This window comes from Microtus oregoni, unplaced genomic scaffold (assembly GCF_018167655.1).
Source record: "Microtus oregoni isolate MIOR12 unplaced genomic scaffold, Mior012 000147F_ref0000457, whole genome shotgun sequence".
In the NCBI taxonomy this organism is placed as follows: Eukaryota; Metazoa; Chordata; class Mammalia; order Rodentia; family Cricetidae; genus Microtus; species Microtus oregoni.
In genome coordinates this window covers 577,528-865,885 of record NW_024544797.1, presented here as the reverse complement: position 1 = coordinate 865,885, position 288,358 = coordinate 577,528, and the positions used below count along the sequence as shown (strand labels likewise).

The 288,358-nt window shown below is 41.5% G+C and overlaps 4 protein-coding genes, 1 long non-coding RNA gene and 2 pseudogenes across 7 annotated transcripts; 3 read left to right on the top strand and 4 right to left on the bottom strand.

Moving 5' to 3' along the window:
- The first annotated feature begins 55,144 nt into the window (after nucleotides 1–55,144).
- Nucleotides 55,145–152,705, top strand: LOC121444908 (mediator of RNA polymerase II transcription subunit 14). Of its 2 annotated transcripts, XM_041646845.1 has the most exons (31): nucleotides 55,145–55,809; nucleotides 61,738–61,764; nucleotides 64,203–64,308; nucleotides 69,357–69,530; nucleotides 70,142–70,271; nucleotides 71,083–71,211; nucleotides 71,557–71,664; nucleotides 72,379–72,511; nucleotides 82,062–82,212; nucleotides 83,161–83,272; nucleotides 95,931–96,056; nucleotides 100,614–100,692; nucleotides 107,646–107,805; nucleotides 110,721–110,915; nucleotides 112,639–112,773; nucleotides 115,786–115,862; nucleotides 122,988–123,148; nucleotides 123,234–123,380; nucleotides 124,724–124,815; nucleotides 126,277–126,429; nucleotides 126,710–126,979; nucleotides 131,763–131,900; nucleotides 135,182–135,293; nucleotides 139,658–139,789; nucleotides 141,585–141,767; nucleotides 142,589–142,824; nucleotides 144,333–144,512; nucleotides 144,961–145,068; nucleotides 147,183–147,308; nucleotides 147,630–147,822; nucleotides 150,345–152,705. In XM_041646845.1, exons 1-31 carry the CDS (start codon nucleotides 55,607–55,609, stop codon nucleotides 150,416–150,418), a joined length of 4,350 nt encoding a protein of 1,449 aa, XP_041502779.1. In that variant the 5' UTR covers nucleotides 55,145–55,606; the 3' UTR covers nucleotides 150,419–152,705. The 2 variants fall into 2 exon arrangements, with proteins under 2 accessions (XP_041502779.1, XP_041502780.1); XM_041646846.1 differs by lacking the exon at nucleotides 139,658–139,789 and having other exon boundaries at nucleotides 55,146–55,809.
- LOC121444916 lies at nucleotides 86,471–86,562 on the bottom strand (annotated as a pseudogene).
- Nucleotides 86,802–87,257, bottom strand: LOC121444909 (40S ribosomal protein S13-like). Its single transcript, XM_041646847.1, has one exon. It carries the CDS (start codon nucleotides 87,255–87,257, stop codon nucleotides 86,802–86,804), a length of 456 nt encoding a protein of 151 aa, XP_041502781.1.
- A 727-nt stretch (nucleotides 152,706–153,432) lies between the features above and the next one.
- CUNHXorf38 (chromosome unknown CXorf38 homolog) lies at nucleotides 153,433–175,160 on the top strand. Of its 2 annotated transcripts, XM_041646834.1 has the most exons (7): nucleotides 153,819–155,051; nucleotides 155,203–155,337; nucleotides 159,279–159,398; nucleotides 164,524–164,673; nucleotides 165,778–165,957; nucleotides 171,958–172,120; nucleotides 173,888–175,158. In XM_041646834.1, exons 1-6 carry the CDS (start codon nucleotides 154,836–154,838, stop codon nucleotides 172,117–172,119), a joined length of 963 nt encoding a protein of 320 aa, XP_041502768.1. In that variant the 5' UTR covers nucleotides 153,819–154,835; the 3' UTR covers nucleotide 172,120; nucleotides 173,888–175,158. The 2 variants fall into 2 exon arrangements, with proteins under 2 accessions (XP_041502769.1, XP_041502768.1); XM_041646835.1 differs by lacking the exon at nucleotides 165,778–165,957 and having other exon boundaries at nucleotides 153,433–155,051; nucleotides 173,888–175,160.
- A 2,902-nt stretch (nucleotides 175,161–178,062) lies between these two features.
- Nucleotides 178,063–178,418, bottom strand: LOC121444913 (annotated as a pseudogene).
- A 30,620-nt stretch (nucleotides 178,419–209,038) lies between these two features.
- LOC121444914 (renin receptor) lies at nucleotides 209,039–235,385 on the bottom strand. Its single transcript, XM_041646855.1, has 9 exons — nucleotides 235,231–235,385; nucleotides 228,162–228,292; nucleotides 226,633–226,764; nucleotides 215,963–216,058; nucleotides 215,297–215,434; nucleotides 213,874–213,927; nucleotides 212,768–212,917; nucleotides 210,916–211,035; nucleotides 209,039–210,303 (listed from the first exon to the last, which is right to left on the bottom strand). The coding sequence occupies exons 1-9, from the start codon at nucleotides 235,271–235,273 to the stop codon at nucleotides 210,112–210,114; spliced, it is 1,056 nt and encodes a 351-aa protein (XP_041502789.1). The 5' UTR covers nucleotides 235,274–235,385; the 3' UTR covers nucleotides 209,039–210,111.
- Nucleotides 235,386–250,895: 15,510 nt separating this feature from the next.
- Nucleotides 250,896–259,630, top strand: LOC121444903. Its single transcript, XR_005973838.1, has 3 exons — nucleotides 250,896–250,952; nucleotides 251,239–251,313; nucleotides 259,459–259,630. It is a non-coding gene; the product is annotated as an uncharacterized LOC121444903 (long non-coding RNA).
- Nucleotides 259,631–288,358: the final 28,728 nt, after the last annotated feature.

The following is a 288,358-nucleotide window of genomic DNA, read 5'->3' as shown; positions in this document are numbered from 1 at the left end:
GTAGAGCTACATGGTCAAACCCTAATGAAAACAGAAAGAAAATAAATAAAAGAAAGATGACACTTCCAAGGTAAAAAGGCAGATTAGAAATTTTCTCTGAGGTCAGCCTGGTCTACAGAGAGTTCCAGGACAGCCCGGGCTACATAGATAAACCCTGTCTCAAAAAAACCAAACAAAAGAATTTTCTCTGAACAGGCTCTGCACATAGCAGGCATCAAGATAACAAAGGTCAGACGATATTCCAAGGTCGAAGGAGAGTATCTGCAAAGAGATAAAAGGAAAGTTTACAAGAACCAGCAATGAGCTGGGGTGGTGGTGGCACACGTCTTTAATCCCAGCACTCAGGAGACAGAGGCAGGAGAATGTCTGTGAATTGGAGTCCAGCCTGGTCTACAGAGCGAGTTCCAGGACAGGCTCCAAAAGCTACACAAAGAAACCCTGTCTTGAAAAATAAAACAAACAAACAAAAAGAATCAGCAAGGAAATATAATTCAAAAAGAAATAGGAAGAGGTCTGCAACTCAAGCCTCACTTCCCTAGGAGCAGTGGAACTCAATGTCACAGCACAGCCTACACCTGGAGAGTGCAGGCAGCCCTAATGACAATAGCTTGGCAGCCCCTCCTAGTTTCAGGAGAAAGACATGGCTCTCAAACTTCAAATCCAAAGCAGGGAGTTGGTGTAATGGTTAGCAACTGAGAATTCCATTGCATAGTTCCTCAGGAGAGCTATACACAGGCAGAGGGCTGCTGATGTTTGAGACTGTAGGGCCCTGAAAACAAAGAACAGTCCCAAGTCAAGGAGCGTGGGGGATACCTTGTGTTGTGATTAACACTGTCAACTGGCAGGAGCTAGAACCACCTGCAGCTCAGGTCCCTGGGCATGCATGTGAGGGATTATCTAGATTAGATTAACTAAGGTAAGAGGAACACTCTAAATGCAGGTGGTGTCATTGCACAGGCTGCAGTCCCGAACTGGATAAAAAGGAGAAAACCAGCTTCTTTCTGTGTCCTGACTGTAGATACAGTGTGACCGACTCCCTCAAGCTCCTGCTGCCATGCTTTCCCCAACAAGAGGGACCGCATCCACATGAGCTGAAATAGAGCCGTCTTCTTTTCAGCTTGTTTCCTGTCATGATATTTTGTAAACTAAATAAAGTACCCTGCCACGGTGTCCAAGAGAGGCCCCGGCAGTCACGGGATGGGGAGGGTGCAGTGGTGAGGAGACCCCACATGTGTGGTGAGGGTAGAGGCTGCACTGCGGATGACTGCAGGAGTGGATGAGTGCAGGCGAAACACCTGGAGCAGGAGGCTGTCTTCCTGTCATGATGTGTGAGGACTGAGCACCGAGGTCAAGACAGGCTGACTTCTTGGTTTCTCCCCTTCAGGTTATAACTCCACACTTTGTTCGCTCTTCAAACCCTACTGTTCTGTTGCTGTCCACACAAGTAGTTTTCTCCTGTAAATGATATGAAGTATTCTCAAAAGAAGGATGCTCACTAAAACCTTTGCATAGAAGGAGAGAGATCTATCCTAACAGTGGCACAAATGTCATCAGAGACAAGAAAAGACAAGGCACTATGACAGTTCCAAAATTTGTAATTCTCTAGTAACTGAATCCAAAGATATCAGAGTGGATGAAATGCTGGAAATAGTTCAGAAGGCTAGAAAAAAATGGCTGTAGTCCTCATCACGTATGTCCGACTAAACCAAAGTGAGAGGCTATAAAAATACCTAGTCAGATCAACAATGAACAAAGATGAGATTGAAGCAGTAATAATAATAATAGCAACCTCCTGTCAAGGAAAAGCAGCAGACCTGATAGATTCACAACTGACTTCTACCAAACGTTAAAGAACTAACCCCAATGTTCCCCAGACTGTTCTATAAGACAGAAAAGTAAACAACGTTTCCAGGGACTCGAGGTGCAGATGTGTTGCCTAGCATGCAGGATACCCTGGGTTTCATCCCCAGTACTAGGAAGGTAAAGGCAGGAGAATCAGAAGTTCCAAGTCATTCTCTACTACAAAAGTAAGTTTGACAGCCTGGGCTACATGAGACCTTGTCTCAAACAAGACAAAACAAAACAAAACAACAGAATGTTTCCCCCAAAAAATAAATAAATAAAGGGGACCTCGGTAGGAATAGAGTCAGTGACACTATTCCCACTTTCAAATGATATGATCCGTTTTTATTATTTTATTTATTTATGTATCTATTTTAAGTGTATAACTTTTTTGTAAATATGTCTGTGTACCATGCACTTGCTTGGTATCAGTAGAAGCCAGGAAAGGCGGAGTTACACGTGGCTGTGAGTCACATGTGGGTGCTATGAAGAAAGTCACCCCTATCTCAGAGCCCTCCTGTCCCACTGCTGTGCTCTTTTTAGCAAGATCCACCCCAAAGTTTGCATCATGATTTCTAGATGGGGCATGGCAACTCCAGGCAGGATGTCTGCATTCTGGGATGCAGAAAAAGGAAGAGAACAGACAAAAATACAATACAAAAGACAGCTCTAGGGACTCCAAGAGAGGTGGCTCAGTTATTAAGAGCATTTCATTCCTTCTTCTGACCTCTGAGGACCGCACACACCAGGTGCACATACATGCAGGCCAAACGTTCACATACACAAAATTAAATACATAAATCTAAAAACTATTTTTAGTTATAAGTGTTTATGTTTGCCTGCTTGCCTGTATGTGTACCATGGACATGCAGGCACCCTCAAAGTCCAGAAGAGGGTGTTGGACCCCCTGGAACTGGAGTTACAGAAAGTTATGAGCTGCTTACTATGGATACCAAACCCAGGTCCCCTAGAAGAGCAGCCAGTGCTCTTAAGCTCTTAGCCATCTCGCTGGGCCCTACATTAACTTTCTGAGACATATAAGGTGACTTTTTGAGACATAAAGGTGAAAGAAATAGAGCCCTGCTGGCCATCTCTGTAAGAAGTATTAGAGGAAGCCTTCAAGCAGGAAGAAAATGGTACCAGGAAGAAATATGAATCTATATAAAGGAAAAACATGGAAATAGCCCATAATTACAGTGACTGGCCCAATACGGATTGTTACATAACAGGCTGGTTATATAACTAGTTGTGACTTAATAGGATATGTGCTCCATGGGCTTATGTTTTGGGGGTTTGTCTGCCAGTGTGTGGACTTTTCAAAACTGGCTCCTGAGAACTCTTGCCAGTTCATGGGACTCATTTCTTCAAGGATTCATACTAAGATGGCACTGTGGAGGTGAGGACTATTTGGAAGGGGGTCATCAGCAATGTGATCCAGAAGGATTGTCTTTCTTTAGTAGCAGGCATGGAACCCAGGGCTTTGCACATGACAGATAAGCACTCTGTCACTGAACTGCAACCCAGTCCCAGAAAGGTGCATCTTGTCTCTCTTGTTCCTGCCTCTTCTCTTTGCTCCCTGACCTGCCATGAGGTGTGGTGGTTTGCCCTTCTGTATACTCTTTGTCATGATGTGCTGCCTAAAATCTTTATTTCCTTCCACATCTCCAATACCATCACATTGGTGGCTAGCACTTCACATTTTAGAGGGAAAAACATTCCAATGATAACAGTAAATATGCAATGTTTTTCTAAAAAAGATGTCTTTAAGCCGATTGGTGGTGGTGCACACCTTTAATCCCAACACTTGGGAGGCAGAGACAGGCGGATCTCTGTGAGTTCGAGGCCAGCCTGGTCTAGAGAGTGAGTTCCAGGACAGCCAAGACTGTTACACAGAGACACTCTGTCTTGAAAAAGAAAAAAAACTGTGATAAGGTAAAGATATAAAGTAGAAATCATTAGAGTAACAAAACAACTATAGTATATATGGAAAGGACAGAGAGAGATCATAGGCTAGGTGTGTTAGTACATGTCTATAATCCCAGGACTTGGGAGACTCAAGTAGAGAATGATAAATTTGAGGCCATCCTGGACTATATAGAAAGCTCAAGGCCAGCTTGAAACAAAACAGAACACAAGGACTGGCAAGATGGCTCAGCAAGTAAGGTCATGAAGTGATAATCTGAGTTCAATTCCTGGAATCCAAATGGTTGAAGGAGAACTTGTTCCCACAAGCTGTCCTCTGACTTACATTTGGTGGCACCTGGGTGTGCACATCCCCCGCCCTGCACACATAAAATAGGTAAACATAATAAACTTATAGAGCAAGGCAAAAACATAACACAAAACAAAAACAATTCAGTTTTGGAAGGTGTCAACTGAGTACTGCTTTCAGGTAGCTGTTTTCTCCCTAGCACTAACTGCATGGGGATTTGTGGTCCAAGCTCAGAATCAAACAACCTGACCAATAGAGTGACTTCTCCCAGAATGAGGGACACAGTCCCAATGGAAATGAGAATGGTCCAGTCAACTGGACCATGGCAGCTCTGGGTACCATCAATCATAATATCATCAAGTATGTCATTGCAGTGTCCAGGAACAAACTACACAAAATAGAATGTCTTTCTTCCTTCCTTCCTTCCTTCCTTCCTTTCTTTCTTTCTTTCTTTCTTTCTTTCTTTCTTTCTTTCTTTCTTTCTTTCTTTCTTTCTTTCTTTCTTTCTTTCTTTCTTTCTTTCTTTCTTTCTTTCTTTCTTTTTTTCTTTCTTTCTTTCTCTCTCTCTCTCTCTCTCTCTCTCTCTCTCTCTCTCTCTCTCTCTCTTTCTTTCTTTCTTTCTTTCTTTCTTTTTTTTTGAGACAAGGTTTCTCTGTAGCTTTGGAACCTGTCCTGGAACTAGCTCTTTTAGACCAGGTCATCCTCGAACTCACAGAGATCTGCCTGCCTCTGCCTCCCGAGTGCTGGAATTAAAGGCGTGTGCTACCACCGCCTGGCATACAGTGACTTTCAATGCAGTTGGTAAGGTCATCTTTGTTGCATGGCATCAGGCCAGGGCCCAGCTGCGCAGGAGTAACCGAAAGGCTTAGCAGGAGGTGGCGATGTGATCTGGCAGCCAGTTCAAGGCCAAGCACTAGGAGGAGGCCCTTTGGGAAGCACTGCCTGGTCCTCAAGGAGCTCCTCTGGGAACTAGCACTGGAGTCAGAGGCAAACTGGACAGAAGGGCTAAAGCATAAAGAAGGGAGGTGTGACAGAAACTACAAGCCACTATATCTTCACACAGTGCCCCATGGAGCTTTCTAGGCCCTCCCCATGGACCATGATTTCACTCTGCTGGCTGGGTAGGACCTGCTCACTATTGCAGAGACTCAGAAATGGAAATCATGGCTTCCACTGCATCTCAAAAGGAAAAATAACCTGCCCCCGCCAAAAGAAAAATTCCAGATGAAAGAAAATTGTTCAATGTAAAACAGCTATTTTTTTTGGTAGTGAATTTGCAAATTTTCAAAGACTATGATTTGAACAGGTATTAGGTGTGGTCAAGGACTGTGTTTTAAGGACAAAAGAGCAAAATTGGAGTGGGGTTTCAAGAAAAGTTTTTACACAAAGTTACAACTCAGACACATTCTATTGTAAAAACTAGTTGTGTGGTGGCATATTTAAAAACAAAACAATTAAAATCTTTACTGATGGTGAATTTATTAATCAAGCGTAGAGTATGGTTGCCATAATACATTCTGAAAAAAGGGGGATAGTTCTCAGATCAGTTTGTCTCACCAAATTGTAGCCAAGAGAATAGAAAGAAACTGCAAAATCTATCAAAAGAAATTTGGAAAATAGTTATCAATTTTAAATCTTATGCTTTACCAATGAATGAAAGTATTGATGCTACAGGTACAGCTTGATTTGCCTTTTTCTTAGTGTTTCTGCTGATAAATATGTCACTGGAAAAGTTACTTCCTTAAGGTTGACATGATGGTTAAGTGGGTAAGGCACTTACTGCCAAGCCTGATGACCTGAGATCCATTCCCGGGATCCCCATGATGCAAGGGGAGAACAGACTTTCACAAGTTAATCCTCTGATTCTACATACACACATGGCTCACCCCACGTGTGTCTGCCATTAATAAATTAGAAACAATTTAAAAATGGCTTCTGGGGGCTATAGAGATGGCTCAGTGGTTAAGAGCACTGGCTGCTCTTCCAGAGGTCCTGAGTTCAATTCCACATGGTGGCTCACAACCATTTATAATGAGATCTGGCGCCATCTTCTGGTATGCGGGCATACATGGAGGCAGAATGTTGTATGCATAATAAATAAATCTTAAAAAAAATAAAAATAAATGGCTTCTGTTGCTGGGCATGGTGATACATCTTTAATCCCAGTACTTGGGTGGCAGAAGCAGGTGGATCTCTGTGAATTTGAGGCCAGCCTGAGCCTGGTATACAAGACATCTAGGGCTATAGAGAGAAACCCTGTCTTGAATAAACAAAACAACAAAAACCAAAAAAAAAAAAAGGCTTCTGTGGTGGTTGAATGAGAATGCCCCCCCATGATCTCACATATTTAAATATTTGGTCCCTAGTTGTTGCTTGTTGTCTGAGGTTTTCTGTCCTGCCTGGTACCCACAATCTTTTAAGTCCCAAAGAAATCACACAGAGGTCTATATTAATAATAAGCTGATTGGCCCATTAGCTTAGGCTTCTTATTGACTCTTACAACTTATATTAACCCATTGTTCTTATCTATGTTAGCCACATGGCTTGGTACCTTTTTCAGCAGGGCAATCACATCTTCCTTCTTCTGTAATTGGGACAGGACTGGGGAGGAATGGGCTTTCCTCTTCCCAGAATTCTCCTGTTCTCATTGCCCCACCTCTACTTCCTGTCTGGTTGTCCCGCTTATACTTCCTGCCTGGCTACTGGCCAATCGTTTACTTAAAACATAATTGAAAGAATACAGAATTGTCCCGCACCACTTCCCCCTCTTTTTTTTTCTCCCAACAATACCTAGTTGTTGGTAGAACTGTTTGAGAGGGAGGTATGACTTTGTTGAATGGGGTGTGTCATTGGGAGTGGGCCTTGAGGCTTTTGAAACCAGTCCAGTCTCTCTCTGTCTCTCTGTCTCTCTGTCTCTTTCTCTCTCGCTCGCTTGTGAATCAAGTTGTAAGCTCTCAGCTACTTCTCCAGTACCATGACACTTCCTGCTGCCATGCTCTCCACCATAATGTTTATGGATTATCCCTGTGAAACTGTAAATAAGCTCTCAGTTAAATGTTTTTTTTTTTTTTTTTATAAATAAGTTGCCCTGGTCATAGTGTCTCTTCACAGCAATAGAAAATTAAGACAGCTTCTTTAAAACAGACATGGTATTGCACACCTTTAATCCCAGCACTTGGGAGGCAGAGTCAGGAGGTCTATGAGTTTCTCGCCAGTTTGGTCTACATAGTAAATTCTAGGATAGGCAGGACAAGATAATGAAAGACCCTGTCTAAGAAACGAACCAAACAACAAACGCTATTTCTTTAGTGCCATTAAAAGACACAACTAGGCTGTGTGGTGGTAGCACACGCCTTTACTCCCAGCACTCAGGAGGCAGAAGCAGGTGGATCACTGTTAGTTCAAGGCCAGCCTGGTCTACAGAGCTAGTTCCAGGATGGTCGGGGCTACATAGTGAAATCCTGTCTTTAAAAACAAAGCAAAACCAAACAAAAGACACAACTAAATCAATAAATTTATATAAAGCTATAAAATTAAAATGATCTTCTGTAGGTAGAATTTTCTGTCCTACCAGCCAGCTCCCAAATAACCACACAGAGACTTATTATTAATTAATTATAAATGCTCGGCCAATAGCTTAGGTTTGTTACTAACTAGCTCTTACAACTTAAATTAACCTATATTTCTGATCTATACTCTACCAAGTGGCTCTGTAGATTTCCTCGGTATGGCAATGTCTCATTACAACTCCACTGTTCTTTATCACTATGCTCTCTCCCTGTCTGCAAGTCCTACCTAACTTCCTCCTCCATAGCTATTGGTCATCTAGCTTGTTATTTTTTTCTTTTTTTATTTTTAATTAAAAATTTCCACTTCCTCTTATTTCCCTTCCTCTCCCCCATCCCCCTCCCCCTCCCTCTCCAGTCCAAAGAGCAGTCAGGGTTCCCTGCCCTGTGGGAAGTCCAAGGTCCTCCCCACCTCCATCCAAGTCTAGGAAGGTGAGCATCCAAACAGGCTAGGTTCCTACAAAGCCAGTACATGCAGTAGGATCAAAACCCAGTGCCATTGTCCTTGGCTTCTCAGTCAGCCCTCCTTGTCCGCCATGTTCAGAGAGTCCGTTTTGATCACATGCTCCATCATTTCCAGTCCAGCTGGCCTTGGTGAGCTCCCATTAGATCAGCCCCACTGTCTCAGTGGGTAGACGCACCCCTTGCAGTCTTGACTTCCTTGCTCATGTTCTCCCTCCTTCTGCTCTTCATTTGGACCTTGGGAGCTCAGTCCAGTGCTCCAATGTGGGTCTCTGTCTCTATCTCCATCCATCGCCAGATGAAGGTTCTATGGTGATATGCAAGATAGTCATCAGTATGGCTATAGGATAGGGCCATTTCAGGCTCCCTCTCCTCAGCTGCCCAAGGATCTAGCTGGGAGCTTGTTATTAAACCAATGAGAGCAACGCATCTTCAGTGTGCAAAAAGATTATTCCACAACATTTTTGTTCACTGTCCACATATCTACTGTATGATGATTGATGGTGCCTCACTGATGAAATGGACTTGTAAAATTAATAGAAGACAATGTAATTGCTACCCAAGTGCACGTGTAATGTAGCATCACTGCCTACTTTATCAAGAAATGTCAAAAGCATTAAAAATAGATAACACCATGCAAATAGATGTCGGGCCTGGATTTCTTAAGGGGCAAGGGACTGAATCAGTGTCAGCTGTAGGGATTCCTGAGAATTTTGATGCTGACTATGGTGATAGCAGTTGCTTTTCAGAAGTAAGCTGGCTGAGTCCAAGCCAAATGCTGAAATGACCTTATGATCTGTGACATGTTACCAAGTTGTGTATGGTAGCGAGGGCAAAAATTGTGCCAGAACCTGATGATGAAAACTGGCTTATAGTTTTAGCATTTCAGTTGATTGAACTGCTCATTTAAATGAGTTCAATGTGTCTTTAAGATGGAAACCAAGCCAAGCAGTTGTGGTGCACACCTTTAATCCCAGCACTTGGGAGGCAGAGGCAGGCACGTCACTGTGAGTTCAAGGCCAGCCTTGCCTACAAGAGATAGTTCCAGGACAGGCTCCTACAGAGAAACCCTGTCTTGAAAAAACAAAACAAAACAAAAAAGATAGAAACCAATTTATCAGTACAATGCTTTACATCATAAAAGCATTCCAAATAAAACTGAAATTATGGCCTGCTCAAGTTAAGACAGTTTTCTATAGTTTAAAATGTTAGCTAAAGCTTTGTCATAGCCAGAACCTGGAAACAACCTAAATGCCCCTTGACTGAAGAATGGATAAGGAAAATGTGGTACATTTACACAATGGAGTACTGCACAGCAGAAAAAAAAATAACGACAGCTTGAATTTTGCAGGAAAATGAATGGAGCTAGAAAACATTATTTTGAGTGAGGTAACCCAGACCCAGAGAGACAATTATCATGTGTACTCACTCATAGGTGTTTTTTTTTTAAATTTATTTATTTATTAAGGATTTCTGCCTCGTCCCCACAACCGCTTCCCATTTCCCTCCCCCTCCCCCGATCAAGTCCCCCCCCCCTCATCTGCTCGAAGAGCAATCAGGGTTCCCTGACCTGTGGGAAGCCCAAGGACTGCCCACCTCTATCCAGGTCTCGTAAGGTGAGCATTCAAACTGCCTAGGCTCCCACAAAGCCAGTACGTGCAGTAGGATCAAAAACCCACTGCAACTGTTCTTGAATTCTCAGTATTCCTCATTGTCCGCTATGTTCAGCTAGTCCGGATTTATCCCATGCTTTTTCAGACCTAGGCCAGCTGGCCTTGGTGAGATCCCAATAGAACATCCCCATTGTCTTAGTGTGTGGGTGCACCCCTCGTGGTCCTGAGTTCCTTGCTCGTGCTCCGTCTCCTTCTGCTCCTGATTTGGACCTTGAGATTTCTGTCCGGTGCTCCCGTGTGGGTCTCTGTCTCTGTCTCCTTTCATCGCCTGATGAAGGTTAATATTCCTGAGGATGCCTATGTGTTTGTCTTTGGATTCACCTTATTTAGCTTCTCTAGGATCACGATTTATAGACTCAATGTCCTTTATTTATGGCTAGAAACCAAATATGAGTGAGTACATCCCATGTTCCTCTTTTTGGGTCTGGCTTACCTCACTCAGGATAGTGTTTTCTATTTCCATCCATTTGTATGCAAAATTCAAGAAGTCCTTGTTTTTTACTGCTGAGTAATACTCTAATATGTATATATTCCATACTTTCTTCATCCATTCTTCCGTTGAAGGGCATCTAGGTTGTTTCCAGGTTCTGGCTATTACAAACAATGCTGCCATGAACATAGTTGAGCATATACTTTTGTTGTATGATAGGGCCTCTCTTGGGTATATTCCCAAGAGTGGTATTGCTGGATCCAGGGGTAGGTTGATCCCGAATTTCCTGAGAAACCGAAACACTGCTTTCCAGAGTGGTTGCACAAGTTTGCATTCCCACCAGCAATGGGTGAGTGTACCCCTTTCTCCACAACCTCTCCAGCAAAGGCTATCATTGGTGTTTTTTATTTTAGCCATTCTGACAGGTGTAAGGTGGTATCTTAAAGTTGTCTTGATTTGCATTTCCCTGATCGCTAAGGAAGTTGAGCATGACCTTAAGTGTCTTTTGGCCATTTGAAGTTCTTCTGTTGAGAATTCTCTGTTCAGATCAGTGCCCCATTTTATAATTGGGTTGATTAGCCTTTTACGGTCTAGTTTCTTGAGTTCTTTATATATTTTGGAGATCAAACCTTTGTCAGTTGCAGGGTTGGTGAAGATCTTCTCCCAGTCAGTGGGTTGTCTTTTTGTCTTAGTGACAGTGTCCTTTGCTTTACAGAAGCTTCTCAGCCTCAGGAAGTCCCATTTATTCAATGATGCCCTTAGTGTCTGTGCTGCTGGGGTTATACATAGGAAGTGGTCTCCTGTGCCCATGTGCTGTAGAGTACTTCCCACTTTCTCTTCTATCAGGTTCAGTGTGTTCGGACTGATATTGAGGTCTTTAATCCATTTGGATTTGAGTTTTGTGCATGGTGATAGATATGGATCAATTTTCATTCTTCTACAGATTGACATCCAGTTTTGCCAGCACCATTTGTTGAAGATGCTCTCTTTTTTCCATTGTATACTTTTAGCTCCTTTATCGAAGATCAGGTGTTCATAGGTTTGTGGGTTAATGTCAGGGTCTTCTATTCGATTCCATTGGTCGACTTCTCTGTTTTTATGCCAATACCAAGCTGTTTTCAATACTGTAGCTCTGTAATAGAGTTTGAAGTCAGGGATGGTAATGCCTCCAGACAAACCTTTATTGTATAAGATTGTTTTGGCTATCCTGGGTTTTTTGTTTTTCCATATAAAGTTGATTATTGTCTTCTCCAGATCTGTGAAGAATTTTGATGGGATTTTGATGGGGATTGCATTGAATCTATAGATTGCTTTTGGTAGAATTGCCATTTTTACTATGTTGGTCCTCCCAATCCAAGAGCAAGGGAGGTCTTTCCATTTTCTGGTGTCTTCTTCAATTTCTTTCTTCAAAGACTTATAGTTCTTGTCAAGTAGATCTTTCACTTCCTTGGTCAGGGTTACCCCAAGGTATTTTATGCTATTTGTGGCTATCGTGAAAGGTGATGCTTCTCTGATTTCCCTCTCTGCTTCCTTATCCTTGGTGTATAGGAAGGCAACTGATTTTTTGGAGTTGATCTTGTATCCTGCCACGTTACTAAAGCTGTTTATCAGCTGTAGGAGTTCTTTGGTAGAATTTTTGGGGTCGCTTATGTACACTATCATATCATCTGCAAATAACGAAAGCTTAACTTCTTCCTTTCCAATACGAATCCCCTTGATCTCCTTATGTTGTCTTATTGCTATTGCTAGAATTTCAAGCACTATATTGAAGAGGTATGGCGAGAGTGGACATCCTTGTCGTGTTCCTGATTTTAGTGGGATGGCTTTGAGTTTTTCTCCATTTAATTTAATGTTAGCTGTTGGCTTGCTGTAAATAGCTTTTATTATATTTAGGTAGGACCCTTGTATCCCGATTCTCTCCAAGACCTTTATCATAAAGGGGTGTTGAATTTTGTCGAATGCTTTTTCCGCATCTAGTGAAATGATCATATGGTTTTTTTCCTTCAGTTTATTTATATGGTGGATTACATTGATAGATTTGCGTATGTTGAACCAGCCCTGGATCTCTGGAATGAAGCCTACTTGATCATAATGGATAATTTTTCTTATGTGTTCTTGGATTCGGTTTGCCAGTATTTTATTGAAGATTTTTGCGTCGATGTTCATGAGTGAGATCGGTCTGTAATTCTCTTTCTTGGTTGGGTCTTTTTGTGGTTTTGGTATCAGGGTAACTGTAGCTTCATAAAAGGAATTTGGCAATGACTCTTCTGATTCTATATTGTGAAATACCTTAGGGAGTATAGGTATTAATTCTTCTTGGAAGTTCTGGTAGAATTCTGCATTGAAACCATCTGGTCCTGGGCTTTTTTTCGAAGGGAGATTTTTGATAACCATTTCTAATTCTTCGCGAGAAACCGGTCTATTTAGATCATTCACCTGGTCTTGGTTTAGCTTTGGTATATGATACTTATTTAAAAAAATGTCCATTTCTTTTGTATTTTCCAGTTTTGTGGCATACAGGCTTTTGTAGTAAGATCTAATGATTCTCTGAATTTCCTCTGTGTCTGTGGTTATGTCCCCCTTTTCATTTCTGATCTTATTTATTTGCGTGTTCTCTCTCTGTCGTTTAATTAGTTTGGATAGGGGTTTGTCGATCTTGTTGATTTTCTCCAAGAACCAGCTTTTTGTTTCATTGATTCTTTGGACTGTTTTCTGTGTTTCTATTTTGTTGATTTCAGCCCTCAGTTTTATTATTTCCAGTCTTCTACTTCTCCTGGGCGCGTCTGCTTCTTTTTTTTCTAGAGCTTTCAGGTGTGTTTTTAAGTCCCCAATGTATGCATTCTCCGTTTTCTTTAAGTGGGCACTTAGTGCTATGAACTTTCCTCTTAGCACTGCTTTCATTGTGTCCCATAGGTTTGAGTATGTTGTCCCTTTATTTTCATTAAATTCAAGGAAGACTTTAATTTCTTTCTTGATTTCTTCCTTGACCCAGGTGTGGTTCAGTAGTTGACTGTTCAGTTTCCATGAGTTTGTCGGTTTTTTGGGGGCAGCGTGGTTGTTGCCTTCTAACTTTAATCCGTGATGATCTGATAAGACACAGGTGGACACTGATATTTTTTTGTATCTGTGGAGGTTTCCTTTGTTTCCGAGTATGTGGTCAATTTTTGAGAAGGTTCCATGAGCTGCAGAGAAGAAGGTATATTCTTTCCTATTTGGGTGGAATGTTCTATAGATGTCTGTTAAGTCCATTTGCTTCATTACCTCCAATAATTCTCTTAATTCTCTATTAGGTTTCTGTCTGATTGACCTGTCCCTTGGAGAGAGAGGTGTGTTGAAGTCTCCTACTACTAGTGTGTGTGGTTTGATGTCTGCCTTGAGTTCTAGTAATATTTCTTTTACATAAGTAGGTGCTTTTATGTTGGGGGCGTATATATTCAGGATTGAGACGTCCTCCTGATGAATTGTTCCTGTTATGAGTATAAAGTGACCGTCTCGGTCTCTTCTGATTGATTTTAGTTTGAAGTCAGTTTTGTTAGAAATTAGTATGGCCACACCTGCTTTTTTCTTAGGACCATTTGCTTGAAACACCTTTTCCCAACCCTTTACTCTGAGTAGGTGCCTGTCTTTGTGGTTGAGATGTGTTTCTTGCAAACAGCAGAATGTTGGATCCTGTTTTCGTATCCAATCTTTTAGCCTGTGCCTTTTTATAGGTGAATTGAGCCCATTAATATTAAGTGATATTAGTGACCAGTGGTTGTTTACTCCGGTTATTTTTATTGCTTTTGGTAGTAGAGATTGTGTGTCTCCTTTCTTTGAGATGTGCTCGTGAAGGGTCATTAGATGCCTGGGTTATTGTAGGCAGTGTTGGCAGTGTTGGATTCCTTGGGTTGCGATTTTCCTTCTATTACTTTCTGTAGGGCTGGATTTGTGGCTACGTATTGTTTAAATTTGTTCTTATCCTGGAATGTCTTGTTTTCTCCGTTGATAGTGAACGATAGCTTGGCTGGGTATAGTAGTTTGGGTTTGCATCCATGGTCTCTTAGCTTCTGCAGAACCTCTATCCAGGACCTTCTGGCTTTCATAGTTTCCATCGAGAAGTCAGGTGTAAGTCTGATCGGTTTACCTTTATAAGTTACTTGCCCTTTTTCTTTTGCAGCTCTTAATATTCTTTCTTTAACCTGTATATTTTGTGTTTTGATTATTATATGGCGAGGAGATGTTTTTCTTTGATCCAGTCTATTTGGTGTTCTGTATGCTTCTTGAATATTTAAATGAATATCTTTCTTTAAGTTGGGAAAGTTTTCTTCCATTATTTTGTTGAAAATATTTTCTGAGCCTTTGAGCTGTGACTCTTCTCCTTCTTCTATTCCTATTATTCTTAGGTTTGGTTTTTTTATTGTGTCCCATAGTTCCTGAATGTTTTGTGTTGAGAATTTGTTGGCTTTGCTGTTTTCTTTGATCTGTTCATTTATTTTCTCTATGGTGTCCTCAGCATCTGAGAGTCTTTCTTCTAGCTCTTGTATTCTATTGGTTATGCTTGTTTCTGTAGACTCTGCTCGTTGGCCTAGATTTTCCATATCCAGCTGGTCCTCAGTTTGTATTTTCTTCTTTGCCTTCATTTCAGTTTTCAATTCTTGAACTGTTTCCATTACCTGTTTGATGGTTTTTTTCTTGGTTTCCCAGGGTATCCTGTACGTATTTACTCATTTCTTCAAACTTTTTGTTATACTTCTCATCCATTTCTATAAGGGCATTTTTTACATGTTGTTTAAGGGACTCTATTATCTTCATAAAGTCGATTTTTTCCACTTCTTCTGTGTTAGGTTGTTCAAATACTTCTGTTGTAAGATCATTGGGTTCTGATGTTTTCATGTTGTTTTTCGGATTATTGGGTGAGTTCTTGCCTTGGCGCCTGCCCATCTCCTCCTATTGATCCTATCCAATGGATCCTTTAGAAACCGGATCAGGTTTCCCTGCTGGCCAAGGGCTCCGCTTACAAAATGCCCTCACTCTCTTTCGTGGTTCCTGCTGCAGGCCAAGAACCCTCTCACCCCTCCGAAGGATCTTCAGGACAGGACCAGGCTCCCCTTGTGCCAGTGACCTGGCCAACCAAAGGCCTACCTCTTTGATTCAATTGTAGTAGGGCGATCTGCTCTCCTTATTGCATGCCTGTCCCAGCCGCTTGGGTCTGGCCGCTGCTCCGCCGCGTCTGGCGCCGCCGCCGCCCCGCCGCTGCGCCTCTGTGCGTCTGGCGCCGCCGCCGCGGCTGCGCCTCTGTGCGTCTGGCGCCGCCGCCGCCCCGCCGCTGCGCCTCTGTGCGTCTGGCGCTGCCGCCGCTGCTGCGCCTCTGTGCGTCTGGCGCCGCCTCATAGGTGTTTTTTAAACATAAAGCAAAGAAAGATAGCCTACAAATCACAACCCCAGAGAACTTAGACAACAATGAGGACCCTAAGAGAGACTTACATAGATCTAATTTACATGGGAAGTAGAAAAAGACAAGATCTCCTGAGTAAATTGGGAGCATCGGGACCTTGGGGGAGAGTTAAAGGGCAGAGGGAAGAGGCAGGGAGGGGAGCAGAGAAAAATGTAGAGCTCAATAAATATCAATAAAAAATGTAAAAACAAACAAACAAACAAACAAATTTTAGCTAAACGCAATTCTGTGAGCAGTGGAAACTACATAGCCTTGCATCTTGATACCAGAATTTGAAATCAGAATCCAAAGATTTCCTGTAAAATAATACTTTGCAACTCCATTTTCAGTTGGTATAAATGTTACCTCCCTTTTTATTTCCTTCCTTCCTTCCTTCCTTCCTTCCTTCCTTTCTTCCTTTTTTGAGACAGGGTCTCACTGTGTAGTCTTGGCTGCTTTGCAACTCACTTTGTGTAGGATTGGATAAAGTTTAGAGTGAATGTGTATTGCTGACATGAGCTTGGCCATGCCAAGGACCCCAATGTCTCAGACCTACAGGAATGCCAAAGCCTTCCACAGGTGAGGTTCAAGAGGGATGGGATGGCAAAGTTCCCCATTTCTCCAGTGGAAATTCAGAGGGATGGCAAAGTCTTCCCAGGTTAAGTTAAGAGGGATGGCAAAGCCTTCCCTAGTGAGATCCAGAGGTACGGCAAAGCCTTCCTTTGGTCAAGCAGGAATGTTGACCTTTAGCTATAATCATTGTATATAGAAACTATTTACTACAGCCTCCTCCTGGATGTTGATAGCCTTAGACTGCTTCCCCAGAGACTAGCTAAGGCCTCCTCCTTGCACTGCACATAGTAAATGCACTGAGATTCTGGGGTACCCTCCATCACAGTGAGCACAGACCACTTGATTCCAGATTTTCTGTATGTGCATCTGTTGTTTCTTTATTGGCTGTCATTTCTTCATTCCCATGTTGCCTCAGTCAGGTTTCTATGACCAAGCTATGCCAGACATGGCAGATATGTCTATCAGGCTGCCCTTGAATTCAGAGATCCATCTGTCTCTGTTTCCCGAGTACTGGGATTATGGCTATGTATAACCATGTCTGTTTTATTACCCTCTTTTCTTTAACAGCACACACATACAACATACTGATGGAGGAAGGTCATTGGCTAATAAAGGAACTGCCTTGGCTCATTTTATTGGTTAGAGGATAGGTGGGAGGAGTAAACAGAACAGAACGCTGGGAGGAAGAGGAAGTGAGCTCAGTCTCGACAGCTCTGCTCTCTGGAGCAGATGCCTGAGAGAGATACCATGCTCCTGGCTCCTGGGCAGACGCACGCTATGAAGCTCCGACCCAGGATGGACATAGGCTAGAATCTTCCCAGTAAGCGCACCTTGGGGTGCTACACACAGATGATTAGAAATGGGCTAAATTAATATGTGAGAATTAGCCTAGAAGAGAATGGGCCAAGCAGTGATTAAAAGAATACAGTGTCCGTGTAATTATTTCGGGGCATAAGCTAGCCGGGCAGGCGGCTGGGGTGTTGGGGACGCAGCCCCGCTGCCGCCCCTATTACTACAACATACACATTCAATCTGGTTTGGCTTTGGCTATTGAGTCACATTAATATAGCATCATCTTTGTCTGTATTATTTAGAACACTTCTTTACTTTCTGATATTACCAGATACTTTGCCCTGGTCCTGAACTCAGTCCATTCTCTAGCCTTAGTTCCTTTTAATGGAGACTAGCATTTAGAAAAGAAGGTCTAGGTTGTAGGTATAGTTGTTGGAATCGCATCACTTCTTCTAGGTCCTTTCAGCAGACAGTGCTAGGAACATCTGTATATATGCTGACCCACATATACACAAACTATCAGCTAGCTTTTTGCCATCATGCCAAGACATCTGAGGGGAAAAGCAGAAGCACTTGCTGAGGCATACGGTTTCAGGATTTCATCCATGACTGGCTGTCTGACTGCTTTAGGCCCATGGCAAGGCAGAAGGGTGTGACAGAGGAAAGTTATTCACTTTATGGTAAACAGGAGGTGAAGAATTCATTAATAGAGCAATCCACTGAAGCACACAGTGTCCTCATAATCCAACCGTTTCTCAATAGCACCACCAGCTGGAGACACATGAACCTTAGGAACATTTTCTATCCAAACCACAATATACACACATCTCTAATTGTTTCTGTTTCTATTCATTTGCATGTATTTCTTAAGATTAGCATGGTTCACTTTGTGATTGCTGATTATAACCCCAATGTCACTGAGTTCAATCTAGCTGTCCTTCCTTGTGTATTTGTAACATTCCTCTGATATAAAAAAAAAAATTGGACACAACAGTCATCATACTGTATATATTTATTTAATTCTGGTATGCACAGAAAGGGATCTGAATGTATATGTATATATATAAGTATATATCTCCCAAAATATATGCAAATGCTTATAGCTAGTAACTGGAAGTGATGAGGATGTTTTTCATGAGCTGAATGGATAAGCAAACAATGGAATTTTGGTTTGTTTGTTTGTTTGCTTTTCAAGACAGGATTTCTCTGTGTAACCCTTGTTGTCCTGGAACTCCCTCTATAGACCAGGCTGGGCTCAAATTCAGATCTGCCTGCCTCTGCCTCCTGAGAGCTAGAATTACAGGTGTGCACCATCACCAGCTGACTGAGTTTTGCTAAATAGATATGATGTGCATGTTGAAGTGGTGTCTAAATATTTGTGTTTATGCTTATACATTAGAGAGTGCTATACTATGTGTTATTAAGAAAGTCATTTATTACTGATAAAGGAATGAATTCATCAGAACATTATCAAAAACACGCATCCACCAAAGAACAGAACTTTTAAATAAACACAGTAGAACTTCAGAGAATAAGCCATATGTGGTAATGCATTAATTTCAGCATTGGGAAGTGGAAATAGGTGGATCTGGAGTTCAAGGTTATCATCCACAGCTGTGTACTGAGTTTGAGGCTGGGCTACATGACATCTTGTCTTTTAAAATGAAATCTGAGAACTGCAAGTAGAAATGAATGATTGCAATAATTTTGTTTTCATTCCTTCGCTTTAATGAATAGAGTAAGTTGGCAGAAAATCAGCAAAGACAAAGAAGACGTCAACAACGTAATCAACATGTCTGAGGCCTTTGATAGTTATAAAACACTCTATCCAACAGTAGTAAAATAGAGAACATTTCTCAAGGTCAACCATTTATGCGTCATAAAATCAGTTTTAATAAGTACGAGCTGGACAGGGTGGTGCTCTCCTATAATCCCAGCACTTGCAAGGCAGAGGCAGAGATGCAGCAAACAAATAAACAAACAAAAACTAAAATAAAAAGATAAAATTAATGCAAAAGGATCTAGGTCATATATATTTTCTAAGTACAATGGAGTTAAATTAAAAACAACAGAAACAGGGCTGGAGGGATAGCTCAATGGTTAAGAGCATTTGTTACTCTTACAGAGGACCTGGGTTTGGTTGCCAGCACTCACATGGTGGCTCACAACCGTCTGTAACTCCAGCTTCCAGGGATCTGATACCATCTTCTGGACTCCCTGGGAACCAGGCATGCATGCATGTGGTGCACATATACACATTAGGGCAAAAATACTTATACACATTAAAAAATAATAATCTTTGAAAAAACACCCCCAAACAGAAACATTTATAAAAATGCCTCAACATTTGAAAACTAATTAATACATATCGAAATAACTCACATGTTAAAAAGAAAACCCAAAGAATGATTAGATGTATTTAAATCAGGGGCTAGGGAGATAGCTCAGTCATGAAATTACTTGCCTAGAAAGTGTCCCCAGAACCTATATAAGAAGCTGGTGGTTGGCACATATTTATGATCCCATTCACGACAAGATAGGAAACAGAGACAGGCAGATCCCTGAAGCTCACTGGCCAACCAGTCTAGCCTACTTGCTCAAGACCTAGGCCAATGAGAAACACTGTCTTGTACAAAAAGGTAGAAGGTGCCCAAGGAATGACACCTGAGGTTGTCCATTGGCCTCCGCACACATCTGCTTGCATTCATCAGTACACACATGTATATGCATCCAAAGAAAGAAAATAATTTAATTTAAATGAAAATGAAAACCTAATATAGAAAAATTATGGATGTTACTAAAGTAGTACTTGGGGGATTTTTTTTCCCCCTGAGATATGGTTTGACTATGTAGCTCAGGATGGCCTTGAACTTGAGATCCTCTTGTCTCATCTTCATGCCTCTCATCGAAATTTTATAACTCTAAACATATATATTGGAAACTCACAAGGTCTAAAAAATGAAGAACAAATTAAATTCAAAAGGAACAGAAGAAAGGAAACACTGAAGACCACAGTAGAAATCAAGGGCATAGACAACAGAAACAAATGAAAGCCACTATCCTGAGGGATAGGTAGTTTGAGAAGTACCTTTTTTTTTTTTTTTTTTGGTTTCTCAAGACAGGGTTTCTCTGTAGCTTTGGAGACTGTCCTAGAACTAGCTCTTGTAGACCAGTCCTTGAAATCACAGAGATCCGCCAGCCTCTGCCTCCCGAGTGCTGGGATTAAAGGCGTGCTCCACCACTGCCCGGCAAGAAGTACCATATTAATGAAAGAGAATTTTCAGTTATAAATCTTCCTAAAAGAAAATGCCAGCTGGGCAGTGGTGGAGCACGCCTTTAATCCCAGCACTCAGGAGGCAGAGGCAGAAGGATCTCTGTGAGTTGGAGGCCAGTCTGCTTTACAGAGCAAGTTTAGAACATATAGAGAAACCCTGTCTTGAAACTAACCCTGCTAAAAAGAAAGAATGGAAGGAAGAAAAGAAAGAAGGAAGGAAAGAAGGAAGGAAGGAAGGAAGGAATGGAAGGAAGGAGGGAAGAAAAATGCTAGGCATAGGTACTGTCACTGGTGAATTTCATGAAATGTTTAAGTTAAAAATCAAAGCAAGTCTTCACAACCTCTCATAAAACTCAAGAGGAAGGAATGAAAAGTTCTGAGGTAGTTTCAATGATGTCCCTCATAGGCTCTGGAATTTCACCATTCAGCTCCCAGTTGGTGGTGTTTTGGGGAGAGGATGAGGAAGTAGGGCCTTGCTAGGGGTGGGCATCTCCCTACTTCTAGTTTCCTTTCTGTTTCCTGATTGAGACTGAAGATGCATATACTCAGCTTCTCTCTTCAGCCCTCTGCTACCATGTCTCCCCATCCTTTCTGGACTCTCCCTCTGGAACCATAAGTCAACATTGCTTCCCTAAGTTGCTTTTGATCATAATGTTTTACCACAGCAACAGGAAATAACTAATACAACCTCCCATCTTAGTCTGCAAGGCTGATGATATCGTCACAGAAAAAAACAGACAAAGATTTTTGTAAGAAAAGATTCATATCTTTCTTCAATATAGATATCAAAATCCTAATAAAAAGTTTAGCAAATTAAATCTGATTATATATACTGGCTAACTCAGCACAGATAAGTGAAGTTTGCCTCAGAAATGAAAGTGTGAGTCAATAGTTTAAAGTCACTTTTTATTGCCAGGCGATGGTGGCACACGCCTTTAATCCCAGCACTCGGGAGGCAGAGGCAGGAGGATCTCTGTGAGTTCGAGACCAGCCTGGTCTACAGAGCTAGTTCCAGGACAGGCTCCAAAGCCACAGAGAAACCCTGTCTTGAAAAACCAAAAAAAAAAAAAAAAAAAGTCACTTTTTATTATAATAGCAAGAATCAGAAATTTCTAAAAATTTCAAATATCATTTAGAATAGCATCAAAAGTATGATAAACTTAGCAATAAATATGACAAAGACATCAAAGATTTGTGCATTAAAACCTGAAGAGATAACTGAGATGAATGAGACCTAAAAGTGGAGAGAGACACTATATCCTTGGGTCAGAAGACTTGTCATAACATACCACTTCTTTTCAAGTTGATCTGTACATTATTTTCTTTTTTAATTATTATTTTATGTATGTGAGTTTTATACATGCACATATGTCTGTGCACCAGATATATGCCTCATATCCACAGAGGCCAGAAGAAAGTATCAGATCCCCTGGAACTGAAGTAACAGAGAGTTATTAGCACCCATGAGCCAATGCTCTTAACTGCTGAGTCATCTCTCCTGGCCCTATATACTATTTAAACATTAAAAATTACGTTTATTCTTACCAAAAGCATCTACAGATTCAACGCGATGCCCATCAAAATCCCAGCAAAATTCTTCAAAGACCTCGAAAGAACGGTACTCAACTTCATATGAAAAAGCAAAAAACCCAGGGTAGCCAAAAAGATCCTGTACAATAAAAGAATTTCTGGAGGCATCAGAATCCCTGACTTCAAACTCTACTACAGAGCCACAGTACAGAAAACAGCCTGGTATTGGCATAAGAACAGACAGGAGGACCAATGGAACCTAATAGAAGACCCAGATATCAATCCACACACCTTCTTCGAACACCTGATCTTTGATAAAGAAACAAAAATTATCAAATGGAAAAAAAGAAAGCATATTGGATCTCTGTGAGTTCGAGACCAGCCTGGTCTACAGAGCTAGTTCCAGGACAGGCTCCAAAGCCACAGAGAAACCCTGTCTCGAAAAACCAAAAAAAAAAAAAAAAGCATATTTAATAAGTGGTGCTGGCATAACTGGATATCAACATGTAAAAAAATGAAAGTAGACCCATACCTATCACCATGCACAAAACTCAAGTCCAAATGGATCAAAGACCTCAACATAAAGCCAGCCACACTGAACCTTATAGAAGAGAAAGTGGGAAGTACACTTGAACGCATTGGCACAGGGAACCACTTCCTAAATAGAACCCCAGCAGCACAGACACTGAGAGAAACAATTAATAAATGGGACTTCCTGAAACTGAAAAGCTTCTGTAAAGCAAACATGGTCAACAAGACAAAACGACAGCCTACGGAATGGGAAAAGATCTTCACTAACCCACATCAGACAGAGGTCTGATCTCCAAAATATACAAAGAACTCAAGAAACTGGACATCAAAAGATCACCTAATCCAATAAAAAAAATGGAGTACAAACTAAACAGAGAACTCTCAACAGAGGAATCTAAAATGGCTGAAAGATACTTAAGGAAATGTTCAACATCCTTAGTCATCAGAGAAATGCAAATCAAAACAACTCTGAGATTCCATCTTACACCTGTAAGAATGGCCAAGATTAAAAACACTGATGACAACTTATGCTGGAGAGGTTGTGGGGAAAAGGGAACACTTCTGCATTGGTGGTGGGAATGCAAGCTGGTACAGCCCCTTTGGATGTCAGTGTGGCGATTTCTCAAAAAATTAGGAAACAACCTTCCTCAAGACCCAGTAATACCACTTTTGGGTATATATCCAAAGGATGCTCAATTGTGCCACAAGGACATGTGCTCAACTATGTTCATAGCAGCTTTGTTTGTCATAGCCAGAACCTGGAAACAACCTAAATGCCCCTTGACTGAAGAATGGATAAGGAAAATGTGATACATTTACACAATGGTGTATTACACAGCAGAAAAAAAATAACAGCTTGAATTTTCCAGGAAAATGGATGGAGCTAGAAAACATCATTTTGATTGAGGTAACCCAGACCCAGAAAGACAATTGTCATGTGTACTCACTCATAGGTGGTTTTTAAACATAAAGCAAAAAAAAAAAAAAGCCAGCCTACAAACCACAATCCCAGAGAACTTAGACAACAATGAGGACACTAAGAGAGCCATACACAGATCTAATCTACATGGGAAGTAGAAAGTAGAAAAAGACAAGATCTCCTGAGTAAACTGGGAGCATGGGGACCTTGGGGGAGGATTGAAGGGGGGAGGGAATTGGCAGGGAGGGGAGCAGAGAAAAATGTAGAGCTCAATACATATCAATTAAAAATGTATAAAAAATTAATTAGCCAGCTGGTGATTCATATGCCTTTAATTTCAACAGCTGGGAAGCCAGCCTGGTCTACAGGACAGCCAAGGCTATACAAAGAAACCCTGCCTTGAAACCCAAATATATATATTTTATGTGCAGTGGTGCTTTGCTTGTATGTATAGGGTGTCCGATTCCCTGGGGCTGGACTTACAGATGGTTGTGAAGTGCCACGTGGTTGCTGGGAATTGAACCCAGCTCTTCTGGAAGAACAGCTAGTGTTCTTACTTGTTGAGCTAGCTAGGAGATCCTGTTTTAGGATTAAAAATCCCTAGTTTAATAGTTCATTATAAAAATAACAATGTGTGTGGTAATCACTATATAAAAGAATCAAATTTATAAAATTTACATTTATTTATTGATTGTGTGTGTGGAAATTGAAAGCCATGGCATATGTGTATGAGACAGAGAACAGAGGACAACTTTCTGGAGTGAGTTTTCTTTTTCTACCATATGGGAGTTCGATGTCATCCTGGTCTAAGAGTGAGCTCCAGGACAGCCAGGGCAACACAGATAACCCTATCTCGACAAACTTAAAAAAAAAATCGAGCCGGGCAGTGGTAGTGTATGCCTTTAATCCCTGTACTCGGGGAGGCAGAGGCAGGTGATCTCAGTGAGTTCGAGGCCAGCCTGGTCTACAAGAGAAAGAGACAAGGTTTCTCTGTGTATCTTTGGCTGCCCTCCTGGAACTTACTCTGTAGACCAGGCTGGCCTCAAACTCACAGAGATCCTGCCTTTCCCTCTGCCTCCCAAGTGCTGGGATTAAAGGTGTGTGCCACCACTGCCCGGCTCAATGGCCTTATTTTTAAGCATGGTATATATACCTTTTGCTGTTGTTGTTGTTTTTCTTTCTTTCTTTTTTTGCTTTTGGCAGACATATATTAAAATTTATTTATTTCTCTGTGTGTATGTAAGAGTGCTCGTTCATGCCATGGTTCATGTGTGGGAGTCAGGATTACTTCTGTGAGTCAATCCTCTCCTTCCATAATGTGGGTGCCAGGGACCAAATTCAAATCATTAGGCTTGGCAGCAAGCACCTTTACCCACAGAGCCATTTCAACAACCCTGATCTCTATATTAAATGCAATCTCTCAATCAAAATTCCAGCAAGCTTTCCAGTAGAAAGTGACAGGTGGTTCTGAACTTCAAACAGAAGTGTGAAGGACCTAGAATAGCCAAAATAGAAGGCTAAAGCTACCTGATTTCAAATACTTACAGTAAAGCTACAGTTGCTAGACAATGTAAGATTGACATCAAAGTACCATTAGATAGGTATAGTAGATTCGAGGCCAGAAATAGATCTATACTTGTGTGAACATATATTTTTTCTTATAAAGATACAAGATAAATGAGTGGATTTAATCGATAATCTTTAAATTGATCTTTATGCTGCCTGTGGTCTAATGTGATGGCTAACATTATGTTTTAAATTACTATGCTTAAGAGACCTATAAAACAAAAACATGCCTCTAACCTGCAAGTCCCACATGCCTAAGGACAGATAACTTCCTGGAATGCTGGGGGTTATTGTTCATATACAAGCTTGGCTGCTCCCACTGCACAGGGTATGTTCTTGATCACATGTAGGCAGGAAGTAAGTCAGGATGTACACTTGACTCTGATTGGACAAATGCTTGAAGTACGTAGTCTTGTTGCCTTTATAAGTCCCTGATTGATGTAATTTGGTGCCATATTTTGAGCATGGGTCTGGGGTATGGACCTGGCTGTAACCATGGCCAGTATTTAATAAAGCCTGTTTCAAATTGGCTTAAGAATTGAGGTAGTGGACTTATTCTTGTCTGTTGGGATTAATACTATCTGTCAGAACACATCAATTTATGCCAATAACAGCTCTAAAACTTATTAGCTTTACAACTTTTCGGCAAAGATTTTAAGTCTCTGTTGTGGGGGGAGGGCTCTCATTCGTTCCCAGCTGCCCAGGCCTGAAATAATTATCACTCAGAAACCATATTATTTGTAATACTATTTGACCAATAGTTTAAGCATATTTTAAGCTAGCTTTTTTTTTTTCGATTTTTTTCGAGACAGGGTTTCTCCGTAGCTTTTGGTTCCTGTCCTGGAACTAGCTCTTGTAGACCAGGCTGGCCTCGAACTCACAGAGATCCGTCTGCCTCTGCCTCCCGAGTGCTGGGATTAAAGGCATGCACCACCACCGCCCGGCTAAGTTAGCTTTTATATCCTAAACTAACCCATCTCCATTAATCTGTGTATGTATCATCATGAGGTCGTGGCCTACCAGCAAAGTTTTGGTGGGCTCTAGCGGAGGCATCTGTCTCTGACAGCGGCTACATGGCTTCTCCCTAACTCTACTTTCTTTCTCCCAGCATTCAGTTTAGTTTTCCCACCTAGCTCTATTCTGCTAAGCCAATGGCCAAATCAGCTTTATTCATTAACCAATAAAAGCAACTCATATACATAAGAACTTCCCACACCAATGCCAGTAACAGCTCTCCAACTTATTAGCTCTACAAATTTCAGCAAAGTTTTAAAGTCTCTGTGACATGTTTCTGTCATCTGTAAAGTAGGGATACCTACTTCCTAAGTGACAGTACAACTTAAATATGCTGGTGTTAGAATACAGTCCAAAAATAGAGTCGTGTGAGAATTCTGAGTGCTTGTGAGAAAACTCCAAGAAAACAAGAGTCTTATGTCCTTGGTTTCTTCAAAAACACAGAAATGTTCTTGGAATGCGCTTTTGTGGCGCTCCCAGGTGCAGCAGATAGGAGTGAGTTTACTTCAGACTATTCATTACAATTGCTATTGCTGTCAGCTTATATGCCTTTATGGAAAAACATGTTTATGCCATGTGTGGGCTTGTCTGATACTTGTGGCTTGTCCTTGTGATTGTATACTTTATTCATGTGTAACATAAGGGCCTGCTTGTTGGGGTTTCTGTCCTGCCTGGTTCCCGCAATCATTAAGTCCCAAAGAAATCACACAGAAAGTCTATATTAGTTATAAACTGATTAGCCCTTTAGCTCAGGCTTCTTATTAACTCTTATAACTTACATTAGCCCATTATTCTTATCTGTGTTAGCTACATGGCTCAGCACCTTTTTTGGCAGGGTAGGTCACACCTTCCTTCTTCAGTGTCTGGACAGGACTGGGGAGGAATGGGCTTCCTTTTTCCCAGAATTCTCCTGTCCTCATTGACCGGCCTCTACTTCCTATCTGGTTGTCCTACCTGGCTACTGGCCAATCAGCATTTATTTAAAACATAATTGACAGAATATAGACCATTGTCCCGCACCACTCATGTGATTCTTCTTAACTGTTAGAGTATAAACTGCCCAATGCTCTGAATAAAGCTGGGTATTACATGAGACTTTAGTTTGCCTCATTTATTAGCTCCATCCTCCCATCACTGCTAGTGTGGTAAAAAATATCTACAATTGTTAAAATTCATAGAAGTGTGTATATTCAAAAGTATCAGTAAGATTGTGTAGTAAGCAGAAGAAAGCTGGGTATGGAGGCACACACCATTAATCCCAGCACCCAGGAGGCAGAGGCAAGTTGATCTCTATCAGTTTGACTCCAGTCTGGTCAACACAGAGAGTTCAAAATGAAACAAGAAGTCAATGACCTATCAGATCAGTTCATCTCTGTCGCAAGTGAGATCAAAGATTACCCTTTCCCTGAGGTACAGAAATCTTGATATCCTTTCAAAAGTATGGCCTCCAGCTATTCTGTTTACAAATTATTTTTTTTTTTTTTTGGTTTTTCGAGACAGGGTTTCTCTGTGGTTTTGGAGCCTGTCCTGGAACTAGCTCTTGTAGACCAGGCTGGTCTCGAACTCACAGAGATCCTCCTGCCTCTGCCTCCCGAGTGCTGGGATTAAAGGCGTGCGCCACCACTGCCCGGCCTACAAATTATTTCTTGTAGTAATTCCCTTAGTTAAAACACTGCAGCTTTGTGTGAACAAAGAATGAATTCATTTGTAACTTTTTGGAAGGTTGTGATGGTAACTGTTTATTTTAGGATGAGAAAACGTGTTAATTTTTCTGTTACAAAAAGAAAAAAACCGTATTTATTTGTTATACTAATGTCCAAGTCATTAGCTGAGCATTGAAGCTTAAAGCAGTATGTGAAGTGTTTTGCCTGCAGCCATGTCTGAGCACTGCCTTTAGGCAGTGTGACTTTAGACGCCAGAAGAGGGCACCAGATCCCCAGAGACTGGAATTACAGAAGATTGTGAGATGCCATGTAGGTGCAGGGGCTCAAACCCAGTCTTCTGAAAGAGCAATCTGTCCTCTTAACCACGGAGCCATCTCTCCAGACTCTGATTTTTTTCATACTTTTTCTTTTTTAAAAATTTTATTCAATTAATATTTTTTCATTTATTTTACATATCAACCGCAGTTGCCCCACCCTCCTCTCCTCTTGTTCCCACCCTGCTCCCATCTACTCCCCTCCACATCCTCTCCTCTTCCATCTCCATTCCAAAAGGGACAGGCTTTCCATGGACTTGGACCAAGCATGGCACATCAAGTTGAGGCAGGACCTCCCACTGCATCTAGGCTGGGCAAGGTAATCCAGCATGGGGAACAGATTCCCAAAGTCCAGCTCAGCTCCCTCCCTCCCTCCCTCTCTCTCTCTGAAACAGGGTTTCTCTGTGTAACCCTGGCTGTCCTGGAACTCCATTTAGACCAGGCTGGCCTCAAACTCAGAGATTCACCTGCCTCTGCCTCCCAAGTGTGGGGATTAAAAGTGTGTACAACCACCACCTGGCTTACTGTATCTGTTTTTAACTGCTTTCATCAGAATACAATCTTCTATAGGTAGGACTTATTGTCTGTTTTGTTTTCTGTTTAGTCTCCAAGATTAGAACTATCCCTGACACACAGTAGGAGCTTAGTAATATATTACCCATATTATTATATTATTAGAAGGGATTTTAGCTGGCCTTGAACATGCTATGTAGTCAAAGCTAATCACTTACTGCAGATCCCCCTGCTTCTATCTCCCAAGTGCTACAGTTATAGGGTATGCACCACCACACTCAGCTCAATAAGTAAGTTACTTATGTATATAAGCACATGTACATGTGAGTGTGTATGTGTGTGTGTGTGTGTTTGTGTGTGCATGGACACAGTGACCATAGGAACACCGTCTATATCCTTTGAGACAGGTTCTCTCATTGACTTGGAGTTCACTAATCAGGCAAGAATGGCTAACATTGTCCTGTCTCCATCTACTCAGAGCTGGGAATATAAGTACACAGCAACATGATGAACATTTTAAAAAATATTTTATTTATTTATTTTTAAAGATTTATTTATTGGGGCTGGAGAGATGGCTCAGCGGTTAAGAGCACTGACTGCTTTTCCAGAGGACCCGGGTTCAATTCCCAGCACCCACATGGCAGCTCACAACTGTCTGAAAATGCAGTTCCACGAGATCTGACACCTTCACACCAATGCACATAAAATAAAGTTAAATAAATCATTAAAAACAAATTAAAAAAAGAACTCAAGCATTCTCTTTTTAAAAAAAGATTTATTTATTATGTTCACAGTTCGCAGAAGAGAGCACCAGATCTCATTACAGATGGTTGTGAGCCATCATGTGGTTCCTGGGAATTGAACTCAGGACCTCTGGAATAACAGTCAGTGCTCTTAACCACTGAGCAATCTTTCCAGCCCCCTAAAAAATATTTTATTTGTCTTTAATGTTCATTGGTGTCTTATCTACATGAGTGGGGGTGTTGGGTCCCCTGGAGCTAGAGTTACAGACAGTTGTAAGCTGCCATGTGGGTGCTGGGAATTGAACCCAGGTCTTCTGGAAGAACAGTCAATGCTCTTAACTGCTGAGCCATCTATCTTTCCAGCCCCAATGATGGACATTTTAGAAGGGTCTGTAGGGATTGAGCTTAGGTCCTCATGCTATCTCCACAAACCTTCAAAATGTATTTTAAATGGATCATGTTGCCTACTCTAATTGTATTTCAACAGGGAACTGTGGTTTGTATATTACGTTAAGGACCCCCAGGCCAGTCTTCTCAACAAAATTTTTCTTCTACATCTTTCAATTGAAGGTTCTCAATACTATCAATAGACATAATATTAAATAGTAAAAGATAATGTCATCCTCTGGGGTAGGAGATTTTGCTCAATGGCAGAATGCTTGCCTAGGAAGTGCAAAACCCTGGTTTGGATCCCCAGCACTACATAAACAGTGTATGGCAGCAACCCCAGCACCCAAAAGATGGAAGTAGAAGGAGGTTCAGAAGTTCCAAGTTATTCTTGGCTACTACACAGTGAGTTTCAGGGCAGCCTAGGCTATATGTATGAGACTATGTCTCAAAAAGGAGGAAACAGAAACAAATTGTGCTGGCAAAACTGGATGTCAATCTGTAGAAGAATGAAAATAGATCCATATCTATCACCATGCACAAAACTCAAGTCCAAATGGATTAAAGACCTCAATATCAGTCCGAACACACTGAACCTGATAGAAGAGAAAGTGGGAAGTACTCTACAGCACATGGGCACAGGAGACCACTTCCTACGTATAACCCCAGCAGCACAGACACTAAGGGCATCCCTGTCCATTCCTAATGGTTTCTGTCACCTGGTGCACATATGCAGTTTAAAAAAAAGGATTCACACACACATGCATGCATACACACATGCATGCACACACATGCATGCACACACACATGCATGCACACACATGCATGCACACACACATATACTCTTGTTATGCTCTCAGAAAAAAGGATTCACACACACATGCATGCATACACACATGCATGCACACACACATGCATGCACACACATATACACTCTTGTTATGCTCTCAGATGTTGAAACATATGACGCTCCTTTTTTGGTTTCCACTTTAACATTCGAGTTATTCATCTGCTAGCTTTCTTGCCTGCCCCATCCTCAGAGGGATTTCCAATTTTTTAGTTTTTATAATTTATTTATTTACCTATCTATTTGTGTATTGTGGGGGCATGTGTGTACCATGGCACATGTGTAGAGGACAGCTTTCAGTAGCTGGTTCTCTCCTTCTACAGCTTCTACCCATGTGGGCCCTGGGGATCCAATTTGGGTCAACAGGCTTGGCAGCAAGCACCTTCAGTCACTGAGGCATCTCTTCAACCCTGCTATCTTTCTTTAATAGTAGGATTTATCTATACCATGAAACTAGATGCAGGGGCTAGAGAGATGGCTCAGCAGTTAAGAGCACTGACTGCTCTTCCAGAAGACCTGGGTTCAATTCCCAGCACCCACATGGCAGCTACAGACATACATGCAGGCAAAACACCAATGTACATAAAATTAGAATAAATAAATTTACAAAAAGAAACTAGATGCTGTTATCCTTCTACAGTACAAAAATAAGAGGCAGGAATAGTAGCACATGCCTTTTAATCTCAGCACTTGGGAAGCAGAGGTAGGTAGATCTCTGTGAGTTCAAGATCAGCCTAGTCCACATAGAGAGTTCCAGGATAGTCAGGATTACACAGTGAGACACCCTGTCTCAAAATAAAAAAGAAAAAAGAAGCTGGGGCGGAGCTCAATGACAGAGTACCTGATTAGCAAGTACAGGCCCTAGAACCCACTTCCAGAAACACACAGTCCAAAAACTAAATAAGAGCAAATAGGTACAAGAATTCAAAACTGTGCTACCTACAGTGCCAGCATCTATTCAGAAAGATACTTAGGGCAGCAATACAGCATTTTGTTAACCCAGGACAGCAGTCAATATATACTGACAGAAAGCCAAATAAGAACAGGAGGCAAGACTGTACGGGGTCCCACACTCCAGTGGTAATGGTCCATGGAATATCATAAGGAGACTATACCAGCCTGGGTCTTAAGAGTCAGTCAGCTGAAACATATTTGGGGATAAAGATCTACACTGAGCTGAACTGTTAACTAGATTGAATAGGACAGTGACAATAGAGGGATAAACAGAGCTAGGATAACCAGGCCATGGGAACAGTCTGGGCCTCTTGGAATAAAGCAGAACCCTTCCTTGGTAGGCCAGCTGCATTAACTAGGCGTTTACTAAAAGGACTCATAATTGAGACATGTACCTTCCATAACTGGGAAACATGTTTCAAGGACATAAGAGTCATAAAAAGAAGACCCATGTCTCTAAGACTGAGTGGGAGAACAGGATCCGGGCTTTGATCTTTGTGAGCCAATAAACACAGCTTGCCTAGTCTCCTTTGTACTCAGCAATCCCTTCTACTTTTTATTTCTGATTTTGAGGCCCTATGTTTCCTTGGCTACTTGCTTTCAGTTGCCTTGGAAAATGTTTGCTGCTCATGCGGCACAGTGTACATTATCATTCTCCAACTAGCATGGCTGTCGATAACACCTCTGACATGTGAATCATGATGATAACGGTTGCCTAGGTTACTCTTCAGAGACTTGAAGGCTGGTTTTATTTTATTTTTTCCCCCGTGAGAACCTATTGACTCTTCTTTTGGGTCTGAACAGGTGTCTGATGAGTGACCTTCTGACATCAGGAGGCTGAAAACCCCATCCTTAGACCATGTTAGCACTTCCATTTTCTGAGCACACATTCCATGATGAGACAGACTGAGGACATGTGCACAGGCCTCTGATTACTGCATCTCTATCACTCTCCTTCTTTACCCTGTAACTATCCCCAAACGGGAGGAAGATTTGAGGTTTGGGTCTCCCATGTCCTACTTGGCAGCCTTGAAAACGTGTTCTTTGTCTTTTGTGAACTCGTTATTCCTGCGACTGGCACAGAACAACAACAAAGCCTGATTTGTTACAAAAAATAAGCCGTCATATATTTGGACATTTCACAACAACAACAGGAGACATATTCTAGCCATGAAGTTTCAAAATTCATTTCTATCTTCTAAAAACTTAGAAATATTAAACTTACTTGACAATGGAAAGCATAATAGAACAAAGGGCGAAGCCACATGGCCATTTCTTCTTTCTTTTTTCCCCTCCTTAAAAAATGGTTAGTTGGCCGGGCGATGGTGGCGCATGCCTTTAATCCCAGCACTCGGGAGGCAGAGGCAGGCGGATCTCTGTGAGTTCGAGACCAGCCTGGTCTACAGAGCGAGTTCCAGGACAGGCTCCAAAGCCACAGAGAAACCCTGTCTCGAAAAACCAAAAAAAAAAAAAAAAAAAAAATGGTTAGTTGGTATTTACTTGTAATGCAAGGTTTTTAAAATATAAAAAGGCTGTTATGGCTTAAAATTTTGTTGTAGATTGTAACAGTGTAAACAAATGCAGACAGATTGTAAAAAAATATATATCTATAGCTTTAATGTAGAAATAGACTTACAGAACTACTGTTCCCGCGGAGACCAGGAAAGCAGAAGCAACAGCTGGGAGCACACTTGCCAAATTTATAGGCAGACATTAGCCCGAGGCGAACACGCCCCCCCAAGGGGCGGGACCTATCCCTACATCTCCCCTTTTTGTCTAAATAAGACAGAACCAAACCAAATACAACTATATACAATAACAACAAATAATAAATATAACAAACAATATTGAGAACAAAATCTTTGCTAAACATTCTATCTCAAGGAGTCCAAATAATGTAGAGAGTAACTACAATAATATAATCTTCAACTCCGTCAAAGATCTGAGAAGGGAATAAACACTACTCAACAAACGAGATATATCCAAAATGTGCAACAATTGACAGAGACAACTGACTACCTGGGCAATCACCCAAAGTCTCGTTTGCAATGTTGAGTCAACCAATTTTGGCTAAGGCCTAACATAACTGACATACCATTATTAAAGGCAAGGAACTTTTCCCAACTATCTTACTCTGTCTTGGCAGGATATGACGGTCCTGTTTTATCCATTGATGCACGCTCTGTATCTGTGTCAGTGGTTGAGGTATGGGCATTTCTTTGCCCAAAGGCCAGTTCTGCCAAATAGAAAGGCTCCAGATGGAGTGTCTTTGGTGCTCAACATTCTCTCAGGAATAGAGCGGTGTTGCCAGGAGCAATTGTGTCTCACTATCACGAAACTCTGAGTTAGATTAAAGGCCATTTTCTACAGCTCTTTGAAGAGGTCGAAAATTATCTATCTATACTGAGTATAATCTCTATATATCTAAAGAACCTGATTAGTCTAATTATAAATGACAAACTTAGATGACTATTTATCTATATAATTCTCAATATCTATCTAACTTAAAGACTAAGACAATAAACAACTGTGTAACAAATGAGGATAATGACCTCCAAATATAAACACTGTACAAATATACATTGCAATATGGTAAATATATATCAATACACAAATATTATATGAGTTTCTTAATCAGAGGTAGAAATGTACACTGCAATATGGTAAATATATACAATATATATTTATCAATACAATATATGTCAATACATAAAAAATGTTTTAAACAGAGATAGAAACATGCATGCATACAATAGTCAATATAATTTAACTTTGTATCAATATACAAGAATCGATACCAATATATTTGTCTAAAAGCAGTAACTCACAATTATAAATCTATTATCCCATCATTCCCTCTTTTTTTTTCAAAATGATCCCTGAGCTTATAAAATTCCTCCCCCAACCTCCCAACCCCTAAATGATGTCCCTAAACCCAGGGGTAAATTTTACTGGGAGAGGGGACGTCGTCCTCTAGAATTACTTCCAGCTGTCATGGGGGCGATGTTCTTTCTGGGGGATCCTGTGAAAGTAAAATGATGGTTAAATTTCAAGATCAATGTCTTTTAAAATTGTAAATAGTCTCTGAGTATTTTGTGGAGGTCTGGCCAGAATGTTGTATAAGATGTGCACCATGTCAGCTAACCAAGTTGGGATCGTCTTGTGCAGCTGGTATCCAAAACAGGTCTTGTAGTAGCGCTATCAGTATCATGACGTCATATCAACCAGGTAGAGTTGTTGTTGTGGGGCCCCATCTTCTTCCTGGAAACATATATTTAAGAACATGCTTGGAGCATGGTGGTTCACACCTTTAATCCTAACACTTGGGAGGCAGAGGCAGGCTCTTGTTGCTTGGGCTGGCCTCAAACTTACAGAGATCTGCCTGCCTCTGACTCTCAAGTGCTGGGATTAAAGGCGTGCGCCTCCACTGCCCAGCAATAGTTACTTTGTTTTTAAGGTTTTCTTTTTGTTGTTTTTAGACAGGATCTTTAATTTTTCAAAGCCTTCCTCGAGTACCATACTTCCTCCAATAAGGACACATCTCCTAAGCCTCCCAAGCAGCACTGTCAATTGGGGATGTTCAAACATCTGAGCTTGTGGGAGATAGTCTCATGTAAACCTCCATCCTGTATGTCTCTGTAAATGTATGCCACAAGTGTGCCAGTACCCAAGGAGGCTAGGAGAGGATGTTGGATCTCCTAGAGCTAGAATTATAGGCAATTATGAGTTGCCCAGTATATGGGTACTATTGTCCTTTGGTAGAGTAGGCAGCACTCAGTAAAGTGCTTACTCTGAAAATTAAGGATTGAGCCGGGCAGTGGTGGCGCACGCCTTTAATCCCAGTACTTGGGAGGCAGAGGCAGGCGGATCTCTGTGAGTTCGAGACCAGCCTGGTCTACAGAGCTAGTTCCAGGACAGGCTCCAAAGCTACAGAGAAACCCTGTCTCGAAAAAAAAAAAAGAAAAAGAAAAAGAAAATTAAGGATTGGAATTTAATCCTCAGAATCCACATATAAAAGCTGGGTATGACAGCCAAACATTAGGAAGAGCTGGGGGAATCATGTGGAAGAGGGGAAGGAAGGACTGTAGGAGCCAGAGGGGGTCAAAGATAGCATAAGAACAGAGCCCTCAGAGTCAAGTAACCTGAGTTCACAGGGGCTCACAGAGACTGAACCAACAACCAGGGAGCTTGCATGAGACTAACCTCCTCATATATGTTACAGCCGTTTAGCTTAGTCGTCTTGTGAGACTCCTAACAGTGGTAGCAGGGGCTGTTTCTGACTCTGTTGCCTCCTTTTGGGACCCTATTTCTCATACTGGGTCACCTTGCCCAGCCTTAATACATGGGGAGATGCCTAGTGTTACTGCAACTTGATATGTTATGTTTGGTTGATAATCATGGGAAACCTGCCCTTTTTGGAAAGAAACAGAGGAGTGGATGAGGGAAGGGCTTGGAGGAGAGGAGGGAGGGGAAACTGGTTAGTATATTAAAAAAATCATAAAAATAGAATAAACAAAACAAAAAAGCTGGGAGTGACCAGACATGATGGTGCATACCTTTAACCTGAGCACTCAGGAGGCGAAGAGTTTAAGCCAAGCTAGGGACCCTACCTTAACAAAACAAAGCACAAAAAAGTTGGGTATGGTGGCTCATGCTTGCCATTCCAATGCTGAGCAGGCAGAGACAGACAGACCCCTGGGCCCACTGGCCAGCTACTCTGTCCCACCTTATTCAACTGTGACCTAATTTTAACTGAACTACATCTATAAAAACCTATTTCTGCCAGGCACTGGTAGTGCACACCTTTAATCCCAGCATTCAGGAGGCAGAGGCAGGATGATCTCTGTGATTTCAAGGCCAGCCTAGTCTACAGAGTGAGTTCTAGGACCAGCTCCAAAGCTACACAGAGAAACCCTGTCTTGAAAAATCCAAAATCCAAAACAAAAACAAACAAACAAACAAACCAAAAAACCAAAACCTATTTTTCAATTGTGGTAGTACTCAGAGGTCCTAGAGATAAAAAATAGACATATTTTGAGGAGATATCATATGATTTTCTACTGCTATACCAAGAATCATCATAAACTTAGCAAGTAAACAGATTACCATGTCACAAGTCCAGACAGGATCAGACAGTTCTTCTGCTTCTGATTTCACAAGGCTGAAATCTGTTTGTTGGCTTTTGTCTAGCCATTTGGTGGTAGCCTTTACTTCCTTGCCCATTTAAGTTCTTGGCAGAATTAAGTTCCATGTAGTTTGGTTCTTAAATCCTGAGTTTCTTGCTGGCTGCCCCCAGAAGTCATGCTTAGCTTCTAGAGGCTACTCTGATTCTTGCACACAGCTCTACAAATAAGCGATAGTATGTTCTTCTGATGTTTCAAACCTGACTTTCCTTTCTGTTCAACCATGAGCATGCATGTGTGCATGTGCATGCACATGCATGCAAATGAAACAAATAAAAACTGGCTCACGGCTGGACATGGTGGCTCACACCAGCAATCTCTGCATTTGGGAAGTTGAGGTAGAAGGATTCCCACAAGTTTGAGGACAGTCTGGACCAAGTGAGAAGGGCTAGAGAGTTGGCTCTTCTAGAAAAGCTGGGTTCAATGCCTAGCACCTATGTGACATCTCACAACTGTCTGTAACTCCACTTATAGGGTATTCAATGCCCTCTTCTTGCCTCTGAGGTACCAAGCATACACACGACGCACAAACATACATATAGGCAAAACATCCATGCACATAGACAACAAAACCAAAGAAGCCTGATATAGCTAGGGTGGGCCCACATGGATAGTCCCCCTATATGAAATTACATTATCACAGGAGAGATTATATCATCATAATCACAGCTTTCATCATATTTCCACATTCTGGAGCTCTAGGTAGAGCCATCTTTGAGGACCACTGAAAATATTCTGTCTGCCACAGTCTCTCCTCTGTTCCCTAGCAGCTCATGCTTCTGACGGGAAACCAAATTCACCCTTTCCCAAATTTCCCAGGGGGCTTGTCCCATTTCTACTTGTCCTCAAAGTTTCAACTCTCATTTAAATCTCATCAGCTCCAAAGTCCAAAATCTTATCAAATCATTTAGATCTGTGTGGCTGAGATTCCTTATACCATTTCTCTCCTTCTGTGGACGTATATAGCTAAAAGTACAGAACATCCATCCGTCTCCAGAACACAGTAATAGCTGAAGCACAGGTTAAGAGTTCTAGATGTCAGGGGCTGGAGAGATGGCTCAGTGGTTAAAGAGCACTGGCTGCTCTTCCAGAGGTCCTGAGTTCAATTCCCAGCAACCACATGGTGGCTCACAACCATCTGTACTGAGATCTGGCGCCCTCCTCTGGCGTGCAGGAATACATGCAGGCAGAATGTTGTATACATAATAAATAAATCGTAAAAAAAAAAGAGTTCTAGACGTCCTAGTTAATAAAGGAGAAAATGAAGGGCAAAAAGAAGTCACCAATGCAGGGTGCGGTGATGTATACTCATAATCTGAGTACTGGGAGGTAGTGGCAGAATGATCCTGAGTTCTAGGACAGCCCCGGGCTACATAATGAGACCCTGTCCTTACACACACACATATTACATACGTAAGAGACACTAGGCTGAAGCAGTTAAAACTCAGCTGAGAAACTCCTTTTACATGAGATGGGAACAATACCTTGTGGCTTCCAGTGTTGGCCTCAGACTTTCCTCCCTTTGAGTCATGCTTTTCCCCTCACCACACAGGGTTTCTCTGTAGCTTTGGAGCCTGTCCTGGAACTCTCTCAAACTGGCCTCAAACTCACAGAGATCCTCCTGCCTCTGCCTCCCCAGTGCTGGGATTAAAGGTGTGCACTACCATCGTCTTGTGAATAATGTTTTTTTCCATGCAAAGTAGGATGTGTTTACAGCCTGAGTAACCGAGTAACTCTTTTTTTTTTTTTGGTTAGAATTTCTTTCCTTCTTTTTTTAAAATTGATTTTATTGAGCTATACATTTTTTCTCTGCCCGAGTAATTCTTTTATGTATATGTGTGTACATGTGTGGGGGGGTGCACATGTGCAGATGCATGTGTTTGGAGGCCTGGCATCAACCTTTGGTATCATCCTTAGCATGGTTACCCATATTGTTTTTTCTGAGAGGATTTCTCACTGGGCAAAGATTTGCCAAAGTTAGGCTACACTGGCTGCCTGGTGAGCCCCAGGATCTTTTGTCTTTACCTCCCCAGCACTGGGATTTCAAGAGTATACCATGTTTGGTATTTTGACATGGGCTCAGGGAATCAAACTCAAGTACTCATATCTGTGAGACAAGCATTTTACTGATAGAGCCATCTCCCCAGCCCTATAGTCATTTCTGTTAAGTAACTTGTTTGAAATCTGAAGTTGTGTTTTCTTCAGTCCTCATGACAAATACACAAACCTTAAAATATCTCCAATTCCCCCTTCCAATTTTACATGTTAGTATTTTATTTTCATTTTTTAAAATATATTGAAATTAATCATTGTTGTATTTGTTTTTGACACAGTTTCTCCCCATGTAGTCCAGGTTAGCCTGAATTTAAAATAACCTGCTTCAGTCACACACACCTTTAATCCCAGCACTCAGGAGACAGAGACAGGTGAATCTCTGTGAGTTCAAGGTCAGCTTGGTATACAAGAGCTAGTTCCAGGACAGGTTCCAAAGCTACAGAAACCCTATCTTGAAAAACCAAAAGAAAAAGATCCCCCTGCCTCAGCTTCCCTAGTCCTGCAATCACAGGCATGTACAATGGGAATTTGGTAATCAAGATCATGTCTAGATTTTTAATGGCTAATATGAATAGATTTGTTTATATTTTATTGATTTTTAAATTGCATTTATTTTGTGTGTGTGTGTGTGCATGCACACATGTGGAAGGAAGTCAGATGCTGCTGTGGTTTGAATTAGAATGGCCCCCATAGGCACATAGATTTGAATGCCTGGTCACTAGGTCACCAGGGAATGGCACTACTTGAGAAGAATTAGGTGTGTCCTTGTTGGAGCGGGTACGGCCTTGTTGGAGGAAGTATGCCACTGGGGGTGGGCTTTGGAGTTTCAAAAATCCAAGCCAGTCCCTGTGGCTCTCTGTTCCTGCTGTCCATGAATCCAGATGTAGAACTCGCAGCTACTATATCTGCCTGTGTGCTGCCAAACTCCTTATCATGGTGACAATGGACTAAAGCTCTGAAACTGTAAGCCAGGCCCAATTAAATAATTAAATACTTTCTTTTATAAGAGGTGCCATTGTTATCTGCCCCCCCTTCTGCCAAGGCAAGCAGATCTCCTGCATCCTCCAGCCTGTTCTCTCTCTCTCTCTCTCTCTCTCTCTCTCTCTCTCTCTCTCTCTCTCTGGCATATCTATGTCTGTCTCTCACCCTCCATGGTCTCCCACCCACCACTGCTCTGCCAAGGCCTGGGGGACCTACCATGGCCCTTCATGGGACCACTGCCCCTTGCAGGACCAGTCCCCACCACCATATATTTAAAAAAGAATAACAGCCATGGTCATGATGTTCCTTTACAGAAATAGAGCACTAAGACAGAGGCCAATTTGCTAGACTAGGTTTTCTCCTTCTACCTGGGGATCAGACTCAGTAAATCAGGCTGCTGAGTCAGCTTGCTGACCTCTACTTTTGTTGATTTCTTTCTACTTGTTTTGTTGATTGCTTCCTACTTGTGCTTCTACCCTATACTGTCCTTCTAGGACTCAAAACTTTTCTTTTTGACACAAATCCCTAAGAGATCCTTAAATGACACAGGAAATGTCATGCCACATTACAAAGTGTCAGTACTAGGCTGGTGATTCAAATCCAAAGTGATGTTTAGTTGTAAAATGAAATTTTAGCTGCTGTAGAAGACATGTGAGCGATAAGCTCATTCAGTCTTTGTCTGTAAATGTCTTCATTCGTCTTTCTTTTCAATACAAAATTTAGCCTCATGATGTGGCAGCTATGAAAATCTTGCTCCAAGGAACATAAACGACAGATGGCCTCAGACTACTGTACTCTGAATCTACCAAGGCAGCAGTGTGGACACAGTCCTTCACAACAGCTGCTGGTAGCAGCCAGTGACTAAGCATAGCATGAACAGCAAGACAAATCCATTTCTGCAGGATGTGTGTCCTCTGATGGGTATTTTGGGCCTGAGGCTGCCTTGTCAGCTTGACAAACCTTTCCCAGTACTGCACTACAGTTTAAGAATCAGTGAAACGCAGAACCTGGAAACAACCTAAATGCCCCTTGACCGAAGCATGGATAAGGAAAATGTGGTACATTTACACAATAGAGTACTACACAGCAGAAAAAAATAACAACAGCTTGAATTTTGCAGGAAAATGGATGGATCTAGAAAACATTATTTTGAATGAGGTAACCCAGACCCAGAAAGACAATTATCACAGGCACTCACTCATAGGTGGTTTTTAAACATAAAGCAAAGAAAACCATCCTACAATCCACAATCCCAGAGAACCTAGACGACAATGAGGACCCTAAGAGAGACTTACATAGATCTAATCTCCTGAGTAAATTGGGAGCATGGGGACCTTGGGGGATGATTGAAAGGGCAAGGGGGAGGCAGGAAAGGGAGCAGAGGAAAATGTAGAGCTCAATAAATATCAATAAAAAAAAAAGACTCAGTGGAACAACCCGCCTTTCCCAGGCATCAGAACTGCAGTGTTTGAAGCCTCCTACCCTTTCCCTCTCACAGACATCTTTCTGATCAGTCCTGAGTGGCCAATTCCATCCTGGCTTCTGCTTCTGAGGGCTCAGACTAATACACTCTTTAATAAGTTTATCCAAGATAAAATGCATACAAGAGAAATCTCAGATCCATCCCTGCCCACATTTACCACTCTCTACACACAAACAAATACGTTGTTTTTTAAATTTTTTTAAATTTATTTATTACGTATACAGTGTTCTGCCTGCAAGTATGCTTGCACACCAGAAGAGGGCACCAGATCTCATTACAGATGGTTGTGAGCCACCATGTGGTTGCTGGGAACTGAACTCAGGACCTCTTAACCTCTGAGCCATCTCTCCAGCCCTTAATCTATTTTTATATATTTTTTATTTCCTAATGAAATATAATAAATATGAGGCACACTGTTTTGTTCTATTTTTATTTGAGATACAACCTTTGCCTCCAATTGCCACTCTTACTGCCTCAGCCTCACAAGTGCTTGGATTTCAGGCACCCACAACCATACCCCACTTTTTTTTCCCTTTCTTATGTAAAGGAAACACGCTACAAATATTTCTCTTAGCATTATTATTATTTATCATTATTATTATTAATTACATGGGTTTGAGAAAGGATCTCTCTGTGTAGCCCTGGCTGTCCTGGAACTTGTTCTATAGACCTGGCTGGCCTTGAACTCATAGATCCATCTGCCTTTGTGTCCCAGTTGCTGCGATTAAAGGCATGCACCACCACATTCGACTTCTCTTAGTTTTATATATTTTATTTTTTAAGTCGCAAACTTGTTTATATGTTTCAATTTTGTATTATTCCATGTCACAGAATTCAGGAAAACTGCCTTAATCTATTTTAGTGTATTTACTTCTTTTTAGTTGTATCTAATCTGCTTTGTAACATATCCACTGAATACTTTTCAGGGCCTGCCTATTAAAACATACTTTTACATGTATTTATTTAACATGTAAGTGTTTTAACTACATGCCTGCAGGGTACCTGCAGAGGTCAGAAGAGGGCATCAGATTTCCTTGGAACTGGACTTTGTTGTAGGATATTATTTTAAAGTGTGTTAGTTTTGTTTATGCTCTGGAACATTTGTTTAATGAAGCAAAGATATGGTTTTTTTTGTTTGTTTGTTTGGGTTTTTTTTTTTTTGGCTTTTAGAAACAGGCTGCTTGCTATTCGGCCTCTCTGAGGAGCAAGATTCTACCTTGACCTTTAAATCTTGAGTTCTTTAGAAGGCCAGAGACTTAGGTAAGTTCATTTGTAGCTTTGAAAGAGTCACTGCTGCTCTTTACCCAGCCACATTTGTGTGTGTGTGTGCTGGGGGGTCAAGAAGCAAGAATGTTCGGCAAGTTCTCTGCCACTAAGTTGCATCTTCAGCCCTGAAGCCACATTTTTCTATCTATCTATTGATAGGCACTTTAAAAAAAATCTGTATCTGCCGGGCGATGGTGGCACACGCCTTTAATCCCAGCACTGGGGAGGCAGAGGCAGGTGGATCTCTGTGAGTTCGAGACCAGCCTGGTCTACAGAGCTAGTTCCAGGACAGGCACCAAAGCTACAGAGAAACCCTGTCTCGAGAAACAAAACAAAACAAAACAAAACAAAACAAAACAAAACAAAACAAAACAAAACAAAAAAACACTGCTGGTAGCAGCGAAGTTGCAGTTGCTGACTAGGCTAGCCTTAGCTTAAAAAGCAGTAACAACTGAAAAAAATGAGGACAACAGGAGTTGCTATTGGTTGAGCCACCGTGTGGGTGTTGAGAAGTGAACCAGGCCCTCTGTAAGAACAACATGTATTCTTTTTTTCCACTTTTTAATTTTTTAAAAAAATTTCCACCTCCTCCCCTCCTCCCATTTCCCTCCCCTTCTCCCCACCCCTCCCTCTCCCTCCAGTCTAGAAGGTGAACCCAAAGAAAAACATATAGTTATCCTCCTGGATATTGGAAGTAGACAAGATTGCCAGGCAAAAATTGGGAACTTGGGGGTGGGATGGGGTGGGGGTAAGGGGAGATGGGGAGAGAAAAGTGAGCAGGGGAGGATGGGGAGAGCTTGGGGGAATGGGAGGGTTGGGATGGAGGAAGGGTGGATATGGGAGCAGGGAAGTATATATCTTAACAACATGTGTTCTTAATGGCTTAGCCATCTTTGAAGCCTCCAAAGTACCTGTATTTTATATTTGTGGTTTTCCCCTGCAATATAGCTTTTATTTTAAAAAATTATTATTGTTTTTTAAAAATATTTATTTATTTATTTATTTATTATGTATACAATATTCTGTCTGTGTGTATGTCTGCAGGCCAGAAGAGGGCACCAGACCTCATTACAGATGGCTGTGAGCCACCATGTGGTTGCCGGGAATTGAACTCAGGACCTTTGGAAGAGCAGGCAATGCTCTTAACCACTGAGCCATCTCTCCAGCCCTTATTGTTTTTTTTTAATTTCATATATGTGTGTGGGTATGTGCATGAGCATGCTGGTAGCCATGGAGGCTGGAGGAGGGTGTCCGGCCTCCTGGAGCCGGAGTTACAGGCAGCTGTAAGCAGCTTGCTGTTGTGGAATAATCTTTTTAAACACTAAAGATTTCTCACTTGGATTGGTTTAATAAAGAGCTGAACGGCCAATAGCTAGGCAGAATTTTCAGGACAGAGAGAATGCTGGGAAGAAGAAGGGTGGAGATAAGAGATGACAGGAGCTACAGAGGAAGAAGCATGGGCAAGACAGAATAAAGTTAACTGAGCCACATAAAAGAACATAGATGAAAAGATATGGGTTAATTTAAGTTAAAAGAACTAGTTAGAAACAAGCCTAAACCAACAGCCGAGCTTTCCTAAGTACTAATGAGCTTCAGTGTGTTTTTTTGGGAACTGGCAGGCAGGACAGAAAAATCTGTCTAAAACCACCCATGGTGTTTAGCTCTCAACACGGGTCCTCTACAAGAGCAGTAAGTACTCTTAACACTGAGCCATCTCTCTAGTCGTAGCTTTTCTTTTTAAAATTCTTTTTATTTTATATGTTTTTTTTGGGAGGGTGTTGAGTTTGGTTTTTCTGTAGCTTTGGAGCCTGTCCTAGAACTAGCTCTGTAGACCAGGCTGGCCTCGAACTCACAGAGATCCGCCTGTCTCTGCCTCCTGAGTGCGGGGATTAAAGAGTGTGCACCACCGCCCGACCAATGGTGCAAGTATGGAAGTAAACAATTTCAGGAGTCAGTTTCATCCTATGTCCTAGGGACAGAACTCAGGCCACTAGCTTTGAAAATACAAATCTTTACTTACTAAACATTTCACCAGCCCATGCTTTTTATGAGGTGCATATGTATCTTATTCTTCTTTCAGGTTTTACAATTACCCAAACTGAAATTATTTCACATTCTTTCGATTCTTAGTCTACTGTCTCTATTTGCGCTGGGTGGTGGATTGGTTTTTCTGTCAGCTTTTGAAATATTTTACTGTAAGTTTGACAGTAGCAGGATCTCATTTTTCAAATGTGAATTTAATGCAACCTGGACTCTTTGCATTTAGTTTTGTCAGGTTAATCAACTAGGGTACAATAAGGAGATAGAATCCATACCAATAATTTGAACACAGTTTATGTAAAGAATTAATAATAAAAGATAATTACTAAAAGGATGGAGGGCTAGAGAGATGGTTCTGTCAGTAAGACATTTGCCTGAAAGTTTAAGAAGCTGAGTTCAGATCCCCAGAGCCCCTCTAAAACGCCAATGATGGTGGTGTCTACTTGTAGTCCCCATGATAGAGAGATGAGAGGCTGAGACAGGCTTACCCTACACATCACTGGCCAGGCAGCCTAGCCCTGCTTTGAAAAGTTCCAACCCCAGGAGAGATGCTATCTCAAAATAAAAAAAAAATGTGGAAGACTTCTGAGAGCTATACTTTTGTCTTAGGGTTTTAGCATACATGAAGCCCTGGGTTCTCTTCCTAGCCCTGCATAAACTGGCATGGTTGTAATCTCAGTCACTTAAGGGGTAGAATCAGGAGGATCAGAAGTTCAAGGTCATCCTTGGCTATACAGAAGCCAGGGGAAAAAAATGGTGAAGAGACACCGTGGCCGCAGCAACTTTTATAAAGAAAACATTTAATTGGGGTGGCTCACTTAACAATTTCAGAGGTTCAGTCTCTTATCATCAGGATGGGGAGCATGGTGCTGTGGAGGTAGACATGGTACTGGAGAGGTAGCTGAGAGTTCTACATTTTGCAGGCAACAGAAAATTGACTGAGATATGGGTGGTATCCTGAGCATAGAAAAATCTCAAAGCCCACCCCACAGTGACACACTTCCTCCAACAAGGCCACACCTACTCCAACAAAGTTACACCTCTTCATAGTGCCATGCCCTATGAAATTATGAGGGCCGATTACATTCAAACTACCACAGCATCCAATTTTTTTTCTGAATTATACACACACATGCGCATACCTGTATGCACCCCACCCCCGCATACCCACCCACAAAGGATGATTGGCAGAACACTGAAAGTGGAAGAAAAGCATTGTAAGAAGCAACTACCTCTAGAGTTGAAGTAGTGGATCCAAGGTAGACCAACACATGTACACTGCCCTGCCCCATCCAGGCAAACACTCACAGTGTTTGGCAGTATAGCTTGTAGCTGCTTGGACAGTGGAAAAGTCCTCCAAGAGGTAGCAGGGTAAAGCTGGATAAGGCTAGAGTGAGGGAGCTGTTTGCCAGGGTACTAGTACTAGTGACCTGCTGGCACTAGGAAGCTAGAGCTGAAGATGATCAGGAACTGCCTGCTTAGGTGCATGCCACCAAGTCTCCTGTGTTGTAATAGGAGCGGCGGGGCTGCATCCCCAGCACCCCGGCCACCTGGCTAGCTTATGCCCCGAAATAACAACACACAAACTGTATTCTTTTAAACACTGCTTGGTCCATTATATCTAGCCTCTTCTCGGCTAACTCTTGCACCTGGACTAGCCCATTTCTAATAATCTGTGTAGCCCAAGAGGTGGCTTACCAGGGAGATTCTAGCCTACATCCATCCTGGGTCGGAGCTTCATCGCGTGTGCCCGGGAGAGGGGAGCATGGAATCTGCTCCAAAGAGCAGAGCTGTCGAGTCTGAGCTCACTTCCTCTTCCTCCCAGCATTTTGTTCTGTTTACTCCATCCACCTATGTTTTAACCTATGAGAGCCAAGCAGTTTCTTTATTATAATTAACCAATGACCTTTCTCATCATTTCCCCTTTTTCTGTTTAAACAAAAAAAGGAAGGCTTTAACTTAACATAGCAAAATTACATATAACAAAACAGTTATCAAGTAAAAATTACAATATTTACATCTATTTTATCATTATCATAACTAAGGAAAACAACTATAACTATCTATCTATTCTTTAACACCATCAGAGACTCCAGAAGAATATAATATTACCTAAGTAAATAAGAAGTAAGCAATTACAAACTCTAGAAATGACAGAGACATCTCGCTGCCTGGACAGTCACCCAAAGTTTCTCTGTACCATTGGGGCATCCATCTTTGGCCTCCAGGCCCATAGTATCCAGAGACATTTCCATGAAGCAGGAAATTTCAAAGTCAGTTCAGTCACTATCTGTTGTGTCCTGCAGAATGTCTCTCAGACTCCTTCATGAATCAGGAACCCTGAAAGATCATCTCACCTTTAGGCAAGTTCAGTAGTCCTCTCTCTGTGGGTTCTCTGTGTCCAGTTTATGCAATAGTCCAGGCAAGAGCAGTTTCTTGCCCAAATGGCTATCAAACTCCATAAGGATCCTCTTCGATGCCCATCTTCTTCTTGAAGTAGATTGGTGCTGCCAGGAGCAGACATGTCTCATTGTCATGAAAAATCCTAAGTTATTAAAACATTTAATAGCATATTCCGTAGTCTTTCAAAGATATGAAGAATGCCGATCTAACTGAAATATATATATCTATATATCTAGAAAATCTAACTAACATGACTACAAACTTGACTATTATTAATGATTATCCAATAACAACCTATATACATTATATTTTTAAATGAACTACACAATCACAATACCTTAATAAAGATCAGAAATACATATACATATAACAAAATTGACCTTAAATCTCTATCAATAAAGCAAAATCTATACTAATGTAAATTATTCATATCTATATCATATCCCCCTTTAAATGTAAAAGAACGTTTATAAACCATATTTGGGAACATGGGCACAGTTTTTTCTTTCCAAACTGTTTTCTGCTGAATGGGGGCGTCGTTAATTAGGTCTTTCATGGTATAACCTGTGTGCTAGTTTCATCTCAGTTGGCAGTTGAGTGAAGCAATTTTCTGAAGGTATTCACAGCAAACCTTCAGGAGGGCGTGGTCCATCATACCATATTGGAATAGAAGAAATCCACAGACTCTCTCCTTTCCAAAGCATCATGTCCTTAGATCCAAATTTCAAAGTCAAGGCATTTTTAAAATATCTATGTTGGATTAGTTCAGCAACATTTATAAACAAATATCTTTTAGCACCTGTTGCTCCTTCCTCAGCATTTAAACAATTCAAACAGAGCATAATAGCATACAGTATCAAGATTCTCTGTGTATTTTCCATCTTCGTGCAGCTTTGTTTTAACCTCTATTTTGTTTATTTTTACTTTTAACTTTTTGCTTTTTGAGACAGGTTCTCTATGTAGAATACCCTGGAAAACTACCCACCCCTGTTCTAGGAACCTAAGGTCAAAATGCCCCAGCTAACTTAGCATGTGTTAAATCACCTGCTGTGGAAACCTTCCCTCCAGTTAACAGCTTCTTTTAGCTTTTGTTAAACTACCTGCTTGTGCAAACTTCTCCCTCCAGTGAACAGCTTATCTTAGTTTCTATTAAACTGTCTGCTTGTGCAAACTTCCCCCTCTAGCCAATAGCTTATCTTAGCTTCAGTAAAACTGCTTACTTGTGCAAACTTCCCCTGCAGCTGAATGAGATAACAATATGTGGTTTTTGCCTTTAAAAGCCCTCGGTCTAAATGCTCAGGGCTACCCCTGAGTGTAGTCCTAGTAGGCTGGAATAAGGATTTTCAATGAGCTATATACTGTGTCTGAGTGGTCATCTCAGGTAGAATCCTTGCAAAAATTTCCTTCATTCTGCTGTCCCATGTTCTACTGAATAGACTTGATTAAGAAAACAGTTAACACATATGCTCATGTTCTTGCAGGCTACCCCACAGCAGTTCATGTTCTCACTGTCACTCGGCCTTCATTTCCTAGCTTCCCTTGAGTGCCTTTTGCTAACTGGAAACTACTGGTAGAAACCTGTTGGGAGGGCTTCTGGGAAAGTTTTGTTTTATAATGAAAGGACGAATCTCCTGAACCCATTTCTTTCCCTCTACTTCATGCGAAGTGTAGGGTTGCAACCATCGTGTGATCATTAGGTTATGAAGCAGAGGACTCTGGTACAGCTAAGATACTCAACCCAATCCCTAACAGCCAAGAGCTTCAGACACCTTGTTATCTGAGAGAAGCAAAGCCTGTACCCTAGCAGCCAGGTTTTCTAGAGTTGGAAGCCAAATCACTTCTAACGAATACAACGGGGGATATTTTGGCTTTTTAGAATTAAAAAAAAAGAAAAAGCTGGTCATGGTCACATATGCCTGTAATCTCAGCACTTCAGAGGTGACAGCAGGAGGACCAGAAGTTCAAGATCATTATCAGCTACACGGCAAATTCAAGGCCAGCTTGAGTTACAAGTCTACAGCTCAAAAAATTAATTAAAAAATAAAGCAGTGGGGAGAGGGGAGAGGCAGGGAAGGGAGCAGAGAAAAATGTAGAGCTCAATAAATATTAATAAAAAACAAAAAAAGAAACGTAACATTGATCCCCCGCCCCTTTTAAATCAGCATTTGGCGCATAGTTGACCATGGTGATGGAGTAGCATGTACTCTTGGTGTTCTTTTCCAAAGATGACCGACCTGTGGGGAACTATAGACGGGGGAGGGTATAGCTGCTGTCACTCAGACAGTCAGTTTGGCCACACCACTTGGAATGACTGAGAATGTCATGTGCCATCCCCCCCAATATGTAAACAAAATCCAGGTCACGTGATTTTGCCCTGAGCGCTCATGTGTTGATAAGTGGAATCTGATCCCCTGTGACATCTCTCAGGGAGGACAGACTTCTGTCTCCATTAGTCTTTATTCTTCACAAATATGAAAGGGATTTATGTACTGACCACAAAAAATGATAAAAGTCACTGTACAAAAAAATAAATAAAGCAGTGTTTCACTCAGACTGGGCTTCATTTAATTTTGATTTTCTGAATTCAGAGCCCACAATGTTAATGGCTGAGACACAATCTAATATTTGCCTGAGGTCAGCCTAGGACTAGGCATGTCTATAAATGAGCTGTTACAAGTACATACCAGAGACAGATGGACTAAGGGTCAGTGCCATGACTCATCACAACAGGACAGTGCATGGTCTCTTCAATCCATTTATTTGTTCTATCTGTAAACATACTGTGCCGTCAAGATTTAATGCTGCAAAACTATGTTCATAGCAGCATTATTTATAATAGCCAGAACCTGCAAACAACCTAGATGCCCTTCAATGGAAGAATGGATAAAGAAAGTGTGGAATATATACATATTAGAGTACTACTCAGCGGTGAAAAACAATGACATCTTGAATTTTGCATGCAAATGGATGGAAATAGAAAACACTATCCTGAGTGAGATAACCCAGACCCAAAAAGATGAACATGGGATGTACTCACTCATAATTGGTTTCTAGCCATAAATAAAGGACATTGAGTCTATAAATCGTGATCCTAGAGAAGCTAAATAAGAAGGTGAACCCAAAGAAAAACGTATAGTTATCTTCCTGGATACTGGAAGTAGACAATATTGCCAGGCAAAAATTGGGAACTTGGGGTGGGGTGGGATGGGGGTAAGGGGAGATGGGGAGAGAAAAGTGAGAAGGGGATGATGGGGAGAGCTTGGGGGAATGGGATGGTTGGGAAGGAGGAAGGGTGGATATGGGAGCAGGGAAGTATATATCTTAATTAAGGGAGCCATCTTAGGGTTGGCAAGAGACTTGACTCTAGAGGGTTCCCAGGTGTCCAGGGGAGATGTCCCCAGCTAGTTCCTTGGGCAGCTGAGGAGAGGGAGCCTGAAATGGCCCGATTCTATAGCCATACTGATGAATATCTTGCATATCACCATAGAACCTTCATCTGGCGATGGATGGAGATAGAGACAGAGACCCACATTGGAGCACCGGACTGAGCTCCCAAGGTCCGAATGAAAAGCAGAAGGAGGGAGAACATGAGCATGGAAGTCAGGACCACGAGGGGTGCGTCTACCCACTGAGACAGTGGGGCTGATTTAATGGGAGCTCACCAAGGCCAGCTGGACTGGGACTGAAAAAGCATGGGATAAAACTGGACTCTCTGAACGTGTTGGACAAGAAGGGCTGACTGAGAAGCCAAGGACAATGGCACTGGGTTTTGATCCTACTGCATGTACTGGCTTTGTGGGAGCCTAGTGTGTTTGGATGCTCACCTTCCTAGACCTGGATGGAGTGGGGAGGACCTTGGACTTCCCATAGGGCAGGGAACCCTGACTGCTCTTTGGACTGGAGAGGGAGGGAGAGGGAATTGGGAGGCGGGGAGGAGGCAGATATTTTTAATAAAAAAATAAAAAAGAATGATCAGATGTTCAAAGTCATTGATTCTAGGCCTCATATGGAGTCTAAGGCCAGCCTGAGCTATATGAAAGCCTATCTCAGAACCAGAACAAAAAGCAAACAAAAAGGGAAACTAACCCTAAAAGCACAACAACAAACACAACAACAAAATAAGCAGTGGTGGAACCCCTGGGTCTTTAGCTGTGGCTATTCGTTGTGCACAGAAGCTCCTGCAACTTGAGGTCACTGGAACTTGGGTATTAGCTATTATGCTGTTGATGTTCCTGGCGTTTTATTATGCTGAGATTTGTTTGGCCCTTTCCTGGGGAGAGGACCTGCGAATTTCCCAGCTTCCCAAGGAGTTTGCTGTATATCCTCAACTTTCTGAGTCTTCTGAACCTCTCAAATCCTTCCAGACCTGAACATTTTAATTCAGAGGAAATAAGATAAAACAGAACCACAGCAGGGGAAAAATCATCTCTTAAGGAAGAATATAATAAATAGGATTTTTTTCTCAAGACAGGGTTTCTCGGTAGTTTTGGAGCCTGTCCTTGAACATGCTCTATAGACCAGACTGGCCTTGAACTCACAAGACCCACCTGGCTCTCTACCTTCTGAGTGCTGGGACTAAAGGTGTGCGCCACCACTGTCTGGCAGATTATTTCTTTTTTTTTTAAGTTTCTTTCTTTCTTTCTTTCTTTCTTTCTTTCTTTCTTTCTTTCTTTCTTTCTTTCTTTCTTTCTTTCTTTCTTTCTTTCTTTCTTTCTTTCTTTCTTTCTTTTTTTTTTGGTTTGAGACAGGGTTTCTTTGTGTAGACCAGGATGGTCTCTAACTCAGAGGTCTGCCTGCCTCTGCCTCCTGAGTACTAGGATTAAAGGCGTGTATCACCACACCTGGCTAATAATTAGATTCTCCATTCACAGCTCCCTTTCCTTTAAAAAGTTTCTCTTTTTCTTCTTCCTTTGTTCACCCACTGAAAATGAAATGTCTGCCCTGGCAATGGTGAAGCAGGCACGGGCAGCCCGTATATGGGGTTCTGTTGAACTTGTCCATATTGGCTTTCATGGTCTAAGTTGATGAGGACGATTGACCAGGTCTCTTCCTCTTGTTCACTCATTAGCAACCATTTATTTATTGGATATTGAATTTTAGCATAGCTAGAAAAAAATTATGATTTTCCTTCTTTCCTCCCTCCATCCCTTCCTTTTTCTTCTTCCTCTTCCCCCCTTCTTTCTTTTTTTGGTTTTTCAATACAGGGTTTCTCTGTAGTTTTTTGGAGTCTGTTCTCTTGTAGATCATGTTGACCTTGAACTTACAGAGATCTATGTGCCTCTGCCTCCCAAGTGCTAGGTGCTAGGATTAAAGGTCTTTCTTTCTTTCTTTCTTTCTTTCTTTCTTTCTTTCTTTCTTTCTTTCTTTCTTTCTTTCTTTCTTTCTTTCTTTCTTTCGTCTTTCTTTTTCCTTCCTTCCTTTTTTCTTATTTCTTTTTTGAGATTAAGACCTCATTGTGTATCCCTAACTAACTTAGAAATTCCTATGTAGGCCAGCTAGTCCTGCACAGGGATCTGCCTGCCTCCATATTCCACCCTGATAGTTTCCTCTTATTGACAAATTGTCGAGACTCTGTCTAGGTAGAACCTTACTGCCTAATAGAAGAAATACCAAAAGGCAAGATTTGTTACTGTGTTTATACAAGAAAACACAACTGAAATCTTCTCAACATCATACAGAAATAGAAAGTGTTAGAGAAGACTTGATGGACCATCTTATACAATCATCTTTTGTTTGTGACAACAAGAATGTCTTAATTGAAGTCAATATTATTTTTAAAAGAGAGAAAAACTTGAATAAGACAAGTCAGAACTGGAAAAGAAATACTCTGTGCATGTGCCATGGCTTTGTTGTTGTTGTTGAAAAAATTTCTGCCTCCTCCCCGCCTCCCACTTCCCTGCCCCTCCTCCCAATCCTCTCCCCCTCCCCCCACTCCATTTCACACTCTTTCGAGTATGAAGAAATGCCTGATTTTTACCTGACACAAATATGTTATCTGTCCCACCATGGATATTAAAAAAAAGATAAGACCTTACATCTGCTAGAATGGCTATAAAGAAAAGGAAAAAATAGGGAAGATGGGGAGAAAAAAGAAACCTTGTATAGTGTTGGTGAGAATTCAAAATTACTATAGCCATTTTGGAAAACAGTATGGAGAGACTTGCAGCTACTAAAGAGATTACCAAGTGATCCAGTAATCCAATTTTCTGGGTATATATTAAAACCAAGTGAAATTATTATGTCAAAAAGATATTTGCATTACTATCTTATTTCAGATCCAGGGTTTCATATAGTCCAGACTAGCCTGGAACTCGTTATGTAGTTGAGAACGATTCAACTCCTGGTCTTCCTGACTCTACTTCCAAAGTTTTGTGATCACAGGAGTACACCACCACACCTGAAAAATATACCAGCATTCATAATAACCAAGATACAGATTTGTTTTTTTGAGACAGGGTTTCTCTGTAGCTTTGAGGCCTGTTCTGGAACTAGCTCTTGTAGACCAGGCTGGTCTCGAAATCACAGAGATCCGCCTGCCTCTGCCTCCCAATGGCTGGGATTAAAGGTGTATGCCACCACTGCCCGGCAGATACAGATTTTTTTTAAAGTGCCTATCAACAGATAGATAGAAAAATGTGGCTTCAGGGCTGAAGATGCAACTTAGTGGCAGAGAACTTGCCGAACATTCTTGCTTCTTGACCCCCCAGCACACACACACAAATGTGGCTGGGTAAATTGATGCATTCACAGTAGCCTAGCATTCAGGAGTGAGGCAGGAGGAACTTAGCCTAAGGTAGGTCTGGGTTATACTATGACCTTAGGCATATTAGAAAACTTCTGTGCTGTTTATAATACACAATGGACTATTACTTCAAGCAAAGACTATGAAGTGTCATCTAAAACAGCATAGGTGGCTTGAGAGGGCATTAATTATACCCAGTCAAAAAAGGAGGCACACAAAGCAAGTATCGCATCTCACCTTAAGTGGAATCTTAAAATGTCCAATTCATTGAAGCAACAGTAAATAGTAAATAATGTTTAGTAGAGGCTGAGGGCAGGGAAAAGGGAAATGTTACTGAAAAAATACCTTTCAGGCAGCAATGTGCAATGCAGCAATTTTAGTTACTAACTCCTGTTAATAGCATCTCCTATAGTTAAGAGTGGATTTAAATAGAACACAGAGATGCACACCTATAAGCCCAGTTACATGGGAGGCTAAGGCAGGGGATCACAAGTTGAATATCAGTCTAAATCACGTAGCAAGTTCCAGGTAACCCTACGTCATTTAAGAACCCAACGCAACACAAAATGGCTAGGGATATATGGCAGAATGTTTGCCTACTAGAGATAGGCAAGGATGCAGCAGGAGGTGGTGTGTTAGCTGTTCTCACCCCCAAAGACGAAAGTATCAGAGGCACATTTATGAATCTGACTTGTTCATTTGGGAGTGTATCCATGTATTGCAATTTAACATTGTACCCCATAAAAAGACGATTTCTCAATCTGAAAAGTGGGCGAGGAATGCAGGAGCTTGTGGTCCTAAGTACTTTGAGCTCAAGAGCCTCAAGACCAGCCCTGACAACACAGTGAAACCAAGAGTCAGAAAGAGTACTGCAATTGCACAAGTGGAGAACAAAGAGAATTGTCTAACCTTCGGATCAGCATGAGCATCTGTTACACCTGCGGGAGATGAAGCTGCAAAACGATTAGGTAGGGTCACAGAAACAGACGCTTTTAACAGTGAATTTCTCCGTGAGTTGTTAGAATCACTAGGTGACTATTAAAAACAAAAACAAACACTCGAAGCCCAGACATCACGTAAGAACAATTGCATCTGAATCTATGGCTACGGAACCCATAGACTCTTTTTTTCTTTCTTTCTTAAAAGTCTTGTACGTGATTCCAAACAGGAGCCAAGATTTGAAAACACATACAAAATATGTGGATTTTTGGAGGAAAAGAGGCAATAGGGAACGATGAAGTAAAAACCCATGCAAGACAGGGCGGCTACTGCAAGGGCAGGGACAAAAGCCAAGAATGCCAACGAAGGATTTAAGGACTGCACGTGTTTCACTGTCAGGCTCGGAGCACCCGAGACTGCTTTCAATTGATGTTATTGTGCCCTTGGGCCTGTCGTGTTCCATTTTCTCGCCCATTTTCCCACAGTTGACAAAAAAAAAAAAAAGAGAGAGAGAAATAATGACTGCAACGTTGTCTCCCACGCGTCGCGCCAGAGATGCCTATGGGCGGAGCGCGCGTGGGAGAGTCACGGCGCGCGGTAACCGGCGACCCCTCGTCAGAGCGCGGGGGGCCACGAGAATAGATGGGTGACCGGCGACTTCTCCACCGACCCTCCTCCGCCCATCGCCCCCTGTGGCCGCCTAGGCAGGGGCAAAAAGAACACTCGGGACTGCTGACGTTTCTGTGACGCGACCCTCTCGGCTGGCGGCGCGGCTTCCAGCAGTGCGCGTTCACCCACCCCCCTTTTCCGCTTTCCCGCCCACGCGCCGCCTCGCCCCGCCCCGCCCCACTCCCACACACCCCCTCCCGAGTGGCGCCCCCCTTAGCCCGGCACAGCGCGGGGAACCGTCACAGGTAGCCTGTGGGAAAAGCCTCCCGCGGGTTCCCCTTCTGTTCTGCCAGGCGACTTCCGCCCCAGGCCCCGCTACGTGGTTGCTGTCGGCCACCCGCCGGGCGGCCGCCGAACAGTCTCTGAAGCTCGCTCCCTCGAGCGGCGGCCGACCCGCCTCTCCATCCTCCTGTCCCGCCCGCGCTCGCCTCCTCGCGGCCGGCCGGCCTGGCCCTACATGGGGGCGGGCCTCCGCAGTCCGGACTCGGCTTCCTGTTCAACAGAGGCGGCCTGGCGCTAGGCGGCGGCTACTTAGCCCGCGCCCGCCTCGGTGCGGTCACCGAGCCCGGGAGGAGGCTCCAGGGCCGCTTCTCGGGCGGTTGCGCCAAGCCGGGCTCTGCGTCGCCATGGCCCCAGTGCAGCTGGACAACCACCAGCTGATCCCTCCGGGCGGCAGCGGCAGCGGCTCAGCGGCAGCCCCGGCTCCTCCGCCGCCAGGATCCGCGGTGGCGGCAGCTGCGGCCGCGGCTAGCCCTGGGTACCGGCTTAGCACGCTCATCGAATTTCTTCTGCACCGGGCCTACTCGGAGCTCTTGGTGTTGACGGACTTGTAAGTGCTGCGAACCCGTACCTGCTTCCCGGCTCCCCACTTGCCCTTCCCGCCCTGTGGGCCGATAGAAGCTTGCGACCGCCGTTTAGTGAGCGCGGCTGTTGAGTGTAGAATTTTGGAATTCTTGGGGTTCAGGTTGCGGGGACGTGGATGAGGTTAGTTAGTATTGGGGATCTGGTTGGCGGTGAAAGCACTGAGACTGGTTAGTTTCGCGTGTTACACTTGCGCTGAAGATTGTCGTTAGGATTTTTGTCTTGCGATCCCAATAGAACTCGATTGATTTCTTGGTGGAAATCAATTTCTTAGGTTTTTAGAACCCTAAGATTGAGAGTAAGCATTTAGGACTATGTAAAATTCTAACTGAACGCGGTTTTCAAAGAAGGGAAATGTTTCACAGCCTTTTGGCAATGTTTTAAAAGTAGATTGCAGTTGCTTCTCTTTGGGCTCTGGAGATAGAGATTCTGTTTAAAACATTACATTTTGAATCCCGAGTCTTTCTGAAACATTTGAAAGCGTTCGAAGTCTCTGAATGTAGTGAAAGTAAAATACGTTTTGTTAATGAGCCTGCTGGTTTCAGTCACCTAGTTACCTATGAAATGCCTGTCTTGGGACGTGATTAGGGTGTTAATCCCTTCAGAATACAAACCGAATACACTGGTGGTTCAGTGTGCGAAGAAAAGGTATTACGAAATTTTGAAACTCTGTTTTACATCTTCTAGCTGAGGTTCATGGAAGTTTTCACCTTTTATCTACCTATTGTTAGGCTCCGTCGGGTTTCTAGGAAAATACATTAATATGCAGACATTAGGAAGTATCTTGTGATAACTTTGTTACTGGAAAATTAAATATTTCATTGTACACGGCTAAAAGAATTAGAGACGGCTTCTCATACTTTTGTAAAACATTCCTTTTAGTTTTGAACGAGACAAAGCTTAACCTTGCCTAAAGAGGTGTCTTTTTTTTTTTTTTTTTTTGAGACAGGGTCTTGTATAGTGAGACTGGCCTCTAACTTTCAGATATGGTTCAGCCTCTTTCGGGCTGGGATTACTAAATTTGGGCCAGCACACCTGCTGAGAATTGTTTTTGAACGCAAGATCTTCCATTTCTAAATGTTAGGATTAAAGGTGTTTGGCTCCTCCCCTCCCCATGACTTCTGACTGAGAGAGAAATAGCTGTCCTGTTTAGGAATTCTTGTGATGATAGGTGGTGGTGGCTGGCTGGTTGTGCATGCCTTTAATTCCAGCACCCGGGAGGCAGAGGCAGATGCTGGCGGATCCCTGCTTGGTCTACAGAGTGCCAGGACATCCAGGGCTACAGGGTGTCTTGAAAAAAACAAAACAAAACAAAAAAATCCAGGAGAAAATTTCATATGTCCTGTGCATAGCCTTGGGAAAAAGACTGTGGTCATGGATCATGTGATTTGATTTTCTGTAGAGGAGTTGTATAAATTTATTGAGTTGTGTTCTATTTTTAAGTTTTTGGACTTGGCTTATGGAGAGGCATCTGTCTTATTGCTGTAGAATAATATAGTTTTAGTTCTACACCATTTGTGTGATGATTCCTAAACATATTTCTAGCACAGACCTCAGCTGAATTCCACATTCTGTGTCCAGATCCATACATTTCAATATCTAATGCAGGGGCTGGGTTTGGTGCTGGATATGTGCCTGGGATATCAGCATTTGGGAAGCTACAGCAAGAGGATCATAAGCTTAGGTCAGCCACAGGCTACATAGTGAGACCCTATTTCAAAAAAATACCCCAGAGCCAGACTTGGTGGTGCATGGCTTTAATTCCAGCAGAGGCGCGTGGGTCTACATAGTCAGTTCTAAGACAGCGGGAGCTATATAGTAAAACCCTGTTTTCAAAGCCGCAAATTCCCGGCCACCCCCCCCCCCCACACACACACACAAAGAAACCACAAACTCACAAACAAAAACAAAAAAAAACACAGAAAAAAAAAGTTCTTAGAATTACTTTTCTATTAGAGCGACCATAAGATTTGTGGTCTAAACCAGAATACCTTTGGACATGAAAAAATTGCTGTAAATATAGTAGTGCACACCTGTAGCACCAGTACTTTGGAGGTCAAGGCAGGAGGATCAGAAATTAACAGCCTGTAGGCAACTTGCAGCGCACAGGGGGGAGGGTTGCTGTCAATTTGGGCTGCCTGGTATTATGTTTCAACAATAATAATGCCCAGTGGACTGGGAATGTAGCCCAGAGGTAGAGCATTTGCCAGGTCCTGGCTCCAGCTTTCCTGCACCACACATTAAAAAAAAAGACAGAAAAAGCAAGTGTACACTGGGATTATGTTGTGTGTAGGCCCTGAGAGAACTGTGTCTTATCTACTTTACCTTTTTTAGTTAATGTGCTAAGTCTTATTCTGTTCCATCTACCTACCCTAACCTTGATGTTTTTTGATTGTTCTTGGCACAATGCTCTTTTTCCAAAAATACATGTCGTTTTCTTTCTCATTTCCTTTCAGTCTTGGCTCATGTATAACGTAGATCAAAGACTTTATCCAAGCACTCATATAATAGTACTTTGCACATTTTTTAGTGTTTCCCCCCCTACAGCGCTTACTGCTTGAGACATCATTAGTTTACTGTGCTTCCCCCATGGAATAGAAAATCCAGGAAAACAAGGATTTTGATTTGTTTTGGTTTCCCAGTGACAAGAACAATGTCTGGCATGGACTTGGGACTTAACTAAATTTAGTACATGAATGAATGAATTCTCAGAAATGTCTCTTTAAACCATGGGTAATTAAGGGAAAAGCAACTGTCTTTTTGTTGTTTATTTTTTGAGACAGGGTTTGTCTGTAATAGCCCTAGCTTGTCTCTACCTTTCAAGTTCTGGTGCACACTGCTGCAACAGTAATAATAGTAATAACAATAATAATAATAATAATGTTTTTCAAGACAGCGTTCTCTATGTAACCCTGACTGCCCTAGAACTAGCTCTGTAAACCAGGCTGGCCTCGAACTCACAGGGATCCACCTCTCTGCTGGCCCAAGTGCTGGGATTTAAGGCGTGTGCCACCCCCACCCAGCACCACTTTTATTTTTGATACTTAAGAAAACAAACAAGAAACCCTTATATGGCAACTAAAATTTCTTGGTTTTGTTTTGAGACAGTCTTGCTCTTTTGTAGCCCAGATTGACATGGAACTTAGCATTCTCCTGTCAGAATTAATGTATTAATGCACATTAATGTATAAGTCTTGAGGGACATGGTATTTAGTTTCTCAACATCTGGTTCTGTCTGAAACATGAAAGATAAAAAGATAGCTTTGACAGTTTTAATTCCAGCATTTAGGCAGAGGTAGGCAGATCTCTGATTTTGAGACCAGCCTAATCCACAGAGTGAGTTCCAGGACAGCCAGGGCTACACAGAGAAACCCTATCTCAAAAAAAAAAAAAAAAAAAAAAAAAAAAAAAAAAAACCCAAAAAACCAAAAAACAACAACAACAAAAAAAAAAAAACTGGAGAAAAAGTGATTATATCTTTGATATACTACCTGTGTTCCTTGGTTTGGGTTTTTGAGATCAAATCACTAGGGAGACTTAAGAGTATTTATTAGTGGCTTTCTCTCAATTACCAACATCAAATGCCCTATTTGTAGACTTACACACACACACACACACACACACACACACACACACAAGGTTTCAATAATTTAGATGATTTGGTTTGAGCCCCCAGTTTCTAGATTTTTTTTTCTTCTGCTTGTTCACCCCCAACACATATTCATACTTTTTAGGGGCATATATTCTATTCTTTGCTTTTTTTCCCCCTCCAAGACAGGGTTTCTCTGTGTAGCTTTGGAGCCTGTCCTGGAACTTGCTTTGTAGCCCAGACTGTCCTGGAACTCACAGAGAGATCCACTTACCTCTGCCTCCCGAGTGCTGGGATTAAAAGCGTGCGCCACCACTGCCCAGCTATTCTTTGCTTTTTAACATCTTTGCTAGGGTTATAGCCATATAAACTTTTACTGGTGTGGAATAAATGTGCTCTGTGCTTTCTTTCAATATTTGCATCTTAGGGTTTCCCCCCATGTGGTGAGTTTCATAAAGGAATTTAAAATAGAAGTGGAAGCATTGGGAGAAAAGGAGACAGTCAGCAAATCCTGTCCTTTACCCTGGAAATGGTAGAATTTCTGGTGGGAGCTGATCCTTTAGAGTCTCTGGGGGCAGGTAGGAGCTGGAACAATGGTTCCTGCCTTCCTATTCTACCTCTAAGTGCTTCTGTCTCCCCATCCCCCAATCCTCATTTTTCTCTCTTTTGAGAACAAGGCTTTTCAGGGAGTACTCTGAGGAGCTTTTTTTTTATGTAGAGGAACTTACCAGGGGCTGCTTTTATTTGCAGTCTTTGAGACAGGGTCTGACTCTATCTATCCTAGGCTGGTCTTGTGGCAATCCTCCTTCTCAGCCTCCCAAGTGCTGTGATTACAGGTGTGTGCTACTATACCTCGTTCTTATTTGCAGGCTTCTAATAGGCCTTTAGCTTCTACTTGGCTTTTCGGTAAATAGGCCTTTTCAGCACCTACTTAGTTTAAACTCCCATGCATATCCTGACCTCTGCCTTGGTGTCCATCATTGTCCTGAACCCCACCTTTCTACTAGGAATTGAGCCCAGGCATGTGCTGTGTAGGTGCTCTACCACTGAACTGTATACCCCAGCTCACTATCTAGTTCCTCTGTCACTCTGATTATACCTGTAGCTTCCATCCATCCCAATGTCTTTCCTGAGAATAAGACAGTGCTTTCCCCTACTTGTGCCTTTCTCTGTTTATGAGGCACATGGGGTGGATGTGTGTGCATGCAGGAAGACCATTAAGCAGCTTGGGTGCATTCTTCAGGATCCGATATTTGCTGGGCAGCCTTGAGAGGTATTCAGGCCATCATGCTTAGACTGTGAGCTAGAGGTTACTGGAATGTGGAGGTTAAGAGCTTTCCAAGCATCACTAGAGTAGTAGTATAATTTATCAATGAGAAATGATAGAAATGATAGAAATTTATCAATGAGAAAGTTGACATAGGTTGCTGGCAGTCAGTACTGGAGAACTAGCAAAAAGAAATCAAGAACACTGATGGTTCTATTAAAAAGTAATATAAAACACGTAGGAGAGATGGCTCAGTTGTTAAGAACATTGACCGCTCTTCCAGGGGACCCAGGCAGCTCACAATTGTCTGTAATTCTAAGATTCAACACCCTCACACAGACATATGTACAGGCAAAACACAAAAAAATTTAAAAAATAAAAAAATATATAAATCCTTCATCTAACCATTATGCAATGTCATAATTGCCATAAAGCCTTGATTGCACCCTTAGCTTCCAGAGTCACCTATTGTAATACAACATTTCTGCTAAGAATCAAAGTGCTCACAGAGGTTTGGGTTCAGAGAGGCTGATAACTAACCCCTATTCCTACACCTGTAGTCATTTTGGTATTAAAAGATACCTTTTCTGACTCTGATATTGTGTGCTGATATGAGACTTGCAGTATTTACTTATTTATTTTTTAAGAGTGTTTCTATGTAGTTCTGGTTGTCCTGGAATTCACTGTGTAGACCAAGCTGGTCTCATACTGAAATAGATTCTCCTGCTTCTGCCTCCTGAGTATTGGGAACAAAAGGTGTGCACCACCACACTCCAAGCTTGCACTTTTTAAGTGTTTAAAGTTTACATAGTATCTTCTGAATCATTTTGAGTGGAAAGAAATGTTGGTTTCTCAGCTTGTACTTTACAGCCATATTGTTGCTAATTGATAGTGTAGGGAGTTAGCAGCCACTTGAGCCTGTAGTTACTGTTTGCTCAGTTTTTCTGAAAGCATGAAGATAAGAAATAGTGTCACAGTAAAGGCCATTATCACATTTTCACCAGGCATGCATATATTTAATCAACTTTTTCTTTTTTTAGATTACCAAGGAAATCTGATGTGGAAAGGTGAGTATGAAGAAAATTCTTAAATCTTTCTCCTTATTGGCTTTTTTTCTTCTAGTCTAGAGTATGGGTATGGGGCTGTTGATGGTGTAGGGGTGTGGATTAGGAACCTAGCCCCAAAGAGACGTGGAACTGTGTATTTAGTCAGAAGCACCAGGGAATGCGGTTTTCTTATTCTTGGTACTTGAATGTGTAGAACCTTTGTTCTTTAAACTTTTGTTGGTGACCGACCAAGGCAAATCCTTGGGAGGAATAGGAAAATGTAATTGTCTATTTGTAATGGAAGTTGAGGAGTAGACTGGCTTTAGACTGTTATATCTTTTAGCACATTGTGTTTCGTCTCTAGCTATTGCTATTTTATAGTTGAAAACTTTTTGAGTCAATTTTAAATTTGGTGCTTAAGACAACACTGTTTCTATAGGCCAAAGGAACAAGATAAATTAAGATTTAAGGAGATTATGTTATTGGGGTTTAAATTGGGACTATAATACAAAGCTAACTTCATTATATCTTTCATACTACCAATGCGCCTTGGTATTGGTTTTAAAGGCCAAGTCACTAGGGCAGTTTATAATATTCGTTAGTGACTACCTCTTCATTACTAACACCACATGCTCTGTTTGTAGACTTAGACACAAATCAAAAAGATAGAGCTGGAAGACACTACTGAAACTTAACCTATATAATAACTTGGCTGGTCAGTTTTTTTTTTTTTAAATTGTTGTTGTTGTTTCGAGGCAGGATTTCTCTGTGCATCTTTTGGAGCCTGTCTTAGAACTCGCTGTTGTAGACCAGGCTGGCCTTGAACTCACAGAGATCTACCTGTAGTGTGGCTTTGTTTTTTGTTTCTCAGGACAGGGGTTCTCTGTGTAGTCCTGGCTCACAGAAATCTGCCTGCCTCTGCCTCCTGAGTGCTGGGATTAAAATCGTGGGCTACTACAACCAACAGACCGGCTGGCTGGTCAGTTTTCAAAGAAGGAAATAAGCTAGGTTTGTTCTAGCTGCTGTGGGGTAGGAAAGACCACTGGGCTTTTAGAGAACTAACTCATGTGCCCTATCATTTGAGACAGTGCGGTGTCAGAAATCCACATTACAGTAGCTTCTAGAGAAGGACATCTTTTTGATAGAGGAGCATATTTAGGCAAAAATATACTAGACAAACCTAGAGAGGAGCAGCACTGATGTTCTGAGTCCTGTTGTAGGCAGTGTCCAGGTGGTTGTGTGGTGTTGGGGGTTGAACAGAGCCTTATATTCTGAGCTCCAACCCCAGCCCTGTCAGAAGTCAATGTAATTTTAGCACTTGTGTTGTGTCACAGTCTTGCTTGTTTTTCTTCTATAATCCTTGACAGACACTGACAAAGAGCCTTAAGTGTGCCCTTGGCTTTTCTTTTTCTGTTTCCAGTAATCATGGTATTGACTGTTCTTAAAGAAGCTTTTCAGGTTGTGTGTGGTCCTTCTACACTCTCAGTAGCAGCTTGACTTTGACGTATTCAGTCAGCATTAGACTTCAGCAAAAACTTACTTGCATGCATTGCGTCATGGTGATGTTATTGGCAAGATGCAGAGACTTGTAGTTCATTGCAAAGTCACATTAAAATTAATAAATTCATCTCACTTGGAGGTAGGTTGGTATTCTTCTGGGTTTTGCCATTAGTCTTGGCATGTTGAAGTTTTCTTTTTTTCCAGTGTCTTAGACAATAAAAGGTATGATTATCAGTTGTGTAGTGGTCCTGAAGTAAAGAGCTCTAGCTAACATAGGCAGAGAGTTTTTAATGAAGCTCTTAAAGCTTCATGAGATGATAAAAATATGGATGATTGCTGGGTGAAAAAGCATAGACGTGAGTACAGTATTAAAATAGATATGGAAAGACCTACTTTCCTTTTACTTTCAGCTTGTCTTTAATTTGGCTAAGGTAGTGAACTTTGCCATTGAAATTGGTGTGAAGAGTTCATACTGAAGTTCTTTGTTAAGTTTTTTTTCAGTTATGCCATTGCAACTTGGGAAATAACCCTTGATTTTGTAGAAAGAACACACTTCCAAGTTTTGGTAAAGAATATATTTCAACTCCTCTAACCAAAGTGGTAACTAATTAACAGGAGTTTCAGTTAAGAAATTTATACTTCATAGCTCCTAAATTAGTCTCTTCTGACTCATTTAACGTCCACTACCTCATATCCATGAATTTAATATATAAGAATCATTTATTATAATAAAAATTAGTTTAAAAATGTAGTTTATTGTGGAAAAACTCCTATTGGATCTATTGCGCTGTGGTCAAAGTTTCAGACAGGAAGGACCCAAAGAAGAGATGAAAATATTTATATAAATATTTTAGGTTAAGTTTGTTGTGTTTGTAAACAAATACTTTAAAAATTTAGATTTGAAACAGATTGTGAGATATAATGTGCTGGTTTCAGATGAGAATTATTTTATCTTACAGGAAAATAGAAATTGTACAGTTTGCTAGCAGGACACGTCAACTCTTCGTTCGATTATTAGCTTTAGTAAAATGGGCTAATGATGCTGGCAAAGTAGAAAAGTGTGCGGTGAGTTAAACTTGATTTTACTTTATAAAATAACTTTTGAAAGCTGGACATGGTAACACATGTCTGTGATCTTAGCATCCAGGAAACTGTGTAAAAGACAGTTGTAAATTCCAGGTTAGTGCCGGGCGATGGTGGTGCACGCCTTTAATCCCAGCACTCGGGAGGCAGAGGCAGGCGGATCTCTGTGAGTTCGAGACCAGCCTGGTCTACAGAGCTAGTTCCAGGACAGGCTCCAAAGCCACAAAGAAACACTGTCTCGAAAAAAAAAAAAATTCCAGGTTAGTGAGACTACATGGCATGATGCTGTCTTGAAAGAAGCAAAATAACTTGAAATGTTTTGCATAATTTACAATTTTAGCTTTAACATCTCTTGATTAAATGTTATTACTGATGTCAATAATCATGTTCCTTTATGAAATTCCAAAATGAATTTCTGCGGAAGCATAGTATTTATTTTTGGACACTTGATCAAAAGGAAGATGAGGAGATACCTAGAAGACATTACTTGAGGAACTAAAAGGGAGAAATGGTTACCAGGCTCCAGAAACCACAGAGAAACCCTGTCTCAAAAAACCAAACCAAAAACAAAACAAAACAAAACAAAACAAAAAAAAACAAAATTGTATGAGTCTTTAGAGCTGCGATTCTCAACCTGTGGGTTGCAAACCCTTTGACAACCCTCTATCTCCAATAATATTTACATTATGATTCATAGCAGTAACACAATTACAGTTATAAAGTAGCAACAAAAATAATTTTATGCTTAGAGGACACCACAACATGAGGAACTGTATTAAAGGGTTGCAGCCTTAGGTAGGTTGAGAACCACTGAGCTAGAGTTTGTAAGGTTCTCTCAAAGTTTGCTTATTGATTCTGATGTCCTGATGAGAATGGCAGAATCTGTATTTTCTATTTTCACAGAAGAGATTGATATGATTTCTAGAAAATACATGGCTTCTTCAAAGTCACAGAACTGATGATGACGTGTATCTGTTCAGTTGTTAGTTCATTTACTCACGCTCCGAAACTACTGAACTCGTGTTATAAGAGATAGCAGGGAATGACTTGAATAAAGCATAGTCCCTGTCTTCAGGAAGCTCATAGTCTTTTGACTGTTGAATTACTCTTAATTCAAGGAAATGACTTCTTAGAGTGAAGTGTAACAAACACTAAATCTAGCCCTTAAAACTGTTTTAAGGGGCTGGAAATGTAGTTCAATTGGTAGTACTTTTAGAGCATGTACTTGTCTCTAGTGCTGCATGAACCAGTCATGGTGATGTTTGCCTGTAATCCCAGCACTTGGGAGATGAAGGCAGAAAGATCAAAAGTTTAAGATCATCCTTAGCTACATAGTCAGTTGACTTTAGCAACAGATCCTGTTTCCACACAACAATGACAACAACAACCAATCAAGTTTTAAGCTAAGAATGTGAAGAGGACAAGCTAGGGTCCTTGAATGAGCTTACTGAGCAAACTTGGGAGGATGATTCAGTGTTCACAGATGAGGAACACTGCCTCTTGTTTTACTTCAATCACTCCTAATGAGTTCATACTGGGAAGGGTAGTTAGATAGTGAATAAAGTACTGAAATGCAGACAGCATTTTCCTACTTTAATTAAGGTTCCCTTTTTAAGTTCAGCTCTACAAGACCAAATGTATGTCTAGATGCTGTCATTTAAATTTGTGAATGGAAAGGAAGTGCAGAGCTATACTAAGCTTCACAATGATGTTAGAATTCCATTTTTTGTTTTCTTTCTTTTATTTAATGACATTTAAAAAAGGGTTATTAGTTTTCAGGCCAGTTAAGAGCACTGGGTCCCAGGTTCCACTCTCAGGACCCACATGGCAGCTCACAACTGCCTGTAATTCCAGTTCCAGAAGATCTGACATACTCACATACATAAAGTCAAAACACCAATACACCTAAAATAAAATCAATTATTTTTTAAAAAAAAGGTTATTAGCTTTCATAGGTTAAAGCAGATTAACAAATTGGTACTAGCTAAATTATGTATGAGAACTTCAAAAATTCTCTGAGATTTATTAAGCTTCTTAAATAAAAATGAACAGCTACCTGGCTTGGTCCCATAGTATATTTATTTTCTTAGCATTCTTGTAAATTGAAAATATATTAATGGAGAATTTTTCTTTGTAAGTTGATGAAGGTGCTTATTTCCCAAAAATCCCACTCTACAAAGAATCTACAGCACAGTTGTGTTTCTTACATTTCACCTCAGTTTTTAGCCTGTTGTCTTTGCTTAGCCTCTTTCACTTGATTGCCTAATTATAACCAAAACTTATGCAAAAGTCGCCAAATTAAAAGGAGGATAAAGATCAAAGATTGATATGTCCATCACCATGAACAATTTTAGAATTTTTATCACCACAGAAAGAAAGCTTGTGCCATTTACCTATTGCTCCTAGCCCTTACCTATAGGCAACCATTAACCTACTTACTTATCTGTTTGAATTTGCCTACTCTAAACATTTCTTATAAATGGATTCATGTGTTTTCTCAAAGGCTTCTTTATAATGTTTTTAGTATGTGTCAGTACTTCATTTATATTGAATTGCACAGAAACCCTCATTTTGTTTTATCTCTTCTCTAGTTGGAATCGATAATGTTACAAAGTTTTTTTGTGTATGCCTTTCTTTCTTTTGAATACATACTAAGGTAAAGTGATTGTATCATAGATAATTGTTTCATCAGCTAGACTGTTCTTTAAAATGGCTGTACCATTTTACAATCCCACCAGCAATATATGAAGGATCTAATTTTTCCATATCTATAATATTAAACTGCTTTGAATTTAGCCAAGCTAGTCATATCTCACTAGGGTTTTCACTGTCTATTCATACATCCTGACTGATTTCCCTGTGTCTCTTTTTTGAGGTAGTATTTTACTGTGTTGTCTAGACTGGCCTTGTATTTGCTGTGTTATCTATGCTGAAGTCAAGCTTGTGATCTTCCTGCATCAGTGTACTGAGTGCTGGATTACAGGCATGTACCACCATGCCTGCCTTCCACTAAAGTTTCAGCATCTATTTCCCTGTTGACTGATGATGAGCATATTTTCATTGGCCATTTGTATTTCTTCCTTAGAGAAATGTCCATTCACTGCTCAAAGTCTAACAATTTTTAACCAAATTGATAGTTGGTGTGCAAATATGTTTAAAAACCATGATGATTACTAGGTTTACTAATAAGTTGCTCAAAACTAAAGCATTAGCATTAATTTGATTTCTTCCTTCCTTTTTGGTTTTTTGAGACAGAGTTTCTCTGTGTAACAGCCCTGGCTGTCCTGGAACTAGCTCTGTAGACCAGGCTGGTCTCTGCTTGCTTCTGCCTCCCAAGTGCTAGGATCAAAGGCAAAAGCCACCACCATCTGACTAATTTGCTTTCTAAGTTTAGAGTATCTGGACCTGATTACTCAGATCTACAGGCTAGATAAACTGTTATCTCAGTTTATCTCCCATCTTCCCAGAGGGAAGTTCTCTGGTTTTCTTTTCTCTTAACCGGCCTTACAAACCTTTTCTCCTGAGTGATAAGGAACCTTTTCTCCTGAGTGATAAGGAACCTTTTCTCCTGAGTGATAAGATTTTTTTTTTTCCTAGACAGCGTTTCTGTGTTGTCACTCTGGCTATCTGGTCTAGAATTTGCTCTGTAGACCTGGCTTGGCCTCAAACTCACAGAGATCCAACTGCCTCTGTCTTACAAGTGCTGGGATTAAAGGTGTGCACCATCACCACCCAGCAAAGTGACAAGATTCTTTTTTTTTTCCGGGACAGGCTTTCTCTGTGTAACAGTCCTGGCTGTCCTGGAAGTCTCTTTGTAGTCCAGTCTGGCCTCAAACTCACAGATCTGCCTACCTCTTCCTGAGTACTGATATTAGAAGTGAGCACCACCACCAAAAAAATTTCTTTTTAAATTTTTTTAAAATGTGGATTGGTGTTTTGCCATGATTGTCAGGTCCCCTGGAACTGGAGTTACAGATAGTTGTGAGCTGCCATGTGGGTACAGGGAATTGAACCTGGGTTCTCTGGAAGAGCAGCCTGTGCTCTTAACCACCTACCCATCTCTCCAGTCCTGAAAAATTTTAAAATGGCCTAAATCCAAGATAAAATGAATTCAGCAGTTGAGACTGTTTATTAGTTTCATGGCTATGAATATGAATTTAGCGTTGGTGGTGTTGATAGACTATTGCACTAGTTACAAAAGGTAGCATTTCTTCTGGCTCTAACTAAGAAATAAAAGGTCTTTACCTGTGAATCTATTTTTCTTATCTCTAAGGTGATAGTAATTATAGGGTTGTAGAAATTAGATAATAAAATAACTAGAAATGAAAAGAAGATACAGATCACTGTCAGGGTATGATGCTCTATTGCATTAATTCTGGGTTACAGTGTTTTAAGTTGTCTACCAGAAGCTTGTTTGAAGGACATGAGCGAAAGGAATGCTAGGTATTGATGTAAAACAGAACTAAAGGTTTGAAAGAGAAAGTATTTCAGTCTTGTGATGACTCTACTAGTGTATTGAATAGAGAACTGATAGAATTTCTGTATTGGGTAGAAAGTTGCCCGGATCTCATAGCGGCAGTATGTACTTAGTGTTTTCTATGTTCTGAAGATTAAGTATGTGGTACTTAATTCTCAGAACAACTTCATGAGGTTGGGAATCTTACCTCCATTTTACTGCTGAAAACCTTAGGCATAGAAAGGTTGACCTATTTGTCAAAGTGGACAGGACTAGTAAGTTAGAGTTAAAATTTTGATCAAGGCAGTCTTGGAGTCCATGATTTTAACTACTTTATTGCTGCCCAACACTAGAAATCTATCACGTTAAAACCATTTTATTTTTCTCTTTTCTTAATATTTGGTATTATGTATGAGTGGTGTCAAAAGTGGAAAAATGAAAGAAAAGTACTGTTTTAGTGTCATACAAATAAACACTTATTTTAATATCTTTTGAAACTTGCTTAGGAGTGAGTTAATGGTATTTAATGAAGAAAGCAATTTTCAAGGCAGCTTATTTACCCTTTGCTTTAAAGATGATCTCAAGCTTTTTAGATCAGCAAGCTATCTTGTTTGTGGACACCGCTGATCGCTTGGCCTCCTTAGCTAGAGATGCACTGGTCCATGCACGCCTGCCTAGTTTTGCTATCCCATATGCCATTGATGTGCTGACTACTGGCTCTTATCCACGACTTCCAACCTGCATCAGGGTAAGTGCTTTGCTCCTGTACTCGTACAAGTTCAAGACTTTGGGTTTAGATTATGCAGCATAGGAAAAACAATATTTTAAAAACTAGTTTATATAGTTGTTTTTTTCTCTACAAGTAAACGTGTGGTAGTTTGAAATAAATTGGGGCTACGATGTGAGTAGATATTGAACTGGGGAATCTTTTCTTTCCTCCTTTCTTTTTCCTTTTTTTCCTCCATTTCCTCCCCTTTCCCTGTCCTTGTTGGGAGTGAGCAGATATGCAAATATTATTTGGTGTCTGTTTCAGGTGTGAAAATAATTGGCACAGCCGTAGCATTTTGGAAGTGCATTCAAAATGTATTATGGTAGTTGAATGAATTGGTGCTATTGTTTTCTATACATTTAGGAACTAGAGGAAGTCATGTGATATTAATTTGGTGTCATAAATGGAGCACGAGGAAGAACATGGTTTTGGCAAGGTGACAGAATTATTTGCATTCAAATGCATAGTCACTATTATTAGATGTAGATAACAGAAATGAGTGTTGTGGTTGTCTTGAGTAAAGTAAGAAAATGTATCAAGACAAGTGCAGATAAACAATTTCATCTTTCTGTATATTATTTTTTTCGTAGGATAAAATTATTCCTCCAGACCCAATTACCAAAATTGAGAAACAAGCCACACTTCATCAACTTAATCAGATTCTTAGACATAGGCTTGTAACAACAGATCTTCCTCCACAGCTAGCAAATCTTACAGTGGGTATGTACCTGAAATTTTTTTTTGTAAGAATATGTTTTTGAGCTCACTGGGCAGTGGTGATGCAAACCTTTAATTCCAGCACTTGGGAGGCAGAGGTAGGTGAATCTCTGTGAGTCTGAGTCCAAGCTTGTCTACAGAGCTAGTTCCAGGACAACCAAGCCTACACAAAGAAATCCTGTCTTCAAACAAACAAACAAACAAAATATTTTCTCACACTGGAAAGATGGCTCAGAGATTAAGAGCACTGGCTGTCCTTCTAGAAGTCTTGAGTTTAATTCCCAGAAACCACTTGGGGGCTCACAACTATCTATAATGAGATGTGGTACCCTCTGCAGGCATATATGCAGGCAGAACACTGTATACATAATAAATAAATAAAATTTTTTAAAAGAATATTTTCTTAAATGTCCTTTTGGGTTTTGTTCATAGAACAAGTAGATAAAGTTTTAATTTTTGTGGTATTTGAACCTATGATTTGCCATCCATTTTTTTTCTTTTTAGTATCTAAACATACAGTGCTGGTATTTGTTTCTGGGGGGAGTTAGTGGTATTATTCGAGGCTGAAAGAGAAAAGAGGCCCCAAAGTTGACCCTGGAGAACATGCTGTGCTATTTATTTATATGTAGTTGCCTTTAGTTTCTCAATGACCTAGACATTGCTTACTGTCTATGTCTGAACCATTGGGCTTGTTTCAACACTTAGGACAAAGCTTACAGTCCATTTAAAATGTTTCATAAATGAGATTGAAACTTGGAGATTAGCCAGAAGCTTATTGTTTTAAAGCAATGTCCACTTCTTCCTCTTCTAAAAGCAAATGGCCGTGTGAAGTTTCGAGTTGAAGGAGAATTTGAAGCAACCTTGACAGTAATGGGTGATGATCCAGAAGTTCCATGGCGCCTTCTCAAGCTAGAAATTCTAGTTGAGGATAAGGAAACGGGAGGTAAATCGTCTTAGTCTTGTCATTCTTCTTTCTTTAACTTTTATTTACTTATTTGTTTATTTATGGTTTGGCATTTTTATATTGAAGTATTCCTGCAGAAAAATGTGTAGCAATGTATTTTGTAATTTGAAGCAAAATTTTGATGATCATAATTACCTACTGACTGGAGAAATTTCAGTGTTTCCCAATGTATAATGTTCTGTAGTTTTCTCAAGATAATCTTGGTTCCTCTTTTTTTTTAATTTTAAATTTATTTTTAAATTTTAGTGTACACTTCCTCGGTTAATGTTATAATACTGACCTCTCTTTCCAATTAACTGCCTTCTTTTCTTCTACCAATGGAAGATGGCCGAGCTTTGGTTCATAGCATGCAAATCGACTTTATCCATCAGTTGGTGCAGTCTAGGCTCTTTGCTGATGAGAAACCTCTTCAGGACATGTACAACTGCCTACGTATCCTTCTGAAATTTGAGACATGTACTGTAAGGATTTTGTCTTCCTCTTTCCTCTACATTTTCTGTTTATCCTTTGTCCTGAGTGTAGTAATCTGGTCTCTCCTTCCCGTACCTCATCTCTTTTGAATAGAAATAGGCATGGAGAACCAGCCAGTATGAACATTAATGATATATCTATAATAAGACTGATAGCAAATTTTACCGACGACTTTGCAGGCAACTCCTAAAAGTGATTACTTAGAAGTAGTATTGTTTGCTGGGCAAGGTGGTACATGCCTATAGTCTCAGCACCTGAGAGGCAAGGCTCTGTAGCTAGTTCAAAGCCAGCCTGCATTACATAATGAGAACCTGTCTCAAAAAGAGGTACCATTTTGGTGAAAATGTGTTATTTGATCAATTTGTATTTTCTAAACGATGAATTAAGGGATAAACCTGGACCTAGTTTTGTTTATTTAGGCCAAAATTGTCAACCTTTTTTCTAAAATTATGCCACATATTTTACTACTTCTTATGATTTGTCATTTGAGAATATAATTTCAGGCAACCACAGGTTTTGTCTTATTTAGGATGAGTCATTAGACCAAGATGATTCCAAAAACTTCCTTCATTTCTAGCTCTTTGGGCATAGATTCCTTGTTAGATGACATTTGCCTGTGATTATTGCCTGCTTGAATAGCATATTATATTTGATTTTCTTAACATGATAAATCAGATTGTTTCTGCTTATCTCTTCAATTAGAAGTGTTACATTCCCAGACTCTGATGTTAATCCGAGAGAGGTGGGGTGACCTTGTACAAGTGGAAAGGTATCACGCTGGAAAGTGCCTCTCTCTCTCAGTTTGGAAGTAAGTAAAATTGGTTCTGGTGGTTTGTGTGATTTGTTAAAGCTGTTTTCGTTGTTGTTGTTTTTTGGTTTTTATGGTTTCTTTCCCACATAGAACTGATTTATTATATATGAATAGCTATGTGCCCAGAATTATGTGATTTAATTTAGTAAGGTTCCAGTATCATGTAGACCACGTGTAACATCTGCAGTGTCAATCCATGACAGTTTGAGAGAGGTTCAAAAGAATTTGTTTAGGTGTAAAATGGGAGTAAACACTGATACAGGACAGGTTAGATACCACTGCAGTTCTACTTAAGGGGAAGGGGAACCAACAGCAAGCTGCCTGCTCCACTCGTACCATCCAAGTGAGCACGAGCAAAGGCAAGAGACCCTTCACCCTCAGCTTATCAGTTGTCATTCGCAGACAACGCCACGCCCTAGAGCTTGTTGCCCCAAGTCATTGACTAAATGGATTGAAATCATACAATACTTCCTTTTTTGTATAAATAAGAAGGTTCTAGCCTAATATTAAACTATATACAATAAGAGCAATTATTAAGTATTGTCCAGAAAAAAAGGGTAATAACATACACAAAATAAAACTACAAACAATAAGGACAATATCAAACAAGAAACACATACTAAATGCCCAGGCTATAGGTAATGGCAAATAACAGAGATTATTCCAATAGCTGTCCTGTCTTGAGGAGGAGCCTATGTCTTGTACCTAAAATGTCTTAGCTAAGATAAAAGAGGATAGTAACTGTGACTATCTAGTCTTCAACCCCCCAAGACCTGAGAAGGAAAATAATATTACCTGATTAAGCAGGAAGTGCAAGCAAGCGACTTCCAAAATATGTAAGAAATGACAGAAACAGCTGGCTACCTGGACAGTCACCCAAAATTTCTCTGTAACACTAGGGCAACCAACTTTGGCTATAGACCTAGAGGATCTGACAGATCATTTTTAGATTCAGTAGTCACTTTTCCTTGTATCCTACTTGTTCAGATTGGACAGTGTGCTTATTGTAAGTCAGCAGTTGAGGCAAGGGCAGTTCTTTGCCCAATAAGCCAGATTTGCCCAGAAGAAAACAAGCTCCATATGGAGTGTCTTCACTGCCCATCATTCTCTCTGGAGTAAATTGATGTTGCCAGGAGCAGTTATGTCTCATGTCAACAGAATTCTAAATTATTAAAACATTTAAATGCCATATTCTGTAGGTAGGTCTTTGAAGTGCTTGAAGATTACCTATCTATGGAGAGTACATCTCTGTATCTAGAGAACTAACAAGTATGGCAAACATGGGTGGCTATTAACCTGTAATTCTTAATAACCTATATAACTTGAGGACTAAAGCTTCACATGATAAAAATAAAATAAACCATCTTCAAACATGTACAGCATGAGGACAATGATCTCAAAATTGTAACAACATATAATCAGAGGTGAAAAATGTAATATGACTAAAATATCTCTAATTTGTATCAATATATAAAATATCTTAAGCAGAAGTAAAAACATACATTCATTATGACAAAAATAACTTTATATTTGTGTGTAAAACATTGCAAACAGAAATAGCAACATATACAACATGACAAATATAATTTTGAATTTGTATCAATATATAAATTATCTTAGGAATACAAAAATTATTTTACATTTGTATCTATGCAAGAATCTATACCAATATAAATTCTCTAAAACTAATAGTTGCTAAAATAGTTTACAAATAGTTATACTAATCTACCTTATTATCCTATTCTACCTTTCTTAAGAGTATTTTGCTTTAGATTTGTAGACATATATCTTTACTAAGGCTTATTATATATTTATTTTTAAGTTAGATTAGCTTATTGTGGGCTCATGTCAGATTGTTTCAGAGACTATTAGGTTAGATTGGGTTTTGGGTGGCATTGGTGATCAAATCCAGGGCTTTAAGTGTGCAAACTGAGCATTCCACCACTAGAGCTATGCTCTAGTCCCCAAAGCTTAGAATGTTATCACTTTTTTTACTCTTAATTACACCAACAATTTATTCATACACGCCCAGGAACCCATCCAGAAGCCACGGGAGCTAGGCTGGTCTGGCCAATCTTTCATTAGTCTATGTGTAATAATGTTATTCCTTTCTAAGTGAACTTGTAGGGAGAATCTGCTATTTGCCATCTTATGTTTATGCATAACATATGTACTATAACTGCAGTTCACAAGTCATGAAAGAGGCCAGAGAGACCTCATTCAACATGTAATAAAGCAGGCGTAGAGTCCCAAATACAAACTTTAGACTACTCTGGTAGTCCTGTAGAGGAGGGAGAAGAAAAATCAGAGGAACCAGAGGGTTCAGAGACATTATGAGAACATGACCACAGAACCAACTGATTAGGACTCATGGGGGCTCTGAGAGTTTAGAGCTTGTATGGGTCTGACATAGATTTTCCACCCCCTCTATCTATATGGATAAATATCTTGGTATTCTTGTGGGATTCCTAACAGTAGCATCAGGGGCTATCTCTGACTTTTTTGGCTTCTGGTGGAATATGTTCTTACTGGATTGCATCATAAAGTCTGTCTGTCTGTATTTATTTATTTATTTAAAATTTCCACCTTCTCCCATTTCCTTCCCACTACCCCCTCTCACTCCCCCTCCCTCTCCAGTCCTAAGAGAAGTCAGGGTGCCCTGCCCTGTGGAAAGTCCAAGGCCCCTCTCTGCTCCATCCAGGTCTAGGAAGGTGTGCATCCAAACAGATTAGGCTCCCAAAAAGCCAGTACATGCAGTAGAACCAAATCCCAGTGCCATCATCATTGGTTTCTCATTCAGTCCCCATTGTCAGCCACATTCAGAGTGTCCGATTTGATCACAAGCTCGTTCAGTCCCAGTCCAGCTGGCCTTGGTGAGCTCCCATTAGATCAGTCACATCGTCTCAGTGGGTGGATGCACCCCTAGCGGTCCTGACTTCCTAGCTCATGTTCTCCTTCCTTCTGCTTTTCATCTGAACCTTGGGAACTCAATCCAGTGCTCCAATGTGGGTCTCTGTCTCTATCTCCATCATTTTTTTTTTTTTTTTTACCAGATATAGGTTCTATGGTGATATGCAAGATACTCATCACTGTGGCTATGGGACAAGGCCAGTTTAGGCACCCTCTCTTCTGCTGCCAAAGGACCTAGCTTGGGAAATCCCCTTGGAAACCTGAGAACCCCTCTAGAGCCAAGTCTCTTGCTAACCTAAAATGGCTCCATTAATTAAGATATCTTCTTCCCTGCTCCCATATCCACCCTTCCTCCATCTCAACCATCCCACTCCCAAGCTCTTTCCAATCCTCTCCTTCTCCCTTCTCTCTCCCCTTCCCCCACCCCACCTCCACCCCTGTGCTCCCAACTTTTGGCTGGCGAGCTTGTCTACTTCCAATTTACAGGAGGATAAATATATGTTTTTTTTGGGGGGGGGTTCACCTTATTATTTAGCTTCTCTAGAATCACGAACTATAGGCTCAATGTCGTTTGTTTATGGCTAGAATTCACTAATGAGTGAGTACATCCCATATTCATATTTTTGGATCTGGGTTATCTCACTCAGGATAGTGTTTTCTATTTCTGTCCATTTGCATGCAAAATTCAAGATGTCATAGTTTTTTACCACAGAGTAGTACTCTACTGCGTAGATGTGCCACACTTTCTTTATCCATTCTTCCATTGAGGGGCATCTAGGTTGTTTCCAGGTTCTGGCTATTACAAATAATGCTGCTATGAACATAGTTGAGGGCTGGAGAGATGGCTCAGTGGTTAAGAGCATTGCCTGCTCTTCCAGAGGTCCTGAGTTCAATTCCCGGCAACCACATGGTGGCTCACAACCATCTGTAATGAGATCTAGTGACCTCTTCTGGCCTGCAGACGTACACTGTATGCATAATACTGTATGCATAATAAATAAATAAATAAATAAATAAACAAACAAACAAACAAACAAACAAATAAATAAATAAATAAATAAATAAATAAATAAAAGAACATAGTTGAACAAATGCTTTTGTAGTATGACTGGGCATCTTTTGGGTATATTCCCAAGAGTGGAATTGCTGGATCCTGAGGTAGGTTGATAGGTTGACTCCCAGTTTCCTGAGAAACTGCCACATTGATTTCCAAAGTGGTTGCACAAGTTTGCATTTCCACCAGCAATGGATGAGTGTACCCCTTACTCCACATGCTCTCCAGCGTAGGTTATCATTGGTGTTTTTGATTTTAACCATTCTGACAGGTGTAAGATGGTATCACAAAGTTGTTTTGATTTGCATTTCCCTGATTGCTAAGGAGGTTGAGCATGACTTTAAGTGTCTTTTGGCCATTTGAACTTCTTCTGTTGAGAATTCTCTGTTCAGTTCAGTGCCCCATTTTCTAATTAGGTTAATTAGCATTTTAAAGTCTAGTTTCTTGAGTTCTTTATATATTTTGGAGATCAGGCCTTTGTCTGTTGTGGGGTTGGTGAAGATCTTATCCCAGTCAGTAGGTTGCCTTTTGTCTTAATGACAATGTCCTTTGCTTTACAGAAGCTTCTCAGTTTCAGGAGGTCCCATCTATTCAATGTTGTTCTCATTGTCCGTGCTACTGGGGTTATATGTAGGAAGTAGTCTCCTGTGCCCATGTGTTGCAGTCTACTTTCCACTTTCTCTTCGATCAGGTTCAGTGTGTTCGGACTGATATTGAGGTCTTTAATCCATTTGGATTTGACTTTTGTGCATGATGATAGATAAGGATCTATTTTCATTCTTCTATAGGCTGACATCCAGTTATGCCAGCACCATTTGTTGAGGATGCTTTCTTTCTTCCATTGTATACTTATAGCTCCTTTGTCAAAAATCAGGTGTTCATAGGTTTGTGGATTAATATCTGGGTCTTCAATTCGATTCCATTGGTCGACTTCTTTGTTTTTATGCCAATACCAAGCTGTTTTCATTACTGTAGCTCTGTAATAGAGTTTGAAGTCAGGGATGGTAATGCCTCCGGAAGTTCCTTTATTGTATAGGATTGTTTTGGCTATCCTGGGTTTTTTGTTTTTCCATATAAAGTTGGTTATTATTCTCTCAATTCTTCAAGGTCTGTGAAGAATTTTGTTGGGACTTTGATAGGGATTGCATTGAATCTATAGATTGCTTTTGGTAGAATTGCCATTTTTACTATGTTGATCCTACTAATCCAAGAGCATGGGAGATCCTTCTATTTTCTGATATCCTCTTCAATTTCTTTCTTCAAAGACTTAAAGTTCTTGTCAAGTAGATCTTTCACTTCCTTGGTAAGAGTTACCCCAAGATACTTTATGCTATTGTGGCTATCGTGAAAGGTGATGCTTCTCTTATTTCTGCTCTGCTTCTCTATCCTTTGTGTATAAAGGACTACTGATTTTTTGAAGTTGATCTTGTATCCTGCCACATTACTAAAGGTGTTTATCAGCTGTAGGAGTTCTTTGGTAGAGTTTTAGGTCACTTATATGTATATTATCATATCATCTGCAATGAAAGTTTGACTTCTTCCTTTCCGATTTGAATCCCCTTGGTCCCCATATGTTGTCTTATTGCTATTGCTGGAACTTCAAGCACTATATTGAAGAGGTATGGAGAGAGTGGACAGCCTTGTCTTGTTTCTGATTTTAGTGGAATGGCTTTAAGTTTCTCTCCATTTAATTTGATGTTAGCTGTCAGCTTGCTGTATATTGCTTTTATTATATTTAGGTATGAACCTTGTATCCCAAATCTCTCCATATCCTTTATCATAAAGGGGTGTTGAATTTTATCAAATGCTTTTTCAGCATCTAATGAAATGATCATATGGTTTTTTTTCTTTCAGTTTATTTATATGATGGATTACATTGATAGATTTTTGTATGTTGAACCAGCCCTGCATCTCTGGGATGAAGCCTACTTGATCATAATGGATAATTTTTTTGATGTGTTCTTAGATTCGGTTTGCCAGTATTGTATTGAATTTTTGTGTCGATGTTCATGAGTGAGATTGGTTTGTAATTCTTTTTCTTGGTTGAGTCTTTGGTTTTGGTATCAGGGTAACTGTAGCTTCATAAAAGGAGTTTGGCAATGACTCTTCTGTTTCTATTTTGTGAAACACATTAAAGAGTATAGGTATTAGGTCTTCTTGGAAGTTCTGCTAGAATTCTGCATTAAAACCATCTGTTCCTGGACTTTTTTTGGTAGGGAGGTTTTTGATGACAGTTTCTAATTCCTTGCGACTTATAGGTCTATTTAGATTGTTCACCTGGTCTTGATTTAATTTTGGTATATGGTACTTATCTAAAAAAATGTCCATTTCTTTTACATTTTCCTATTTTGTGGCATACAGGTTTTTGTAGTAAGATCTAAAGATTCTCTGAATTTCCTCTGTGTCTGTGGTTATGTCCCCCTTTTCATTTCTGATCTTGTGAATTTGTGTGTTCTCTCTCTGCCGTTTGATTAGTTTGGATAGGGGTTTGTTAATCTTGTTGATTTTCTCCAAGAACCAGCTTTTTGTTTCATTGATTCTTTGGATTATTTTCTGTTTCTATTTTGTTGATTTCAGCCCTCAGTTTGATTATTTCCAGTCTTCTACTCCTCCTGGGTGAGTCTGCTTCTTTTTTTTGGAGAGCTTTCAGGTGTGCTGTTAAGTGTCTAATGTGTGCTTTCTCCGTTTTCTTTAAGTGAACACTTAGTGCTATGAAGTTTCCTCTTAGCACTGCTTTCATAGTGTCCCATAGGTTTGGGTATGTTGTGTCTTTATTTTCATTGAATTCAAGGAAGACTTTAATTTCTTTCTTGATTTCTTCCTTGACCCAGGGGTGGTTCAGTAGTTGTCTGTTCAGTTTCCATGAGTTTGTAGGCTTTCTGGGGGTAGCATTGTTGTTGAATTTTAACTTTATTCCATGGTGATCTGATAGTACACAGGAGGTTACTACAATTTCTTTTGTATCTGTGGATATTTGCTTTGCTACCGATTATGTGATCAATTTTCGAGAAGGTTCCATGAGTTGCTGAGAAGAAGGTATATTCTTTTCTGTTTGGGTGGAATGTTCTATAGATGTCTGTTAAATCTATTCGGTTCATTACATCTGTTAGTTCTCTTATTTCTCTGTTAAGTTTCTGTCTGGTTGACCTGTACATTGGTGAGAGAGGAGTGTTGAAATCACCCACTCTTAGAGTGTGGGGTTTGATGTATGCTTTGAGTTCTAGTAATGTTTCTTTTACATATGTGGGTGCTTTTATATTAGGGGTGTAGATATTCAGGATTGAGACTTCCTCCTGATGAATTGTTCCTGTTATGAGTATAAAGTGTCCTTCTCCCTCTCTTCTGATTGATTTTAGTTTGAAATCAATTTTGTTAGATATTAGTATAGCCACACCCACTTATTCCTTAGATCCATTTGATTGGAAAACCTTTTCCCAACTTTTTACTCTGAGGTAGTGTCTGTCTTTGAGGTTGAGGTGTGTTTCTTATAAACAGCAGAATGTTGGATCCTGTTTTCGTATCCATTCTCTTAACCTATTCTTTTTAATAGGTGAATTGAGTCCATTGATATTAAGTGATATTAATGACCAGTGGTTGTTAACTCCAGTTAGTTTTTTTTTTTGGTGATAGTGTTTGTGTGTTTCCCTTCTTTGAGTTGTGCAGGTGGAGGGTTGTCAGGTATTTGTGTTATTATGGGTGTTGTTGGTTTCCTTGGTTTGTGGTTTTCCTTCTAGTATGATCTGTAAGGCTGAGTTTGTGGCTATGTATTGTTTAAATCTGTTTTTGTCTTGGAATATTTTGTTTTCTCCATTGATGGTGAATGCAAGCTTTGCTGGGTATAGTAGTCTGGGCTTGCGTTCATGGTCTCTTTGTGTCTGCAGCACATCTATCCAAGACCTTCTGGCTTTCATGATTTCCATTTAGAAGTCAGGTGTAATTCTGATAGGTTTCCCTTTATATGTTACTTGATCTTTTTCCTTTGCAGCTCTTAATATTCTTTCTTTATTCTGTATGTTTTGTGTTTTGATTATTATATAGTGAGGGGATTTTTTTTTTGATCCAGTCTATTTGGTGTTGTGTATGCTCTTGTACCTTCATAGGAATGTTTTTTAGGTTGGGAAAGTTTTCTTCTATAATTTTGTTGAATATATTTTCTGGGCCTTTGAGCTGTAATTCTTCTCCTTCTTCTACTCTTATTATTCTTAGGTTTGGTCTTTTCATGGTGTCCCAGATTTCCTGGATGTTTGTGTTAAGAATTTGTTGGATTTGCTATTCTTTAATCAATGAGTTTATTTTCTCTATAGTATCTTCCTGCGTCTGAGATTCTTTCTTCTTTCTCTTTTATTCTGTTGGTTTTACTTGTCTCTGTAGTTCCTGTTTGTTTACCCAGATTTTCCATATCCATCCATCCCTCGGTTTGTGTTTTCTTCATTACCTCTATTTTATTTTTCAAGTCTTGAACTGTTTCCATTACCTGTTTATTGTTTTTTCTTGGTTTTCTTGGGTATCTTTGAGAGATTTATTTATTTTTTCTACCTTTTTGTTTGTCTTCTCCATTTCTTTAAAGCAGTTTTTCACATCCTGTTTAAGGTCCTCTATTATTTTCATAATGTTACGTTTAAAGTCTATTTCTTCTACTTCTTCTGGAATAGGGTGTTCAAGTCTTCTTGTTGCGTGATCACTGGATTCTGGTGTTGTCAAGTTGCTTTTCAGGTTGTTGGGAATTCTTGCATTGGCGCTTGCCCATCTTTTCGTTCAGATGCAGCCAGGAGAGTCTTGGCGTCTTGGTCCAATCTTTGCTGTGACTGACTGTGTACTTGGGGAATTTTCTTGGTCTGGCCTTTCTTAGGGCCCCTTAGCACTGGAGCCAGTCTTGCTGGTGGATCTAAGGACTCTGCAGATGGAAAGGAGTGCCCTCTGGCTGGATCTCCTCAGTTCAGGAGCAGGATATGTTCGTGGGCCAAGGACCTTGCAGACAATAAGGCAGGCCTGGGGGAGGCAGGGTTATGTGGAACAAAGAAGCCCCTGCAGCAGGAGTTGGAGGGGCCCTGTACTCCCTTCTGGACCTTCCTGCTGGGTGAGCATACACTTACCTCTCTGGATGGATCTCCTCAGTGCAGGAGCAGGAACTGTTCCTGGGCCAAGAACCTCACAGACAATAGCAGTTATCACTTTTTAAAACATACTTGTTTTTCACAGTTTCCCATTTTAAATTGTAACTTTTAAAACCTGATTTGGAAAAAATTGCCTTGATCCTATTTACCTTTAATTCTTGTTTGAACTTGAGTTCTGATTTCTCTAGATAAATCAGAGGCAGATACTACCTATAAGATGGTTTCTGTTTTTAAGTTTTGGGTTTGTTTTTGTGAGTGCAAGTATTTTATTTTTAAAATGTAATAGAGCAAATGTTGAATTGGTTTATAGAATAACTATCTTCTTCATATTAATGTATCCCTGCACAAACACACACTGAGGGCCTGCTATGTTTAAGGTTCTGACTCAGTAGCATAATGCATGTATCTGTTTGACTATAAAAGTTAAAAAAATTGTGTTGATATGTCATTCTCCCCTGCCCTCTTTCAGTCAACAGGTTCTAGGGAGAAAAACAGGCACAGCATCTGTTCACAAAGTTACAATTAAAATTGATGAAAATGATGTCTCCAAGCCTTTACAGATTTTTCATGATCCTCCTTTGCCATCTTCTGATTCTAAATTAGTAGAAAGAGCTATGAAGGTAAACGGTTCTCAGTGTATTTTAATTGATTAAATAAATAAATATAATTTAGCACATAGAAAACTTTTAGCACAAATTCTTTGAAATATGTAATCATTTCTAAACCCCTGTATAAAACTTGTTTTAGGTCAGTTTTATACTTCCGTATTTGTTTTTTGTCTTTTTAACATCTGATACTATATAAAATAATTTTCAATATCTTCTTTTAGTTTAGTATGTAGAGCAATGCTATTGCATCTAAGAATACACTCTTATGCTGAATTATGCCTTCAGCCTAGTTTAAGTTTTGTAGTTTAAATCAGACCTTTTTATTTTTTAAGGTCTGGCATCTGAGAACTGTGGCTATTATGTGTGTTTGTGTGTTTGTGTGTGTGTGTGTGTGTGTGTGTGTGTGTGTATCCATGTTGTTGCTTTGAGGTGGAATCTCACTATGAAGCCATGGCAAGCCTGGAACTTAATATTTAGACTAGGATGGCCTTAATTCCCATAGATCGAGTTGCCTGCATCTTCCTCCTAAGTGCAAGGAAGGGTCTCATGTCACTTAGGCTGATCTCAATCTTGTTATGTATCTGAAGATGACCTTTGAATTTCTGATCTTCCTGCCTTTACCTCCTGAGTGCTGAGATTGCACACAATTTATGAAATGCTTGGGAATCAAATCCAGAACTTTCTGTATTCTGAACACTTGGCCGACTGGAACTATACATACCCTAGCCTATTGTATTTAGGAAAATAGCAGTTTTAGTTTTGAAGTTTCTAAAGTCATACAAAATAATTAAAAGCTCACTCTCATTTACATTATATTTTTACTTTATCTAAGTTTGCTTATACTAGTTAATCTCCAGTATGGAAAAGAAGTATCTTAAGGCACAGTTGTGTGCACACTCACACTTTTATAATCAAAATGTTTTAATTGTACATTTGACTTTATTGTTGATATTTATGCAGATTGACCACTTATCAATAGAAAAGCTCCTGATTGATAGTGTACATGCAAGAGCCCATCAGAAGCTGCAGGAACTGAAGGCCATTCTTAGAAGCTTCAATGCTAATGAAAATTGTAAGTGTTTTCAATTTTCTTTTATTTAAGGGCTTTTCTTATATGCCTTTTCCTGATGTATGGTTTTGTTGAGGATGCTGGGTCTTTGTTGCCTTTATCGCTAAATCTACCATACCTGTTTGAATTTTTACCTTATTTATTTATTTATTTATTTATTTATTAATTATACTTAACTTGTCTTTATTTTTGAATTGTTTGCACAGTTTCTCCTCAAAAATATATACTTAGTAAAATAGAAACATTTTAACATGACTCGTAATTTAGTGTTTCTTCTGACAAAGCAGCACTGCAAATACTTTTATAATGTACTTATAAAATATGGCTGAACAAAGCAGAATTCAGCTCTTGTTTTCAGTTTTATTACAACTCTAAATCCATTAACAGTGTTAAGAATAAGAAATTCAGGGGGCTGGAAAAATGTTGCAGTCGTTAAGAGCACTGGCTGCTTTTCCCGAGGTCCTGAGTTCAATTCCCAGCAACCATGGTGTTTCACAACCATCTGTAATGAAATTTGATTTCCAGAAAGGCAGAACACCCATATACATAAAATCAATAAATAGTTAAAAACAAAATAAGAAATTCAGATGTAAAAGAGTGGAAAATCTTCTAAATTTAATTACCTACCTAATATGTTAAAGAACTTTAGATGTAGCAAATTCTTCATTCCATGGAGTTTCCATTTACTGTCCTTAGGTCCAGACCAACTGTTTTTTTTTTTTTTTTTGGTATATAGGGTCTTGTTATATAACCCAAGCTGCCTTTCAATTTGTGGGCTTGCTACTTCAGCTCCTCATTGGTTGGGATAACAGGCATTGGCCAACATATACAGCTCCTCCAGTTGTTTTTGATTATAATTCTCTTGTGCTCCGAGTGCAGAGTATAATTAAGATGTTGTAGGTGAAGTGCCTTTAAAGTAGAAGCTAGTAGTAGTGGATTACAGACCTCAGATTACTCCATTATACTTACAGAAAAGCGACTTCCTAGGTACATAATAGTAACAGTGCATTAAAGTCATTTTGATAAAAGGAGATAAAACACTGCCCGAAGCAAAGACAACCTTTGAAAAATGGATAGTACATGTTCATTCAAGAATGTTCTGGTGTTCTGTTCAATAGTAGACTAGTTAGTTAATAATAGTATACTGTGTAATAGCTACAAAAGAAAGTTTTTGTTGTTCTTATCACAAATGCTTAATGTTATTGCTATAGTAGTTACTGACTTGATCATTGCATAATTTATAAATGTATTACAATATCACATGATCTATAATTATATAAATATATAATTATTTTACTTTATGTTAATAAAAATATAGTCATTCAGCCGGAAGGTGGTGGTTCACGCCTTTAATCCCAGGTGGATCTCTGAGTTCAAGGCCAACCTGGTCTACAAGAGCTAGTTCCAGGACAGCTCCAAGCCACAGAGAAACCCTGTCTCAAAAACATATATATATAGTCATCAACACAAACTAATGAATAGAAGTGAAAAATAGGATTGACAGCAAATCATAGTATTAAAATATGACTATAATATAAAGTTTTTCTTTCTCTTAGCATACAGAACAATTGGTCTCCTTTTCTTTGCATCATTTTTAAAGATTGATTTATTTTTATTTTATGTGTATGCGTGTTCTCCCTGCACATATGTCTGGTTCCTGCAGAGGCCAGAGGAGAGTGTTGAATTCCCTAGAACTGTTATAGAGTTATATACTGTTAGCTGCCATGTAGGTGCTGGGAATTGAGCAAGGGTCTTCTGAAGGAACAGTCATTTCTTTTAACTGAGCCATCTGTCCAGCTCCCTCCCTCTCCCCCTCCTTCTCTCCCTCCCTCCTTCCATCCCTTCTTTCCTCTCTCTCTTCCTTCATTGGCTTTATAGACAACACTGGGCTTTGAACTTTCAGCAATGTTCCTTGGTCAGTGCTTCCTCTCCTCAAGTTCTGGAACAACTTGTATGCACTATGAGTTTCAGCATGATTTCACCGTGACATTTTCATATGTGTATATTGGACTTTGCTCATATTCACTCCTACTGTTGCTATCTCTTGTTCTCGCCTTCCTTCTCTGATTTCTTTCTTCCCTTAAGTTTTCATGTCTTGTGTATTTTGTTAAACATCTCTTTTCATACCATCTATATATTGAATTTGGGGTCTTTTGTTTGTTTGCTTGTTTTGTTTTTTGAAACAGGATTTCTCTGTAGCTTTGTCCTGGAACTAGCTCTTGTAGACCATGCTGGCCTCAAACTCACAGAGATCCACCTGCCTCTGCCTCCCGAGTGCTGGGATTAAAGGCATGCACCACCACCGCCAGGTTTAATTTGGGTTCTTTTTTTTTAAATATTTATTTATTTATTTTGTATGCAATATTCTGTCTCTGTGTGTTTGTAGGCCAGAAGAGGGCAGCAGAGCAGACCTCATTACAGATGGTTGTGAGCCACCATGTGGTTGCTGGGAATTGAACTCATGACCTTTGGAAGAGCAGGCAATGCTCTTAACCACTGAGCCATCTCTCCAGCCCCCTTAATTTGGGTTCTTTAAATCAAAGAAAACATATTTTTCTTTCTTCGTCTGGTTTATTTTGGTTAACTTGTTCTCCAGTTGCATCTGTTTTCCTGAAAATGCCATAGTTTTGTTGTTCTTTATAGCCAAATGAAATTCCATTGCATATATATTCCACATTTTAAATATCCGTTCACCTGATGATAGGCATTTAGATTGATTTTCAGTCTTGAATGTGGTGATTAGTGCTGCAGTAACACACATGTGTTTATATCTTTGTGGCAAGCCAACTTAGATTCCCACCTAGGACTGATGAAATTGGGGAATACAATAGTTTGTTTTTTGAGGAAATTAAATTCTGCATACTGATTTCTCTAGTGGTTGTACTAATTTACTGTTCCACCATTGCTAGCATTTTTTAAATTTAATTTATTTCCTTCCTTCCTTCCTTCCTTCCTTCCTTCCTTCCTTCCTTCCTTCCTTCCTTCCTCTCCCCTCCCCTCCCCTCCCCTCCCCTCCCTTTCCCTCCCCTCCCCTCCCTCTCTTGCTCTCTCTTTCTTTCTTCTTTCTTTTTCCAAGACAGGGTTTCTCTGTGTACCCCTGACTGTCTTGGAACTTACTCTGTCGACCAGACTGGCCTCATACTCAGAGATCTGCCTTTGCCTCCAAATGCTGGGAATAAAGATGTGTACCACCACCATTGGGGAAATAAGGAATGCTTCACAAATTTGCTTGTCATCTTTTCACAGAGGCCATGCCAATCTTCCCTATATGGCTTTAATTTTAGTATATGTATGTTTTGTTGTTGTTGTTGTTGTTGTTGTCGTTTTTTTTTTTTTGAGACAGTTTTTTTTTGTGCAGCCCTGGCTGTCCTGAACATGCTCTATAGACCAGACTGGCCTCTGTTACTCTCCCTGCCACCAGTGCTGGAATTGAAGGCGTGGACCACCATGCCTGGCTGATTTCTTTTTTATATTTTTTTATTTATTATTTTTTTATTCAAAATGATTTTATTGTTATTGTACACAAGGGAATTTATGCCACTAAAGCAGAGGCTGTGGATGACTCATATTTCCAGTTGGGTGGGAGGACCCGCCTAGTCTTATAGTAATGAGCCAGTTGGTGAATTCTGTTGTCTATCAGAATCAGGCGGAATTTAGCATCCTTATCCTCTCTGTTCCTCTCAAGATGCTTTCTGACAGCGACTGCCTTCTTAATCAACTTGTAGAGATCCTCAGGGAGATCAGGGGCAAGGCCTTTGGACTTAAGGATTCTCAAGATTTTATTACCAGTCACAAAACGGACCTGGGCCACACTGTGCGAGTCCCTTAGGATCACACCTATCTGGGAACGAGTAAGGCCTTTCTTGGCCAGTTTGTAAATCTGTTTCTTCACATCATCAGACATCAGCTTCAGCCACATGGGGACGCTACAGCAGTAGGGCAGTGTCGACTGGGACAGGCCCTTCCCGGGAGCGTGCATGCGGCCCATGATGGTGGGGGTCTGGCAGCAAAGAGAGATCGAGGGAGGAAACTCCGCAGGAAGCCTTGGCTGATTTCTTGATAGTAGACATTCTCATTGTAGTGCAATGAAATCTCAGTGTAGTTTTGATAGGCATTTTATTAAGAGCCAAGAATGTTGAAGATTTCATGTATTCATTGGCCCTTTATTTTGTGAAAACTGTTCATTTGTAATTTGGATGATTTTTCTCTATTTTTTTAAGTTCTTTATAGATACTAATTTCCTTTCCAGATTATGTAGCTGTCAAAGATTTTTTAATTAATTTATTTTTTTAAACAATCCTTTCTCATTTTACATATCTATCTCAGTTCTGACTCCATCCCCTCTTCCTGCTGCCCCCACCTTCCCCCCACTCCAGCTTCCATCCACTACTCAGAGAGAGTAAGGCTTCCTAAGGGGCGTCAACAAAGTCTGACACATCACTTTGAGGCAGGACCCCGCTCTATCTAGGCTGAGCAAGGGATCCCTCCAAAAAGAATGGACTCTAAAAAGCCACTTAAGCACTAGGAATAAATGTTGGACCCACTGCCAGTGGCCATACAACTGTCTCCCACATTCAGAGGGCCTAGTTTGGTGCTGTGCAGGTTCCCCCACTATCAGTCCAGAGTCAGTGAGCTCTCTCTAACTCAAGTCAGCTGTTTCTGTCGCTATCCCCATTATGGTCATGACCCCTTTGCTCATATTATTCCCTCTCCCTCTCCGGAAGCTCGGCCCAGTATTTAGTTGTGGATCTCTGCACCTGTTTCCATCAGTTGCTGGATGAAATTTCTATGGTGACAATTACGGTAGTCATCAATCAGATTACAGGGGAAGGCCATTCAGGAATCTTCTCCACTATTTCTTAGGGTAAGACCTTGTGGATTCCTGGGAATTTCTCCAATGCCAGGTTTCTTGCTAGCCCCGTAATGGCTCTCTCAATCAAGATACCTCTTTCCTTGCTCTCCCTGTCTGTCCTTCACCATCTCAGCCATCCTATTCCCTCATGTTCTCCTCCTCTCTCTTCTTTTCCCTTCCCCTTCCACCCTCCCTCTGCACCCTCACTCCCAAATTTCTCAGTAGATCTTGTTTAATTCCCCTTACCTGGGGGATCCATATATGTCTCTCTTAAGGTTCTCCTTGTTACCTAGCTTCTCTGGGGCCATGGACCCCAGGCTGGTTATCTTTTGTTTTACTTCTACTATCCACTTTTAAGTAAGTACATACCATGTTTGTCTATCTGGGTCTGGGTTAACTCACTCAGTTCCAGTTCCATCCATTTTCTAGTTCCATCCATTTGCATTCAAGTTTCAAGATGTCATTGTTTTTACCGCTTAGTAGTACTTCATTGTGTAATGTACTACACTTTATCCATTCTTTGGTTGATGGGTATGTAGGTCGTTTCCAGGTTCTGGCTATTATGAACAATGCTTCTGTGAATATAGTTGAGCAAATGTCCTTGTGATATGAGTGTTTATCCTTTGAGTATATGCCCAAGAGTGTGGTGTTGCTGGGTCTTATGGTAGATTGATTCCCAATTTTCTGAGAAACCACCATACTGATTTCCAGAGTGACTGTACAAGTTTGCACTCCCACCAGCAATGCAGGAGTGTTCCCTTTATTCCTCATTCTCTCCAGCATAAACTATCATCAGTGTTTTTGATCTTAGCCATTCTTACTGTAAGATGGTATCTCAGAGTCATTTTGATTTGCATTTCTCTGATGACTAAGGATCTTGAGGAATTCTTTAAGTGTCTTTCAGCCATTTGCAATTCTTCTGTTGAGAATTCTCTGAGTAGATCTGTACCCAGTTTTTTAATTGGATTATTTGTTGTTTTGATGTCTAGTTTCTTGAGTTCTTTTTATATTTTGGAGATCAGTCCTCTGTCTGATGTGCAGTTGGTGAAGATCTTTTCCCATTGTGTAGGCTGCCGTTTTGTCTTATTGACTGTTTCCTTTGCCTTACATAACTTTCTCAGTTTCAGGAGGTCCCATTTATTAATTGTTACTGTTATTGTCTATGCTACTGGGGTTATATTTAGGAAGTAGTGTCCTATGTCCATGCACCAAGGCTACTTCCTACTTTCTCTTCATTGAGGTTCAGAGTAGCTGAATTTATTGGACTTGATTTTTGTGCATGGTGATAGGTAGAAATCTATTTGCATTCTTCTACATGTTGACATCCAGTTATTCCAGCACCATTTGTTGAAGATGCTTTCCTTTTTTCATTGTATAATTTTAGCTTCTTTGTCAAAAACAGGTGTTCATAGGTTTGTGGATTCATATCAGGGTCTTCAGTTTGATTCCATTGGTCCACCTGTCTATTTTTATGTCAATACCAAACTGTTTTCATTGCCAGAGCTTGAACTCAGGGATGGTGATGTCTCCGGAGGTTCCTTTCTTGTATAGGATTGTTTTGGCTATCCTGGGTTTTTTGTTTCTTCATATGAAGTTGAGTATTGTTTTTTCAAGATCTGTGAAGAATTGTATTGGGATTTGATGGGGATTACATTGAATCTGTAGATTGCTTTTGGTAAGATTGCCATTTTTATTATGTTGATCCTACATATCTGAAGCATGATTAATAAATCTCAGAGAGAGAAATTGGGGTTCAACCTGAAGACCTGAAAAGCAAAACAGCCAGCCACTGGATCTTACCTCTACCTCAGCCTGAAATGGCTAAATTGACTCCAGGAATGTCAGAAGGAGACTGTGTCTGAGAGCTTCTCCTCCTGCTTTATAATCCTCTCTAGGTCTGGGATAAAGGATGTGCACTACTGGGATTAAAGGCATGCACCACCCAGTCTCTATGGCAACTAGTGTGGCTACTTGGATTAAAGGTGTGTGTTACTAGTGCCTGGTCTGAAAGGCTGACCATTTGGACTGTTTCATTCTCTGATCTTCAGGCATGCTTTATTTATTAAAACACAAATGAAATGCCACTATGCTTATCAAAGAGCGTGGGAGATTTTCTTTTATTCTAAATTGATCTATTTAGGCAATTGTTTACTGTGCAGAAGATTTTTAATTCCACATCATCCCATTTATTGATTCTTGCTAGTGTTTCCTAATCTACTCGAGTCCTTTGCCTATATGCACATATTAAAATGTCTTCCCTGTATATTATTTTCTCAGTTTTTAAGTTTCAGGTTTTGAAGTGTTTGGAATTGAAGTTTGAGAGACTTGATAACAGGGCTTTAGTTTCATTCTTCTGTACATGGATGTTAAATTTTTTCCAGTATTACTTTGTTTTGGCATTTTTACTAAAAACCTGGTGTGCATAGCTTTCTGGGATTGTTTCAGGAGGTCTGTGTTCTGTTCTATTGGTACATCTCTGTTTTGTGGCAATATCATGTTGTTTTGTTACTATAGTTCAGTCATATAATTTGAAGTGGGCATTTTGATGCCTCCAATATCATGTTTGTATGGGTGCAGGCCACAGGACAGTTTGGGCCTTGTTCTTTTGGTATGCTGTTTTACCTTAGTGTTTGAGTCAAGGTCACTCACTTCACCATTTGCCACATAGACTAAAGTGAACACCATGAATCTGCCTGTCCCCATCTTCTTAGCACTTCTTACACTATACTCAGCTTCTTACTTGGATTTTGGAAAGCAGGCTCTGGTCTTTGTATTTTTATGACAACTGAGCCATCGCTCCCTACTCTCCACTGATTGCTGTGTGTTGCTTTTAGACAGGACCTCTCTATAATCCCAGTTCGTCTTGTATTTGCTATGTTGTTTAGGCTGGCTTGTCCCAGCCTTCTGATGCTGGGATCACAGGCATGTGTTGTGTCTGCTTCAACATTATTTTTCTGCTCAGGATTGCTTTGGCTGTTTGTGCCTTTTGTGCTTCTGTATAGATTTTAGGATTATTTATTATAATTCTTATATTTTTGGTTGTGAGCCTAAACTTTAACAACTGAACCATAAATCCCTCCAGCATTATTTCTTGTAATTCTGTGAAGAATGTCTTTGGTATTTTTAGGGAGCTAACACTGAAACTAGATCATTTTCAGTAATACAACCCTTTTGTAGAATTCTGCTTAGGTATGTGCATGTTATTCCATCTTTTAGTGTGTTTGTTGATTGATTGGTAGATATTATATATTATAGGCGTCTGTTATGTCTATTTGATCTATGGTATACTTTTAACTTTGAGGTTTCTTTGACTCATTTTGTTGTGGATAGTTTTTCTATTGATGAAAATTGGGTATTAAAGTCACTCATTGTTGTATATAGATTTATTGCTTTATGTTTACTAGTTTTGTTGAAATTAGATATACCATATAGCAGTGGTGGCATTTGTCTTTAATCTCAGCACAGGTAGGAGGATCTCTGAGTTATGAGGCTAGCCTGGTCTTTATAGTGAGTTTCAGGGCTATACAGAGAAGCTCCATTGAGAAAAAAACAAAAAAGAGAGAAAAAAAAAAAAGAAAGAGATTGGCTATACCAATGCTTAGTTTAGAGATCATTATAAAATCATTGTATTTTTATTTTTCCAAGACAGGGTTTCTTTGTGTAACAGTTCTAGCTGTCCTGGAACCGGCCTTGAACTCATAGACATCCATCTGCCTCTGCCTCTAGTGTACTAGGATTAAAGGTGTGCTCCAACTCGCCCAGCTTAAAATCATCTTATCTTGATGCATTATTTCCTTTACTTTTCTGAGTAATTTTGTCTTAGTATATCTGATTTTGTATTATAGGACATAGGCTACTCACCAGTGGCTATGTGAAAATGTCTCTGCCTATAGAACCCCTTGAAATTTTTAATAGTTTCTATTTTCAGAACTGGGCATTTTACTATTAGATGTGTCACGTATGTTTAGTCTTGAAATGCCTTTTGTGTTTTGGTATTCTTTTCTTTCCAGAAGAACAAGATTCCTCATAGAATTGTGTTGAACAGGCTTTTTATGTCTTCAGTGTTTGATTTCAGCTGCTTTTATGCAGTGGACTTTTTTATTTTAATTAATATTTTAGATAAGTACTAACATAGCCCTTGAACTCCTAATCCTCCTAAGTTCACTTTTCAAAATCTAGAATCAAAGTGTTTACTATTATGCCTTACACTATCCTGTGGATTCATTATTTTCATTTTGTTTTGTTTCCTTTATTCCTTTGTCTTTTCTTTTTTTCCTGCCTTCCTTTTTTGACTTGCTACCAGGGATTGACCCTAGAACCTCAGATATGCTTGGCAAGTGCTCTACCACAAAGCCCTATCCCCGACTCATACCATGGATTTTTTTTAAAGTTTTTAAGTTAAATTTGTTTATTAGCAGTGAATGTTTTGTCTCCATGTATGTATATGTGTGCCTAGTGCCTAGAGAGGTCAGAAGAAGGTGTCTGATAACCCTGGAACTGGTTGTTATAATCTACGATGTGGGTGTGGGGAATTGAAGCTGCATCCATCCTCTGAAATAGCAGCAAGTGCTTTTGACCACTTAGTGATCTCTCTGTTCCATTCTATGGATTCCTTTTGTATTTTTTAATCCATGGATTCTTTTTTTTATTTTTTTTAAAAATATTTATTTTATTTATTATGTGTACAATATTCTGTCTTGTGTATATGGCTGAAGGCCAGAAGAGGGCACCAGACCTCTTTACAGATGGTTGTGAGCCACCATGTGGTTGCCTGGAATTGAACTCAGGACCTTTGGAAGAGCAGGCAATGCTCTTAACCTCTGAGCCATCTCCCCAGCCCCAATCCATGGATTCTTAATTTAGCTTTTTAGTCATACTGTTCTATTTATTTAATTCTTTGATGTCTGATAGAATTTCTTCATTCTTGTATTGTGATTTCTGTCTGATTTTTTTTCTAATTTTTATTTAATTTTTTCAAATTTATGTGTATGAATATTTTGCTTTCATGTTTATTGTGAGTGCCTCCTGGTGCTTGCAGAGGTCAGATGAAGGCCTCGGATCCCTTAGAACTGGGGATAAGGAATAGTTGTGAGCCATCATGTGGGTGTTAGGAATGGGATCTGGTTCCTCTGCAAGAGGAACAAGTGCTTTTAACTACTGAGTCATAGCCAGCTCCTTGATTTTAGTGTACTGATGAAACTTTCCACTGTGGTTTTCATTTGATTTATTTAGTTTTTTATTTCTACTAAACTATCACCTTAAATTTTATTTAAGATAAAAGTAAAAATAGTAAATGAATAAAATAAAGGTCAAAAGAAAATCAAACCAAAATTAAAAAGAAGAAAGGTAAATGTTAGGAAGACAAAAAAGAAAAAGAAGGGAAAATATTGCACATTTAAAGAAAAATGCATAAACAAAATTACATAAATGTAAGAAGAATAAAAAAGAAACAAGACTTTTAATGGGAGGGAACTTTTCACTATTATATAGCTTTTGAAATCTGTAGTGTATATATATTTTGTGCTTATTTTTCTTTAATAATAAGAGCAATAAAAATTCAACAAATATTTACCTATTCTTTGTTTTGTTTTGTTTTAAAAGACTCAGTATGGCAGTTCACACTTAAAATGCTAGCACTCATAAAGCTGAGGCTGGAGGATCTGAAGTTCAAGACCAGCCAGACTACATAATGAACTCAAGGTCATTTGGGTTACATAGCGAGAGCCTGTCTCAAGCCCCTCCCTTACATAAAATAAAAATAATACTGAAATTATAATAAAAGGAAACAGCTTGAGAAAAGGAGGGGGAACTAAATGACAAAGTAGTAGCACCTTTTTTTCTGGCTACTCTAATATTGGATTCTTCCAGGTGGAAGGGGTGGTCAATTGAGTTGGAGTCTCTTCTTTCCCTATCGTTTAGGAGGGCTGCTGAGCCTGGATGAGTCAGATGTGTGAACAGAACTGTCTTCATTTTAGGAGCCCCCTTCTTTGTATACAAGAAACCTCTGTTGGCAAGTCTTAGATTTTCAGTCTGTGGGCCGTGCAGCTTGTCCCACACTCCAGAGAATCCCCAGTTTGTACACCCTGGATTGACCATGTTCAAGTCAAGGGGTGTCTCTTGAATGCAGAGCAGTGACATCTATGCTGCAAGACTATGGTGTTGCAGTGCTTTGAATACTGCATTGAACACCCTTGGGAGGGAGGAGGCTGCACAAGTTGAGAGACCTCTGCTCTGGATCTGAGCTTCAGAGTTCTCAGTCCCACCAGCAGAGAACCTTGCAGCAGACAGGTGACTACAGAGGTTAGGCTGCCTGCTGACCTTGGGCTCAGGGCCTGTGAGACTCTATCCTCAGATGATTGGGGTCTGTTATTACCATCGACCACCAGACCTTTCAACACTCAAGCCTCCTGGTGCATGAACTTTGGCTCTCCTGATATCACAACTGCCCTACACTGCAGTCTCCTACCCAGAGGCTGAGGCATATTGTCCCCCAGGCCCTTTGACTTGTGATTGTTCCATGCAGAAGAGTGCATGCCTCATCTCAAAATGGCAGCCAATCACAGTCCTTCAAGACATGAGTGAGAAAATGGACCTCATGTCTACTGCAGACTCATCACATAGGTGGAATCATTCTCTAAGCAAATGCCCAGCTGAGAATGCAGTCCTCTGCTGGCTGAGTGGGTAGAACTGCCAATTACTTTATCAGGGCTTCCTGGCCTAACCTGATGAGGCTTCTGTGTTGGGTCTTGTCCACACCCTCTTTCTTCCCACCAGGGAGTCCTAACATTAAGTATAGGGGTAGGGAAACTAAGCAAAAATGGAATTGTGGGCCTTAGGAAGTAAAGGCCGATGGTCCAGAACCTTGAATGTATTGGTTAAATGTTTTTTCTGGGTGTATGTGTCTGTTAATTGTCAGTGTTCAGTAATCTTAATTACAAGATCATAAGAAGCTACCCCCTTTTTTTCTTTCTCTTTTTAAAAATTACTTATCTTTATTTTATGTGCATTTGTGTTTGGCTCCCAATGACTGGTGGTGTGGAGAAGCTAATGTCCTTATTTGACAAAATAACACAGAGGAGTGATGCTTCCTGAAAGGCTGCCCTTTTGGGGTGTGCCATTACGACAGGACTTCTGCGATCCCCAGTCTGAGTGGTGCTTACTGTGCTTTGAGTTACTGGGTTTCATTATCCTTGATTGAGGGAATAAAGAACAAGTTAATAGGAAATACCATGAAACTCGTAGACTAAGTGTATTGTCAGCTTTAGAAGTTTGGCTGTCTACATTCTCATCTCATCTTGGATTTGAAAAGTAGGTATACAAATGAGAACAAGAATTCCATGTAATGCTGAATACCTGTTAAGTGTTTCTTAAAAAACACGAGTTCTTTGCTATCAGAACAATAACAAAAATCCCCAATTTTTAACAAAAAAATTACATTGGCAATCTTATTGAGCTATAGATAAAATTTATATATTAAACTTTTTCTTGACACTTTTTAATTAGTTAAAATCTCTAAAAGCAAATATATTGAATGGAAGTAAATCAGTCAACTGATGGGATTGGTCTTTTATTGGAGTAATTTGTTTTTATGGTATTTTGAGTTAATTTTTCTGTCTTTTTCTGTTTTTTTAAATATGTCTTCCACAAATCAACTAGAAAATGACTTTCTTTTCAGTGACTACTAATTGATACTGTGATTCAGTTTCACTTCTTAGATTTAGGTATTTTCTTCTATATTCAAACTCATTGCAAAATAATTTTATGACAATATTCAGATTGAAAAATAATTTTTAATTCTCAACTGTTCAGCCTCCATAGAGACTGCGCTTCCAGCTCTTATTGTTCCCATATTGGAGCCCTGTGGTACTTCGGAGTGCCTACACATTTTTGTAGATTTGCATTCTGGAATGTTCCAATTGATGCTTTATGGACTTGGTAAGTTACTAAATGTAGTCACTCAATGTAAGAATTTGTGTGTGTGTGTGTGTTTTGCCTGCATATATGTATGTGTACCACATGCGTGCCTGGTACTCACAGAGGTCAGAGAGGGCATCAGATCCCCTGGAACTTGTTGTTACCGATAACTTTGAACCACCATGTGGGTCTTGGGAATTGAACCCCTGAGTCTTATGCAAAAGCAACAATTGCTCTTAACTCCGAGTCATCTCTCACCCAAGGAAAAATGTGTTTTTTTTAAATGCAAAATAAAAATGAACTGCTATAGCCGGGCGGTGGTGGCGCACGCCTTTAATCCCAGCACTTGGGAGGCAGAGGCAGGCGGATCTCTGTGAGTTCGAGGCCAGCCTGGTCTACAAGAGCTAGTTCCAGGACAGGAACCAAAAACTATGGAGAAACCCTGTCTCGAAAAATTAAAAAAAAAAATGAACTGCTATAATGTGTAGGAAGGCGTAGTGTGTGCAGTGTTGAAAGTAAGTGTGGAAGGAATAATGAACTGCCTTACATCTTGTGCTTGGAATTCTTAAGTCTGATTTGAATTTTTATTTGTATCAGAAGTTAAATTTGTTTATTATATAAAAAATAACTTTGAGGAGCTGGAGAGATGGCTCAGAGGTTAAGAGCATTGCCTGCTCTTCCAAAGGTCCTGAGTTCAATTCCCAGCAACCACATGGTGGCTCACGACCATCTGTAATGAGGTCTGGTGCCCTCTTCTGGCCTTCAGCCACACACACAAGACAGAATATTGTACACATAATAAATAAGTAAATATTTTTTTTTTAAAAAGTAACTTTGATGGTTGATGGTTTTTGCATTATTTATCCAGGAATTCAATTTACATTTCACTACTAATATTTGACATAGAAATGACTACTAGGAATTGCTAATCTAATTTGTGATTAGAGAATATGCTCATGACAGTATAACTGTATATGACTTGGTATGGTATATGGAGCCCTGGAAGAATTTTTGTCTCTGGCCTTAACTTAGAAATGAAAGTTTAACTTCTAGGCAAGTGTTTGAACTTAACTATATTCCCAGCCCTAAAGTTTGTTTTCTACTTGTTCTGTTGCTGAGTGGGTATTCTCAAATGATATATTTACTAGGAACTACTAGGAACAAAAGCATTTTTCTGTGACTTTTAAAACAATGTTCCTGAATGTGAAATCATGTTTTCCATTTGCAAGTAATACTAAACAAAAGAAATTGATTAAGGATTTTCTGATTCTGTCATGTATCTATAAAGGTAAACAACTTTGTTATTTATTCGTTTGAGATGGTATGTAGCTCTGGCCTGGAACTTGCTATGTAGACCAGGCATGCTTTGAATTTTTAGAGATCTCTGCTTTCCAAGTTGGGGTTAAAGAATTGTATCCAAACCTGGCTAAATAGGTATAATTTTTTTTTCTTTTTTCTAGTTTACAATTGGGCAGTTCTGAAACTGTTTCTTTTTTAATTTTATTTATTTATTATGTATACAATGTTCTGCCTGCGTGTGTCCCTGCAGACAGAAGTTGGCACCAGATCTTATTACAGGTGGTTTTGAGCCACCATATGGTTGCTGGGAATTGAACTCAGGACCTCTGGAAGAGCAGTCAATGCTCTTAACCACTGAGCCATCTCTCCAACCCCCAAATAGGTATAGTTTTAAAAAATATTTTATCAGCTCATGGAAAAGAAGACTTTGAATCGCATATTAGTGAGAGTTAATGGCATATGGCAGTAGTTTATTTAAAGATCTCCCCCCCCCCAACAATACACATTTAAATAAAAACATCACTTTTGTTTCTCCGGATACCACAGATAGTTCCACATAACAGCCGGTGATTCCAGAAAAGCACTGCAATTAATCATCTAGTTAATATTCTTCATCCTTTCCCTCATCATTATTTGCTCCAAAATAATCTTCTCTAGGGTAGCCATTTTCTCATTGACTTTCCTTTCTCCATCTCTTCCCTCATACATCAGTGAACAAGGGCACATTTGGCATACATCAGATGATTCAAGTAAGCCCAGGCCTCAGCAATGGCTGTGTCAGGTAGCTTACCCACAGCTCACAACATTTTGGCTAGGTCCACCAACTACCTCAGTAGGAAGCTGCTGACCTTGAAGCTGGTGAGTCACTGCAGCAAACTGGATAGTACACTTGGCTTTGAGGCAACAACAACAGTGCTGACGTCTTTGGGAACCATGTCACTGATCTAAGAAGCAGTAAGCTATGTATTTATCATTCTATGGCTGACCATCTAGTTGTCTGGATTAGAACGATGATAGGGATTTAGGTACAGAAATACCAATGGCAAGAAAGTCAATGTGGGATAGATAGGGTACCATGAAATGCCTCCTAAGGGAGGCAGTGATCCAAGGCATAACTGGTCAGTAAGGCAGTTAAGGTTAATTAGTTGAGCACCCAATATTAAAGTTTTTATGACTGTTGATGAGGAGGAGGCTGTGACGAGAGCAGGGAGGGGAAACTATAAAATAAATTAATTCATTAAAAAATTATAACTAATGTCATTGAGGTCTTTATTTTTATTATGAAGGCACAAGGTGCTCCACGTTGATACAGGTAGGAACTAGAGACCTAGGTAAATAGAGACCTCTTGCTTAGTTTTTCTTCCATCAGGAAGGAGACAAGCACACAGCCAATTCATCAAAGCCATGGAAAATCCTGTGTATTAGTTAACATTTGGTTGTAAATTCCTTGCCATTGATGGGCTGCTAGAGTGGAAGAACCAGTAGTAGGTGCCATCACAAAGTTTTTTTTTAAATATTTATTTATTATATATATAATATTCTGTCTGTGTGTATGTCTGCAGGCCAGAAGAGGGCACCAGATCTCATTACAGATGGTTGTGAGCCACCATGTGGTTGCTGGGAATTGAACTCAGGACCTTTGGAAGAGCAGGCAATGCTCTTAACCGCTGAGCCATCTCTCCAGCCCCCCACAAAGTTTATAAATAACTCTGTGTTCCAGATCTTTTGAGCACAGCTTTGAGTTCATGCTTGCCACTCCCTATCCTGTATCCACTGAAAAGGAAAACCACAATGATCTTACTTCTTGTGCTTGACCAATTACTTGATACCATCATGCAGCCCTAACCATTCTGGCAATTAGCTTGGTCAGTGTGGATGGAGATGCATGCATGTGTATGACTTAGCTTCCTATTCCTCAAGAAGTGTACTATAAGGAGTCTCCACTGAGATATTACCAATAAGTCAGAGGGAGTGCAGTGAAAGATCAGCTGGCTCCCAGGGTGCAATATACTGCACAGCACCTCTAGCTGGGAGGGTGGTCTTGTGGCCCACTACTGACTTGTACCAGCTGGCTGCAGCCATGCCTCAGCCACTGTTGCACCAGCTCACATACCTCTGTGTGCCTTTTGCTTCTCGAAACCTTTTCTTTAGCTATTTTCTCAATCATTAATAGTACATATTTAGAAAAAGCACATACAATTGAAAAGAGGCAGAAAATTTTTTTGTATGCAAGCAAAGATGCTATAACAAGATAGAGTAGAAAGTATTTTCACACAGTTGTGGGGACTGTACAATATTAATGTAGGTGTTAGTGGTGTTAGTTTTAGTGTGGACTTCATTCCTGACTCCTAGGCTCTTCTCTTCATGTCCTTCCCAGGGGGTGCGCACTCTCCTTTCCATTATTCCATTAGAGCAATAGTTCTCTATTTTCCTAATGCTGCGACCCTTGAATACACTTCCTCATGTTGTGTTGACCCCCAACTATAAAATTATTTTTATTACTACTTCATTACTGTCATTTTGCTACTGTTATGAATTGTAACATAAATTTCTGATATGATATTTCTGATATGACCCCATCTGAAAGAGGGTGTGACCCACAGGTTGAAAACTGCTCTATAGAGATACTAATTGTCCTCGCTTCATGACCCCTTATGAAAAACCTAGCTACTTCACAAAGGCTGCCTTTGAACAGCACAGCATTTGAAGATAAGGACTTCAGTATAAGAATTGAGAGGCGAGGCTGTGGCAAAGTATACCACAATAGTTTTTTATTTGTCATTTTTTTATATATATTTTTATCTAGTTAGTTGAAATCATTTTGTGCCTTATTAATATTTCTACTGTCATTAAAAATTTGGATTGGTCTTTAGAAAGCCAGTTTGGGCAAGAGGTTTTCCTTATGTATGCTTGATCATTTGTATGGTGTTAAAAGCAGTATTTCAGTAGGCTGCACTTTTTTAAAATTAAGATTCTAAGTCTAGTAATTTTATGAGTTTTAAGTAGATATAAGGTGCAAATGCTATTTAACTCATAAAATAGTTAAAACTCTCAAAGTTCCAAGCACTATTCATGTGTTTGCTACCTACTCTTGCCAGTGAAATGTGAAGGAGAAAAAGCAAGTTGATTGACAGCTCCTGATGGATTTAATTTGTTTTCTCACTCAACTACAACATGGGTTTCTGCCTAAAAAAATAATTTTCATTTAAACTCTGGCTATACAGATAAGGATTTTGTTTGTCTTATAAACAGTTAATTAATGAATTCTTTATTCTGTAGACCAGGCCACTCTGGAGGACATGGAAAAATCTGTGAATGACGATATGAAGCGGATCATCCCTTGGATTCAGCAACTTAAGTAAGCTTATTTAATGTAGCTCAAGACTGAAAGGGAAACCTATCTTAACAGGATTTATTTTCATCTCCATCATTAATCTTAATCTGTCACTGTCCTTAAAGTTTATGACATGAAACTTGAACATCTTTTGGTTCCTTGGAATGCATCCAGGATGGTAGTGTTCATATGAGATCCTCTAGATCCAATGTTAGTCAGAGGGCTATGGCACTGAACTGTCATTCATCTCCATATTTTCTCTGAACAAGCACTTCAAACATCACTTAATTAATATTTGTACCACGTCCTCTAATTGAATGCCATTTGTTCTTAGCCAGAATTATTTTGTTTCTTGAGACAGGGTTTCTCTGTGTAGCTTTGGAGCCTGTCCGGGAACTAGCTTTGTAGACCAGGCTGGTCTCGAACTCACAGAGATTCACCTACCTCTGCCTCTGAGTGCTGGGATTAAAGATGTGCGCCACCACTGCTTAGCGCTTATCCAGAATCTTTGTGGTATTAATCTCTTAGCAAACCCAGCATCAGAACAGTTGTTCCTTTTTTCTCTAACGTTGTCATTTAGTTTCAAAATCATTACCCTGTTAGCAAAACCAGAGATGATTGCACTCTGGTTACACTAAGGTTCCATTATGACAGCTCTGTCAAACTTTTTTTTCTCTCCTTGAGACAGGGTTTCTTGTCTTTTCTTTTTTCTCTTTCCTTCTTTCTTTCTTTCTTTCTTTCTTTCTTTCTTTCTTTCTTTCTTTCTTTCTTTCTTTCTTTCTTTCTTTCTTATCTTTCTTATCTTTCTATCTTTCTATCTTTCTCTCTTTCTTTTCCGAGACAGGGTTTCTCTGTAGTTTTGGAGTCTGTCCTGGAACTCTCTTTGTAGACCAGGTTGGCCTCCAACTCACAGAAATCTGCCTGCCTCTGCCTTCCAAGTGCTGGAATTAAAGGCGTTTAAAAGTGTGCGCCACCATTGTCTGGCCTGGGTGTAGTAAACTGAGTTGTTACCACTTCTTGGCTGATTTGAATAACATTTTGTTGTAGTAATACGGGCGGCGGGGCTGCATCCCCAGCACCCCAGCCGCCCGCACGGCTAGCTTTACACGAAATAACAACACACAAACTGTATTCATTTAAACACTGCTTGGCCCATTTCTATCTAGCCTCTTCTAGGCTAATTCTCGCACCTGGACTAGCCCATGTCTAATATTCTATGTAGCACAGCTAGGTGCGCTTACCGGGAAGATTCTAGCCTATGTCCATCCTGGGTCGGAGCTTCCTCGAGTGCGTCTGCCCAGGAGCCAGGAGCATGGCGTCTCTCTCTCTGAGGCATCTGCTCCCGAGAGAAGAGCTGTGGAGTCTGAGCTCACTTCCTCTTCCTCCCAGCGTTCTGTTCTGTTTACTCCTCCCACCTATCTCTAACCAATGAGAGCCAAGCAGTTTCTTTTTATTTAACCAATGACTTTCCTCCATCATTTCCCCTTTTTCGGTTTAAACAAAAAAAAAGCCTTTAATTTTAACATAGCAAAATTACATATAACAAAACAGTTATCAAGTAAAAGTTACAATAATCTTTATCATAACTAAGGAAAACTATAACTATAACTAACTATTCTTAACTCCATCAAAGACTCCAGAAAGATACAATACTACCTAAGCAAACAAGTAAAAAGCAACTTTTAAAACTCTAGAAATGACAGAGACATCTCGCTGCCTGGACAGTCACCCAAAGTTCCTCTGTACCGTTGGGGCATCCATCTTCAGCCTTCAGGCGCATGGTATCCAGCAGATATTTCCATAAAGCAAGAAAATTCAAAGTCAGTTCAGTCACTATCTGTTGTGTCCTGCAGAATGTCTCGCAGACTCTTTCATGAATCAGGAACCCCGAAAGATCATCTCACCTTAGGCAAGTTCAGTAGTCCTCTCTCTGCGGATTCTCTGTGTCCAGTTTATGCAATAGTCCAGGCAAGAGCAGTTTCTTGCCCAAATGGCTATCAAACTCCATAAAGATCCTCTTCGATGCCCATCTTCTTCCTGAAGTAGATTGGTGCTGCCAGGAGCAGAGTGTCTCATTGTCATGAAAAACCCTAAGTTATTAAAACATTAAATGTCCTATTCTGTAATCTTTGAAAGACATGAAGAATATCTATCTAAAATATATCTCTATATATCTAGAAAATCTAACTAACATGACTACAAGCTTTACTATTATCGATGGTTATCCATTAACAACCTATATTTCTTAATTATACAGTACATATTTAAATAAACTACACAATCACAATACCTTAATCAAAATCAGAAACACTTATACATATAACAAAATTGACCTTAAATCTCTATCAATAAAGCAAAATCTATACTAATGCAAATTATTCATATCTATATCATATCCCCCTTTAAATGTAAAAGAACATTTATAAACATTTTTTGGGAATATGGGCGCAGTTATTTCTCTCCAAACTGCTTCCTGCTGAATGGGGGCGTCGTTAATTAGGTCTTTCATGGTATAACCTGTGTGCTAGTTTCATCTCAGTTGGCAGTTGAGCGAAGCAATTTTCTGAGGGTGTTCACGCAACCTTTCAGGAGGTCGTGGTCTATCATACCAAATTGGAATAGAAGAAATCCACAGGGTCTGGTCCTCTGTGAAAACAAAATAAGAAACCCCTTTCCAAAGCATCATGTCCTTAGATCCAAATTTCAATGTCAAGGCATCAAAATATCTATGTTGGATTAGTTCATCAGCATTTATAAACAAATATCTTTTAGCAGCTGTTGCTCCTTCCTCAGCATTCAAACAATTCAAAGAGAGCATAATAGCATACAGTATCAAGATTCTCTGTGTATTTTCCATCTTTGTTCGTTTTATTTTAACCTCTATTTTGTTTATTTTTACTTTTAACTTTTTGCTTTTTGAGATAGGTTCTCTGTATCTTTGACCTGAAGTAACTCTGTAGACCAGGCTGTCCTTGAACTCTCAGAGATCTGCCTGTCTCTGCCTCCCAGGCATTGGGATTAAAGGCGTGAGCTACCATACCTTGAAGTCACAGAGGTCAATCTCCCTCTGCCTACCAAGTGTTGGGATTAAAGGTGTGTACCACACACAACAACTCTCTTCCTTTTTTTTGTTTGTTACTTTAAGAACTTCAACTTTTAGTCTGAATATATTTTTAACTCACTGTAAACCATTTAAAAATTTTCTTTGTCTTTGAATCTCTCTTTACTGTATCTCTCTCTGTTTTTCTGACCACACGAGTCTTTAATTTACCAAGCAATATCAGTAGTATTAAAGGCGTGGCTTTGCTGGCTAGATGTCGCCCATTCCTTAGCTTTCCAGCCTCATGGCTGAGGTACTGGCTGTAGCCATGTTTACTGCCACAACTCTATGGCATTTCAAGGTCCCTGCCATCAAGCGAGCTTCAGCAGCCTGTGCTTGCAAACCGCACGAACCGCCTGCGTAAAAGAGTCAGAGTTTGCCCTGGCAGGACAGCCCAGAAAGCTGGCATTTTTAAACGACGCTGCTTTTTTCCTGCTACGGCTGAAAACCGAAAAGCATGCGTTCAGCTTTTCGTCAACACCATTTAAGTGTTTCATGGCAGGACCTCTTAATGAGCTGCAGGGTTTTGCAGCTAAAGCTGAGTCAGGAAGCCTCTATTAAATTGCAGCTACCAAGAAAACATGCTCTTCTCTTTCCCAAGCTTTCTAAGGCTTTCAGTGGATTCAGTTGTCCACACGTCTGGGCGCCAATCTGTAGTAATACGGGCGGCGGGGCTGCGTCCCCAGCACCCCAGCCACCCGCACGGCTAGCTTTACCCAAAATAACAACACACAAACTGTATTCATTTAAACACTGCTTGGCCCATTTCTATCTAGCCTCTTCTAGGCTAATTCTCGCACCTGGACTAGCCCATGTCTAATATTCTATGTAGCACAGCTAGGTGCGCTTACCGGGAAGATTCTAGCCTATGTCCATCCTGGGTTGGAGCTTCCTCGAGTGCGTCTGCCCAGGAGCCAGGAGCATGGCGTCTCTCTCTCTGAGGCGTCTGCTCCCGAGAGAAGAGCTGTGGAGTCTGAGCTCACTTCCTCTTCCTCCCAGCGTTCTGTTCTGTTTACTCCTCCCACCTATCTCTAACCAATGAGAGCCAAGCAGTTTCTTTTTATTTAACCAATGACCTTCCTTTATCATTTTGTTCAACTACAGTCCTGTGTGATCTTACATTTTCATTCCTCTTTGATCAAAACTTAACAGTGGAATTGCTGATATAGAGAATAAAAATTATGTTTGACTTTTGAAAGAAATTCCCAAACTGCTCTCCAAATTAGCTGTGCCACTTTGCCAGTCAGCATCTGAGGGTTTCTGTTTTTGGTTTTTTTTTTTTTAACACTTGTTATTGTCTTTGGTGCAAGGAGGTACCTTGTGACAATATATCATACTTTGCTTTAATTATTAATAATATTGAACATCTAGTTCACAGGATTTTTTTTGTATTATACAACAAAACCAGATTCTAATAGAAGAAACGGCTGAGCATCATGGTACATGCCTCTGATTCTAGTATTTGGCAGAGGCAGGAATATACTGAATTCGAATTCAACCTGGTCTCCATATTGAGTTCCAGGCCAGCCATATAGAGGGGGCTCTAATCCACAAAAGACCAAACCAAATCAAAAATCCCCAACAACTCACATACAAAATATAAACCACTTTTTAAAGTATTGAATTGAGAGACAAAGTTACATATACTCCAATAATATCAAACATATATATCCTAGGAAAATAATTATAGAAGCTGCACATTTTCCATCCAAAATATTTATAGAAAATTAGTATAAAGCTCACATAGAAATTTTTTGGTCCTCAGAATCATAACAAAAAGTCAAGGATGAAATAATAAGTTTAGGAATGTAAGTAAAAACCTCCTGTCCCAACCGTCAAGATATTGAGATAGGGGAATTATGAATTGGATGCTTAGTAAAACTTTGTTCCAGGGAAAAAAGGAAAAAGAAAAAGAAATAGTAATTCCACATGTATACGTTGTATAATAATATTAATTTTGTATGTTTTGTTTTTCAAGACAGGGTTTCTCTGTGTATCTCTGACTGTCCTTGAATTCTCTGTCGCTCAGGCTGGCCTTGAACTCAAGGAGATTTACTTGCTTCTGCCCCCCAAGCGCTGGGATTAAAAGTGTGTGCCACCACCACTTGGCTATTTAGGATTTTTAATGTAGCAGTGAGCTTGTTTTTCGCTTGTACCATATGTAGATGAGCAGATATAACTAATCAGAGAGAGTGAGTTAATTTGTACCGAGTATGTGTGCCTTTTATACTTATTTGTTTTTCTTTTAATAGCATTAGTAGATATAACAGTCTCAAAGAATTTTGAATGGCATGGATATCCATTTGCAACTCTTGCCCAAAGTGAGGCAAATGATGATACATTTTTAATGTTTATCTTAATTCCTTCGATTGATCCTTTAAAAGTTATGATTAAATGTCAGATGGGTTTTAATGATGAAAAATCATTTTTCAGACTCTGGAATAGCGACATTCTGATCTGTGAATTTGAGACCAGTTTAATCTACATAGTGAGTTATAGGTTCACTGGGCTACATGGTCAGAACATGTCTCCAAAACAAACAAAAGAAACCGAAGGAAACCCTCCCTGACCATTTCACTTTTGTGTGAATTGGCAAACTACCCTTAAGATGTAATATAATCTTCACTTATCTCAGACTCCCCACCCATAAGGTGTAATATATTCTGACACAGTTCCAATGCACATGGTTAGCACACCATTTGTACCACATGTAGTTCTTTCCGAGAGCACTTTTTCCTAAATTGACCTCTACCTTATTCAGTAAATGGAGCGAGTTTGTTCTCAATAGTTTGGTCTCTTTGGCATTGCTGTACTGCTATGAAAGTCATTCTTTTGTGTTACTTAGCTCATTGTGGACCAGTAAGGGTCTGAACGAGACCTTTATAATTTTTTTTACATATTTGATTATTTGTTATCGAAGCCACAAGGATGGTCACATAAGTATCCATAGTAGTACTATAGTAAACTCATCAAAGTTAAACCCAGTGTCTGACTTGAAAAGGAGGGAGGAAAGAGGGGAGTTAATGCCAAGCACTTCACACATAATTTTTATAAAATATGGGGCTAACATCTACAGTGATGAGAGAAAAAATAGTTTTTATTCTTGTTTCTTGTTTTGTTTTATGAACACTTTAGATTAATTTTTATTTAATTTTTGATATTATAATATAACTCCCTCCAAACCTTCCCATTTATCCCCCCCAATCCCCTTCAAATTCCTGGTTCCCTTTTCCCACTAATTGTTGTATGCATTTATGTATATACATCTGTATTCCTGAATCTAACCAGTTAAGTCCATATACTTTTACATGTATGTACATTTTCAGGGCTGTTAGACACTAAACAGCTGGTGTGTTCTACCCACTTTGTAGTATTTTTGTGTGTGGAATTCCTGAGACAGGTTTTCTCTGTGTATTCATGGCTGCCGTGGAACTCACTCTGTTGACCAGGCTGGCCTCAAACTCACAGAGATCTTCCTGTTTATGCCTCCTGAGTGCTGGGATTAAAGGTGTGTGCCACCACCTCCCAGCTCTCCTCAAGTTTCTTTGGAAAGATACTGATTTTAGTTTGAGTTATCTTTAAGCATTGGGAATCTGCCATTCTGTAGCTTTTATCTTAGGCTTATACTTCACCCCCCCCCATCAAATTATTCACAGTGCAATTTACATTTCTTACTCTATAAGTAGAATTAGAAGCCAAATACAAAACTGTAGAAATGAATTACTGATTTGATCGTGTGTCCGAAATGAATTACTGATTTCATCGTGTGTCCATTGACTAAATGTCTTTTCTTTGTTTTATTTGATTTGGAAATTAGTGGCATACAGTTAACCCAAAAAGTTATGGTTTTATGATGTGAATTATCTTTTAAATTAAGGTTTTGGCTTGGACAACAGCGTTGCAAGCAATCTATAAAACATCTGCCTACAATAACCACTGAAACGTTGTATCTTTCCAACTATTCAACGCATCCCATTGGAAACCTTTCTAAGAATAAGCTGTTTATTAAACTTACCCGCCTTCCACAGTACTACATTGTAAGTATGTCAAGCGTGTTTGGTAGTGAACAAGTTTAATATGTATGGATGTATTCAGAAAACTGTCTTGTTTAATTTCATTTATAAATGAATTTTACTTAGTGTCTGATGTTCATATTGGGATTTTCAACCCAGGGGATACGAATGAAGGCAGAAAAGTAGTTAAGACTCTTCTGGGAAATGTAGGATAGCCTCTGTCTCTCCCTATTGCCTCTGCCATTATAAGGCCTGAGTTGTTGGGGAGGCTTTGTTCATGATAGACAAGGAAGTCTTAGTTTCTGATTGGAACTAAGCATCTCTTTGGTTAAATGCAAGCATTTGAGTGCAATTAACTGTAACTATTATGAAGATTTGGAGGAGTTTGTTATCAGACATACTAGCTTGGTTTTAGTTAAATGAGTTTGTGTAAATATAGACTGGCTAAAAGTAGCTTTATTTTCTCCTTTATTGATGGCATACTGTATTTTGTTGATGGCATATTCCTTCTTTTTCATATTTTCATTCTTCCTAGATTTTTTTGAGAACTTTTTCATATCATTTTCTAATTTTTTGACTTTTTTGAATTTGTTAAGAATTATTTTTTAAGAACTTACCATAAGTACATTTTCACACTTAAGTTTCTGTGTACAACAAGTAAGTATTTGTGATAAAACTAAGGTGTTTGAAAATATTAATCTAAGATTTCTTAAAGAATAGGAATGAATTTTTAAAGTTTTCCATTGTACCTTTTCAATCTACCGTCTTAAATTGATACCAGGTACTGGCTGAGCTGTTGATGTAGTAGGTTAATGAGTTTACTGTTGACATGAATTTTATCATTTTATGAATTTTAAAATCCCATGTATGGAAGTAGATTTGACATGTACTGAAGGGCTATCTGTGGTTTTAGTTTTTGTTGAGTTGTTTGTGTTACATGTCTTCTTAGTGATGATGAATAACCAAACTGTAAATATTCATAGAGCTTTGGGCTCAGCCACACCCATAATAAAATTGAAGTAGGTACATATTGTTAAGTTTCTGGCCTTATTTTGTAAGCATCGATGAATAGCTAGCTTTTAGTGTCAGTGTCCCAGTAGCAAAACAAAAAATTGGTTTAGATCAAACCCGATTGCAGGTTACTCTACTTCCTTTAGATTTGTCACTTAAGTAGAAAAAAATTAACTGCTACTGTGACCATTAAAAATAGGAAAGGACTGGTAGTGGTGGTGGCACACGCCTCTAATCCCAGCACTCGGGAGGACGAGGCAGGCGGATCTCTGTGAGTTCAAGGCCAGTCTGGTCTACAGAGTGAGTGCCAGGGCAGCCAGGGATACACAGAGAAACCCTATCTTGAAAAAAATAAAAAAACAAAACAAAAAAAAATTTCTTTTTTTTCTCCCTTTCTATTTGTTGGTCACCTCTGTTGTGATCTAATTATATACTATGAAAATCTGTGCTTTTTAGTATATGAGGTTTATTATTAAGTGGGTGCTGCTGGGATTAACTCCATGGTTCACACATGCTAGTCAAGTGATTTACCACGGAACCCCTCTTTTTTTTTTGTGACAAGGCTTCACTAACTTGTACAAGTTAGCCTTAAACACAACCTTTATATGTTTGTATGTTTGTGTACTATATGTGTATAGAAAACTGAAGAAGAGGTATGATAGCTGGGTCTGGAGTTATAGACAGTTGTGAGCTGCCATATAGGTGCTGTGAACTGGAACCAGTGCTCTTAACCTTGAGTTTTCTCTGGATCCTCATTTGTAATCTTCCTGCCCTAACTTCCCAACTACTTTGGATTAAAGGCCTGACCCACCAAGGCTGTCTCAGACTTGAGATTTGTAAAGTACTGGTTTTGGTTAAGTGTATAGTTGTACCCTCTATCTCAGTAAGGGTATATAGATTTATCATGCCACTTAATGTCCTCATACTCTGTCTTTTTTTTAGATAGATACTGACATTTCTAAGCTGCCATAGTGGCTAAGAGGAAGGCTTAAACAAACAGTTTAACCTCTAGGAAAAAATACCAAAGTGTGTGACCTTGGACAGGAAACTTCATTTTTCAGTGTCCTTATTCTTCATAAAAATAAAGACAACCCATGACTCCTCACTGGTACTCTGAAGAGGCATTTAGGATAGCACTGGCATGGTTAATTCCATTTTGGCACTGCTTCTTTTTTATGTTGTCCCCAGAGCAAACAACATTTTTTAGTTCAAAACTTGGGGTTTAGCTGGGTGTGGTGGCAACACATCTTTATTTCTAGCACTTGGGAATTGGAGGCAGTTCAAGGCCAGCATGGGCTACACTGAGACCCTGCCTCACATACAAAAGTGAAAATTTATTTTTGCATGTTTCCCAGTGAGGTGTAGTTGTTGTTTTTTTCTCTGATTTGTCTTGGCCACAGTAATTGAATTTTTAGGGTCTTTTTACAGATAAGAAAGGTAAAAGGGATATTGAAAATAGATACCATTCTAGAAGACCTACTTGGTTTAGGTATATTTTTATTTCAGCTTATAATAAGAAGTATGAATGCCATCTGGGTGGTGGTTGCGCATGCCTTTAATTCCAGCAATCGGGAGGCAGAAACAGGTAGATCTCTGTGAGTTCGAGGCCAACCTGGTCTACAGAGTGAGTTCCAGGACAGCTCCAAAGCTACAGCAAAATCCTTTCTCTAAAAACAAAATAAAACAAAACTAGCATCAATAATTTATCTCATTTCTTGTGTTTATTGTTACTTTTACTCTTTACATTCTTTTTTCCCACTGCTAATATTTAGAAGACACATCGTATACTTACGAAGAATGTTTTTAAAAATATTTTTTTTCTTAATTTTTTAAAAAATAATTCCAAACTCCACTTGATATAAGATGGAGAATGTACTCTGGTTCTTATTCTACTAGGGCTTACTTCCTTCTGATTTGGATCATTTTAGGTTGTGGAAATGCTTGAGGTTCCCAATAAACCCACTCAACTATCGTACAAGTACTACTTCATGTCTGTGAGTACTCCAGATCGTGAAGACAGCCCTGTCATGGCACTGCTGCTGCAGCAATTCAAGGACAACATCCAGGACTTGATTTCCTATACAAAGACTGGGAAACAGACCGGAACGGGTACCAAGCACAAGGTATGGTCACATAGAAGTTAGAAGTTATTTATATTAATGTTTTTGCAATCCTCATCCCATTTCATCCATCCATCTATTTATTTACTTATTTTTGTTGTTTTGGGGACAGGGATTTTTCTGTAGCTTTTGAGCCTGTCCTGGAACTAGCTCTTGTAGACTAGGCTGGCCTTGAACTCACAGAGATCTGCCTGCCTTTGCCTCCTGAGTGCTGGAATTAAAGACGTGTGCCACCACTGCCCGGCTTCATTTTATTTTATTTTTAAAAATTTTTTATATTACTGCTTTATTTATTTATTTATATTTTCCTTATTATTATTATTATTATTATTATTATTATTATTATTAAAAATTTCCACCTCCTCCCACTTCCCTCCCCCTCCCGCACTCCCCCTCTCCCTCCCCCTCCCCCCACTCCCCTCTCCTTCCCCCTCCAATCCAAAGAGCAGTCAGGGTTTCCTGCCCTGTGGGAAGTCCAAGGTCCTCCCCTCTCCATCCAGGTCTAGGAAGGTGAGCATCCAAACAGGCTAGGCTCTCACAACACCAGTACATGCAGTAGGATCAAAACCCAGTGCCATTGTCCTTGGCTTCTCAGTCATCCCTCCTTGTCCAACATGTTCAGAGAGTCCGGTTTGATCACATGCTCCATCAGTCCCAGTTCAGCTGGTCTTGGTGAGCTCCTATTAGATCAACCCCACGGCATCAGTGGGTGGGCACACCCCTCGCAGTCCTGACTTCCTTGCTCATGTTCTCCCTCCTTCAGCTCCTCATTTGGACCTTGGGAGCTCAGTCCAGTGCTCTAATGTGGGTCTCTGTCTCTATCTCCATCCATTGCCAAATGAAGGTTCGATCTGTCCTCAGCACAGGGACAGGACTCTTGGAGGTTGAAGGACCCTGCAGACAAAAGGGCGAACTTCCTGTTTTGTTTTTTGAGACAGTTTCTCTGTATAGCACCGGCTATCTGGGAGAGCTGGCTCTGTAGACTAGGCTAGGCTCCAATTTCAAAGATATGCATGTCTCTGTCTTCCTGAGTGCTGAAATTAAAGGAATACACCATCACGCCCGGTTGCCTTTTTTATTTTTGAGATATGATCTTCCTGTGTAGATTTGGCTGGTCTGTGATGTCTTATGTTACTAATTTTTGCTTCTAAATTGACACCCTCCAGCGCCTGCCTCACAATTACCAAGTGTACTACACTTAGTTTCATTATTCTTAAACAGAGGTATAGGGCAGCAGTGAAACAGTTACCCACATTTTCTTAAAAATATTTCTTCTTTTTTGAGGGTAGGGTGGTGGTGTTAGAAATGGGGGGCTTTGTGTACTCTAGGTAAGCACTCTGAGCTACATTTCCACCACCCCCCTTTTTTCAGATAGGTTTCTTTCATTTTATTTTCCTTTTGTTTTTCATTTTACTTTTCTTTTTAACCCTGGACTGGCCTCAAATTTAAAATCCTTCTGTTTCCTGAGTACTAGAATTACAGGTGCATACTACTAAATTTGACCAAATGCTTTTCTTTTAATTCTTAATTGATAATTTCATAAAAACCAACTTGCTAAACATAAGATAAGTATCTACTATGTTACTTGTGTCTGGGTTATGATTTGCTCAATGTGCCTGTGTTGACAGGTCTTATTTTTTGTGTTAACCCTGAGCTTTGTTGTAGAGCTTTATTTGCCTTGGTGAATTGTAATTTTGTACACAGTTAAAAAATTTTTAATTTCTAGTTGTCTGATGACCCATGTCCAGTAGAATGCAAGAAAGCCAAACGAACAGGAGAAATGTGTGCCTTCAATAAAGTTCTAGCTCATTTTGTCGCTATGTGTGACACCAACATGCCATTTGTAGGACTTCGATTGGAGGTAAGTTCAGAATTTTCCAGTTGTGTTTCCAGCTGGAGAATTGGTCTCGGGTACACACAAGCTCTTTTGTCTCCCAATCCATCAGCTCATATTCTTCTCCTTAGATAATGGAGATTAAATTCTTCCCAATTAAAGAAAATAGATAACTTTACTTGGTTTTTTTTGTTTGTTTTTTGTTTTTTTTTTATTTTGGTTATTTTTCGAGACAGGGTTTCTTTGTGTAACAGCCATAACTGTCCTAGAACTAGTTCTTATAGATCAGGCTGGCCTTGAACTCACAGAGATCCGCCTGCCTCTGCCTCCCGAGTGCTAGGAGTAAAAGTGTGTGCCACCACTGCCCAGCTGAAAGTAGACAACTTGTAAGAATTGATGTCTTCTACTTCATAGTAGGAACATTGTTTAAGTCTACTAGAAATGACTATTTAATAAAGCATATCTCTTTGTTGAATTTATAAAGTAATACGTGCTGTTTGAATACTAATATTACTAGACTTATTTTTGAGAAGTAAGTCATAAAAATATTAAGTTAAATGTTTACTTTGGTATTATGGAAGAAGCAGTTGGCTGATGCAGAGTCAATTTCCTTTACTAATATTGTAGGGATTGAAGAGATGGCTCAGCTGCTAATTGCACTGGCTACTCTTCTAGAGGACCTGGGTTTGGTTCCCAGCACCCACATGGCAGCTTACCACTGTTTGTGACTTCAGCTCCTGGGTACCTGGCACCTTCACATAGACATGCCTGCAGGCAAAATACCAGTAAAAAAAAATGGTTTTGTGATACCTACCATGATCCCCACATATGAATGTAAAGGGAGGTAACCAGTCTGTTTGTTTTCTCTTGTTTTTTGAAGGGTCTCATGTTCTCTAGGCTGTCCTTGAACTTGCTATGTAGCTAAGGATGAACTCATAATTTTTTGTGTTTGTGCTTCTACTTTCCTGTACTAGGATTACAGTCATATACCATTATGCCTGCTGCAACCTCTATTTTTTATTATTGCTTCTATGTGTATGTTTGTACATTGGTGTTTTGCCTGCATGTATGTTTGTGTGAGGGTCCTTTATCCCCTAGCTGCCATGTGGTGCTGGGAATTGAGCTTGTATCACTTGGAAAAGCAACCAGTGCTCTTTTTTTAATTTCTTTTTTATTGTTTTTATTGCGCTATATATTTTTCCTTGCTTCCCTCCTTTCTTCTCCTCTCCCTGTCTACCCTCTCCCATGGTCCCCATGCTTCCAATTTACTCAGGAGATCTTATCTTTTTCTACTTACCATGTAGATTAATGTATGTCTCTCTTTAGGGTCCTCTTTGTTGTCTAGGTTCTCTGGAATTGTGAATTGTAGTCTGGTTTTTCTTTGCTTTCTTCTAAAAGCCACTTATGAGTGAGTATATATGATATTTGTCTTTCTGGTGTTTGGGTTACCTCACTCAACATGATGCTTTCTAGATCCATCCATTTGTCTGCAAATTTCAAGATGCCATTATTTTTTTCTGCTGTGTAGTACTCTATTGTGTAAATGTACCACATTTTCCTTATCCATTCTTCGGTCAAGAGGCATTTAGGTTGTTTCCAGATTCTGGCTATGACAAACAATGATGCTATAAACATAGTTGAGCACATGTCCTTGTGGTACAATTGAGCATCCTTTGGATATATACCCAAAAGTGGTATTGCTAGTTCTTTTTTTTTTTTTTTGCTAGTTCTTGAAGTAGGTTGTTTCCTAATTTTTTTAGAAATTGCCGTACTGAAATCTAAAGCGGAAGTACTAGTTTGCACTCCCACCAGTGATGGAAGTGTGTTCCTTTTACTCCACATCCTTTCCAGCATAAGTTGTCATCAGTGTTTTTGATCTTGGCCATTCTTACAGGTGTAATATAGAATCTCAGAGTTGTTTTGATTTGTATTACTCTGATGGCTAAGGATGTTGAACATTTCCTTAAGTGTCTTTCAGCCATTTTAGATTCCTCTGTTGAGAGTTCTCTGTTTAGGTCTATACCCCATTTTTTTTATTGGATTATTTGTTCTTTTGATGACCAATTTCTTGAGTTCTTTGTATATTTGGAGATCAGCCCTCTGTCCAAATTGGGGTTGGTGAAGATCTTTCCCCATTCTGTCGTCTGCTGTTTTGTCTTGTTGACTGTGTCCTTTGCTTTATGGAAGCTTCTCAGTTTCAGGAGGTTCCATTTGTTAATTGTTGCTCTTAAGTGTCAGTGCTACTGGGGTTATATTTAGGAAGTGATCTCCTGTACCAATGAGTTCCAAGTGTGCTTCCTACTTTCTCTTCTATGAGAAGGGTATTATAATATGTACCGTGTGCTTTGAATAGCTATGGGTAATCTTACTTGCAGTTTTTCTCTCTTTATTGATGGAAAGCCATTTTTTGAGCTTTTATTTTTTAGTCTGAACTTCTCTTATTTATTTGGTCATTAGCTAGTTTCTATACTTACGTTCTTCCTGGACCTCAAAGTAGGGCTAGACAAACATTTAAATCATTGTTGAAATAGGGTATGTAAAACTTCCATTATAGAAGACTTACCTTTATTTGCTGAGGTCAAGCATTTCTTTGCTCAATCAGAGGACCTTCTGACATGCCTTCCTATCTTCCACTGAATGAGTTTCAGTCTACATTTGCCTGACTTAAGTTTCTTTTTGATCAAACAGTAGAATCACAAATAATACCAGTCTTAGTTCTTAGTTGCTTTGTTTGGAACCACTATAACTGATTCTGGATTACTTTTAGCTTGTAGCAAAAATGGGTTTATCTCCTGAATTTTGAAGATTTGTCTACTGTGCAGATTTAAGCTAGAGAATCTCAAGCTCCTTTGACTTGCAGTTGCCTTGCTATAAGTTCCACGGAAGTCTAATGATAACAGTGCTCATTCCTTATAACTTGTCAATTTGAGAAAGGCTGCCTTAGAACAGATGGGATGAAAATAGATTAAGGTGTAGAGAAAAGCTACTTTCTTTTGTAAAATGAACAGTTTAATAATACTGTCCTTTTTCTCTTTCCAGTTGTCCAACCTGGAGATACCACATCAAGGAGTGCAAGTGGAAGGTGATGGCTTCAGCCATGCAATTCGCTTACTAAAGTAAGCCCCTGTTCTGTATCTAACATGGTGCCACACACTGCAGCCATGCTGAAGGACAGTTTGTCTCCTTTGGAAGCATGTAGAACAGACCTCACACCTGTGTGTGTATGATAGCTTTCTGTGTAGAATTGCTGAGGTCCAGGGGAGGTTCTCTTCTACCCGTTGAGTGGCAATTCAGCCCCATTTGCATTTTAGGGCATCATTTCTCTGCATGCATCTCTTTCATTTGTTATCCACAATTTTTTGAATATTATTGTGCTTCAGGCTTGATTTTTGTAAGGCCCTGCAGGATGCTTTGGATTCACATAGCAGGGAGATATAACCTAGTTCACAAGTCAAGATGGAAATTCCCAAGAAAGTGCCAGTTGTACTTAGACTGAGAACGGTGAGAATTAGCCAGAGCACAGGGACATGTAATTAGAGTAGAAGGTTCTAACCAGAGGAGATAACTGCTAATGTGTGAATGGTTGTAAGTAAGAGAAAGCTCAGCATGCCAGACCTGAATGTTCAGCAAGGCAGGAGAAAAGGAGAGTTAAACATGGAGGTGTAAGCTGAAAGGGTTAGCGCCCATAGAGTTTTATGTCTTTCATTAATATAGAACTTATTTCAATGGCACTAAGAAACTATCTGAAACTGGAAGATGGACCACATTCCTCTACCCCAATTAGTTAAGAAGTTGAGCTCAGAGGATCCAGACTAGTGTGGACCTCATAGTGAGATGATCGTCTCAAGAAACAAAAACGTGCCATACGTAACTCTAGCCTAATTTCTCGAGTTGTTGAATACTAGAGAAACATCAGCTAGGGAATAACTGTTTAAATTACACTTTTTGAAATTTTTAGATGTGGTTCACCCTCTTTGTCCATGAAATGTTTTCCTCACTTTTTATATTATTTAAGAAATTTTATGTATATGGCTACTTCATCTGCATGAATGTCTATGCACTGTGTGTGAAGGACAGAAGAAAACATTAAGTTCTTCTGGAATTGGAGTTACAGGCAGTCGTGAATTGCTATTTGGGTCCTGGGGATCGACTTTGGCTTTCTGGAAGAGTAAACAGTGCTGTTAACTACTGAGCCATCTCTCTTTGTCCCCTGCTTCTTTAATCTTGTATATTTTATAGTAGTAGTTTTATCAGATTCCCTTTGGAGGGATCTGATTTTATTTTCTCTACTCATGTAATCATGCTGGCATGATCAAAGTTGATCCTGTCTCAGAAATCTTAACACTAGCAGCAAAAACTAAAAATGACATGAGATGTACTTTCAAACGTCTACTGTAGTTGAGAACTAAAATTTGAAGGAGTCTCCTTAGTTCTTATTTTGAAATATGCAGGCATGTTCTGTGCTTTCATTTTCCAACCAGATGGATCTGATGAAAGGATTAATCTACCTAATATAAAAAGAAGATATGTCTGCATTTATATTCTCAAACTCAAGGTGAAATGTCCATGTGAATTGGCTGCTTTAGAACTTCCCCAAGAATGGCTGTGTTATGATGAGAAAGGTTGGGCGAGTCCTCAGTACTCAAGTTGAAGATCATTTATCCAACATTGGCAATTTCTTCTTTCTTACATTTTAGGGCAATAGTATGAGACAGATTGTCACTCTATAGTCCAGGGTAGTTTTGAACATGGTAATCCTCCTCACTAAACTTCCCAAGCTCCATTATGCCCAGGTAGCATATGCCCTTTCTATAATTATCTAAAAAAATATATAATTATAAAAGTCATTATGGTAGTAATAAAAGATACATAGTAATAGAAAAGTAATTCATGTGTGATACTAGGGATTGAACCTAAGGCCTCCTGCATGCTATACAAGATTTCTGCCATCCAAGTTACATCTTTAGTTCCAACTAAAAATTCTTATTGTGTTGCTGAACCTCATTCTTCTGGGAAACTTGAACCATTTTATTGTTAAATAGCATTGCTAACATTTTATTGTTATTTAAAATGGAAAATTCCTTTGCTTGGTACACCAAATAGGGTAAAGCAGCATCATGACAAATACACTTTGAATGTGGGTGGTGCATGCTTAGAATCCCTGCATTTACTAGGCTGAGACAAACAGAAAGGAGTTTGGTGTCTTTTTTATTTTCTTATCTCTTTTAAGACAGAGACTTGCTTTGTAGCTGAGGATGGCCTTGAATTGATCCTCCTGCTCCCACTTTGCCATTTTGGGGATTGCAGATTTGTACGTATGCTGAGCTGAGAGTAAAGATTCAAGTTATCTTTGCCTCCACCGTGAGCATAAACTCAGTCTGGACTGCATCAGACCCTGTCTTCAAAAAGAAACAAATATAAATGTACAGAAATATGTAGATAACGTTAAAATGTAGTTTAGCTTATTTGAAGAGAAATTGATTTGTTATGACAACACCCAAGATGAATGACAGTTACTTACACATTTCAATAAGATAAAGTTGAATGGATTAAGTGGAAGTCAGCTTGTGGAATTTTCTTTTAACATAAAGTTCTAGTTGTAGTAATCCATGCCAGGTAAACACTATACCTAAAATTTCCAAATAAACAAAAACAGGGAATGAAGCAGTTAGTTACTCTTGTTGTTGTTTTTAATTTGGATAGTTCAAAAGAAACTGGTTACTACAAATAAAGAATGATCATTGACATGATGCACCCCGTTTCAATCTCAACTTGTGTACTAAGCACTCATCATTAGTATTAATGACATCATAACTTAATAGAGAATCATACAGCCGTGTTGTGTCGCCCCCCCTTCCCCCATTTGTCTCCCTACATTCATCCTTACATATTAAATACTAAGTATATATTTACATACAAAAGTTTTTCTGGGAGGAATTTACAGGAAGTAGTTTGGGATCTGCCAGATGACATAAGGCTCTCCACAGCAAACTCAAGAGATGTCTCGGTGAGGGGGAGGGGAGTAAAAGTTATCTGCTGCCAAGCTTGTCTGCCTTAATTTAATCTCCATAATCAACTTGGTGGAAGGAGAGAACTGACTTGTGACCTTGACACATGTGGCATGGCTATGGGTGCATACACTTATAAAATAAATAATTGTTTTTTTTTTTTTTAGACAGGCTTTATCTGTAGCGTTGGAGCCTGTCCTGGAACTCACTCTAGACCAGGCTGGCATTGTACCCACAGAGAGGCAGAGGCTGCTTCTGCCTCCAGAGTGCTGGAATTAAAGGTGTTTGCTACCATGCCCACTCAAATAAATTAAAAAAAATATTTTAAAGTGTCATCTAATTCTATGGTAGCAATCTGTTCCCACACCAATATCAGTAACTGGGTGAAAGCAATAACTACATTCTGATTGATTTGGCACCAACAGTATCCCTCCATTATAAACAATTGAGCATAGGAAACTAATATGAAACGATTGGTATGGTTAAGTATTTTGTAACATGAGGGGCTGTTTGTTGCTGGGGTTTTTGTCCCACCTGGTATCCCACAACTGTTTAGCCCCAAAGAAAATCACACATAGGTCTCCATAATTTATAAGCTGATTGGCCCATTAGCTGTAGCCTCTCACTGGCTAACTCTCACATCTTGATTAATACATTTTTCTGATCTATGTTAGCCATGTGGCTCAGTACCTTTTTTCAGTGGGGACAGATCACATCCTGCTGCTTTGGAGGTCTGGGCAGGAGTGGGAGGATTCAACTTCCTCCTTCCCAGAATTCTCCTGTTCTCATTACATCATTTCTACTTCCTGTCTGGTTTCCCCACCTATATTTCCTGCCTGGCCAATCAGCATTTATTTATAACATGATTGATAGAATACAGACAATTCTCCCACACCAGTATTTCAATAATAGCTTGTCCAAATACCAGATGATGAAATACCCCATTCACTGTGATTGTCTGGGTCTGATTGTAACAGATTATACATTGGGTCTTTGTGTGGCTTCTCCCTGACTTAATGTGGAGAGAGGCTACTGTATAGCAGAATATCTGTCTATCTACCAAATATGTGGAAGGTAAATCTTCAAAAATATTTCCAAACATTGATATTTCAATGTTTATATAGACTGATCATGAAAGCCACACATACCTGGATAATTTGTCTGTGTCAAAATTATCTTTCAACATTGCTATGCATTCTGCACCCACCCTGCTTTTAACAGTGTTTTCTGTAGCATAGCCTTGTCTTGAAATTAAGTATCAAGTTCAACTCCTGATTCTCTTGCCTCTACCTCCTTCATCAGGGATTGTCTCCCTTGTGCTACCATTATAAACATGTTACCAAGGCCAACTTTTGTAATGCATTTTGGATGGAAAAACTTTTTCAATGCATTTTCTCTACCACTATGCTACATCCACTGTTAACTTTCTAGATTTTGCTTTCTGATGGATTTGGGGACTATGTAAATTATAGTTGCTTAGGCTGGCCTTGAATTTGAGATTTCCCTCAGACTTGAATAGCTGTGATTACAGACATGGGTTAGCTGCTCTCTAGGGAATAATAGGCTACCCTACACTGTTGCCTATCAATAGCTAGATAGCTTGTATCTTGATTTTTCCCACCAAATTCTAGAGTTTCATAAAGATGTGGATTTGCTCATTGCATCTCCACTAATGCTAGAAAGATAATGCGTATTTGATTGTTTTGTTCCAATTTTCTACCCTTTTCAGAGTTTTAGTACTAGATGATGCTTCAGCTGTTTACTATCTTTTAGCTGTATGGCCCGTAGATTTTCCTCTGTGCTGAAGCGGCTTTTCATGGCAGTGTTTATTAATAGGTTTATGGTTCCCACTCCTTTCACCTAATTCCTCACCTGCCCTCCTCTCCTGGGGTTACTTGCAGTGCATCTGCCTCAGCGGAGAGCTCCAAGCAGAGGGAGCTCAGGGAGCCTTGTGCCTGGTCCCAAGCCTTTTCACTGCTGGCAGTCCATTTCTGAGGCTGCCATGCAGGCCCACTAGGGTGTTGCCCAAGCTATGCCTCTGGGAAGTCAGCAAAGATGACCACTAAGGGCCAATTTTGCACAAAGTACAGCCACAGAGTCTGGCACACTCTGCCTCACCCCTGCCCTCATCTTTCTGATCCTTTTCTTTTTGGCTAGCTTTTTATACAAAATGAAAAGCCCTTTTCTAGGTACTCTGAATAAGAGAACTGAAACAGATTTCTGTATTTCTTGTTACGTACATTTTAGTGTTTTTGCCTTGATATGAATGATTATGAAATCTGAGAGATACTCAAATTGAGATACTATGTAATTAATATACCTTATTTTTCATCTAATACTGAAATGACAGCTAAAATATATTGCTTCATAATTTATGATAAATAGTCTATAAAGCTGTAGAAGAAAAATGCATAGGTAGGTGTTTTTAAGATGCCAAACTACTACATTCCTTTTATGTATCTTACAGTATGTATGTTAAGTGGGTTAATACAAATCAAACTTTATCACAAAGGTCAATTCTGCAAAGGAGGAAGATGCAAAGAACAAATAACCATTTTTTTTTTTTGATTTTTCGAGACAGGGTTTCTCCGTAGCTTTTGGTTCCTGTCCTGGAACTAGCTCTTGTAGACCAGGCTGGCCTTGAACTCACAGAGATCCGCTTGCCTCTGCCTCCCGAGTGCTGGGATTAAAGGCATGCACCACCACCGCCCGGCAATATTTTTTATTTTATTAATTTTGTAATTGTTTTTATTGAGCTATATATTTTCTCCCCTCCCCTTCTACCCTCTCCCAAGGTCCCGATGCTCCCTATGTACTCAGGAGATTTTTGTCTTTTTCTACTTCCCATGTAGATTAGATCCATGTATGTCTCTTTTAGGATCCTCTTTGTTGTCTAGGTTCTCTGGGATTGTGAAACCCATATTTTTAAAAAAGATTTATTTATTTATTATGTATACAGTATTTTGCCTACATGTGTTCCTGCAGGCCAGTAGAGACACCAGATCTCATTATTGATTGTTTTGAACTACCACATGGTTGTTGGGAATTGAACTCAGGACCTCTGGAAGAACAGCCAATGCTACAGCTCAAATAACCCATAATTTTGTTAGGACATTAAAGGCTATGGTTAAAATTTGCTTTTGCAGTGTTAGGGGTTTATCTCAAAAGGCCCTGGGTTCAGTTTTGAGTTCAGTTCCCAGCAACCATATGATGGCTCACAACCGTCCATAATGAGATCTGGTGCCCTTTTCTGGCCTACAGGCAGACATGCAGGCAAAATATTGTATATATAATTTGAAGTAAATAAATAAAATCTGAAAAAAAATATTTTGCTCCAAGTGTGAATTAACATTCGCATGTTTTAGTCACATATGTATTTATTTTTTTTAATGAGTGATCCATAAGAGAAACTCTTCTATTGATTTTATAGTTGGGTAATTGAGATTCAATTAAATATGACTATTAAAATTAGATCATATCCCTCACTCTAGAGTCCTTATTATTTGTACTATGTCATCCTGTTTTCAAAAATGAATTTACGCCGGGTGGTGGTGGCGCACGCCTTTAATCCCAGCACTCGGGAGGCAGAGGCAGGCGGATCTTTGTGAGTTCAAGACCAGCCTGGTCTACAAGAGCTAGTTCCAGGACAGGCTCCAAAACCACAGAGAAACCCTGTCTCGAAAAACAAAACAAAACAAAAAAACACAAAAAGAAAACAAAAAACAAAATCAAAAATGAATTTACAAGTGTTTTTGTCCCCTTAGCTTTTCTTGAGGATGTTCTAGATAGATATTCATTCTCTAGAATTAGAACCCCTTGTAAGCAACAAGATTGTGAACAAAGACAAACCTCATTTAAAATTTAAAAGGAGCCATACAGTGATGTTGCACACCTTTAATTCTAGTACTTGGGTGTCAGAAACAGGCGGATCTGAGTTTAAGGCCAGCTCGATCTACAGAGTGAATTCCAAGATATTCAGGGCTACACAGGAAAATCCTGTCATGTAGAAGGGGAGAAAAAAACTTAAAATGAGAGTTCTCATATCGGTTGATGTAAAGTGATACAGCTTAAATATTATCAATTACTAGGAATTACTTCCTTTCTTTGTAGAAGGAAGGGATCTAGAAGCATGGTTGAACCTGAAGCTATGATGTCATATCTTATCTGTCATTCATACATTGTTCTTTGTCTTTGTGTGTAACGTACATTTCATGTGCTGTCTTTCATCACTAGAATTCCTCCCTGTAAGGGAGTAAATGAGGAAACCCAAAAGGCCCTGGACCGCTCTCTTCTTGATTGCACTTTCCGATTACAAGGTAGAAATAACCGCACATGGGTGGCAGAATTAGTGTTTGCAAACTGTCCGCTTAATGGCACTTCTACCAGGGAGCAAGGTAAGATTTTTCATATACTGTTTATGCATATTTCTAGATTTTTAAGGTGTTGATTACTATTAATCTTCTCTTTTGAATCCTATAGGACCATCCCGGCATGTTTACCTAACGTATGAAAATCTGTTGTCCGAACCTGTTGGTGGTAGAAAAGTAGTTGAAATGTTTCTTAATGACTGGAGTAGCATTGCCCGATTATATGAGTGTGTGTTGGAGTTTGCACGTTCTCTACCAGGTATGTGTAATCTTCCTTTTAAATTAAAAGTACCTTTTTCTGTAACAGAAATAAAACCTGTACATTGCTTTAAAAAGTGAATAGTCAAAAAGTATATCTAAGCAGAGGCAGGCGGATCTCAGTGAGTTTTAGGCCAGCCTGGTCTACAAGAGCTAGTTTCCAGGACAGGCTCCAAAGCTTCAGAGAAACCCTTTCTTGAAAAAAACAAACAAACAAAATATATCTAAGAAAAATTGTCTCCTTTACCTCAGCCTATAATTTATTTTCTCCAGAGAATATAACTGTTAAGTTTCTACTATTTCTAGAAATTTGGGCACATAAACAGACTTGTGAGTTACCACAATATTCTACTCATTTACTCTGTACACGCTATCTAATAAACACACTAGAGATGGTGGGACCCAGGAGGATGGAGCCAATAAATGAGGCAGACTAAAGTCTCATGTAATAGCCAACTTTATTCAGAGTACCAGGCAATTTATACTTTGAGTGTTAAGAATGGTCAGCCTGTTCTACATAGTGAATTCCTGGACAGGCAGGGCTATGTAGAGAAATACTATCTCAGCAAAAAGTAAATATACAATAATAAAGACACATAGTAGACAAGCTACACATGGCAAAACATGTTTTTCCATAAAGGCATATAAGCTGACAGCAATAGCAATTGTAATGAATAGTCTGAAGTAAACTCACTCCTATCTGCTACACCTGGGAGGGCCACAAAAGCACATCCCAAGAACATTTCTGTGTTTTTGAAGAAACCGAGGACATAGACTCTTGTTTTCTTGGAGTTTTCTCACAAGCACTCAGAATTCTCACACGACTCTGTTTTTGGACTGTGTTCTAACACCAGCATATTTAAGTTGTACCGTCACTTAGGACGTAGGTATCCCTACTTTACAGATGACAGAAACATGTCACAGAGACTTAAAGACTTTGCTGAAAGGCATACAGCTAATAAGTGACAGAGCTGTTATTGGCATAAATTGATTACATAGGAGGCCAGGACAGAGAAGGTGATTTGCTATACTGGCCACTATACTAGACTTTTTCAGTGTCTTTCTTCACTTCTCTGTTCTGGCCTCCATTCCTTTTGATTTATGCTTTTTACAAAAGAATTAAACCAGGCGTGGTGATGTTTGCCTGTGATCACAACACTTAACAGGATCAGGAGCACATTGTCACCCTCAGCTAAATAGGGAAGTTGAGACAAAGTATGGGCTTAAAGGAGATCTTATCATAAGAAAACTAGGCATATATAATATGCCAAATGCCCTCTTTTTCCAATCTACTTTTTAAAACTTTATGTGTACTAATAACTTTTTTGGTTTGTTTCTGCATAGACATACCTGCTCATCTGAATATTTTCTCCGAAGTTCGTGTTTATAATTATCGAAAACTTATCTTGTGTTATGGAACCACCAAAGGAAGCTCAGTAAGTCAATGGATTAAAACATCTTTATGTATCTTTAAAAAATTAAGAACCGAAGACAACTCGGGAGGCAGAGGCAGATGGATCTCTGTGAGTTGGAGCCCAGCCTGGTCTACAAGAGCTAGTTCTGGGACTGGCTCAGAAAACTACAGAGAAACCCTGTCTTGAAAACAAACAAACAAACAACAACAAAAAAAAAAGAATCTAAAACAAATGAAAGCTTCCAGGCATGGTGGTATATGGTATATACCTTTACGCTGGCACTCTGGAGGTTGGGTCAGGATCTTGGTTTCAAAACTTTCCTAGGTTACTTATTGACACTGTCTCAAGAAGGAAGAAAAGGAAAGGAAATTGCCTTAAATAGGGCTCAAGTCAAACCATAGATAAAATGGTAAATTTTAAATGCTTTGCTGAAATAAAAGTGTGATATGCTTAATCCTTTGAAATTGAGAAAAAAATTATATCTTTAGTGTATATATGTTCTTGATTTTAAAACAAGCACTTTTGGTGATATTTTTTTCCTTCACTGATTTCAAATTGTTAGGAAGAGTATTTATTGGTGACTGTGTGTGTGTGTGTGTGTGTGTGTGTGTGTGTGTGTGTGTGTGTGTGTGTGGTGTGTATAGCTTTGGTTTGACTTCTGAATATAGTCATTGTTTGCTTCTATCCTCTTTTTAAAAAAAAAGATTTATGTATTTAATGTGCTTTGGAGTTTTGCCTGCATGTATGTCTCTATGAAGGTGTCATATCTTCTGGAACTGGAATTACAATTGTGAACAGCCATGTGGGTTCTGGGCATTGAACCTGGGTCCTCTGAGCCATCTTTCCAGCCCCTCTTAACCCTAAATGTACTCCCTGTAATCTCTACTTTCTTCTTTTCCTTAAAAATGAAATCAACTGGGGGCTAAAGAGAGGACTCAGTAATTGAAAACCTATACTGTTCTCAGAGCGGATCTGCTTGGTTCCCAACACCCACATGGCAGCTCACAACCATCTGTAAATCCAAGTTCAGGGAACCCTGTCCCCTCTTCTGGTCTCCTTGGACACCAGGCACACATGGGGTACATGTAGAGACTTGTAGGAGAACACTCAATACACACTAAATAAACAAATAGATAAACACTTCTTTTTCTAATAATATCAGAAATTACTTGTGTTTTCAAACGTAGTAATTGAATGAAACTCTGTTTGAGGTAGCTTTCTTCTCTTTTATGACAGTGCTCCTTTGGTAGCACTGAGAATAGGATTCGGCAGTTGAAGAGAAAAAGAAACACCTGAGGAATGTGTGTGAAAATTACTAAAGTTTAATGATTTTTTTCCTGGAATTTGGGTCTAAATTTTACCATGTTACTCATTTTCAGAAAAGATCTCATTTAGATATTTGGCAACTTTTAACATTTTATTCTTCATCTCAAATCTCAAATCAACTTTTCAGTTTTCTTAAATGTGCTCTCTCTGATTTAGATTAGTATCCAGTGGAATTCTATTCATCAGAAATTTCACATTTCTTTGGGAACAGTTGGCCCAAACTCAGGTTGCAGTAACTGTCACAATACCATTCTCCATCAACTTCAAGAAATGTTCAACAAAACACCAAATGTGGTTCAGTTGTTACAGGTAATTATGTTCCCTATTCTGTCTAAAAATAAGACTTAGGAATGATAGTGCTTCATGCAAAATGTCTCAAAAGATCATCTGCATTTGTCTTTAATAACTAACATGGATGCTTTTGTCTTTATATGATTTTTTAATATCGCCTTGAGAATTTGATTAAACTTCAAGTGAAAACTTTAGGATGTTTCTAGAATGCTTATTTGTGACAGTGATACGTAGAATATTCTAAGTTTTTCGTAGTTGCATGGCAACTGGATGACTTCTTTGTGTTTGTTTCTTCTAGGTGTTGTTTGATACTCAGGCACCATTAAATGCCATCAACAAACTCCCTACTGTGCCAATGTTGGGCTTGACTCAGAGAACTAACACTGCCTACCAGTGTTTCTCCATTCTACCGCAGTCATCCACCCACATCAGACTGGCCTTCAGGAACATGTACTGCATTGATATATACTGCCGTAGTCGTGGTGTTGTGGCAATACGGGATGGTGCTTATAGTCTTTTTGATAACAGCAAGTTAGTTGAAGGTTTCTATCCTGCACCAGGATTGAAGGTAATAAACTTCAGTGTTACAGAATGATAGACTAAATAAACATAATCTTGAAAACAGTTGCTCTGAGAGAGAAATGCTATCCCATTAGAATTTAATGAGTAGTAAAGTGTATCTTCTCTGACTTCCTTCTGGATCTAGAATTTGTATCAAGTACTGTTCTATGTACATGAACTGTTAGGAGGCCTCTTGTTTCCTCACTCTCTTATGAATAAGCATTTGCTCTTTGGGACTATCTATCTATCTATCTATCTATCTATCTATCTATCTATCTATCTATCTTTACATGCCAATCCCAGTCCCCCCCCCTTCCTCTTGTTCCTTTACTTTTCCTCCACCCCCATCCTCTCCTCAGAAGTTAAAGCCTCCCCTGGGAAGTCAGCTAAATCTGCTCCATTGCCTCATTAAAGCAGGACCCAAACCCATGCTCCCCCAACCCTAGGTTGAGCTAGGTATCTCTTCATAGAGAATGGACTCCACAATGTCAGTTCATCCATTAGAGTTAGATCTAATGGATCTATTGGCCCCATATTTTTGGGACTTTAATGGAACACTTTATTGCTGGAGAGCCTTACAAGAGTCAGATGCCTGTGTTCATATATAGGATTCTAATAGTTCCAAATGCTGGTCTTGAAAACTTCTATTCCTTGTGTGTTCCCACTCTCATATAATCTGTTATCTAGCAGTGCTTCTCTTGGTATTTATAGAACCAAATATCTAAGTAACAAGAAGCACTATCACTTGTTGAATTTTTGCTTAATGGCATTATATGATTCTCACCTGAAAGTGGAGGATTTACTTACTACTTTGGAAATTTAGTTTTATGTCCTCTTTCCTCCTTCAGGCTGCTCCTAGTGTATAAATAAATACATTTGCTTTTCTCCAGTTTTGCAATATGGTTAGGTAGAAGTTGTGATTGGATAGGGTTTTTTTTAGTATTTTTGTTACTATAAAGATACTTGGTATCCCCTTTGGGCCTACACATGCATGCACACATATGTACCTATACACATTACACATATACATGCAAGCAAACAAAAAAAAAGGAGTCAAAGCAAAAGCATGGCAGGGAATGCATGGCAGCAGAAGTCTGAGTTGCACTGTTATAGTATGCTCATAGTCAGGAAGCAGAACAAATTGAATGCAGGTGTTACACTTGCCGTCTGTCTCCTTTATTCAGTTCAGTACTTTAGACATCAAGCCCATGGAAGGATGCAGCCCACATTCAGAATTCAACTCAGTTAAACCTCTCTGGAACCAGCCACATAGGCACACCTAGAACTTTGTCCTCTGTGCAACTCTAGATTTTTCCAGCTAACATTCCAGACTAGCCCTTACAGACCCCATGTATTTTTCTTACTTTACTATTTTGGTAGTAGTATGGTACTACTATGTACTGCAGTAGCTGCTTGGGAGAAGTTACACAGGAGATTGAGTGCAGACCATGGAGGGTGTCTGAGACCTTCTTGTGTGTTTGACAATGTTTTTTGTTTACTAATCTGAGAGTGCCTAAGTATAGAATTCTAGGCTATGATCATATTTTTGTTGTTGTTTGTTTTGTTTTGTTTTGTTTTTTTTTTTGATGCGATTTCTCTGCATAACAGTTCTAGCTGTCCTGGAACTCACTCTGTAAACCAGGCTGGCCTTGAACTAACAGAGATCTGCCTGCCCCTGCCTCCTGAGTGCTGGGATTAAAGGCGTATGCTACCACCCTGCTGCTATGATCATCTTTATAAAATGTTTGAAGACTTGTTTCCTTATTTGCTACACTGGATTGTGACTAACTTGAACCTTGTATTACTAAGTTGACTCTTCACATCTGAAAGCTCTGGGAAAGTTCTTTGTAAGATGCTTTAATTCTACCTTGTTTTTTTGTTAGATGTTACCGCCTGGCCGGTAAAGGTTTATATATAGTGTTCTGCCTGAAGGCCAAAAGAGGGCACCAGATCTCATTACAGATGGTTGTGAGCCACGATATGGTTACTGGGAATTGAACTCAGGACCACTGGAAGAGCAGGTTTGAAGACTCTGGTGTTCATTGCAGGACAATCTTCTTGGCCATACTCCCAAAGTCAATAGTTTTAGGGTTTTTTTTTTGTTGTTGTTGTTGTTAGGCCTCTTGTGAATTTGCAGAGATTCTCTACATCTGATTCCCCAATTACAGGAGGTCAAAAGAGAAGAGAAAGAAAAACCTTCTCTACTTTAAATATATGGTTTTTAATGCCCGGGTTAAGTATGGTACCCTTTTAATTTTTATTTTGTTTAAAATGGATGGATGTTTGGTTTGTACGTATGTCTGTGCACCACTTGTGTGCCTGCATGCCCTGAAACTAGAGTTACAGACGGCTGTGAGCTACCATGTGAAAGAGGTATCTGGCACTGCTACTTCCAATGTGTCTTGAGAATCTGGATGGAAATAGCTTTGCCTCTTGGCTTTCCCCATGGCTTGCTTAGGATATGACTCTTCTTATCAGGTGGTTCAGCCATCTGCTTTATTATCTTCCAGAGAGCATCACTACTTTTTTTCTTTTTGTCTCTGACTTACTATTTTAAAATTCTTTTCAGTAATTTTAGTGTATCTTGCATATCTCTTTGAAAGACTTTGTCCTGACATGCTTATTTGAAGACCGGGAAAGGGGTATTAAAAGAAGATTCAGGAATTGGGGGTTTATCTCAGTGGATAAGAACACTTGCTATGATAAAAAGAAAGTTTGAGTTTAAATTCCTAGTACCTGTATGAATAAAGAACAAGCCAGGCATGGCTGAATATAATTGTAACCCCATTGTTGAGTGGAAACATGCAGATCACTGGAATGTACTGGCCAGCCTGGATAGCTTTAGATTCAGTGAGACACTATCTAAGAGGAAGACACCCAGTGCCCCTCCTGACCTCTTACTGTGCATACATACATACATATATACATACACTGAGAGGCATTTGTGTGTTTGCTTGAGACAAACTCTATTATCCTTGCTTAAGTTTTTGATTACATCATCTTATTTAGAAAGACTGTCTCACTTAGGATGGTTCAAGATTAAAATTATGCAATTTAAAGTGCCAACATTAACTGGCTGGAGGGAATGTACATGTTTGTTTTTTAGAAATGCATGTATATACATAGGTCATAGGTTGATGTCAGCTATTTTAATTCTTTATCTTCCTTTTTGTTGTTGTTTGTTTTCTTATTTTGTTTATTCGATACAGGGTTTCTCTGTGCATACAGCACCACTCCCTGCTGCTTGTTTGTGAGATGGAGCCTTTCACTGATTTTGGAGCTCACTTGATTCACCAAGACTAGTTAGTCAGCAGGCTTCAGGGAGCCTCTTGTCTGTATCTACCCAACGCTGAGATTAAACTTGCTCAGTGCCATATCTGGCTTTTTAACATGGGTTCTGGGTATCAAAACTGAATTCTTTGCCAGGCAGTGGTGTTGCACCCTTTAATCCCAGCACTCAGGAGGCAGAGGCAGGCGGATCTCTGTGAGTTTGAGGTCAACCTGATCTACAGAGCGAATTCCAGGACAACCAACGCTACACAGAGAAACCCTGTCTCGAAAAATACAAAGAAATTAACAAAAAAACAAAAACCAAAAAACTGAAATCCTCATGTTTCTGTAGCAATCGCTTTATCAAGTACACCATCTCCCTGGCCTACTTCTTTCACTTAGTTTTTTTTAAATCTTGTCGTATGTTCCTGGCTAGGCTCTAACCCAGCACTCCTTCTATTCCTGACTGTTATGTGCTGTGATTTCAGGCATGTGACACCATGTGACGGTAATACACTTAACTCTTACCCAGTTTTTCAGTCACATTTTCTAGATTAAGAAACTGTTAACAACAAAAACTGCTAAGTAATAACCAGGTGTAGGTGGTGGTGCACACCTTTAATCCCAGCACTCTTTAATCCCAGGTGAATGTCTGTGAGTTGGAGCCCAGCCTGGTCTACAAAACGAGTTCCAGGACTGCCAGGGCTGTTACTCAGAAGCCCTATCTCAAAACCAAAACAAACAAAAAAGGTGATACCCTGTGCCAGGCATGGTTGCCACATGCTTTTAGTTCCAAGACATTAAGGTAGATCTCTGTGTTCAATTACCAGTCTGGGCTTACATACATAATGAGTTCTGTGTTAGCCAGGACTACATAGTGAGATCCTGTCTCACGTCACAACCACCAGCAAAAAAGAAGAAGAAAAAGAAACCTTTTAGTAATAGGAAATTTTATGGTTACTTATATGGTTGTATTTCTGGGTCTTAGTATGCCAGATGTCACAATATACTTATTTTTCTTAGGTTTTGTTTGTTTGTTTTGAGACAGGATTTCTGTGTTTCGCCCTGGCTGTCCTGGTACTCACTCTGTAGACCAAGCTAACCTCAAACATCTTCCTGCCTCTGCCTCTGTACTGGAATTAAAGGCATACTCCTGACTATTACTTAGGTGTTTTTATTGTTAGCAGTTTTCCTTAATCTTTGTCCAAAATTTGTCATAAATCTTTTAGCTCGTCCTTATATTGTTTTCAGGGATATACTTAATATGTTACTGTTATAATATTCTCCATGATCAAACATGCTTTACTTAAGTTGGCAAGATAGCTCAACATGTAAGGCATTTGCCATAAAGGCGGACAACCTGAGTCCTATCTGTGAAACCCCCATAGTAGAAGGAAAGAATTGACTCTGGCAAGGTGTTTTTTACCCACCACCCAAATGCTATGGCACACACATGTACATATGCACACACACACATGTAAGAAAATACTTTACTAATTTTTGCTCATTTATATCCTTAGACATTCCTGAACATGTTTGTTGACAGCAATCAGGATGCTCGGAGAAGATCTGTAAACGAGGATGATAACCCCCCTTCTCCTATAGGAGGTGATATGATGGACTCTTTAATATCACAGCTCCAGCCACCTCAGCAACAGGTAACGTCTCCCTGAAATTCCACTGGTCCCATTTGTGGAACTCCGCAGCTTCTTTAGCATTTCTTTGTTGAGAAGCAAGATGTCTTTGGAAGGCCCAAGTAAGCCCAGTAAATCCTTAGGGAAAACAAAAGTAGTGACGGAGACATTAAGACCTGCAAGGATAGGAAATGAGCAGTAAGTAATGGAAAAGACATTGGCCTCAGGTCCTCGGATCACACATGGACTTAAAGCAAAGGAGTCTAAATGAAAAAAATAGTTATTTGCTCGATATGAAGTAGCCTGCTGTGGAGCAACCTCACTGTGTCCTGAAAGACAGCTGTTTTAAGTCTGCTGATGTTCACTAAGGGCTCTGCAGAGCCAGAGTATCATTTCAAGGGTTCTTCCACAGACAGCTACACCAGGCCATACGATCACATCTCCAAAACTTTCAGCTCTTTTCTGACTCCTGTGTCTGCGAGTTGAGCAGCCCTCAAGCCAGCCTTTGTTTTCACTCTGACTCTCTTGAAATGGAAGGTAGTCAGTGATCTTGTACCCCTAAACCAGTCTTGTATGATTCACTAGCCTGGAAGAGGCTACTGCCCATGCGTCAGAGCACAGTGTGGCTGGAGGCCCTTTAGCAACTCTGATTTTAGTTGTATGTGAACACATGAGCTGTTGACTGTGTTCTGAGACACATCTTTGAGCCATAATTTTTATACAGTACCTCATGGCTTCTCACCCAGATCTTTTCAGAACATCAATGAATGCCCTTAGGTTCCTTGCTTCTGGCCTGGCTACTTATGCTTAGTAAGTGCAACTTGCTGGTGCTTGAGTCTTTCAAAGAGTACAAGACTTCTACAGCGGGAGAGTTTGTGTATTATTCTGGGCAGCTTTTTAGGTTCTTTCCTTCTCTGTTTTTTTCTCTTCCTGTTCTTTTTGAACATACAGGGCAGCCCAGTAAAACCACATATGAATAATTCTATAGCCAGAGTGGGGCTGTGCCAGATGTTGACTCAGATGAAGTTGTTGTGCCACCATTGCAGAGGAGGACCTTGTACTGCAGATGCCATAGGAGTGCTTAGTGGTTGTAGTAGTAGTAGTAACGTTTATTGTGGGGCCTTTTTTGTTACATTGTAGATCTTTTTTTTGGACTTGACATTGGGTAAAGAGTGAACCACATATTCTTGGAAACAAATGACTGAGTTGGGCTGGATGGCCACAGAGATAGCAGGGATTAATGTCATACTGACAGTTGCTGGAGATGTGATCCATTGTTAGTTATTACGTTCATCCTAAATAAATCATTCATTGGCTGATTCTCCAAGGATTGTTTTGGTCACTGAAAAAATCATGTGACACAGTAGTTTCTTAAACCCTCTGATTTTGCTGAGAGTTCTATCTGCCTGTAACATTTCACACTGGATATGAGATTTCCATCTGGGAGAGTAGTCAGAGGCTAGGGCAAAATGATTAGATGTGGGTAGATTAAGGGAAAGTTAGCGTGTTCTAGGAACATTAGAGCAGTTTATCACTTTGTAAAAACTCTAGGAATTCTTTGCTTTTTATTGTTGGTGTTATTTATTTCTAAATCAGATGTCTGACAATGCCACTCAGAATTCTTGGGGAGTCAAAAAAGTTTTGAGACTAATTGGCCTTGACTGTCCTCTTCCCTATATAGAACAGGCTGGCCTCAAACTCATGCCTGCTTGTATCTTCCACGTCCTGGGATTAAAGGTGTGCACCACCCCGCCTTAAAATTTTTTTCACCGCTTATTTATTTTGTGTGCTTCTAAGTGTCATAGCACATGTGAAGGGCAGAGGACAACTTGCTGGAGTCAGTTTTTCTTTTACCACATGGGTCCTGGAAATTGAACTCAGGCTATCATTCTTGGTATCTTTAAGAAGACTGGTTTGGAATGATGGAAATCAGAACAGTTGCAGATCTATGAGGAGGCACTAAAGACTTGGAAAGACTGATATGCTGGTAGTTACTCTGCAATTTATTTATTTACTTTATTTTTTTGAGAAAAGGTTTTTCTAACTAGCTCTGTCTGGCCTGGAGTTCATATGTAAACCAGTTTGTCTTTAAACTTATAGAAAGCCACCTGCCTTTCCCTCCTCAGTGCTGGCATTAAAGGTATGTACCACCATATCTAGCTAGTTAAACTTTTAAACATTCATCAAATTGTGCATTTAGATTTTTTTATTTTTTTTTCTGGGGATGGTGCTTAGATGCGCTCACTCATAATGGTCCAACATTTGACAAACTGTTGTGAGCTTCTCTCCAATAGTCTTTAACAAAACTAGGCTGTCTTGATCCTCTGGCAATAGAATGTATTACCTTTATATACCAAGAATGCTTTGAAAGTACCAAATTCTGCATGTGGTTCTCTGCAAGAGGTTCATTGGTGCTGTAAGATTAAAATTCTTATGAGGGATATTATCTAAATCAAAGCTGGGCCTGTGGCAATTCCATGTGTGCAGTGAACGTGACAGGATAGTGCATGCTTTCTTTATTGAGGAGTGATACATTGTTGTGGAATTGTACAAGAAGAGTCAGAAAGTGAATCAATATGAAGCTTTTTATTTAAGTAATTAATTTTTTTATATTTTACTATATGAGCTGAACACCTCAATTAATTTGTTAGTTCATTTTTTTTTTTTTTTTGAGACATGGTTTTCCAGTAGCTATGAAGTCAGTCCTGGGAACTTTCTCTATATACCAGGCTGACCTCAAACCCTGCCTTTGCCTCCTGAAAGCTGGGATTAAAGGTGTTCACCACCACTGCCCGGCCAATAACTAGGAAACGTTTTCACTCTTGTGTGTATTCTGCACACTTGCGTGGGTGTCTGTATGTTGCTGAAGATTGGACCAGGAAGAGGTGTGCTGCCATAGAAGCTATCTCACCAACTACATGCACCACTTTTTATCTGCTGCTAAAGAAGGTAGAGGTTAAAAATTAAAAGATTCACTGTGATTTCACAGATGTTAACGTAAAAGGATTCAAATAACGCTGTGCCATATAAAATGAGCACAGTATACGGTGAAAGATAGAAGCAGTGATGTTGAAGCAGGTGAAAAAATGAGGGTTGTATTGTTTTTCAAACCTTTGCAAGTCAGCATTCTTCCTGACCTTGTATTTTGCATGATTGATGTGGAATTTGAACAGTTGCATATGTAAATGGTTTCTATTTGCCAATTAAAGTAGCAGACCCTAATGTCTGTTTACTGACAGACAGCCACACTTACACTCTCTGTGCTTGACCACTATGCCAACATTAACTTTTCTTTTTTTTCCCAGCCATTTCCAAAGCAGCCAGGAACTTCAGGTGCTTACCCTCTTACTTCACCTCCTGCGTCCTATCACAACACAGTTAATCAGTCCCCCTCTATGATTCACACACAGTCTCCAGGTAAGATATAACTTATTCTCTTGTCCTGTTCATCTTGTGAATCCAAAACACACATACCCAAGAGGAAGCACTATACAGGTGGCCTCAGGCTTCCAACAGATTCTTTTTCTGTTCTCTGACTAGATAATTGCCTGCTTTCATTGAAGTAGTGTTGGGAAATTCACATTTATGGTATTTTAGGAGCACTTTATAACACGTATTTCAAGCGTCCAGAGTGAGACTCATGGTACCGTAACTCCCAGGGTTGCTACTAATCTCATGGTCTGCTTTAGAGGTTGACAGTTGTAGGCTTGGGGCCAAATCTTACCCACTGGCTATCTGCTTCAGTAAATTAACAAATTGGAGCCCCTTTTCACTTTTTTTGTTTTGTTTTGTTTTTTGAAATGGGCTAATGTTGCCCAGGTTGGTTTTAAACTCAATTTGTAGCCCAAGATAGTCTTGAGGCCATGATCCTTCTGCCTTCTCCTCCCTAGTGCTGGGGTTACAGGGGTAACCACCATGTCTGACTGCTATGTGATTTCTATCCCTCTGCTCTTGCTTAAGCTTTGCTGGATGTGATCTGTTCTCCAGTTCCCGGAGTCAAGCCCTTCATTCCTTATTTGTCCTGACAAAATGGCTTTGCTGGGCCATCCTATGCACCGTAAAATGTGGGCAGCATGCCAAATTTTTACTTTTGACTGAATGATTCTCTGAATTTTTTTTTAATACAGTGTTTCCCTATAGCTTTGGAGCCTGTCCTGGAACTTACTCTGTGGACTACGCTGGCCTCGAACTCACAGAGATCCACCTGCCTCTGCCTTCTGAGTGCTGGGATTAAAGGTGTACACCACCACTGCTCAGTGGTAACAGATTTCTTAAGGGGTAAAAAACCTCTTACCTTCCAGCTCACATAGTTAAATTAATGTAATGAAAAATTAAAGCAAAAACTGTTTTATCAAAAGATTTATTGTGTGATATTGCATGTAACATATAAGAAAATAAATAATTTGCCAGGCCTGGTGGTGTAAACTTGTAATCTTAGCTACTTGGCAGGCTGGAACAACAGGATCACAAAGTTCAGGACCTCATAAGCAGAAAAATACAGAATGGGATGGGGCATAGTTTAGTGTTTGAGTGCTTGTATAGCATACATGAGGCCCTAGGTTCAGTTCTTAGTAGTATAAGAAGAAGAAAAAGAAATAAATTTAAAAATGGTAAAAGCCTTTGATTTAATAAATTAGTCAACTAAAGGATGTTTTTATCATTTGAGGATGCTCAACATACTAGATTTTGTGTGTTTGTGTCTATGATATAAGAATGAAACCCAAGGCCTCATACATGCTAGACAAATGCTTTACTAAGCAAGATCCCTAAGCACTGAGTTTTAGTAATAAATTCAACAAACACATTTACAATTTTCACATTGTAAAGCAGAATTGCTAGCATGTGGGTTTTTTCCTTTATAAATTGCTCTTCCAAAATCCCTTAATACAGATACGTATGTATAAGTGTGCATACATATAAGAAATGCACATGATCCTGCAGAACCTGTTAATCTAATGAGAGATGAACTGGTCTGACTTGTTTAATTTGCTCATTTCTATTTGTATCTGAGAATATCATAAAATACTTTCATCAGAGATATAGTAAGAATTTAGTGAAATAAATCCCATGAAGTATTTAGTCGGTAACCTGGCTGCACATGTACTTCTCTGATCAACCCGTTGTAATTTGCCTTGGTCCCAGATTAGACTACTTGATACTCCAAATGCCCTTGCTCAGCCAGTCTCATCTTGGCAGCTTCTTCCTCTGCTGCATACCTCTCACAGCCACTCAGATTATTCTTCAATTTATTACAATAACACGTGTTTTTTTTTAAAGGGGGGGGGTCCTAAGGGAAGCCAGGCAACCAAATCTTTGAGTTTTTTTTTTTTTTGGTTTTGTTTTGTATTGTTTAGGAAATTCAATTTCCTGGTTTTTGGAGGCTGTGTGTATGGTTCCTGTTTAGACTCCCTAACAGTCGCCACCTGTAATGCCTCAGGTTTTGAGCCTTATAAAGGGGCCATCCAGGCTTTTGAAAGACTGTTAGAGGACCAGCCATTTCTGCTCTGGAGATCCTTCTTTGCCTGCCTTCTTCACTTTGATATGGGTCAAGATGAGACCTGAAGGGTGGGTTAGAGCAGGCCAGATGCAAGGACATAGACAATGTGGGTATTCTAGGAAGACCACACCATGTGTGTGGGAACCTGAGGTCCCAGAGGACATTGTCCTGAATGGCCAGAAAATGAAGAAGCAGGGCCTTTTCTAAAAGCTTCGTCTTTATTGTATCAGCCATCCATATTTGGACTATACTAGGGCCACAAAAGGGCTCGGTTTTCTTAACAGAGAAGAACTAGTTTCAGTGCTACAGAGGGAAGTTTTCTTAACTTTATGATTGTGAAAGTCCTGAAGATTTCCAAATCTAAGTGTGTGGTAGCCAGTTGGCTCTATGGAGGCCTGAAGCTTACCAAAGTTTCTTGGACCATAGCTTGAAGATTTGCCCAGGGCCATTAGAACCTTAGTGGGTGGGAGAGCTTAGGTCCTATGAATACCAGAGAGGCACAGCTGGGGAGGAGGTAGGCAATTAGAGACCCAGAACCCTAGGGGAGTGTGTCTCTAGGAAGGGGGAGGTTGTTGCATAGGAGGAAGGGGAAATTTTTTGATTGATTATAGTAGTAGACAGGTATACAGTGCTTGCTGTGAATATGCCAAGCCCTATTCTAAGCACTTTATTCATTTAATCCTCACAGCAAATTTATGGCATAGGTTCCATTAACCAAGGCATGGAGAAGTTAAGTCACTTGTCAGATCATACAGCTAAATAGGTAAATATACAGGTTAATCAAGTTGACTGACATATTTATTGAGTATGAGATAGTATTATACAACATAAAATGAAATCATCTTATATTATCATAAAGAGTTTGAAATCTGCTAATATTGAGTAATAATATAGCAAGTATTTATATGTTGAGTTTTTCATAGTTTTAATAGTTATAGTTCTCCCTTTCAGAACCCTCAAAGTTAATATCAGTCCCATGGCTTTAAGTGCCTGTCTCCCAGCTTTTGTATATGTTTTAGACCTCATCCTGGTACTATTCACTTGCACCTAATATTTAGTGGATTGCCACAACACTTTATGGCTGAAACCAAGTTCGTGGTTTCCTAGACCTGAGTCATGATCCTTGCATAGGCACCCTAGTTCAGGAAGGGGCAACCCCTTCTGTCATCATGTTAGCCAGGCTGTAGCTATCAGAGACATGTAGAACACTTTTTGCTTTTATACCCACATTGAGTTATTTACCAAATACTGTTGACTACCCTTTGTGTTCAACCCCAAATTCAAGCACCTTGCAGCACCTCAGCCATCCTTCAGTCACCTTTGCAGCTAGTTGCAGTCAGAGTGAACCTCCTGGAACAGAAGTTAGTTAATGGCTTCTACTCCAGATGCTATTGGTTACCCAACATCTGAGGCAAACCAAATATCTTTAGAGTGGCCTACAAGTCCATATGTGATCTGGAACAGAACTTACCTCTAAACTGCTCGCTCTGTCTGTCTGTCTTTACCCCAGACAGGGTTTCTCTGTGTAACAGCTCTGACTGTTTGGAATCTGTCCTCTTGTAGACCAGGCTGGCCTTGAACTCACAAAGATCCATCTGCCTCTGCCTCCCAAATACTGGGATTACAGGCGTATCCCACCACTGTCTGGCCTGTCATCTCCTCTTATGCCACCCTTCTTTACTCTTTCCTAGCACCCTGGTCCCTGCCCTACTACACAAACTATCCTTTCTTTGGGGCCTTTAGAGTGGCTCATCTGTTTTGCCTGGGTTATCTTATTCCCTGTGCTATGTCTTGCATTTTCTTTTTGTCTGGTTCTCGTGCCCCTTTAGAGTCTTGACCTCTGCCACAACAAAGAATTGTTCCTTTCCTTTGCACTGGTTTTCTCCACAGCACTTGCTGTTACCTTATAGATTTTTCATGCTAATTTTACTAGAATACATACTCCATGAGGGCAGAATTGCTTCTTACGTTAACTATGTCTTCCATGCCTAGAATAGTGCCTGGCAAAAAGCTGATAAACTCACCTACTTGTTGACTAAGTACATGACTAAAAAGTGTTTTGACACAATTTCTTTTCAGTTGGTGAGTATGAGAGTTATAACATGGACCCGTGGACTTGAACTTTCTTGCAATAGTGAAGTCTTTCCAATTTTCCTTCATGTTATTTATGGGACCTTTTCTGCTTGTCTCTATAGTCTCTAGGGAGATTTTTTTAACCTGTGGTCCTTGGACAGGACATAATATGTGTCCTGTGAGATCATCTGTAATTATTTTCCTTTATTAGGAAATCTGCATGCTGCCAGCTCCCCCAGTGGGGCCTTGCGAGCCCCATCACCAGCGTCATTTGTTCCAACTCCTCCCCCATCCTCGCATGGAATCTCAATAGGACCAGGGGCCAGTTTTGCTAGTCCACATGGTGAGTCCATACACAGAAATCGCTGTAGCATTTAGAGCTTGATATAAAAGTAATTTTTGTTAAATCAAATTTCTTATTGAAAAATTAGTATTTATTTATTGAGAAATAGCAAAAATGACATGGACAAAAATAGACATTTTTCTTAGTTTTTCCACACAGAGGCACTGACTGGTTGGTCTGTGACTGTCTTCTCTCTTTCCTTGCTCTATCCTTCCTGTCACCTGCTGTCTGCTGATTGGACTTTCTATATCTTTCTGTCCTTGCTCTCGAGCTATTTTGGCTTGTCCTCCTCTCAGATAGTTCCCCCTATCTGGTTACCTTACCATATGAATTGTTTTGAAACTTAAATTTTCAACTTGAAATAAATTTATTTTGAATGGATGCAAATAAAGATCAGGTGGAGATAGTCAGTGAAATGTCCCCTTTCTGTTTGTTGTCATTTTGTTTGTTATACAAGATCTCACTGTATAGCTCGGGCTGACCTTTAAATCACAGCAACACCCACATCCCACTGCTAGCCCCAACCCCATCTGTCTCCCAAGTGCTATGAGTAAAAGCATAGGACAGGACACCTGACTCAAATGTTTTCATTTCGCCAGCCATCTTATCTCTTTTCTCAGAGGCATATATACTATAGCTAACTATTGTCCTATATTATATCTATTTTGAATGTTTCTATTTTTTTCCCATAATTTAAAATGGTACCATATATACTCACATCCATGATGATTGCCTTAGGTAAGTTCCTAAACATGTCATTCAGATTGTAACACATTTGAGAAATTCTAAAGCTTTTGCAACATAGGGCTAATTGCTCACCTGAAAGGCTATACCAATTTCCTGTAGTATTGTTGGGGCAATGTCTATTGTCCTGCGACATTACCAACATGGTATATTAAGATTTTCTAAAAATTTTGCCATATGCCAGGTGAAAAATGGTGTTTTATTATTGGATATACATTTCTTGACTGTTATTTAAATTTCACTTACTTAACTCAAGCTTACTTTTCGAATACCCATTTGTCTGTAGTGTCTCTTATTTTATTCCCACCAATTTATATACACCTTGTCTACTTTCTTGTGTTGTTTTACTTATTTGTAAGACTTCCTTTTTTATAAGTCAAGATTATTTATTTTATCAGTGTATCATTTGGTGACAAAAGAATATAAACAGTATGTTAAAGGTGTTTTTGGTATAGTTTAAAATATCAAATTGCTAAGGAATCCACTGCTTTCAAAGCTTGATTCTCAGTTCTATTTCTTCATCAGTGTGGCCTTCACTGAATAAAGAAATTGTGTAGTTTCCCTCTCTCATCCTTTTCTCAGTAGAATGGAAACATAATTTGCCAGGGCTGGTCTTCCTTTCAGTGGAACTTGATATTTCTTTATGTTTTCGGAAGCTTGTTTGAAACTAATTTATCCTTTTCATTTTTCCAAGTCTTTAATCCAGTTTGAAAGTACATAAACTCTAGCTGGTATAGTGCTGCATGCTTTAATTTTGGCACTTGGGAGGCAGGGGCAGGTGGATTTCTGTGAATTCAAGACCATCCTGGTCTATATAGTGAATTCCAGTCTAGCCAGGGCTATTCAAAGATAACTGTGTCTTAAAAAACAAACACACAGAAAGTACACAAGCACCACAAAATTGAGACTTAGGTGTAATGTGTTTAGAGACATCAAGCTTTAGTGAAAGATAGATATAATGGCTCACTATTTGAGACTATGACTGTTGTCACATACTTTGAGGACATTAAAATACATATTTTGAGAATCATCTGTTTGCTTTTTTCTCTAGGAACCCTTGACCCTAGTTCTCCATACACTATGGTGTCACCAAGTGGACGAGCAGGAACCTGGCCTGGGTCTCCTCAAGTGTCTGGACCCTCACCAGCAACCCGTTTGCCTGGAATGTCACCAGCCAACCCCTCTCTACATTCTCCTGTTCCAGATGCTTCTCATTCCCCCCGAGCTGGCACAAGTAAGTGTTGCCAGCATTATGTTCTTCTAAAGCATTACCAATAGATGATTTCTGTCATTTTGTCCTGGCATAAAGTCACAGTGTATTTCTCAAATGAGGATTTCCAAACCTTAAACTGTAAATCAGTTCACAGTATTAATTAGCAAAGTGAGGGAAAATGTAGTAAGAAAAAGGGTTGTCTCCAGAAGTCTTAGGAGGTGAGTCCCAGCAACTCTGTCATGACTGTTAATTTTTGTCTACACTGTTGAACCATAAAAAGATACCTTGTTAACCAACAAAACTATAGAAATTAAGAGAATTTTACAAATATATATTCTTACTTTTGTTACATAATTTTAGTGTTTAAAAAAACAATGCTTTGTTGGCTTATGATTCTGTACTTTGAGACTCTACTCAGCTTACTTGTGTGTCTGCAGTAGGAGACCTAACATAGCTTCAGTTGACATGACTTCTCTGTGCTCTTTGTGGTCTCACACTTGATCATGGCTGTTTTACACAGTGGGTAGAAGTTAGAGGAAAGCACACGAGGTCCTGTACCTAGTTGAGCATCCCTTCCATGGTGATATGTTTGGCCAAATGCAGGCAGATTCCAGGTTGAGCAGATCCCACTTCCTTGAAAGAGTTCCTGCAGGGTCATGTTGTAAGGAGCTTGGAAACAATCAGGAGAATCATGGCAGCTGATTGTTATCTGATGACTGACATAAGATTCCTTGGTGACCAGAAGTAGAGTCCTGAATTCATCATCTGTGATGAAGACAAAACAGACAATAATGGGATAGTGTGCATTTGCAAATGAAATTATTTGTTTTCCTTTCCAAAAGGTTCCCAGACAATGCCAACCAACATGCCTCCACCTCGCAAACTACCTCAGCGCTCCTGGGCAGCATCCATACCCACCATCCTCACTCATAGTGCCTTGAACATCTTACTATTACCCTCTCCAACTCCGGGCCTTGTGCCTGGCCTGGCAGGCAGTTATCTTTGTTCCCCACTTGAGAGATTCCTTGGATCTGTCATCATGAGACGACACCTTCAAAGAATTATTCAACAGGAAACGGTACGAGTGCTATGTGACTTTCTAAATGGTCCTTTTCAAAGGGACAATAAAGTCTTTGTGAGAGACACTCAGTCACTTTCTTAACCATTTTGTTAGTATTATATATACTTCACTTCGTTGCCTAGCATTAAAGATGAACCTCATCATTTTCTATTCTTAGGTTGGAGAGTTTTCCAGTTTTACTGTTCTGTGTTTTCTAGATAATGTGGCTAACCCTGACCTGGGAATAGGTTATAATATTGCAAGGAACCAACGCACACCGGGTCTGACCTTGCACATACAAATGACTATTTGATCTCTGGAGTACCTTTGTAGGCAGACTAACTTTGAAGCTGAGTCTTCATCAAAATCAACATGTTGGTCATAGATGTTAGGGTTCAGTTTTAAAAAGTACATGAGCAATTAGATTTGTTTAAAAGCCTTGTAGAGACATGGTGATAACCTTATGGTTACCCTATGGTGATAACCTTAAGAGATAGGTCGATACTGAGAGCAGTAATTCTATAGTCTGGCTGCTAGGTTTCCTGGGTTGTGCTCTGATGTAGATAGTATGTACCTGACTGGTAACACTTGTGGGCATTCATAGTGCTCCAAGTAAAGCCTTAGGATATTACTTTGGTATTCGGTGTGTTCTTAATTTATAGTTACCATTATTGCCAGAATCTATGTGCATTAATGAAGTATCCAAGCTGATCACTATTTATAATATCTACTATACGGTTGCTTGAAAGCCATTTCACAATCTTATAGTCATTTCATTTATTTATTTATTTATTTATTTATTTATTTATTTATTTTCTCATGACAGGGTTCTCTGTAGCTTTGGAGCCTGTTCTGGAACTAGCTCTTGTAGATCAGGCTCTCCTCGAACCCACAGAGATCTGCCTGCCTCTACCTCCTGAGTGCTGGGATTAAAGGCGTGCGCCACCATCACCCAGGTTTATAATCAGATCTTGAAAAAAAATCTAAAAAAATATTTTAAGAAATTGTTGCCTTGTTTGGATTATATAAAATAGTGTGTTTCATTTGATTTTTTATTTTTAATTGTATTTTATGAGTGTTTTTAACCTTCATGTTTGTGTACTAGATGTACACAGTGCACATGGAGGCCCAAAGAAGGCATCAGATATCCCTAGAACTATACTTAGAGTTGTGAGGCACCATGTGGGTGCTGGGAAGTGAATCTACATCCTCAAGAAAAGTAGTTTCTGCTTTGATATTTTTCATATGTGGCCATGATCTACTTTGATTAAACTCTCTCTCTTTGCCTTCTCTTGTCACTGTATCCCTTCCCAATATTAACATACATTGAATAAATTAACATTCAGCTTAGCAATAATACGAGCTGTGGTGCAGCCTGAGTTCTGCTACTTATGGTCCCTCTAATGTTGGACTCTGTGACTCTCATCTGGCTAGCCTGGACCAACTTAGTTGGTTTTCTGTTGTGACAGTTCTGTCAACAATATGCTTGTCTTTCCCTGTTGATTTGCTTCATCCTTGTTTTGCAGTTGCAACTGATCAATTCCAATGAACCTGGTGTAATCATGTTCAAGACAGATGCCCTGAAATGCAGAGTAGCTCTTAGTCCCAAAACCAACCAGACCCTTCAGCTAAAAGTAACACCTGAAAATGCAGGACAGTGGAAACCTGATGAGCTTCAAGTTTTGGAGAAATTCTTCGAAACAAGAGTATGTGTTTTCTTTTTTTTTTAAATTTATTTGTTTTATGTATATGAGTGCTCTATCAGTATGTATGTCTTTATGCCAGAAGAGGGCATCAGATCCCATTATAGATGGTTGTAAGCCACGGTGTGGTTGCTAAGAATTGAACTCTTAACCACTGATTCATCTGTCCATCCCTGAGTATGTTTTGGTGTTTTTGTTTTGTTTTGTTTCAAGACAGGGTTTCTCTGTAGTTTTGGGAGCCTGTCCTGGAAATAGCTCTTGTAGACCAGGCTGGCCTTGAACTCACATAGATATGCTTGGCTCTGCCTCCCGAGTGTTGGCATTAAAGGTGTGTGCCACCATCCCCCAGCCTGAGTATGTGTTTTTTAATGCATGCTTGTAATTTAAGTCAGTGAACCAGAAAAGTCAAAGTAGAATGAAGAGTAAGGTGATTTCTTTTTCCCCCTCATAGGTTGCAGGACCACCATTTAAAGCCAACACACTTATAGCCTTCACCAAGCTGTTGGGAGCACCAACACACATCCTCCGCGACTGTGTGCATATTATGAAGTTGGAGCTGGTGAGTTACTGAGAAACAAAAGCTTTTCTGATGCAGAGAAGTGTTTATTCTTGCTCACTTATTTTGTTTATTTTTGATTTTTTTCTCTTAAAATTTGTTTTTTTTTAATAGACTGGCCTCAAATTCATAGTTACTCACCAGCCGCTAAAAAGGTTTTTAAAGGCTTAAATTGAATTAAATTCTTAATTTTGACTTAAAATTTGATGTGACAAGATGACACAATTCTGCTGTGTCATTTGAATTCAGGACAAGGTGATAGATTGAGGAATTACCCAATAACCACTCTCCATCCATTCTCTGTTCAAGCAGAGTTCCCAGTAACTAACTCTTCTTGCAGAGATGGTCTTATGAGAAGTGGAAATGTCTTGCTCCTATACTATTATGTACTTGTATCTATTTTTATTATAAAATATTTTATATTTATTTAATAGCTGTGAAATATAGATATATAGATGTCACTTTGATAGATCCTAGTAAATTTTCCTCTGTAGAGGTTCACCAGTTTCTAGTCCCACAAGCACACCAAGCTCAGTTATCAATTTTTTTCTTCTCTTTTTATATTTCTACCTTTGGTAGTCTCAGCTATTTTTTCTATTATTTTTTTATTTTGAAAATTTACTTATTTTTATGGGATGTTTGCTTGCATGTGTGTCTGTGTGCCATATAAGTGCCCTAGGATACCTGAAAGGAATGTCAGATTCTCTGGGACTAGAGTTATAGGTGATTATGAGCCAAAGCCAGGTCCTCTGAAGTGGAGCCAATTCTCTTAATCACTGACCCTAGCACCATTATTTATTTTTTTAATTTATTTATTTTTTGAAATCTCAATTGTGTCTGTGTTGGTCTGCGTCTGGGTTTGTGCATGTTAGAGTAGTGCCCATTGAAGCCAAAAGAGGTCATTCAATTTCCTGGATTTGGTTGTGAGTTGTGACATGGGTGCTGGGCACTAAACTTGGGTCCTCTGCAAGAACAAAAAGCTCTCTTAACCTCTGAGCCATCTCTCTACCCCAAGATTTATTTTCATTTGATTTTGTATGGGTATATATGTATATCTATATATATGCCATATGTGTGTGGGTGTAGGCATGGGCAGAGGCCAAAAGAGAGGGCATTGGATCCCTTTAAGCTGAGTGGAAAGTTAGTTTGATCCACCCCACATAAGTGCTAGGAACTGAACTTGCTTCCTCTGGAAGACCAGTATGCACTCTTACCTGCTGAGCCATCTTCTAGCCCCATACTGTGGGTATTACTTAAAATTATTTAGTTTGAACCCCGGTGATAGTTGATTAATTATTCTCTCAATCTCCCAGTCTTTGATCTTGATATTTATTTCTGGTGGTGATTTGATTAGCCTAATACCTCCCTCATTTCTGTTCACATTTTACTATCAGGATTGGGCAGGAAGTTTTTTGGTTTTGTTTTTTTTAATTTTTGTATTAACATTTGCCTTTTGATGTGGTAGTCTGTAACAGACCTTGTATGGGATGTCAGAAAGATGTCTGAGATTTTGAAGGAGTAATATCTGTCTGCAAAAGCACCAGTGAATTATCCTTCTAAACCATTGACACTATTTGCCTAGTTTGTCTAAGGAAGCAGTTAGAAACAGGATTTGGAAATCTAATGGACCCCAGTCAATGAGAGCCTTAAGTGTCATGTGTTAGACTTAATTGTGGGAGGGAGCAGCATAAGTCATAGCGTCACTCAGCATTTGTGAGCATGATTAGAGCCTCACTCAAGATGTGGAACTGATAGTAGCTGTAAGCATGCACCCAAAGAGTAAGCCACTGGGATTGCTAGGGGTTCAAGGAAGAAGCAGTGAAGCCCTGAGCTTTGTTGGCTTCTTTGAAAACAGTGAAACAAAAGGAGCTAGATGTTTAGAAGCTGAAGTATTAGCCTTGGGAATAGTAATAAAGCGTTCAGGAATGAATGAGAACAGAGCACACAAATTTACCCCCAAGTTTTCGTTAGTGACTTTATATGTATTCTTTTAAGAAAGTGCATGCTGTCTGAATGATTGAATAGAATGTGGAAGTCCTACCTCCTCAGACTCCAGACCAGATGTGATTTTAAATGTTAACAGGAGTTTTGTCATAATCTCTCCCCTCTCACAACAGTTCCCAGACCAAGCAACCCAGCTAAAATGGAATGTTCAGTTTTGCCTCACCATCCCTCCCAGCGCACCACCAATTGCACCTCCTGGGACACCAGCTGTGGTGTTGAAATCCAAAATGCTGTTTTTTGTAAGTAACACCTGACATCATCTGTGCATGTGCAGAGTTTCTGAGGAAACAGCCATGTGAAAGTAATAAAACAATTTGCTGTGTTAGCGGTTATTGCCCGCTGTAAGACTATATTTCTTCACTGTTCCCTTAGTAACAACAGAAATGTATTCAAGTTAGTAATTGTGAGACAATCGTAATACTCAGTTGTTTGTCACTTTTTTATCTTATTTAATTTTTTTGTATTTGCTGTATCTTAATCTGAAAGTAAATGATAGTACCTCACACCAATTAAGACAAATATTTGATTTTCTGTTTTTTATTTTCTTTGTGTGTCTACAGCTTCAGCTAACTCAGAAAACATCAGTCCCTCCCCAAGAACCTGTTAGTATAATAGTTCCAATAATTTATGACATGGCTTCAGGTACCACCCAGCAGGCAGACATTCCCAGACAGCAGAACTCTTCTGTTGCTGCGCCCATGATGGTCAGCAACATTCTGAAGAGGTTTGCAGAGATGAACCCACCACGACAAGGTACATGAGCAGTAGATAGTATTTTATTGCGTATATGTTATAAGGATTCCTTTGAGAGAGACCTGCCTCTGCTTTCCTCCTCTTTTCCCTCCTTCCCTCCTCTGCACCCCAATCCTAGTACTAGCGCTCTGTTGCCATGGCCTTCTTAGTGTCTGCTTGTCGCTTTCTTTCTTTCTCACTGGTTCTTCATTTTTGTCCATTTCTTTGCTGCCTGAACTTCATTTTTGTTAGCAATTTACTATTGGGACTGAGCCGATTGCTAATGCCAGAAGCTTGTATTTATAGCACACATTGCCACAAAGCCCTAGGTTAGGATGATAGATTTTCTGTGGCTGTGAATTCCTGCCTTGCCGTTAATACCTGCCACTCTGTACATCACAAAGTTGAAATGCATGTTGGTTTCTCATACTTAATGGTTCGATCATGAACAAAATACTATTATTAAAAGTTGTGTATCTTCTAAATGTTTTGTGAAGAATAAAAGCTGATACAAATGGCATCACTGCTTTTTGGGCTTCTTATGTAAGTGTCAGGTGGGTGCAAGTGAGCCTTTTCCCTGAGTGCACAATGAAGCTCTGAGACTGGACATTTCCGGGAAAAAAAAAAAAACAGAGTGTTTCTTGAAAGATAAATAAGGTTGCTTCGATGCTGGAGTAGCCCACACTTAACATGTGACTCCTGGCAATACCTAATTTGGGGTTCTAAAATATGAAGCTCAGCAAAGAGAACTTTTATTTTTTTTCATTTCTAATACTTAGAAAATTTAAATGGATGTTCACTCATGTCTAATGCTAAGGAAGTCCTCTTTATCCCTTGCTAACACGATTATGGTAAACAAGGAAAAAGCTGTTCTCTGAAACATTTTTATGTATCACAGTATGAAAAGTTTTAGGGATCCTGAGGAAAATGAGGTTTTTTTTTTTTAACTGTTTGTTCCCCACACATACCTGGGTAAGTTCTTGCTTCAGTTTCTAAGGAATACACTGGGCAATAGAGAGCGGTATGCTTCATTCGTTATAGTACTTTTACTTCTGACACTTCTCTGCTTTCATTCTTTGACCTATCTCTTCAGCTGAAAATAAGTCCTCTAGTAGAACTCTGATAAGCACAATTCCTTCATATAGACATGACTATTATCATTTTTATGTATTATATCTTCTGGAATTTAAAAATTATAAGGGAAATGTTTTGATCCTACTATGATCAAGCAGATTTTTTTGGCCTATCAATGGAAGTGTGCATGCATATGCCTGTGCACACGCGCCCGCATTCATGCACACACATGCCCGCACACACGCACCTACCTCAGTTCTTTAAGAAGTTGGTAAGGTATTGTGGGAGTGCTTTCTTTTTTTCTTTTGTTCCTTTTTTGGCTGGACAAACCTTTGGATTTCTTTTATCCTTTTGTTCTGTACCTTCATCTTCCAATGTTTGGAGCAAAGGCTCTCAGTGACTTGCATAGAGTCAGTGTGTCCTGCCCCTTGACAGAAGGCCATCATTCATACAAGGGCTTCTTCAGTTTTCCCCTTTTCAGCTGTGGTAGTGTAAAAAACATGTTCTAGTGGGAAAGATCCGGTTTGTTTTATAATATTTAAGTATTTGCAATATTTCATAAGAACTAAGCAGCAGAGAGGAAGTTGAGAGGATGAGGTATCAGTGGTGACTCTACAAATCGAATATTTAGATTTTTGGTATGTAATACTTAGGCTTCCTTGCCCATCTCACATTGAAGAGCTTTGAAGAAAGATCCCAGCTTAGTCCAGTGCTTTACACCTATAATCTCAGCACTTGGAGGCTGAAGCAGGAGGATTTTGAGTTCCAAGTCGGTCTGGGTTACATAGTGAGATTATTGTCTCATAGCAACCAAAAAGGAAAGAAAAGGGGAAAAAAATAACTTTTAAGTATAAATAGACCTTTTCTTCCTTAAAAAAAAAAACAAAACAAAACAACCCACTTTATTTCTGTATTTAATTGACTTCAGTCTTAATCTATAACTTTAGAAAATGAAAGTGTTCAGTTTCGTAGCTAGAGTAGTGCTTGGTAACCACAAAATACACGTTCCCATTGTCACAGAATGTTCTATTGGACACTATTCCTATGACCTATTGGAGGCATTCTCATCTGGCCTTTCAATGCAGTATTAGGAGGACATCACCGATGTTATAAGCAATGCATAAATATAATTTAGAACTTGTCATTAAATCCAAAACACATAAGCATTCTACAGTGTTCAATTTTAAAGTCTTATCCACTGTGACACTTTCTATGCACTGACGGCATCTCTTTCTCTCTGTTTAAACTTGACACTTGCCCCAGATTTCTTCCTGAGCAAAAAGCAAAACCCCACTCAAATATAATACGCTAGTCCACACCAGATCTCATCGCCTAAAAATCTGAGTAGTTTGAAATACATAGTCCTTTATTTCAAATTCCTAACTGATTTTAATCAACCCTCCCCTCACCGGTGTGTTAACGTCTCTCCTGTACTGCGAATAGCTAATGACCATTTTTCTCTGTTGCAGGTGAATGCACAATATTTGCAGCTGTTCGTGATTTAATGGCTAATCTTACACTGCCCCCTGGTGGGCGTCCATAGACACTATTTTTAAACCAGGAAGGCTGACAAATGAAAAACAACACACACAAAAAAAAGGCTGAATTCAGCCTTCAATTTTTAAAAGGAAAAGGACTTTTAAAAAAAAATAAATAAATAAAAACCTTAAGAGCTAAATATTCTAAACTGGCAAAACTTTTCAGGGTGCACTTCTTTCATCAAAAAGACCATCAATCTTTTGTATAGTGAACTTGTATAGTCTGTTTAAATGCGACACATTTCAAACTAGGTAACAAATCAGTGTCCGCTTGCCAGTAATAGATTTAATATTCTGTTTTATACTATAAAGTAATGAAAATGCCAAACTTGTTTATTTAATTGTTTTCTTATGTTTTGGGTATAATGGTCTTTTTTGATTTTTGAGGTTTTTTTTGTTTTTTTAAGGCAGGTCTGTCATTTTTGAATACTGTAAAACTGTGACAAGCTTTCTATTGAAGTTGTATTTTAATATGACTGCTTTGAATCCTTACACAGAAATGTTTTGGGAGCTGTTAAACATATCCCAAAGAAGCAATATTGAATAAAACTAGGATGTAAAAGAGACACTCACTGGTGTGTGTAAGCTCTCTAGAGTTCTTAGGGCCTCCCTTCATCTTTAACCTGGTGGGGCCAGTCACTTTTTTAAATTACGTATGTCTGAAATTTGACCAAAAACATTTTTTGTTTTAAGGTTAATGTAGTTTCTTCAGACATTCCTAACTGGTGATAACATTTAGCACCTTGGTTGTTTTTCAGTATAGGATTTGGGTAAAATGAAAGAACTTTGTCTTTGAAAAGAGACAGTAAGTGATTTATAATGATCAAGGATCTCAAATAATACAGTTATTCTCATGTGTGAAGAAATGGGAACCTTTTTGTTAGGAAAATGTCATGTAAAGGATACTTCTGCATACAGCATTAACTAGGAAGCAAAGAACTTGAATGCTCTAGTTTGCATGAAGTTTCAGTGACATTTCTTTATCTTCTTACCTTCCCCAACACAATTGGGATTGTTCTGAGCAATCTCAATTTAATCAATTGTCAGCAAAGCAATAGGATATTTTGCTGGACACAACCTGGTCCAGTCCACAGTGCAGGGCCTGTCTAGGGTCCAGTGGAGTTTCTGGCACTGGTACCTCTCAATAGGATTTCTTTCTAGAGTACTATACTGTCTCTTACAGCCAGTCAGGACTTTTTAAGCTTTGATGAATATTATCTGATTCAAATGTCTTCTGATAACTTGATGTGTTATTTGGAGCAGTTTTTTTTGTTTTTGTTTTATGTGTTTTAATGATAATCATGCTGAGTTATATCTAGCCAATATAATTAGTCCTAGATGAAATTTTAGATGTTTGTCTGATTCCATTTGAAGATAATTAATTGAGATTCTAGAACTATAACCATCAGATTCTGGTTTTAAGCATCTCACTGCAACTGTATCATATATGCTCAACTTTGCTTGAATCTTCGTTTCCAGTCAGAGTTGAGGCCTTCTTTGTCTTCTGTGTTTCATTTTTGCCTTCATCTCCTGCTTTTCACCCAACTCTGACACTTTTCCAGAGTAGGTGACTAAACTTTTATTCTTCCTTTAACCTACTAACCCTTTTCTCCTTCTGTTTTCAGTTCTCTTCACAGTGGTAATCACATGGGTTTGGCAATCTAAGATGGCTTGATCAGGAGTCAGCCCTTTTCTATTGGGAGCTGAATCCTATCTTTCATGTAGAAATCTACATGTATATACAAGAAATGTATTTTTTTCTGCAGGATATTGTTTCGAATAATTTTATTAATAGAATTCACTTTTCAGGTATTTTCTCTTTTAAGTGGTTTTGAAATGTTAATTGCATTTTTATACATGATGCATTCAATGGCTACTTTTTCTTAATTATAACACCTTTGAATGCATTGTGTAAATCAAGTAAGATAGGATTCAATGAACAGAATTTGATTTTTTTAATTTTTTTTTATTGCGAAAAGAAGAAAAAAAAACATAAACAAAAAACAAGCAGAATTTGATTTTGATTTAAGAGTAAACCAGTGAATTTGAATTTTGGTATCATGCTTGGTACTTGGAATCGGTATATACTTTATTAAAGCTTGGAAATACTTAGCATTTGAATCGTAACTTTCATCACAAACCATGTCTTTTGCCTCTTTTGTTAACCAGGTTCAATCAAAGAAACTAGATTCCATAATGGTTTTTCTCTAGTAGGTGGTTTGACTTTAAGGTGTTTTCAATGTGATTTTAGTATTTACAGTAATAAATAAAATTTATACAAGTTTCAGAGAACTAGCACCTCTCTAGTTAATTTTGGTGAAGATATTTTGGGTTGTAGTTTTGGTTTAGTATTAGTTTAACCCTGAAAGAAGACATTGGCCCTGATCTGCCCTTTTCAAAATGTCATTTTAAAATGTATAGAAGGCCTTTTAGAGTTAGGAAGAAGGCGATAACTTGGTCAGAGTATGGCCAGTTATTAACTGCAGGAGTTGAACCTTGTTTAAAGATTAGCTGGGTTAAAGGTAGGCATAAAGTTTTGTCTGCCATGTTTTGTTTTTTCTCCAAAAGAAATACCAATTACATTATTTTCTTTTTCTTCTTTGTTTTCCATTAAAAACTTCCATGTCTTGTTTTTTTCTCCAAAAGAAATACCAATTGCATTCTTTTCTTTTTCTTCTTTTTTTTCCATTAAAAAAAAAAAAAGACAGAGTTGTTTCCATGTTGCTCAGGCTCACCTTGAACCTTCTAGGTTCAAGTGATTCACCTGAGTACTGGGAAGACAGGCGTTCTTCTTCTTCTTCTTCTTTTTTTTTTTTTTTTTGGTTTTTTTGAGACAGGGTTTATCTGTGGTTTTAGAGCCTGTCCTGGAACTAGCTCTTGTAGACCAGGCTGGTCTCGAACTCACAGAGATCCGCCTGCCTCTGCCTCCCAAGTGCTGGGATTAAAGGCGTGCGCCACCACCGCCCGGCCTTTCAAATGTTCTTAATACAAAATTTATACTTTTAAAATTTTTAAGAAAACTTATGAAAAATGAGAGAAGGATAAATGTTAATGTAGGGTTTTGTTGAAGTTTTCATTTGCTTTGATGGGATGGCGTATTTGGATTTGCTTTGGATGGGTTTAATACTGAGGTTAGTAAGACCAAATTAAGAGATACCTGCCTGCACTGTATTTTGAGTCTTCAGATCACCACATCTGGTCTCTTTTTTATAAATTGTCCCCACTTTCAACTAGCCAGTGATTTGATAAAATTCTTTGTCCAGTAATGTAAACTGATGGATAAAAGGGCATATTTACGTCACTATATCGTGAGAACTAGCACTTACCAAGAGCTTACTGTATGCCAGGCATCATACTAAGTGTTTCCATGTGTATAAATGTCTCTCGTCACACTGTGAGGTAAGTATTAATAACCTTACAGATGATAAACAGAGGCACAAAGAAGTAAAGTAATTTATTCGGATTAAAACTAGAATTAGCTAAGATCAAACTACAAAAACTTGGTAGTTTGAACCCAGAACTAGTGCACCTTAACACTACCTATGTTGTGAGTCTTAGAAAGCCTTCTCTGTTTACAGCCTTCATTCAAGGTCTTTTGATTACACACAATTTCAACACGTTTTCCAAGCTAAAGAACTTCACTAAAAGCATCTAAAACAGTGACTTTTTCTCACATTATATTGATAATCTAATGTATTCTGACAGCTGAAATAACCGTGGTGTACATTTTCTGAAGGCTTCAGCTTGTGACTGTGCAGCCCTCCTTCCAAATCCAGGAAACACGTTATCTACATTTGTCTCGCCAGGTGCTCCAATTATGGAGATTCTGGCCCTAGTGTCACTTTAGCACGTGCCGGGGAGCACACAATAGAATAGACCTGCACATCAGTCAGATGGCAGGCATGGTCTATTGATGTCCAGGATTTTCTGCAGTTGTTCTATGGCGTTAGGAACTAGTTAATTTTCTAGAATTGCATAATGCAAGGAAATATGTCATTCAAGAAATGTGCCTTGAGTACTCCATCTTTACAATTTAAGGAGTCAAAGCAGGAATCTGCACATCATGAGTGGTTAGAGGGCTAGCAGGATTTTTGGGGAAATGAGAAAGTCTAAGGGCTTTAATCACAGAGGTTGCATCTGAATGTTTCAAGTCCACAAACTTTAGGTGGTTCCTTTAAGAAGTGGAGGAGCTGCAGCTTCCCGGATGTGGAAGAATGGCCCGCCTCTACCATCTGTCACAAATTGTATTGTGGTACTCAGTGACGCTAAGCAACACCAATGGTGGGGAATAGTTTCTGGGTGGGGCTGCGCCTGCGCCGCCTGGAAGCTCCTCCAACGCTTGCGCTGTAGGAACTTCCCAGGGTTCCCTGCGCATGCGTACCGCTGCCAGGCCCGCCACCTTTCTCAGGTCGGGGCTGAGACATGGTGCTGTCAGAACTAGCGGTGCGCCTTAATTGCGCTGAGTACAAAAACTGGGTGAAGGCTGGACACTGCCTGCTGCTGCTGCGCAGCTGTCTGCAGGGCTTCATCCGCCGCGAGGTCCTCTCATTCCATCGCGGACTGCTCGCTGCAGTCCCTGGCCTTGGTCCCCACGCCATCTGTCGCGGTGGTTCCCGGTGCAGCCCGCGCGCCCGCCAGGTAAGCTGCTGGCCCCGGGGCTGGGACAATTCCCAGTCTTTCCCCAGTTCCTTGAACTTGTCTTTTTTTTCGAGGGGCGGGGCTGCTCCTGGGTGTTCCTATTTCCTCTGCCCAGCACGCCTGGGTCTTGTCTCATGTCTGCCCCCTGTAGTTTCAGCCTCAGTGTGTGGTGTGCACAGAGTGGAAACGTGAGATCTTGAGGCATCATGTCAACAGAAATGGAGATGTGCACTGGGGAAACTGCCGGCCTGGCCTCTGGCCTGTGGACGCTTGGGAGGTAGCCAAGGTAAGCACTTGCAGCCTGGAGGAAAGCCGAAGGCAGGTCACCTGTTTCCCCAGGGCAGAGGATGGTTTATGGGTGAAAGCTGAGACTTTAGAAACTACAGGTACAAAGAGATTAGTTGGCCTAGTGTTCTAGTGGTTAAAGGCTGTTAGAGTGGACCCATCCCAGTGCACTAAAATAGAATCTTTTAGCTCTTCCTTCAGGCCTTTGAGCTTTGCTTCTTGAAAGCTATAGTAAAGATTTCAATAAGAGATGCTGATGCAAGACGTGTAGTGAAGCCAAATGCTGTGGCTCATGGCTGTAATTCCACCACTACAGAGGCCCAGGCAGGGTTGCTCAAGTTTGGGGATATCCTAGGCTATGTTGTTTAAGACCTTGTCTCAAAAGAAGGGGAAAGAAGGTACAGACCAGTGGACGTGGAAGAAGAGATAAGGTGTGCCTTACAGCAAGATCATTAAAAGGCTCATTTTGGCCATGGAGTGCCTAGCTAAGGTATAAAATTTTAGAAGGTAGAACTGTGGTAAGTTAGGAGGTAGATGATGTTAGGCCTGTCTTTAGATTTTGGCGCTGTGACTTACTGCCTGGGCTGATTGGGAATTTGTTTTGATTTCTTGATGTTTCCTGGAAGCTCAGTAGTGAGTGGAGGGATGAGTCAGAAGTAGTAGCTTCCTAACACAAGTTGACTTTAGGAGTTAGTATATGGACAAGTACACAATTGCCAGGTGGAAGGGGGGGGCATTGCTGGGACTGCAGTTAACATGTTGAGTCCACCTCTGTTCTCTCCCTCCCTGTCTTTTCCAGTTTATTAAGACAAGATCTCATGTAACCCAGGCTGGCCTTGAACTCCTAACCATCCTGCTTCCATCTCCCAAGTGTTTTGGACTACATATATGTACTACTATACCCAATAGTCCTTTAAAAAAATAAGATTAGAAAGTTTCTATTGGGGGCTAGAGAGATGGATCAGCGATTAAGAGCAGTGGCTGTCCTTCCAGAGGACCTGGATTCAGTTCGCAGCATTCAAATAGCAGCTCACAAATGTTCATAACTCCAGTTCCAGGATACACAACACTCTCATACAGTTATGCATGTAGGCAAAACACCAGTGCACATAAGTAAAACTTTAAAAGAAAATTTTCTATTGGGCTGGACTCGGTGGTGCCTGCCTGAAATCCCAGCACTGGGGAAGTAGAGGCAGACAGATCTATTGAGTTTAAGGCCAGCCTGGTCTACATGGCTAGACTACATAGGGAGACCCTGTTTCAAAAAACAAAAAACAAGAAAAGTTTTATATGTCAGTGTGTGAGTGTATGCCATCTGTATTCTGGTGCTTACTAGAGCCAGACGAAGGAATTGAATCCACTGGAGCTGGTGTAAGAGGTGGTTGTGAGTCTCCCAAGTTATGAGCATAGTCAGTACATGGCAGATGTCCTCGAATATGAACCCATGGGATCAGCGACTTGGAGACCCATTCAGGCTGGTGGGTACCAAGTGGTCATGGAGCTGTTTGATTCCATTAAGGATGAGGAACGGTTGGGTCATGAGGATGGGTAACTTCTTCCTCTGGCCTTCTGTTCCTGGAGCTCTGTATTCCTGCACTTCTTCTGGAAGAACAGTAAATCCACTTAATCACTGAGCCATCTCTCCAGCCCCATCCACCACCATGACTTTTTATTGCTGCAATAGTCTTTCCAATTTTTGCCTTTCCCTCGAGCATATGGGGAAAAACACCTTTGCCTAGAGAAATAAAACCCTTCCCTTTATTGTGACTGGCTTGGACCCATTTGGACTCTATTATGGCTTTCATAGCTTTGGAGCCCTTCTGAAACCTGTGCCACCTCTCTTGCCAGCCTTTCCTCCCCTTGGTTGCTGGCCACTTGCAAACCACTTAGTTCAACCTTGTGTAACTCCATCGTCTCAGTTCCTGGGTTCCCTGACTTAGCATCCTTCATCTACTCTACCTTAACACCCCATTTTCTACCCTCACACAATCCCTGTCCACACAGAAAGGCTAAGAATCTAACTTGGGCTTGCTTTTGCCATTCTTCCTCAAACACTTGACCTTGCTCTTTTGTCTTCCACTGCTTCTAGGTACTGGGCAGTCTCTCTTCTGCTTGACTTTATCACGGTTGCCTAGTTCTCACTGCCCATTGTTATGATAACTCCTTTGCAGTTATTTTCATTGTTTTCTTTCTCTGAATCTGCCTGGTCTAATTCAGTCCCAAATGACTCTGGCGCTCCCTGTACTTACTGCCAGCCTTTGGAATAGCAGTATGCACATCCTGCAGGAAGCTTTGTGACTGCTTCCTGACTGGAGTGTTTTCTTGCAGTGGAACATATCTTTTATTTAGAGCTCTGATTTAGAAGAACTTTTTTCTTTTGAGACAGGGTCCTCTGTGTATCCTTAGTTGGCCTAGAAGTCTATGTATATCAGCTGGCCTCAAACTCACAGACCTGCCTGCCTCTGCTTCTTGGGTGCTGGAATTAAAGGCGCATGCCACTACTCCCAAATGAGAGTAATTTTTCATGTGTCTTCTACTCTAGCAGATGCTCTAGGCCTGTAGCAGGAATGTGCCTTGAGACTCATAGTCTGGTAAAGTTGCTACATCCAGGTGTTAAGTTTGCAGATAGTTCAGGAAAAAAAAGTATATTCAGCATTTGTGCGACTTATTTTAGAAGATTCAGCTAAAGACAGGATGGTGCTACAGTGAAGCCTTCCAGTGTGTCTAATGTCTCAATCCTAAGCTTTCTGTCTACCCCCTGTATGGGACCTACTCACCTCACACCATTGACGTCATAATTGCTGACGCTCAGATTTCTTTATACCATATGCTCAGCACAGTGCTTTTTCTATGCCCACTTAACTTCTCACACCATCCTTTGATGTGTATGACGATACTTAACCCCTAATGACCAACAGAGACGGAGGATTAGGTAGGTAACTGCCTAAGGCCATAAGGTGGTGTTTGAACCTGGCTCTGTTATACTCCAGGTTATGGTGATGGATAGAAGTTTCTCATGTTACTAAGGAACTGTCTACTCTTTAATGACAGGCACTGCAGTTTTACCAAGGAAAAGAGGGGAAAGCATTTATCTTTTTAATATATACCTCTAAGACAGGACAGAAGCTGATGGTACATAGCTTAAATTTCAGCACTCAGGAGACAGAGAAAGTGGATCTCTTTGAGTTCAAGGCTAGCCTGGTCTACATAGCAAGTTCCAGGACAGTCAGGGATACATAGTGAGACTTGTCTCAAAATAACAAAAAAGACAAGAGGCTGGGCATGTTGGCATCCACCTTTATTACCAGCACTCAGTAGGCAGAGTAGGCAGAGGCAGGAAAATCTCAAGAGTTTGAGGCCTCTGTCACGGCTTATCCTCGTCCCGCAAGGAAGACGCGACCACTGGAGCTCTTCTCACTGCAGTTTATTCCAGGACTTTATTCACTTTCTCTCTCTCTTCCCCTCTCTCTCTCTCTCCTTCTCTCTCTCTCTCTGGGCAAACCTCTCCCAGCCCTTAAGTAGGCATGGGCTGCCAATCCCGAACTGCCAAGTGGGCACTGCCCATAGGTTCACGCATATGCAGGCAGTTGATAATCATTGCATGATCATAGCATAGGTCAGGCCTTAGCCATCTCAGGAGTTGATTATACATCTCCATCAGGTGTGATTCCACGCAGCTCGCTAAAGGCCTCCCTGGTTTACATAGTGAGGTTCAAGAAAACCAGTTACATCAGTTATATGTAATATTGCAGAGGGATAGTGCAACCCTTCAATTAGTCCCCTTGCCAAGGCTTAGTATGATATGACCTTTCCAACTTGCATTTTGAACTCATTGCATTCTAGCTTGAAACTTCAGGGAATAAGAGAACATTAGTCATCAGTTGGTAAATGGAGAAAGAATTGGAGGACACTCAAGTGACCTGGTACATCCTCTTACTCTAGGCCTTCATGCCTCGAGGACTGGCAGACAAACGAGGACCTGAAGAATGTGATGCAGTTGCTCTTTTAAGTCTCATCAATTGCTGTGACCACTTCGTGGTTGATCGGAAGAAAGTCACAGAGGTAAGAGCTGTCGGATTCAGAACTGTCCACTCCATAGTGGTCAATACTAGGAAGGTTGAAATGAAACTCTGATGATAAGCCAGCCATGTAGGCATAGCATAGCAGCACTCAGAATGGCAATAGCAAAGAAAGACTTCAGTCCAAAATTGGCATCCCTGAACAGCTCTTGGGTCTCATGTCATATGTACCTGCTGTGATGTCCAAGAACCTGAATATGAATGTGGTCAAGCACTAACCCTACAGCTCTCTAAAATTAAAGTTTCCTGACAATTTGTTACTGTGCTTGTATAAAGAAAAACATTTAATTGGGGCTGGTTTAATTCATTGTTGTCATGGTGGGAGGCATGGTGGCATGTAGGCACACGTGATGCTGGAGAAGGAGCTGAGAGTTCTACATCTGGATCTGCAGGCAGCAGGAAGTAAGAGTGATACTGCGACTAGCTTGAGCTTCTGAAACCTCAAAGCGAAGTAGTGACACACTTCCTCCTATAAGATCACACCTACTCCAACAAGGCCACACCTCCTAATAGTGCCACACCAAATGAGCCTATGGGGGCTGTTTTCATTCAGGCCACCACAGTGCTGTACATGGAACTGAGATTTATCTTCTCTGTTCTGCCATAAACAAGAGCAAAGTTGTTTTATATATAAAAAATGGGTCTGATATTGAGGAAATGGATCAGTCAGTAGGCAGGCATGAGGACCTCAGTTCAGATTCCAAGCTCCTACGTAGCTGGGTGTGACAGTGTACATCTCTCACCCCGGTACTGGGGAGAAGGACAGAGACAGGGCTTTCTGGGCAGCTTGTCTAGCATAACCAGTATGCTCCAAGTACATTGAGAGACCCTATCTCAAAAAATAAGGTGAAGGGTTATGGAGGAAGATACCCTATGTTGGCATCTGAATTCTACACAGACACAGGATCATACATGCATAGAACACACATATGCAAGACAGAAAAACACAGGGCACTGGGCAGTGGTGACATGTGCCTTCAATCCTAGTGCTCAGGAAGTAGAGACAGGCAGATCTCTGTAAGTATGAGGCCAGCCTGGCCTACAGAGTGAGTTCCAGGACTAAAACTTCAAATAAAAATACAGAGTTAGGTGTGAAACTCAATGATAAAGTGCTTGTAAGGCATGCACAAGGCTCTAAATTCCATCCTCGTTCCCACAATTACAAGCCAAAATAAAACAAACAACGGAAACAACACTGGCCTTCTACAAAATAGCCCTGAGATCAAGTTAGGTAGAAGAAAATATAAGCACTAATGCGCAATGCATGTCAGGGGAGATTGCTCTCCCTGTCGCAGAATTCCAGAAGGTTTTGATTTTCCACTTTATCACCAAACAATAACCCTCACTCATCTTTAATTTTGAGGCCCTTGAAAAGAATGTGTAGAAGTCTTGGGTTATTTATAATATTGGTCAAAAATGATACTATTTCAGCAGCATAGCAGCAAGTGAAGATAAATTGATGATATTAAATCTCCCCCTCCCCGAGATGAACATTTAACATAGTGGTTAATCTCATCTTCTAGCCAAAAACACAGACCATTTGAATTGTCTTTAAATATGTAGTAGCATCGTTTTTCTCATAAACAAAAGTTTATTTTGTTTTCATTATGGTTTCCACATCAGAAATCCCCCTTTACTCAACTTCCTAGCACTGGATGGGATTTGAAAGATTTTGTGCATTTGTGAGTTGTCTGCTGCAGCCTCAGGTTATATCTGGAGCCAGTATACTTGCTCTGTAGCAGGTTGTTTTAAGTCATTTGGGAGAAAAAATATGCAAAAAATTTTTTTAAAGGAAATAAAAACTTTATCTTAGTTAGGGTTTCTATTGCTGTGCTAGTTGCCGTGACTAAAACCAACCTGCTTACACTTCCACAGCACAGTCTATCATTGAAGGAGGTCAGAACAAGAACTCAGACAAGGCAGAAACTCGGGGGGGGGGGGGGGGGCAGAAGCTCATGCAGAGGCCATGGAGGAATGCTGCTTATATAACAGGTGGCACCACCCACAGTGAGGTAGGACATCAGTCAAGAAAATGTACCACAGGCCAATCGATTGGAGGCATTTTTTAGCTGAGGTTACCTTTCCCAAAATGACTCCAGCTTATGTCACAGATATGTGCAAAGACATCTGGGAAAAATGATTTTCAGGGCAAAGGATGGAGATTTCTTTGTATTTCTTGTTTCTTCTTGAGACAAGGTGTCACTGTGTGTGCCTTGAACTCATGATTCTCTTGCCTCCCAAGTGCTGTTATTTCAACTGCATGCCACCATGACTGTCAACCTTTTTGTTTAAAGAGCGATTATTTTTATTTTATGTGTGGGGGTATTGTGTCTGCATGCATATCTGTGTACCATGTGCATGTAGTGCCAGTGGAGGCCAGCAGAGGATGTCAGACTCCATGGACTGAAGGTATAGTCTTTCTTACCTGCCATGGAAGTGTTGGGAGTCAGGTGCTCTTAACCACTCAGCCACGTCTCCAGCTCCTTCTTTGTATTTCTCTACCTTGATTGTTAATTTTGTGTCACTTGGTTGAATAATTCTTTAACCCTTGACAGTCTTCTATACCCAAAATCTGGCTTGCAGACCTACTTTATTAATCCTATCTGAGTTTACAAAATTATAAGTTTATTTTTTTAATTTTTTGTCATTTACTATATGTATATGAGTATTTTGCATACATGTATGTATGTGCACCATGTGTCTACCTGGTGCCTGTGGAGGTCAAAAGAGGGTGTTGTAATTTAAAAAGCAGCACAAGAGAGAAAAGACCACATGGCAGCTGGAGGGGGAGGGTTTGTTAGGGGAAGTGAATGGGAAAATGGGGGAGGGGAGAGACCAGCCTCTGGGAACAAGAATGGCAGAGGAGAAGAGAGAGGCAGAAGAAGAAAGAGGGAGAAACACACACACACACAGAGAGAGAGAGAGAGAGGGGGGGGGTGGGAGGTGGATAGGGCCCATCTTTTAAAAGGGAACATAGCCAATGTGAACAGAAGGTGCTCTTAGTGGCTGCAGCTGAAGATGGATCCATCCTGTCAGGACCTCAAGGGCAGCTAGTACAGATGCCTGAATACTAACAGGGCATCAGATCTCTTGGAGCTAGAGTTACAGAGGTTGTGAGGCTCTGTGTGAGTCCTGGGAACTAAACCTAGGCTCCTTGAAAGAGCAACAAGTGCCTTTTTTGAGGGAAGGGGTTTTAAAACAGGGTTTCTCTGTAGCCCTGCCTGTCCTGGAACTGAGCAAGTAGATTAGGCTGGCCTCAAACTCAGATCCAGCCGCCTCTGCCTTCGAGTGTCGGTATTAAAGGTGTACACCAGCACCGCCTGGCCAAAAAGTACTCTTAACCACCAAGTGCCGTACATTTATTTGGTGTGTGTGTGTGTGTGTGTGTGTGTGTGTGTGTGTGTGTGTGTATGCGTGTGTAGATGTGGTCATGTAACTGTAAGAGGATAACTTTTTTATTTTCGAGACAGAGTTTCTCTGTGGCTTTGGAACCTGTCCTAGAAGTAGCTCTTGTAGACCAGGCTGGCCTCGAACACATGGAGATCCGCCTGCCTCTGCCTCCCGAGTGCTGGGATTAAAGGCCGCCTGGCGAGGATAAATTTCAAAAGTCAGTTCTTTCCTCCCACCTTGTGGGTCCCAGGGCTTGAAGGTTTTCAGGCTTGGCAGTTCCTGCCAAGTTCTAGCCAGTCCCTGTCTAGTTATTTTTAAAACAACTTTTGAATTAGTTGTCATATCAGAATTTCTATCTTTGAAATAAAAAATAAGATCTGGTGACAGTGAGTTCACCCCTCCCATAGCAACAAATCACAAGGTTAGTAAGCTGCTGCTTAAATGGGACATCCATTCTCTACTTCATGCCTATCCCTCTGCCTTCATTTTCCTAGCTGTTTGAACCAGCTTCACTAAGGTGTCACCTGTCCCTTGAGAACATTTCAGTATGTGACTCAACAGAGATTTCACTGCTTGAAAGATGCCCTCGGGGCAGGCACAAATTAAAGGGGCTAAAGGCTTTATTGTATTGTATGTTATTTTAAATACTTGCTAGAGTAAAAGCATGGCAACAGGAAGAGCTGAGCATGCACATGAACTATAAGTAGAGAACATGCTGGGAATGTCTTGAGTCTTTTGAAACAACAAAGCCTGACCCTGGCAAGTCTTGTCCTCCAACAATGTCACACAGCTCCTAATTATTCCCAAACAATTCCCTGTTGGTGGAGGCTGCTCATTTGTTTCCAGCTACTCAGACCTGAAATTTCACTGAGAAATCATATTATTTGCAATACTGTTTGGCCAATAGCTTAAGCGTATTTTTGGCTAATTCTGGTTGGTGTACAATTTTATTATTTATTTATTTTGGTTTTTCACGACAGGGTTTCTGTAGCTTTGGAGTCTGTCCTGGAACTAGCTCTTGTAGACCAGGCTGGCCTCGAACTCACAGAGATCCGCCTGCCTCTGCCTCCCGAGTGTTGGGATTAAAGGCATGTGCCACCACGGCCCTGCAAATTTTTATTTATGACTTTTTATTTGTTTTTGGTATGAGTGCTCCATCTGCATGTACCCCTGCACACAAGAAGAGGGCATCGGATGCCATTATAGATGGTTGTGAGCCACCATGTAGTTGCTCAAAATTGAACTCAGGACTTCCAGAAGAGCAGTCAGTGCTCTTAACCTCTGAGCCATCTCTCCAGCACCCCCTCCCTCCCCCCGGCTAATTTTTTATTTCTTAAATTAACCCATTTCTATTATTTTGTATTTTACCACAAGGTTCATGGCCTACCAGCAAGGTTCCAGCTGGCAGCTTGCATCTTTTTCCTCTGGCAGCTCACTGACTCCACCTACTCTCTATCTCTTTCAACTGGGCTATGTTCTGTTGAGCCATTGGCAGAAAGCAGCTTCTTTATTAACCAATAAAAGTAACACATATACAGAAAGACTTCCCATACCAGTTCCCTAATTGGGGATCAGCTATTCAAACACATGAGCCTGTTTGCGGCATTCTCATTCAATTCATCATACGTTCTACTGTGTGGGTTCCAGGGATTGAATTCAGGCTCTTGGGCTTGGCAACAAACACCTTTACCAGCCCAACTCCGTTTTTTTTTCTGTAGGTAATTAAGTGTCGGAATGAGATAATGCACTCTTCAGAGATGAAAGTATCGTCTACATGGCTTCAAGATTTTCAGATAAAGATCCAACATTTTCTGAATGAATTCAAGAATATTCCAGAGATTGAAGCAGTACATTCCAGAATAGAACAGGTAAAGATGCCTCTACTTAAATGAGTGCTGGGATTATGGGCATGCACCACTATGCCCATCTGAAACTTCATTTAACAGTTCTGGTATACAAACCTAAGGGGTTTAAAACATCCATAGTCTTTTTTGATGTTAAGTCAGGTGTGGTGGTATAAGTAAGTCCCAGCACTTGGTACACTGAGGCAGAAGTATGGCTATTTCAAAGGTAGTCTTTATTACATAGTAAGCTCCTGGGAAGCCTGGGCTACTTAAGAAATAAGGTGAATTTGATGTTTATTTAAACTAAAATATATTTATTATTGTTGCAATACTGATGATAATGCACACACAGATCCTCATTCCCAACAAGCACTCTATACTCCTAGTCTTTATTTTATTCTGTTATTATTTAGAGAGCCTACTTGGGGTAGAACCTAGGGCTGGGCCTTTCACATGGCAAGCACTTTCTCACTGAACTACAATCTCAACCCCAAGCTAAATTTTATAATGTGAACAGAGGAAAAACTGCTGGTATAAAATGTGGAATTAGCAGAGTTTTTTTTTTCTTTAATAACTGTGTGGTTAAAATAGGTCTATCTAGATAATGGTATTTTATTATAAATCCTTCAAGTTACCCAGTAGAATTTCTTTTCCATTAATATTGTTCATTTATTTTGTGTGTATATGTGTGTGCCTGTGTGTCCACGTTGATGTGCACACGTGCATGTGAAGATCAGAGGACAACTCTTGGGAGTCTGTTCTCTCCTTTGACCTTAAGAAATCCAAGAAATCTAAGGTTGTTAGGCCTGCACTCAATTACAGGCTCTCTCTTATTGCAGTACAAGTGGCTGAGGGTGTGGCTTGCTGGTAGGATTGTTATCTACCAGCAGGCAACATCCTCAATTAGTCCCTGAGTTCCATCCCCAAAACTGCAAACAGTGATACATCTCAAGAATGAACTTTTAATGTGAGGATGAATCTTAGAGAAGTTAGAAGAGGAGTTAGATGTGAATATGATCAAAATACATTTTGTACATTTATGAAATTCCAAAAGAATTCATAAAAAATATTTTAAAACCTGAAATTTAAAAAATAATTTGTTCATGTATTTGTGTGGTCACCCCATAGCTGTTGACATCTGACTGGGCTGTTCACATTCCTGAGGAAGATGAACGAGATGGGTGTAAATTTGAAATAGGAAGTTACTTGAGTGTGAGCCAAATCCATGAAATTGAAATGGAATTGCTGAAGGAAAAACTGCAAGATATGTATCTTCAAGCAGCAGAAGAAGAGGTGTTGCCCGAAGAGGTAAAGGAAAGAATGAAGTGTGAGGAGAAAGAAAGATGACAGCCAGAGCAGCAATAGTAGCTCGTTTTGACACTGTTTCTATTGCTGTGATAAACATGATGACCAAAAGCAGCTGGGGGAAGAAAGGGTTAATTTCAGCTTACACTTCATCACTTAGGGAAGTCAGTGCAGGAACCTGGAAGCAGGGACTGAAGCAGAAGCCATGGAGGAGCACTGCTTACTGGCTTCTCTTTGCTTGTTCAGCCTGCTTTCTTATACAACTCAGGCCCACCTGCCCAAGGGTGCTATTACCCACATTGAGTTAAGCCTGGCCTTCCCACATCAATCCTTAATCAAGAAAATGCCCCACAGGCTTGCCAATGGACCAATTTGGTGGGAACATTTTCTCAGTTGTGGTTCCATCTTTCAAATATCTCTAACTTATGTCAAGTTGACATAAAATTCCAGCCAGATCAGACACAGAGAGCCAGGTTTTTTATTTTTAAGTCAAGTGATTTCTTTCTTTCTTTCTTTCTTCTTTTTTTTGTAAAGTTTATTTATTTTTATTTTTTTCCCATGATATTTATTGAGCTCTACATTTTTCTCTGCTCTCCTCCCTGCCTCTCCCCTCCCCACTTCTACCCTTCCCCAAGGTCCCAATGCTCCCAATTTACTCAGGAGATCTTGTCTTTTTCTACTTTCTACTTCCATGTAGATTAGATCTATGTAAGTTTCTCTTAGTGTCCTCATTGTTGTCTACGTTCTCTTAGATTGTGGTTTGTAGGCTGGCTTTCTTTGCTTTATGTTTAAAAAAAGCACCTATGAGTGAGTACATGTGATAATTGTCTTTCTGTGTCTGGGTTACCTCACTCAAAATAATATTTTCTAATTCCATCCATTTTCCTGCAAAATTCAAGATGTCATTATTTTCTGCTGTATAGTACTCCATTGTGTAAATGTACCACATTTTCCTTATCCATTCTTCAGTCAAAGGGTATTTAGGTTGTTTCCAGGTTCTGGCTATGACAAACAAAGCTGCTATGAACATAGTTGAGCACATGTCCTTGTGGCACCATTGATCATCCTTTGGATATATACCCAAAAGTAGTATTATTGGGTCTTGAGGAAGTTTGTTTCCTAATTTTCTGAGAAATCGCCACACTGACATCCAAAGGGGTTGTACCAGCTTGCATTCCCACCACCAATGCAGAAGTGTTCCCTTTTCCCCACAACCTCTCCAGCATAAGTTGTCATCAGTGTTTTTAATCTTGGCCATTCTTACAGGTGTAAGATGGAATCTCAGAGTTGTTTTGATTTGCATTTCTCTGATGACTAAGGATGTTGAACATTTCCTTAAGTGTCTTTCAGCCATTTTAGATTCCTCTGTTGAGAATTCTCTGTTTCGGTATGTACTCCATTTTTTATTGGATTATGTGATCTTTTGATGTCCAATTTCTTGAGTTCTTTGTATATTTTGGAGATCAGCCCTCTGTCTGATGTGGGGTTAGTGAAGATCTTTTCCCATTCTGTAGGCTGTCGTTTTGTCTTGTTGACCGTGTCCTTTGCTTTACAAAAGCTTTTCAGTTTCAGGAGGTCCCATTTATTAACTTTTTCTCTCAGTGTCTGTGCTGCTGGGGTTCTATTTAGGAAGTGGTTCCCTGTGCCAATGTGTTCAAGTATACTTCCACTTTCTCTTCTATGAGGTTCATTGTGGCTGGCTTTATGTTGAGGTCTTTGATCCATTTGTACTTGAGTTTTATGCATGGTGATAGATATGGGTCTATTTTCATTCTTCTACATGTTGATATCCAGTTATGCCAGCAGCACTTATTAAATATGCTTTCATTTTTCCATTTGATAATTTTTGTTTCTTTATCAAAGATCAGGTGTTTGAAGAAGGTGTGTGGATCCGTGTCTTCTATTTGGTTCCATTGGTCCTCCTGTCTGTTCTTATGCCAGTACCAGGCTGTTTTCAGTACTGTGGCTCTGTAGTAGAGTTTGAAGTCAGGAATTGTGATGCCTCCAGAAGTTCTTTTATTGCCCAGAATTGTTTTGACTATCCTGGGTTTTCTTTGCTTTTCCAAATGAAGTTGAGTACCCGTTCTTTCAAGGTCATTGAAGAATTTTGCTGGGATTTTGATGGGCAAGTCAAGTGATTTCTAGAAGTATATATTCTCCCAATGTTTACTGACCATATTTTTGTTTTATTGTTTTATTTGGTTTGATTTGGTTTGGTTTTCAAAACAGGGTTTCTTTGTGTAACAGCCCTGGGTGTCTTGGAACTCACTCTGTAGACCAGGCTGTCCTTGAATTAGATATCCACTTTCTTCCTCCTCCAGAGTACTGGGATTAAACATGTGCATTACCACTACTTGTTCTCTGATCATATTTTTTATTTTTACTTTTTTAACATTTGTTTTGGTTTCTTGTTTTTCGAGACAGGGTTTCTCTGTATAACAGCCCTGACTGTCCTAAAACTAGCTCTGTAGACCAGGCTGGCCTCAAACTCACTGAGATCTGCCTTCCTCTGCCTCCTGACTGCTGGGATTAAAGGCATGCCACAACCTGGCAGCCTGATCATATATTTTAACGGGTATTTTCATTTAGCACAAATTTGATAACTTAGTAAGTGCCCCAAAGTGGAATTGTGGCATAAGGGTTAAAACAGAACTCAGGTCAGGATGCTTGATGGGTTATCAGTTCTCAGGGGATACACCCCCCCCCCAAAAAAAGGGGGGGGAAAGTTACTATTGAGCTACAACTCAAGGATTTAGTAAGAGGTCAGTAGTTGGCCTGGGAAGAAGGATGTTCTTAGCAGAAGTATGAAAGGATAATTTGGGCTGGGCAGTAGTATGGTTATGGAGGAGTGTGGCAAGGTAGGGTGGGACTCTCTTGAAAGATTTTCTGTGCCACACCAAGCTGTTTGGACTTTAGTCCCTGAAATCAGTAGGGTAACACTACTGATTTTTATAAGGTAAAGAGATTTTTAGATTAGCGGATAGTAAGTGTTGGAAATGTGTAGCCCTTCATGTGCAGCTGGTCTGCTGCTTCAGAGGCATTGGTCACTGTACATTTCTAGTTCTCCTTACCCATTTGAGTTGGGAAAGGGGCACCAGGTCTCTCTGTAGAAAAGATAAATATGAATTTTTATGCCTTTTTGTTCAATGGTATAGACAGAAGTTTCTGTACTGCCCAAGTTCTGTAGCCATTCAGTCCCAAAAAAACACAGAGAGGCTTTTATTAATTATAAATTGTTTGGCCTATTAGCTCAGGCTTATTATTAACTAGCTCTTACATCTTAAATTAACCCATTATTCATATCTCTGTTTAGTCATGTGACTTGGTACCTTTTCTCAAGTAAGGCATCTTCTTTCTCTCCGCCTGACTGGTGACTGACTTTGCCTTTCCTCTTCACAGAATTCTTTTAGTCTGTTTGTTCCACCTATGCTTTTTGCCTGGCTACTGGCCAATCACCATTGCATTAAACTAATATGAGTGACAAATCTTTACAGTGAACAAGAACATTATCTCACAGCATTTCCACTTTTTTTCCTTTCAAAACAAGACCCTGAATCTAATCTCCTTTCTTCAGCTTTTTTTCTGACCATTATCCACAACAATTTGTGACTAACATACTAAACAAAGACACACATCCATAATCCATTTTTTGGGAATGTGGGCATAGATTTCTAGTCTGCTTCTTCCTGCTGATTGGGGGGTGCTGATAATCTTATGAGAACCTAAAAAAAAATGTAGGGTTTTGGTCAAGTCCTGACTGTAGTATTCTGTGAGGCTGGATCATCTCAGCCAGCAGTCTTGAAACTGTTCTGGATGTAGAACTGGGCTATCTGTTCCCATTGGAGATTTTTCAGGTAATCTTCCTCAATCAAACCTTATTTTTCTTTTTTTTTAAAGATTTATTTATTTATTTATTATGTGTACAGCATTCCTTCCATGTGTGCCTGCAGGTCAGGAGGGGGCGCCGGGTCTCATCATAGATGGTTGTGAGCCACCATGTGGTTGCTGGGAATTGAACTCAGGACCTCTGGAAGAGCAGTCAGTGCTCTTAACAACTGAGCCCTCTCTCCAGCCCGAACCTTATTTTTCTTAACCCAGAATAAATGCACAGTCTTTCATTACCAGTGGAATCAAAAGCAATACTTCTTCTCCAAAGTAAAATAAATTTTGAAGTCAATGCATTTTTCAAAATATATATTTTGGATTAATCCAACAGCATTTATAATCAAATGTCTTTTAGCAGCTGTTGCTTCTTCCTCCGCAGTCAAACAATTTAAAGACAACACAATAACATACAGTATCCAGATTATCTGTGTATTTTCTTTTTGTTGCATTTTTAAAAAACTGTTTCTTTTTTTAAATTTTTGTTTTTTATGACACGAGGTTTTTTGCGTATCTTTGGGTGTCCTGGATCTCACTCTGTAGCCCAGGTTGGCCTCAAACTAACAGATTTGCCTGCCTCTGCCTATCAAGTGCTGGGATTAAAGGCGTGCACCATTACACCCTGCAACTCTATTTCTTTTTTTAAGGACTTTTCTCTTCCAAGCTTATGTATATTTTTTAAACACACTGTAAACTGTTACAGTACTGAGGATGGAGCCCAGACTTTCTTGTTTGTTTTGAGACGAGGTTTCACTACTAGCACACATACTAAAATTGGGGTGATACAGATGCGAAGATTTTATGCAGATTTGTGAAGCATTCCATATTTAAAAAAATACATACACACGAGCACATGACATGTCTCCAGAAGAAATAAAATGGCACCAGCAGAGGTGGCACACTTCTGTAATCCCAGCACTCAGGAGACAGAGGCAGGGGTATGTCTGTGAGTTTGAGGCCAGCCTGGTCTACAAAACAAGTTCCAGTACAGTCAGGGCTGTTGCACAGAGAAACCTTGTCTCAAAAAAAAGAAAAAGAAATGAGATGACTATAATGTTACCTGTAAAGGAGAGACTGGGATAACTAAGGAAAGATTTAATTAAGAGTATTCACTTTTTAACCTTATATACCCTATTGACTTAGAATTTTGTGTCTGTACATTTAATACTGTTTTATAGATGTATCTTCTACTAGAAATACTTGTATAGGCAAAAAAATCTCAAAAATGTAAGATAAACACTTTAAACTTGAGTTTTGAAGCAAAAAAAATTGAGGTAATAAGCAAACACCCCCTATGTAGTCTTAGAATTAGCTATACTGGAATATGTTTAGTTTGAGTGAAAGGTACTTGTTTTGTTTGTCTTTATTTACATATCGATACAGGCCTGAAACTTGTAGTGATCTTCCTGCCTCAGCCCTCCACATGCTGACTTCAAACAGGTATACCACGCCTGTCTGAGTGTAGTTTTGTTTCTATTTTTTGTCTTGTCTTGTCTTTTGAGGCATGCATCTCTGGCTAGCGTGCAACTCACTATGTAGAGCATCTGGACTTAAATTCACAGAAATTGACCTGCTTCTCCCTTCCCTGTGCTGGGACAAAAGTTTGAGCTACCACACATGACATGAGTTTGCCTTGTTTTAAAGAATTTGTTTTTGATGGGCTGGAGAGATGGCTCAGAGGTTAAGAGCACTGGCTGCTCTTCCAGAGGTCCTGAGTTCAATTCCCAGCAACAACATGATGGCTCACAACCATCTGTAATGAGATCTGGTGCCCTGCTCTGGCGTGTGGGCATACATCGAGGCAGAATGTTGTATACATAATAAATAAATAAATTTAAAAAAAAAGAACTTGTTTTTGGGAAATTTTGAATGGTCTTATTTATAAAGCAATAAAAAAGAATTTGTTTTTGATTTGAAGACTTAACCTATGTATGGATGGGTGCCAGTAGCTGGTGTTTCTGTCTTCTGGTAAACATATAGACAGGAACAGGTTGCTTGTTCAGGGGCATGCTCCTGATGCTGAGCTCCAGCTCCAGCCTTGTGAGGCAACCTCCACGTTCATCTGAATTGAATTCTGTTGTGAATAGCACAGAATGGCACTTGTACACTTTCCTCTTGCAGGTCTCAAATCGACTGGATGCGGTGAAAGAGTTTTTGAAAAACAACACAGACCTCAGAAATGGCCTTACAGAAGACATGCAGAAGCTAGACAGTTTCCATCTACAGCATCAAAAACAAATTTCAAAGGACACTGAGAGTCAGACACCTGAAAGGAAGGCTTGAGGTAAGTTTAGGTTCAGGACATTAAAGAGGGACACAATAGCCTTATCCCTTTGTGTGTTTTTGTATGTGAAGCCATATTGAATCAACAGTCTCATTTGCTTTCCTTGTGCCCTTACTCTTCCAAATGAAGGTTAGGTATGGTGGTTCACACCATTAATCTCAGCATCCGGGAGGCAGAGACAGGTGGATTTCTGTGAGTTCAAGGCCATTCTTTTCTACATTATCCAGGCCAGCCAAGACTACATAGTGAGACCCCCTTCTTGAAACGGACAAACGTAGAAACTTTACCAAGGAAAGGACAGTGGACCAAGAGTTTATTCTCTTATTAACGATTCACATATGCCTGTGAAGCCTCAACTCTGTAGACCTGAAGTCAAGGTCTGCTCTTATGTGACATGGTCAAAAACTACTCTGCCTTCAAATGATACCAGGGTGCCCAGCTTTTACTGTGGCATTAATTGTGCTTGGCTAGTTTCCATAAAAAAGCTGGTAACATAACCAGCTTGTTATTGTTTTTCTGCCAAATAATAAAAATGGAAATAATTCTCTTTTATTTTGTATTGTCCTTTGACAAAATGCAGGCATAATGTGAAAGCCAGTCTGACTTCCAGGTCAGGCATCCTCCTCTGCGCAAAAGAGAAACATTCCCAAAGCACAGGGTTTTTTTGTTTTTTGTTTTTTTTTGTCTTGACCTTTCCCATGATGCTTCAGATATTTTTCCCCCATATTCATCACCTTGGAGTTGTGTGTTGTATGCAGTCAAAAATACTAGTGTTGTGTTGTTTTTTGCTTTCCCCCAGGAACTTTGTGCTGTTGGTTTTTCTGGCTCTGAACCTTTTTACATGGTAATAACTAGGTCTCTGTGAGGGGGTGTTCTGCGTCCTAGCCAAAGTGTACTGTACTCTTCTTGCCTTTGTCGGGAAGTTTTCCTCTGTCAGTGCCAAAATGTGAGCTGGAATGTAGTGTCCAAACAGAAAAATTTTAGTTTATTTTTGCTTCTGATAAAAGGCAAGAGGAAAGTAGCCATTTTCTACCATTTCCCCTAAGTATAGAACTGTTGCTTCTGGACTTGAGTAGCCAGAGGGTTGCCAGGCTGCTCAGTGGCAGGCTAGAAAATAGCTTGACTGAGCCTACAGCAGTGGGACTAGGCTACTGTCCCAGAAAGGATATCTGGAAAAGATTAGTAGGTGTCAGTTTGCTATGGAGTGGGCATAGATGAGAAGTAAACTCCAGTGACACAAGATGGTGCCTATGATCTCAGCTAATTGGAAGGCTGCAGTGGGGGGATCCAAAGTCCTAGGCCAGCTAGGGCAGCTTACTGAGACCCTATCTCAAAATAAAACAAATCATAAAGAAATGGAGGTGTAGTATGATTGTGGGACATGTATTTACCATGTCAGGCCCTTGAGTCAGTCCTCAGCTTCCTTTCCCCAAAAGACAAAGCAAACTTCCCAAACTACTCTTAAGTACTTTTGTCCCCTGTGCCAAGTGCAGGGCCTAGACCTCGTGTGCTGTGACTATTGGTGGAAACGCTACTTATATTCTTAGCTAAGCTGGCTCTTATTCTGTAAAATTAGAAATTTCATCATTCTTTCAGATACTCAAACAAGTCAGTCTCTTTTAATCCATTCATAAATTCACAGCTCTATTCCTTTTTTCCCTCTTTGTCCTATTCTCGAACTGTGCAGAACCCTTGTACCATTGTATGCAGTATTCTGTGGGAGTCAGATTAACTTCCCACTTTTCCTTCTGTCTGCTCATTTCCAAGGTCAATGGCATTAGACTGCTTCGGTCACCTTTGGACTTTACTGTATTCCCAAAACTGCCTACAAGAAATGCTCCATGCCAAGGCTCAGCAAAGATGATTTCGCGCCTTTACCTGATCAGCTGCCTCCCAAGATTGATTCTGCAGAGAGTGGGTGGAGAGAGAGACTGTATTCGGCATGTATTTTGACTGTAGAACCCAAATGAACGTAAATGTGCCTGCAGCGTGGTTATTTCATTTCCTGGTCGCTGTTTGATTTTCAGTCTTATGTTTTCTTTCTTCCTTCATTTGTTCTCCCTTCTCAAGTTACTTGGGAAGACTTCAAGAGTAAAACAAGATTTTGTACTTATTTTGCAACTTTGCCAAAGCAAAAAACCAAACAAACTAATGAAATATCTCCTCCCTTCTAGTCTGGGGTACAAAACATGAAATCTTGATTCACTAACCCATGAAGACCTGGTTTCTAAATGTAGAAAGTTTAGGAGCTGAACTTTTCATTCTACACCCGTGTCTAGTCAGTTTGTCCTTATCAATCCAACACACAGTTATCAAGAGTCAACCCTGTGCCAGACATTGAAGTAGATAAAAATATAAAAAGTGGTGAAGTCATATCTTACTGCTTTTATCTTCCACTCTGACAAACCAAAGGTATTGTTCAGAAAACAATTGATGTTCACCACAGCATTGATACCCAACCACTAGTAGAGAGGACCTACCAAATAAGGCATAGAACATCTGTACTGTGTACTATGCCACATAACAGGTAGAAAGAATAATCCCATGCTACCTTACAATAATGTGAATTGCCTATAAAACATCTTAAGTCAAAAAAACAACTGAGAGGGTGGGATGGAACTCAGTGGTAGGGCACTTTCTTGCCCAGCATACATGTTGCCTTGAATTAGATCCCCGCTCCACTGCCAAAAGCAAATAAATAGAAAAGCAAAGTTTTTAATAGCACCTAGCATGCTACAGTGCTGTTTGTATAATAACTGAGGTCTGGAAAGTCTGTCTGCTGTGTTATGTCAATGAGAGGATTTGGGGCTGCGGAGTAGTCAGAAGAAATTTAGCTTTTGTATTTTGTATATTCTTTTTATAATAAATATGTATTATGTATTTTGAAACTTCTTACTACAGTTGTTAATTTTGAAACAAGACACATGAGTAACATATCTTATTGCAAGCCTTCGGTGTCAGATTCCATGTAATTTGTTGTAGCCTCCTTTTTATGTCTCCACCTCCAGGGGTGCTTCCAAATCCTAGCACCAGGGCAAGAAGCCCAGGAAAGGCATTGCCTTCTGTCTTGGCTGCCTTCATCTCCCTGTGAAATACCTGTCTCCATCCAAAAGTACGCTTTGCCCTCAGCCTCTCCCAGGGACACGGGTGGTCAATAGTTTTGAAAGAACTTGTAGAGAAAAATGACTGAGTCATTATAGTTGCACAGATAAGGTGGGTCCTTAGTTTAAACCTTTTTCTTTAGCAGGAAGTTCATAGAACCGAAGAAAATGTGACATATTAAACTCTGTAAAAACACCTGAATTCTAGGAAATGACTTAAGGGGTGGGCCACCCGTACTAATGGAAAACTAGCTCTGCTAAATCAGAGAGGGTTGCTGGCTTCTGAGAGCAGTGGGAGAGCGCTGAGGATGGTTTTATATTCCTAAGGGTGGGAGGATTATGCCTGAGAGGATTGTGAAATGACTGTTACTCTAATAATGTGAAGAGTTTGTTTTTATTGACATACTGGTTACTTAACATGACTTTAAACACTAGTATCCTAGGTGCTAAAGGGCCAGCTGTCCTAGGTGGGCATGTTAGAAATTAGGTAAATGAGCTGAGTGCCGCATCAAATTAGAGAGGAGAGTTACAGTCTTTTCGATCACTTCTCTAGGCATTTGGCCTCTGACTTTAGAAAATGATCAGCAGAGATTACCTCCTTTCCTTTGCCAGGGTAATTAGAAATTTACCTACTCGGAAAAGCCTTCACTTGACAGCGTCTTTTATTAAAATATATCCAAATTACAAAATATACTTTGTGAGATATGTCTAAAATATTAATTTCTACTCAGGTGAAGTAAAAAACATCCTTTAATGTCTTAATAAAAATCTTAATATAGCCGGGCGGTGGTGGCGCACGCCTTTAATCCCAGCACTCGGGAGGCCGAGGCAGGCGGATCTCTGTGAGTTCGAGGCCAGCCTGGTCTACAAGAGCTAGTTCCAGGACAGGAACCAAAAGCTACGGAGAAACCCTGTCTCGAAAAATCAAAAAAAAAAAAATCTTAATATAGTTTACTTTGTAACTTTAAGGACTTGGCTTGTATTATTGCAACATAGTCTGAGTTATCTACACTATTAAGAGCTGTTTTTAATTTCCAGAAACTTCTCAACCCCATGTTCTGTTATATGCACATTAGTGGTGACCTTAGAACTCTATAAACTGAGCCCTTTGTGACAGGTCTTTCCAAGGTAGGTCTCTATTACTTTATACTGACTTTCAGAAAAGCAGGGTCGTTTTTATTTCAGAACCGGTGTGGCAGGCCAGCCTCCAAAGGTGACCCCTCACTATCCTTACCTTCTGTATTCTACAGTTAACCAGGGTCGGTTTGTGAACATAGCAGAAGTGATGATGCATCACTGCATGTGTAAGCTATAACAGTAAGACTCCATCATCCGTCCTTTGCAAGCACCACTGTGGGGGAAGCCATGCTGTGTCTTTTGGAGATGTCTACAGGAGGACAAGGAACGAAAGACGGCAAACAGTCATGAACCTGGAAATAGATATTCCAGCCGCAGGCTATGCTTCAGAGACCACAAAAACTGTGAGACAGTCTTATTTTAAACTGTTAAATTATGGGGCAGTCGGTTGAACAGCGACAGATAATTGTCGGCTGTCCTGTAATTTATTCCCTACCCTTCACCCTCATATTTAGAATGTGAAAGGGACTTCCTACAAACAAGACTAATGCTTGGATGCTGCATGAGATGAACTTTTCCTGTCTTAGCCAAGAGCTGATGGCGTCAGAACCTGGCAGAAGTGTTTCTAATTCCTTTGCATTTGCAGACTTTGTCAGAAGCAGGTTCAGCACTTCTGAACATGTGTATTGGGTCCCCCAGAAACCACCTAGGCCTCCTATATTCAGCAGAATCCTGAGCAGGGCAAGTTGTGGATCGAACAAGCCTGCCTCTGTGGTGAAATCTCACCCCCAACCTCATCTTCCATCTTTCCAAGCTCTCTGGTTTAAGAAATCGTTGGCACCCGGTGAATTCTAGAGGGTACTCTGAGCACACTGTAGCTGACCAGTGACACTCGCCCCCCATCCCTAGCTAGTTTCCAATTCCCAGGTTAGGCCTAATCAATTTGTAAACTGCTGTGATTTTCTATTTCAAAGGATAAATGGAAAGTATTTCTGAGTGCTTACCTAAAACTCTAGACTGATAGCCACCATTCTGACAATCATCTTCATAGCAGCTCATATAATTGTTCTAGGCCACCAAGAGACACTAGACTAAAATCTAAGCTGGAATTTCACTATATTTATTTAAACCTACTTCTGAATGGTTTCCTCTACAAAAATAGTGTCCTCTCTTTGGCGTTAGGGATTTGCCACTACCAAATTTTAATAAGTCATCTGTGACACCATCACCCTTGTTTGCCCAGGGCACCCAAAAGCCTGCTAACCTAGAGAGGTTTGGTTTGGTTTGGTTTGGTTTTAGCAAAGCTATGAGTAGATGATTTTGTTTTCCTCCTGTCTTCCTCCCTTGTCTAACCCTGACTACCTGGGAAACTTTTTCCCTTCCATTTCACAAAACAGGCAACAATCAAGATCAATTTGATGCTTTTTTTTTTAAATTAACAAAACTGCAGGTTTAAATCAGGTTTACACTGTTTTAGAGTCCAAACGAAAGCTTTCCTTTTTCTTTTTTCTTTTCTTTTTCTTTTTTCTTTTTTTGTTTTTCGAGACAGGGTTTCTCTGTAGCTTTGGAGCCTGTCCTGGAACTAGCTCTTGTAGGCCAGGCTGGTCTCGAACTCACAGAGATCTGCCTGCCTCTGCCTCCCGGGTGCTGAGATGAAAGGCGTGCGCCACCACTACTCTCCTTGGCCTTTCTTTTGGAGGAATAGAATCTAGTGCTTGCAAACAGCAAACTCTGGGTCAGGCTACCCCCCACCCCCAGTCATCAAGCTTTGGCTGGGGGGTTGCTGGCCTTGACCCCCCCAGGTCAAGGTACCATCAGGTACCAGCTGGCCTGCATGCTCTGCACCACCACGTTGGTGAAATGGCGGGCCATCAGCAGATAATTTCGAGGCTGGACCCAGTAGGCAAAGCGCATGAAAGCCATGGAGTAGAAGCCATGAGGGCTGTTGTCATGCGGCCACCGACAATAGCGGGTGGCACCTTCATATCCCTGAAGGCAACCATTGGAAGGCCCCAGTTGGCCACAGGACCCCAGAAGTGGGTGCTAGTTATGTAATCCTGGAACTCCTTGGTCTTCACATATTCTCGAGTTTTCTGCACTAGTGCTGCCACACCTGCCATGGACGCTTCAGACGGAGGAATGCCAATGACGGTCAAGCTGCCAGCCAACAATGGAGCACCAAATGCCGACCTCGTTGCTGACCCTGATGAAGCAACAGCCAGCAGCAGCTTTTGTGCCTCTGCCATAAAGTACGCAGGGTCCCACAGGGTCCACGTGCTGCTCACACACTGCTGCCATGCTCAGCTGATGCGGGTCTATTGGCCTGGAAGGACCTGGCTGCCTGTAGCCCGTCCATCTTCCCATACCTGAACCCACACAGACAGGGCACTGAGGTCTCTACGAGCTACCTAGCCCACTCTCCCCAACTTGTTTCCTCTGGCCTATAACTCCATGGCAATTCAGTTTCTCAACCAGGTACAGAAATTCAGTCTTCAGTAATTTGAAGACATAGTATCATTTTACCCCTAAATATTTTAGCATCTGTCTTTTAGGAACAAAGGTATTTGTCTGCCTAGCTACAATGCCATTATCCACTGATAAATATGCAGGTCTGTATACAGCACTGTTAGCTGGTAGTCAGTACATAGTTACTGTTAGAGCTTGATGGCTGCCTTTGTTTCTGTTTCTCTCATTCTTGTTAGAAAGAACAAATTCAAAAGCCAGTCAGAGTTCACATTTGATTTATACCTGGGCTTAATCTCCTTTAATCTAGGACAGTTTCCCACCCACTCCTTTTTGTCTTGTGTAGAAACATTGATATTATTAAAGAGTCTAAACTACTGACTTCTCAGAATGTCCTTAATTTGAATTTGAATTTGTGGGCTTTTTCATAACTCATTATTCTTGTTTTTATAAAACAAGAGCACCAATTATATTGTCTTTAGTACATTATTAGGAAGGCACTTGGTGTCACTGTGCTCCATCATTGTGGAACCTGGGTACTTGATTACAGAGTTGTCTAACAATTTCTCCATTATAAAGGTTTTTCCCCCTTCATTAATCAACAGATAATCTTAGGATGCACTTTGATAGTATATGGGCACCCTATTCTCCAACAACTTTCCGTAATAAATTTTTGTCTGTTAATGAAAAATCTTTAAAAGACTTACTTTATTTTATGCACATGTGTATATGTATATTTATGTGCCTATTGTGTGATGGGCCTGTGGAGACCAGAAGAGGGTTTCTGATCCCCTGGAGCTGGAGTTATGGGTATTTGGGAACTAAATTGAGGTCCTCTGGAAGAGTGGCAGGCACTCTTAACCACTGAACCACCTCTCCAGTCCCACTGAAAATGACAAACTTTGTGGCTATTTTCCCAATGATTTTACTTTGTATAGTTAAAAAAAGGGCAATTGTTGGGCTAGAGAGATGGCTCAGTGGTTAAGAACACTTGTTACTCTTGCAGAGGACTTAGGTCCAATTCCCAGCACCCACATGGCTTTTTGTAACCTTCTGTAATTCCTGTTCCAGGGGATCTGAAACCCTCTGGCCTTCAAGGACATAAGGCACACACATGTTGCACATATATGCATGTAGGTAAGATACTCATACATATAAACATAAAATACATCCTAATTTTTATAAATAGCAATTGTTGAAAAGTAATTGCATATGCATTAAAATACTAATACCTTCTGTGGTGATTTACAAACAAGGAACCTTTAAAATGAATGTTATTTGTGTAAGCACCCAGCATTGTTCTTTAAAAGGGAAGGACATATAACCTGTTTTTCCAGAAGGCTGGGAATTATAGGTGATCAATAGCCTGGTGATCTGCATTATTTGTTGGGCCAGGCCTCTCTCACAACTAGGACCAGAGATGGCTAATACCCAGGTGACCTCTATGCTATCTGTATGACCGAGACCAGGCCAGATCCTTTCCCTAGTCCCTTAAGCTAGTATAGGTAGCCTGCCTATCTCTAGAACCCATTTTCTTGGAAGAAATGACATGTACATTGAGCTGAGTTTTGGTTATGCCTTCTTGTGCAATGGGGATTGTCTTATCCCAGGATATTTTTTCCAAATTATAATATGTTTAAATATGCTGGCAATAAACCTGGCCTCTGTTTATCTAGGTTGACAAGTCAGCCTAAACCTAGTTTTCATTCTCACCTCTTCACAGTTCATCTTCCTATGTTCTGTGATACCTGCAAGAACCCTTCCAGTGTATATTTACATCTCCACTACTATAGTGATAAGAGCAGCAGCGGGGCTGCATCCCCAGCACCCCAGCTGCCTGCTAGCTTATGCCCGAAATAACAACACACAAACTGTATTCATTTAAACACTGCTTGGCCCATTTCTATCTAGCCTCTTCTAGGCTAATTCTCACCTATTAATTTAGCCCATCTCTAATCATCTGTGTTGCACCCCAAGGTGCACTCACCGGGAAGATTCTAGCCTACGTCCATCCTGGGTTGGAGCTGAATCGCCTCTGCCCAGGAGAGCGGAGCATGGCGTCTCTATCTGAGGCGTCTTACCTCACTTCCTCTTCCTCCCAGCATTCTGTTCTGTTTACTCCACCCACCTATGTTCTAAGCTATGAGCCCAAGCAGTTTGTTTATTATTTAACCAATGAAATCGACAGAATGATATATGACACTCCCACATCACACTACTTTATAAATATAGTTCAAACAGATAGTATAGCCAGACAGAGTGATAGACACCTGCACTTGAAAGGCTAAGTATATTAGGGTTCGCTAAGGGAAAAGAAATGATAGAATGAATATATATTAAAAGGGGATTTATTAGACTGGCTTACAGAACGTGACAGCATTGGTTGTCTCATGACTCAGCAGTCTCAGTTTGGTGCTGCAGGCCTGGAGGATTCCTGGAGAGCTGCTGGTTCTTAGTCTATACTGGAACCCTCAAGAAATTGGATTTAATCCAGCAGCAACAGGATAGTCAAACTTGCCAGCAAGAGTAAGGGCAAACAAGCAAAAGTTTCCTTTTTTCATGGCCTTTTATGTGGGCTCCCACTGGAAGGTGGCCTGTCATGGGACTCAACCAAGCAACATCAACATGAATACCCTTCAAAGAAAAATGATGGGAGGAACAACACAAAGAGTCATAGCTTATCCTAGTCTTGCGACTTCTTCTGAAGTTCTTGGTCACAGGGCCTTTGGAATCCTGCTTGACATGAGTGACCACAAGCCAACCCACTTGCAAATGAGTGCTTTCAGTTCTTTTTAAGTTTTTATTTTGAAATAATTTCAAATTCATAGGAAAGTTGGAATACTCTTTACAGTCCCAAGAAAGAAAAAAAGAAAGAAAGCCCCTTATATATCCTTTATCTAGATTCACAGTGAGAGTCAATCTTTCCTTTCTGCCCCTAGAACACTATGTAACTGAGGATGGCCTTAAACTGCTGATCCTCTGCTTTCACCTTTGGAGAGGTAGAGTTATAGGCATGTGTTACCATACCTGGATCTAAGAGTCTTTCGTTCTGTTTGTTGTTTCTTTCTCTTTCTTCGTTTCTTCCTTTCTCCGAGAGTATTTAACTCTGGTGTATATTTCCTGGCATGTAGGCATCCACATACTTTCTTTTACAACAGCCTTAAAATCAAGACATGTACCATCAAAACTAGTATACAATCCATAATCAAATTTTGCCAATTGTCATTGTAATATCCCATAGGACAATATTTGTTTATTTATTATTTTTGGCTTTTCAGAACAGGGTTTCTCTGTAGCTTTGGAGCCTGTCCTGGAACTCATTTGTGTAGACCAGGCTGCCCTCAAACTCCCACTGCTGGGATTAAAGGCATGCACTACCACCCGACAAGGACTTATTTTTATTGACTGTGTCCTTGAAGATTCAGTTCGAGCCTAAAGTTTAGTGGAATGTCCCTCAGTTTGTTTCCTTATGCCCATCTCTATGGTCTGAATATGGATGTATTCTTGGAAAAATTTCATAGCTTGGGGTGGACACGGTGTTGCACACCTTTAATCCCAGCACCTGTGAGACAAAGGCAGATGGATCTTTATGAGTTTGAGGTCATCCAGCAATATACAATGAGACCCTGTCTCAAAAATATTCATACTGGAACCTAACTCCCAAGATGTCAGTTCCAAGTGGGGCCTACCAGGCCTCGTAGTGTGCCCTTTAATCTAGCATTTGGGAAGTAGAGGCAGGAGGACCAAGATTTTAAAGTCATTCTTAGCTATATATTAAACAAGATTCTCTAGTAGAATAGAACCGAGAGATTGGGGAGGATTATAAAGGGAATTTATTAAATTGGCTTACATGATATGTGTTTGGGTGGAAGCTTCACCTTAGCCCCTGGCATCCATTTATCCAAAGAGTCTGGATGTTTAGTTGAAAGCACCACCTCAGCCCTTGGCGCCCATATATCCATATGTTTGGGTGGAAGTTCCATCCCAACACTCTTCCCCTGGGAGTTGCTTCAGTCCAGACTCCATGTCTGAGAAGGCCTGCCAAATAGTAACCCCTCCCCAGAGATGCTCAAGACTGCTGCCACAGAGTATTTAAACTGCCCCCCAGAGAACAAACACGTGGTTTTCTGGTCTTCCTTTCCCATCTCTTTGTGGGGCAGGAAGGCCACCCAGGAGCAATGGTATTCATTAAACCTGGACTTTTTCTAATTCAGTTTGATTTGGTCTGATTCAGATTATTGAATCAGCAGAGAGGTTTATTGGGGCACAAAAACCTTTCATCTGGAGGTCCCACCGAGAAGGCTGTTTTTCCCATCGACACGGGGCCACAGGTTGGGAAAACACCCTCCCTCGTACCTGCTCTCTGTCAGGCTAAAATCGGCTTCCTCTGGGTAAGTTCCAATTTCCAAGTCATTGCCTTTAGAGGCCCAGGGCAGCATACGATTTCCAGGCTGTCCTGTGGAAGACATGGTCATACAGGTGCCCAACCTGACTGGGACAAGGGCCTGCCTTGTCCCTATGGGATTCCTTTATTAGATGTCCTGTTAAGGGTATTTCTCATACCCCTCTGATTTTGACCCAAAATCTACCACAGTGAATGCATTGCGTTAGGCATTGGGTTTGGCATAGACTTGCAAAATGGGTACCTAGAATTCGAGGCCTAATTCTCAAACGCCCTTGGGCTGCCTTTTACAAAATCTTTTTAAATTGGCGCTATCTGACACCATATGTCCTTAATGCCTCAAATTTTTACCAGCATGTAAACAAGTAAATAAGCCCCCATATGCCCATGGTTTCTGGATGCTGTGCTCCCCCTCCCCAAACCCCTTCCCTGCTTCTCACTGCTTGCTGTTTGTCTGCATTCCTGGCATGTGACCTGGTCATCCTGGGATCCTCCTGTTCCCCCTGCCCTCCCACTCAGAGCTGCATAGGTGTTCCATTCTTAGTTTCTGTTCCCCCTTACAGCATCTGTTGATCTGGCCCTCAGTGGGACCACCTGTGTGCTTTCTGGCTTCTGCAGCCTACACCAGGATTTTAAGTTGGTCAGCTGACAGTTTCCTGGAAAAAGTTATGTCTGTCTGTTAATATATATATATGTATAAATAATGTGGCCACAGTATTCTTGTTTTATGTCTGTGTGTGTATGTTTGTTTTAAAATCTGTAAAACTTATAACTCCAGATTACAACAGCTCTGGAAAAAATACAAATGTGGATAGCTGCCCTTTTGGTTGAGGTCAAAGTAAAAACCTCAGCGCCATCTTTGGTAAGAGTACCCACGGGTGCTGGCTCTACCAAGGAGATAATCTGCCGCCAATATGTTTTGACTTAATAAAATATTCCTTCTAATCTTCTTGCCTTCACTGGCACTGATAAGCTATAACTGATTGGGTAAGCTATATGTCTAAATTTAACTTACATGTCTAATTTATATATACCTAGCAGGTAATGGTACCCTGATGCTCAAGTGCCTATACAGATCTGAGAGTATGGGATTTAACAAAAGATCTTATGACAGAGAGACATGCTAGCTCCTGTAGATGCATGGTTGCAGAAGACCTTCTGCTTAGAGGCTTGCCTTTGAATATGGCAAAGCCATCCACACAGCAGAAAGCTGCTTTTACCTCTTCAGCTTCCTGGACACTACACCAAGGGATCAATCGTCTCACCCTGCCAAGACAGGTAGACTGAACCCCCGCACAGGAAAATCTTCAGGCCTCCTGGGATCAGCAGTTAAAGGCAATTACTGGTGTTCGCCAAAAACTATGGAGAGACTTGGGATTGTCTGGGTAGCTAAAAAAGCTGTCTCACTTCTGCTCCTTTATTTATCCCTCCCAAATCTGTCTGAGGGTGTTTGATGACTTAGGGTACTGGTAGTTCATCACTTTATTTGCTAAGTTTCCTGTAAGACAATACAGGCTTCATAGTCCAGGATTAACAGGTTTTAGGTGTATCTTCAGAGTTTCCAATTTCCTTTAATTGTCTTCTAAAATGTTCATGCCTTTTAACCTAAAGCCATAGCCTTTTGCTATGACACCAAGGCGTAAATCTGTTCCGGTTGTCTTACAGATACCTGCAGGTTCCTTAAAAAAAAAAAAAAAAAGTCCCGCCGGGCGGTGGTGGCGCACGCCTGTAATCCCAGCACTCGGGAGGCAGAGGCAGGCGGATCTCTGTGAGTTCGAGACCAGCCTGGTCTACAGAGCTAGTTCCAGGACAGGCTCCAAAACCACAGAGAAACCTTGTCTCGAAAAAACCAAAAAAAAAAAAAAAAAGTCCTGCTGTATCAAGAAATCTGGTCTGATAAAAACAATCTCCAGATTCTATTTTAACTCCGCCCATTTTCAAGCATATTTTGCAGGCCACTCCTGCTGTCTGGGTCAAGACCAGCTTACAGAGGGCCTTCTAGGTAATGCCAGAACCTGCACTAGCTCCTGGAACTTCAGCATTAGTACCACCTCTCCTGGCTCAAATGGACACCTACCCAACAACTAAAATCTGGTTTTAAAGGGCATATCTGCTCTCGTCTCACTCATTCACCCAAGCCTCCCCTGTACAACCAGGGCACTTCTCTGAACTCTTCCCATGGCTAGCCCCATTCATAGGGCACTTCTCTGAACTCTTCCCATGGCTAGCCCCATTCATAGGGCCGATAATAACAATATATCTTTTCTCCTAGCCACCTGCCTTCTCATCTCCCTCAAGGAACAGATGCCTGAGGTCTCCAGGATGGCAGTTAACCAGATGTTTCTGTAGTCACACCTCCTGCTGAGTGTGAACCCACCAACTCCCAACTCTCCCCACTCCCACGTCGTCCCATGCCTGCAGGAAGTAGCCAGACTTGGGCCGGCACCCCTATACCCAAAGAGTCTGGGATGTTTGGGTGGAAGCTTCACCTCAGCCCCTGGTATCCATATATCCAAAGAGTCTGGGAGTTGTCTCAGTCCAGAGTCCACCTCCAAGAAAGCCTGCCAAACATTGACCCCTCCCCAGAGATGCTCCAGACTACTCCCACAGTGTATTTAAACTGCCTCCCCAGAGAACAAACTCATGATTTTCCAGTCTTTCTTCCCCTGCTCCTCTCTGGGAGACTGGAAGGCCACACAGGAGAAATGGTATCCATTAAACCTGGACTTTCTCTAATTCAGTTTGATTTGGTCTGTTTTTGATTATTGCATTGGCGGTGAGATTTATTGGGACACAGAAACTTTTCAGTATAGTCTGGGTAGTCCAGCAGTGGCTGTGTTCACACAGGAGAGAGTCTAGGAACCCGGTAGCTGCTCCATGCAGGAAGCTAGACGACTAAACAGCTCCAGTCTGGCCTGGAGCATACCCTGAGTTTCCGGTCTTCAGTTCACGTCAGAAGGCTGAAGAAACTAGGCTCTGCTATCACTGGCGGGTGGAGGCAGGGTGGCGGTTCTGTCGGCAGCAGCACTCAGCAGCAAAGGTGAGCAGGCAAAACGCCAAAGATTTTTTTCCTCCGACCTCTTTCTGTCTGGGCCACTGGAAAGTGCTGCCCGTGTTGAGGGTGGGTCCTTCCACTTCCGCTAACCTAATCAAAATTGCTCACAGGCCTGCCAGAGGCTTGGCTCATGGGGAATTCTTAGAAGGAGAGAAACCTCGCCAAATGCTGAATTTCCCAAATGCTTAAATTTTAGACCTCCTGGCTTCCAGAACTGCGAGGAATATATTTCTGTTATTTAAAAATTACCCAGGCTAAGGAATTTCATTAGAGCATCTCAAACTGACTGTGACAGCTATCTTGAGGGTGTTCATTTTTGGCAGGCACACAATAGAAGAGATGTTGTACCTCCAGGGCATTGTATTAGGAAGCACGCCGTCTCTGGCTCTTTATGATGTTAAGGTTGTGGTTGCCAGCTTTCTCCCCTGGAAAGTCAGGGGTTCCCCCTTTGCAATTAATAAGTAATTTGTGGGAAGATACTTTGAGACATTGTAAATGTCTCCTCATTAAATATTTAACCCTTGAGTGCTACCATCTCTTGATGAGTCTTCCTAGAATCAAGCATTATAATGACATTTCACTTTCTAAGAGTTTTCCTCTCCTAATTTTAGACATTAAACATCAGAAATGTATTTCACTAAATTTGCCCTGGAATGCTGGTCAAGAGTTTTGCTTTGTTTTGTTTTGTTTTTTTTTGGGGGGGGGTTGTTATTTTTAAAACATGGAACTGTTTCTGAATTTGTGTCTTTATAAAAATGGGACATTCAAGATTTTTTTTTGCCATCTTCCATGCTGAGTTCCTTGGAATATTCGCTCATCATTTCTACCAAAGGGAATAAATAGCATTGTGCCTCATGAGGCTGGATGAATAAAACAATAGGCCATTATATCGGCTCTGCTATTTTCAGTCAGTGCTAAAAGCAATTTTCCAGGCATCTGTGGCCCTTATTCGAATCTTTCATTCTTTACTGTTTCTCTCAGGTGTGTACAGCGGCCAAAGGTGGGATGCCCCTCTCACCCCCGCCAGGAGCTATATAGGATGACGATGGTTGTTTGGTGTGTTGTGTCTCAGTTTGCCCCAGCTGTCCAGTGCCCCCTTGTATGGTCTCCTAGCCGGGGTCCCTCAGTATAAATGGCAAAAGATCAGTTGTGCTCCGCCTCTGTGGAACCACTGCCTCCTCTCAATATCTTGCATATATTGCCTTTGCCTTTTGCACAGGCCCACAGCCCCCTGGCCGTCAGGTCAACTGTGAGCCCAGCAGATGCTGCACTTTTCCTTCACTTCCTTTCTGCTCAGGGCCCACTTTGGAGGGTCCTATTGCAGGGGAGGGGCATGTTTATTGCTCACCAAATAGGCTCCCAGCTGGACCTAAGACTTAAGTTGACACAAGAGAGTAACAGGAGAAAAGCATACGAACTTGTAAGAGATTTACATAACCGGGGAGGTGGCAGGACTGATGGTCTTTTGTATTAGGTTGGACAAAGAGAGGCAATTGTAGAAAGTCAGTCAGTGGGAGATCTGTGTGCGCAGAATTCTCTCCACTGAAAATTGTTTCTCTTGCTATGCAAAGGGTATGTTTCTATGAGGAAGTTCGTCTGTTTTTCTGAAGAAATGAATCTGCTGGGTGCCTTTAGAAAGGAATCCCTATGGCTGAGTGGCACATTTTGGGGTGCCATATTCACTGTTGTAGAGGTAGTAGTGCTCACTCCTAACAACTACTCTTTGCATCAGAAATAAAAGCTTAACTTTCCCCCGTGAGATGACCAACTATTTTACATCTCAGGAAGATACATACGAACAGAATTTTGACTTTAAAAAAGTTTTCATGGGTACTGGGGATGGAACCAAAGGCTTGCACTTGCTAGGCAAATGCTCAGCCCTAAAACTCTTTATTTAAAAAATACACTATGTAATGGGAACAGGAGGGATCAGCTGGGGAAAGATGGAGGGAGAGAGTAGGAGAGACAGCTGGTACCTGGAGGGCATCTTGGGGAGTGGCTAGACACCTAGGGCAGTGGAAACTCCCAGGAATCTATGAGGGTGACCCTAGCTAAGACCTCTAGCAAAGCGGGATATGGAGCCTGAACTGGCCAGCTCCTGTAACCAGGCAAGGCTTCCAGTGGAGGGAACCTTTGACCTACAGTTTGTCCTGCCTACAGAATGTACTAGGATAAAGTTGGCACAGAAATTGTGGGTGACAACCAATGACTGGCCCAGCTTGAGACCCACAGCATGAGAGGGAGTCACCCCTGAGAGCCAGGACCGAGAAGTGGGAGACCTAGGAAAGAACCAAACACAACTGGCAAATTAAAAAAAAAATCAACGAATGACACCTAATGATATTCTTCTATACTACAGATTGGTGCCCAACTGTCATCAGAGAGGCTTCATCCGGGAACTGATGCAGAGACCCACAGCCAAACATTAGGTGGAACTCGGGGAATCCTGTGGAAGAGGCGGGAGGAAGAATTGTAGCAGCCATGGGGGTCAAGGGCACCACAAGAAAATCCATAGAACCAACTATCCAGGGCTCATAGGAGCTTACAGAACCTGAATGGACGAACAATCAGGGAGCCTGCATGGGACTGACCTAGGCCCTCTGCACATATGTTACAGTGATGGAACTTGATCTTCTTGTGGGACTCCTAACAGTGGAAGCAGGGGCTGTCTCTGACTCTGTCACCTGCTTTTGGGACCCTTCTACCAGATTGCCTTGTCCAGCCATAATAGAAGAGGAGGTGCCTAGTCCTACTGCAACTTGATATACCATGGCTGGCTGATATCCATAGGAGGCCTGCCTGTATCTGAAGAGAAACAGGAGGAGTAGTGGATGGGGGGAGGGACGGAGAGGAGAGGAGAGGAGAGGAACATTGATTGGGATATAAAAACAAACAAATATTCTATGAGTTCATAGAATATTTAATTAACTGGGCTGGGAAAATAGCCCAGTTAATAAAGTACTTGCCTTGGAAGCATAGGGACCTGAGCAAGAGCTCCAGAACCCACATCAAAAGCCAAGTGTGCACTGCCAAGTACACACTCAGCGTTTAAGAACATGTTCTCCAGCTGGTGTGGTGGTACACACCCCTAATCCCAGTACTGAGGAGCCAGAGGCAGGAGGAACTCTATGAGTTTAAGACCAGCCTGTTTAACAGAGTGAGTCCCAGGACAGCCAGGGCTATGTAGAGAATCATTGTCTCAAAAGGGAAGGAAGGGAGGGAGGGAGGGAAGAAGGAAGGAGAGGGAGAAAGAAAGGAAGGGAGGGAGGGAGGGAGGGAGGGAAGAAGGAAGGAAGGAAGGAAGGAAGGAAGGAAGGAAGGAAGGAAGGAAGGAAGGAAGGAAGGAAGGAAGGAAGGAAGGAAGGAAGGAAGGAAGGAAGGAAAAAGTCCTCTTGAAGAGGACTGGTATTCAACTCCTGGCACCCACATCAGACAGCTCACAATTGCCTTATAACTCCAGCTCCAGGGTAGCCTCTATGGGAATCTGCACTCAGGTGCACACGGACATGTATGCATATAGCATATACATCATTAAAAATGAAGTATTTTTTAAAAACCAAGCATGGTGTCACATATTTGTAATTCCATTGCTGGGTGGGGGGAGATGGGCAGATCCCTAGGTTTTGTCTACTTGAAGACCTCCAGGCCAGTGAGAGACCCCATCTCAATAAAATAGGTAGATGGCCCTTCAAGAATAACACCCAAAGTTGTCCTCTGCCCTCCACATGCATACATGTATGTGTGTCCCTACCTACACAAATACACACACACACACACACACACACACACACACACACACACACACACACACCAGGTGCGGGGAGACAAAGGGAAAGGAAGTCTAAAACCTATAATCCCAACACTGTTGTGGGGCAAAAGCCAAAGGACCACTCAGCAAGATCAGCATCCAGATCTGAAAGTCTTTATTAAACTAGCCAGTGAGAAGCAGTTCTCCCAGAGCAGCCCCAACTGCTTTCTGCAGGTAGCTTTAAAGGCAAAAACCACATCCTGGTTTGATGGAGGAGGGTCATTGGCTAATAAAGGAACTGCCTTGGCCCATTTTATTGGTTAGAGGATAGGTGAGAGGAGTAAACAGAACAGAACGCTGGGAGGAAGAGGAAGTGAGGTCAGACTCGACAGCTCTCCTGTCGGGAGCAGACGCCTGAGAGAGACGCCATGCTCCTGGCTCCTGGGCAGACGCACGCTATGAAGCTCCGACCCAGGATGGACATAGGCTAGAATCTTCCCGGTAAGCACACCTAGGGGCGCAACACAGATGATTAGAAATGGGCTAAATTAATATGTGAGAATTAGCCTAGAAGAGGCTAGATAGAAATGGGCCAAGCAGTGATTAAATGAATACAGTTTGTGTGTTGTTATTTCGGAGCATAAGCTAGCCAGGCGGCTGGGGTGCCAGGGATGCAGCCCTGCCACTCCTATTACTACACTGGTTGGCGGCTGCCAGGGAAAGTAGGGCAAGCAAGCAGTTTAACAGACGCAAAAAGCAGCAGTTAGCTGGAACATCTTGACCTTAAGTTTCTGGAACAGAGTTGGGCGATTTTTGAGGGACTTTTCATAGGGTAGTCTAAGTGAGGGGGGTCAACTCTGGGTCAGACCTAAGATGGCTGCAGCAGAGACAAGATGGAGGAAGCTTTTTCTTAGTTCTGGTTTGCCTTTCTTAACTATGGCCATCACTGTGTTGCCCACACCAGCAGCAGGAAGTCTGTTCAGTCGTCCATTGATTCCCTTCACTGAGACAATATACAAATTTTTGCCTCTTGTATTTTCAGCACAGTTGATCACAGCTCCTACCGGAAGACCCAGGGAAATCTGGACTTTTGCTTCAGAGGACCCACTGATATACTCAGGAGTCTAAGACAGGAGGATTGTACGTTTGAAGCCAGCTATATAGTTATACCTTATCTCAAAAGGAAATAAAAAAGCACAGAGCTTTCTGACTCTTTCTGAGCATTCAAAATGTCGAAGCTAGGACTTGGTGGTCCTCCAGAGCAAAATTCCTTAGGAGCTGTCTTGAAAAACCAAAGGAAAAAAATCCTGGCTCTCTGGTGTGTGTGTGTGTGTGTGTGTGTGTGTGTGTGTGTGTGTGTGTGTGTGTGTGTGTTTGTGTGTGTTTATTGTGTAGCTTTGGAACCTGTCCTGGATCTTGCTCTGTAGACCAGACCAGGGTTGCCTCAAACTCACAGAGATCTGCCTGTTTTTGCCTCCTGAGTGCTGGGATTAAAAGCGTGTGCTACCACCTCCCAGTTAACTTTTTTTTTTTTTTGGTTTTTCTTTTTTTTTTAAGTTTTAAATTTTTTTATTGAGAAAAGGAAAAAAAAAAGTATCCGCCTCCTCCCAACCTCCCATTTCCCTCCCCCTCCTCCCACCCTTCTCCCCCTCCCCCCAAACTCCTCTCCCCCTCCCTCTCCAGTCCAAAGAGCAGTCAGGGTTCCCTGCCTGTGGACAGTCCTAGGTCCGCCCCCCTCCGTCCATGTCTAGGAAGGCGAACATCCAAACTGGCTAGGCTCCCACAAAGCCAGTACATGAAGAAGGATCAAAACCCCGTGCCATTGTCCCTGGCTTCTCATCAGTCCTCATCTACAACATATGGGCACAGGCGATCGCTTCCTAGGTATAACCCCAGCAGCACAGATATTAAGGGCAACATTGAATAAATGGGACCTACTAAAACTGAGAAGCTTCTGTAAAGCAAAGGACACTGTCACTAAGACAAAAAGGCAACCTAATGACTGGGAGAAGATCTTCACCAACCCCACAACAGACAAAGGTCTGATCTCCAAAATATATAGAGAACTCAAGAAACTAGACTTTAAAATGCTAATTAACCCAATTATAAAATGGGGCACTGAACTGAACAGAGAATTCTCAGCAGAAGAAGTTCAAATGGCCAAAAGACACTTAAGGTCATGCTCAACCTCCTTAGCAATCAGGGAAATGCAAATCAAAACAACTTTGAGATATCATCTTACACCTGTCAGAATGGCTAAAGTCAAAAACACCAATGATAGCCTTTGCTGGAGAGGCTGTGGAGGAAGGGGTACCCTCATCCATTGCTGGTGGGAATGCAATCTTGTGCAACCACTGTGGAAATCAGTGTTTCGGTTTCTCAGGAAATTCGGGATCAACCTACCCCTGGACCCAGCAATACCACTCTTGGGAATATACCCAAGAGATGCCCAATCATATAACAAAAGCATTTGTTCATCTATGTTCATAGCAGTATTATTTTTTTTTTTGGTTTTTCAAGATAGGATTTGTCGTAGCTATGGAGCCAGTCCTGGAACTCACTCTGTAGACCAGGCTGGCCTTGAACTCATAGAGATCCACCTGCCTCTGCCTCTGCCTTCCGAGTGCTGGGATTAAAGATGAGCACCACTACTGCCTGGCTCTATTTAATTTTTATTCTCACTTTGAGACCCCCAAACTGGACTTGAGCAGGCCAGCAGATCTCTTGGTTCTCTTCACAACATAGCCACATTGAATAAATTTCCCTTTTGTGTTTTTTTTTTTCTGTTAGTTTACTGTTTTGACTGGCCTTTCAAGGATAGGTGGCTAGACCTGGCTTCTTAGGGTACAGACTGTAACCGTAATTGGCTTATTAAATATGGTTGGTCAAACTTGGCTTCCTGGGGCACAGCATGTGCTCCCAAGTTTGTTAGCACTACTTTTTCCTAGTATTACAGATCTTTCACGGTAATCTCTGTATAGGATGAAGACTCTGAGAAATATCATTTCTAGCTTACCCAAGTCAGTCTAGAACAAACCATGACAACTCATTTAAGCAATTTGTTTCATTCTTTTCATGATGTATGTATGTGTACACATGTAACTATAGATGAGTTTATCAATGTGTGCATATACACACACATATGTGTATGTATTTCACATCTATTTTATTCTCTCTGAGCCTTCGAGTAGAAGTAGCAAACATGTTTCTGCTTTACTTCTTAATACTTCAGTGCCTGTTTTCTTAGACAAAGATCATGTCTGCTATGATCATCATCTGGTTTTGGAAGCTTAATATGGATGCAGTCTTTAGAATTGTGAGTCCCAGCAATAACCTTTATGGCATGTTTTTCTTTAGTATACAATCTGGTCATGTGGCAGGCAGAGTGTTTAATAGCCCCCTGAATCTAGAAGAGTTACTGGGCCTTGCTTTGTTTTTCAAGAACACAGTCGCTTCACAGAGTGTTCTTTGGTTGGGTTTTGTCTGATGTTTCCTCAACATTACATTCATGTTGTGTGGTCTCATCCAAACTATTGTGCAAATATCCTGTTAGGCAGGATCTTGTCCTGAAAGCATCAGTTCCTTTATTCCTGTTAGAATCAGGCTTTTTTTTTTTTCAAAATCCTTGAGCACAAACTTGACTCCAACATTACATTTCCTGGTGTTCTTTTTCTGTATGTATATATACATTTTGTATTTCTTTTTGCCCCAACTTCTCCTTTTCATTAAAGATCTGCATAAAAGTTATTATTACTAACAATGTGCCAGAGTCAATACTAGGCTGTCTTAAAATCTCCTCTGCCAATGCCATTAGTCCAAAACTCTTCCATTTAGCCTCTGGCAGACTTTGCATGATCTCTAGACGACTCAATATTTTTCTTCTCTGAAACTTCTTGAGCTGAGCTCCCATATTCCACATCACCCTCACGGGCTTCCTACTCTATCTTCCTTGATCCTACTAGGATGGCCCATTAAGCCCCACTTAAAATGTTCAACTGCTTTTCTTGTCCTTAGTCCCAAAGTCTACCATATTCCTCCAACAAACAGCATGATCAGGCCTGTCACAGCAATACCCTGGTCCCTGGTGTCAACTTCTGTCTCAGTTACTGTTCTATTTCTATGAAGAGACATCATAACCAAGGCAACTCTTTTTTTTTAAAAAAGATTTATTTATTTATTATGTATACAGTATTGTCAGTATTCTGTTTGCATGTGTGCCTGCAGGCCAGAACTCCTTACGGATGGTTGTGAGCCACCATGTGGTTGCTGGGAATTGAACTCAGGACCTTTGAAAGAGCAGGCAGTGCTCTTAACCACTGAGCCATTTCTCCAGCCCCCCCCTCCAAGGCAACTCTTATGAAAGGAAGTGTTTAATTGGGAGTCTTGCTTATAGTTTCAGAGGTTTAGTCCATTATCCACATGGTGGGGAGTAGATGGGCATAGTGCTGGAGCAGTAGCCAAGAGCATTAAGCCCCAACCCAGAGGCAGCAGGCAGAGAGAGAAAGAGAGAGAGAGAGAGAGAGAGAGAGAGAGAGAGAGAGAGAGAGAGAGAGAAAGAGAGAGAGAGAGAGAGCATTGTCTGAGGTTTCTGTCCTGCTCGGTTCCCACACTCATTAAGTCCCAAAGAAATTACACAGAGGTATACATTAATCATAAACTGATTGGCCCATTAGCTCAGGCTTCTTATTAACTCTTATAACTTACATTAGCCCATTATTCTTATCTGTGTTAGTCACATGGCTCAGTACCTTTTTCAGTGGCGTAGTCACATCCTGCTTCATCTGTGTCTAGACAGGACTTCAGAGGGAGCTTCCCTCTTCCCAGAATTCTCCTGTTCTCATTGACCTGCCTATACTTCCTGTCTGGTTGTCCTGCCTATACTTCCTGCCTGGCTACTGGCCAATCAGCGTTTATTTAAAACATGATTGACAGAATATAGGCAACTGTCCCACACAGAGAGAGAGAGGATCTGCCATGACTTTTGAAGCCTCAGAACCCACTCCTAGTGACACACTGCCTCCAAAATGGATACACCTACCTCATACTTCCTAACCCTGTCAAACAGTTTATCAACTAGAAATTAAACCTCTGGGGCCATTGTCATTTAACCATCACAGAGACAGAGTCATATGTAGGTCAAACTGGCCTCAAACTCTGTATTAGTTTCTTTTCCGATGTTATGATAAAACATAGTGACCAAAAGTGACTTATAGAAGGAAAAGTTTGCCGGGTGGTAGTGGCACACGCCTTTAATCCCAACACTCGGGAGGCAGAGGCAGGCGGATCTCTGTGAGTTCAAGGCCAGCCTGGTCTACAGAGTGAGTTCTAGGACAGCTAGGACTGTTACACAGAGAAACTCTGTCTTAAAAAACCAAAACCAAAAATAAATAAATAAATAAATAAAGCAAGCTTATTTTGGCTTGCAGTTCCAAATGGATAAGAGTCCATCATGGGGGAGGCATAATAGCAGTCAGACTTGGCAGCCAGAGAAAGAAACCAAGAAATCACATCCTCAACTGAAAGCATGAAGCACAGAGAGTGTGAACCAGGAGTGGGTCAAGGCCATGTGATCTTAAAGTCCACCCAAAGCATTGAAAATTCCTTAAACAGTGCCACCATCTAAGGACCAAGTATTCAAATACCTGAGCCTATGAAGTATCTTTCTTATGCAAACCACAACAGTCCACTCCTTGGCCTACATAGGCTTGCTACACAATGATGCAAAATGCAACTTCCAAAGTCCCCATCCTCTTTCACAGTCTCAATACTTTTTGAAGGTCCAAAGTCTCTTCTGGATCTCAAGGCAATCTCTTAACTGTAGCAAATTACATAATTCCAACATAAATGGTGGAGAATATACATTACCATTCCAAAAGAGAGGAATGGGAGGGAGGGCATCATGAGGAAGTATTGGACCAAAGTAAGATTGGAACCCTGCAGGGAAAACACCAAATCCTGTAAACAGCAAATGCTGTAGCCCCATGTCAAGTAGCAAAGGGCTTAGATGGCTTCATCCCTCCAGCTTTGCTGCCTACAGCATCTAGCTCTCTTTTGGACTGGTTCCATTTCTGATGTGGGAAGTCCTGTATATATGTGTTGCTTTTATTGGTTAATGAATAAAGAAGCTGCTTTTAGCCAGTGGCTTAAGAGAATATAGCCAGGCTGGAAAGGATATATAGAGAGAGTAGGTGGAGTCAGGAGAAGCCATGGAGCCACCACCGCAGACAGACATGCTGGAAACTTGCTGGTAAGCCACGGCCACATGGCAATACACAGATTAATAGAAATGGGTTAACCAAAGATATAAGAGCTAGCTAGCAATACACTTAGGTGATTGGCCAAGCAGTGATTTAGATAATAAAGTTTCTGTGTGGTTATTTTGCGTCAGGGAGGCTGGGAACAAATAAGCAGACCTCCCCCAACACATTTCCTCTCTGCAGCTCTCATTGGCAGCTGTCTCTCAGCTCCAGCATCGCTAGCATCTTGGGGTCTCCACTACAGCCCAGATTTCACTTTCACAGCTTCATGCAATGGTCTCTCAGAGCCTGCCCTACCCATGGCCTCAGTGACCCTCTGAAACCAGGGAGGGAGAATACATGGCCCCTTCACCCTTGCATTCTTCGTGACTCTGAAGTCAGCACCAAGTTTGACTGCCAGCTTAGGATGGACACCGACCTCCTTGAATCACATTAGCATCACCCTTTTTTATTCTGTTGCTTTTCACAAGTTGGAAGCTTGGCTGGATGGGGCACCTTACCCCTCTTTCCAGTGCAGAGCTGAAGGCCTTCCTTTAACTGTGCTCATCTCCTTGCTATTTAGAGCTTCTCTTCCAGCACTTGCTCTGGTTCTAACATGAAGCTTCCTAGTGTTCTTTTTCTCACCAAGTTACACATTTCTGTTCTGGTGGAAGCTCCACCCCAGCCCCTGGCATCCATAATACCCAAAGAGTCTGGGATATTCTGGCGAAAGTACCACCTCAATTCCCTTCCCCCCTTTCTGCCCCCCAAACCCTGCCTCATCTCAGAAAGCCCACCAAATATGGTTTCTCCCCCAGAGATGCTCAAGACCACTCCCACAGGGTATTTAAACTGCCCCCCAGAAAACAGACACATGGTTTTTCAGTCTCTCTTCCCTATCTCCTCTCTGGACTTTTTCTAATTCGGTTTGATTTGGTCTGATTTGGATTGCTGTGTCGGTGAAGAGGCTTCTCGGGGTGCAGAAAAATTTTCAATTTTGTATTTCTTTCTGCCTCATTTGTTCTTTTTCCTTGTATACCAACATAAGTGCTATCAATAACAACCACACCACAGGTTCAATGTTATGGTGTCTTGAAATTTCCTCCACCAAAGAAATTAGTCCATTAGCTTCAGGCAAGTTCTTAATTTAAGGGCAGAAGGCAGCCAGGTTATTTGCCAAAATATCACAGGAACGGCCTCTTACCCAGTTGCTGTTAAAGTATTCATACTGCCTTCCAGCCTCTCACTAGAATGTGTGGTGATGTATTTTCTGGATAAACCTCTTGCCTTCAGACACTGAACTTTTTCCAGACCTGGCAGCTAAGTTAATAATATGCCTCAAGGGGCTGGAGAGATGGCTCAGCGGTTAAGAGCATAGCCTGCTCTTCCAAAGGTCCTGAGTTCAATTCCCAGCAACCACATGGTGGCTCACAACCATCTGTAATGAGGTCTGGTGCCCTCTTCTGGCCTGCAGGCATACATGTAGACAGAATATTGTATACATAATAAATAAATAAATAAATAAATATTTTTTAAAAAATAATATGCCTCAAGATCTTTTAGGACTGTGCCCTTAACCTGCTGCCCTGCTCTGTTTTCAGTCTGTTTACGTGTAACCTAAGAACAATGTGACCGAGCAACCTGACTATGTCTTGGACTTCCCATGCGATCAGCTTTGATAGCTTAAGCTGAGCACATAGCTTTCATCTTATGTTATGTATTCTTCCATGCCCCTGACCCAGAATACTAGCTCTGCATGTGCTTGTATGTTGTACTCGTCTGCTGAAAGCAACCTTCAACAAAACAAATACCCACAGTAAATTTTGGGAGCAACATATGGATATACGTTGTTACATCTATGTGGTTTTGCCTGTTATTCTGGGTTGGGTGGGGTCAGTAAAGTGATGCCTTCCATTGTGAAACTGTTAAAGATTTCTGTACAGAAGCTCTCATTCCTTTCCCAGAGCATAGATTCTGTGTTCTTCATTAAATACAGAGGAAAACCCTTTGTTAAAGATACACACAAGCTCAACAACACAAAGGCACAACACACAGACAAATCAGACAGGCAACTGGGCCACACAGAGCAGACATACAGAACAGACAGACTATAGACAGGCCAGTAACCACCAACTACAGACAAATGACACAGGGAGAGGTAGAAAATCCAAAACTGGGCTCACTCTTGGTTTAAGCCCATCAAGGGGAAGTTGCTTTTAAAAATTCCTTAATGTGATATTTTGGTGCCCCCTCTGGGGTTTCCTTAACACATTAACTAATGCAAGAATGGCCCTTTAACTTCTGTTTACAGCATTCAACTGTTTTTATAGTCCAAAGTTTTAGAGTCTTCCACATAAAAACATCCTGGAGAAAATGGACATATATTCATGCATTTGTGGGTCTCATGTACCTCAAAAAGGTATGTTGAGGTTACTCTAGTGTAGCCTTTATTTGGGCATAGGGTCACTGTGATTGAATTCACCAAGATAAAGTCATTCTGAAGAAGAATAAAAACTTAATTCAAAGGCAGCTGTTCTGTTCAAGAATTCTTCTTTAAAGCTGTGATACAGAAATGCTGCTTGAGTTTCTAGCATGCTTCTTTGTCTTAATAATGCATGCAAGCAATTCTTCAAAGAAATGGTGTGGGGATGTAGAATCCTGATTTTTAGAGTTTTTTTTTCCCATGCAGAAGGATTACAATTTATTTATTTATTTGCAGTCTTGTGGCCCAAACCTGGGGTCTTGAATATACTGAGGAAGTACTCTGAGCCCTATTCCCAGTCCCTTCTGGTGCCTTTTCATTTTAAGACTGTTTTGGATGGAGCTGGAGAGGTGGCTCAGTGATTTAGATCACTTGCTGCTCCTGCAGAGGACCCATTTAATTCCTAGCATCCACATGGCTGCTCCCAATTACCTGTAACTTCAGTTTCAAGGGGGAAATCCCACGCCCTCTTCTGGCCTCTGTGGGCACTGCATATGGTACATAGACATACATTTAGGCAAAACACTCATATATAGAAAATAAAAATAAATACATCTCAAAAAGAAATTTCAGTTGGAATTGTTTTATTATGCACAAGACAGCCAGGCTAGTTCGAGAATTCTTGACTTGCCTTTTTCTTTTTTTTTTTTTTTTTTTTTTTTTTTTTTTTTTTTTGGTTTTTCGAGACAGGGTTTCTCTGTGGTTTTGGAGCCTGTCCTGGAACTAGCTGTGTAGACCAGGCTGGTCTCGAACTCACAGAGATCCGCCTGCCTCTGCCTCCCGAGTGCTGGGATTAAAGGCGTGCGCCACCACCGCCCGGCCTTGACTTGCCTTTTTCTATTCTTCCAATCTATAACGTGACCTTTTGTCTGGATTTGTGTGTATGTGCTAGGGATGAAACTGGCCTCCCCCATGCTAAAAGAGATAATCTGCCACCAAGCCACACCCTCTTGCCCCTTGCCAGAAGTTTGTCCTTAAAGGCTAAATTTGGGGACGTAAATGAACTTGCCATGCAAGCCTGACAACTTGAGTTAGATCCCAGGACCTCATGGGGTGAAAGCAGAGAAGCTACTCCCTAAAGTTGCCCCCCTCATAATAATAAATAAAGCGAAGAAGCATAATAAAATGAAGAAGTGTAAATTTTTATCAAAATATGTCTTGCAGTTAATTGATATAGGTCAGTTCGCCAAGTCCCTGAAAGGTCCATTTAAGTTGTAATTCTCTTATTTCTAGAAAGTTTTCTTGAATTAGTCTTTGGAAATGAGCTCTCCCCTACTATTTCTCCTCAGGGACTTCAACTATACACAGGTTGGTGATTTTGCGCAGTTCCCGCTTCCACCGCATTTTCCTCTTACCCTTTTTACTTTTCTGCTTCTAGTTTCTTGTCTATTTCCCACTCTATTCAACATTCTTTCTTCAATTTTATTAGACTCTCTTCTGTGAATGGCTGGTAATTTACTTATTTCTGAGGTGGCCGTTTGCTAGGTTCTTTCCTGAGTTCAAATCTCATGCATTTCTTCCCATCTGACCCTTCCTTTTTTTGTTGTTGTTCATTTCTATTCTTAGCTTGGTAATTTCGATTTTTTTAAAAAAAAAAAATAAAGGGCAGAGCAGGCCAGCAGAGGTACTGGGACTGGTTTTATAGAGCATTCTGAGCCGCTATGGATGTGTCCAGAGTTGAACCTGAGTCGTCTGGAAGAGCAGCCAGAACCACCCAATATGAGTGCAAGAACTGAATTCAGGTCTTTTCGAAGGGCAACAAACATTTTAACTGCTGGGCCATCTCTAGACCCACAATTTATTTTTATGTGCATGTATGGTTCATGATGTATGTGTGTGTGCACACGTGTGTCCTTTAGAGACCTGAGATGAAGTTGCAACTGTAAGCTACATGATGTGGGTGCTGAGAACCAAACCCTCTGAAAGAACAGCGAGTAGCAAGCAACACTAGCTGCTGAGCCAGCTCTCTAGCCTTTTGGATTTTTTTAATATCAAAAATTTAAGAGTATTTAATTTAGATTGGATTTTTGTTAGTTTTCTGCTTGATGGTTGACTTTTATGAAGACAATTCTCAGCTAATTCTTCGTTGCTTTTGTTTGTTTGGGGTTTGTCTGCTTTGTGGCAGGATCACTGTGTAGCTCCGGCTAGCCTAGAACACACTATGTAGACAAGCCTGGCTTTGAACTTGCAGTCATCATTCTGCTTTTGCCTCCCAAGAGCTGGGAATAAAGTCATGCACCACCAGCGCCTAGCCCAATTATTTACTCCTACTTAAAGAGATAGCATTGCATTTTAAATAAATGTAATGAAAAGAAACATAAAAACTTGTAGTTTTGAAAGGGAATAAAAGTTATCAAAAGTTAATTGGGGTGGCTAGGGAGATAGCATGAAGGCCTGAGTTTGAACCTCAGAATTCACATGAAGTCAGATGTGGGAAGAGAGACAGGCAGATCTCTGGGGCTTGCTGATCAGATAGTCTAGCTTCTCACAAGCTCTTTGCCAACGAGAAACCCTATTTCAGAAAACCAAGATGGATGATACCAGAGGAAAGACACCTAGGGTTGACCTCTGGACCTCACACACACGTACACACACACACTCACACTTATACATGCACACACACACATTATTCATAACTTTTCCATCCCAGACATACAACTATATGCTCATTTTGAACAAAACTAGTGTACACCAATCAACTTTCTACAGGGCCAATGGAGGTTGTTGATTCTCAACCTAAAGGGTTGGATTTGTTAACAATTTTACATGCAGGGGGTGATATGTAGCCTAAATATTCTGTGTTTTGTCTTAATGACTTATTTACTTTCAGTCAGTTTTGCTATGTATCCCTGGTTGACCTAGTATCCACACTACATCCCAGGCTGACCTCAAACTCACAGCAATCCTCCTGCCTCACTCTCCTAAATGCTGGGATTACAGGTATGCACCACCATGCTTGGCTGTAACTAATCTTAAGAGATATGCTAATAGCAATGAAAAATGGATATTTTAATGTAGTTCATTATGATCAATATATTCATTTGAAACACTCATCAAAGGTACAATTTCTTCCCCATGTCTTTTTTTTTTAATTTTCAACATTTTGGGTTTTTTTTTAAATTATTAATTTATTATGTATACAATGTTCTGTCTGCATGTATGCCTGCCCACCAGAAGAGGGCATCAGGTCTCATAGATGGTTGTGAGCCACCATGTGGTTGCTGGGAATTGAACTCAGGTCCTCTGGAAGAGGTTAAGAGCCAGTGTTCTTAACCTCTGAGCTATCTCGCCAGCCCTTCCCCATGTCTTCAAATATATAATTTATAATGTTGAAGTCGGAGTTAAAAAACAAATTGGAATGTAGCTCTTCCCCAGTAAAACACATGTTCCTAAGTGCATATGCACACGTGCACGCATGTTCTCTCTCTTTCTCTTACACACACACACACACACACACACACACACACACACACACACACGATGTAGGAGTTAAGCATGGTGTGGTAACACCCACCTGTAATCCTAGCATTTAGGAGGTGATAGCAGAAAGGTATGATACTAGCTGGGCATATAAGGTGAGTTTCAGTACAGCCTGGACTATATCCAGAGACCCTGTCTCAAAGGGCATGGTGGTATATGCCTTTAATCCCAGAGGCAGAGGCAGAAAGAAGGATCTCTGTTGAGTTCTAGGCCAGCCTGATCTACAAAGTGAGCTTCATGACAGCCAGGGCTATATACAGAGACCCTGTCTCAAAACAAAACAAAAGTAAGAGTTAAATATAAATTCTGGATTTTACTTAATTGTAGTAATAGTTGACCAACTGCCTTTAACACATTTGTCTTTATGAGATTGCTTCACTGGGCATGAACTAGTTATAGATCATTCTATGTGTGACTCACTATGCAAGCTTTACAACCAAACTTGTTCAACAAGCCTGTTGTTGTACTTGGCAATCATAGAATATCACATTGTTGTAAAACTTTCTTACCACAAGTGGTGTGGCACATACCTGCAATCCTGGCAGTTAGGAGGTTGACACAGGAGACCAAACAGTTTGAAGACAGCCTGAGCTATATAGCAAGTTCCAGACCAGCATGGGCTACATTATGAGACCCTGTCTCAAACAAACTTCTCTCATCTGAGTACTACCTGGACCTAAGCCTGCTTAGCTTCCCAGGTCAGAGAAGATCGGGGGGTGTTTGGGGAAGTATGTCTACAGACAACTTCAGCAGGAACTCCATTTGTTGGTACTTATCTGGCTGTGCCGGTCCATTCTGAGAAGGTCCCTAGTCTAGAAGACACCTTCTCTCCTCAGGAGTAGAGGTGTGCCGGTGCCTTCCTACTTCCTCATTTTGTCAGGTAAGTGTAGTAATAAGAGCAGCGGGGCTGCATCCCCAGCACCCCAACCGCCCACATGGCTAGCTTATGCCCTGAAATAATTACGCGGACACTGTATTCATTTAAAGCACCGCTAGGTGTGCTTACCAGGAAGATTCTAGCCTACGTCTATCCTGGGTCGGAGCTTCATCGCGTGTGTCTGGCCGGGTGAGAGGAGCATTGCGTCTCTGCTCCAGAGAGCAGAGCTGTCAAGTCTGAGCCCACTTCCTCTTCCTCCCAGCATTCTGTTCTGTTTACTCCTCCCACCTATGTTTTAACCTATGAGGGCCAGCCAAGCAGTTTCTTTATTTTTTTAACCAATGACCTTCCTCCATCAGGTAAGGTTCATTCCCAACTGATAGCACGTTTGCTTGCTTAAAATCCCAGACTTTCTCCCCAAGATGTGCCTGTGGCTAACTTGAAAATTCAGTTTATTCAGAGAAGTCAAAAATGCAAACTGGGAAAAAGGATCTTCGACAATTGGTGCTGGTCAAACTGGATGCCAGCAAGTGGAAGAATCCAAATTGATCCATATCTATTCCTTGCACAAAACTCAAGTCCAAGTGTGTTGGAGAAAGGAGACGCTTGTTTGTCCTGGCTGCCTAGAACTGAAATAATCACACAGAAACTGTAATTAAAACACTGCTTGACCCATTAGCTCTAACTTCTTATTGGCTAATTCTTACAACTTAATTTAACCCATTTCTATTAATCTGTGTATCGCCACGTGGCAATGGTTTATCAGGTAAAATTCCAGTGTCTGTCTCTGGCAGCTCCATGGCATCTCTCCTAACTCTGCCTCCTTTCTCCCAGCATGCCATTTAGTTTTCCCTGCCTACCTAAGTTCTGCCCTATCAGCAAGCCAAGGCAGTTTCTTTATTCATTAACCAATGAAAGCAACACATAGACAGAAGGACCTCCCATACCACAAGTGGATAAATAACATAAAACCAGATACATGGAACCTGATAAAAGTCAAAATGGGGAATAGCCTTGAACTCATTGGCACAAGAGATAACTTCCTGACTAGAATACCAATAACACAGGCACTAAGACCAACAATCAATAGATGGGACGTTGTGAAACTGAAAAGCATCTGTATGGCAAAGGTCACCATCATTCAAACAAAGTGACAGGCAGCCTACAGAATGGGAAAAGATCTTTACTAATTATACATTCCATAGAGGGTTAGTATCTAAAGCATATAAAGAACAAAACAAACCCTTGACATTAAAAAAGAATAACCTAATTAAAAAATGGGGTACAGACTTAAGCAGAGTTTTCTAAAGGAATTCAAATGTCTGAGAAACACTTAAAGAAATATTCAGCACCCTTAGTCATCAGGGAAATGCAAATCAAAACTACTTTGAGATTTCATCTTACACTTATCAAAATGCTAAGATCAATTAAAACAAATGACCGCTCATGCTGGTGAGAATGTGGAGCAAGGGGAACACTCCTCCACTGCTGGTGGGGGCAGTGCAAACTATTCCACTATGGAAATCAAGGTGGTTCCTCTAGAAGCTGTGAATCAGTGTCCCTCAAGATCCAGCTATACCACTCTCCAGCATATGCCAAGAGTTTATATCCTGCTACACAGATACTTGTTCATCCATGTTCATTGCTGCTCTATTCATAATAGCCTAGATGTCCATCAAAAGATGAATCATGAAACTGTGGTACATTTACATAATGGAATACTACTCAGCTGTTAAAAATTTATAAAATTTGCAGGTAAATGAATAGAACTAGAAAAACCCATCCTGAGTAAGGTAACTCGGACTCCAAAAAGACAAATACTGTATGTTTTCATTTTATATGTGGATATTAGCTTTTATGCCTTCAAAAGGCATGCTATAATCCTTATAACCACAGAGGTTAGGCATAGAGTAAGGGACTGGGGGTAGGCAGGATATCCCAAGGAATGGGAAATAGAATACATAGCTATAGAGCAATGTGGGGAGACAAAAGTGGGAGGATTAAATGGGGAGGAGGCTAGAAGAGAGGGGTAAGAGAGGGAATAACGAGGAAGAACAACTAACATTAAGTGCCATTTGAGGTGTCTATTTTACTGGAGAAAGCTTTCTTTCTTTCTTTCTTTCTTTCTTTCTTTCTTTTGTTTTTTGTTTTTTTTTTGTTTGTTTGTTTTTCAAGACAGGGTTTCACTGTAGTTTTGGATCCTGTCCTGGAACTAGCTCTTGTAGACCAGACCAGGCTGGCCTCGAACTCACAGAGATCCGCTTGCCTCTGCCTCCTGAGTGCTGGGATTAAAGGTGTGCACCACCACCACCTGGCTTATAGAAGCTTTCTAAAATATATTGGAGTCACCAAATAAAAGGGCGTCTTAGCTAGGGTTTCTATTGCTGTGAAAACACGCCATGCGCACAGCAACTCTTATAAAGAAAACATTTAACTGTGGTGGCTCACTTACAGTTCAGAGGTTCCATCCCTCATGGCAGGGAGCATGGCAGCATGCAGGCAGGCATGGTGCTGGAGAAACAGCAGAGTGTCCTACATCTTGCAGGCAACAGGAAGTCGACAGGTTCACTGGGTGGTATCCTGAGTATATGAAATGTCAAAGCCCACCCCTACAGTGACACACTTCCTCCAACAAGGCCATCCTCACTCCAACAAAGCCACACCTCCTAACAGTGCCACTCCCTAGGAGAATATGGGATTATGGGGGCCAATTCCATTCAAACTACCACACAGGGGAAACAATGCCCCAACTAGACACCTTTTGCCAAGTGAAACCTCAAGTACCAGGAATAGGGTCCATCTAGTGTAGTTCACACAGTGGCATGCACTCAGGTGGTCAGGCTTGGCAGCAATGCCTTTACCATTTCTCTCGCCCCGTAGCTTCAATTTAATCACGAGCAAACATCAAACCCAAATTGGAAGGCATTCTATGGAATAACTGTGTCCCAGATTAAAGATGACCAAGTAGACATGACAACTGAATAGGACGTGTGCTCCTGGACTGGACTCCAACCTAGGAGGAGGACCTTAGGACAACCGACAAAGCTGAAGTGGAAGTCTGTGCCTTTGCTCACAAGTGAGACACCATCAATGGGCACAGTGGGAAGTCAGAGTTCCTGGAAGGCAGCGCTGCTGGGATTTGTATTTATGAAGCACCCATATACTTACAATGTGCCTCCCACCTATTGCCAGTTCCCACAAAGTTGGGGTCTAGCCACCTGCATTACATAGATTAAAAACAGATTCTAAGACTCAGGGATTTGCCCCAAATTGGCCAGCTAGTAAGTGAAGCCACAAATTCCATCTACCTGGGTGACTGCACTGCATTTCATCATGGTATTGCTCTAACAGCCTTCGTTCACTATGGTTTTCAAAAGAAACTGTCATGTGTTTAAGCATTCTGTCATGGAAAGGCTCGGGGGGTGGGGGTTTAAACCCCAAACAAAACAAAAGAACAAAAAAACTTGCCAAAATCTAAGGTTAGAAGGCCTGCTGCCAGGGCATAGCCATTTGACAGTGGAAAGAAATTGCTAGGGTTTTGTTTTGTTTTGTGTCTCGGTTTTTGACAGACACCTGCTTTGTAACCCTGCTGGATTCAAACTTGGGTGATCTTCCTGCCATAGCTTCCTGAGCATTGGGATAACAGGTGTGGGCAAGAGGGGAAACCAGAAACCAGCTGCACAGGCTACTCAGTGTCTTGAGGCCACGCCAACCTTACCACATCTCTCCTGGAACTCCCTTCCTCCCACTTCCTCACTATGCCGGCCCCTTTGAGCCTCACTGCCCAGTATGTACACTCAGAATGTAAGTTACCCTACACACGGGAGACAAAGAAGCCAAAATTAAAAAAACAAAAAATCTACTATATCGGGGCTCTGTCTTTGAGGGTGGAAAACCCAGAGACTGTGCTAATACATGATAAACTGTTTCCTACTAGAGCCCTGGCCTCTGATAACAAAGCCTCTACCGCCATCAATACGTGTAGCCCATGAAATTGTTAGAAAGTTATAGACTGTGGATAAAAGCTCAATTGCTAAAGTACTTGCCTAGCATGTGTGGGGCCCTGGGTTCAACCCCCAGAACTGCAAGAAAACAAAGAACAAAGAATTGTTGGGCAAAAAGTCAGTTTGTGCAGCTGGGTATGAGTGCATTCCCGTAAAATCCCAGCACTCAGGAGGAGCAGGAGGATCAGGAGGGTCAAGGTCAGCCTCTATATGTGTGTACACACACACCCGTAAAATCCCAGCACTCAGGAGGGGCGGGAGGATCAGGAGGGTCAAGGTCAGCCTCTATATATGTGTGTACACACACACCCCGTTTGAAGCCAACCTGAACTACTTGAGACCCTGTCTCAAAGTAAAAAGGCTCCTGAGCTGGTCATGGTGGTGCCACTCGCCTGTAATCCCAGCATTCAGGAGGCTAAGGTAGGAGGGTGGCCTGGTTTGCACAATCCAGCATAAATTACATAATGAGACCATGTCTCAGAAAAACAGTTTCTGGCTCCCAACGAATCGGGGTCTGGGTGTGAGAGGAAAAGATAGAACTGCAGAAAATAAAAACGGCTTCTGTGTTATTCCTTGGGGTTAGGTCAATGATATTTACCACGTGTAGAACCTCAAATATTTTCTAAAGCTGGGCTCAGTGAGACTTGAGCCAGTAGTCCACCATGAGTCTGCCTGCCCTGTCTCTCAGTCTCCACTGTGATTTATGTTCCCGAACAAATTAGACTTAATTTCAGAGCAAATCATCAGCAACAGGTATAATAATCTTGGCAGAACATTTATTTTAATTAATTGCTTTCTGCTTAATGTAGATAGGAGGATACTGGTGCCATTTACCCTATAAGGATTAGTGCTGTCATGTAGCTCATTTTTCTTCCCCTGGAACTCAGTCTCATCGGTTTTAAATTCCAAAGACATTGGTTTACTTCGTATTTAATCATAACAGTCTAACTTCTGTGGCAAAGTTTATGACAGACACTTGTGAAAGAAAAATGGATCCTGAGAGCCTTGCTGTATGAGAGATTCCTGCTTCTCTCCACAGGTCCTGTCAGGTAACCTGAGAGTCAGATGGGAACTGAATGACTCTCACCCCCACAGACCTGGCGAGGGGTAAGTGTGTAGACACATGTGCGCTTCCACAGACCTGGCGAGGGGTAAGCGTGCAGAACACGTGTGTGCTTCCACAGACCTGGCGAGGGGTAAGCATGCAGAACACGTGTGTGCTTCCACAGACCTGGCGAGGGGTAAGCGTGCAGAACACGTGTGTGCTTCCACAGACCTGGCGAGGGGTAAGTGTGTAGACACATGTGCGCTTCCACAGACCTGGCGAGGGGTAAGTGTGTAGACACACGTGCACTTCCACAGACCTGGCGAGGGGTAAGCGTGCAGAACACGTGTGTGCTTCCACAGACCTGGCGAGGGGTAAGTGTGTAGACACATGTGCACTTTTAGAACAGTGTTGACTTTTTCTCCATGAAGCTATCAACTTCACTCTCACTTAACTTCAATGAAAGGCAAAAAGAAACTCCACTGAATGGAAGTTTAACATATAACTGTCAAAAGCACCCGGCAGTAAGTGATAGAAAACTGTAAATCCTGTCCCTTTTCAGAGCTGCCATGCTCAGTGTTGTCTGGAAATGAGCTTCAGAATCGGCTTCTGGGAGGGGGTGTTACACAATACAAACATGAAATTAAATGTTCAAATACATGTGTTTTAGGAAACAAAATTGTAACCATAATTCCTCACCTTAGAAAGCACTTTCTTTTCTAATCAATTGCTTGTTCATCTTTTAAAATGCTACAGGAAAATTTAATCCTTTCCAACATAGTCAAGTATGAATTTATCATGTATGCTACACAAATTCAATAATAAGAATGGAATTAAAATACCTTCCTTATATATATGAACCCTTCGTATAATAAACAGCCAGTTCTGGTGAAATAATAGCCTGTTTAGTTAGGTTTTTACAATATAAATTTAGACTTGCGAATACACAGATTTTGAATCATTAAGTTTATTTGTCACTCTATATAGATATTGGTCCATTTCCACATGAACAGTAGCAACCATCCACTTCACCTAATATTCTACACAACAAAGCTGCACCACACACAAATCAGAGGAACTTCACAGGGGGAAAAGTTACGGAAATAAAAGTATTTTATATTCATGCTTCAAGATATCCCCCACAGATGTTTTGTCTATCTAATTACAAGCATCTACACTCCATAAAGCCATTCTCTTCTGAAATCAATCAACACAGTATTTTTAATATTTTTTTTATTTTTTTATTTTTTGGTTTTTCGAGACAGGGTTTTTCTGTGGCTTTGGAGCCTGTCCTGGAACTAGCTCTGTAGACCAGGCTGGTCTCGAACTCACAGAGATCCGCCTGCCTCTGCCTCCCGAGTGCTGGGATTAAAGGCGTGTGCCACCACTGCCCGGCTATTTTTAATATTTTTAATATCTCTATTAAACCACACAGATCACCAAACTTGCAGAAGAGATTAAAAACAGCTAGCCTGCCAATCACACACACACTTCCAAAACTAAGCGATTGTATAAGCATATCCAGTATTTTTGGGCTACTCTTAGTTAAAACCTTCCCTCCTGTCTCGGAGATATTTACATCAGATTAAGACATTTACAAATAGTTCATAGTGAATAACAGCTGAACTAGGATTTATCTGTCCTGTGCAAGGAACTCAAGCATTTGAAAGCTTCTAAGAAACCCAGTGCATTCTCCAACATGAATAACACAACTACTCTAAGTGGTTTACATTTCCTTCAGTGCACATTTCCAAATGTATTAAATGGAATGAAATTACATTATTATATGGCTATATCAACAATATTTGAACATCTATGGAATCTACATCACAATTCATTTGTGTTAACACTATAAACCTTTCTAAGGAAACAACAGGCACACACAAAATAGAGAACAAAATCTATGTTTTCTTTAAAATAAATTTAAGGTATACCATCTACTTTAAACCATACTAAAAGATATCCTTTAACAGAACAGCCAATTCCCAAAACCTGTTGTCTAAGTGTAGCATAAGGAAAACTCAATCCATCCGAATCTTCTGGTTTGTCATCCTGTAAATGATGCTATCATATCCAGGATCCATATTCCAAATGTTGTAAGAGGTGATGATCACAGCCAAGGCCAAGCCGATCATAATCCACAGTACCAAGTTGAAAACCACTGAATACTCCAAATTATACTTATATGCAAGGTTATAGGGAGTTGGGGCGGTCTAAAATGAAGAAAGGAAAAAATAAAGAAGAAAGAACTTTAGGATTATAAAAATTACTCTGATTTAATGTCTACGATTTACTCCACTTAGGGATTCCTAAGTGGAGTAAAAGCTACCTATCTACCCTTGGAGGAGGCAGGAATGGGTCGCTTCCTAGAAGACACTGGTGCTGCTGCTAAAAGAAGGAAAGTCCAACCTCAGGAGAAGATTCAGCGGTAGCCAAGGCAACTGAAGGTATGCAGATCCTGTGATCCAGGAAGCCTAGCCCCTGACAAAAACGTCTCTGTTTGTACCAAGAGACGTGTACAAGAATATCCTCAGCAGAACAGACAACTGTGGCATGTTTAGACAGTAGGGCACAGAGCAGGAAAATGACTCAGCTCCAGTGATCCCTTAAAATGACACTGAGCAAAGAACATCAAAACATGCACGCAGTATGGTTCCACTTGTACAAATTCAAACCTGTGTACAATACTGAAGCCTATTTAAGACTAAATAGGCTGGGCATGGGAGACTGTGACTCCAATCCCAGTACTTAGGAGATAGAAGCAGGAGGATCTCTATGAGTTCAAGGCCAGCCTGGTCTATAATAGTCAGTTCCAGGATACTTACCTCTTGTTTTGCCTCAAGGATGGTCCTTGACTTCCTCACAAGGGAAGTGTCAAAAGATTTGACAGTCACTAACTCTACCACTGCGTTCCCACCATAGAGACTGTACATGTCATCTGCAAACTGAAAGTCAGTGATTAACATTATGATCAATGGCAAAATACATATTTTGTTTACATTTGTATTTTTGGTTAAGAAAAATTTCATAAAACTGTTCCTTGGTATCCACAGGTTCTAGAACTTCTACAGATTATAAACTGTATACTCTTATATGAAAGTGCATAGTAGTTGCATAGAACCTCTGTGCAGCATCCTGTATACCCTAAATCATCTCTAGAAGACATATACCACTTAACATTATCGAAATGCTACGTGCATAGTTGTTATACTATATTGATTAGGGACTGATGACAAGAGTTATGGATATAAATCTCAAAATATATAGACACTGTGGAATGGATAGACTAGTTAGGTAACATTTAGAGTACCTCACATACTGATCATTTTTGTGGCTGGTCAAATATGTATTTGTTAAAATTATTTGTATCTTTATAAGTAATTATATAGCATATATACATTAATACATATCAATACAAATATGTATAAGTTTTAATGCACAGTATCTAAAATAGTAAACCCTTACTGGTTTGCTTATGTTAAAATATTCAGTAAAGAGTTAAGCCTTAAGATTCATTCAAATAGCCGGGCAGTGGTGGCGCACGCCTTTACTCCCAGCACTTGGGAGGCAGAGGCAGGTGGATCTCTGTGAGTTCGAGGCCAGCCTGGTCTACGCAGTGAGTTCCAGGGCAGGCTCTAAAGCTACATGAGAAACCTTGTCTCAAAAAAACCAATAAATAAATAAATAAAATTGGAGATTGAACTTGATGGCATATAAATTTGGGAATGAAATCAGAAAGGGAAAGTCAAGAAATCTGTCCAAGTGGTCTTTTGTTAATCATGGACCTTACAGAAATTTATGGATGAGGCCTCAATAAAGAGATATAATTTCCATTTATAAATAAACTCCCATTTATTACAGATGAACGGTGTGAAGGCGATTGTGCTAGTATGCAACTTCATTAGCTCACAGTGCTGAGTGAGGATTTTGTGTGGGTGGTGATGAAACCGTTCCAGAGATGGACAATGGGGATGGATATGCACAGCACCACTGAGGAAGAGTTAAGAGTGCTTAAAATGGTATGCCTTAATTATAGATATTGTCAGGATCCACAAACTCACAATGCTGCCATTGCTAGCATTGGGAAGAGATTCCCATAGGAAAGACACATGCTTTTGTTTTTTATTTTGTTTTGTTTTTACTGAAGATGGTTTGATTTTGATCTTTTGAGACAGGGCCTTAAACATGTAGCCCAGGGAGGGTTCCAACTTGTGATTCCCCTGCCTTCACCTCCAAGTGCTGGGATTTTGGCCATGTACCATCTTCTCCCGATATACACCTCTGACCTACACTCTTCTTTTGTTAGGAAGGTGGTTGGGAATTGAACTCTAACCCTGACCTATGTTCCCAATCCTACTCCTACACTATTTTAGACATAATAGAGAACCTCTAAAGCAAGCCAAGAAAAACTTCAACTGGACTGGGGGTGTGGCTCAGTGCTAGACCGCTTGCTTGATTAGCATGTGTGAGACCCAGAGCTCCACCCCTGCACGGAGGAAAAAGACAAGACTTCAATCCACAGCATTCCACAGAAGATTCTTCCATAAAGAGTCTAACCTCTCTTCTATTGTTTTTCTGTAGAAAACCAGTCTATGGGCTGAGAGAAGCACATTATTCTCTTGCATTAGCTTCTGATGGCTTCTTAACATTAATAATCTTACCAGCATTGGTATTTACCTTTTGGAGAGCATCCACAAGAATTCTAGAAGCATCCCTGAATTGATCAGAGTCTTCCCCATAGCGCTTCCCAAGTTCATCCAATCCTGCCAGCTCCAATGAATACAAGTCGGGGGAATGGTCCTTGGCTAGATGCTTATGACGAGACAACTTAGAGCAGATAACACAAGTCAGATGCGAAATAAAGCAAATGAAGTTTTGCATGAGAATTAAATGTGATCGCCCTAGAACCACACCAGTGCACTGCAGCACAAAAACAGTTTAAAATGGCAGCAAAGGGAACTTCCTTAAATGGGTTTCTGATAAATCCGATACAAATCTCATTGCTTAATTTTTAAAGCTTAGATATGATCCCAGCGCTCGGGAGGTAGAGGCAGGAAGATCTCTGAGTTAAGGCCACCCTGGTCTACAGAGTGAGTTCCAGGACAGAAAAACCAAAAACCAAAACCAAACAAATAAACAAACGAAGCTTGGATATCAGACAAGGGATGAAACAATAACTGCTTGGGCTGATATAATGCTAGGAATTCATGAAGCAAGTCTTCCTCCTGCATATTCTCCCAGATCTCACCCGTCTCCAGCACTAAGCTTTCAAACTTCTTGAACCAAGCCCTGATAAAAAAAGGTTTGGGAAACAACTTCAGAAGCTAGCAGATAGCTAAGAAGATCTATTTCAGTCTTGAAGATGATTTTAAAAATCATTCACCAAAAGATAACTTGCAGATCAATTGTTTTCCTTTTGACTCAGTTAACGCTATTAATTATCCAAACTGTTGTTCTTATTTTTGATCCACAACTATAGATACAGGAATTAAGTCTCAGTGTCTGACAAGAAATAGATGGCCAAGCTGCAACAACAGTGGGATAGTTCTATCCCCAGGACTATGTTCTTTGAGGAGTTATGGCCTCTCCAGAAGGCAGACATGGAACAGAAATAGCCACTAACATGAGACGGCATTCAGCATTCCCACCGCCACCATTTTCTCAGTTTTCATGGAATCATAAACCTGGGGCATGCTTAAAGTTTTCAACTGGCCTCATTTTTATCTCAGAATTTTCTAGGAACCAAAACAGACAGAACTTGAAAGCTCGAGCAGCCTACTTACCAAGCTCGAAATATCATGTAGCACTTGCAGTTCAGAAAGGAAGAGCAGGTCAGCCTTCAGAGACCAAAAAGTGGGCGTTACTTGAAATGCACATTAGAGAGCTATACTGCCATTTAGCAAGTACAGTTACAACATACTAGGAATACTCATCAAGTAAACTTATATTTACTATATTTATATTTTCCTCCCCTTGGTAGATTTACCGTAACTGAAACTTGAGGCAGCTTAATGGTAGAGAATTGCCCAGCACCAGGAAAAAATGCATATAAACATTTCCTAACAAACAGGTGATGGCCAACCCCTAGTACAGTGACCACCACTAACCAGATGTAAGTTTTACTTCTGATAGAACCACATCCGAGCATCCACACTACTGTGGTTTGCCCTCAGGGGACGCGGGATCCTATACTACCTTAAGATCCTATAAACTAGCTGGGCGGTGGTGGCGCATGCCTTTAATCCCAGCACTCAGGGGGCAGAGGCAGGCGGATCTCTGGGAGTTCGAGGCCAGCCTGGTCTACAAGAGCTAGTTCCGGGACAGGCACCAAAGCTACAGAGAAACCCTGTCTTGAAAAACAAACAAAACGAAACAAAACAAAAAATCCTATAAGCTTACTTAATTGCCTTGAACAAGTTCCAAAGCAAAGAATTAAGAAGGGTGGTTCCCAGCTCCCTACAATAGCTATAAAGGACAAGAGCCAAAAGTAGGGAAGGCTGTCAGGTGTGGTGGAACATGCCCTTTAAACCTCACGACCCACGAAAGAGAGGCAGCCAGATCTTTATGAGTTTAAGGTGAGCCTCATTTACATTAGTAAGTTCCAGTCCAGCCAGGCCTACATAGTAACTATATCTCAAAAGAAAAAAAATACAAAAACAAAATGAACAGAAAAACAACATAGGAATATCTCTCTCTACTGCAACATCCTGAAAAATGTGATTACATATTAGCAATGGCTATGAATAATGGCATTAGGTCACCAGTTCTGCACAGCTCAACCAGATACCAAGAAGACTGGTTTGTGGCTTGTCTGGATCAACTGGCAACACTGGTGTAAGAATGTAAAAGCATTTACTAAAGTGAAACTCAGGCCAGCACTGGTGGCGCACACCTTTAATCCCAGCACTCGGGAAGCAGAGGTAGGTGGGTCTCTGTGAGTTCGAGACCAGCCTGGTCTACAAGAGCTAGTTCCAGGACAGCCTCCAAAGCCACAGAGAAACCCTGTCTCAAAAAAATCAAAAAAAAAAAGAAAGAAAAAAAGAAAAGAAAGGAAAAAAAAATGAAACTCAGAAAAGCCAAAAGAAGGAAAGTAGGAAATGTGCCCAGTTTTCTACCACTTTCAATCTTGCTAAAGTTTCAAGTAGCATATGGAATGGGAATTTAATAATGCCATTCATTTGTTCACTCAACAACTGAACCACTTACTTCATTATTCCTACTCAGAGAATTGAGGGGAAGAGAGTTGAGAACGGAGTTTTCTTGAAACAGACGATTACGTAGTTGCCGTAATGTGACTGAAAGATCTTCAAAGACGGAGTTTGCTTTCCCCACCATATATACTCTCTACAAGAAGAATCCAGAACTCTGGGTTAACCACCTGGTGTAGGAGGTCCTTCTGTCTTTGTGTTGCTTTCATTGGTTAATAAAGAAACTGCTTTGGGCCTGGTGATAGGACAGAACTTAGGTAGGTGGAGAAGACAGAACTGAATTCTGGGAGGAAGAAAACAGAGTCAGAGAGACACCATGGATCCCCCAGCAACAGACACAGGGAATTTTACCCAGTAAGCCACTGCCACATGGTGATACACAGATTAATAGAAATGGTTTGAATTAAGATGTAAGAATTAGCCAATAAGAAACTAGAGCTAATAGGTTAAGCAGTGATTTAGTTAATACAGTTTCTGTGTGGTTATTTTGGGGCTAAGCTAGCTGGCCAGCCATTACGAACAAGCAGCTCCTTCCCCTGCAACAACCACCTGCTATGGATTCATTCCAGCATACAGATTTTGTATAGACTTTTTCATATAGTTACTTTAAAATTATCATTAAATAACATTTATAAGGATCTTAAATAAAAACTTTGTTACTTACTTCCTCACTGGGCGCCAACTGCAAAACTACAGGAGTTTCTTCAGAAAATAAGGAGTGAATGGAATTCGCAACACTGTCAAGACTGAAAGGAACTGCCTGAAATGCAAGAGGACAACTGCAATTATTTTCTGAAACAAAGTAGAAAGATCATCAGGATAGTATAAGCAAGGGGCCCCTGGAGCAGTTCCAGGGCAACAAGCATTTTCTATTACTACTGGTGCATATTAACTGTGTATTAATGGTTTCACCATGATGGCCATGCTTCCATATATGCTTTGAACATAAGACCATCTTCTACCATTCTACCACTGTTCACTCTCCCCTCTCCTTCTTCCCCAGAGTCTTCCCTAGTCATTCTACTAGATTTTGGTTCTCTTTTCTTTTTGAATTCTGCTTGCTACATGAGAGAAAACATAATATTTCACTTTTGGAGTCTGGCTCATTTTGTTTAATGTAATCACTTCCTGTTCTACTCATTTTTCCCTGCAACTGACATACATGATTTTTCATTCTTCTTCATGGCTCCACTGGATCACCACAATTTTTTTGTGATTTTTTTTCACATAATATGTTTTGATCATACTTTTTAAACCCTCCCCAGATCGTATCCACCTTGCTACCCACCCAACTTTATGATCTATCTTTCTCTTTCACCTTTATCTATTAAGCCACCTCTCCAGTCCTATAAAAAGACTTTACAAATTATTACTTGTGTGTGTGCTTACATGTGTACACATGCCATGACATATATGTAGATCCCAGAGAATTTTGTGGAGTCAGTTCTATCTGCTTTTACATAGGTTCTAAGGATTGAATTAAGGTTGCCAGGCTTACAAGGCAAAGTGCCTTTGTTCACTGAACCTTCTTGCTGGCCCTAAGAGCTGCTTTTTAACTTGAATTTAATTTTTTATTTTATTTTATTATTGAATGTGTATGAGTATTTTGCCTGTGTGTATGTCTGTGTACTATTTGTGTGCCTGACATTGGAGGAGGCCAAAAGAGACCACTGAATCTGGACTTACAGATGATTGTGAGCTGGCTGCCATGTGGGTGCTGGGAATTGAACCCAGGTCCTTTGCAAAAGCAGCCAGTGTTCTTAATTGCTGTGACATTTCTCTAAGTACATATTAAAGTGCAACATACATATATATGTTTTATATATATACTATATATATTTATATACTATATATAAATAGTATGTAAAACCTGGGGTAAGGAGATTAACATTTAAAAATGAGTGCACTCTCCTAACTCAACTAGATTAAGACACAGAACACCAGTAGTGCCCCCAAAGCACCCACCTCTACCCTTAGGGGCAACCAAAATGGGGACATCTATGCTATGCTGCATTTGTTTTGTTTTACACTATTTTTAAAAAACACATTCAAAGATCTTTCTCTCGCTGGGCGGTGGTGGCGCACGCCTTTAATCCCAGGACTGGGAAGGCAGAGGCAGGCGGATCTCTGTGAGTTCGAGGCCAGCCTGGTCTACAAGAACTAGGACAGGATCCAAAGCTACAGAGAAACCCTGTCTTGAAAACCCAAAATAAAAACTATTTTTCTTTTAAAAATTATTTTACTCCTGATATTACAGTATTAAAATAACAAGAGGTTAAAAAGAAAGCACTGGCTCTTCCAGAGGACTCAGGTTTGATTCCCAGGACCCACACAGTGGCTAATGGGCTAATGCTCCCCTTCAGCCTCCACAGGCACCAGGCATGCACACGATGCACAGACATACATGCAGACAATACACTCAAACACACAAAGAGTAGTATTTTTTTTAATAAGCAGTAGCTCAAACTGGCATCAAACTTATTATGTAGTTCATTATATGGCCTCAAAATTGTGAACCTCCTGCCTCCACTTTCCAAGTGTCTGAATTACACTGTAGTCAGTGTGTTTTTGTTTTAATGGAGATATCTTGGTGACTTTTCCTCCAGCAGTTTTGTTTACTACTTAAAGGTTACTCTCTGTAAGCAGCAAATGAATGTCAATGCAGTACAGGCAGAAATGAAGGTAAGTAGGAAACCTTGCGGATAAATACCAGTATTCAAACGAAGCATCAATTTCAGGATTCTATGACATGAACAGACACGTTGCTTTTATCTTACTCAAGATGCATATTAACTCTTCACAAATGTCTAGAATGAGGTCATAAGAAACTGGAGAGGAGGAAGAGCAATTGAGCTTGCAAAAGCAAGTTGCCACCAGCCTCTGCAAGCACCTGCCTTTTGTTGAACACACTCATCACCTCCTCAGGCTTGGGTGGGAACATGTATGGCACAAGCCTGCCTACCTCATTCCACCTAGTGCAGTGCTTCTCAACCTTCCTCATGCTGTGGCCCTTTAGTACAGTTCCTCACGCTGTGGGGACCCCACCCATAACATTATTTTGTTGCTACTTCATAACTATAATTTTGCTACTGTTATATATCATTATGTAAACATCTGTGTTTTCCAGTGGTCTTAGGTGATCGATCCACAGGTTGAGAACCACTGACAATAGCACTTGGGTATGGAAAGTAGAAGACTGAAGAATACATTCCTAGCAATCAATCAATTTGACAAGGAAAACTGATTATATAGACTGCTAAGCCCAAGAGTAGAAAGCCTGGGTGATTGGAATTGGCGACTGCTTTCCCACACTGTTTTAGACAGCTATGCATGTTTGTCCGCGACTTTCTCCATCAGTATCACTTGAAACTACAACAGCTGGCTGGCGAAATTTGAAAGCAGTTCTGCCTTTAGATTGTGTGGCCTTGGATCTCTGAGCCTCCTATCTCTTTCCCCATTTTCTTCCAAGAAACTTACAAGTAGCCGATCAAGTTCAGTCAATAAAGTGAGCTTGTCATACATAGCTCCTTCTCATGTAAAGTGAGGCTAGTCTGCTTCAAAATGTTTAGTGTGCGTGGATGGGGATCAGTTGATAGAGTGCTCATACACAATTATACACAAAGCCCTGGGTTCAATTCCTATCTCCACATACACTGGTGGTGTCTTGGAAACAGAGTTCAAGGCCAACCTGGGCTACATGAGACCTTGTCTCAAAAAACAAATTTGGGGTTCTATCTATACTATTAAACTTTAAATGGTGTTCTGGATTTTATACATTTATGCATAAATGAAATACATGGTGATCTTCACAGAAATCACATAATGAATTACAGAAATAGTCCTGGAAAAAAGAATCTTCCATTTGATCTTTATTGTTCTCCCTTTCCACTTTACTGCATTTACTCTGAAAACTCTTCTGTTTCCTTTAACTCACTGCTGTCCAATCTTAGACATCTAAATGCAGTACATGCACTTCAGAGCTGTGCGCGCCCCTTTGGACCACTTCAACTGTATCCTGCAGTTTTTAAATATACTGTAACATTTACCAACATTCAGTTGTAAATAATTTGGAAATTCCTGGTGATTTCCTTCCTCTTCAACTCATGAAGTATTTAGGAGTGTACCACAACTATGTCTTCCTTGTTTAAAAGCAGCTGCTCGAGAGCTGTATAGTGTGGTTTAAAGAGATATAGTTCTTTGGGACTTTTCATGGAAAAACTGTTTGCCTCGCCCCTCATGTCCCCTCTTCTGAGGCATTCACTTCCACGCCCCTTTAATGGTCTCCTTTTATTTTTGCCACTATTTCTCTAATAAAACATTTTCATTACTTCATCTTGATTTTTCCAGTTTAGGCATCATCCATTTACCATCCACTACCAAAAACGAAGTCAGCTTTTCTGTATCACCAACCACAGCCCACTCCCTGCCTCATCCATGCTGCTTCAGTCACTCCACCCAACTCCAACAATTACGTCAGAATCTGTGGAATTTGCATTAAACCAGTGACCATGCATTCTTAGGACTACATGAATCTTTTCTGTAGCCTCGCTTTATACTATACAATCACTGCTTTTCTGTTCTTGCTCTTCTGGTTCACAACAGAAATGATGAGATTTCTGTATTGTGCAGTAAAAACATTTAAAATCTAATATACAATTTCAAATGTACTCTATATTTATGCTGGTTAGTATTCTGACAATTTAATACAAGCTAGTATCATCTGGGAAGAGGGAATCTCAATTGAAAACAATGATGCCATCATATTGGCCTACAGGCAAGACTGTAGGACATTTGCTTGATTAATGATTCATGTGAGAGGGCCCAGCATACTATGGGTAGTACCACCCTGCTATAGAAATTTGCATTGGGGGCTGGAGAGATGGCTCAGTGGTTAAGAGCATTGCCTGTTCTTCCAAAGGTCCTGAGTTCAATTCCCAGCAACCACATGGTGGCTTATAACCATCTGTAATGAGGTCTAGTGCTCTCTTCTGGCCTGTAGGCATACACACAGACAGAATATTGTATATATAATAAATAAATAAATATTTTAAAAAATGAAATTTACATTGGTATAGATCTTGGCCTATTGATACAAACTTAGGTCAGTTTTGTTATGTGTATATTTCTGCTCTTGATTAAGGTATTGTGTTTATGCAGCTCATTTAAAAATGTAATGTATAATTAAGAAATATAGGTTAATAGTCATCCATGATAGTCAAGCTTATAGTCACGTTAGTTAGGTTTTCTAGATATACAGAGATATATTTCAGTTAGATAGTTCTTCAAATCTTTCAGAGACCTTCAGGATATGGCATTTAAAATGTTTTAAGAATTTAGGACTTTTCATGACAAGGAAACTCATTTGCTTCTGGCAGCACCAATCTACTTCAAGAGGAAGATGGGCACCAAAGAGGCTTCTTACAGCGTTGGTTAGCCATTTGGGCAAGAAACTGCTCTTGCTTGGACTGCTTGATGGTATGCTGTATGAACTGGACATGCAGCACCCACAGAGAAATGACTGCTGAACTTGTGTAAAGGTGAGATAATCCTTGTAGGTTCCTGCTTCATGAAAGTGTCTGCCAAACATTCTGCCAGGACACAGAGGAAAGTGACTGACAAACTGCTAATATAGGTGGAACTGTCTTTGGAATTTCCTGCTTCATGGAAAAGTCTGCTGGATACTATCAGCCTATAGGCTGAAGATGGATGCCCCAATGTTACAGAGGAACTTTGGGTGACTGTCCAGGTAGTGAGATGTCTCTGTCAATTCTAGAGTTTTAGAAGTTGCTTACAAGGCACTTCCTGTTTATTTAGGTAATATATCCTTCTGGAGTCTTTGATGAAGTTGAAGAATAGATATAGTTATATTTTTTCTTAGTTATGATAAAAGATAAAGTAGATATAAATATTGTAACTGTAATTCTTGCTTGATAACTGTTTTGTTACATGTAATTTTTCTGTGTTAAAGTAAAAGCCTTCCTTTTTGTTTAAACAGGAAAGGGGAAATTATGTGGGAGGTTCTTCTGTCTATGGCCAAACAGTATTGCAAATAATATGGTTTCTGTGTGATTATTTTGGGGCTGAGCAGCCAGGAACAAACTAGTGGCCTCTTACAACACCACCCCTGGATGGGCGAGCTTGGGTTGTATAAAAAGAACAAGCTGAGCAAGCCATTGAAGCAGGCCAGTAGGCAGTGTTGTCCGTGCTCTCTGCTTCAGCTCTTGCCCTGAGTTCTTGGCCTGGCTCATGATGAATTATAAACTATAAACTGAAATAAACCCTTTCCTCCCCAAGTTGCTTTTTGGTCATGGTGTTTATAACATCAACAGAAAGCAAAGCAAACAATATTTTTGTTTATTATAATCACCAATATTCTGTGCATTATATTACTAAAGAATGCTCCAATAATGCTATTTCTAGGGATATATCTAAAGGTTTATTATTATGTTTTTAAATTTACGTGTGTATATGTGTGGGCCTGAATGTATATACATGTAACTAACATTTGTGTACAGGTGACTGACAAAGCCAGAAGAGGGTATAGAATCATCTGGAACTGGAGTTCTAAGCTGTTGTGAGTGGCCTGATAAGAGTGGTGGGAGAACTGAAGCCAGTCCTCTGCAGGAGCAGCAAATGCTCTTAAGCCCTGAGCCATTTCTCTAGCCCATTGGGTCCACGTCTAAAGAAAGCAGAAATCAGTGTGCTAAAATCTACTATACTCCCATGTTCATTGCAGCACTAGTCACAATAGTGAAGATATGAAAGCAAACACAGTGTCTTTTAAAAAGTGGATGAAGACAGTGTCCTAGGGCTGGGGGGTATAAGGTCAGTGGTAGAGTATTTGCCTAGTATACAAGCCATCCTGGGTTCTTTCCCAGTACCAAAACAGAAAGAGGAGGGGAAATGTTGCATATATACACAATAGAAATACCATTTAGCCCTCAAAGGGCCATGGGGGTAGGGTGACACACAGTAAGACTTGTCCTTTGTGACAACATGGGTAAGTCAAAACATTATGCTAATTGAACTAACCTTGGTGCTAAACAAATAATGTGACCTCATTGATGTGTGCAGTCTAAGGAAGATGATTTCACAGAGCAGGATGATACGTTATCAGGACCGATGGGGAAGTGGACAGGGAAAGGGGATGCTGACCCAAATACATGGAGTTTTTGGTGTCTTTGAGACAGGGTTTCATTATGCCACCCACACTTGCCTCAAACTCACTATGTAGCCTAGGTTGGCCTTAAATTTGCAGCACTCCTCCTGCTTCAACTTCCCAATGTCTGTAATTATACAGACACTAGTTCTTTACTGTGTGTTCAGGTTTGCCTTGTGATCTAGTTCATGGCCATATGCTGTGGGACAGTGGTCTGTACATTTGTATTTTTAAATAAACGCTGATTGGCCAGTAGCCAGGCAGGAAATATAGGTGGAGTGACCAGGCAGGAAGTAGAGGCAGGGCAAGGAGAACAAAAAAATTCTGGGAAGAGGAAAAGTCAGTCTGTAGTTGTCACCCAGACACAGAGGAAGCCAGACACAGAGCAAGCAAGATGTGACAACCTTGCTGAAAAAGGTACCAAGCCACATGGCTAACACAGAAAAGAATTATGGGTTAAGATGTAAGAATTAATTAATAAGAAGCCTGAGCTACTAGGCCAATCAGTTTATGATTAATGTAGACCTCTGTGTGTTTATTTGGGACTGAATGACTGGTAGGACCTGGTGGGACAGAAACCCCCAGTCAACAAATGGTGTCCAACGTGTGGACAACTGCATCCACAGAAAGCCTGCTAGAGCTTGGGAAGTAATTCTAGACAGAAAGGAATACAGTTAAGCACGGCTTATTGATAGGAGCATTTTCTCAGATGGGCTGTTTGCTAAAAGCAAACATGTCTCATTTAAGAGAGGCTTCCTGACTCAGCTTTAGCTGCAAAAACTTTGCAGCCCTTTTAAGAGGCTCTGCCACAAAACATTTAAATGGTTTTTATGAATAGCTAACTGCATACTTTTTGGTGGTGACAGGGACCTTGAAGCACCATACAATTGTGGCAATAAACATGGCTCTGGCCAGTACCTCTGCCATGAGGCTAAACTCTCAGAAAAAAGCTAAGGAATGGGTTGAATCTAGCCATCAAAGTTACGGCTTTAATCCTAGCCATATCGCTTAGCAAATTGAAGACTAATGTGATCAGAAAAACAGAGATATACAAGTAAATATAGATTCAAAGACAGAGAAGAAACCTCTAAACAGTTTACTGTGTGTTTAAAAATACGCGTAGGCTTGGAAGAAAAAAAGAATAGTCCTTAAAATAAAAAAGGAAAAAAAAGAGAGTAGTTGGGTGTGATGACACACACCTTTAATCACAACACTTGGGAGGCAGAGGCAAGAGGATCTCTGTGCGTTCAAGGACAACCTGGCCTACAGAGTAAATTCCAGGACAGCCAAAGATACACAGAAAAACCCTGTCTCAAAAATCCAAAAACTAAAACTAAAAAATAAAAGAAATAGAGGTTCAAATAAAGGGACGTAAAGATGAAAAATATACAGAGAGTCTGGATACTGTATGTTATTGTGCTGTTATAAAATTGTTTGATGGCTGAGGAAAGAGCAACAGCTGCTAAAAGACATTTGATTATAAATGCTGCTGGATTAATCCAATATATATATTGAAAATGCTTTGACTTTAAAATTTAAGTCAAAAGATATCTTACTTTGGAGAAAGGGTTTTGTTTTTGTTCCCACAGGAAATGAGGGACTGTGGATTCATTCTGTGTTAAGAAAAATCAGGTTTGACCAAGGAAGACCCCCCCTGAGAAATCTCTGATAGGAGCAGATGGCCCAGATGTCTGAGTTCTACATCCAGAACAGTTCAAAGACTGCTGACTGAGATGATCAAGCCTCACTCACAGGATACTCCAGTCAGGACTTGATCATAATTCTAAATTTTCTTTAGGTGCTCAAGATTATCAGTGCCTCCAATCAACAGGAAGTATCCTGGAAAACTATGCCCACATTCCCAAAAAATGGACTATGGATGTTTGCCTTTGTTTAGAATGTTGGCTACAAGTTGTTATGGATAATGATCAGTAGAAAAGCTAAACAACGGAGATCTGATTCAGAGTTCTTATTTTAAAAAGGGTGGGGGGGGGGAAGTGCTGTGGGGCAACAGTCTGTACCCTGTCAACTATGTTATAATAAAATGCTGATTGTCCAGAAGCCAGGCAGGAAGTATAGGTGGAATGACCAGGCAGGAAGTAGAGGCAGGGCAAGGAGAACAAGAGAATTCTGGAAAGAGGAAAAGTCAGTCTGTAGTTGTCACCCAGACAGAGAGGAAGCCAGACACAGAGCAAGCAAGATGTGACTGCCTTGCTGAAAAAGGTACCAAGCCACGTGACTAAAACAGACAAGAATTATGGATTAAGATGTAAGAATTAATAAGAAGCCTGAGCTACTAGGCCAATCAGTTTATGATTAATATAGACCTCTGTGTATTTATTTAGGACTGAACAACTGGTGCAACCTGGTGGGACAGAAACATCAGTCAACAGCCGTGTGTGTGAGCGCGCGCGTGCACAGCTGGGAATTGGACCTAGGCTTCAAGCACACTAGGTAAACACTCCACAACTGAGCTATGAATACATTTCCAGCATGGTTTTGTTTCTGTAAGTATGCCACATGTACTTGGAAATAGGATCACAGTAAAGTCTGAAAAAATTTTCTCAAAGTGACCATCACACACAGATCAGCTATATAATGAAATTAGAAATTAAAACAGTAATTATTGAATAAGAATCCACACATCTGGCAGTGAACTATATTTATAACAAATGAGTGAAAGAGTCACAATCTACATTATAAATTAAATTACAAATTAATTTAAATATAAATTAAATTAAAATATAAACACAATACCATCCAACAAAAATGTCCTATAATAGCTTCATTGTAAACATTCTTTTCCTTCAAGTGTCACAGTTTTTCTGTACATGTTTGTTGTCATTTTTGCAGTGCTGGGGATGGGACCTGGGCTACACCACTCCTCTATATCTTCAACTTTAACACATTTGCAAATTTCTTTGTGACTGACCTGTTAACCTTAGGTCCAGGGGAGTGACCTGTTTACTTCACCTATTTTATTGTGTCACTTTTTCCCTTCAAGTTGCAAATTCAACTCACCTTCAACTCCTCTCTCTCTCTCTCTCTCTCTCTCTCTCTCTCTCTCTCTCTCTCTCTCTCTCTCCTTCTTTTTTTGAGACAGGGTTTCTCTGTGTAGTCTTGGTTATACTGGAACTCTCTCTTTAGTCCAAGCTGGCCTCAACTCAGGGATCTGCTTGTCTCTGCCTTCTGAGTGCTGGGATTAAAGGCGTGTATCACCATGCCCAGCTCATCTTTAATTTCCAATCAAAGGAGGCCTTGTTGCAGAGGTGCCCCCCCCACCCCAGGGGAAGATTATCTGAATGTGGAAGGGACCTCTCTATACCCATAATTCTGACTCTTTTCAGGTAACTCTTGGGGCCTCGTGATCAAGAATGGCAAGCCAGCCCTTCTGAAGCAGCTAGAGTTTTACTAGTCTTCCCAAGCACAAATGAAAGCATTTTATGGCCCCTAGCCTTCTATAGAGAATAAAACTTCAGGGTCAGCTCCTGTTCATGGCACTGCCTCTTTGGCACTCTGTTGGAAGCAGTATATCACTGGGGGTGGCCTTGGACGGCTTAGACTTGTGCCCTCTGAACTTCCTTGCTCTGCTTTTGCTCTTGGCTTGAAAATAGAAGCCCTTAGCTTCTTGCTCCAGTCATCATGCCTCTACCCTGCCATCTCGGACTCATCCCTCTGGAACATAAGCCTCCCAAAGCTTCCCTTCCGTAAGTGGACTTGGTTGTGGTAGTCCATCATAGCAATGGACAAGTAGCAGGTGGCATACCTCTTAACTTAGAACTCTCCCTCACAGATCATCACCAACTTGCAGAAAACATACAACCACCATGGAATTGTTTTTTGTAAGAAGAACTACTTTCATAGAATTTAAAAGGAAATTGTAGAGAAGTTGCATTCAGAAAAGATGTGTTTAGAATACAATTCATTTTTTTAAAATGACAAAACAAGCAAGATAGTAGAGCCAGTTCAAAGGATACAGAGACTGAAATTACATGCACACTCATGTATTCAATGGAGATACTAGGATAAGGCTACATAGGTAATATTGAGGTATTAGTTAAGAGAATAAGACAAATTTTGGGAGCTGTCTACACCAGTAGATGGAAATCATTTGCACTCATGTCAATTGACAGAGAAAGTTTCCAGTGCACCTGGTTTATATAAAAAATACTCACATTCTCCAAAGGATAGGAGATGACACTGCCCGCAGGGAGAGCCAGTTTGTCCACTCCCTTCACCATCACCATAATGGTAGCCCGTGGCCGGTGGAATAGGTTACCCACTGCAAGCCCTGGCCAAGACAGGTCCTAAGTGTTGAAAAGCACAAAATTTTGCTTAATTCTCAAGTATGGAAACTGTCTCCGCAGTATCATCTAAAACTAGACAAGGGGTTCTGGGACGACACTGGCTGGAACATCCAAACAACAGCTACCATCTCCTAAGGGCAGCATGGATGCCTGTCTTCTTCACTTTCTTAAAATTACACTTATCAGAACGCTCGCTCCCAACTTTTATGTAAAAACAAAAGCAAGCGAATAGAGAAAACCCATGTGTTCTGCATTTTCCAGACTCTGAACTGTTGTTCTCTTCCTGCATCATGTTTTCCGTTATGCACAGCATCACTCTTACCTTCTGCAGTGACAGCAAGAACTGTCGAAATGCTCTCTACTAAGCACTTTATATATAAAATCCCTCTTACCAATAACTATTTATAAAGCTTATTTTAACAGCCATTTGTGGTGAAATTTAAGCTTGTGGAGTACTAGGTACAAATTTCACCCCTCAGTGTAAAGGACCAATCCTGCTCACTTTGGTTGTCCAAATGAACTGGAGTGCATGGGCTATACCCTTAGCCCAACTGCCAAGCAGAGCTGCTGGTTTTGAGAGTGCTTGGAGTCTAGAAGTGACTGATGATATCAGCAGCCAATTTAAAGTGGCAAGAGAGAGTATAATGACAAGACAGAGCAAGTGGCATCTCCTCCTCCTAAGCTCTGAGCTTTAGGCCTCTTGGAGTGAATGGATCTAGGCCCCTCTACTACAGTTCTATCGCTAGCCAGGGACTACCACAGGTCAGTGACATTCTAGGAAAACACAGCTACCAGCTGCATCATTCTATTCTCGGATAAGAAATGTAGACAGGTTAGCATTTGTAGCAAATCTATTTCCTACACTAAAAAAAATGACACAGCCTATTAATAACAGCACACCTGTAATATGTAAACTACTACATGTCAGCTAGAAATAAAAATATACTTAACAGGAAATAGAAAAAGACAATATCTCCTGAGTAAATTGGGAGCATGGGGACCTTGGGAGAGGGTTGAAGGGGAAGGGAGAGGCAGGGAGGGGAGCAGAGAAAAATGTAGAGCTCAATAAAAATTAATAAAAAAGATTTGAAGAATACCTACTAATGGAAATAAATCTCTATATATCTAGAAAACCAAAGAAAATATATATGCTTAACATACTGGAGAGATACATCCATACACACAAAAGTTCTCACAATGATGAATACATGTTCTCATAATGATGAATGAAGACTTGGTTTTAGAAGCACTTACCTAAGATTACCCCAAATACTAATGAGCCTTTAAAATTTTGTAATCTCTGGCAAATGTACCTATGTGTTTGTTGCTATGACAATCGGAATAAATCAATAAAAAGGTTTTAGAAGCAATTACAACCATTTTTTTAGTACACATACTTCTTTCACAGAGAAGCCCATGGACAATGCAGCCACATCTGGGATTCGATCTCCTGGTATGGGCCAATTTCCATTTCGAAAAACAACAGACCCTGGCGATCTTAATATGCTAAATTCATTCCCTAAAGCACCTGAGGAGAGAACAGATTGGTAAATGAATTATCATCGTTTATATATATATATATATATATATATATATATATATATATATATATATATATACATCATTGTATCCATCTTGAAGTTTATTAAACAATACATTTACTAAACAATACATTTTCCCATTCCTCACTGGCTGAACATGCTAAATTATGTTTGGACAAAGTACTGAATTTTAAACATGGAAAAATGTGGGGCGGAATGCTAGGGATGGAATGCCAAGTCTTTATGGCACAGGTACACATGCCATGGCAATTGTGAAACCATTAGTCCCAGATGGAGCTATACTCTGAGTACCATCAACAATTTCCCCCCCAAAGTATCACTCTAAGAATTTAAGTATTAAATATTCTGTTGGAAGAGGGTACATGTGCAAGAGGAATTCCTTTTTAAAATTTGTTGTTGTTGTTGTTTTTTCGAGACAGGGTTTCATTGTAGCTTTGGTGCCTGTCCTGGAACTCGCTCAGGTTGGCCTTGAACTCACAGAGATCCACCCTCCTCTGCCTTCCAAGTGCTGGGATTAAAGGTGTGTGCCACCATTGCCTGGCTCCTTTTTAAAATTTTAAATTAGCAAATATTAACTCTGGATAAGGGCTTTCATTATGGTATTTTTATAGATAAATAATGAATTTTGATCCTATTTACCCATTATCCTCTCATCTCCCCCATTCCCACTGACCCCCCCTTCCTTCTTCGTAACTAGTCTCCTTTCTATTTTCACGTCTTTTGGGGGAAGTGGCCCGTCAATGAATTTAATAAGGTCTGCAGACAGGAACCAGAGTGAAGGATCCTTTACAGGTGTATGAGCACCTTACCAATGACTACATCAAGAAAATCCCCCGCCCCTGCAACCATGAACTGCTTATAGCTCCTCAGGGATGGGTGGGGCCTCATGAGACTCCTTCCTCCAGCTACTGCTAACTGCCTATAAATCCTCAGGGAACAGTGAGGCTTATGAGCCCTCCACAGTAATGGCGCGAAGTTGATGGGCCCAATCTTGTGCAACTAATTACAGTTACTGTGGGTTCAAGACTGCCATGATCATGTCATGCCTGTAGACAGTGTTCTACAACAGCCTTCTGCTGGCTCTTACATTATTTTTATGTATTTGTTTATTACACATGTATGAGTATTTGCCTGAATGCATGTTTGTATTTGGTGCCCTCAGACCAATAAAGGGCATCAGATTCCCTAGAACTGGAGTTTCAGGTGATTGTGAGGCACCATGTAGGTACTGGCAACTGAACCCAGGTCTTCTGCAAGAATAGTAAGTGCTCTTAACCGCTGAGCTTCTCTCTAGCCTCGGGCACTTACCTGCTTTCTGCCCTCTCTTTCAAAATATTAATGAGCCTTGAAGAAGTGAGAGAAGGTTCTACTAATGATGTTGATAGCCTCCTACAGATGGCCCTTAAGAAGGGAACGTGGCAGTTTAGCAAGAACAGAAATCAGCGGCAGTTCTCTGGTATTGAAAAAGCAAAAATGCCAAAGCCCTGGCACTAAAAGGGAAGGGAAGCTGGAATCTTTTAATTATTCTGCCATCAGACTTCTCTATAATATGCAAATGTATGACATTCCTGTTTCACTATAATACTCTGGCAGGCTAACACATCCTTATAGGTTAGTATATCTTAAGATATCACAGGCATAAGGATGTCAATGAAGATTGTCAAGGATGGGGGGTGGTGCACGTGTTACCAGCTGGGACATAAAACACCTCAGTCATCAGAAAACTAAGTCCAGGAATAGTGCTTTCAGTTGCCACATCAGGAAGAGAGCAAAGGTACCCTGTAGTCACTAATGACTGAGAGTGTTTGGCACCAACAGCTAAGTCAAGGAGGAGAAGAAAGGAGCTGCCTTAAAGGCCTCCCCTAAGGATGGACTATTTGCTTCTTCACCAGTGTTTGAGTGATCTGTTTTGACTTCCTGGTGCTGGGGATGGACTCCAAGGCTTGAAGCACCCCTCGGCTGAGCCACACCCCCAGAACGACAAGTCGTCAATGGAAACTTCTGGGTTCCTGGGAAAACATTAGTTCCAAATCCAAAAGCAACCTTGGCGAGGCCTACAGGGAAGAGAGGCTTTGCAAAGGCCTGGGGGTTACTCCCTGACCTCAAGAGCCACCTTCAGAAGTGGGAGTGGGGCGAGAGCAGCCAGTGTTTTGGCTTTGCAGTGCTGACAGTAAATAAAAGGCCTCAGGAGGGTGCGGGTGCACTAGGACAAGTAGGAGTTTCAATTCAGCCCAGGGCCAGAGCAGAAAGCAAATGAAAGAACTTATCAGAATGCAAAGGTGTCTGGAACCAACAGACGTCCAGGTCTGTTACCTTCAGGGCAAATTCAAAACAGAACACCTCAGGCACCTTGACAGTCAGCCTTTCTCTGGAAAGGCTGGGAAACAGGTAAGAAGCCCAGACTTTCTAAGCTTGCACACTTTCCAGGAATCAAGCCTTGCAGATAGCTTTGTTCTGAGACGTGGTCCCACGCCTTCCACTCCCACGAGCTGGCGTGAAGTAACTGCCTCACCTTTGAAGTGAGATTCAACCGGAGCAGCACAGCACTCTACTGGCCCACTGCTCAGAAAGGTGATCTTGTCTAAACTTGCACAAGCTGCAGGTACCACACCTCAAGGATGCCGGGCAGAAGCTGTCCTTCTCAATGCTACTAGTGATGGGGGCATGCCCATCAGTTAGGCCAGCTCCATTGTCCTAGTGTTCTAGCTCTTTGGAAAACGTTCCCTTGTGCTGAACTGAAATAGGCTGCCTAACCTCCAACTTCCTAGGCTTCCATGCCGCTGGTCAATCTCCAGATAACCTGTCCCCAGGGAAAGTCTAGAGTCCAGGTCACCTGCTTCTTCTCACATCTCTTCACCTCTAGTCATGAGAGATAAAAGGACACTAAGCCTAACACAATCTTCTGTCCCGCTTTCTTCCAGACTTTCATTCATCCACTAAGAAGTTATTCCCTCACCGTCTATTAACCTAGCTTTTTGGTCAAGACACATCAACAGCTAAGTGACGACATGGAGAGGCATAACCAGAAGACCCTGCATTACCTAAGCTAACGGAAGGCAGGGATTTCAGTGCGTCTACGTTTCTAGGGCTGAGAAAAGCACCTGAAAGCCATTGCTCAGTAAATGCGCTGAGTTGATGAGCGAATGAAGTCACACCTGAAACTACCCATGCTCCCCCTCTCCTGAGCAGAAAGCAAGTCCTGGGTGCTGCCACTCTCAACTTAGAACCACCAAACCCTACTGGTGGCTTGCCCAAACCAAAGCATCTCGAAATCAAACATGCTTCCCTTCAGGGGGAGAACCTAGGGACCACACAGTCCACTCCTCTGCTTTTCTACTTTGTCTCACGCTGCCTGCTTTGGCCCCCAGTCTCTGGCCGCTCCACTGAAACACAATTCTCAGCCCTTAATTCCCTAACTTCCCCATGCATCTGACACTGGCAAGTCCCTCTTTGAAATCCCATCCTGAGATTGATAAAGACAAGGCCTCTGCCCTTCAAATTCCTTGACTGCTGCTGGGCTAGCTCTCCTACTCGTCCTTTACAGCTGCTGTGGCAGGCTTTGAGGATCCACTCTTTCAACAGAAGAATGGGAAGTGAAAATAGCCCATGCATCTACCTGTCTTTATGATACATATGCTACACATGTGTACAATAATTGGTTACAAAACACACATAAAGGGAATTTATAATGTTCTTCCCAATGTAATCAGGATAAAAACCCAAGTTTAAAACATAACCATTCCTAGTTTTTAAAAAAAGGACTTAACATGGCCATTCCTACTTAAAATAAAAGGATTTTTTAAAAAAGCATACATGGAAATTCTAGTACATCCCCCAGTATTCAACTGAATCATGCTTCACACTCCATTTGAAAGATCAGAGGACTCAATTCTGTGTCATGCTCCCTGACTTGAGCCCATATACCCTAAGGCTGCAAACACCCAAAACACTGCCAGCTCCCAGATTTTTATTCCCAGTCTAGATCTCCCCCAGTCTTAGGCCGAGGCACTCAGCATTCTATTGACATTTTCTTCCAGGTCTCACCGCAGGCGCGCTTAAATGCTACCATTGCTTTGAACCTAACTCACTAGCTCTCGCAGACTTCTGCAGTCTCTCCGAGCCAGCTGCTTAAACACTTCCTCCTTAAACCCTTCCACAGCGCCACAGCAATCAGCCACTGCTTTCAGCTGCTCTTCTTCAGAATTATTTCCTGAATCCCACCACCACCACCACGTCCGTTCCTCACCAGGTTTGCTCCAGCTGGCTGCCTAGTACCCTGTCAATCCACCCTAGGATCCAGCTTTCTCTTCATATTTTCAAAATACAGATCTGTTTATTCATCCTCTGCTTAAATGCCAGTGCTCACTGCCTAGGGCCTTGCAGGGAAATCCAAAATGTCCCCTGGACACCTCACTAGCCTGATTTCTGAGCTCTCACCAAAAGCTCTGCTCTTCAGTCTCCAGCGCTCATGCACACGCTGTTCCACCTAAATTATTTTCCCCACCTCAACCTTTCACACAGTTTTCTCAGGAGGTACCTCCCCTGGGAAAGTTCCTTAAGCCTCTCCACTTTGGGGTTGAGAGGTAGTGCCCCTTCCCTGGAGAACTCCACTGTCTTGTGCACTGAGCTTCTTTAAATGGTGACTGGAATCAGTCAATTTTAAAAAGGGGGGAGGTTGCTTCTATCCTCGAGGACATCAGTTACCAAAATCAACTCCCTCCTTTACATTTCTACAAATTCCATGTGTTAGCTCTTGGTCCTTCTTCTCCTGAACTTTCCAAATATGCCTCAGAACATGCTATTCAGAGCCCAAGTTCTCTAGTTCTCTCTAGTTCCCTAACACTGTTTTGAAGTAAACAGTGAAATCAGAGCTCTTAAAGATGTTTTCCACCAAATCACACTTAGTCATTGTGGAAAATAATACTGTGTACTCACCTGACAAGACCCAGCAATGCAGAAGCTCAGATTGTTATGTGAACTAGACCATTTTAGCAAGGACAGCATTCCCAAACCACGCGGAGAAACAATTATTTTATCTTAGACAAAAACCAAACCAAAACCCTAAACCTCACTGACTCAGAATGTCATGGAGCTGAACACAGTGGCACCCAGAAGACAGAGACAGGCAGCTCTTTGAATTTCAGGCCAGCCAGGACCTCAAAAGATACCAGGCATGAAATTAAAACATGGAATTTCAACAGATGCCTAGTTAAACCAGGGTGCGAATGGGAAAATTTTGTTTTTAACTTTGAAAACTCAATTAAAACAAAAGAATTTTCCTAAAGTATATATATTTGTGTGCATGTGTGCACTTGTAGAATCCAAGGTCAACCTCCACCATCTTGTCTCAGGAACTGTCCACCTTGTTTTTCAGATAGGGTCTCTCATTGGGACGTGAAGCTCATCCATTAGGCTCCAGTAGCCAGCAAGGAACTTCTAGTGATCTACCCGGTCTACCTCCCCAGCCCTGAGATTATAAGCATGCACCATGCTGGGGTTCACACTCATCCTGCATGCTTTTGTGACAAGCACTTACCAAGTACTTCAAAAAGCCCCAAAGTATCTTGATAAATAAATCAGAAAGGCCGTTCCAGAGCTAACAACAGAAATGAAAAAGACCCAAACACTTGGAGACCTGGAAATAATTGTAACTATTAAGACAGAACACTGGGCACCCCCAAGGGGGCGGGGGGTAAAGCTTTGGTTTTCAAACTCATCACTAGTCTTTTTCACTTCAACTGCCATTCCAGAAGCAGGACCTCTCAGCATCTCACACAGCATAGGCATAAGATATTCTTGCCACAAAACACCCATTCCTCCAAGATGTTCTTCGCTGGTTGTTTTCCAAGAAAGGGTTTCTCTGTGTGGTTGTCCTGGAACTCACTCTGTAGACCAGGCTGGCCTACCTCTGCCTCCAGACTTCTGGGATTAAAGGTGTGAGTCACCACGCCTGGCCTGCCTCCACTTGACTTCTTGTTCCCTACTGTCTGCAAGCCCAGTCTCTGCCCCACTACTCCCCATTTGTCACACAGCATTCCCTGTGCCATACAATAGAGAGTGGAGATATAGACACTACTTGGAACTCAACTGATCTGCCTTTGGATCCAGTTCTGTTACACACTACCTGTGTCATGGCGGCTTGATTTAAAACTGCCAAAAGAGGAAACGCTCTTCTAAAGATTACTGTAAAAAGAAACGCCATTACCACATGATTCGCAAGCCACAGGCCAAATGTTAGCTCATTTCCACGCTTCTTGTTCTATGTTAGAGAACCTAGGCTCCACTAAGAAAGCTACCATTTATTTGACATGTGACCCTAAAAGCATGACTCACAACCCAGTCTCTACATCCTTCAAATTGGGAACTGAAATCAATAGTGAGAGAGTGTCTGCATTCGCCTGAAGAAATAATCACATAAAACAAACCCTGAAGACTCAATTTTGCATCCTGATGGAGGCAAATATGAGGGAGGCAAGGTTTCATCCATTGTTAATAACACCATTAGAAACGAAGTAGGGGGAAAATGACAGCAGCCTCAGCCGCTAAGCCGTTGGCTGGCTTTCCCTTCTTGGTAGTGGGCTGTGGTTCAACGGTGTATTGAGAAAGGCAACCGGTCCTCGGAAGGGCCTTGAACGGGGAAGGATCGATCCCGCAGATGGGAGGACAGGGTCCCATCCGGCGACGCGCCTTCCCCCAAAAGGCTGATGCTGGTTCCGGAGCCCCCCGGGTGGCCTTGCCCGGCACCGGAGACCACCAGGCCGCGTCTCCCAGGCTAGATCACAGATAGGAGCCCCGAGGAGGGCCGCCTAGCCCAGGCCGCCCCCACTGCGGCCCCCGCCCGCAGCCGCGCCCGCCCAGGGTCCCCGCGCTCCGCGGCCTCCCGCAGTGCACCCCGGCTGCTCACCCGTCACCAGCAAGGACAGGAGAGCGACGATGAGCACAGCCATGATGCCACCGCGGCTGCAGCGGAGATGGGCTACACGAAAAGGGACGTTAGGACTCCAGGGAGCACCGCAGCCCCACCGGGTGACGCGCTCCCGAAGGTTGCGAGTCCTACGCCCCACCCCTTTAGCCGCCCCAAGACTAGGTCTCGGCCAATCGCCAACTACGCAGCTATACGGGAGAGACGTAGCTGGGGAAACGTCAGCGATTGGGGCAGGACCGAATGTGATGGATGGAATTCTCTGCCAATAGGAGTCAAGAATTTTAATAGCAGGGTGGTCCTGCCCGCCGGCACACAATGACCGGTCACGAGATGAAGGGTAGGGCCGGCGGTGAGAGCAGGTGGCCCCGCGAGTTGCAGGGTCTCAAGAAGCCACTGTGAAGCTACCCCCCAGGTGCAGACCCTTTGCCCAGCCTCGGGTGACAATCTTCAACCCAGGTGTCTGTCTTTCCCGGTCTTGTGCCTCCTCCCGCTGCGAATGACAGCTGTGGGAAGCCCTGGGCCAGCTTAGGCTTTCCTCCACCGAGTCCACAGACCTTGAGCACCTGAGGGCAGGAAGCCTGGCGCCTGGGGGAAGCCCAGCCCGCCCAATAAAGGTGCTGCTCAAAATATAGGACTCCTGCTGGAATTTGAGTTGTACATAAAAAATAATTGTTTAGTGTATCTGGAATATTTGCTTTATATATACCAAAATAAGTATCCATTGTCTGAAAGTCAACTAACTGGGTATTCCGTTTCGATTTTTTATTGTTGATTCTTTTGAGACAGGGTTTCTCTAAGTTGCCATGGCTGTCCTGGAATTCTCTCGGTAGGTAGGTCAGGCTTGCTGTGTCAAACAACCTTGCCTCCAAACTGCCATCTACAAGGAGTGATCCGACAGATAATCAATTACTTCATTCTTTCCTCCCCTGATTTTTTTTTTTTTTTTTTTTTTGGTTTTTCGAGACAGGGTTTCTCTGTGGTTTTGGAGCCTGTCCTGGAACTGTCCACCATCTGTGGTTAGAAAACAATGCCCAGATGATGACCTTGAAAGATAAATATGATTTTAATATGTAGGTGCAGGGTGTGAGAAGATTCATGTAGTATATATGGAAGGGAGAAGGCCTCTTTTTTGGTTGTTTTGTTTTGTTTTGTTTTGTTTTTTGAGTCAGGGTTACTCTGTGAAACTGGTCTGGCTGTCCTGGAACTTGCTTTGTAGACGAGGAGGTTGGCCTCGAACTAACTGAGATCCGCCTGCCTCTGTCTCCCAAGTGCTGGGATTAAAGGCCTGCACCACCACTGCCCAGCATCTAGTTGAACTTTTAACTGTTTAGTTTGACAAAAGAGATGGATAGGACATAGCTAAAAATTTAGGTTAAAAAATTAGTTTCTTTTTTTTCTTTCTTTCAGTTCTGGGGATGGAACCCCAGAGCTTTGCACAATCTAGGCAAGTGTTCTACCACTGAGCTATGCCTCAGCTTGTAAAAGCTCCAGTTCATTCAGATCACACGTGGAGCACGCCTCTAAAGCAGAGGGGAACAGCTCGCTGGTTCTCAGTTACAGAATGATTTTCTTCCTGGACTTGACTGAAGGAGAACAAGAACAGCTGCAACACTCCCAGGAGTTTTCCAGGTACAGCTTAGCCAACCTAGGGACTGGAATCAAAAGTACGCTCCACAAATCCTCAGAATGCAGTTTCTAGAAAGCACTATGTTTACCAAAGCCATTGTCAATTTCTAATGCGGTCTGGATTTTCTCACTTAACCTCAGGAAACTTTTTTTTTATTTAATTTATTTATTTATTAACCTCAGGAAACTCTTAACTCTCAATTTTGTGTTTTTGTCCGAGAGAGAATTTGCACATATGTGACTTTAAGGAAATCTGAGGGGTGGGCGGTGTTTTTCTATTAGGAATGTAAAATTATCATATTGGAACCAAAATGTTTAAAACAGCTAATTTTGCCAACGTAAACTGTGTCATGACCACCCTGAATATTTTTTTAATAGTTTAAAAATCATTTTTCAGCCAAACAGTGGTGGCACATGCCTTTAATCCCAGCACTTGGGAGGCAGAGGCAGGCCAATATATGAGTTCAAGGCAGTCTTGTCTACAGAGTGAGTTCCAGGATGGTCAGGGCTACACAGAGAAACCTTGTCTCAAACCTGCCCCCAAAAGACCAAAAACCAATTTTTTTTTTTCAAGGGCCAGGGAGATGGCTTAACTGGTGAAGGCACTGGCTGTGCAAGCCCGAAAATGTTAAGTTCAAGCCCGAACCAATCTGGATGTGGTGGTGTGCATGCCAGCACTCCTGTATAAAAACAGGAAGCAGAGATGGGAGATTTATCCAGAAGTTCCAGGCCCAGCTAGACTGGAGTACACAGCATAGCATCAGAAACAAGAGAGACTGTGCCCCAACAAGGCGGAGACTAGAACCAACACCTGAAGGTTGTCTTCTACAAACACACAACACAAAATAAATAGATAAATAATGTAGTATAAAGAGAGGCCGCTTGCTTGTTCCCAGTCGGCTCAGACCCGAAGCAATCACACAGAAACCATATTATTTAAATCACTGCTTGGCCCATTAGCTCTAGCTTCTTATTGGCTAACTCTTACATATTAATTTAACCCATTTCTATTAATCTGTGTATCACCACGTGCCTGTGGCTTACCAGCTAAAGTTCTGGCATCTGGTCTCCGGTAGGGATACATGGCTTCTCTCTAACTCTGCCCCTTTCTCCCAGCATTCAGTTTAGTCTCCCCCATTCCCACCTACTTAAGTTCTGCCCTATCAACAGGCCAAGCCAGTTTCTTTATTCATTAATGGTTATCACAGCATATAGAGGGGAATCCCACATCAAAATAAAAAACAATTTAACATAAAATCACTTCTGTGTGTGGCAACTAAAGTTCCATTCTTTGTCTGCCTCATGGCATGTTGGAGAAAAGGTTTGAGCAGGTGGCCCTTCAAGAATGTATCTAAATGGGCTGGAGAGATGGCTCAGCAGTTAAGAGCACTGACTGCTCTTCCAGAGGACCCGGGTTCAATTCCCAGCACCCACATGGCAGCTCACAACTGTCTGAAAATGCAGTTCCATGAGATCTGACACCTTCACACCAATGAACATAAAGTTAAATAAATCATTTTAAAAAAAGAATGTATCTAAATGAATCTTTTTAGGAATATAATGAGGTAAGATGTAACAAAGCTTCCAGGATTTCAACTTAAAGAAACATACAACCTTTTCTGTTCTTAAAAGAATTCTAGTGGTGGCTGACACCTTTAATCCCAGTACTTGGGAGGCAGAGGCCGGTGGAAAGTGGACCTCTGTGAGTTCGAGACCAGCCTGGTCTACGTTCCAAGACAGGCTCCAAAGCTACAGAGAAACCACGCCTTGAAAAACAAAACAAAACAAACAAACAAAAAAGAATTGTAGGTCATTCTGATTTATTTTGATTGGAAAATAGCAAAAATTCTATTAAGCAGATTAGAATATATAATAGCAAGCACAAGTCAATTTCACTCTTTCATTCTCTGTCTTGAGAAATGCCTTTTTTTGAGACAGGATTTCTCTATGTAGCTCTGGCTGTCCTGGAACTCACTCTGTAGACCAGGTTGGCCTCTAACTCACCGAGATCTGTCTGCCTCTCCCTCCCTGAGTGCTGGGATTTAAGGCCTGGCCACCACTACCTCGCCTCCTTTTATTTTTGTTTTAAACTTGTTTTTTTTTTCACTTTTGAAAACATGTTTATTGCCATTTTTTGCAAATGTATGAATCTTATCTGCACATATACAAGATATGGAATAGTAGATATTTATGAGCCTCTCAACTTGAGTGTTGGTATTTTGAAATAAAAATATATGAAGAACCACCTACAAAGACATTTTAGCCAATAAACAAAAATCTTTCAAAGATTAAAAGCAACAAGAAAAACAAAAGTCAACAAAGAAGCAAATAATTAATTCTAGGGAAGATTATGCTGTGTATAGTAAATTGGCAGCATAAAAGGAATACAATTCAATAACAATTTCCAAAAATTTAAAACAGAAAAGATTAAAAAGCTACATTCATAGTGGAAATAATCAGAGTGATCAATGAGGTTATGAAAAAACAATTATGGAAAATAATTTAATATCTGCTTCATGTCACAAGGATTATATCACAAGATACGGATTCTGGACTATCTACCTGCACAATAACATGAACACCTGAGAAACTTTGGTAGTTCCTTTTGTCCCCTAGAACTAAACATCACTGAATCATTTCATTGTGGTTGGTGAGAGCAGAAAGTTAGAAGCATTCTAATCATGTATCGCCAAAAGACAATCGACATCACCATAGTTCTAACACCTTTTAAACTACTTGAGACATTTATCAGACAAACTTTAAAGTGGAATGCAATATTCAGAAATTCTAGAAAAAATCAGTTTTCCAATCTATCTTCCCAGTGTACCCCAAAAGGACGACCATGTGTGTAGACTGTAAAATGATATTATAAGCATAATATATTCTACCATACTAGAGCTGCAGGGTCTCCCTATTCCAAGGAAATCCATACTCATGGAGGCTCAGAGGACCAAGACCACTGGCCAGGTAAATACACAGAACAACTTGTAAGTCTTTAAACTTGTAAGTCTTTTACATCAAAGACCTCTTTTGAACAGAGGCATTAAAGAGGCTTTAGAATTCAGCAAGATAAACACTGTATTAGAAAGCCTTCTGTCTGTGGCACAGAGGAGGTGCTGAAACCTGGAGGAGAGTAAAAGTCGCCAAGGTCACATAATGACTCACCAGCAGTTCTGCTTTCTGAATGCAACACCCTGGTTCAATCTTTAGTGCTGTTTAGTAATCTTTAATAAAGAACTGGTCATGTGCATGGAAATATTTAGAGGTGGAAATGTGACAGGACAATATGTGCAGTGATGATCAAAGTAGTATCTTACAAGAAACCCCCCCCCCAAAAAAAAAGAAACAAAATAATTTAAAAGAGATTTCACTGGCTTTTGGATCTGGAAAACATGGAACGTGGTATCAGCTGATTCTTCCTCCATGGTTCCTTGGATTTATCAGGTTTTTAATCTCAAATTGTAACCAATCTCCCTCAACAATGCAAAACATCCGTAATCCACCAAATGATCACGAACCACTTTCCCCACCTTTTGGGAATTTGGGTGTTGTGTTTTCAAAATTACTTCCTGTTGTTTGGGGGTGACAGCATTTTGGGGGGACACTGAGAAAATTGGGATTAAGGTCAAGTCCTGGGAGACCTAGCTGTTATACAGTCTTGGTGTGATGGGAAAGTGCAGGGCTTCTCTGAAGTCCTGGCTGGATAGTATATGAGGCTGGACTATCTTAGCTAACCACGTTGAAACTGTCCTGAGCAGTCTGTAGTCCAAAGCTGATACTTGGGTAGTGTTTGTAAGCTTACTGGCATTACACAATCCAGGTGGAATTGTTGTTGTGAGGTCCCATCATCCTTTTGGAGACTTCAAAGGTCACTGTTAGGAATGGTCATGGTTCACTACAGAAAACTCAAGCATTTTAAATATCATATGCAGCAGATCTCAGAAAGGTTAAAGGACCACACTCTGGGGGGAGAGGAGTGGGGAGAGGGGGAGAAGGGTGGGAGGAGGGGGAGAAGGGTGGGAGGAGGGGGAGGGAAATGGGAGGCTGGGAGGAAGTGGAAACTTGTTTTTTGTTTATGTTTTTTTTTCTTTTCTCAATAAAAAAAAAAGGACCACACTCTGTTAAATACATGGGGGGGGGGGGTACACAAACTTAGTTCCTAGTTACCTGCTTCAGATTCAAACCTGAAATCTCATATAGGAAGCTAGATGAAGCCTATTTCTAAAATTAGTGCTCTATATGACCATTAATATCATGACAGAAACTTTATACATACATATATGTATATATATACATATATATTAATCTTATAAATTTTTGGATATTTATACCTTAAGATAAGTTTTAAGGAATCAAAATAAAGCCAAAGGACTATAAGATTAATAGAAATATTAATTTTGGTTTTTCTTCTGTCCCATATGAGGTGACTCTTCTGACATGAGACAGAGATTTTGGATTTTCCTTTAACAAGCAAGAAGGAGAGAGCCATGTTTCAACTCCAAAGTCAGCTTTAGTTTTTAATTAAATTGGGACTACAAAATGACCGTTTTGCCTTCTATGTCTGTAGTGAACAACAGAAACGAAGATCTGGGCAGATTTGTGAGATTTTATCCTATCGGTATGCTATACCATCGCAGCAATTTACTCCTTTTCTTCGGACATTTTCTCCAGATGATTTTTTCTTCTTCAGATATCTCATTGTCCAGTGACCTTCAGATTCCTTAACTGGATTCTTTCATTCTCCTGGAAAGAAAAAAACATAACCCTGCCCCAGCCCTAACTCTGGTGAGTTTCCCTTTGTGACCGGTTATATCTGATTAAATGAGAAGCATTTGTTAGTCTTATCAGTTAGTTGATATTGAATGGCCACACTGTTTGATGAACCATCACCTTTTCTAATCAAGAAGCTTCTTCTGTTCAAATTTAATCTTTATCAATTTTAATGGTATCCATAGTTTTTCTTCTTCTTCTGTGGAAACAAAGGCAAAATCTCTTCCTCAACATAATACATATCCGGATTTCCATTCTGAGGTCTACACATCCTTAAAGTATACAGGCTGATTTAATACAGCAGGTTTTTCTATTATTCAATGTCTCTCTGCTGCTGTCATTTCTTTCTCATTAGCATTTAAAAAATTTAAAGTTAACAAAGCATTGTGTAATCTATCTCCCGGAGTCTTTATTACCTTTCTGTTTATTAAGCATAGCTTTATGCTGTAATATGCAGAAAAACTTTTATTTTACTAGAGACATATGCTGGAACACTGTCAGTCTTAATTTGTACAGGTATTCTGATAATGGCCATAACTTCTAATGTGTAATATCAGCCTTTTCAGAACTCAAAGTAGTTAGCCATTGAAATTCTGAATATTTATTTATAGTATTGTATACATACTTTAATTTTTCAAATTCCAAAAAAGAATGGAACACATGCAAAGAACAGCAGACAGATAAATCCAAAGATAAAGCCAAGGAACAGCAGAGGGATGCTCAGCTGCCCCTACTCTCCACAATTTTCCTGATCCAAAAGCACTCGAAATCTCCCAAGCCCTTCCTTCTGTCTTCCTGTCCCTCCTTATCCAACTTCCTTAGTCCTCCAGTATAGCTATTGCTAATTCCAGTCAGTCAGTTGCTGACTCCACCCTAGGACTCAAGGTATAACTTTACTATTACAGCAGCCTGGCAGTGTGAACAATTTTCCTGCAACACCCCTCCCCCCAAAAAAGGGGATGGGAAAGACAAGCTGTTCCCAGAATGCATGGAGAACATGTAGAACTCAGTCAGCAAAGCTATTAGAAACATGGGCAGCAGACTTATAGAAGCACCTTATAATATTCTTTTTAAAAAAATGCTGCAAGATCCCCGCGGCAGTGGGCAGCAGAAATGCTATAGGTCCCAAATGGTGGTAGCGGGCCATGTGGCGGCAGACAGCGGGCCCTGGGAGCAGCCAGTCCCAGGCAGAGACAGCTGCTGGTCTCAGAGCAGTGGTGGCAGGCCATGTGGCAGCAGGCAGTGGGCCCCAGGCAGAGTAGGCTGCTGGTCCCTGAGCAATGGATGGTCCCAGGCAGGGAAACACATGGCGGGCAGGCAGAAGACAGAAACATGGATAGACACGACATGCAGGGTGAGGTTGAATGTTTATTCAGGGGGTTATGGAGGAGGAAGGGTGAAGGGGGGACAGAGAGAGAGGGGGAGGGAGAGAGAGAGAGAGAGAGAGAGAGAGAGAGAGAGAGAGAGAGAAGAGGAGAAAGAGACAGAGAAGGGGGGAAGCGGAGAAGTGGGAAGAGAGGGCCTCTCCGAGAGGAAGATGGAAAAGAGAGGGAGCTCAGGCTGGAAGCTGAAGATCAGCCTGCCTCAGCGGATGGGGGAGGGAGTAGGCATGGCTTATCTCTTAAAGGGACCAAAACCATAACACCTTACAAAAGGGGAAATCCAAAGGCAAGTTAAATGTGATTATAGATTGCTCAATCTTGGTGTTAGTTAGGGAAAAGTGAGTTTGAAACCTCTTTCAAACTCGGAGATGCCACAACATATTACCAGATTGGCAAAATTAGTGGTTCTAACCATATCACATGTAGGCAAAAACTGCGAGTCAATAGAAAGTTGTTTATTTATTTATTCTGAGACAGCCTTTCACTATGTAACCCTGTAGCTCTGGAACTCAGGATGCAAACCAGATTGGCCTCCAACTCAGAGATTCATCTGCTTCTGTCTCCCAAATGCTAGGATTAAAGGCAAGCATCATCACAACTAGCCTGATTAGGTTCTTTATAACATGCTTCCACTGATAAATCTCCGCCTTCTCACTCATTCATTTTGTTAGGTCTGTCAGTGTGTGTGTGTGTGCTGACTCATGCAAGTGTGTGTGGAGATTTATGTTCAGTGTCTTTTTTAGTTGCTCACCTTATTTTTTTGACCCAGAATCTTGCCTAACCTGGAGTTGGTCATATTGACTAGCCTGGTTGTCAGGTGGACCTCTTGTCCCTGCTTTCTCGGTGTTGGGATTACAGTACACACTGTTATGCCCAGCTTTTATGTGGGTGCTGGGGATGTAATCAGGACTTTGTGCAAGAATTTTACTCCACTGAGCCATCTCCCTGTCAATACTTATATCTAACAACAGCAAAATTAGGATGGTGCAAAAGCCATTTGATGTCTCGGAGATGCATATGTGGCTGCTGACTTATCTAAGACAGGCCACGCACATAAATCAGCACTTACAAGGCATGCCAGAAACTCAGTATCCATTTCCACCCCCCACCTAGTTTTCTTCTCATATCGCAGGCTGGATAGTTAAAAGCTACACTACCTAGACTGCTTTTTAATAGCTTTTCTGCACCCCAATATTAGATTTCTCTGCGGACACAGTAAGCCAGATCAAGCCGAATTGGAAAAGCATAACAGCAAGCTTATTTGAGCAAAACAACTCCCAGGTTAGTTCTCCAGCCCCAGGGATCGAGGCAGGAGAAGCCACACGTCCAAACTAAAGCAGGGAGACTATATAGGTTGTAGGCAAGGGGTGATGATGTGTCCTCCACAAGCCGGGTTTATGCCAAAGCAAGGTCAAAAGCTGGCCGCTTTAGGCGGGGACTCAGGCAGCTGGAAACTTCAGGGGAGGAACTGCCACCAAGAATGTGAACTGAGCTTTTTGGTAAGGTCCCTTTGTTGGAGATCTGAATGGGCAGGTTTTGGAGAGAGAGAGAGAGAGAGAGAGAGAGAGAGAGAGAGAGAGAGAGAGAGAGAGAGAGAGAGAGAGAGAGAGAGAGAAGAAGAAGAAGAAGGAGGAGGAGGAGGAGGAAGGGAGGGAGGACTGAGGCTTTTTGGATCAGGCAGAAGCAAGCTGGAGGTTCCAACGGAACACTGGAGATTTGGAGATTTCCAGGTATGGTTTGGATCCCCAGTTACTGGCTTCCTCTGCTGCCGATGCAATAATCCAAATCAAACGGAATTAATAAATCCAGATTTAATAAACAGAGCAATGCAAAGCAGAGCACCCCCGGGTGACTCTCAGGAAGGCAGGAAAAGAGAACTTGAAAGCACATGCAGCAGACCTATGGGCAGGGTCTTTAAGAAGGCATGGTCCCGGGTATGGGGGGTGGGAGGGGGCCGAGCTGATGGCAGTTTTTCTCAGAGGTCTAGTCTGGAAAGGCAGCTCCTGAGGGCAGGGTCTGGAAAGCTCCCCTCCCCAACTGGAGATTCCAAACAGTTGGAATGCACTTTTTTTGTGATATTTTGGAAAGCAAAAGCAAGACAGAAGCCATGCTTCTGCTGTTGTGGTACTGGCTAACGGGATGAGGCAAAGGCTAAAGACACTATTGTCAGGTCCCAAAGAAACAGGGACAAGTCTCACTCAGTACCTGTAGGTCTTCCCAGAACTTCTCACCTGGCCGCCAGCCTAAACATCTCCAACCCAGGGGCTGGGCTTCAGCTCCCTTCCCCCAGTTTCTCTTTCCTATATAAACCAGGCATCTTGGTCTCTTGGTTTCCATGTGCTTTCTTGGTCGTTTTGGCTCTCTTTTTTTCTCTCTTCTCTTCCTCTTTCTCATGGCCCAGCCTATTCTGCTGACCATGTTCAGCCTGGGCTGTTCCAAATGCCTCTGGCAGTACTCTTCCCACGTGTCTACAACAAACCCTTTTCCTTCAGCCATCCGTAGTGTTAGGATTCAGGCTTTTTGCTGGTCCCTGTCACCTGGCAGGATGAACCCAGACAGTGCCCTAGCCAGCCCAGGGTCCTATGACAGTAACATCACTAGTAGTCTGTCAGAGACAAGCTCCACCCATTTCCGCTCTCTCTTTCCCACTACCCTTCTGAAGAGGCAGGCTGGCCCTTGCCTCTTCCTCTTTCTCTCTGAATTTCTCCCCCCTCCTATTTACCCTTCTCTCAATAAACTCACTTAAGCTCTGCCTGCGTGGTGTAGGCATATTTGTCTCCTGCCCACCACGAGGCCTCTGGCTCCCAACAACCCCCATCCCGTCCCCCCCCCCCCCCCCCCCCCCCCCCGTGGCCGCCTGGCCGCCGAGGTCTCTCTTGGGCAGTTTTACAACACCTAGGAGCTGTCACGTCATTTTCATTCAACCACATCCCCAGCTTCATGGAAGCAGAATGGCAGCTTCCTACTCTCTGGACTGCAGCTGAAGTCCTGTGAGTTTGACACCAGAGACAGTTGTCCCTTCTGCTCCTCCAGCCCTTGCAGTGATTTCTTCAGCAACTCAATTCTTGGCCTGCTATCTTTCTGCTTGAACTATTTTGTTTCCTGATTATAGCCCAACTAAGGCAGAGGGTAATCTCACACAGGGTTTCATGGGTGTTTCATCTAATAGAGCCCCTGGATATTGATTCTCATAATTTTGGAATCGTTCTACACACACACACACACACACACACACACACATCAATCCAATCATGACAATAGAATGTCCTCTGCTTTGGGGGGAAAGTGAGGCAGACCTGGAAGGGGCACAAGGGAACTTGTTGGGGTCGGGGAGATGTTCTGTATTTTCATATGAATGGTGGTCACGTGGGGGCTACACACGGCAGAGGCACCAGTTATTCGCCTAAGATTTGTGTGTATCGTGGCTGAGGATGGAACTCATGGAAAAACTCACCTAGCCTACTCAAAGCCCTGGATTCCATCCCCTGCACAAGAAGAAAAAAAGAAGATCCATGCATTTTACCACGTGTAAATCACACCTATGAGTTTTTTCTTTATTGCCGTGGGTTGAACCCAGGACTTTGCACAACATATACTCTGATGCTGAGCTACATACACCTCAGTTCTTAGCCCCTATTAGTTCTCTTAAAAAAAAAAAAAGATGGATGTTGTGTTTATTACATATTGGATGAGCTTACTTAAATTCACATGGTTAGAAAGTGTGTACACTCAGACCACATTATGTAGTTGCAATGCACTCTGAATCCTGGTTCTGATAACTCAGAGCAGAATCTTTGGAAAATAAGCTAAAATCTATGTTCTATCTGAAAGGGTAACAGAGCTGACGAATGGATGTTTCTAAGTCTGTAAAGCAGGAAAGAGATAGTCTGATAGTCAAGTACCCTTGCTTTTTGTTCCTGTAACAAGATGCTTGAGGCTGAGTCTGAAGAAAGAGGTTTCTATAGCGTGCAGTTTTAGCGGCTAGAAGTCCAGCCTTGAAGCCCCATCAGTTCAGCCTCTGCGGAAAGGTTTCCGAAGATGGCGTCACAGGGGTGAGAGAATGTGCAAAAGAAGTCACGTGAGTGAAGGAAAACCAGAAAGATTCCCGGGCCACGCTGTTTGCTTGTTTGTTTTTGATTTGTTTGATACAGGCTATAAAGTGGCCCAGGCTGGTGCCTTAACTTGATGTGCAATGCAGAATGGTCTCAATCATCTCGCCTTCACCTCCAAAGTGCCAAGATTACAGATGTGTGCCACAGTACCTAGCTATAAAACCCAAGGCCTCCTGCATCCTAGGCAAGGGTGCTACCACTGAGCTATCCCCCTAGCTCAGGGGCCGGGCTTGCTCCTGCAGGAGCTCACCAGAGTCCCCAAGAGGCACACCTGTTGTTTTCAGGCGCTCATTAGGTAGCCCCTAACTACTTTGACTTCCCGGTTCTCTCCCCCTTGGGAAACCTGACTTCCTTTCCTTTCAGGTCATCTCCCGGAAGCATCTGGCTGTCTGCCAGCCTTCCTACAATGGGCTGCTGATTAGCAGTATGGAAATACCGCTGCCCCTAGCATCGGCTCTTAGCAGCATTCTGCCCATCACCCTGCTCACAACTTCCTCGCTTTCTCCCCAATTTTTGCAGTTATTTAAAGCTTCCAGAAAATGTCTTTCAGCTCCTAGTTTTCCTTCTTTAGTTAATTAACTAATTAAATATTGACACAGGGTCTCACTCTGTACCTGCTCTAACAGCCCAGGCTGGCCTTGAATTTGTAAGCGATCCTCTTGTCTCAACTTCCTGATTGCTAATTGGCAGGAGCCACCAGTCCCAGTCTTCTTGTCTCTGTAGAACAGAGTCCTAGCTACAGCTAGCTGCTGTTGGCCAAAAGGAGAAAGCCTCTGCCAGCCAGACATGTTCACCATGTGACCCATGAGCCCCTTATGCCCCAGGACAACTATGAATGCAATCCAACACAAAATTGTAAACTCACCTAAAATGAGGTTGCGGGGGTAATTTCTTTTCCTCTAACTTGATTGTGTGGCTTTGGAGCATGACATGTGCAGGTGACAATCTCACCTCTCAGTGTTAGGCTGGACACACTTGAGGGACTCTCTAAGGAGTGTGAATTGTTCATTACCAATCCACCCTCAGCAACATCAGGAAACCATCATCTCTATGAGCACCTGCCCATCGCCTCTGTGATCATGATAACATATGGAGGGCACTCTCTGATCTCCAGACACTCTCCCTCACCCTCTCAGTAGGGTCATATCAGGAACCCTGTACCTCAGCTTGTGGGAATACCTTACAATAACTACTCTCAGACATTAGGAAGTGGGGAGGGGAAACTTAGAGCTTGTCACGTCTTGTCTCAGTTCACATTCCCTCTGCACAGACCATAGGTGGCAGTGAAAACTAGACAAGGTGCCAGGAGAGAGGACCTAATGGAGAGGTGTGTGTTTGTGTGTGTGTATGCATGTGACAAACACACACACACATGCATGTGCTTGCACAGTATGCATGCGAGTATTCATGAGGGCTAGAAAAGGGCACCAGATCCTCTAGAGTGGAAGGCAATTCTGAGTAGCTTGACCTGAATGCTGGGAACTGAACTCTGTTCCTCTGTAGAAGGAACGGCGGGCTGCGTTCCCGCCCAGCTCCTGCATGGCTAGCTTAGCCCTGGAATAATTTACACGGAAACTGTATTCTTTTAAACACTGCCTGGCCCATTATCTGTAGCCTCTTATTGACTAACTCTCACATCTTGATTAACCCATTTCTAATAATCTGTGTACCACTACAAAATGGTGGCTTATCGGGAAGAGTCTAACCACCGTCCGTTTTGGGTAGGAGAAGCATGGCATCTGACTCACTTCCCTTCTTCCCAGCATTCTGTTCTGTCTACTCCACCCACCTATGTTCTGACCTATCAGGCCAAGCAATTTCTTTATTAACTAACCAATGAAAGCAACACATAGAAAGAAGACCCATCTACATCAGGTATATATATCAGTGTTGTAGGAGGCTGCTTGTGTGTTCCTGGCCACCCAGACTCCCGAAATAACCACACAGAAACTATATTATTTGCAATACTGTTTGACCAATAGCTTAAGCATATTTCTGGCTAACTCATATCCTAAACTAACCCATCTCCATTAATCTGTATATTGCCATGTGGCTGTGGTTTACCAGCGAAGTTTTGGTGTGCTTGTCTCTGGTGGTGGCTCCATGACTTCTCTTGACTCTGCCTTCTTTCTCCCAGCATTCAGTTTAGTTTTCCCCACGTAGCTCTGTTCTACCCTATCAGACCAAGGCAGTTTCTTTATTAACCAATGGTATTCACAGCATACAGACAGAAATTCCACATCATGTCAGTGTAGATGATTTTCACTTATACTGTTATGTTTTTTAAATGGTGCTGAGGGGGGTCACACTCAGAGTCACATATACTAGGTTATTACTACCACTGATCTATATTTCAGCTAATATGACTGCTGGGGAAAAATAATCTTCCACAGGGGGATTGCACACTGTGAGTAGATAATGATTCATAGTATAATATGTAATTTATTTCCTTAAAAATTTTCATAATCTGGCCGGGCGGTGGTGGTGCACGCCTTTAATCCCTTTAATCCTTTTAATCGGGAGGCAGAGGCAGGCGGATCTCTGTGAGTTCGAGACCAGCCTGGTCTACAAGAGCTAGTTCCAGGACAGGCTCCAAAACCACAGAGAAACCCTGTCTCGAAAAAAAAAATTCATAATCTATGTAATCTAATATAGTAATATAAAATATAATAATAGTTAATACTATTTTACTCAACAATATAGCTATAAACATTTCATAGCATTCTTCTGAGACTTCATTTAAGTAAGGACTAAACCTTTTTTCTTCTTTTTTTGTAGTGTTGTAAATAGAATTCAGGGCCTAATGCATCCTGGATAAGTGCTCTACCACTGAACTATATTTCCAATCAACATGGCTATTTTTGGAAAATACAATCACCACAAGGTGATCGCATATAGATAAGGAGTGAATGGTTCCTATAGCTTAGATAGCCACACCCAATGTAATGTTATTTCTCCAACAGTAGGTCTCTAAACATCCCACTACATTCTTTTTTTTATATTTATTTATTTATTATGTATACAATATTCTGTCTGTGTGTATGTCTGCAGGCCAGAAGAGGGCACCAGACCTCATTACAGATGGTTGTGAGCCACCATGTGGTTGCTGGGAATTGAACTCAGGACCTTTGGAAGAGCAGGCAATGCTCTTAACCACTGAGCCATCTCTCCAGCCCATCCCACTACATTCTTGTGCAATATCATTAACATGGCAGCTTTGGGAAAATTCAATTTGCCACTAGGAGGAGGATTTGCACATGTGAATAGTTAAGAAGATAATGATTTTTAATAGTTAATGTAATACTTAACACAAATACTCTTCTACCCAACAACATAACTGGTAAAAATCCTTATACATCACTTAAATGCTATTTTTTCTTTTCCTTTTTATGCTTCCCTCTCTTTCTTCTTTTTCAATACTGGTTATGCAACACAGGGCCTTATGCTTGCTAAGTAAGTACTCTACCAATGAACTACTCCCAGACCTTAAAGTGTTTATAAAAACATGGTGTCTTCCCCAGAATAATGCTCTCTAGAAGTAACATTAAGATCCATATCTCTCTAGACTTCTTCCCATACTTGTTCAACCATATATATTCTACTTTTAGTAAAATTAAAACATTATATTGGTGTAGGAGGTCCTTCTTTTTATGTGTTGTTTGTATTGGTTAATGAATAAAGAAATTGCCTTGACCTTGGTAGGGCAGAACATAGGTAGGCAGGGAAAATTAAACAGAATGCTAGGAGGAAGAAGGCAGAGTCAGAGAGCAGCCATAGAGCTGCCAGAGTCAGACATGCTGAATCTTTCCTGGTAAGCCACTGGCACATGGCGATACACAGATGAATAGAAATGGGTTAAATTAATTTGTAAGAATTAGCCAATACAAAACTAGAGCTAATGGGCCAAGCAGTGTTTTAATGAATACAGTTTCTGTGTGGTTATTTTGGGGGCTAAGCTAGCTGGGTGACTGGGAAGAACAAAGGGGCCCTTCTTGTAACATTATATGACTCTGTTTATGTTACTTTAAAAACTGTCAGTTTTTACAAGTTGTAAAGTTATATCTTATTTTCCCACTGTTGTAAAAAATGTTTTTTAGATTTCTTATTTTGCGTGTGCGAGTGTCTTGCCCACGTGGATGTGCATAGCTGGTGCCCAAGAAGGTCAGAAGAAGGTGGGTGCTGGATCCCCTGGAACTGGAGTTGCAGATAGTTGTAGGCCATTATGTGGCTGCTGGGACCTGAACCTGGGTTCTCTGCAAGAGCAACAAGTACTCTTAACCTCTGAGCATCTCTCCAGCTCCTTGTATTTTATTCTTTTGTAAGTAATTACATGGGATTTCATTGTCTGGGTTATGCTTCCTGTAACTTGTCATTTTCAAGCTAGCCGGTTTTAGCAGAACCAAAATGATCATATAGTAAAATTACACATGCATGCATGCATGAACACACATTCCTCGAGACCTTGCTGGAAATTATAGAAACCAGGCAACTGAGAGCAGACCCTTCTGCAGAGCCTCTCCAGCTTGAACTGGAGGTTAGGCTTTGTTTTGTGACTTTCACCGTGTTTTTCCCAGTGACAGCGTGAATCTTCCACTGAGGAGAAAGCTTGTTTGAGTCACTACTTTCCTTGGAGTACCTGGTTTTCCATCCTTTAGGCATCTGGACACCACAGTGGGATGCAGACGTGGACAAAACCTTGTTTTCCACCTGTCTGCTGTTTTCTTTCTGTTTATCTAAGTCCCAATGGAATAAGGAGTCCTTCTTTCTGCCCTGGCCTGTTCCTCTCCTCCTTGCTATCCACAGTTCCATTGACCTCTGTGGCTGCACAGCACCATGGAAAAGTGGTGTCTTCTGGCTTCTTTGGCAATTCTTTGCCTTTCCAGTCAGCTGAAAAAGCAAATTCTTATTGATGCTCAGCAGATCAACAACCGGGGGCTTACTACCCACTTTTTTTTTTACTACCTCAGAGCAGCTGTGCCCTCTTTCCTCCATCGTCTGGAAATCTTGTTCCCACTCTTGTGCCCAGCATCGGTATGTCTTCCTGGGGTGTCCTGCTCCCTGGTATCTCTCTTGCTCCCTGTGCTGAGGTATCTTGGTGGTGGAAGGTATATTTTTCTGTTTTCAAGAAGGTCCATGTTGGCTTTTGGAGATTTCTCCTCTCCCAGTTTCTCTTTATCTTTCTTGATTAGGTCACTGTCTTAGGTATGCCAGGATCTGTATGAGCTTGCCAATGACAGTGTCGTCTTGAGTTAGTGTGGTATGGACCTTCATGGTCAGACATTCACTCTTGCTGTAGATAATACTGATGGGAATATGAGTGTTGGCATCCTCATCAAAGTTTATCACATGGACCATGCAGCCAGGAAGGAACAGGACATTCGGCTTACATGTTTTGTTCTCAGAAAGTACTTGGTAAATGTTACAGTCTAGACATGGTTTAAATTTATTCTTATTTTCAGAAATCTCATCTTTTTGAGTTTCCATGTGGGCTCTTTTCATTAGCTCCTCTCCATTCTTTGATGACAGCTTCTTCTCGGGCCTTCTGAAGGACAGCAAAATCTAAGCCTTTCACCCTTTGGCTGTGTTGGATCTTACCATCCAGTTTGGACTCAGGGGCTAATTTTAATTGGTTTCTTAGCTCCGCAAGAATTTTTATTTGATTTTGGCAGCCGGATAGATAGCTCCAAACAGATCGGCTTCCTGGTCATTCTTGCTTAGGCCCTCTCTCGGTTCCTTGACCAGGTCATGATATTTCCTGCTTCTCAGTATCTCTTTTCCATTTCCAAGTTTTTGTTGATAAAACTTGACATAATAACTTTTCTTTTTCCACTTTTGCTTGGCTGGGTCTTCCTTTTTAGTGTGCCCCCTTGACACGTCACGCTGAGGAGACTTAGACGGTAGTGACTTGAGTTTTCAGAAGTTTCCTGAAGTCTTCTTTTAAGAGCTTTGGCTGGTGGAAGGAATGAGGAACAACTGCCTAGCCGCTGGGTAGGGTGAGGGTGGAGGGGAGGATGGGGACATCTTAAAAAGCTCATTCAGACATTTCCCCTTTGGCCGTTCTGTTAACCGAAGGACAGGCGTGCTATAGCAGAGCATAGCAACCATCTTCACTTCGTGAACTCTGAGCCCTTCAGATGCTTTGTGACTCTCAAAAGCTTTGTGGCCTCCAATCTCAGGAACTTCCTGCCCTTGGGGACTTCGAGCCCCTCAGAAGCTTTTCCAGTTTCACAACCCAGAAGCTCCCGGTCCCCACACTCCGAAGAAGTCCCCCCCCCCCCAGAGGCTTGGTGCCCCATAGAAGCTTCCTGGCCCCTTGGAAGTGTTGTCTTGGGAGCTTCCTGTGGTGCTGTGTGTCTTAAGTTTTTCCAGCCAACGTTCCTGACAACCCTGGGAAGTGCGGTTTAAGCACAGGCAATATGGTGAATGTTATTTAGTTTATGGCACCTTCTCAAGGACTTGGGGTATGGCTCAGTGGCAGAATGATTGCCGAAACAGGACGGGAGTTCAACCTCAGAACCACTAGGAACACACGACATAAAAAATGAAAACAAAACAAAACAAAATCCCTGCACCTTTTCAGCCCAGTTTGTTACCCTTCATGGATATATATGTGTATATATATTTGAGTGTGTGTTGGAGGAGAACACTGGGACATGCAATAACCCCCGTTCCTGCTTCTCCGAATACTTCTTACTCCATCTGCTAGTGAGAAGACTCAGTGGGGTAAAAGCACTTGCTTATGCAACTCTGACGATCTGAGTTCTATCCCAGGAATCCAAGTTAAAAAGCTAGATGCGGCGGCTAGCATGTGTTATTCCAGTCCCAGCCAGTTAGCCTGTGGTGAGAACGATCTTTGTTGTAAGTTTCCCGAGAGTTTTGCTGTGCTTCCATTGTTCTTTATTTCTTTCTTGAGAATTTCTTTAGGGTTTGGGAAAGGTCCTTTAGCTAATTCCATGCTGTTTTTATTTATAGAGATTCCCAAGTATCCTCTGTCATTCTGTCATTTATTGAGATCCCAAATGTCCCCCCAAATGTCTCACACTGAACCTGGAACTTTCTGGGTTTTGGCTAGGCTGGCTGGCCAGCAAGCTCCAGGGATCCCCCTGTCACTGTATCCCCAACACTGGGGTTGCAAGTACAGGCCACTCCATCTGGCTTTTTACATGGTTGCTGAACATCTAAACCCACTCCTTCTCATATTTCTGCAGCAAGCATCCTCACTGAGCTGTCTCCCCAGCCCCTCCTAATACCACAGGTTGTCTCCCGACCACATTAGATGTTTTGACAATCTGCACAATGTCTACTAGAAATGAGCACTTCTGAGGCTGGGAGTGCACCTCAGCGGTAGAGTGCTTTCCTTGCTGTGTGTTGTCCTGGGCTCTATCTTCAACACCACCAGCAAGCAAACTAACAGTTTATTGGTAAAACAAGGAACAAGCTGCACTCTCTTAGACACTTTAGCACAGACAATACAATCGAATCTGGATCAGCAAGTAGTGTGTGCTAAGTGACCTAAGTTCTAGGTTTGGTAGCTCTTGCCAGAAGGGTGGTGTGTCTCATGAGGCTTTGTTTCAGGAGAAGCCAAATAAAAAACAAAATATCGAATGTCCAGCCATGAATTTAAACATTCTGATTTTCCGAGGTAACCTAAAAGGCTAAAAGTGTCCTGTTTGTACAACACTGTAAGATACTGTCTCTATTATAACACTGTAGCCACTGCCCCAATTATAACACTGTAGCCACTGCCTCTATTATAACACTGTAGCCACTGCCCCAATTATAACACTATAGCCACTGCCTCAATTATAACACTATAGCCACTGCCTCAATTATAACACTGTAGCCACTGCCTCTATTATAACACTGTAGCCACTGCCCCAATTATAGCACTGTAGCCACTGCCCCAATTATAACACTGTAGCCACTGCCTCTATTATAACACTGTAGCCACTACCCCAATTATAACACTGTAGCCACTGCCTCTATTATAACACTGTAGCCACTGCCTCTATTATAACACTGTAGCCACTGCCTCTATTATAACACTGTAGCCACTGCCTCTATTATAACACTGTAGCCACTGCCTCTATTATAACACTGTAGCCACTGCCTCTATTATAACACTGTAGCCACTGCCTCTATTATAACACTGTAGCCACTGCCTCTATTATAACACTGTAGCCACTGCCTCTATTATAACACTATAGCCACTGCCTCAATTATAACATTGTAGCCACTGCCCCACTTAGACATCTGAAGCCACTGCCTCGATTATCAGTTCTAACACTGAGCCCATTGTTCCACATAGAACTCGGCTGCTTCTGCCTCAGGGTTCTGAGTCTAGGAAGAGCTTGTATAGCTGTAGCTGTATCTGCTTGTTTATATATGTGTGGACAGATTGGGCCAGGTACCTGCTTTCATTAGAACTGAAAGGCAAGGTAAGGAATAAGTAGACACTACCTTCCTCATCAGTGGTTCATGTATGCCAGACAGAAATGGCTCCAGTTGGTTCACAATATAATGTCTAATGATTTGGGTTTTTTTCAAACCTATTTCCACAGACATCTAAAATGCTTCTAACATTTTTCATTTATTTACATGAAATGCTGCAGCACTATCCATTTTTAAAATATGCATGAATTTTTAATAACTGCAAATATTTTTGCATCTTATAATAGTTTGCCTAAATCTAGTCTTGAACCTAGTTCTGGCTGATACTACAGCCCAAGTCTTTTCCAGTGCATGTCAAACTAAGTTTCTAGAAGACTGAACCTGGAAATGAAAGTGCCAGAAGTTAGTAATAGATGTTTTTACCAGTTCTTATTTGTAGCCCTATTTCCAGATCTAATTGCCTTTTAAGCTCTCTGGGTCAGTTTTAAAATGATTTGCCATCTTTGTTATAGGTATGGTTTTCCCCAAACAAATACAGAAAAAACCCTATCATTACAAATTAATTTTTAACCTGAGAAGGTCCAAAGCTCAAACTGTCAGTACAGGGAGCTAAATATAATGTCTCACACTGAGAAATATATCCAATGCCCCGCTTCATAATTCAGCGCAGCTAGTATAATCTGGAAGGATGTCAGGCCCACATTTCCTGTTCGTGGGGAAATTTGTTCTCTTAGCTGCATTCTATCTACATTGATCTACCAACGAAGAAGGGAACTAGCAATAGTCCCCAAGAAATGACAAGCTCATCTTAACGGCAAAGGCTAGGAATGGAATTATTCTAATTTACCAGAGATAGGCCCACTGAATAGAAAGGAGTGTCTTTAAATCCATTCTTCAGAGGCAAGAGATTTGATGTGGATTCCTTCCTTCCTTCCTTCCTTCCTTCCTTCTTTCTTTCTTTCTTTCTTTCTTTCTTTCTTTCTTTCTTTCTTTCTTTCTTTCTTTCTTTCTTTCTTTCTTTCTTTGTCTACATTACACAGTGTTTTACAGCCTGTGTTTCTAAGAACTGGGTCGGGTTTTGCAATATGGCTAATTTATTTTGAAGTGCCTGATACTTACATTATTAGTCAAGCAGTGTATATAATGCCATTTTAATTCTTGAATCTTTAAGACAAAGGACATTTAATTGCAGCAATAGCTCACCTCCCTGTACCATACATTGGATACACAGTTTAGTGTGACTTAACTTTCTTTTCTGTGCTGAGAATCCAACTCAGGGCCTGGCACAATCTAGGCAAATGTTTTTCTGCTGAGCTATATCCAAGTCCAAAATGTAACTTATTTTATCCTAAATGAATCCTTCTGTGATTTGCCCTCCTACAGATACTATTTCATACACTCAACACGCCTCTTCCTCCATGTCCCCAGCCAACTGAAAGTGAATTCTCTCTTTCCTGGTCCTTCAGAATACTTTATCTTTAAATTTATTTACACAGGGTCTCACCATGTAGCTCAGGATGGTTTTGAACTTTCCATGCTCTTGGGCTGGGGAAATGGTTCTGTTTGTAAACTGTTTGCTACACAAATATGATGACCCCAGTTTGATCCCCCAGAGCCCATTGAAAGAGCCAGATGTGGTGTTGTGTACTTGTAAGTCCCACAGTGGGTAGACAAATGGATCACTGGAGCCAGCTAAGGTGAATCAATGAGCTCCAAGCCAATGAAATGACCTGTCTCAAAAAATAAAGTAGATGGCACCCAAGGAATGCCACCTAAGGTTGACCTTTGGCCTTCACACTGCACGAGCTTGTACACACACACACACACACACACATGCATATATGCATTCACGCACACACACCCCCTCCATTCTTCTGCCTCAGCCTCCCAAATGCTGGGATTTTTATCGTTCCTTACCTTAGACAGCAGAGTCCGCCCTCTGTTTGGACTGTGGGTTTCTGAGCAAGAGCAGTTGCTCATTCAGAGCTGCCTGGGTTCTGTTTGTAGTTTACACAGCACAGCATCATTGGTAGTTGAACTTCACATCTCTGAAAGTGCACTGATAAAGACTTCTGGCTAAACAACTTAGTGACAACACTCCTGGTCTTTGTGGGAGTTTGGTTTCAGGACCCTCTTGAATAACCAAATGTGCGTGGGTGTTCAAGCCCCTTATATAAAGTGGTGTACTGTCTGCAGAGAACCAATACATATCCTCTTGTAAACCTGAAATTATCTGTACATCATTTATAATCTCTAAGATAATATAAATGCTACACAGCTCTATTGTGTTGTTCAGGGAAAAGAAGCTAACGAAGAGTTGGTACATGTTCAGTAAAAACGGTTTTTTTTTTCCCAGAACAGTTTAGACCTGGAGTTGGTTAAATCTTTATACATGGAGCCTATGGCTACAGAGGGCCAGGTCAACAGTCCATTCACATTTGGAATTTTCTGCAGCTGTAGCAAAAAACAGGAAGGTTTTTGGATTGATCGTTAAGATATACTGTTGAATAAAAAAAATCAAACAAAGGCCAGGTGGTGGTGGTACACACCTTTAATCCCAGGACTTGGGAGGCAGAGATGGATGGGTCTCTGTGAAGTCAATACCAGCCTGGTCTACAGAGCAAGTTCCATGATAGCCAGGACTACACAAAGAAATCCTGTCTCAAAAGACAAAACAAAACCAAAAATATCAAAGAACTGCATGCCACTATTTCTATACAGAGGAGGAGATGTATGACAGAGAGATAAGCATCTCTGAAGAAAGTACGAGCAACTGATAAAATTGATTACTGTGGCAATTTGAAAGAAAATGGCCCTCAAAGGGAGTGACACTACTAGGAGGTGTGGCTTTGTTGGAGGAAGTGTGTCACTGTGGAGGCTGCCTTTAAGGTCTCATATGTGCTCAAGTCACACCTAGTGTCTCAGTTCACTTCCTGTTGCCCACACACAATGTAGAACTCTCAGCTACTTCTCTGGCATCTTGTCTGCCTGCACACCACCATATCCTGCCATGATGATAATGGACTGAACCTCTGAAACTGTAAGTGAGCCACGCCAATGAAATGTTTTCCTTTACAAGAGTTGCTGTGATCACAGTGTCTCTTCACAAACAGTAGAAACCCTAACTAAGATACTTTGGAAAGAGAGGAGCAGGGAGGCTGAGGAGAGGGGTGTTGAGTAATAAGTAAGGCAAGACCCACTTGAAAGTAACTGAGTAAGGCTGTCTAAATGCCCTAGCATCAGCTATGTAAGTGATTGGCGGCTTTGAAGTTACTTGATTTTCAATTAAGTTTAAACTTTAGCTCCAGAATCTGTTCTTTTTAGCCCAGAATCTGCCCTTGAAGGGGAGACTTTTAAAGTACACTGTACAGGCTTGCAGTGGAGAAGGGAGTGCCAGCAGAGAGAAAAATCATTGATCAAAGTGACCCTTAGTCATTCATAGGTCATTAGGAGGTTGGATTTAAGGCATGCGTCATTAGCCATCTTTAGTGTCATTTAGGATGTTTTTTTTTCAGAGAGAGGGGGTGCAATTCTTATGCAGGTGGTCTAGTCAGTGATGTCAAAATTCCTGGGTATCTTCTAGAAAGAAACAGAAATCCGAATTGGGAGAGTAGAGGAAGCCCTTTCCTTCATCGTGTCTCCTCTATTTTCTAACTATCTCCCCTGTCTCAGGACCTCAATATCCTTCAGGGATACCCAGAACCTGTGGCTTTTCCCATTGCTTTGTATGAAATTGAGTAGCATTTGCGTTTGATCTATGTGCATCCTTCTGGCATCTTTAAACCATGTTTAAGTTACTAGCAGTACATAGTGTGATCTAAATGCTCTGTAAATGACTGTTATATTGTTTAGAAAATAATGACAAAGAAAATGTCTGAAGATGCTCAGTTAAGACAATCTGGAATGTGTTTTTCTCTCTATGATAGGTTGAACCCACAGATGCTGCACCCATGGATATGGAGAATCAACTACACACCCTTTGTCCTCATATTTTTTTAAGATTTATTTGATTTTGGGGCTGGAGAGATGGCTCAGAGGTTAAGAACACTGACTTTTCTTTCAGAGGTCCTGAGTTCATTTCCCAGCAACCACATTGTGGTTCATGACCATCTGTAATGAGATCTGGTGCCTTCTTCTGGCCTGTAAACATCCATGCAGACAGACACTGTGTATATAATAAATAAATCTTCAAAAAATTAATAAAAAAAGATTTATTTGATTTTATGTGCATGTGTTTGTACCTAACTGTATATGTGTCCATCACATAGGTACAGGTGCCTGTGGAGCTAGAAGAGGTACTAGTGTTACAGGTGAGACAGCCAGTGTGGGTGCTGAGGACCAAACCTAGCTAGTGTTCCTATCCATGGAACTATCTCCCCAGTCCCTGTTGTCTTGAAATTTGAATAATGCAAATACAATACTTGCCCAAAGACATGAATAAACAAAATTTAAAAATTAAACAACCAAAACTATACTGTGGAACAATAGGTTTGTACACTATGAATATGCATTACTCTCACTGGCTAATATAAGTTTGTTGGACAATAGCCAAGCAAAAAGTACAGGCGGGATGATCAAACAGGATACAGGGAGAAAGAAGAATGGAGTCGGAGAGTTGAGAGGAAACATGGAGAAGCAAGATGAAGGTGCCATGTTAATAAAGATACCACCACATGGCAGAGCATAAATAGGGAATATGGGTCAACCTAAAATGTAAGGATTAGCTAATAATAAGCCTGAGCTATTGGCCAAGGATTTATAATTAATATAAGCCTCTGTGTGGTAATTTGGAAGTGGCTTCTGGGACCAGAAAACTGCCTGCAAACGAGGAAGAGCAAACCAGGAGGACAGCACCTGTCTAAAAAGAATGTGTTGTTTTTCTTGCTGCAACAAAATATGTGACAAAAGCAACCTAAGGAAGGAAGGGTTTGTGTGGCATCATAGTTGGAGGGCACAGTGGCAGGAGCATGCTGCAGCAGTCAGGAAGCATCCCCCCACCCCGTATCTGCTTCAGCTTCCAGCTCCCTCTCCAAGAGGCAGCTTCCGTCTGTCCCTTCTCCCCACTTCTCTCCTTCCCCCTTCTGTTTCTCTCTCTCTCTCTCTCTCTCTCTCTCTCTCTCTCTCTCTCTCTCTCTCTCTCTCTCTCTCTCTCTCTCTCTCTCTCTCTGCTTTTCTCCCCTTTCCCTTCCATAACCCACTAAATAAATATCCAACCTCACTCTGCATGGTGTGCCTATCTATGTCTCTGTCTCTTGCCTGCCACGTGTCTCCCTGCCCAGGACCAGCCACCTTTGGAGACCTGCCGGGTGGTCTCATGGTATGCCCATCTGTCTGTCTCTCCTTGTGGAATTGGCTGCCCCACTGAGGTCTCTCACACACCATGCAGCTCCCTTCCTGGGGCTGCTGCTCCCTGCCTGGGACTTTCTGCACCTTGTAGTAATAGGGGCGGTGGCGGGGCTGCATCCCCAGCACCCTGGCTGCCTGCTCGGCTAGCTTATGCCCCGAAATAACAACACACAAACTGTATTCTTTTAAACACTTCTTGGCCCATTCTCTTCTAGGCTAATTCTCACATATTAATTTAGCCCATTTCTAATCATCTGTGTGTAGCACCCCAAGGTGCGCTTACCGGGGAGATTCTAGCCTAGTCCATCCTGGGTCGGAGCTTCATCCTGGGAGCGGGGCATGGCGTCTCTCTCAGGCGTCTGCTCCTGAGAGGAGAGCCTTCGAGTCTGACCTCACTTCCTCTTCCTCCCAGCGTCCTGTTCTGCCTACTCCTCCCACCTATCTTTCAACCAATAAAATGGGCCAAGGCAGTTCCTTTATTAGCCAATGACCTTCCTCCATCAGCCCCTCATGGCCCACTGTAGCCACTTGGGGAACTGCACTGTCCCTGCTTGGGACTGGTTGCTCTTGGGACCACTGCCCGCTGCCTGCTGTCACTTCAGGGACCTGCAGTGTGGTCTCAGGGCCTGCTGCAGCCACTCAGGGATCTGCAGCATTTTACTTAAACCATTACAGTCTTAGTTAGGGTTTCTAATGCTGAGATTAAACACTAAGACCAAAAAGCAAGTTGGCAAGGAAAAGGTTTAGTTGGCTTACACTTCCACATCACTGTTCATCATTGAAGGAAGTCAGAACAAAAACCCAAGTAGGACAGGAACCTGGAGGCAGGAGCTGATGCGGAGGCCATGGAGGGATGCTGCTTACTGACACGCTTCCCATGGCCTTCTTAGCTTGCTTTCTTATAGAACCCAGGACCCCCAGCCCAGGGATGGCACCATCCACAATGGACTGGGCCTTCCCCCTATCAATCACTAATTAAGAAAATGCCCTACAGGCTAGCCTAGTACCCAATCTTATGGAGATATTTTCTCAATTGAGGTTCCCTCCTCTTAGATGACTTCAGCCTGTATCAAGTTGACACAAAACTATCCAGTACAGTTATGCAAGCAGCAATTCAAGAATTGGGTGGTTCCTACCAGGGGTGATTCAGGAGCTCCACCTGGGGATGTCCAGGGAATGGCTTTCATGGGCTGGATGGGACAGAGAACAAAGGAAACGTATAACTGACACAACTGTACAGCTCCTGTCTTTGATCTATCCCATCTGAAAAAACCCGTTAGGCAAGTTTGTGTCTGGTGACTTGAGCCTCCATTGTGTGTGTTTTTCTTTGCTATGAAGAATTACAAGAACTATGTGGCTGGGGAGATAGTTGAGTGAGAAAAGTACTTGGTGTACATGTATGAGTACTCTAGTCTGGATCCCCAGTGTCCATGTAAAAGCTGAATGCAGTGGGACATGGCTATAATCCCGGCATTGGGGAAGCAGATAAGTGACTCTTTGACATTGACCTCTGGTTTCCACACACAGAGAGACACATGTACATGCATGTGCATATGTATGCGCGTGCGCGCGCACACACACACACCCCCCAAAAACACCTGGCAGCACTTAGTGTGTCTCTAAAGTTGTTGTGCTGGAATTTAATCTTCAACACACATTTATGAAGCAAGGAATGCTAAAGATTGCCCCAAACTACTAGACACCAGGGGACAGGGCATCTTCTAAACAGATTCAGGCAGTGGGACCTGGACAGGAGTGATGAGTTTGGACTCTTCCTCTCCTACCCTTTCTTTATCATGCTACCATGAGATGATTTAGCAAAAGACACTCTCCACATGTGGCACCTCACTCTGGCCAGTCCTGCTTTCGGAAGCTTCAAGTTCTCGGTAATATCAAGGGAGACACAGTAAGCTACAACTCAAGCTACATTTCAATTCTGTCTACGCATGAAGCAAAGATGAGGTCATTTGTGAGACTTAACTGACTGTTCCAGGATGATTCTCCAGGTTTTGTCTCCATTTGAATTGACCTTAACAAGCTGAGAAAAATGGCACATGCCTGTTATCTTAGCATTCCAGATGCTGAGGCAGGTAGATAAAGCAGTTAAGGCCAGCCTGGTATACTCAGTGAGACTTTGTCTAATAATAATTGTAATGATTTCAGCCACATAAGGCTGATACTTCCGGGTTCTAGGGGTCATACAGGTGCAGACAAGTCCTTAGGCAGAAGTGCCTAATGGCCCTGAGGATGTTAAAAGCTCCCCCCATGACCCATGTGATGCGTGGATTACATCATCCACTTATGATTCAGCTAAGCCCTTGTGTGCATGTCTGGTTACATCATCAACATATGACTCAGCTAAGCCCTTGTGCATATGTGTGAGCCCCCTCATCTGCATATGACGTAGTCACATCAACCCCTGTGTGCATGCGCTAGGCAGCTTTTAAAAGCTGGATGTGACGTCTTCCTCCCTCTCTCTCCCTCTCTCTCTCTCTCTGCACACTGACTTCACCATGCCTGTACACGTCCCCTCTAATAAACTCCTAAGCAGGTTTGTTGCGTGTTCCGTGTTTCCTTCTCACTCGTGCCAGGTAATTTCGATAATAATAATAATAATAATAACAACAACTCACATATGGTGATGTACCACCCAATCTCAGTATTTGGGAAGCAGAGGAAGAAGGAGCAAGAGTTCAAGGCCAGCTTTGGTTACATTCTAAGTTCAAGGTCAGCCTGGACTACAGGAGAACCTGTCTCAAAATAAAATTAATTAATTTAGTTTTAACAAAAGGCCCTGAGATAAAAGTCACTGCTACCATCATATTTTACTCATCAGAAAACTAAAACACAAGCCGGGCATGGTGACTCATGCCTGTGGAGTCTGGGGCAGAATTCGTTGTTCTGGGCACCTACTATGAGCAGACTGGCCTACCCAGGAATAACCTCAGTACCCCCTGCTCCCCAGTCTGTTTTAAAAGTATTTTGATATGATAAAATGCAGAGAAAGACAGGAAAATCTGACAATCCAGCTTGGGTTACATGCCCAACCCTATAGCAAGAGGATGGGGACATACTGTGGCTGTTATGCCCAGATCACAAAGTCCCCCCAAAACCAACTGGGAGACCAAGCCCTGTATGTAAAAGCAAAGAGCCCTTATTCTTATTCAAGTTCAAACTCGGACTCTCTGTGTGTCCAATGCATTGGCACAATCAGAGAGCCTTGAACTTAGTTGGGGTGGGCTTTTTAGTAATAGTGGAGGTTGGGATGAGGGATTTCTAAGGTTTAGGACCCCTGATTGGCTAACATTTGTCTAGGGTTGTCCTGGTGAAAAGCGATGGGTGTGTGCTGGCTAGTGATCTCATCTACAACATTTGGAATGTTAGGAACTTCCTTTGGATGATCTGTTCCTGGGTGGTGCCTGGGTGGTCTCAGTTTGTGGTCTTTATCTGAACCAGGTATTGCCTCAGGGTAAACTACTGAGACTTAGACCTCTATAGAGCTTGTCTTGGCTGGGCCCTATAGTGATGGCCATATTGGAAGGAGGGCCCAGTCTCTAGGAAGAGAAGTTCTCTTACCAGAAGAAGACATCCAGGCATGATGAACTAATGAAAATCAGAATACCCATTAAATTTGGAATCCCAACGATGTCCAGCAAGCCACCAGGAGCTAGGGGATAAGCAAGGAAGCCTTTCAGCTTTCAAGAACAGCCAAACCTTCTGACACCCTGATCTTGGATTTTCAGGTCTCCAAAAGAATTAATGGGTGCCTGTTTGTTGTTTATGGCAGCTGGCGTGTGGTTTGTCCTGGTTCTAGTAAGCTGAAACCTTGGCTAGACAGTATGGGACTCTGATAAAGGCTGCTATTCATCCTTTCTGTCTCTAACACACTTCTATTTCTTTTGTCCCTCAATTTGACATTGACCGCTGGTCTCTGCACACACATGGACACATCAGTGTTGGTCTCCACTCATGGCTATTCAGCCTCCAGCCTGAAATGCTACTATCCCGAAGCCATTGTTGTGTTATCTTGAGTCTCAGAACTGTGCTCTTTCCAAATGAAAGAATGGCCTTTCTGAAATTACCTGGCGCAAGTGAAAACAGAACACACAACAAAACCTACTTAAAGAGTTTATTAGAGCAGAGACTTCTGAGGAAGTCGGTGTGGAGAAAGAGAGCTTGGAGATGATGGCGCATCCAGCTTTTAAGGGTTACCTAGCACATGCGCACAGGTTGTGGGGGGGTTGACATAGCTGTAATGGTAAAAGTAAAGTGCTGCAGGATCCCCAGTGGCTACAGCGGCAAAAACACTGCAGGTCCCCAAGCAGTGGCAGTGGGTAGCAGGTCCCGAAAGCAGCCAGTCCTAGGCAGGGACTGGCACAATTCCCCAAGTGGCTGCAGCAGATCATGAGGATAGACAGACAGACATGCATGACATGAGACCACGCCACAGGTCTCTGAAGGTGGCTGGTCCTGGGTAAGGAGTCACATGGCAGGCGAGAGACAGAGACATGGATAGGCATGCCATGCAGAGTGAGGTTGGATATTTATTCAGTGGGTTATGGAAGGGAAGGGAGAGAAGAAAAAGAGCAGAGAGAGGGGCACAGAGAGAAGGTGGGGGAGTAGGGAGAGACAGAAAAAAAGAAGGAACTCAGGCTGGAAGCTGAAGATCAGTTTGCCTCAGGGACATGGGGAGGGGAGGAGGGAGTGGGCGTGGCTTGTCTTTTAAAAAGACAGGACTATTACAATAGCTATGTCATATACAAATGATGGAGCTTATGCATGCACGCAAGGGCTTACGTAGCTGTGTCATATGTAGGTGACACAACCATGCCACATGTAGGTCACACAGGGCCTTTTAAATTCTGAGAGAGGCTTAAGTATTTTGCCTGAGCACTTGTCTGCACATGTGTGGCCCTGGAACCAGGAAGTGCCTGCTACTGCTGTGTGGCTGGGATCATAACATTCCACCCTTTTGTTTATTATATGTGCATGTGTGAGTACTGGTGCCTGTTATAATTAGAATTATGCTAGCCTGCCCTGTCCCTTGGGAATCCTGTCCTTTTAAGAGGTAAGCTCCACCCACTCCCAATCTCTCTCTTCTTGGCAAGGCACTTGATCTCTGTCCTCTTGTCCTCCTCCCTTTCTCTCTCTCTGTCTGCTCTTCTTTTGAAGAGGCAGCAGCCCTCTGCCTCCCTCTTCCTGTCTCCTCTTCTTCTTCTCTCTCTTTGTCTCCCTATTTCTCTCTTTCCTCCATACCACCCACCTTTATACCCTCCCAATACCCACTAAATAAACTCTCCATACCCAAGCTTTGTCTACATGGCATATCTGTCTGTCTTCCACCCTCCGTGGGATCCAAAAGGGTCACCCGCACCATAGATCGTAACAGTGCCTACAGAGTCTGGAGGAGAGATTCAAAGCCCTGGTGGATAACCTGGTGGTTGTGAGCAGCCAGATGTGAATGCTTAGAATCCAACTCAGGTCTTCTGCAAGAACAGTACAGGCTCCTAACTACTGAGCCATCTCTTCACTGCCCCCCCTTAAAAAAAGTCACTTTGAAACCTCCATTGAGAATACACAGAAAAATACAAATAAATGTATGTTAACAAAGAGGAAAAAAGAGAGACTATGTGTGGCTATATGCACCTGGAGATAAAGGCAAAGCATTTGGGGTGAGTGCCCAAATACGTTATCCTTTCTAAACCCACATCAATATGAAGTGTGTGCATGTCATGCATGCGCCTGAGAAGGGAGAGAGAAAGAGTGTCTACACAGTGCAGGTCACTCTGTCCACAGGCACAAGATGGCAGCCGGAGTCTCCATTTCCACAGTTGCTATCGACCCAACTGTATCTCTCCAGTCTTGCTAGAACACTAGCGTCTGGGTTCCATCTTTTTCACACAGCATGGCCCTTATGTGCTGAGAAACTACCACATCTTGGACGCCCCTGAGGAAAAGCAAGAGGGTTTAGACTGACTCTACAATTTTGGCTTTTGTTCTGTCTGTCTCTCTGTCTCTCCCTCTCCTTCTCCCTCTCTCTCCTCTTCCCTTTCTCTCTCTCTCTCTCTCTCTCTCTCTCTCTCTCTCTTCTTCTGCCCTGAGTTGGGAACTCAAGGCATCCTGAACGCTAGGCATGCACTGGGCACCACACTCCCATTTTCAAGAGTAGTTGCCCGTCTTTAGAAGCCATGCCCTCCAGAGAGTGTGGTTTAACTGCTCATCTATTTTCAAGGCTTCTGGTGATTTCGGTGGTTCAGTAAGGCTCTGTACAATGCTGAGGTGGGTATTCTAAGTTACAATATATCATGTGCTTTGTCAAGGCCTTTCTTTATTAGTGGGGTGGTACCGAGATCCCCCATCCAAACAGTAGCACCAGCTGGCAGTCCCATTAGTAGTATGGGGGCAGGCTGCTTTTCTTTTTCTTCCCAGCACTGGATATGATGCCTCAATGATGTAGGTGGGTCATCTGTCTATTGTTATTTTCATTGGTTAATAACAAAACTGCCTTGGTCCTTTGATAGGACAGAAAATTAGGTAGGCGGAGTAAACAGAACAGAATCCTGGGAGGAAGAAGGGAAGTGAGGGCAGACGCCATGGAGCCAGCCACCAGCTCAGACATGCTGAATCTTTCCCAGTAAGCCACTACTTCGTGGTGCTACACAGATTATTAGAAATGGGTTAAGCAAGATGTGAAAATTAGCCAAGAAGAGGCTAGAAACTAATGGGCTAGACAGTGTTTATATGAATACAATTTGTGTGTAATTATTTCCGGGGCAAAGCTAACCATGCAGGAGCCAGGCAGGACGAAAAGCAGGCCTACTCGTCTCCTCACTACACCTCAAAACTAATCAGGTGCTTTGTTTTGGCTTTTTGAGACAGGATCTTGTGTAACCCAGGCTGGCCTTGAACTCACCATAAAGCAGAGGATGACTTTGGACTTCTGATCCTCCTGCCTTTGTCTTCTGTGTGCTGGGATTACAGTCAGGCACCACCATGACTAGTTTTATGCAGCAAAGGGGCTTGAACTCAGAACTTCATACTTACCAGGCAAGCAATTTACAACCTCAATGGGGGATGCATTTTTTAATATTATTATTTTCTTAGGTTTGCTTGTTTTAATAAACAATTGATTGTGCTGTTGGGTTTTGCTTGTTTGTTTTTAATTTCACCTCACTAAAAATTAGAATCACCTGTGTGGGGAGCCACCCTGAAGATGTTTCCTGGTTGCCTTGGTTGAGGGGGCAGGACCCGCCCCCTGCTGTGGGTGGCACCTTCTGCTAGCAGCCCGGATGAAAGGGGCTGGTGTTCCAGAAGGAAGCTCACCTTTAGTTGGCTTGGCTTGCCGTCCCTGCCACTGGATTTGCCAAGTTGTCCCTGGGCCATAAAACGCCCTGATTGGTTAATAGGAAGATGTCTTTCTTAGAGGTAGCCTCGGTTAAAACCCAAGCTTGGGTTTTCCTCCCTGAGTACTAGCCAGCATGTGGCCAGTGAGCACTTGAAACTGCTGCTGTTCTGAACTGTGATGTAAAATACAAGGCAGATTTTAAAGGCCACACGCAGCAAATAAATTGTCTCATTAGTAGTGGCTTGCACGGATCACAGGTTGAAATGATATTTTGGATCTGTTGGGTTAAGTAAAAATTAGTTTCACTTGTTTTTACATTTTGACAAAATATGGCTGTTGGAACACTTTGCCTCGAGTCAGTGGGCTATGTTGTAGCTGTACTGGCCAGAGCGATCGCACTTTCCTCTCCCCTCATTCATTTCAGTTCTGACATCTGAGGCACAGGCCTGCAGTGCCCAGCCCAGGTTGTCATTGGCACATTGCTGGGCACTGCTGGGAAGCCTTGAAACTATCTGCAGACCGGGTTTTAGCTAGGTATCAGTGGATCCTAGCACCGAGGGAGGGAGCTGCCCTGTCACCTGTGGTGCTTGGGCTAGGTCACCAAGGCCACCTGTTCCCTCCAGACTGGAGCCTCAGGGCCTGCCTTTGGGTATCTGTAGCATTTAGCTGTCTCAAATCAGAACTTCTCTCTGTGTGTGTGTGTGTGTGTGTGTTTATTTAATTTTTTGTCAGCTCCAAGCTTGTATACCACACATTGTGATCATATTCCCAACTCCCACAAAAGCCGTTAAAAATACAAACAACAACAAAAGAAGACCATAGGACCTTTAGGAGGTGGGCCTGGCAGGCAGAAGTAGATCGTTAGGGGAATCTCTCTCTCTCTCTCTCTCTCTCTCTCTCTCTCTCTCTCTCTCTCTCTGTGTGTGTGTGTGTGTGTGTGTGTGTGTGTGTGTGGTGGGGGCAGGCAGATGTCATGATGCCCATGCGAAGGTCAGAGGACAACTTTGTCGAGTGGGTTCTCTCCTTCCATCACGTGGGTTCGGAGCACTGAAGTCAGGTCATCAGGCTTTGTGGCAGGCATTTTACCATCTTGCGAGCCTGGGGAAAGATTTTTTTTTTTTTTTAAAGTCAGGAAAAAAAAAAGATAAAAAAATAAGAAAATAAAGCAATTTGGTTACAGGGCCATGATACGAGAAAAGAGGGCAAGTGAAGATTCCATCAAGCCCTGGATGAGGCTGGCTCACTTTCGTCAGGCCCCTAATGACACTGGGCCTCTTTACAGTATCATTATGGGAAGGCCAGCAAGGAAAGATCCTTTGAAACCATCTGTTTCTGCAAGAGGGCCAGGTGCCACCCTGACAGATGGGCACTAGAACTAGCTAGGCACGGAGCCAGCTAACTCTTAGCCAAATGGCAGAGAGAAAAGTTTCTCCATAGCTCCAGCACGTGACCACCATCCACGCCTGGCCAAGGTGTGTCCACAGGAGCATATGCCTTCCATCTTCTGCCTTCTGAAGCAGAGTTCAGTGAGGCGCACTTACACCTTCCATGAAGGCGACTGTCAGGAGGTGGGCAGAAGTGCTGAGCTTTGCCCCCTTTGCAGCTTAGAAAGGTGAACACTTTTTTCTCACTCTTGGAAATTGCCTGTTTCAGCAGAGTCGAATATTTCCCATAACATTTCTCTAATTTTGTAACAATGTAAAGTGGAATCCCCTAAACTATAGGGCTGGTTCCCAGGACCCCCTAATGGATTCCCCAAACTGCAGATAGTACCCAACTGTCTCTACACCTATGATAAAGTGTAATCAATTTCACTTTCCCACTGAGGATGATGCCGCATGTCTGATCCTTCTATATTTACTTTCCAAGTTTTGGGATTATAGGCATGCACCACCACACTCGGTTTAGGCAGGCTAGGGATTGAAAGCAGGACTTAGTGCACACTAGGTAGGCATGCTAGCAACTGAGCTGCATACCCAGCCAAATAATAAAGTTTTATTGCGGTTGTTTTGGGAGGTGGGGCAGTATTAGGGATTGCAAGCAGGGTCTTGTATGTATTAGGCTCTACCTCCTGCCATCCATGCGTCTTACAATAACTCAATTCCCTTAAATGTTAAGTTTTCTTTATCATGCTGTGAATTTCATCAAATATAATTTAATATTGTTTTTACTATATCACTTATCACTTTCACCAGTGTAGATAAATAAATGTATGTGCAGATTATTTCAAACAAACTGAGACGTTATTTCAAATGTTTTCTGAGTATTTTAGCATAATCATAAGAGAGGCCTTCTGGGGGCAATGTTGGCATTTTCATAAATACAAAGTAGAATTTATGACCCAAGGTTTTGACCCAAAGTCTTACTTTGAACTCTATTGTCACCTTTCTAGTAGGTGACCTTGGGCAAACTGGAATTTTGGGTCCACATTCATGAGGTGGTTCCATTTCAACCTTTTCTAGGTTCCTGGGGATTCGTGTACAAATCTGTAAGGTCCACATGCATAGCACCCTTTTGACAACTCTGCAGTACTGTGAAGTGACAGGGATTGGGGGGAGGGGTCAGCGAAGCCTGTCATAAGGATCAGTTGGCTGAAGCAGGTTAATCTAAAGTAGCCAATTAAGCAAATGAAAATTTAATAATGCACTCTATGTTCCTAGCCTATTCTACTAAGTCTCTGGAAAGAATTCATTTTAAGGGGACAGTTCTAGGTCCAAGGGAATGTATTTGTTAGTGCCTATACAAACCAGATGCAACTACTAATTGAATTTTTAAAAATTGGAGGATTTTTTTGCCCCCAAGAATGCATTCGTGTGTGTGTGTGCGTGTGTCTGTGTGTGTGTGTATGTAGTGTATTTGAGATTAAACTCAGGACCTTACATGTTAGACAATCATTTTGCCATTGAGCTGTATCCTGAAGAAGAGTGTAGTTTGTGTATGTGTGTGTTTGCATGTATGCCTATGTGTGTGCTCAGGTGTGCTTACCTACATGTGTGTATGTCAGAACCAGAAATTGACTTCTCCACCTTCTTTTGGGACAGGGCCACTCACTGAATTTACAGCTCATGATTTTGGCTACACTGGCTGTCCAGAAAGCCCCCTGCACCCGCCTGTTTCTGGGTCCCCCTTCTAGCTCTGAGGTTGCAGTTGTTCACTGACACACTCAGCTTTTAAGTAGGTGTGGGACCTGAACTCAGGTCCACATGCTTGCCCAGAAAGCACTCTGCCCACTGAACCATCTCCCAAGCCCCAAGTACTCCTAGGAAGGTGACCCGAGTCTGTTATCAAAGGAGTCACAACTTGATTTTTTTTCATCACTGCGGTAGTTTGAATGTAATTGGCCCCCATAATCTCATGGGGAGTTGTACTATTAGGAGGTGTAGCCTAGTCAGAGGAAGTGTGGCACTGTGGGGCAGGCTTTGAGGTCTTCTTTGCTCAAGCTATGCCCAGTGTGGACACAGACTCCTGCTACAGCCTGCAAGATGTAGGGCTCCAAGCTTCTCCAGCAGCACATCCGCCTGCATTCTGCCCTGTCCTACCATGATGAGAATGGACTAAATCTCGGAAACTGTAAGCCACCACTTCAATTAAATGTTTTCCTTTTTAAGAGTTGCCGTGGTTGCTGGGTGGTGGTGGTGTACACCTTGAATCCCAGGACTGGGGAGGTTGGTGGATCTCTGTGAGTTCGAGGCCAGCCTGGTCTACAGAAAGAGTACCAGGACCGGCTCCAAAGCTACACAGAGAAACCCTGTCTAGAAAAACAAAACAACACAACAAAACAAACAACAAAGAAAGAGTTGCTGTGGTCATGGCATCTCTTGACAGCACTAAAAATCGTGAGACAGTACAAAAATGGCTTTGCCTGGCTCTTCATCCTCTTTTGTGGCTCTTTACTCGGGCTGGGAAACACTAAGGTAGGCTCAGTCACAACTTCCCTCTCAATGACATCTCCGGTATGGCATGAGACTAAGTCCCAACTTGAAGCTGAAAGCTCTGTGTGTTGCCAAATCTATATTAAATCTAATAGTAGGAATGTTAGCAACGACTTCTCCAACTGTAATCTGTAAAAAACAAAAAATCAAAAAAACAACTGTGAGTTTTCCAGAATTATCTAATCCCTAAATTAAAGCCCTCATTTCCAGGCTTCCAAAGAGTTTGGTAATAAATACTTAAGGGAAAGAAAAAACAACCAAAAACTAAAACCCCCTCCTCCGGTGGAGCCCTCGTCCACCCTCAGTGATTATTAAGAGTTAGGCTGATGTTTTGTCGGTGGTAACTCCTCTTGGAGCTGTGGGACTACAGCTTCCAGCAATTTTCCACGTCATGCTCCTGGGGATGGAGTGGGCTGGAAGTGAGTGGCTGCTGTGGCCACACTCTATGATTAGTGCTATTTATGTGAGCATGTATGTATTTACTTTTGAGGTAGGGTGTCAGTCAAACCCAAGGCAACATCCCATCTCCGTCTCCTGAGTAGAACAATAGCCCAGAGCTACCACGGATGCATAGAGTTTTGCTATGTAGCCCAGACTGACTACAAATTCTGATCCTCTTGTTTCCCCATGAAGTTTAACTTATAAGTTAGTAACATCAAAAAATTAATAACAGCCAGGCAGTGGTGGCGCATGCCTTTAATCCCAGCACTTGGAGGCAGAGGCAGGCGGATTTCTGTGAGCTCAAGTCTAGCCAGGGCTACAGAACGAGTTCCAGGTCAGCAAGGAAGTTCCAGGAAGTGTCACTTGAGTGTGAGTTTGAGATCAGTCTGGGCAACATAGAGACTATCTCAAGGAAATAAACCGATTTAAAACTTACAAGTTGTTTATTTCTATCATTTTCCATTCAATATTATCAAACTTCAGTGGACTATAGGAAACGGAAGTTGAAAAACAAATCGTTGCTAAGACGATACTGCCGGGTAGAGGGTGAAACGAGATGCTTTAGTTATCAGTTATGAGTTCTGTTCCCAGAACTCGCGAATCAGGCGATTCACAGCAGCCTGCAGCTGCAGCTCCGAGGGCTCCAACATCTGTTCTGGCCTCTGTGGATATGTGCTTATGTGCACATACCCACACAAAGATACAGGTCATATACACACACTAAAAGAGAAAAAGGGAGCATGGTGGAATTTTATGTAGCACATGATATTTGCCAAGAATATCATAGTAAGTGACCTAGTACACACAAAAAGGAGCTCTGAGAGGTGAGAGACAGGATTGTATACATATGTCAAATCTCTGTGTGTCTCGTCTTAAATATACACAGTGTTTATCTGTCAATCATACCTCAGCAAAGCTGAGGAAATATTTCTCCAAGATCTTCGACCTAGAAACTATTCTAAGATGTAGGGGTGGGTTGACTTTAACATGGTATCATATATGATTTAACAATAGACTTAGGAGTCCTTATAGAATAATAAAAAGTCACATGTGAGTCAAAATTTCTGCAAGTCTACCTAGAGATAGCTAATAATACTTGTTCTGGAAACTTCCTTATTTTCTTTTCTGTTTTCTCAAGCAAAATGAATGCACGCATTGATAACATTTGTCTTTGCCTTTGTGTCTTTTCAAGAGAAATCCATTCGTGCCTGTGGTAGCTTAGAGGTGGCCCCATGTCTTGCCCCTCCTCCCATCAATGCTGTTTTCCTAAGACTGCATGCCTTCTCACAGCAGGCCTGTCAATCTACCCCACTTCTGGATGCTAGCTCAGTCATGTGACTTGTTTTAGCTACTGAGTGCTAATAGAAGTGACCCAGAGTCTCTGAGTAGCTGGTACATCATGGCTTCTGGCATCTCTGGGATGGTATGTTCCAGCTAGCTTGCTGGGTGATGAGGAACATAGGCAGGGCTCAGTTGAGACCAGCCTTGGTCCACCATCAGATCACATATCATCCCCAAATGTGCGAGTGCAATCGAGTACATCAGCACTTACTGTTGCGTGTCCCTGGCTTCAAAGTGAATGCTAGGCAGCCTAATGCTAGAAACTGCCCAGTGTCTCCAAAAACCTAAGGCCTGTGTTTGCACTTGGTCTGCGTGCGAAGGAGAACTGGGTTTTTCAAATGCCCCCACTGGTAATGCTGGTGGAGGTATTGGTGTCCCATTTCTCTCCAACTATAACAGCCCATCAGAATCCTAAGTCTACAAATGAAGCCATATTGCAAGTACAAGTGATTTAATAATATGAGCATCCGTCAGAGCTTAAAAGCCTCTTTAGAAAAATCTTTCAAAGTTGTATGAGGGCCAAAAGCACCACATGTGTAACTAGGGCTTGCTAATGCCCATTCTGGAAACTTCCTTATTTCCTGACTTGCAGAAGTTCCTCCTTGCAGACCGAGCAAGGTAACATTGGTACCGACATTCGAGGCCTAGGTCCCTAACTAGCATCTCCTGCGCCCACATAAAAGGCATTGCCTAGGTTCTCACAACAAAGCCTAATTCCCAAATAGTTAAATGTTATGCATGTTGTCTCTGCTGATGAATAGACCCCTTTTCATCTCACCATGAACAAAGTTAGATCCTCTCAAGTGACTGGAGAGCACTCTGCAAGCCCGAAGTTCTATAGAAACTGTTAAGTAACAGCAACAATAAGAGCTTATTAGCCAGTTCAGGCTCTGAATCAAGGCTTTCCATCCTTGGCAACCAATTAAATGGGTTATGTTCTTAAGGAACACGGAGCATTATACTTCTCTTCCCTTCCAGATTGGGAATAGAAACGTGGTCGAGACTTTGTAAGAGACGGGCAAATGTGCATCTAAATAAAATGCCTTTGGGATTGCCTTCCAGCGTTGCCAGCCTCGGTCCCCTGAGGGGTGTGGGGGATGATGCTAGTAAAAAAGCCACTGTTTGGAGGCAACTCATATAAGCCAGTTGTGTTAGGGATATTCTATTTTTAAAATTATTATTATCATATGTGTGCATCATATGTGTGTGTGTAGAAGTCAGAAAACAACTCTGTGGGGTGGGTTTTCTCCTTCCACATTTATATGAGTTTTGGGAATTGAATTCATGTCACCAGGACAAAAGCTTTGCCTGCGGAGCTGTCTCAGCAGACCCTAGTGATAGTTTCCTACTAAAGCTGTATGGCTGCCTGAGGTCTGGGGCTGTTACAGAATTATTCCTAAATTAGGGGGAAATGGAAATGCTTGGCTTTAAGACCCAGACTCTTGTAAGCTCTGTTCCACTGCTCTTATTGATTTGTGTCTGTTTGGTTCAATGAGTGGTTGGTCATAAGTGACTGGTCTAAGCCAAACCACGCAACTTATACACTGGACTTCCAAAACTTGAGAAAACACACACACACACACACACACACACACACACACACACACAAAGGAAGGTACACAATCTTCATTTTGATTGCCAGTTGAAATGATGCTGTTTGGCATATATAGGGCTGAATACAGACCAGCATGCCAATCAATCTCATCTACTTCTTTTCACCATTTTTTTTTTTTAATTTGTGAGAAGGCCTCACTATTGTAGCCTTGGCTGGCCTGGAACTTGAATGTAAATCAGGTTGCCCTTGCATTCATAGAGATCTGCCTCTCTCTGCCTCCTGAGTCCTGGGATTAAAGGTGCATGCCTCCGTTCACAGCCTTCTTTGTGTGTGTGTGTGTGTGTGAGAGAGAGAGAGAGAGAGAGAGAGAGAGAGAGAGAGAGAGATCATTTATGTAGCTTAAAAATCCATTTGTTGGGTGAATAGGAAGAAGGGGAAGAAGATCAATATTGGCATAGCAGGATGGAGGATGATCTAACAGCCGCCTCCAGGTTGGAAGGAATGAGCGAGAAACTAGGACTGAGGAGATGGTTTAGCTGGAGGAGCATGCAAGCATGAGGACCTGGCTTAGAATCCTAGCACCAATATAGAAGGCTGGGTGCAGAGGTGCCCAGCTGTTAGTGAGGTGCAGAGGTGAGTGGATCTCAGGAGCTTGTGGCCAGTCCGTCTAGCTGAATTCGAGAGTGACAGAAGAAGACACCTGATGACATGGACTCTGACCCCCCTGACCTCCACTACCCTTTGTCCCCATGAATCGGCAAGTTGGCTTGGAAGCCCAGTACAGCCATATAGTGCAGAGTGGGATTTTTGTGAACAGGCTGTATAGACAGTGGTGGTCCTATAAAATTATAGGAGCTGAAAATTTCCCATTGCCTGGAGATATTATAGCCATCTTAGTCTGTAAAAATACATGCCATGATGTTGGCATGAATGACAAAATCAACTAATGTTGCAGTTCTCAAAAACTTGTCCCTGTCGTTGAATGATACCAACTATATAGCAGCACTCTGGCTTTTGTTGTTATTGAGACAGGGTTGCTGTGTTTCTCAGTGTAGTCAGACTTTTTTGTTGAGACCATTAGCTCCCCAATGATGACATGGAGACTTATTATTACTCATGAAAGCTCGGCCTTAGCTTGTTTCTAACTAGCTCTTATAACTGAAATTTACCCGTATCTTTTAATTTATGTCCCTTATGTGACTCAGTTACCTTTACTCTCTACTGCTCATCCTGCTTCATCTCCATTTGGCTGGCAACTCCACCTTTCTTCTTCCCAGAATCCTCTGTGCCTGGAAATCCTGCCTAGCTATTTGCCATTCAGCTTCTTATTAAACCAATCAGAGTGACTCATCTTCACAGTGTACAAAAGATTAGTCCACAACAGTTCATGCTTGCTTGAATTTGCAGTCCTCTTTCCTTGGCCTCCTGAGTAGCTAGGAGCTGGGTTCAAGGGCACAAACTACTGTGACCAACTCAGCAGCCCTCTGTGAACCAATCAGAGAGCTAGAGTCTTCCCAATAGTGTCCCCTGGCCTGCCACAGCAAACAGCCACTTCCATTGTGAGTATATCATTGTGGCTGGGTTTTGGGGCTTTTGAAAGTCTTTGTGGGTCTTGTCAAGAGCTGGTAGAATCTGCAGCGGACAGCTATGAGAATGGATACCAGAGGGCACCTAGGGGTGGCATCAAGCTTTGAACAATCACCTCCAACAGTTCAGGAAGGGCAGCCTTGTACATTTCTCACTGCCACTATCACACTGGGTCCCCCAGGAAGCTGGCTCTGAGATGATGGTCCACGTGCAGGATTTTTATGAGTGAGAACCCACAGAATCCACACTTGAGGAAGGAGGGGGAGAAAACAGCAGCAGGCAGAAGCTACATGGTGCTGTAGTCTTTAGGGAATTCCACTAGCACAAGTCAGAAAGATAGCCAATCCTTGAAACTAGTCCCAGGTGGAGCCGGCTGGGGAAGTCTTCATACCTCCTCCTTTTCTGTTCATCGCTGGATGTAGGATCGCCTGGGAGAAAACGGACCCTTGGCCAGAGTGTCTAAAGTGCTCCCAAGGACTTGAGAGCCAGGGTCAGGTGTCTGGTGAAGATCTTCCCTGGAGGCAGGAAACCCTTCTAAAGCAGTTGCACAGCTTTCTGGGTCCCCTATCCAGCTCCCGTCCTCTCCTTCTGCCCAGCCAGTGGGCCCAGCTGCTGAGCAGAGCAGTGCGCTTCCACAAGGCACAGTATTCGGATTTGAAGCTAGAGCACACTGTGCAGAGCAAACAGGTCATGACATTGCACTGTCCTCCGGGAAAGCATCACAGACTAGCTGGAGGACTGAGGGTTCTGCCGCAAGGGCATAACCCCGATCTACAGGGTCTGTGGGCTAGGGAGCTTTACTGTGTCCTCTTCCACAGATTGCGACTGCACTTCAGTTAATAGCGTTATAGGTCCATAACTCCTTAAAGACAAGCGTGAACATTGCCTGCGTGAGAGGCCAGAGTTCCTGCATTTTGGACACTCAGAAAAGCACTGTGACAGCTCATTGGACTTTGCCTTTTGCCTTTTGATTATTAATGTGGTTTGCCACCAAGGGAGTCCCTCCTCATCCATTTGCCAAGTTCATGTCCTGGTTAAGGGCCCTTTTGCATGGAAAGACTCTCCAAAGAGGTCAAGAAGGCGATCGTTTCTGTGGCATGTGCTCTGAGCCAGTGATGCTGACCTAAATGCCCGGGACAGCGATGGAAGTGAGGGTTTGTGGAGGTGGCATCCAGTGCTGGCTTGGAAAATGGAAGCTTGGATGAGGGAAGGCTGATTCTTCTACTTTTGTCACTTTCTTTCTTAGGCAAGTTGATCTTTTAAAAACCGTATATTACATGTCTCACTTTGATTCTGTTGCTAGGATAAACACTGACCAAAAACAGCTTGGGCAGGAAAGGGTTTATTTGGCTTACTTGTCTCAATCACAGTCTACCATGAAGGGAAGGGAGCCGGGGCAGGAGCTGGAAGGCAGGCACTGGGGCAGAGGCCATTCAGGAGAGCCGCCTACTGGCTTGCTTGCTTTCTCTTGCCCAGCCTGCTTTCTTAACCACCCAGAACCATGTGCTTTGGGGTGGCACAGCCCTCAGTGGACTGTGCTCTCCCAGAGCAATCATTAATCAAGAAAATGCCCTATAGACTTTCCCACAGGCCAATCTGATGGGAGCATTTGTCAGTTGCTGGTCCCTCTTCTCAGATGACTCTAGCGCATGTCACATTGACAGAAACTACACACCACAATACATTCCTGCAGTGTGTGTGTGTGTGTGTGTGTGTGTGTGTGTGTGTGTGTGTGTGTGTGTGTAGGGCTTGCCACAGCCCACATATGTGGAGTCAGAAAGTCTGTTTTCCTTGTACCATGTGGGTCCCTGGGATCAAAGTCAAGCGATCAGGTTCGGCGACAGGAAGTGCCATTACCCATTGAGCCGACTCACTTGTCCTGAGTTGCTCTTTTTTTGGATGGCTAATATAGGAGTAATTCAGTCTTCTCAGGGCTCCAGCAAAATTAGATGGGACCATATCTCTCTCGGCCATGTGGACATGTAGGCTGGTTTTTCAGATAAAGTGCTAAGCCGAGCCTTGACTGCGGGCACGGAGAAACACACATGAAACACGAGCTGAGGGCAAATAACCAAACGATTCTGAAACTAAGACTTTGGCTTTAAGTCCTGAAACTTCTGAGTCAGAAAATTCCACTAATAATAGTTAATAAGAACATAATCCCTAATAGAAGAAGCGGGGAAAGTTGTCTAGAAGACGAACTGTGGGCCACAGCTGGCTTAACAAACAGAAACGAGGATTTATGGCGACTTTAGCTCAGAAAGAATGGAACAATAGGAAGAGCACCGAGGCTTGACAAAGGGGCGAAGGCAGGGGCTGGGAACATAGAAAAACAGTTTTGCTTTTGATTAGCTCTTAATGAGTTTTTGCCTGAAGTGACCGACCACGCTTTTAGCGCCATCGTGTGGCTAAATATAAAAGTGCAGTTTGCTTGGATGGGTCCTCTCCACTTCTGTTTGCCAAAGTGAGAGGCAGATGATTGAATTGCCCCATTGTTTCACCACTGTGGATTCCAAGTCACAGCTCATTTACATTGAACAATGAGAGCCATTTAGAGTTGGACATTTCTCCCATCTGTCAAGACCTAGAACTCCAAGCATGACCCATTCTGAAAATGGTGCATGCGCACATGTGTGGTCACGGGACAACAGCAGAGGTTAATACAGGTTTTGTGAGAAAAAGAGCTTATGGCATTTTCAGGTTTTAAAGTGAAAGAACAGAAGATTCCAGGGATGGATTTAGGTATGTTCAAAGAGTGCAAGAAATTCTGAACTTAAAAGACTAGACAGATTCTGGGGCTGGTGAGATTGCTCGGTGAGTAAAGGTACTTGTCACGCAAGCCCGGAGAGCTGAGTTTGAGTCCAGGAAACACACGAAGGCAGTCCGGAGAGCACCAGTTCCGCATTTGTGTTCTGACCCGCCGCAACACATATCATGCACACAACACAACAGTCGTAAGTGAAATACAATGCCAATTCTTAAAAAGAATTCCAAAATCCTCTGAACCTCACACTGGAACGTGATGTTTCTACCAACTCACTTTCTCATACAATCCTAAGATACTTTCTCTCTTCTCATTTTGCCTGTAGACTAGTTGGGTGATTTTTGATTAAATCAATAATTCTGTGAAAAATCCAAAGTCCCCTGAGATGAGGGGACACGGGAACAACTCAGACACCTCCTTGAATCGTCTCTACATTGTACTGAGCTACATACTTATGTGACTGAATCACCCTTGTGGGACAGAAATTGAGTCATCGATAAATATGTTTCTTTGGGGGTATTTTGCTGTGTTGATGGCAATTTGTCTGTCATTTCATCTAGAACTGCCAGATTCCATTAGGACAATAGGCCTCAGGTACTCAAAGACATGGTAGACATCTGGCATACAGGCCTGTTCATTGTTCCACCCTACAAACCAGGAATTCTGATGGATTTCACATGAATTCTACCAAAAAAGAAAAAGAGGGCCCGATGAGACAGCTCATCAGGCCAAGGCCCTTGCCATCAAATCTGGTGACTTGGGTTCCATTCCCAAATTGACGTGATGGAGGGAGCCAATTTCCTCAACTTGTCTTCTGACCTCCACACAAGTGCTGTGGACGTGTGTGCCCCCGTAATAAATAAATATAAGAACCATTTTTAAAATAAATGTGATATATGATACATTCATAATTATCTATGCTATTTCACTGAACAGATTTACTTTAGGGCAAGGTATCATGTAGCCTAGGCTGGCCTTGAACTTCTGATCCTCTTATTGCCTCCTTTTCCCAAGTGCTAGGGTTATGGGCATGGGCAATCTCCCACAGTTTTAAGCAGTGCTGAGGGTGGAACCCAGGCTGGGCAAGCACTCCTCGCTGGCCTAAAGCCCCAGTCTCAAATGTATTTACAGCAGAAGAGAATTTCTCTTTAGTGTAGGCATGGATGAACATGGATTCATGTTTCAAATTTCCCTGTCTGGTGAGCAGATGAGTGAAAACTGATTGTGTCTTTCAGTCCAGATTCTCCCCCACTACCCCTAAACTTCCAGTTCTGGGCTCTGTAGGGAAGCTTCCATTGAAAAATACCTCAGAGCTGGTGGCTTCAAGTTCTATGACTTAGAGAATTGACCCAGAGGGGTTGTGAGAATTTCCTAAGAGCTGTTCCCAACTGAGATAGCTAGGGATGTCAGAAAAGGACACACAAAATATTCTGCTACATCCAAATTAAATATAGACTCACCTGAGGTTCTCCTTTGTTGAATGTCAAAAATTCCTGCAGAGAAGTCAAACACACAGAGACACACACATGTGCACACATACACACAAGGGATGGGGAGGGAGAAACAGAGAACATTCAAAGAAAAGAAGAAATATCTGTGAGAAGTAAATGTCTGTTCGGCTCTTTTCTTTTTTAAAGTTTTAAAATAAGTGTGTGTTTACCTGGATGTGTATGTGTACCACATGTGTGCAGTGCCCATAGAGGCCGGAAGGGGGCAGTGTATATTGTGGAACTGGAGTTAGAAACAGTTGTGAGCTTCTGGAAAGTCCAAGTTGAAGGCAAGTTCTGTCCCTGGTTTTAAGATGGTATCTGGTTAGTGTGTCCTCCAGAAAAGGAGGCATGTTGTGCCCTTATGTGGAAGAAGGCAACAGGGAAGGGTTGAGCTCTCTGTCCCTGTGTGACAGATGAACAAGAGAAAGAAGCCACTCTCATAGGTCTTTCTAAAAATGATGTTAATCCCTGGGTGAAAACTGAACTCCTCCACAAAAGGTACCACCTCCCAATACTTTGGCATTGAGCTTGAAGTTTCCAAACACAGATCACAGCATGCAACACTCAATAATGATAGCTCTTTATTGTTGCTTTTGTTGTTTCTTGTGACCCTGAGTGTGTGTGTATACCTATGCATGTGCTGGTCAGAGACCAGCCTTGGGTGTCATTCCTCTGAAACTATCCATTTTTTAGTTTCAAGACAGGATTTCTCATTGGCAGGAAATTCACCAAGTAGGGTAGACTGACTGTCTAGCAGGCCCTAGGACTCTGCCCGTCTTTACCTCCTAGGTGTTGTATGGAGGCTGCTTGTTTGTTCCCCGGCTGCTCAGCTCCAAAATAATCACAAAAAAAAATTATTTGTAATACTGTTTGGCCAATAGCTTAATTCTGGCTAATTCATATCTTAAATTAACCCATCTCCATTAATCTGCATATCGCCACAAGGCTGTGGCTTACGGGGTAAAGTTTCAGCATCTATCTCCAGCAGGGCTACATGGCTTCTCCTTAACTCTGCCTTCTTTCTCCCAGCATTCAGTTTAGTTTTCCCTGCCTAGCTCTGTTCTGCCCTATCAACAGATCAAGGCAGTTTCTTTATTCACCAATGGTATTCACAGCATACAGAGGGGAATCCCACATCACCCAGGACTGGGATTAGAGTGTATGCCATCATAACGGGTTGTCAAACAGTCACAGCAGCAGCAACAACAGCAACAAAAACCATGGGTTGGGGAGCCAGTTCAGGTCCTCATACTTTCATGACAAGCTCTTTGCTGACTGCCCAGCTTCTCCCTTGACCCTTCTTTATCTTGTCTTACTTTATTTTATTTTTAGACAGGGTATCTCTGCACAGCCCTGGCTGTCCTGGAACTTGCTCTGTAGACCAGGCTGTCCTCAAACTCACAGAGATCTGCCTGCCTCTGCCTCCCGGTGTTGCGATTAAGGGCATATATCCGGCATTTCTTTTGACCATTCTTATAGGCCCTCTCTTTCCATATTGTACTGCATCTGTGCTCACACCATCTTTAGAAGCCACGCTCTTCTGCAAGATCCGAAGGTAGGAGGTTACTTGTTCATCTGTCTGTCCATCTATCCATGGCCACTGTCTTCATCTTCCTCCAGGTACCCACACTTTCCCAAAGAGTGGGTAAGACTGGGGTACTAGGGGAAATATGTTTTATTTTTTGTTTTTGTGAGCCACCATGTGGTGCTGAAACTGATCAAGGGTCCTCTGAAAGAGCAGTAAATAGTCTTGACCACTGAATCAACTCTGCAGGGGCATTTCACTTGTAGTTTAATAAACAAAGCTTGCTTGAAGATCATAGAGTAAAACAGCCCCGCTAGTCAGCCTTACAGACTAGGCAGTGGTAACACACACCTTTAATCCCAGTAGCCACACTAGTTGCCATAGAAACCAGACAATGTATGCCTTTAATCCCAGCACTAGAGAGGATTATAAAACAGGAGGAGACAGCTCTTAGACTCAGTCTCATTCTGAGATTTCTGGAGGCAGGGTCGTCATTTCGGACTGAGGTCGAGGTAAGAGCCAGTGGCTGGCTGTTTTATTTTTCTGACTTTCAGACAAGCTTTATTTATTAAAATAGAAATGAAATGCTACTACACAACTCTCATGTCTTTCTTTTTGAGTAACTCAGTCTGTGGATTCTGGTCTAGCAGCACAAAATGTACTGAGATTCTTCGTCTAAGCCCCTGATACCCACACTACCCCTGACACCCAGCAGCAACCCTATAGAGTAGATGCTGCTATCTTTTTTTTTTTTGAGACAGAATTTCATATGGTTCACAACCTTGACCTTCTGAGCCTACCTTCACCTCCTGGGTGCTGGGATTGCAGGTATGCACTACCACAGCTGTTTATGTGATGCTAGGAATTGGACAGTGGGTATTGCTATTAATGACCCATTTTACAGATGCAGTGACCGAGATGAGGAGAGATGGGTTATACAAGGCCAAGTGGCTGCTGGAGAGAAGACCACAGAATGGGAACACTGGTGGGGGTGTGCAGTCACTGCTTTCTGTTGCTGTGATAAAGTACCCCAAACAGAAGCAATTTAAGAAGCCGTTTGTCTTGTTCCCAGTTCAAGGGTATCGTTCAACATGGTGGGGAGTCCTGTGACCTTACTGCATCCACAGGCAGGAAGCTAAGAGCACGAACGTGAGTGCTCGGGCCATTTTCTGTTTTGTTTTCCATGCAGTCCAGGCCCCAAGCCACGGGGATGGCACCACCTACTTTTAGGGTGGGTTTCCCACCTCAGTTTACCCAATCAAGAATATCCCTCATAAACATGGCCAGCTAACTTAATCAAGACAGTCCCTTGGAGGTGTTCCTGGAGGCTTGTCTCCTAGGCAGCTGTAGATCCTGTCAAGTTGACAGTCAACACTGGTCATCACAGGTAGGCTTGTGTTGGGACAGACAGTTCAGTGCAGGAGGAGCAGAGAGGAGACCCGATGGAAGCTGGGTGACTCCTGGATACCTGGCTTTGCAGGCAACCAATTGTAGTGCTATTTGCCGAGGGTATCGAGATGCAGGAGAGCTCACAGGAAGGAAACTCTGAGGAGCAGCTGGCTCAGACAGAGGCGGCCAGGTTTCCAGGAGTGGTTCAAGTGCTATGGAACTGTCAAGCAGAGATGTGAGGACCCAGTCAGGCATAGCAAGGGGCCCGGAGCTCAGGAGAGCTATTTGGGCAGGAGAGCAGCCGTGTAGGTCACCACTGGGAGACTCTGAGCGAGCAGCTGTGATGTCCTGAGCTGGGCTGGATGCTGTGACCTGGGGGCTGGCAGAAGCAACAACAGAGGACAGAGTAGCAGGAAAGGCAGTCAGAGATCCAGGAACTTCTGAGAGGAAGCCACTTGAAAACAAGGCACAGGGTCACAGTGGCGCACACTGCAGATGTGGCCCAGAACGTGTGTGTGTTCCAGCATGTGTGCATGCATTGGTGTGGCTGCATATGTGCGCGTGCGTATATTCACGTGGGGGCATGTGGGGGTCAGAGAACAATCTCAGCCTTGCTTCTCAGACACTACCTAGCTTAGTTTTTGAGATGGGGGGTCTTTCACTGTTCTGGAACTTACCAATTAGGCTAGGTTGGCTAGCTGGGGAGCCCCAGAGATGTGCTTGTCTTCGCCTCCCCAGTGCTGGATTGCAAGGATGCGCCACACACCTGGCCTTTTTGTGTGGATCCTGAAGATTGAACACAGGTCTGTGCTTGCATGCTAATCGCATTACTGACTGAGACTTCTCCCTAGGTCCCCAAAACATTGGGGTTTAACAAGACAGCCTTCATAATCCTGGTAGCTGGGTTTGGATGGTCCCTAAGACAGACTAGGACTTGAGAGTGAATAGATTTTAGTAGATTCTGAGAATCTGAGCATGGGCGTGGGGTATCAAGACAGGGGAGCTGCAGCCAGCCAGCTACCCCATAGGCTTCTGGCACTTGATCCCTTGAGGACCCTCCAAGGGGTGCTGGGAAGCCCATGGCTACAGAAGCAGAGACTGAAATGGAGTTTGGAATGCTGGGTAGTTTACAGGGACTTCTGCAGCGGGAGGGAAGAAGCAAGAATGGGGAAGGGGAGCTGACTGGCCCATCTGGACCTACAAAGCTGCGAGTGACCAAGGGAGCTGCTGACATAGTCACAGGAGTTCTGTGAAAGAAAGACGCTACAGTTCTTGGATGCGGGTCTGCCACTGAAGGAAGCGCTCCAGGGAGGATAGAGGCTGTGTGCTGGGCGGAGGTTGTGTGCTGGGTGGAGGCTGTGTGCTGGATGGAGGCTGTGTGCTGGGTGGAGGCTGTGTGCTGGGCGGAGGCTGTGTGCTGGGTGGAGGCTGTGTGCTGGGTGGAGGCTGTGAGCTGGGTGGAGGCTGTGTGCTCACTTCCTGGAAAGTGTTGGAGGGTTAGACTCTATTCAATACATTGACCTAGCAAGAGGCAAGAGAACTGAGGACATGCCTACACCCTAGAATCATGGATTAAAGTCATCCAGGGTGCTTGGGTAAGCAGAAGGATGGAAGGGCCTTGGGGACAGCAGCAATGGAAGGAGAAGCAGGGGCGAGAGAGGGACAGCTGGAGGAGTGGGCCCAGCAGGTGGGCTGTAGCTGGGGAGATAGGGATTTATATAAAATAGGTGAGCGTTAAACTTGAATTCCTCCTGTGTCCACCTCAAGTGCTGGAACTGTAGACTCATGACATCATTTCCTCTTTATAAATCAATTATTTTAGATATTTTGTGGGGGATTTTCTTTTGTATGTGTGGTGTATGCAATATATATGCACGTGTGTGTGTGTGTGTGTGTGTGTGTGTGTGTGGTGCTTGTGTGTGAACATGTGGAGACCAGAGGTTGACACTGGGTGTCCTCATCTATTGCTCTCCACCCTATTTTTTGAGGCAGGCTCTCTCACTGAACCCGGAGCTGGCCAGCAAGCCTCTGGGATCCACCTGTTTCCCAATCACTGGGGTTACAGACACTCCACCACACCTGGCTTTCCTGTGGGCCCCAGGATCTGAACTCGGGTTCTTGTGTTTGCACAGCGAGTACATTACCCATGCAGCCATCTCTCCAGCCATGCCTCAGGTCTTTGGTTACTGTGACAGAAAGCTGGCTTACACTAGGAGTTAGCCAGCAGCGGATGCCTGGTGCACACTGGGCCTTGGTGTATGCTAGGCCCTTTAGAGCCCTTCCCTGAACTTTCCAGACTGGAACAACACAGAGGATGTTGGAGAAACCTTCCTTGAGGGTAGCAGTTGCCCATAGAAGGTTCTGGAGAAGTTGGAAGTCAGTTGGTGGGAAGAAGTCCTGCATGCCAAAGAGAGAAGGGAAAAGTCCCAGGGACGAAGTTCTTTGAGCTCCCCACGCCTTTCCTCCCATAGTCCTTGAAGGCTTCCAGCTCCTGCCCATCACTTAGAGCAAGCGTGCCAGGAGAGGCAAGGATCCATGGGGCGGAGAAAACCTGAGCACGTCGATGACTTCTGAAGAGCTCACGCCAGACAGCAGAGAGCAAACTCACAGTCACCAGAGCACACAGCGTCAGCTAAGGGCTCGTAGTTTCTATTATTGTTTAAGACAGGGGAAACTTAAGCATGTTTATGTGCCGTGGGTAAATAGCAAGTAAAAGCAGCATCAATCATAACGAGAGCGCACTAAAACAGGGCCAAATGCTGGGCCATAAAAGCCTTAAAGACAAAGAAAATAAGGAGAAGCAGGAAGAAAGCAAGGCTTTGCAGGGGAGAGCAGGCACGCGTGCCCCTGGGGAGGAGACTGGACCAAGCCTCACACTCTTGCTGCTCTTTTTTCTCGAAGGCTGGACCATGCCACTGGACAGGAAACAGTTACACTCATTTACTTAGCCAGTCATGTGTGTTATCCCCACTCAGTCCAGTACACACGACAAAGGGCACTGATGCAAGCGCAGGCTGGGACCAGGCACGGCAGCAAAGCCCTGTGATCCCAGAACTCGGGGAGCTGAAGCGGGAGGATGGCGAGTTGGAGGCTATCTTGGGCTATGTAGTAAGGCCTTGACTCATGAAACCAAGGACTTGTTGGGCGGTGGTGGCGCACGCCTTCAATCCCAGCACTCAGGAGGCAGAGGCAGACAGATCTCTGTGAGTTTGAGGTCAGCCTGGTCTATAAGAGCTAGTTCCAGGGCAGGCTCCAAAGCTACAGAGAAACCCTATCTCCGAAAACAAAACAAAAAGAAAGAGATAGAGAGAGAGTGAGAGAGAGAGAGAAAAAAAAAAGAAATCAAAGGCTTGAGTGTGTGTGGCTGAGTACTAGAAAGCTTGCCTAGTTGGTGTAAGGCCGAGTTGGGTCCCTAACACTGTCAACAAATCTAAAATTAGAGCGACAGCAATGACAAGAACTGTCAAAAGCACACTGAGAAGGCCTAATGCAGAAGACGCCAGACATGTGGGGCTGGCTGAGCAGAGCACAAAATGGAGGTCAGAGCCGATGAGAGGCCTTGGCTGTGCGGCAGAGGGGAGGAGGGAGAATGCTTGTGTTTCGATGGGTGAGCTGAAGGAAAAATTCACATTTCCTGCCAAGTCAATAGCCAGCCAAGAGCCATCGGGGTATGCTGGGCATATGTGTTAGGAAGGACTTATGACTTCATATAGCTCAAATCCCAATGAACAATGCCTTGAACCCTGAGAAGTCTCTGTCTAGCTGGCAAGAAGTCCAGAGATAGATAGTTCTGAACCTGGTCCCTAGCTTCTAAAAGACTCTGTGAGGCACTGTGCGGTGTGACCCCCCCAGCTATTTCCTTTTGCTCTTCCTGCTTGCCTCCTCAATCTGTCACGAAGGCTGCTATCAACCCGGATAACAAGTGCCCAGGAAGAGGGTCCAACTGGGGTATATGACCCTCAGGAAGGGGACAGGCTAGCCCTAGAAAAAAATCAATACTGATCTCTGCCAGGTGCCACCAAAACCACATCAGGTCCATTGAATTCCAAACAGGGTCCTCGGGTTTAGCCATCATTTCTGATCAATACTCAGGGGCCAGTTGTAGAAAAAA

What these genes read in the sequence shown, in the direction of transcription:
- CUNHXorf38 (XM_041646834.1), top strand. Translation starts at nt 154,836, where the DNA reads ATGGTGCTGTCAGAACTAGCGGTGCGCCTTAATTGCGCTGAGTACAAA. An exon ending in ACGCTTGGGAGGTAGCCAAG is followed by an intron (nt 155,338 to 159,278) that starts GTAAGCACTTGC and finishes CTCTTACTCTAG; the next exon opens with GCCTTCATGCCTCGAGGACT. An exon ending in ATCGGAAGAAAGTCACAGAG is followed by an intron (nt 159,399 to 164,523) that starts GTAAGAGCTGTC and finishes TTTTTTCTGTAG; the next exon opens with GTAATTAAGTGTCGGAATGA.
- LOC121444914 (XM_041646855.1), bottom strand. Translation starts at nt 235,273, where the DNA reads ATGGCTGTGCTCATCGTCGCTCTCCTGTCCTTGCTGGTGACGG. An exon ending in TGGGCTTCTCTGTGAAAGAA is followed by an intron (nt 226,765 to 228,161) that starts GTATGTGTACTA and finishes TTCAACACTTAG; the next exon opens with GACCTGTCTTGGCCAGGGCT. An exon ending in AGTTGGCGCCCAGTGAGGAA is followed by an intron (nt 215,435 to 215,962) that starts GTAAGTAACAAA and finishes TTCTTCTTGTAG; the next exon opens with AGAGTATATATGGTGGGGAA.
- LOC121444908 (XM_041646845.1), top strand. Translation starts at nt 55,607, where the DNA reads ATGGCCCCAGTGCAGCTGGACAACCACCAGCTGATCCCTCCGGGCGGC. An exon ending in GCTAGCAAATCTTACAGTGG is followed by an intron (nt 70,272 to 71,082) that starts GTATGTACCTGA and finishes CTCTTCTAAAAG; the next exon opens with CAAATGGCCGTGTGAAGTTT. An exon ending in AGAAATTCTTCGAAACAAGA is followed by an intron (nt 144,513 to 144,960) that starts GTATGTGTTTTC and finishes TCCCCCTCATAG; the next exon opens with GTTGCAGGACCACCATTTAA.
- LOC121444909 (XM_041646847.1), bottom strand. Translation starts at nt 87,257, where the DNA reads ATGGGCCGCATGCACGCTCCCGGGAAGGGCCTGTCCCAGTCGACACTG.